Source organism: Elephas maximus, chromosome 3, assembly GCF_024166365.1.
Source record: "Elephas maximus indicus isolate mEleMax1 chromosome 3, mEleMax1 primary haplotype, whole genome shotgun sequence".
Taxonomy (NCBI): domain Eukaryota; kingdom Metazoa; phylum Chordata; class Mammalia; order Proboscidea; family Elephantidae; genus Elephas; species Elephas maximus.
In genome coordinates this window covers 165,788,894-166,015,694 of record NC_064821.1, presented here as the reverse complement: position 1 = coordinate 166,015,694, position 226,801 = coordinate 165,788,894, and the positions used below count along the sequence as shown (strand labels likewise).

Sequence of the window (226,801 nt, the reverse complement as noted above, 5' to 3'; positions counted from 1 at the left end):
TCGATAAAAATTAAAATGTCTCACACTTCCAGATTTCAAAACATACTACAAATCTACAGTAATTAAAACAGACTGGTACTGGTATAATAATAGACATATAGACCAACGGAATAGAACTGAAAGTCCAGAAATAAATTCATACATCTAAGGTCAACTGATTTTTGACCAGGGTGCTAAATCCGTTCAATGGGGAAGGAAGAGTCTTTTCAATAAATGGTTCTGGGAAAACTAGATTTTCACATGCAGAAAAATGAATCAGGATCCATGCTTCACACCATATACAAAAATCAATTCAAAATGGATCAAGGACCTAAATGTGAAAACTAAAACCATAAAACTCTTAGAAGAAAATGTAGGGACAAGGCTATGGGTCCTAGTGTTTAGCAATAGATTATCAGGTATGATAACAAAAACCTGAGCAGCAAAAGTCCAAATAGATGGGACCTCATAAAAATTAAATACTTATGTTCCTCAAAGGACTTTATCAACAAAGTGAAAAGACAACCTACAGAGTGGGAGCAATTTTTTCGGAACTATATATCATATAAGCACCTAATATCTAAAATATATATAAAACTTCTACAACTTAACAACAAAAACACCAACAACTGAATCAAAAAATGGGCAAAGGACTTGGACAGTTAACCAAAAAGTATATTCAAATGGTCAACAAGCACATGAAAAGATGTTCAACATCATTAGCCATTACCCAAAAAACCCATTGCCATCAAGTCAATTTCGATTCATAATGACCCTTGACAGAATACAACTGTCTTATAGGGTTTCCAAGGCTGAAATCTTTACGTAAGCAGACTGCCACATCTTTGTCTTGCAGACAGGCTGATGGGTTTGAACCACTGAGCCTTTGATTAGCAGTCAAGCACTTAAACACTGTGCTACCAGGGCTCTTTCATCAGCCATCACCCATTAAAACCAAACCCACTGCCCTCGAATCAATTCTGACTCATAGTGACTCCATAGGGTTTCCAAGGCTATACATCTCTACAGGAGCAGACTGCCACATCTTTCTCCCGCGGACCCCCTGGTAGTTTTGTACCACTGACCTTCCCGTTAGCAGTCCATTGCTTTAACCACTGTACCACCAAGGTGATGCAAATAAACAATAATGAGGTATCACATCACTACCATTAGAAAGGCGATGATTAAAAACCAAAAAACAACAAATGTCGATGAGGTCGTGGAGAAACTGAAAACCTCATCCATTGCTGGTGGGAATGTAAAATGCTACAGCCACTGTGGAAAACAGTTTGGTTTATATACACATAAGTGAAGGCATGAATGCAAACAGAAACCTGTACACCAACGTTCATTGCAGCACTTTTTACAATAGCCAAAAGGTGGAACAGAAATATTGATCAACAGATGGAGGGATAAGTAAAATCTGGTTGTCATGGACTGAATTATGTTCCCCAAAAATGTGTGTATCAGTTTGGCTGGGCCATGATTCCCAGTATTTTGTGTGGTTGTCCTCTATTTTGTGATGTAATTTTATATTAAAGAGGATTAGGGTGGGATTGTAACACCCTTACTAAGGTCACATCCCTGATCCAATGTAAAGGGAGTTTCCCTGGGGTGTGGCCTACCCCACCTTTTATCTTACAAGAAATAAAGGAAAGGGAAGCAAGCAGAGAGTTGGGGATCTGACACCACCAAGAAAGAAGCATGGGGAGCAGAGTGCATCCTTTAGACAGGAGGTTCCTTCACAGAGAAGCTTCTAGCCCAGGGAAAGATTGATGAGAAAGACCTTCCTCCAGAGCTGACAGAGAGAGAATGCATTTCCCTGGAGCTGATGCCCTGAATTTGGACTTCTAGTATACTAGACTGTGAGAAAATAAATTTCTCTTTGTTAAAGCCATCCACTTATGTATTCCTGTTATAGCAGCAGTAGATGACTAAGAGAGTGGAATATACATACAATGGAATATTACTCAGCCGTAAAAAGAAATGAAGTTTGGATCCATGCCACAACAAGGATGAACATTGAAAGCATATGCTGAACAAAAGAAGTCAGTTGCAAAAGGACAAATACTATATGATCTCAGTTATATGGAAGAGCAAATATGTAGAGACCAAAGATTATTAATGGTTACCAGGCGTGGGAGGTAGAGAGGAGAAGGAGTGTTCGCTTGGTGGCACTGAGCTTATGTTAATGGTGGGGAAATGTTGGATGAGGATATTGATGTTGGTAGCAAAACATGAAAAATGTAATCAATGTCATTGAGTTGTAAATGTGGAAGTTGAGTGGGCAGATGTTTTGTTGTGTAGGTTTTCATCCCATTGAAATACAGGAGAAAAAAATTGAAAATCTGTAGGGTAATGCTATTCAATTATATGGATCCCCTCCTAGTGGAGTCATCTTTGCTCTTCCCTGAAGCATGCTGGGGATGAATTCTGGATGGATTTGGGCTAAGGTACAAGGCCAGGAGTGACATGACTGGGCTGGTGCCCAAGGCCAAGGAACGCCTTAATAACAAGAAGGAAAACATCTGTGTCTGGATGTGAAGTCCCTGGGAATGCTGGCTGTCCAAGGACTTGGAAGAAACCGATGAGCCTTGGTCCCAGCTGGAATGGTATATAAGCTTGTGTTCCCTGCTAGGTGGTTGCGGAGCCCTACATGGGTCCAGGCGCTGCCCTGGGCCATGGTCCTGTAAGTAAGCTTCCCGAATAAACCATATGTCATGATTGCTGGTTCCAGAGTCTTTCTTGCATCTCTCAGAGATGTGGCCGACCTTGAGTTCAGATGCCGCTGAATTGTTACACGACAATTGGCAACCCAGCCAGGAGACTGAGAAAACCTTCGTGGGCACTGGCCATATGGTGGGGAGAGAGACCTTGATGGGAGGAATCCTGGGATGGTCTATATCCTCCATGTCAGCAAGGGCGGGGAGGGGGTGCATCGGATGGCCCCTGTCCTCCACAGGGGCCGGGTTTGCTGCTATCTTGGATAGCTGGAGCCCACTGCATGAGTACGGGACCGCCCCCCAAACACCTAAGGGCATTTAAGATATGCTGTGTCAGCTGGAGACCCCAAAGTGAAAGCCAGATTGCTATGCTGCCGTGGCTAGTTTGGGGTGGCTCCTACTGGCAGCATTGAGAGGGGCGTCTGATGTGCAGCTAGCCGCTAGGGTCCTAACTAGGCAGCTAAAAGCAGAGCTGCAACTGGATGATTTGTGTGCAGCATATTCCTCCTCCACTGAAATATTAGTGTCCCGTTTGCGGGAGCAAGAGGCGTCTGTGGGGGAAATCCCAGGATGGCCAGTGACCTGGGATGTATGGTTTTCTGGCCCATATGCTCTTCTCTGGGGGAAATCTCAGGTTGGCTATCAAAGCCTGGCTGGCTCAGTCCGTAGAGGATGATGGGACTGGAGCTAGTTGCAGGTGGGATAAACAGGTCCCTGGCACGGAGAACAGCCTGTAACACTCAATGCAAAGCAAGAGTTAAAACAGCAGGAAAAAAAGGAGTAAAAAGCCCTTCAAGATAGCTTGTGTTGAGCGACCTTGAAGAGACCTCAGAATTCTCTGGTATCTGCCCCTGCCAAGATAACCGAGCAGCAACATAGCCGCAGCTACAATGGTAAGGGAAAAACCAAAAGAGGGAGGCCCCCACTCCAGGTTACCAGGCCACTGGGCTGGACTCACGCTTGCACTTGGTATGGTGGGGGCGTGGCTCCACAAATGAGTGAGGGCTCCGCCAACTTTTCCCAGATCTTCTTTCAGAAATAATTAAGACTGAAGATTAAGCCTAATTTCTCTGTCACCAGCAAAGAACAAAGGCCTTGTGTTACAATTAAAATTCAATGAGGTAAACTTTCGGGTCTGAAGTCACTATCATTGAGACACTTGCCCAAGTCTGACTATAGATAAGTCCCTTTGGGGCCCCTACAAATCCTTATTGTATGTACTGATGATGTTGATGTATTAATACACACCTTTATATATTTTGCCTCCAAGCCCTGATACGAATTGCTACGGTTAGGGCCACTTTTAGAGAAGCACGCAGAAACTGTGACGTAGGGTATAGCTAATAGCCTGGCCATTCAATCTGGCCACTGGCAACCCTCGGACTGACATTTAAAACAAGCCCCTATGGAAATGAGACATCTGGACACAAAAAAAAAAAGCAGACAAACAAAAACAAAATCAGTTCTGCTCCTGCTAAGCTTTTGTCACTTGTGTAGATAGTCATCAGAACAGCCTCTATGCTGAGAGGAGAAAACAACCAACAAACAGATCGGTCTTCCAGCTGACTGCAGAGGCTAAAACATTGTCCGCTCCAGAACAAAGAAATGTGCAATCAACCATCTCCTAGATTTAAGAGAAGACAGTCCATGGAGATTCACACACCATCCTAGGCTGGGCCTACACACATGGACTGCCACTATCATCAGAAAATGCTGGTCAGCACAAGAAAGCTGACCCGCCTACGAGACCCTGGCCAAGGCTAAAACCTGTGCAGGGACAGATTCCCGAGCCAACAGGTCAGGGCGTTCTTGACAGATAAATCATATCGGGGCCTTTTATCCTATACAGAGGCTTCCACTAGACCCTAAATAGGCTCTTCACATTCTTTATCACCCCAAGCCACAGGGGCAAATGAGCACTTCAATGGACAGGTTTAAATGGCTGATGGGAGGGGACAAGACAACCCCAGCCTGGACCATGCATCTCAGACAAGCACTCTGGGCTCTCAAGACAACAGTTCCCTACAAGGGCATTCCTTATTTGTGCTGTATGTTTGATTAAACTGTCTATTCTATAAAATGTGTTTCTTTAATATACAATTGCTCCTAACAAAAGATCTGGGTTCCACAAAGACACTGACCAGAGCCATAGAGAGGAGGCCAAGCCCAGGGCTCCAAGCTGAGCGGTAAGAGCCTCCCTCGCCTAGGGGTGTGGCCAAGGTGCCCTGCAGTTGCAGGAAGCCTTCTGCCAGGGTGATGGGGGACCAGAAGCCACACATTTAAATGATCATACACTAGGCCCCCACTAACAAGCAATATGTTTTGGGCAGTGGAGCAAAATGCACCCTGATTTACGGTAACCCGAATAGGTTTAAGAGGCCACTAACAATTATTGATGGACACATGGGTGGGACCGTCAGGGTGCTGCCAAATCAAACTAGTGTTACAGATTGGAAGGCCACCCCGAAGGCCTACCAAGTATACATAGCCCTAATACCAGACTACGTTCTGGACATAAATGTCCTGTAAGGACTAGAGCTGCAGACCTCCGCAGACAAGTTCCACCTGTGAGTGAGAGCCGTAAAAACTGCAATATGAGGTAATGCTAAATGGTCCCGTGTGCGGTTACCCTCTCCAGCTTGGGTTGTGGCCCTTAAAAAAATACCGCCTCCCTGGCAGGCACCAAGAAATCACTAAGACCATACATGAACTACATCAAGTGGGGATTCTGAGACCAGCCAAGAGCCCCTTCAATAGTCCTGTCTGACCAGTGTACAAGCCAGACGGCTCCTAGAGAATGACAGTGGACTACCGGCAATTGAGTAAGGTGACTCCCCCCCTTGTTTACAGCTGTACCCAACATCGCACAGATGATGGGACAAATAGAAGAGACATTGGGCACTTAGCACTTTGTGCTCGACTTAGCTAACACTTTCTTTAACATCCCTCTACACCCATACAGCCAAGACCAGTTTGCCTTCAGCTGAGAAGTGAGACAGTGGACTTTCACCATGCTTCCACAAGTGTACCTGCATAGCCCTACCATATGCCATGGCATGGTTGCCCCTGACCTGAATTTGTAGACTCCCCGTGTTCCACTATATTCATAATGTCATGCTGACCTCTGATTCGTTTGCTTCTTTGCAGACTGCAGCTGGTGAGGTAGTCACACATCTCCAGTCGTGGGGATAGATAGTGAACGAGGGAAAACCACAGGGGCTTAAGTTGTCAGTCAAATATTTGGGTGTTATCTGGTCGGGTAGGATGCAAGTGACACCTAAAGCGATGATAGATAAGATCCAAGCCTACCCATGCTCAAAAGCTGTGAAACAGCTACAGGCATTTGTTGGGTTCCTGGGGTACTGGCGCTCCTTCACACCCCATGTAGCTCAAACCCTACGGCCCCTATATAGCTTAGTGAAAAAAAGAGGTGAGACTAGAGAGAGTTCTAGAAAGTGAGGGTGTGAAAAGAAGAGAGAGCCCATAAGAGAGACAGAGACATAGTGCTACTGGGATTTTAGTCCCAGTTGTGGAGAAGAGCAAAAGAGAGGTACAGCATGTTGCAGAAAAGTCATGCACAGTGTATAATGCCCTACTATAAGTGGAAACAAGTCTTTATAAAGGGCCAAGCTCCCCTTTGCTGGGAGTGTCCAAATGAGACTAATACCTCTCACCCCTTCGGGGTGATGGGTTAGATCTCCCAAAAACAGTGTGCTAGAACCCTGCTAGTTGTTGCCAAGAGTTGGTTAGAGAAACAAAAACAAAGCTATGGACAGGGCCGTACTCTTTGCCCAAGGGGTGGCTTTAAATATGCGGCTCACATGGGTGGCCATACCTGCCCTATGACTGGGTGGGGCACTGCACCTGGGGGTGGTGATCTTACATAGCTGCTAACATTTACATTGCCCTCCCCAGTGTTCTCAACAATTGGCAAACTGTAACAGCCTGACACAGATACCAACACACATCATGGTGGTTTTACCCCTTGGCCCTTTTTTCACCTCAGGCTGCCACTGTAGATGTAGAGTGACAGGTAGTGGCACTAGCCAGACACACCACGGCTACCCCTAACGACACCAGGTGGGTTATCACCCTTCTGAACGGACAGACTCAAAAAATACAAAAGGTCGTACTTCAAAATAAGATGGCCTTTGATATCCTGACTGCTGCCCAGGTGATGCCTGTGCCATGGTAAAAACTAAATGTTGCAAAAATATCCCTGATGCCTCTAAAAATATGTCTTTGACTCTACAGGACTTATAGCAACACATCACTGCCATCAAACATGATGCTACTGACCCCATCTTCAGCTGGCTACAATCCCTCCTGTCTGCCTGGCGGACAGGCTTCTGAGTGTTATTGGGACTCTTATTACTATGTCTTTTCCTGTGTTGCAGGTTATACTGAGTATGTGGTCTACTTTTACAATGCTCTTCTGCATACCAAGTCTGAGGGCTGTCGCTGAAGAGGGGACAGTAAGATTGTAAAGACATTAAGAGGGTATATAGGGTGGGAGTGTAGGGTAATGTTATTCAGCTATACGCATCCCCTCCTAATGGAGTCATCTTTGCTCTTCCCCGAAGCATGCTGGGAATGAATTTGGGATGGAGCTGGGCTAAGGTACAAGGCCAGGAGTGGCATGACTAGGCTGGTGGCCAAGGCCAAGGAACGCCTTAACAAGAAGGAAAACATCTGTGTCTGGACATGAAGTCCCTGGGAACGCTGGCTATCCAAGGATGTGGGAGAAAAAGGTAAGCCTTGGTCCCAGCTGGAATTGCGTATAAGCTTGTGTTCCCTGCTAGGTGGTTGCAGAGCACTACATGGGTCCAGCCACTGCCCTGGGCCATGGTCCTGTAAGCTTCCCGAATAAATCATATGTCATGATTGCTGGTTCCAGAGCCTTTCTTCGGTCTCAGAGATGTGGCCGACCTTGAGTTCAGGTGCCTCTGGGTTGTTACCCAACAAAATCAATTAAAAAAAACTACAAATGACAATGTGATTAAAACATTTAAGACGAATAACATATATGCTAATGAACTGTATGGTAACAGAGCTTTCTTTCATTTGGAGTAGGAAGGTCAATTTCTCTTGAGGTTGATAAATAAGGGTGACCAATCCATGCTTCTCTCTCCTCAATATTTTTCCTTTACAGGAAAATGACAGATAAAGATTCCAATCCAAACTGTATATTGTGAGATAAACATTATAAAAACCATGTCTCTTGCAACATGTTAAATCCCTTCAGAATGGTTTGGGTATTTTATCTTAAGGATCTTGTTTAAATTAAGACACTTAATGTTGTGATACAAAACCCAACTTAAAGGGGCTCAAACAGAACAATTTATTGGCTCACATGTTGAGGGTAGGCCTAGCTAACTTGCTTCAGCAGTTCACCCAATGTTACATAGACTTGGTTTTCTCTTAGCTTTGTTAGGGTCACCCTCAAACTTTTGGTGGTTATTTACGAATAATTCATAAATGGAGCAATATTTAAAGAGTATGTTCAGTCTAAAGAAATAGAACCATAAGCCTTATTTAGTGGTTTGTCATCTATCATGGCTGCTTCTTTTTATGGAGTAATATCCTGAATTTGGCACACTCACCTGGGACAAAGAAATTTGAAGCTTTTGCAAGCCAGTTGCTGAGATCTACTAGCAAACTGTTCAAAGAAATCATTGGAAAGACAGGAGTTTGGCAAGGAGCAGGGACTACCTGGGGTCCAGTCTCAGCTGGGAAGGGCTGGAGAAGATATAACTTCTTAGGGCTGAGTAGAAGGTACAGCCAATTGGATTATACTATATAATGAAATGAATCCCCCCATGGGGCAAGAATGTAATTAAAAAAAATCTGTTTTTCAAAAGATTGCAACATCTGGTATGCATGGCACTCACTTCAGGTCATGGCTGTAAACCAGAATCCTTCCATTCACAAGGTGGTCTTTACCCTCCTCCATTAGAGAAAAAAAAACTTTTTTTTGGACAAGCATTGTTCTAGCACTTTACCTTACTTCCTTCAAGATTAGGTTTCTCAACCCAACACGTATAGTTTGACTAAGGCCGAATCCGGTTGGGGATAAGGGGGCTGGGGACAGAGGATGGTGAAATTTGATGTGACAGAAAACTCGTATCTACCAGGGGAAGGACCGTTCTAGCATTACAGATCCCTCTGAATATCTGATAGAAATTATACTTTTTATTTAAAAATGCATGCACACACACATACACACATAATTTGAAGAAGCTCATTGCACCCTTAGAGCCCATTCATAGACCGCCAGCCAGTCACGTGTATTTAGTGTATCTTTTCAGATATTGGTCTTATGCTGGAAGGTTGTTGCATATGGATTCCTAAACCAGTTTAGAATAGTCAGAAGTAAAAATGAGCTGAGGGGAGGATAGGAGGGAGCTGTTGTTACAGAAAGGCAGAATACAGAAAAATTTTAAATCTTGTTAGTATTTTTTCCCTTTAGTGCTGCTAACTTTGAAAGGTGTATTATCAACCTGCCTTAAAAAAAATGTTAAGGGGAAATTATGGGGTCGTATTATACAAATTGTTCTGTAACCTGCTTTTCCTAAACACCTATCTTCAAAAGCACTGACCATTATCAGGTTAAAAAGTTCTAGGTTTATCTCGTAGCATTAATTCTAAGCATCTTTTCCTGTTTTCTGGAGGGGCGTTTCTTGCTCATTGATTTATAAACGGTCTTTGTACGTTAAGGTTCTTACCCTTTGATATGCTGCAAATGTTTTTTCTCAATTGGGCAGGAATCTTTTCTACAAACACAAACTCCGGCACTAAACCATCTGAGTTCAAAACCTGGCTCTGGCACTTTCCAGCTATAAAACTTTAAGTAAATAAATGGTGACTGTTAGATGTCTGTAAATGGGAACAACAGTACCTGCCTGCTAAGATTTTTGTGAAGATCTAATTATTTTTATTCATGTAGGTTTAATTCATCTACCCAAAGTGCTCAGAACAGCACAAGTTAAGCTTCATGTAACTATCAATGATGATGATGTTGTAGATGACAAGACACTGTATTTCTGGTCTTGTCTGATTATCAAAAATTTATTTAGCATTGCCTCTGCTGTAGACAAAGGTATGAACCAAAAGCTTCCAAATTCCTGTATGTGCTGACATATTTCCATAAGGATTTCTTGGCTGCAAAACGAGACCCAAGTGGTCAAAATGAATTGTGTCAGAATATTACTCTACAGTCAGTCACATTTATCTTGAAAGCCTAAAGTTTCCCCCCAAGACTATAAAAATACCACCACGTTGAAAATTTTTATTTTGCTAAAACATACGAATAGAGAAATAAGACAACAGTTCACACATTCTATGGTTTCTACACATTTAACCACCAATGGTTCCCGGAAGATGCTGCTGCCCTTCGCGGGGCAGAGGTAGTTCAGGTGTCTGATCTTCTGAGAAAGCTCAATTCTCCCTTCTTTTTACCCAACAAATTCATTTTTCTTTTCAGAAGTCTTGTCGAATATTTTCTTTGTTTGCCTCTCCATGTTGCTGCTTAATCTGATAGATTTCATTTTCTAGTTGTACAATAGTCCGTTCAATTTCATAATTCTTACTAACCAGAGATACCCAACTAGAACAGAAAAAAAAAGGGGGGGGGGGAATTATTCAATGTAAAATTTCTTTTGGAAGATTTTACGGTATACATATTTTCACTCAGTATCACAACACAAACCTTCATTTTTAACTTTCCATTTAAAAAAACTGAGGCACAACTGAGGGAATTAGGTAAAGGGTATATTGTACCTATTTCTTATAACTGCATGGGAAATTACAATTATCTCAAAAAAGAAAACTTTATTTAAAAAAAAAGGGGGCAAATTCCAAGTGGCCATCCAAGGCATGACAACTGGTCTCTATTCATCTACAGCAACAGAGGAAGGAGAGCCAGGAATAGGAAGGGGGTGTGGAATGTGTGGCTAACTGCCTCCATTGCCATGAAACCAGAAGAGCTAGATGGTGCCATTACTGAACATTTTGGTCAAAGATTCTACAGAAGAATCCTGATCAAAAGGGGGAAAATGCAGAACGGAATTCCAAATTCTCATGGACTTTGAACTTCCTGGAGCCAAGGGGGCTGGATGAACCCTTGAAACTAACGCCGTGAGATAATCTGTAAAACTTAAATCAAAAATATCTCCTGAAGTCTTCTTTAAAAAAAATAGTTTAGCTTCACTAGTAAAAAAAATACCTACCTTGAACATTATGCTCTTTTAATAACTATCTGTATGGGATCCAAATGACAATGGTAACCCGGAAGATTAGATAGGAACCTTAAGAGTGATGAGTTTATTTTAATGGGGGAGGGACAACTCAGAAAAGGAGGGTGAGAATGGCTGTACAACTCAAAGAATATAATCAGTGTCACTGAACTGTACATGTAACAACGGCTGAATTGGTGTATGTTTTGCTGTGTATATTTTCAACAACAAAATTTCAAAAAAAAGGCAAATTGGACATAGCCGAGGAGAGAACTGGTATAACAGAAGAGACACAGAAGACAGTGTGATGGAAGATAGTGTTTAAATTGGATTAACAGAAAAGGAGAGAAAATAGGGCAATATTTAAAGAAATAATGGTGGAGAACTTTCTAAAATTAATTAAAACACAAAACAAAACAATCCACAGATTCAAGCAGCCTCCACCCTCCCCATCAAAAAAATTTCCAGGACAAATAAAAAGAAACACATGCCCATATACACATCTGTAAGATTAGCTTTAAAAAAAACTGTGGAAGGATACACAACGGACTAATAATGTGGCGTACATGGGCATGAAGGTGGAGGCGGGGTGGAACAAGGAGAATGATGTGGGTGATAAAGGGAGGAAAGGTAGGGATATAGCAAAGGAAAAAGGAAGAAATAGCAAAAAAAAAAAAAAAAAAAAAAAAAAAATCATGATAATATGTAGGTATTTAAAGAGCCCTGATGGCAACGGCTAAGTGTTCAACTGCTAACCAAAAGGCTGGCGGTTCCCACCCACCCAGTGGCCCCACCGGAGAAAGAGCTGGTGACCTACCCCCGTGAAGACTACATCCTAGAACGCCCTGAGGCAGTCCTCCTCCGTTACATGGGGGCGCTAGGAGCTGAGAGTGACTCGACGGCACCTAACGACAACATGGAGGGATTTGTATAAAGTGACGTGTGTGTAGATGTGGAAGGACATTTTAAAAATAGAAGGTATAACTAAAGGGAAAACAGGGAGACATGAACAAATTATCAAGAAAGGTATGGAACTCCCCTCCTGAAAAGTTTAAGAAAAAGACAGATAATTTTTCTTCCTTCTAAGTGGAAAATATAAGTAGAATCCGATTCAGAACCGGAAACAGTAGAAAGACTGAAAACAGGGCTCTCTAAGACCAGGATCATTTAGAAGTAGACCAACTCTTGTTTATTACTCTCTTACTGCCTTCCAAACTCACACCTCAGAAAAGCGCAGAGGCAACGAAGGGTGGGATCCAGAAAGTACCATTCCTTGGATACTGTGGCATCACATTCGAACACCGAACCATATTATTGAATCTTGACATTAAAAATGTGCTAAGCAACTAAAAAGATGATGGAACTTTGGATACTTACTTTGACTCCATTTCTCTCAATTTAGACCCAGCTGTTAGTTGCATGTTCTTTCGCTGCCAGTTTAAATCTTGAATATGTTTCCTGTGGGAAATAATTTATACAACCCAATTACACTTTAACATAAAACTAAAACCAACAGAAAAATCAATAATCAACACAAGACAATATCTTTAATCCCTTAAGAACATATATATATGTGTGTGTGTCTGCGTCTGTGTACACCCAGTTTATAAGCTAATTCCAGAAATTTGCTTCTAACTATTTTTCAATTACAAATTTCACAAAGCATGTGAAAAATTAACATACAGAGAGAGATTAAATCGAGAGCCCCTTTTCCCATGCTGTTTTCCTCCTCCATTGCTCAGTTTGGTGAGCATCTGTCCAGGCTCTTTTCTCATATGTGTATGTGCACAGAGAGATCAGTGTATTACACACAGTCAGGTTATATATGTTATTTATTCTAGAACTTTTCTCTCTTCTAAAAATGCCTTTTCTATGTCTTCAGACTTACAAGGTGTCAATGACCTGGCAGAGATGTTTTTAGACCTTAGGCCTTTTTCTCCTCCACTCAGCGCAAACCCTGTCAGAAGTTGGACAAAGAGTAGATCAATCTCTTACTCTCATGTGACTATGATCTCACAGATTTCTTTTTCTTCCACTCTCTATCATATTTATTATGGGTTCACCTAAACATTATTCTGAAATAACATGTACATACAATTTACCTTAATTTCTGGAGCTCTTTCTGCGCATGTTCAATCATATGAACTAGATTTCTAAAGAAGGAAAAGACGTTAAGGTACATTAAAATTTATTCGTACCAATAAAAGTGAATTATCTGGCTGATACCAAGTATTTCTGCTAAAATCAGTTAATATTTATCAAGCCTTCTATGCCAGGCACCATGTTAGACACTATATCGTTGTTGTTAGCTGCTGTTGTGTCAGCTCCCAATTCATGGCGACTCCATGCAAAATGGGATTAGACCATTGTGATCCACAGGATTTTCATCGGCTGATTTTCAGAAGTAGCTCCCCAAGCCTTTCTCCTTATCTTAGTCTGGAAGCTCCGCTGAAACATGTTCAGCATCATAGCAACATGCAAGCCTCTACCAGCAGACATGTGGTGTCTGTGTTTGAGGTACACTGACCAGGAATGAACCTGGGTTTCCTGCCTAAAAGGTTAGAATTCTACCACTGACCGCCGATCCCCTTCACAAATATTTGTTGTTGTCGTATGCCACCACATTGGATTCTGACTCATACATGAGCAGAAGTTATAAATACTAGCTAATTTAATTTTCACAGGAATTCTTTGAAGTCAGTGTAACACCTGACCCAAGCCATGATATTTTCAGTTGCCTCATATGCATGCGAAAGCTGGACAATGAATAAGGAAGACCGAAGAAGAGCTGATGAATCTGAATTATGGTATTTATGAAGAATACTGAATATACTATGGATTGCCAGAAGAACAAACAAGTCTGTCTTGAAAGAAATACAGCCAGAATGTTCCTTGGAAGTGAGAATGGCAGGTCTGTGTCTTACATAGTTTGGACATGTTATCAGGATGGACCACTTCCTGAAGAAGGGCATCATGTTTGGTTAAGTAGAGGGTCACTGAAAAAGAGAAAAACCCTCAACGAGATGGACTGACACAGTGGCTACAACATCAGGCTCAAACAGCAAAGATTGCGAGAATGGCATAAGACCAGGCAGTGTTTTGTTCTGTTGTTCATTGGGCCGCTATGAGTTGGAACTGACTTGACGGGACCTGACAAAAACAAAAGCTTCACATGTGAAGAATGAGGTATGTGTCAGAGCTGGACCCTAATCCAGGTCTTTTCAACTCTAGAGCCCAGTTTACCCTGATTTTGAGCACTTAAGTCACTTCTTGGCAGACACTATGTAACCACCTCCCATTTTGTGATCTGATGTGAGCAACCAATCAGTGGGAAAAGGAGCTTCCTTGTGGGTGTGGTGTGCACCCATGATATAAATGGATATTCTGGCAAAGCTCGCTCTCTTTCAACACTGCCCTTTTTTTGTCCCTTGGCCTCCAGTTCTTGGGATGCGAGAAGCCTTCAGCCTGCCGCCTGACCTGCAGATTTCGGATTTGTTACCCCCCGCAACCACATGAACCAGTAGGAGCTTTCAGCCTGCTGCCTGACCCATGGATTTGGGACTTGCCAGCCCCCAAATTGCGTGAGCCATTTCCTCACAACTGCGTGAACCATTTGCTTGAAGTAAATTTCTACCTATATGTGCTTCACTGGTTCTGCTCCTCTAGAGAACCCAGACTAAGGCACTCTTCTGTCTTCTTTCTCAAGTATATAGGTCCCTCCTCAGGCACAGTGAACATACTTCTAAATGAAACAGACTCCATTGTTATCATGGGAGTCAGAAGATTTGGGTTTGGGTTCTAGTTCCAGCTCTGCCCTGAACAGCTGTGTGTCCTTAGATGAGTCACTTGACATGACTGAAGCTATGCCTACTTATTTGTAAAATCAGGGGCTGAACATAAAGATTTCTCTTTAGTAAAAAAATTCTAAGTTACAAGTATAGTATTTTCTCCTTATTAATGAAATACTATTTCTTCAGCAGGACTGCACCAAGACTGTCTTAGGGCTAAGAGCTCTTTGCCCAATATGCATGAGACCTTCAAAGCCTTGTATGAGGAAAGAAAATTTACTTTGGTAAGATATAGTACACCTCCTCTGGATAAGTGTCCATTGGGATTGGAGGAGACAAAACACGCTGAGGAAAGTTAAACACTACAGAGTACTACATGATTAAATGAAAAACAGATGATGAGCATAGTAATTAGTATTATTACTTAGAGAAGGGAGAGATTATTATAGGCAGAATTTCAATCAGGGAATACAAGCAACCAGACTCAAGTTGGGTCTTAAGTTGAATTTGGGTAGAATAGGTAACGGCATTCCAAAAGGAAGCAAGGCATGAGCAAAGACCTACAAGTAGGGTTTACGATCATCAGAGAGGCAGCTCATTTGGCTTGGGTGAAAGTCTAAAATTGAAGTGTGGAAGGCCTTGCATATCATGTTAAATAGTCTGGACCTTATCTTGCAGGTAATGGGGAATTATTAAAGGTTTCCAGGTGGCAGAGTAACAAGTTAAAAGCAATGTTCTTTGCAACTCAATGTTCCTTCCCCTGCATCCATGTTTTGCCCCATTCCTGGAATGTTCTTTCTTCTCCTCTAAATATCCAAATCTTACGCTTCTTTAATGACCTTCATTATCTTAGTGTCCCTGCTCTAAATCTCCGTAGTTTATACATACACCAGAGTACACAATGTAGCACTTGCCCCTACACCACCAAAAACGGACCAGGGGTTATTTTGCACAGAACATCTTGTATCCTCAACTAGATAAAGCTTCTTGAGAACAAGGATCACATTTTTTCCATTCTGTGAAACATAGACATGTTTTTGATTGATCAGTCTCTTAAATGTCTTAATAACCCTGACCTCATTCTTTGTTTTTTCCCTCTTGCAACATATTCACAAAAGAAACCAAGTTGTTTGTTGTGCAGTATTTCCCAAATTCTGGCTTTTGCCCACTGGATCCTTATGTTGCCATAGAAAGGTAAAACATAGTTCTCTGAGGATGTGAGAAAAGGTATTTATCATTTTGTGGTTTTGTTTTACTTTTATACAGTTATGTTTCAGGAAACACACTCTAGCAAATAGTTTTGTGTACAATCATGAAGTTTAATGGTCTTTTCTCTCTTAAATTGTTGGGACACTTGAGAATTTAGGCTCAAAGGGACCAAAGACATAATCTAACCTCCAAATGTTGCAGATAAGGAAACTGAACTCTAAATAGATAATAAATGGTAAAGCTACTTACACAGAACAGAAATACGAGTTCAGAGGCCAGTTCTGGCAGCAAAATCCTTTATGGGGTTAATTCTTCAGTTATATGGAACCCCAGATTTAGAATTGCATTCCACCAAATAGTAATTTGTAAATTAGACCTCCGTATTCTTGAACTTTGAGGTGGGTCTCAAACCAGTGGTCTTTCACATGAGTTGGTGGTTTTAGGGCATGGTCCCAAGACAAGAGTCTAGCTATACTGATTTTCATCTCACTTTTTTTCCCTTAGCCTAATCCCTTCTCCACTTTAAAAAAATAACAAAGCTGGGGCTGGAATGGGTTTTAAACAAATAAACAAAGAAAAGCTTCTTACTCATTATAGACTTTCCAGGCATTGCATCCATGCTGTGACATTAGTTCCAGGTTCTCAATTCGAACTGCTTGATGTTCTAACTGGGCCATAGAATTGTTTACACATTCTTGCCATGCAGTTATATCATTTTTCTGACCTGAGGAAGGAGCTGGAAGCTCATATCTAAAATTAAACAACAAAAAAGGAAAATAAAACCATATACTCCCCCAAACCTTTGTCCTTCCTAATAGCATGTCCCATGGGTCTACATATACTGTAAATACCACAAAGACTGAAAAGATGCAGACCTCAAAATAATAAGAAACTTCTTTATCCTAAGAATCAACGTGCAAATAAGATTTAACATCATTATATACAATAGCAAAAAATTATTCACTTCAATGTCAATGCAAGGAAATTGAATAAGCTATGACACATTTATAAAAGGTATTGTTATGGTAAGTATTAAATGATGTTACAGAATACTTAATAACATTAAGACGTCTGTAATATATTAAGGGAAAAAAGTAGAACACGGTAAACTATGCCACCACATTTGTAGAACACACACACACCCCTCTAGAGGAAAAGATGGGAAGGATATAACAATTTTTTGCATCTGGACCTCACTTCACATTACCCCTTTTTCAACATGCCAATATAGTCAGCAAATACAGACCACTGTAAGAAACATATTTTACACTGTGATCCAGTACACAAATCCACATAACTGAAGTTTCACAAAATATTTACTCATATACGCAATGTGATATTTCCTATTCTACTTCCTTTAAAAAGTGCTGGTAGTACCTTACTAAATTTATTTCATAACCCACTGCTTAATGGGTAATTACAGGTTGAACATACTACCATAAAGGAGTTGCTATCATTATAAAAACCATTTCAGCAGAGGAACAAAAAATGGGAGACTTGAGGAGTCCTAGATGTTCTCTACCTCATAGCTCTGTCCTGTCTTCATCACTCAGACCAGATAGGAAAAAGAAGAAATCCTAGTCTTCTAATATGATGGTTAACGTCTGTCACCTTGGCTAGGCTATGATTCTCAGTGGTTTGGCAGACACCATGTGATCTTGTGATCTGATGTGAGCTGCCAATCAATTGAAAGGGGTGCTTCCTGGGGTGTGGCCCAACTCCAGTAAATAAGTGGACCTTCTGGCAAAGGTCACTCTTTCTCAACTCTGTACTCTTCTACTCACCTAACCTCTGGTTCTAAGCCTGCATTAGTCTCTGGCCTGTTGCCTGACCTGCAGGGTTTGAATTCACCAACCTCCCAATCCCACGAGCCAGCGGAGACCTCCATCTACTGCCTGGCCTGAAGATTTTGGGTTTCTCAGCTCCTGCAACCACAAGAGCCAGCAGAGGTCTTCACCCTGTTGCTTGGTGCACGGATTTGACACTTGGCGGCCCCCACAACTGCGTGAGCCATTTCCTTAAAGTAAATTCCTCTCTCTAAATATTTATATACGCTTCACTGGTTTTGCTCCTCTTGAGAACCCCGACTAAGAAATTTGGCACCAAGAGTGATCCCAGAGGAACAAAATCTTACGGATTGAGTTTTCTAAATTGGTTCTCGGGTCTCACTAGACTTAAAAGTCATGAATTACTTTATTTTCAGTAGTAAAGAGGCCACTGTTAATCCACAGCATGATGTGGCAATACACAAAATATCACCACCATTGGATCAACTATCTGTGAGAGACAAGGCGATCGTGTACTTGATGCCTTTCAACATTTGTGTCAATCTAAGAATAATGAAGGTGGAAGGTTGGTTCTATTTTCCATAGACCAAGTGGAGAAAGAAAAAGTGTGCCACTCCAGCAATACACCTTCACCACCTAACCTCAGTGGTATACAAACTCTCCAATTTTATGTCCTACTTTAGTGCGCAGGCATCTTGATCACCTTTCCCTTCCGTAAGATGTCATCTGATCCATTACACTAATGATATTATCTTGACTGGACTTAGGAAGGAAGAAGTATCGATGACTCTAGACTTATGATAAGACATTTGTGTGCTACAGGATGGGAAATTAACCTGACAAAAATTCAGGCAGCTCCCACCTCAGTGCAATTTCTAGGGGTCCAGTTGAGCTATTCCTTCTAAAGAGAGGGATAAGTTGTTGTATCTGGATTCTACTAAAACTAAAAAGTAAGGACAATGCCTGGTAGGACTCTGGATTTTACAGGCAACATATTTTTGCTTCCTGTCCCCGTGACCCTATGCTCTATGGGTCTAAGTCTTACTTCCATAAGAGAGGAATGCTTCCTCCAGGAGACACAACACTGATTCCATTGAAGTGAAAGTCAAAAATGTCACTCATACACTCTGGGCTCCTTATGCCTATGGATCAACAGGCAAAAAAAGGAGTTATCTTATTGGCTGGTGTGATTGATCCTGATTACTAAGGTGCAATTGGGCTGATAGTAGATATTCGAGGTAAAGAATATTGCGTCTGGGATATAGGAAATGCCCTAGGGCATCTCTTAGTACTACCTTGCCCTGGGATTAAAGTCAATGGAAAACTAGAGCAACTCAATTCCAATATGACTGCTAATGACCCAGACCCTTCAGAAATAGTTTTGAGTCACTTCACCAGGCAAAGAGGCACGACCAGCTGAGGTCCTTGCTGAGGACAAAGGGAACACAGAATGGGTGGTAGAAGAAGGCAGCTCTAAGTAACAGCTATCACCATATGACCAGCTGAAGAAATGAGGGCTGTAATTGGTGAGTGCTCTTCCTTGTTTTGTGTGTATATCAAATACCTTTTTTTTTTTTTATTAATTGTGACTTAGGAAAAAGTTTACAGAACAAATTAGTTTCTCATTAAACAATTATTTCACATACTGTTTTGTGACATCAGCTGCCAACCCCGTGACATGCCAACACTCTCCCCTTCTTCACCTTGGGTTCCCCACTTGTATCTGTCCAGCTTTCCTGTCCCCTCCTGCCTTCTCGTCCTTGCCCCTGGGCTGGTGTGCCCATTTAGTCTCAACACATGGTGAACTACGTGTGTTACTGTTTTATAAGCCTGTCTAATCTTTGGCTGAAGGGTGAACTACAGGAGTGACTTCAGTACTGAGTTAAAAAGGGGCCCAGGGAGTCAAATATCTTTGTTTTCTTCTTTCAATTACTCCATTTCTTATTATAAAATACAAGATGTAAAAAGGGCTAGCGCATTTTCAGTTGTATACGTGTTAGTTGTATAGACGCAAGGTGCAAGTATGACTTTGTGATTGTCTTTATTTAGAGAACATGTATGGTTTAAGGAGATGTGTATAGGTGCCAAGTTGATAACGGGTGGACTGTTAGGATTAATGTTAAGTGTCAAGTTGGCTAGACTATGATTCTCAGTGGTTTGGCAGTCACTATGTAATCACCCTCCATTTTGTGATCTGACATGAGCAGCCATCAGATGAAAGGGGAGTTTCTTTGGGGGTGTGGCCTGTCTCTAGTATATAAATGTATGTTCTGGCAAACCTCTTTCAACCCTGCACCATTCTTGTGGCCTGACCTCCAGTTCTTGGGATGTAAGCCTGCATAAGTCTCTGGCTTGCTGCCTAACTTCGAGATTTTGGATTCGCCAACCCCTGCAACCCTATGAACCAGCAGATGCCTCCAGCCTACCACCTGACCCGTAGATTTCTGGTTCGTTAGTCACTGCGGCATGAGACAGCAGAGGTCTTCAGCCTGTCACCTGATCCACAGATTTGGGAGCTGCCAGCCCCCACAAGTGCGTGGGCCATTTCCTTAATTTCTGTCTCTCTCTATACATATACACTGCACTGGTTTTGCTCCTCTAGAAAACCCAGCCTAAGACACCTAGTTCACACACTCAAGCCCCTCTTTTGATACATGCTGAGAGGATAGCACTGTTGTTCACATATCCCGCCATGCTAAATAAGAGGCATGACGGGCAAATTCCACCTTCATCACTAACTGCATGGCAAGGATCAGCATGAACCCCCATCTGGAAATGGATCCAGTCCTCACCTTCCCACTTCTCCATCCTTGTCGCCAGCTGATTCAAGCAACACTCTCTCTCTGACCCCAGCCAACCAGAGCTGTTTCAGAGCTCACAAGTTAAAAGGACATCATCCTTTAGACTGAGCGCCTATGCAGCCCTTCTGACTCTAGCCACCCCGAGTTAGGTGTAGCATCTAAGACAACACAGTCCTTCAGACTGCTAAATTGGCAGACACCAGCCCCTGACAGCTGACTGCCCCTGTGGGGTTCACCCCTTCCCTGAAATAAACTCACAGATTCTAGAGAGAGAGTGTACCATACTGATTTATTATAAACAGAAAAAATACAAAGAGACACATAGGGCAAAGTCTGGGAAGGGTCCCAACCAGTGCCTCCACGTTCCCAGAGATGCATGACCCTCTCCCATGCATGGATGTCTTTTTCCAACCAGGAAGCTCACGGAACTTCCATGCTTAGGGTCTTTATTTGGCCTCATTGCATAGTTATGATTGGGGTCTCACTGAATATGCATGACTGACTAAACCATATCCCTCTCCCTTCCAGAGGTTAGCTGACCAGGTGTGGTCTCTTGGGCCTGGCCAGCCCTCATTTGTTTGCACAAATCCTGAAGTGTTGTCTGGAGATGACAATAAAGGTGCTTTGATTACTCGAGAAATTCTAAGGGCTATCTCTTGGGAACCAAAGACAAAGGCCAAATCAAGTTCTTAGTCTCATACCGTCTCTGCTCTGACAGCTTGTATTAGTATAATCTGACAGATTATATTATTATAGTTCCATAGTATCTTAGCATTGGCAGAAAATTCAGGTGTTAACCAATCCAATTCTCTCTTTTAGGGAAAGTAACAAAGGGTGCCTGACCCCCACCCCAGGGAGAAAGGAAGAAGAAACAGTGGCATGGGAAGGAAGATAGTGGAGCCAAAGTCAAACTATTATCCAGGTACCCTACAATTACTAATACTGCCTTTTATAAGAGTGAAGCAAGAATCACTATAACTCGTAACATTGGTTATACTACATGATAGGAAAGAACTACAATGACTAATCAGGGATATTTTCTTGGGAAGTCTTGTACATAAACTTTAATTCACATTACCATTTCCCTCTTGTTGGAATTTAAAAGATTTTGCACTTTTAAGTAATGGTTCAAAGAACATCTTTCAACATTAAAGCTGTGTCATATGATCTACTGTCACATGATAAAACATAAACATATAGGAATTTTTTTTCAACATTTACTTTTATATCGTCATAGCACAGCTTTACTAATAAGTTAAAGTGAACAATGATTGAGCCCCAAGAACCCAGAAATAGGACTTACCGTTTCATACTGAGTAATTCAATTGGTTGTCGAGCAGCCAATCTTTCAAATTCATTTCTCATTATGTCAGTCTGATGTATAAATCAAAGAAATAATTATTTCCAAGACTGTAACTACAAATTGAAATTAGCAATCACCAAACAAATAATGAATCTAACCTACTCAAGCATTTACGTATACTGTATCAGCTGCCATCGAGTCAACTTGGACTCATGGCGACCCCGTGGTGTGTCAGAGTAGTACGGTGCTCCACAGGATCTTCAAGGACTGATTTTTTGGAAGGAGGTCAACAGGCCTTTCTTCTGAGGTGCCTCTGGGTGGACTCAAACCTCCAACCTTCCCGTTACCAGCCAAACGCATTAACCATTTGCACCAACTGGTGACTCCTAGGTCTATCAATTGTAATGTATCATTTCCCTTTCCCCAGATCTTCTCTGAACTAAATGCTCTCGAGGAGCAGGAGTAGAAGCAGAAAACATATGTGCACACAGCAAATGTGTATTTCTTCAATTCTGTACCCAGCTCAAGCAGGAAATGTGGAATATAAATAAGGACTCCACGGAAAAAAAGGTTTAATCCTAAATCAGCGGTTCTCAATCCCAGCAGCATATAAGAATCAGATGGGATGCTTTGAAAACAATTACAATCCTGGCCATCTCTCACCCTTCGCCCCCACTTCCACTGAATTAGTCTGAGCTGGGGCCTCACATGGTTATTATAATTTTTGTTTTTAACTCACCAGCTGATCCTAAAGTAAAGCCAGTGTTGAGAACCATGGATCTAAGTATGCATTGGGGATAGGGGACAGAGGACTTGGACATAAGATAACGTGCATTAGGACTATGAGCCTAAACTTATACTTCCTTTTTGGCTGTTATTTTCATACTTTGATTTTTGCAAAGGATGGAGGAAGAGGGCAAAAGGAACTGGTTCTGCTATCTGATCTAGCAATTTTACTGTTTTCAATGTTCTGCCAATGTCCTATTCCACTTCTGTTCTGCACATTTCCTACTTCAAGTATAAAGAACTGTTTAAGTACAATATTCATTTATCCCATGTAATTTTCAATAAACTGTAAGCTTCAACTTTCCTAACAATGAAAAACTGAAAAGTAAGCAAAAAGAGCCTTTCAGAGCCCAAATTCCTGTTTGTAAGTTTTTTAACAGCTTTATTGAGATATATTTCACATACCATACAATCCACCCATTTAAAATACACAATTCAATGATTTTTAGCATATTCGGATATAGTCATTCATTACCACAATCAATTTTAGGACGTTTTCATAACCCTCTCCCCAAAATTCTGCCCTCCCCCCAGCCATTACCTTTCTACTCTCATCCCCCATCCCTCCTAAGCAACCACTAATCTACTTCCTTTTTTTAAATACATTTCCTTATTCTGGAAATATGAACTGAAACATACAACATGTGGACTTTTGTGACTGACTTATTTCATGTAGTATAATGGTTTCAAGGTTCACCCATGCCGTAGCATGTATCAGTACCTTATTCCTGTTTATGCCATTTATCCAGTGATCAGCTGATAGACATCTGGGTTGTTTCCACCTTTTGGCTCTTATGAATAATGCTACTATAGCATTTATGTACAAGTTTTTGTGTAGACATATACCGTCATTTCTTGAGTATACACCTAGGAGTGGAATCACTGAATCTGTTTAGAAGTTTTACATTAAGTATTTCTCATGATAGAAAGCCTTTCTTAGGCTATTACTAAATCACATACAACTCTAAGAAAAAGTGGCTATCTAGTTTCCTGCAAAAAAACTAGGGCATTTGAGCTAGACGGATATGCACAGTGACAAGGAGTAATAACTAATAATGAGATAAGAAACAAACTATAAAAATGCAGTACAAGTGGCCTTGAGCCATGTAACACAGAAGCCCTTAGCTAACTCACAAGGCCAGTAAGTGATAGATCTGGAATTTTAGCTTAACTCCCTTAGAAGATAGAGCCCACACTCATGGAGTTCTTGCAAGGATTAAATCTCATGAAACGTTATTTTGGGCATGTCTGGCACACTGCAAGCATTCATTAAATAAAACTGCCTTAGAAGCTCTTCACGTGTTCGACTAATAAATATTTGGGTTGCTATCATGTGCCAGGCACTGTTCTAGGTGATAACGATACAGTGGTAAAGAGGACAAACAAGGTTGCTGCTCATGGAGCTAACATTCAGTCTCATCTCAGCACAGATAGGATTTCCTCAAGAATGCAATCTAAAGCAGCCACTGAGCCACTCTATCACATCATTACTTGAATTCTTTGTATATCATTTATGAATAATCCACTACTTGCTGATTTATTTCTCTGTTTCAACACGCTAGGATGTAAGCTCCACGAGGACAGACCTTGCCTATCCTGTCCCCCCAAGTGTGGCACGTAACAAACCTTTATAAATAGTTGTTAAATGAATAAATGGAAGAGCAGTTTCAAGGGCAATTTGAGGAGTGATTAAGATCTTGAACACAATTACCCACCTAAACAATGGGGATAATACAGATATTTGTTCATAGGGCTGTTCTGATGACTAAGTAAGCCCAGAACAATATTTACCTCCTATTTTTAAGAAAGGATTAGGTCCCCAGACCTTCTGTTAGCCCAAGACAGGAGCCATTCCCAAAGCCAACTCTTCAGACAGGGATTGGACTACTATGGGATAGAAAATGATACTGGTGAAGAAAGACCTTCTTGGATCAAGTAGCTACATGAGACTATGCTGGTATCTCCTGTCTGGAGGGGAGATGAGAGAGCAGAGGGGTCAGAAGCTGGCCAAATGGACATGAAAAGAGAGAGTCAAGGGAAAGGAGTGTGCTGTCTCATTATGGCCAGAGCAATCAGGAGTATATAAAAGGTGTGGGTAGTGGTGGGTATAAATTTTTGTATGAGAGACTGACTAGATTTGTAAACTTTCACTTAAAGCACAATTTTAAAAAAGGGGGGTTAAATAATCAGTATACTAGTTATAAAGATTGAAAACATGTTGTATTTGAGAGAGCAAATTAAAGTAAAAATAAATTTAAAAACTGGTTAAAATATTTAAAAGTTTCAGTCCAATAAGGAAGCATTACTGTACTTAGTACTTAATGTGAAATAACCCACATTTGGGTAACTACAAAGGAGCCCTGGTAGTGTAGTGGTTAAGTGCTCAGCTGCTAATCAAAAGGTTGGTAGTTCGAACCCACCAGCTGCTCCACAGGAGAAAGATGTGGCAGTCTGCTTCCATAAAGATTATAGCCTTGGAAACCCTATGGGACAGTTTTACTCTGTCGTTCAGGGTCAGTATGAGACAGAATTGAATTGATGGCAACGGGTTTTTTAGTTTTGGGTAACTACATTTAAAAAAAAGTATGAGAAAACAGAACCCATCAGCTACTCTGCGGTAGAAAGGTGTGGCAGTCCGCTTCTGTAAAGATTTACAGCCTTGGAAATCCTATGGGACGGTTCTACTCTGTCCTATAGGGTCGCAGTGAGTTGGAACCAGCTCTGTGGCAGTGGGTTTGGTTTTGGTTTTTACGTGAAATGCCGAACGAAACAGAATTTCAAAGGAACATCTCTCTCCTACTTAAAATTTAACCAACATTTTTTCATGTAACAAATATAAATACTGCTTTTTAACAACAAAATCCTCTCCTAAATAAATGGTTGCATATAGGGAGGGGAAAACGCCAAACATAATGTTCGGAAATGCCTAAAACAATCCAGTAATTTAGAAATACTTTACATTCAGCGGATTAGACCATAATCAGTATCCTGGGTTCACTCCTACGGTAAACAGTTTAAAACGGTATCCAAGTGTCCTGTCTCCCCGCCCCCCATCCAAAAGTAGAGTTCCCATGAAACCTTTCCTAAGACGAAATGGCTTACAGCGAAGAAGCAATTACCATTAACTTATATGGGAAAAAATTTGGGGCATTTCCAGACCCCCCCCCCAAAATAACCTACCAAATAACATATAAAACATAAAATAATACCAACATATAGTAAAAGCTGAGATGCTGAATGTAATTCCCGGGGAAGGAGCTTGGCGACGCCGCCACTCTCGCCGCCTCTTTAATGGCTAGGTGCAAAACAAATGCTGAAAGCTATTTCTGGTTTTCGTAACATCGAAAATCCTCTTGGGATTTCTTTCTATTAGTGAAAACAGGTACTCATGTAGGTCTTTTCGTAGAAGCGAAGTGGCGAAAGGCAAACTTTGAAAAGCGGGGGATACCTGTATAGGTACCTTGGTTTGCCCATTCGGTCATTCTCATCCATTTGGTAAAATACAAATAGAAAGCCCGCCCTCCAGTGGTTCTCAAGAGCCAAGGTAATTAAGCTTATTAAAACACACAAAAAAAATCCCAAACTAGATCACTTGTTTTAGAGTAGACCTTATAGAGTAGCGGGTTCCTTTGAAAATTTATGTGTGGATCCCATTTCAGAAAAAAATGTACACACAAGTTTCTGCATTAAGTTTGGGAGTTCGCGGAGCATCCCCCCTCCTCCCCGAAAGTCCTTCTAAGGGTCTCAGGATAAGAGGCCCGGAGAATGCTTATCCATCTAGTTGTTTTCCATAGACGGATACCCATACGTCAGAGTAAGAGCTAAGCAAGCAATAGTTAGAGTGGGAATCTGAAATTCACTTTTACGTAGCGAAGGCTCTCAATCCAAAATAAAGATTCGTGGAATTATCTTCCACGTCCGGGGCTCAAGACAGCTCACTTACTTCAAAAGCAGAATAATCCGGGGCTGTCAGGTAGCTCAGGTAGTTCTTTGTAGGTCGGTATCTCCGAGTTTCCTCCTCCACCAGAGCCGCAGCCTGAGAACGAGAACGGGGGCCAGGGTAGGGGCGGCAAACTGTCACGTGTATCTTCCAGCATTGTGAAATCTAGCAAGCGCCGAGTCAGCTACAGACACCCCTCACTCACCGCTTCCCGCACACCAGGCGCTTCGTAACCTTGATCAAAATAGGGCAGCGCATCCACCACAGCCTCTCCGGCGACCAATCCTGTGCCCGCCATTCCGGGTACCTCAGGTCCGACTGAGTTTTCTGAGTCTGCGCAAACTCGAGTACTCTCAACTACGCCTGCGCCTACCCCGGACGTCGTCCGTATCGCCTGCGCCTGGGCCTCAGCACTTACTCAATCGCCAATTCGAAAGGCGCGCTCGCCCCGCCCCTTAGAAGAGCCGGGCCCTTTTATTTTGGTGGGCCGTGACGTCACGTCCGGATTCCCTAGCGTCAGCGGAAGGTCTCGGTTGTTTGTCTCCCTCTTGCTCTTTTTTTGTCTGCCTCCGACTGGAAGCGGTTTGGTGAAGACGAAAGTTTCCTTTATTTAAAAACTAAAATGCGGGAGGGGAGGCCTTTAAAACTTTTTGCGGCAACTGGCTGCAGGGTTTGGCGGGGAGAGAAACTAGTTTACCAAATTGGCTTACTCCCCTAACCTTTCTTCTCCCCTGAGCCTTCTCTCCCCCTGTGGTAGCCTTTCCTCCTCTTGAACTTCTTTGCAGCACCCCACTATCCTTCGCTTTAGGCGTCCTGAGAATATCTGCATTGGGTAGTACAGTTCTTTCACAGACACAAGAAGTGTATGCCAGTCTTCAGTTAAAACTGTGAAACTTGGGGTCTGCGTAACAAGAAGAATCATATCTGCCCACCGCGAAACTGATAACCGCTCATCAACCGCACTTTGAACAATCCTGTCATTTTGCTTTTAGGGCGTATACAAAACCCAGTCATTTTGCCTCCAGGACTTCTGGTAATAGAAACGCACTCCTCATTGCCCCCCAACCAGCCCGGTGCACTGCAGTGCCCTGTGTGGTACGTGGCTCTCAGCCTCCTTTGATGAAGCAAAGACCCTACACAGTGTACAGTCTAACCCAGGCTTTGTCAGCCAAGAGCCTGGAAATGTTGACCACAGTTATTAAGCCTGGTTGGTATAAAATTGATTCGGATTAGCTTTCTGTTGTGTGCTGACCAGTGGATTCCAACTCATACCGACCCTATAGGACAGAGCAGAACTGCCCCATAGGATTTCCAAGGCCATTTTTTTGGAGGGGAGGAGGTTTAATCTATACAGAGGAGCACTTGTGGTGCAATCGTTAAGAGTTTGGCTGCCCACCAAAAGGTCAGCAGTTCCAATCCACCAGCTGCTCCTTGGGAACCCTATGGGGCAGTTCTACTCTGTCCCATAGGGCCCCAAGAGTTGGAATCTACTCAATGGCAACAGATTTGGCTTGGTTTTTGGTAATCTATACGGAAGCAGATTGCCGTATCTTTCTCCCACTGAGTGGCTAGTGGACCCAGATCACCAACCTTTTGGTTAGCAGTTGAGCTCTTAACCACTGCACCACCAAGGCTCCTTGATTAGCTTTCTAATTTACCATTATTTAGATAAATGTGCTACCCATGGATTTAAGTGAAGGATAAGATCTCTAAGTTCCTAGGTGGCTCAACCAGTAATCTAACGCTTGTCAGTTCAAACCCAACCAGCACATCATGGAAGAAAGGCCTGGGGATGGATCTGCTGTTCTTAAGATTAAAGCCAAGAAAACCCTATGGAGCACTTCTACTTTGTAACACATGTGGTCTCCATGAATTGGAATTGATGCAATTTTTTTTTAAATAAGATCTCTAAATCTTAATTTTATTTAAAATTGTCCAGACGTCTGTGGGATTTTTGTGTGTTTATTCTTTTAAAGATCTGTAAACATTTTATACAAATCTTGAGCAAGTCTTTTACAAACATGTCCAGAATATGTAACACTTTACAAAAACAAAATATAACAGACCTAGGGGAGCAGCTTCAAATTGCAGGGATAAAGTCCCCCATCCTGAAGCAAAGATCTCCTCATAGAGGGATGGTAAGGAATGCACCACAGTAATCCCTCTTACTCCCATTTTATAAACACTCAATTCCCAATTACTGCTTGCTTGTTCCCTCAGGGTTTCAGTGTTAGAAGAAATCAAACGAGGAGATGTCTGGTAAAAGCCCCACTGGGGTAAGCTGCTTAATAAACATTTTTAATAAGACATGAGCTCAGTTCTATTCCCTGGACCCACATCTATAGGAATTATATTACACAGCACCGTTCTTTACATGGTGTCGGCTTCAGATTCATGCATGCACACCTGAATGTGTTGTTAAGACAATACTGTACAAGTCAATAAATTGTAGCACAACACAACTTTTAAGGTTTTGTTAAGTCTGAATACTTTTTATGCCAGTTAAAACCATTAGCAGGGTTTGAAGAAAACAGACTGACATCTGCTATAACATTTATCAGTGAAAACTGCCTCTCATTAACAAATTCCTCTTTCCAATGATTAATACTAGTTTAGAAATTAAGGATTTGGGTGGTTAAGTGGAGGGAGCCCAGGAAAGTTCATAATTCTGAGTTCAATTTAATTAGGGCAAAAAGTCCAACAATTCATGAGGAGCTAAAAAAAGAGTCTTATCTCAGGTACTATAATTTAAAGTCCCTCATCCTCAGAGCTGGGAGGTGGCCCTGGTATGGTTCAGCTTAATAGGAAACTTTTTAAATACTGAAATCCCACAGAGAGCAAATTTTCATCTGCAGTACTAACCAACTTGCTCTGCGTACATAAAATAATAGTCCTGGGCGTCAATATGGGCTCTTTTGTGTAACTTTGGGCAAGTTATTTCACCTCTTTGAATTCCAGTTTCTTCACTAGTAAAATGAAGATGCAAATATCTGTCTCATAAAAATTGATGTAAGGATTGAATAAGATGACATACATACATGTAGCATAGTACACAGCACATGATGGATAATTAAAAAAAAAATGGTAGTTCCCATGCCCTTGAAAGGACATTTTCCTAGCAACTATAATTCCACAAAGTTTAATGTTGACACATGAGGGACAAGCTACCCAAGTGCAACATATTGTGAAGGAGGAGCTCCAAGACATCTATATTTATGAAGCAATACCAGTCCTAACAAAAAGGATTTCTACCTAAGTGGGATTCTCCTAGATAGAACATGAGACAAAAAATCAAAAAACAGGAGGCATATGATTATATTACTTAGCCCAGCTCAATGAGTCCATGGGGTTAAAGCTGCCATGATATTTCGGTGATGAGAATTATGTGTGTAGGGCTAGTGTTCTCCACTTCCATCATGCTTTTCTAGTACCCTAATCTCGGCATTTCCCTTGTTATGTTAATCTTTGAGCTGTTTTTTAAATGCAAAACCAACAAGTCTGTCCCCTGCAAAAGACAAGTGCCTTCCTAAACTAAGCACAAAACGATGAGTCCAAATATCAAGTAAAAAGCCCACTTAAAAAAAAAAAATTGGAGGCAGACTGAAGAGAGCATTGGTTCCAGATTACCGCCAACAATTCTCCAGTGATTACCACAGCAGCAACAGGAGAGTCCTCCTCTGAAGGCAGGCCTCACTCTGAAACCTTTTAAACTTCCAAGGAGTTTGCAGAATACCTCAAGGCATCTGACTCTTGGGAAAATATTTTCTTTGGCACATTCCCTTCTAGTTAAGATAGAGACAGTCAATCAAAGATTTCATTTCTTCTGGAGAAATTTCATTTTACTCCCTAAAAGAAAAAAAAAAAAGGAAATTCTCATTAATTCATTTTTACTTATCGTAGATTATTTGAGGCAAATGGCTAAAATTTAGTCATTCAGAATAGCCCATGAGTAAGCTATCAGGTGATATGTATTCTGAAATGACATATTTTAAAATTAACCAGCAAAAAAACTCCCAAGTGTCTAATTGTAGAGGTAGAAGAGTATTCAGACTTTGGAGCTGAGAACCACTGATCTAATAATCACTGTGGTTTAAAGAGGAAATAACAGCCTGGGGCATAATTTGTCCAAGGTCTCTCAGCTCATTAGGGACAGAGCCTAATTAGGAACATATATTTCAAAGACCAGTATAAATACCATAGAATTTAAGTTCGTTGTTTTAGACTAGCTATACCACAGTTCCTAGATCCCCTGGATAATTAACAGTTAACTGTAATTGAAAAAATTACATGAACATCTGTGTTTCTCTATGATGCATAAAACATTTGTAGGAAATTTCCTTTTGCCTCAGATTCCATGCAAACCAGGTGTTTTTTTTTTTTAATACAATTTATTTTGTTGTTGTTGAAAACATACACAGCAAAACATACACCAATTCAACAGTCTCTACATGTACCATTTATTGACATTGATAACATTCTTCAAGTTGTGTAACCATTCTCAACCTCCTTTGAGTTGTTCCTTCCTCATTAACATAAATTCATTGCCCCCCTAAGGTTTCTATCTAATCTTTAGAATTGCTATTGTCAATTTGATCCAATATAGATAGTTCTTAAAAGAGCATAATGCTCAGAGTAGACATTTTTTACTAGTTGAGCTAAACTATTGTTTGGTTTTAAGAAGACTTGAGGGGATATTTTTGATTTGAGGTTTAAAGATTATCTCAGGGCAATAATTTCAGGGGTTCACCCAACCTTCATGGTTCCAGGAACTCTGGATTCCATGAGAATTTGAAATTCTGTTCTGCATTTCCCCCCTTTTAATCAGGATTCTATGAACTAAACCAGGTGTTTTTAATCTGGAGTCCATGGATGGACTTCACGGACTCCGTGAACTCCCTAAAATTACATGCAAAAATTGTTTATATGCTGTAAGTGTATTTTTCTGGGAGGAAGGTCCACATTAAAAAAAAAAATTCTCTAAGGGATTTAACCTAGGAAAGATTAGTAATCATGATATGCAAACTCTTATGTCATGAGGGGCTAGTTCAGGGTGCTTCATCTGAGGAGAACAGCCCCATGGACCACTCTGATAGGGGATCCTAACCTCTGAGAAAGGGATGTCTTTTTCTGCAAAACACTTTGGGATGACAGTCATGGTCTCCAGTCAGCCTACCTGAGATTATCAATATTCAGATATATCCCTGACCGGACTATAAAGCCTTAGTGACTGAGGCATGCTTTTCTTGTTTTTTAGCCACATTTATCCAAGAGGAAAGTACAGCAACTCACCAAGACTCCGCAAAATTCTGTTCACCCCACTTGGTTCAGACTCAGGAATTGTTTCCAAATACTGAAGGGCCCGGACCTCAAACAAACCTATGAGGAAAACTCATGTTGATGAAATTGCCTAACATTCAAAACTGAATGTTAATTAAATAAAACTTGATGTTCATTACCAATGTAGTATTTCCATGGGCAAAACAATATTACAAAATAAATAAGTCTCATAATAAACAACTCACTTTTTGAGCCCTTGTAGCTATTACGTTATTTTTTGTTTGTTTCTATTATTTTCAAAAGTTTCACAATTTTACTAAAGAGAGAGGGAGAACTTTCTGATGAAACTGACCTTTCACCCCACTTTTCCGAAGCTCTCGGTCCTGGATGAATCCTGCAAACATCTGAGTCTCCATGAAGAGATCCAGGAAGTGGCGGACGCTTCGGGAGGTATGGGACTTACGGAATGGCTCCCTTTGAAACACACGCTCTCCACGCTCAGTAACAGTCATGCTCAAAGAATAATGTCCCACCAGCTCTACAAAAAACTTGACAAATGCTTCTGACACCACAGAGTTGAGTGTCACATCTGCAGCAAGATGAAAAAGGGGAAAAAAAAAAACCCCTAAGTTTTGTGTATTTGGGAACACTGGCTCTGGTTTTGGAAACCATGACTAAGAAGTCATACTGAGAATCAACTTAGGGCTCCAGATTCTTAGTTCTCTCTTGCTCTCTCCATGATCTGATGAAAAGCAAATGGTTTATACCCTTGCCCTCATTTTCTTCCTACACATACTCTCATTAAATCATGCAGCCTGGCTTCCACATCTGTGATTTCACTGGAACTGCTCTTCCAAAGGCCACCAGTGAGAGCTAGCCAAATTCAATCTGCTTTTCTATTTTTATTCTCCTTTACACTCTATTGCTGCTTTGGTGCCAGTCATTCCCTCATTCCTCTTGTCTCCCACAAATTTCTGCTCTCCTGATTTCCTAGTTTTATGACCCAACATTTGTTTTTCCGTTGCTTCTTCTTCCTCTTCCTGAGATAGTCCTCAGACCACTTCTTCTCTTCAACACTCCCTTCCTTAATGAGCTAATTGGCACAGAGATAAAAGCTGGCTTTCTAGGTTGATAATTCCAAACCTTAAATTTCTAGCCCTGATATGTCACCAAAATTCCTCTTCTGTGTTTTCAGCAATCATCATTTGGCTGTTCCAGTAGCACCTTATATATCAGGTCCTTTTTGGAATTTTATACAATACAAATCAGTTAGATAACACATCTAAAACAACATTTACTAGGAGGCGGAGCCAAGATAGTGGAATAGAGAGTCACTTCCCGCAAGCCCTCTTACAACAAAGACCCGAAAAAACAAGTGAAAAGTATATTTATGACAAGCTAGGAGCCCTGAGCATCAAAGGCAAGCTTAGAAAATGAACTGAGGGGTAGGGGGAGGAAGAGCTGGTTCAGAAGTGGAGAGGAGTTACCAGACCTGAATCGTGGGGAGTCCTCAGGCACCATTACAGGGAGTGGCAACGGTGGGCTGGTACTAGTGTTTGACCGCAGTTTCCTGAGGGAGAAGCAGCCAGACACACAGCCTACTCACACCTCTGGAACCAGAGAAGAGCAGCACTCTTGGCAAAAGCTAAGTACTTGTGTATATTTTACCCACCCCTGCAAGCCGGGTTCAGTGGCTGATTTCCTGGGGCTGAGATAGACCCTGATGAGCGCATAGAGCCATCCTCCTGGCCTTGGAGAAGGAATAAATTTGTAATTGGGGGAAAAGATAATTTGCCAGCTCCACTAACCTGGGGAGCTCAGGACAGAAGTGGCTCCTGTCCAGGCATAAATGGTCCGTGGACTTTGAGTACCTTTACCCTCTGCATGGACCTGTGTGGACCTATTTCAGGAGAACAGGCCCTTGTTGGCAGACTCCAGCCGTTTCAGCTGTGCAGTGGAGAGGTGGGTGTTTGATGTTTGACATTTCTTTGCCTATTAAACACGGTCCTCACCTACCCACATCAGGGGCCTAAGAACTGGTGGCTCCACCCAGGTCACCCAGCCACCCGCAACAGGGGTCCAAGGATAACTGGTAACTCCCAGTCCTTAAAACCAAAAACACTGGGTGCCCATGGTCTGTCTGTAGAACCCACACACCCGTATGCTCTAGGGAACAGGGACACACTCTCCTCAGAGACACATGGGGGACAATTCTCAGTCCCCTGCCTTGTTCAAAGTGTGACCCCCTGCTGCAACCAGATACTGGTACCTACACCAATCACCCATGCCCCTCTAAGACTGTATGACAGAGCCTATACCACGCACTTGATGATCAGCTACCTGGACACCTGAGCTGAATTCATACAAGAAGAGTGAATGGGCTCCTAGACTGATATACCTCATAACAACTCTAGCCATCTGGGGACAGAGCTCCAAAGATGAAAATAATCAAGCTGGCTCACTCAAGCAACCCATTGGGCATATCAAAACAAAACAAAGCAAGAAGTTATGACACAGTAAGCAAACATAAAATAAACTAATACAACAACTTATAGATGGCTCGGAGACAACAGTCGATATCAAATCACATAAAGAAACAGACCATGACTGCCTCAACAAGCTCTCAAAACAAAGAATCAAGGGATCCTCTAGATCAAGGTGCCTTCCTAGAATTACCAGAGGCAGAATACAAAAGATTAATATACAGAACCCTACAAGACATCAAGAAGGAAATGAGGCAATACACAGAACAAGCCAAGGAACACACAGATAAAGCAACTGAAGAAATTAAAAAGACTATTCAGGAACATAATGAAAAATTTAACAAGCTGGAAAAATCCATAGGCAGCATTCAGAAATTCAGAAGATTAACAATAAAATTACAGAGGTAGACAACTGAATAGAAAGTCAGAGGAGCAGAATTGTGAAAGTAGAAGGCAGAATTTCTAAACTTGAAGATAAAGCACTTGGTACTAATATATTTGAAGAAAAATCAGATAAAACAATTAAAAAAAATGAAGAAACCTTAAGAATCATGTGGGACTCCATCAAGAGAAATAACCTACAAGTGACTGGAGTACCAGAACAGGGAGGGATAACACAAAATGCACAGAGAATTGCTGAAGATTTGTTGGCAGAAAAGTTCCCTGATATCGTGAAAGATGAGAAGACATCTATCCAAGATGCTCATCAAACTCCACGTAAGGTAGAATTTAAAAGAAAGTCACCAAGACATATTATAATCAAACTTGCCAAAACCAAAGGTAAAGAGAGAATTTTGAGAGTGGCTAGGGATAAACGAAAAGTCACCTACAAAGAAGAGTCAATAAGAATAAGCTCAGACTACTCGGCAGAAACCATGCAGGCAAGAAGGCAATGGGATGACTTATAAAAAAAATTGAAGGAAAAAAAAATCCCAGCCAAGAAATCTTATATCCAGCAAAACTGTCTCAGATATGAAGGCGAAATTAGGACATTTACAGATACACAGAAGTTTAGGGAATTCGTAAAACCCAAACTAAAACTACAAGAAATATTAAAGGGAGTACTTTGGTTAGAAAATCAATAATATCAGGTATCAACCTAAGACCAGACCACTGGGCAGAGCAATCAGAAGTCAACCCAGGCACAGAAATCACAAAAATAAATGAAGATAAAAAAATGCTCAAAACAGGGAAACAGCGATGTTATTATGTAAAAGAAGACAACATTAAAACAATAAAAAGGGACTAAGAAATGTAGTCATAGATCTTCCACATGGAGAGGGTGACAAGGCAACACAAAGAAATAAAATTTAAGTTTAAATTTAGAAAAATAGGGGTAAATAATAAGGTAACCACAAAGGAGACAAACTATCCTACACATCAAAATCAAATACAAGAAAAAAATAGCAGAAACAAAACCAACAACAATGAATATGAGGAAAGGACAATATATAATCTACTCAGCACATAAAATGAAGTGAGAAAAAGAAACTGTCAACAACACACAAAGACATCGAAATGATAGCACTAAATTCATACCTATTCATAATTATGCTGAATGTAAATGGACTAAATGCACCAATAAAGAGACAGAGAGTGCCAGAATGGATTAAAAACCATGATCCATCTATATGCTGCCTATAAGAGACACACCTTAGACTTAGAGACAAAAACAAACTAAAACTGAAAGGAAGGAAAAAAATATACCAAGCAAACAACAATTAAAAAAGAGCAGGAGTGGCAATATTAATTTCTGACAAAATAGGCTTTAAAGTTAAATCCATCATAAAGCATAAGGAAGGACACTATATAATGATTAAAGGGACAATATACCAAGAAGATATAACCATATTCAATATTTATGCACCCAACGACGGGGCTGCAAGATACAGAAAACAAAACCTATCAGCACTGAAAAGTGAGATAGACACCTCCACAATAATAGTAGGAGATTTCAACACACCACTTTCAGTGAAGGACAGGACATCCAGAAAGAAACTCAATAAAGACACAGGAGATCTAAAGGCCACAATCAATCAGCTTGACCTCACAGACATATACAGAACACTCCACCCAACAGCATCCAAGTATACTTTCTTTTCCAGCTCATATGGAACATTCTCTAGAATAGACCACATATTAGGTCGTAAAGCAGATTCTAAAACATTGAAATGTTACAAAGCATCTTCTCTGACCATAAGACCATAAAAGTGGAAATCAATAATGGTAAAAGAAATCAAACACTTGGAAACTGAACAATACCCTGCTCAAAAAAGATGGGATTACAGAAGACATTAAGGATGGAATAAAGAAATTCCAATGAGAATGAAAACACCTCCTACCAGAACCTTTGGGACACAGTGAAAGCAGTGCTCAGAGGTCAATTTATATCAATAAATGCACACATCCAAAAAGAAGAAAGGGCCAAAATCAAAGAATTATCCTTACAACTTGAACCAACAGAAAGACAGCAACAAAAGAAACCCTCAGCACCCAGCACCGGAAGAAAACAATAAAAATTAGAGCAGAACTAAATGAAATAGAAAACGGAAAAACAACTAAAAGAATTAACAAGACCAAAGGCTGGTTGTTTGAAAAAATCAACAGAATTGATACACCATTGGCCAAATTGACAAAAGAAAAACAGGAGAGGAAGCAAATAACCCAAATAAGAAATGAGATGGGTGATACTACAACAGACCCAACTGAAATTAAAAAGAATCCTCTCAGATTACTATGAAAAATTGTACTCTAACAAATTTGAAAACCTGGAAGAAATGGATGAATTCCTAGAAACACACTACCTACCTAAACTAACACAGAGGTAGAACAACTAAATAGACCTATAACAAAAGAAAAGATTGAAAAGGTAATCAAAAAACTCCCAACAAAAAAAATGCCCTGGCCCAGATGGCTTCGCTGCAGAGTTCTACCAAACATTCAGAGAAGAGTTAACACCACTACTACTAAAGGTATTTCAGAGCATAGAAAAGGATGCAATACTCCCAAACTCATTCTATGAAGCCAGCATATCCCTGATACCAAAACTAGGTAAAGATACCACAACAAAAGAAAATTACAGACCTATATCCCTCATGAATGTAGATGCAATAATCCTCAACAAAATTCTAGCCAATAGAATTGAACAACATATAAAAAAAATAATTCACCATGGCCTAGTGGGATTCATACCAGTTATGCAGAGATGGTTCAACATTAGAAAAACAATTAATGTAATCCATCATATAAATAAAACAAAGGTCAAGAATCACATGATTTTATCAATTGATGCAGAAAAGGCATTTGACAAAGTTCAACACCCATTCATGCTAAAAACTTTCAGCAAAATAGGAACAGAAGGAAAATTCCTCAACATAAAAAAGGGCATTTTTACAAAGCCAGTAGCCAACATCATCCTAAATGGAAAGAGCCTGAAAGCATTCCCCTTGAGATTGGGAACCAGACAAGGATGCCCTTTATCAGCACTTTTATTCAGCATTGGGCTGGAGGTCCTAGCCAGAGCAACTAGGCTAGATAAAGAAATAAAGCGTATCCAGATTGGCAAGGAAGAAGTAAAAGTATCTCTATTTGCAGATGACATGATCTTATACACAGAAAACCCTAGGGAATCCTCCAGAAAACTACTGAAACTAATAGAAGAGCTCAGCAGAGTATCAGGATACAAGATAAACATACAAAAATCAGTTGGATTCCTCTACGCTAACAAAAAGAACATTGAAACCACCAAATCAATACCATTTACAGTAGCCCCCAAGAAGATAAAGTACTTAGGAATAAATCTATCTTACCAGAGATGTAAAAGACATACAAAGAAAACTACAAAACACTTCTGCAAGAAACCAAAAGAGACCTACGTAAGTGAAAAAACATACCTTGCTCATGGATAGGAAGACTTAACATTATAAAAATGTCTATTCTACCAAAAGCGATCTATAGATTTAATGCAATTCTAATCAAAATTCCAACGACATTTTTTAATGAGATAGAGAAACAAATCACCAACTTCATATGGAAGGGCAAGAGGCCCCGGATATGTAAAGCATTACTGAAAAAGAAGAACAAAGTGGGAGGCCTCACACTACCTGATTTTAGAACCTATTATACTGCCACAGTAGTCAAAACAGCCTGGTACTGGTACAACAACAGATACATAGACCAATGGAACAGAATTGAGAATCCAGACATAAATCCACCCACATATCAGCAGTTGATATTTGACAAAGGCCTCAAAGCAGTTAAATGGGGAAAAGACAGTCTTTTTAACAAATGGTGATGGCATAACTGGATATCCACCTGCGAAAACATGAAACAAGTCCCATAACTCACACCATGCACAAAAACATGCTCAAAATGGATCAAAGACCTAAATATAAAATCTAACAACAAAGATTGCGGAAGAAAAAATAGGGACAATGTTAGGAGCCCTAATACATGGCATAAACAGTATACAAAACATTACTAACAATGCAGAAGAAAAACTAGATAATTGGGAGCTCCTAAAAATCAAACACCTGGAATCGACTTGACAGCACTGGGCTTTTTTTTTTTTTTTTTGGTGATGCTCATCCAAAGACTTCACCAAAAGAGTAAAAAGACTACCTACAGACTGGGAAAAAGTTTTTAGCTATGACATTTCTGATCAGCACCTGATCTCTAAAATCTACATGATACTGCAAAAACTCAACTACAAAAAGACAAATAACCCAATTAAACAATGGGCAAAAGATACGAATAGACACTTCACTAAAGAAGATATTCAGGTAGCTAACAGATACATGAGGAAATGCTCACAATCATTAGGCATTAGAGAAATGCAAATCAAAAGTACAATGAGATTCCATCTCACTCCAGCAAGGCTGGCATTAATCCAAAAAACACAAAATAATAAATGTTGGAGAAATTGGAACACTTACACACTGCTGGTGGGAATGTAAAATGGTACAACCACTTTGGAAATCCATTTGGCGCTTCCTTAAAAAGCTAGAAATAGAACTACCATACGATCCTGCAATCCCACTCCTTGGAATATATCCTAGAGAAATAAGAGTCTTTACATGAACAGATATATCCACATCCATGTTCACTGCAGCACTGTTTACAACAGCAAAAAGATGGAAACAACCAAGGTACCCATCAACTGATGAATGGATAAATAAATTATGGTATATTCACACAATGGAATACCATGCATCGATAAAGAACAGTGATGAATCTGTAAAACATTTTGTAACGTGGAGGAATCTGGAAGGCATTATGCTGAGTGAAATTAGTCAGTTGCAAAAGGACATATATTGTCTGAGACTACTATTATAAGAACTGGAGAAATAGTTTAAACAGAGAAGAAAATATTTTTTGATGGTTACTAGAGAGCGGAGGGAGGGAGGGTGGGAGAGGGGTAATCACTAATTAGATAGTAGATAAGAACTACTTTCGGTGAAGGGAAAGACAACACACAATACAGGCAAGGTCAGCACAACTGGACTAAACTAAAAGCAAAGAAGTTTCCTGAATAAACTGAATGCTTCGAAGGCTAGCGTAGCAGGGGTGGGGGTTTGGAGACCATGGTTTCTGGGGACATCTAAGTCAATTGGCATAATAAAATCTATTAAGAAAACATTCTGCATCCCATTTTGGAGAGTGGCGTCTGGGATCTTAAACGCTAGGAGCGTCCATCTAAGATGCATCAATTGGTCTCAACCCACCTGGACCAAAGGAGAATGAAGAACACCAAGGACACAAGGTAATTACAAGCCCAAGAGAGAGCATGGGCCACATAAACCAGAGACTACATCAGCCTGAGACCAGAAGAACTAGATGGTGCCTGGCTACAACTGATGACTGCCCTGACAAGGAACACAACAGAGAACCCCCAAGGGAGCAGGAGAGCAGTAGGATGCAGACCCCAAATTCTCATAAAAAGACCAGACTTAATGGTCTGACTGAGACTAGAAGGACTCCAGTGGTCATGGCCCCCAGACCTTCTGTTGGCCCATACAGGAGCCATTGCCAGAGCCAACTCTTCAGAGAGAGACTGGACCAGACAATGGGACGGACAGGGATGCTGGTGAGGAGTGAACTTCTTGGATCAGGTGGACACTTGAGACTATGTTGGCATTTCCTGCCTGAAGGGGAGATAAGAGGGTAAAGGGGGTTAGAAGCTGGCGAAATGGACATGAAAAGAGAGAGTGGAGGGAGGGGGCAGGCTGTCTCATTGGGGGAGAGCAATTGGGAGTATGTGCAAGATGTATTTAAGTTTTTGTGTGAGAGGCTGACTTGATTTGTAAACTTTCACTTAAAGCACAATAAAAATTAAAAATAAATAAATAAAACATTTACTATATTTCACCAGCAAATCAGTTTCCCTCTCAACTTTCCCATTTCATATAGTACCAAGATTATTCCATAATAAATAATTTACTGAATGCTTAAGATATGCCTGGCAGGTAAGGTTGCAGAGCTGATTAATGTAATTGCTGTCAAAAAGTTGTATACCTGTAAAGAGTTGAATTGGCAAAAGTTGTGTGATAGGTATACTTATAACAATGACAAAAAAAAAAAAAAAAAAAGGAACTGCTGAAGCTGCTTATGTACAACCAAACACCTCAAAGGATTTGGTTTCTTGGGTTTAGAGTCATGGTTTCATGGGATAAAGAAAAAAAAAAACAGTTAATTAGCCTAATAATGTGTTTAGCGCTTCTGCTTTACCTCCAAGTTCATTGTAAAGTGCCTGGGATCTTAAAGGCTTGCAAGCGGCCATTCAAAGCACAAATGATTTCTATTCTCCTGGAGCAACAGAGGAAGAAGAATTGGAATAGAAGGAGAAAATGGAATGTGTGGCTACTTGCCTTCATGAACAACTTCCTCCTTTGCCATGAGACCAGAAGAACGGTGCCCAGCTACCATTACTGAACATTTTGATCAAACAGTTTATAGAAGAACCCTGACCAACGGGGAGGGAATACAGAAGAGAATTTCAAATTCTCTTGGAATCCTGATTTTCTAGAGCCATGGAGGGTGAATGAACCCCCAAAACTATTGCCCTGAGATAATAAAAAAATCTTTAAACCAAAAATATCCCCTCAAGTCTTCATAAAACCAAATTATGGTTTAGCTTAACTAGTAAAGAATGTCTACCTTGAGCATTATGCACTTTGAAGGTCTGTCTATATAGGATCAAGTGAAAACAGCAACTGGAAAGATTAGATAGGAACTTTAGGGGGCAGTGAGTTTATGTTAATGGGGGAGGACTGGCTCAGAAAAGGAGGGTGAGAATGGCTGCACAACTTGAAGAAAATAATCAATGTCACTAATTGTACATGTAGAAACTGTTGAATTGGTGTATGTTCTACTATATATATTATAAACAACAGCAAAAAAAATAAATTATTAAAAAAAAGACATGTAACCTAATTTTAAAAATGGGCAAAGGAACTGAGCAGACACTTCTCTACGAAAGATATGCAAATGGCCAATAAGCACCTGGAAAGGTGCTCAATATCATTAGTCATTAAGGAAATACAAACCAAAATCACAATGAGATACCACTTCGCTTCTACTAACCAAAAAACCAAACCAAATCCACTGCTGTCGAGTCGATTCCGACTCATAGTAACCCTATAGGACAGAGTAGAATTGCCTGATAGTTTCCAAGGAGCGCCTGGCAGATTCGAACTGTTGACCTCTTGGTTAACAGCCGTAGCACTTAACCACTATGCCACCAGGGCTTCCTCACTTCCAGTAGCACGGCTATTTTTTGAAAAACAAAACAGCAAGTGTTGGAAAGGGTGGGGAAAATGTGGAACCCTCATACATTGCTGGTGAGAATGTGAAATGGTTCAGCTACTGTGGAAAAGTCTGATGGTTCCTCAAAAAGTTAAATGCAAAATTACCATATGACTCAACAATTCCACTTGAAAGCAGGGACTCAAACAGATACTTGTACATCAGCGTTCATTGCAGCCACTGTCCATCAATGAATGGATATACAAAATGTGGTATTATATATACAATGGAATATTATTCAGCTATAAAGAGAAATGAAGTTCTGAAACATGCTACAACATGGATGAGCCTTGGAAAGGCTCTGCTAAGCCAAACACAAAAGTACAAATATTATATGATCTCATTTACAGAACAGACAAGTGAATAGAGACAGAAAGTAGACTAGTGGTTATCAGGGCCTGGGTGAAGGGGAGAATGGGGAGTTATTGCTTAATGTGTACAAAGTTTATGTTTGTGGTGATGAAAAAGTTTTGGAAATACATAGTGGTGATGGTTGCACAACATCTGGATATAACTAATGCCACTAAATACACCTTTAAAAATGGCTAAAATTTTATATATATTTTATACGATAAATAGAAAAAAGAAAATGCCATCATTATGTGCCTGTTAAAAAAAGATATGCCAGGCACTGTATTAAGCACTTTTACAAACACAGTAGTCCTGTGAGGTAGGTAGATATTATTTCCCTTTTACAAATGAGGTAACCGAGGCTCAAAATGATGACAGAAATTCTCCAGGGTCATCTCATCTAGTAAGAGACTCCCAAGTCATGTGACTTAACCACCGTAATATACTAAAATGTCCTGCCTCCCAGGCCCCAGGCTCAAACCTCAGATTTGACTCAGACTCCTCCTTTTTATTACAAAGCGCCATAATCTATCTTCTTCTTTTTTCCCTTCACAATATCTCTTACTCTTTTTCATGAACTGCACCCTGGACTGGGAAGCGGAGACCCAGGTTTAGTCACAGTTTATATAACAGTTGGTAGCTCACTTCACCTCTTTTGGCTTCTCTTCCGCATTATATTTTGATTCTAATCTAGGTTTTTATTATATTTTGCTCAACAGACCTCCCTCTTGTCTCTTTTCTTCTAACGTGTAGAATCCATGGCCCATCACTGCATTTATTTTCAACACTTTTGCCCTGCTCTCCCACCCCTTCCAGTTGCTACCCCATTTCTGTTCCACCTTGCAGCAAAATTTCTTAAAAGAGTTGTCTATACCTGATATACTACTTTCCTTCCTCTACTTCCCTTTCTTTTTAAAATTATATTTTTCTCTAATTTATCTTCCATTCTTTCTTTTTTAATGTACATACTTTACATAGGTGTGTATGTATATATGTATACATATATACGCGTATGTATGTAGAGTCATTCTCTGGTATATATGTATTATTTCATAACAGTGAACAACGAAATCAATATCCAAGTACTCACCACATAGCTTAAAAACAAGTCTCTCTGAAGCTCCTTGTCTTTAATTTTTTTTATTGATGAAAAAATATGCCACATAACACCTGTCAATTCAATATTTTTTGGGTATACAATTTGTTGTTGTTAGTTGCCGTTGAGTTGGTTCCAACTCATATTGCGACCCCACGTGTGCAAAGCAGAATGGCTCCATGGGGTTTACAAGGCCGTGACCTTTCAGAAGCAGATTGCCAGGCCTGTGGCTATTGTGAATAGCGCTGCAATGAACATTAGTGTACATGTGTCTGTTTGCCTTGCTGCTTTCGAGTCTCTTGGGTCTATACCTAGGAGTGGAATTGCTGGATCATATGGTAGTTCTATGTTTAACTTTTTGAGGAACTGATTACGTGTTTTTCACAGTGGCTGTACCATTTTACATTCCCATCAGCGAAGGCTAAAGGTTCTCATTTCTCCACATTTTTGCTAACATTTGTTCTTTTACGTTTTTTTTTTTTCCTTAGCCATCCTACCAAAAAACAAAACAAAACAAAAACTGTTGCCATCAAGTCAATTCTGACTCATAGTGACCCTATAGGACAGAGTGCAACTGCACCACAGGGTTCCCAAGGAGTGGCTGGTAGATTCGAACTGCAGACATTTATGGTTAGCAGCCAAGCTCTTAACCACTGCACCACCAGGGCTTTAGCCATCCTGTTGTTGGGTACTGTTGAATTGATTCCGACTCATAGCGGCCCTACAGGACAGAGTAGAACTGCCCCACAGGGTTTCCAAGGGGTGGCTGGTAGATTCAAACTGCCGACCTTTTGGTTAGCAGCCTGAGCTCTTGACCACTTCACCACCAGGGCTCCTTTAGCCATCCTACTGGGAGTGAAATGATATCTCATTGTTGTTTTTATTTGCATCTCTAATTTTTTTTTTTTATAATGGCTTTTTAGTGAAGGAGCCTACCAGCTGCTCTTGGGGAGAAAGATGTGGCAGTCTGCTTCTGTAAAGTTTTACAGCCTTGGAAACTCTGTGGGGCAGTTCTACTCTGCTCTATAGGGTTGCTATGAATCAGAATGGACTCAAAGGCAATGGGGTAATGGCTAGTAAGAGGAGCCTTGGTGGTGTAGCTGTTAAGCGCTCAGCAGCTAACTGAAAGGTCGGTGGTTTGAACTCACCAGCTGCTTCGCAGGAGAAGGATGTGGCAGTCGGCTTCTGTAAAGACTACAGCCTTGGAAGCTGTATGGGGCAGCTTTTCTCTGTCCTAAAGGGCCACTGTAAGTCCGAATCCTTGATGGCAGTGGGTGATGACTCTGTCATTGAGCATCTTTTCACGCATTTGTTGATCATCTGAATATCCTCTTTGTTGAAATGTCTGTTCAAGTCCTTGCCTATTTTTTGATTGGGTTGTCTTTTTTTTTTGTGTGTGACTCTCTCTCAATGGTGTCGTTCCCCACCCTCCCAAAGAGGTTGATCATTACTTGGAATTCTATATTTATCACTGCCTTGCTTTATAGTTTCACTACACAAGTATGTAATATGCAACAACACATGGTTGTGTTTGATATGTGTTTGAACGTTATAGAAAACATTATGTTCTTCTGCAACTTACTGTTTTATTCAATATTGTACATTGAAGTTGTTTCTAGTTTTCGCTATCGCATACAACGTGACTATCAGATTATTGTACTTGTTTCCTAGTGAACATGTATGAGAGTTTCTCTAGGGTATATATCTAAAAGTGGAATTGTTCGGATGTAGGGTATGTACATCTTTATTTTCCCTAGCTAATTTTTTAATAGGGTCGCTATGAGTCAGAACCGACTCGACGGCAGCAGATTTGGTTAATGCAAAATTGTTTCCCAAAATGATTTAATTAATTTACACATTTTTTTGCAACACTCGATATTGCTAGACTTTTAAGTTTTTGCCAGTGTGGTAAGTGTCTCATTGTGGTTTTAATTTACCTTTTCCTGATCCTGACTAACTGCATTCTGTTACATGTTTACGGGCCTTTCACATTTCCTCTTCTAAGAAATGACTGCTCATATCTTTCCCCCATTTTTCTATTGGTTTTGTTCATCTTTTTCTTACTAATTTTTTAGCAGGCCTTTATAAATTCTAGATACTATTCCTTGTGTCCGTTATATTTTATTGAAGAATTCTTCACTCAATTTGTGGTTTGTTTTTCATAGTGTCCCTTGATGAACAGAAGTTTTAAATTTTAACACAGTCAAATTAATTGATCTTTTCCTTTATGGTTTGTGCTGTTCTTTATCTATCACTGCACAGTATTGTATATACTGTGCAGTGATAGATATTTAAGAAATCTATCACCGTCTTCAGTATATACAATATATTCTTTTCTAAAAACCTTTACAGTTTTGCTTTTTTACACTCAAGTCTTTAATTTACTGGAATGGATTTTGTATACAGGGTGATGCATAGGATCTGTCTTCATTTCTTTTAATATAGAAAGTCAATTGCCCTAGCATCATTTATTGAACAGTTCATCCGTTCCCACTGATGTGTAACGCCAGCACTGACGCAAATCAAATTTCCATATGCGTGTGAGTTCTCTATTCTTTTCTCTATTTGTTCATTCCTGCACCAAAACCAAACTATGCTAATTACTATGACTTTAGAATTAATCTTGACGCCTGGTAGGGTAGGCCCTTCAATTTTGTTCTTTTTTTCTGGAGTGTCTTGCCTATTCCTAGCCCTGTGTACTTGCATTTATGTTTTAGAATCAACTGAATAGCATTTCATTTCTCTCTTGAACCCTCTCCAGTTATGCTTTTCTTCCTACTACCCTAATGAACTTGCTGTTATCAAGGTCTCCAAAGCTTCCTGTTGTCAAATCCAATGGTCAATTCTTAGTCTCCGTGGCATTAGATGTAATTGTTTACTCTTTCCTTCATGAAATACTTTCTTTACCTCAGCTTCTGTAATATCATACACTTTTGGTTTTCCCCTACTTCACTAGCTTCTCCTTTGTTGGATCTTTCTCCTCTTCCCAACCTCCAAATGTTGGAAACTATACCATTCTCAACCAACCTAGGGCTCAAACCTTAAATTTCTGTTCCTTTTTGTCTATATTCACTTTATTGGGTAATCTGATCTTGTCCCATAGCTCTAAACAGCAACTTCTAAATGTATATCTCTAACCCAAATCTTTCTGCTGAACCACAAATTCATGTATATAAACATCTACTTGACATTACTAGTTGGATGTCTGCTAAGTATTGGACACCCAGTAGGTATTTCAAACTTAATATACAAAACTAAACTTTTAATTGCCTTTCTGAGCTTGCTCCTTTCCTTATGTTCCCAACAGTAAAGAGCCTTTTCTCAAATGTAAAATGGGGATTAAATAATGATACCTATTTCATAAGGGTATTACAAGGGTGAAATTATATGTATTTTAAGTGCTTAGCCCAATGCCTTGTACCTAATAAGCACCCAGTACTACTATTCACCCATTTATTCAACAAATACCTATTGAATACCTATTTAGTGAATACTTATTTTTATACTGTTTAAAGTATTGGGGATGAAGAACAAAACAGACAAAGTCACTGCCCTCACAGAACTTACAACATAGCTCATCAGATGGTGGGATGAGCCATGAAGAAAAATAATGCATGGAAGGAGGACAGGGAGTGCTGAGGGAATGGGTACAATGTTAAACAGGATGGTCAGGAAAAGCAACATTTGAGCATGGACCTGACGGAGGAAAGGGCAGAAGCTATGTGGCTATCTGGGGAAATAGTATTCCATAAATGGAACAGGGCAAGTGCAAAGGTTCTGAAACAGAAGAGGGCCTGGTGTATCTGAAAGTCAGCAAGGAAGCTGATTATACAATTTCCAAGGTACAGACAATCTAACACAACTTTTGTATATCTGCAAGTGCTTAGCAGGGTGCTGAGTATCCTGTAAATATTTACAGCTTTGACCATAAGTCCTTAGCTCACTTGTCTCATACCATGTGAAAAATTCTGCTCCTGAGACAAGATTTCATTTCGTTCTTCCAAAATCTGCATCAGGGCAGCCTGGAGTTTAGGTGGTAGAATTTCATCCTCATCAGATACCTTAGGAGAAGAAATTGAAATTTCACATGAGTTTTGAGGAAGAAAGTCTCAACCACGAACTAGTTAGGTCCCAAAATTCCACAGTGGCTTTGTACATTTTTTGGCTAAAGAATCAGTCTTAAGTGTCCTTCCCTACGCTGAGCAGAGTACATGATGTTTATGGTTATATATCTTATCCATAAACATGAAAAAAGTAAATAATATACTTCATAAACTTTTCTGGGTCTTAAAGCAAATAATACTAATAACCAGCATTTTTCCTCCAAATATCTCTCATCAATAAGTCTCACACTTTATTACACAGATCATCCCAAATAAATGGTGTTTTAAATGTGGTGAGCCAATTGATTTTTAAAAAGAGACAAAGTCCTAGGGAACACTGTTTTCACCTGTGTTTCCGAAGTTATAAACCTATGTACAAGTTATATAGGAAAGGCTGCTCTAAGAAGGCTTTCCTAATTCTCCCTTCCACTTTGATATCCAGGATAAATGACCACTTTCTTCTTTTCTGTCCTAACTGTAACTCGGAATCAACTCAACAGCAACAGGTTTGGTACCTTGCACAAATTTCTATTATTACCATTTTTAAATGTTTCTAAGTTTTTAATATATATCTGCCCCCTACCCCATGTTAGACTAGAAGGCCTGGGGGCCCAGATTGTTTCTAACTCATCTATAGGTTCCAACTGCCTAAAAGAATATCTAGAAATAATAAGTGTTTAATAAACGGCTGTTGAACTTAATAAAATTAGAGGCTTATATGTCAACCCATTCGGATTTGAAGGGAGGGTCACCTCTTTTGAGAATGACATTTATTCTGTTTCCTCTTTCCTTCCTTGGGACAGACAACTATAAACCCAAGCCAAAATTTTCAGGTCAATCTTGTATAATTGGCCACAGTGTCAATTCAAGGATATGTGGAAGCTAAAAGTCTTCCCTGAGTCATCTTCTCTAAGTACTTTCCCATATTTTCTGTCCAATTACCTACAGACAGACCTTTATTCTCAAACATTATGTAATCACCTCATTTGTCACTCACCTCCTGTAAGAACTTGTCTGCACAGAGATCAACTATCAGCACCTATGGGATAAAGGAACCAGACAAGTTAAACCAGAGACATTTACAGAGGAATATCTTGGGCACTACTAGATCAGGAAGGGAGTTTTTATTCTTTTAAGCAATGGGATTGTTTTAAAATTAACTAAAAAAAAATTGTAGCCATTTAAAAGTTAACACATCAACAAATAAATTATAAGTAAAAAAAATGATGGTGTGTACATCTATAAATTAAAAGAAACTTAAAAATGCAGCCAAATGCAATGTGTGGACTTTATTTAGGTCCTGATTCCACAACAAAATATTAAAAAATTATGAGACAATTGGTTATTTGAACACTGGATTTTGGTTATATTAAGAAATCATTATTAAATGTTTTAGGTGTGATAATAGTTTGTGGTTATGTTTAAAATGCTTTTTTTAAACATAAAATTCATGTTTTAGAGATTCATACTGTAATATTTACAGATGCCACGATGTCAGGGATATGCTTCTAAATAGTATAGGAGAGAGGAACAAAAAAGGATAAAGATAGGCCATAAATTGAAAAGTACTAAAGTAGGGTGATGGACACATAAGGGTTCATTTTACTCTTATCTCCTTTTATATGTTTGAAATTTTCTGTAACAAAAAAGTTAAAAACAAATGTTAACCCCAGAGTAGTGGGGAAGAACAGTCTTTTCAATAAATGGTGTGGGGACAATTGGATAACACTAAAAAAAAAAAAACTTGATCCCTACCTCACACCATATACAAAAAGCAAGTCCTAGGTGGATTCAGAACTAAATGCGAAAGGAAAAATTATAATAAAGATTCCAAGAGATAATAAAGAGAATATCTTCATGAAGTTGATGAAAAGAAAAACTTAAGCAGCTCACAAAAAACATGAACTATAAAGGAAAAGATTAATAATTTTGACCACATTAAAATTAAGAACTTCTGTGATTGAAAAACACCATTTTGAAGAGTGCAAATGCAAGCCACAGATGAAGGGCTGGTATCCAGAATATACAAAGACCTCTTACAAATCAATAAGAAGATAACAATCCAGTAGAAAGATGGACAATAAATTTCACAAGATGATATTCAAATTGCCAATAAACATATACAAAGATGCTCAACTTCCAATCAAGGAATGTAAATCAAGCCACAATGAGAATATCACTACACACTCACCACAGGCTGGATTATACACACTGATGATAACAAGTGTTGAAGAAGATGTGGAGCAATAGGAATTCTGACATACTCCTGGACGGAACTGATATTGGCATAACTACTTTGGAAAATACCTTGACTTTACTTACTGAAGTTGAAGATATGCTTACATCATGACCCAGCAATTCTACTTCCAAGTATACTCACAGAACTGCATACACATATGTACCAAGAGTCATGTGCAACAACATTCATATCAGCATTTTTTGTAATGACCCTAAACTGGAAACAATTCAGTCCATCAACTACGGAATGGGTAAGTAAACTGTGGTACATTCACACATATACAGCAACGAGAATGAACAAACCAGTGTTTTACACAGAAACATGGATGAATCTTACTGATATAATGTTCAGCAAAAGAAGCTTGACCAAAAAAGCTACATGCAGTACAAGTTAATTTATATAAAGTTTAAAATCAGGCAAACCTGGGGGTGGGGTGGGGAAGGAAACACTGATTAGGAGGAGGCATGATGGGGGCTTCTGGACTGCTGTCATGTGTCCATTCCATTCCATTGCTGGTTACACATATGCTCACTTTGAGATAATTCACTGAGCTATATATTTTATTTTGGGCACTTACTTATATGTGTATTATATTTGAAACAATTTTCATAAGTTAACCCAAAGTAGTTTTTGTTTGACTTAAGCAAACAAACAAAAAACCTACCCTTCGGAAATAATGCAAGAATGAGCCCATGGTTCACTATTGTAAATAAGATACAACTTTGGATTCAAGTGTATTATAGTGTTTTTCTCATTTAATAAAAAGGTAAGAACATATTAATTATGTTAATGCTAATTACAGACAACTCCAGCACTCATAAAGATCATGTGTTTTCATTTGTCAGTGCACCAATCTTTTGGCAGAATTTTATATAGTTGTAAATCAAAGTTCAGAATAATTTATATGCTTTTTTCTACTTACAAGCATTTTTCATATTGCTACATAGACTAAAAAATTGTAATTGTCTCACACCATACCATCAACTTAACATGCCATACTTCACCTACTCTCCTCACTGTTAGATACTGTTTTTCTCAATTTTTTACTCTTCTAAATAATTTTTCATCAATATCCTCATGCATATAGTTTCATCATTCTTTTAGATTATTTTCCTGGGATAGATCCCCAGGAGTAACATGATAAGTCAAAGGACATTATTAGAGCCCACTGTGTGCCAGCTACAATACTAGGTGCTTTACTGCTAATCATTATGAAAACATGCAAGGCAGTTATCATTATTCCAGTTTTAGAAAACCAAATTGAGGCTCAGGAAGTTTAAGCAAGTTGTTTAGGGTCACACAGCTAGTAAGTACAGAACTGAGAATCGAACCCAAATTAGTCCGCCTCCAAAGCCTGGGCCCTGTCATCTGTATCTGTAACATACTGCTTGTATGAAATGAGTTGCCAACTTGCTTTCCTCTTTCATTACACCCTTGCCAAGACTAAATATTTGTATTATTTTTAATATGTGAATAGCTGAAAGTGGTAAATCATTGTTATCTCTTTCATAACAAAAAGCTGAACATTTCCCATGTTGATTGCTTTTTATTGCAACCTTTTGAGAAACAATTTTTCAGTTATCAGGGGTGAACACACTGGCAACCATTCCACATATGTTATGCCGTGAAGTACCATTTCTCTCATCTCACCTCTTCAATGGGTAGGTCCTGAAGCTGTGGTAAGGAGCAAGACAGGATTCCAATTAGGAATGGAGTAGGTGAGCACACAATGTCGATCATAGATGCTGGCAGGACTGGGATGTAGGTATGCTGCCATGTGAATGGATACAGCGTGGCTACCACGGCATGACCACATTTCGACAAGGTGCTAGCCAGAAGAGAAAGCAAATGGTGTCACATACAGGGGAACACAGAAGGCCTTTCAGAGATTATATTTTAAAAAATTATAAATCAACACTTGTTAATGATCATAAATTAACACCTCTGTGATTACTCATTAATTTTTAACTTCTATTTAAATTTTTAATTTACTAAAAATGTTTAATCTCAATCTACCTCTGCCACAATTTCTCATGTTAAAAATCAGTGCGTATTTAGAAGAGCAAAATCAATTTTTAGCAACGGTTTAAGCAAAATGCATTTTGAAAAGTAAATTTATTGTGCCTCAAAAAAGTCATTGCTGTAAAAATTAAAAAAAAAATTTTTTTTTTTAAATTTTTTAGCCTAATGCAAATGACTTTTGGACTATTTACTATTTGGAATTACCTATGTCACTACTCTATTTCATAGGTAATTGAGAGACTGATCCTACATTTTTTTAATAGCCCCAAAGAACAAGTGAAACACCAGTACGAAGTGAAATACTCACCTTAGGCTGTTGGCAACAAAGATTACTCTCCGCTCCAAAAGGAGAGAGGCACAGACCCGGATGAGATGGCACACACTTAGGCACTTAAAGAGACATTCAAAATCAACATGTTCCAATCGGGAGTCCAGTGGTCGGCAGAGTTCTATCAACTGAAATGCAAGAATTTGAGTCAGGGGAGCTGACGTTGAAAAAGAATCTAATGACGACGATAATGGATCTTGTCATTCTTTTACAATAAATAAATGAAACAGAGTCTGCTACAAAGAGATTATGAAGCTGTCTACGTGAATCCTCAAACCAAATACTTTATTTTTCTGCTGTAAATTTCTGATAAAATCTTTCATCCCATCTGTCAATGGTATGCATAGCCTTCATTTATCACACTGAAATCATCATTACAAGGGTATTCATTTGATGTAAGCTAGAAAACAGTTGGTTCCTGGGTCTAGGATCAACTATCTCAAAGACCCATTGGGCATTTCTGCAGTGCTTTGTGGGACTAAACCAAATTCTTCAGTTTATGGAAAAGGAAACATGTTGGGAGGCTTCTGGAAACTATGCCTATTAGGATGACTTTATGGAATCTACCAAGCCCACTTTCTGGAATCTATCAAAACTTTCCAAAACCCGCTAACTTACCCCATCTCCAGCCCCAGGGAGGTAGCTCTTAACTGTGATGGTGCGCCCAGGAGCTGGGAAAGGAGCTTCCATGACACTTCGCATGAATGGGTAAACTAGGGCTGGAGACATTTCTCTTCTCTTCTCTACTTCATCCAGAATCTAAATGCACAAAATGTTATTTTATTATGGACTTACTTGAAAAATATCAAAGAATTCTATTAAAGGAACTACTAATGTGTTGATGCACAAACTTGCAAATATTGGAATTTAAGACAGGTAAGCTTCCGCAACCAATAGACATTCATTAAAGGCATCGCATCTCTTGGGGGAGTCTTGGGGGTATCTTTGGACTCCAAGAAAAGTTTCTAAAATAGGTCATCAACTGTTTTTTTAGGAGAGGAGCCCCATTGCATTTCTGTAAGGACTTGAGACAGAGGTAGGGGCAAAGCAGGTGGCATTGACAATGATATCCTGCAATTTAGGGTCTGGAAAACGTAAGAGACAAGGTAGAACTTCAGGCTGTATCTTTCTAGCTGAGAGTTTTAGCAAACTTAATAGAGGATGATGTGGCATCAGCAGCTGGATTAAAGATCTAAATTTACACCTCCATGCCTGTCATTCCTAATCTACTAATGGGGAACCTTTCTAAGGTCTATGCCATTTAACGTTGCTCGGTGCAAGCAGTTTGCAAATGGCTGCTAAGCTAAAGGCTGGCAGTTTGAACCCAACCAGAAGGTCCGTGGAAGAAAGCCCTGGTGAACTGCTTCCGTAGAGATTTCAGCCAAGAAAACTCGATGGAGCAGCTCTACTTTGCATGGATAGCCATGGGTCAGAATCGACCCAACAGCAACAGGTTTGGTTTTGGTTTTTAACAAAGTCGTCAGAAACAAAAACTTCTTCAGAGCTCATTTCTTTTCATGGAGTCCATTTTTCACTCACCTTTGAAAAAAGGTTGAAGCAGCCTAGGCGACTAACCACGCAGTATACCTCAGGGAGTCGCTTTCCTTTGCCTTCTGGCTAAAAGAAAAAAATAACACAACATAAATCAAGCAACGCAAGTCTTTTCTAATTTGGACTATTAATACTTTTTCATTTATTTTGTGTTTTATTATTTTTCTTTTATCTTTACTTACATTGTGCTTTAGGTGAAAGCTTATAGCTCAAGGTAATTTCTCATACAAAAATTTATACACATATTGTTATGTGACACTAGTTACAATCCCTATAATGTGATAACACACTCCACCTTTTACCCCGGGTTTCTCGTGTCCATCCAACCAGCTCCTGTCCCTTTCCTGTCTTCTCATCCTGCCTCCAGACAGGAGCCGCCCTTTTGGTCTCATGTGTCTGCTTGAACTAAGAAGCACACTCTTCATGAGTATTATTTTGTCTTACAGTCCAGTCTAATTTTTGTCTGAAGAGTGGGCTTCAGGAATGGTTTTGGTTCTGGGTTAACACAGCATCAGGGGCTGTGGCTTCGGGGGTTCCTCCTATCTCAGTCAGATCATTAAGTCTGGTCTTTTTATATGAATTTGAGTTCTGCTCCACACTTTTCTCCTTCTCTGTCAGGGACTCTCTGTTGTATTCCCTGTTAGGGTGGTCATTGGTGGTAGCCAGGCATCATCTAGTTCTTCTGGTCTTAGACTGATGGAGTCTCTGGTTTACGTGGCCCTTGGGATAATATTTTCCTTGTGTCTTTGGAGTTCTTCATTCTCCTTTGCTCTAAGTGGGTTGGGACCAATTGATGCATCTTACATAGCCGCTCACAAGCTTTTAAGACCCCAGATGCTGCTCACCAAAGTGGGACGCAGGACATTTTCTTAGTAAACTTTGTTATGCCAACTGACCTAGATGTTCCCCAAAACCATGGTCCCCAGACCCCAGTCCCAGCTACTCTGTCCCTCAAAGTGTTTGGTTGTATTCAGGAAACTTCTTAGCTTTTGGTTTAGACTATTAATACTCTTCTAAGTACAGAACAGGAACCAATGCTCTTCTCACTGAATACAGAGAAAGAAAGATGGGAGGCATGCTAGAAATGATAGCATGATCCATTCCAGGTTTAGTGGAATAGTGGCATCTACAGAAGAAGAAAGCCTCAGAAATCCCTGGATTGGCTCACTGTACTCCATTCCTCAAATCTTTCCAGACTGATACCTAGCCACTACATCAGCAGTTTATTCCTCTATTACAAAAATAAATAAACAAAATCATAACCCTCTATTATAAAGTGCTCCATGGCTAAGTCCTAGCTTGCTCTCACTGTTTACAGCTAACATAGCTTCTTTAATACACAGGTCAGTGATTAGCCCTCAAACTTATTTAGAGATAATGTTTCTGAAGTTCCTAATCTGACCCTACTGTTCCTTGACACCCTGCTGGTAGCATAAGTCTGGTACTTACCAAGAGCTTCTTACAGTAACCAAACCACCGGCTCCCATCTTCACCAGTCAAGACAAAGGAGAAAGTTTCACTGAAAAAAAAGTTAAGAGTTATTCTGAGACTCAAGCAATCACTTAGGACATTCTTCATGGGGAAAAAAAAAAAAAATGAACACTAGGGTCCAGCAACAGTTATTTTATGATCTAAGACAGAGCATTAATACTACATTTATTGTGAGTCACATTCATCCTCAGCGAGAATCTCCAGGCCTTGAGAGTACCTTGTCTCGGAGCACAGTAAGAGAATAGGTATAGGCTCAGTCTTTGATTCCACTGCCTCCCTTTACTTTCTTATTTATTCACTCTAGCTGTTAATTAGGACTATCTTCCTTTTGTTGAATGTTCAATTTAGTCAAACATATGGGTAAGCCATAAAGGATTTTGATAAGCCATTTTTCCCTTCCAAATTCTTATATTTTGTTCTGAGAGGCCCCATGGAACAGTGATAGGCAAAGGATTATACCCTTATACATACAAATCAATAGGAAAAATATCTACTCCTCATTAGAAACGTGGGCAAAAGGCATGCATAGATAATTTACAAGGAGACCGACAAGATGCCCAAGAAACAAACTCAATAATCAAAGAGATCCAAATCTGGAACAACACGTAAATATGTCTACCAATTGCCAAAAATTAAGGCTGGAAGAGGATAGTTACAGTGATTATCTCTGGGTAATAAGACTGCCCGTGATTTCTAATTTCTACTTTTTACTCTTCTGCATTGTCCAAATATTCTAGAACAAACATTTATAGCTTGTTAGGGAAAAAAGCCAACCACAGAGTAGCCAGGCCAATGTGAAAGAAGCTGCGTATGAGGTTACAGGTGGAACTGACAACATAAGAGCATCAGGATTGATGGCTAAGAGATGAGCATGGCAATCTGGCTAAACTGGTTATGAGACAGCAGCTTAGTCTGAAAGCAACATGACGTCAAAGGGCAGAGCTACTTAGGCAACAGCTGAGGCTGTCATCCAGCAGGTCATCAGCGTGGGATATGATTCATATCGTCAAGTTTTTGAGCCTTAAATAGGACCATTGATAATTACAATTTTGAGCAAAGCAATTATCTATTTACAAACTGGATTCAGAGATGATGAGGGCTTAATAATTTAAAATGGTAATTTCCTCTAGGTGCTGAGGAGAAATGCTTTAGGACCTTCCCTTCTTAATATACCAAGCAAAATCTACTCTCCTCCCCCTATACCTCCCAAACTGGAGCCTCCCTTTGTACAAGTTCTACAGGAAACCACATAATGTGGGCTGTGGCTTCTTCTATAAACTTGAAGAAGAAACAAGATGCAGACATTGTTCTGTTTTACCACTCTTTCCAGGTTAAGTCTCAAAATCCAAATCCTTTTTCCCTTTTCTGTCCACTTAGGAGCATTTCTGATTGTACATAAAGTGGAACTATTTTTCCTGCAGCAGTGGCATACTGAAGAGATTAGCAAACTTGCTTTCTCTCTGACACTGAAATTATTCAGTGTGTCTCTTTTTTGACTCCCACATAGGAAATGTTCTAAATCTGTTTCTTCCTTCCCTCCCATTGCATCCTTGACCTGCCACAGGGTTCACTTGGGAGTCACTGCTGGCTCTACCCATTTCTCAAATATTCTGAGTCTACACGTGAAGTTTCCACAAACAGAAGCCAGATAAAGTAGCCCATTTACCTCTCAAGTTCTGAGGTTGGTATCCAGTCCTTTGAATCAGGAAAACAAAATTTTGGGATAACTTTGAGCCTCTCCTCAGTATCTTTGGACTGCTTAAAACCATGATCACCCTGAAAAAGAGAATACTATAGGTGACTATCATCTGATGTAAGTGGAGAGTAGAAATAAAAAATTCAGCTTAGTCTCAGGAAGAGTGGTCTCTGGTAAGCCTGAGCAGCCATCTTGGCATGGTTTGGTAAGGCTTAACAAAATATGAAGGCCAGGGTCAGTGATCACTGAAGATGCACTGAGAACAGAGTTACTAAGAATAAAGAATCCTATCTTTACACAGAAATGGTACCTATCTAAAGGTAGAATCTTAATTCAAAATTTGCACACAAGCGGGAACCCAATATTTTCATGAATCATGGGAACAAAAAATAAATCCAAATCCATTCTACACTATACTGATAGCAAAAGCCTAGTCAGCTCAAGACACTCTCTGATCAATAACCAAAGGCGCTTTGAAAGGCAGATGAATGTGATTTAGAAAATATACTATTTTTAGAATCCACTCCATATATAATCATTTCCCTTAGCATATAATCTTTGCTACGTAATTACTGGTTTGTGACTTCCTGAAAAATTTTAACATGAAAGACCCTTTCATAAAAGTCTGGTATTGTACTTTAAAAGGTGGCTTAAATTTAGTTAAACCAAAAGATTTTAGAAATTAGTGTGAACTGTCCTACTTTAAAAACAGGCAGATAGTAAGTCTAATTACCATATTGCCTTCAATATGCCTGCTAATAGAGATGATCTATTCTTTTAACTCAATTTCTAAAATAAAACATGCAGCCACTCTGGGCCACTTGGGTATCAAGATCTTTAAAAGAAAAAAATGTACTAACAAATTTTTAGCTGTATCAGATTCTTTTAATTTTATATTGGTAAATGATTCACATTTGAGTTCATCTTCATTCAAGGTTTTCCACAGCAGAATCAACAGAGGCTCCATCAGCTCTTTCCCTAACTTATGGGTGCCCGAGGCACTAAGATGCCAAGTAACTTGCTTAGAGACAGACATCCCTGAGTCACTGCCAGAGACAGCTGGGTCTTTAGCTTGTTCTGAGCAAATTAATTCAGGCTGTGCTGAAAATAGATTCAACCTCAAAATTTCCCTCTCCCAATATAAGACTGATCAAAAACAGGAAAAAAAAAAATTAAGCTCCTCTTGACTGGGAAATGTGATTACTAAAGATTACCTAAATTACATTATTTTAGAGTCTTATGGTCCTGTTTCACTGAACAGTGTTGTGACATGCTTTCAGGCTACATTGAAGAATTTTATAAGAAAAGAAACTTTGTGGGACCCATGCAGGAAATGTCTCTTAGATCCCAGCACAGCTGTGCTTCACTATAGTTGTGCTTCACTAGCTTTCTCAGTGAAACATGCAGCTCAGGGGTCACAAACCCAAAGTCCGAAAGTGGCAGATAAGTGAGAGAAGTGGTCCAGACAGTAAGGTGGAGAGGGAGTACATGTCCTCATATAAAGGGATTACTCCTTCGTTCACTACATAATTTGTGGAGCACAGCACAAAATGAAAATGTGGGGCCATTTGTTCTAAAAAAAAAAAAAAAAAAAGTGCCATTAAATAGAAAATGTTTTCCTTTCTTCTGTAGTCTTTCTCTCAACCTGTAGTCAGGTTTTTGCCTGCTATTTAAATGATGTGTTCCCTCAAGCACAACGATACTTGGAGGATGGGTGCAGCAGACCCTCAAAGATACCCAGGAGCCCCAAGGACACAGTACATAGCCAGCCTAACGGCTTGGCTTCCCCTCTAGCCAGCCTGGGGACTGATGGTCTGTATCCTGAGTTGGGGTGGGGAAGTTAGCCGGGTATCTCCCCTTTTCACAGGCCTGCCACACCGATACATGGCAGCTGGGGAACCTTCAAAGAACTGTAGCCTCCGCGTTGGGATGTACTTTATTATCTGGATTGGGTTGGTTGAGAGGTTTGCCTCCCACCCCAAGTTACCCACTGAACATTCCATGGCACTGCCAGCCCAGGGCAGAGGGTCACAGCCATGCCCTGCCTGGACTCACTGCAACGAGTGCTTGCCTGATCCAGCCCCTTCCCATGACCATACCCAGGCCCCCAGAGGGGACGGAGGGTGGCAGCAGTACTGACCAGGAGTGGGAGGGGAGGCTGGTCAGGGCTTGGGATGCCAGGGGGGCAAGGGAAAGGGAAGCCAGAGGACTCATCCTGTGAAGGCGGCAGGAGTTGGGACCACAGGAGAACTGAGGCTTTAAGACCCAGCACATGCCCCATTGTCAAATCAGACTTCACTTACAAAAGACAAATTCAAAGATAAAATTCAGACTTTCAAGATGGTGACTACAAAGCATTAAACCCCAAGCACAGAGCCCTTCTGAGAGTGGGGCCCTGTGTGACTATACTGGTCACACACCCATGAAGCCAGCCCTGCTCCTTACTCAGCTTCCGCCAACTGCTGCCAATTAGGAATGTAGGTCAGGTGCTGGTAATCCGTGCACTTTCTCAAGAAAAGGCAGAAACAGGTTTTTATGTGAAAAATTATTTTTAAACATTGGCAACAAAATTTATTATTATTATTACTTTTTTACAAAACACTATGCAAACCAAAAAAGCACATCTGTTGGCTTAATTTGTTCAGTTTGCAAACTGTGTTCAGTGTGTTCAATTTGCAAACTGTGGTGTAAGAATCAAGTTTCTGTCTTTGTAATTGTCTCTATAAAGCTGAGAGTCACCTGTGGGGCCTACATTATAAGCTCTGTGAAGGTAGAGACCAAAAAGATCTTTTCCAGTTATATCCCCAGCACCTACCCCTAGCAAATAAAAAATATTTGAAGATTAAATGAACAATGAATGATTATTTGAAAAAGGCAAAGCAAAGCTAGATAATACTGTTAATAATAATAAAGAAAGAAAGAAACAAACAGAAAAAAAAAAACCATTGCCATTGAGCCGATTCCAACTCATAGCAACCCTACAGGACAGCGCAGAACTGTAATATACATGGAACAGTTCTACTCTGTCCTGCAGGGTTGCTATGAGTTGGAATCGACTCGATGGCAACAAGCGATGCAATTCCTAACACATAGTAAGCACTCAATAGATGGCAGCTGTTATTATTATTGAGGAGCCCTGGTGGCAAAATGGTTTAACGCTTGGCTGCTAACATAAAGGTCAGTGGTTGGAACCCACTAGCTGCTCCATGGGAGGAAGATGTGGCAGTCTGCTCCTGTAAAGATTTACAGCCTTGGAAACCCTATGAGGCAGTTCTACTTTGTCCTATAGGTCGCTATGAGTCAGAATCAACTTGACAGCACTGGGTTTCGGAACACATAAAAAAACAACTTGGAGAATGAGCTTGTTTCCCGCCCCCCCCCCCGCCCCCGGTTGTAGCTCATGCCTGACAAAAGATTTAGTCAGATTAGTTTACCAAATCCTACAAGTACCGTATTGGTAAAGGTGGCTGAGATTACGATAAACAAGAGAAGAGGAAATAAACACACAGAGACACAGGAACATTCCTGAATGCCTCTTGGCCTCCTTGCACCTACCTTGCTAGGGAATTGTTGTATGACCTGGGGAATATAACTTTTTTCTGATGGGTTCTTCTGTAGAGACACTACCACAAAAAGTTCAAACAGCTGCTGCTCCTGTAATTCAATAAGGTCCCGCTCCAAGGTCTGGTAGTGAGGATTCCTCTTGGAAGCTTGCTGCAGTTGTGCTAAGCGCTTGTGGCGATCTGTAATGAAATCATAGAGCAATGTTTTCCTTCCTCACGCAGAGTTCATGACCCATTCAGGATTAATCTTCATGCAGTCACTGCTGAATGAATGTTGACTAGCCAATGTCTGCCACACAGACAGACCTCTTGGGGCTATGACATACTCAGGGAATGAGTGCAGACCCTCACAGCCATCTGGTCAGTCATGGGACTGACCCTCCAGGCCCCAACTGGATAGGACAGAGTATGTGCCACTACATACTCTACGCCATGCCATCTTCCATGACATAACACCAGGACACATAGAAAAACACATGGGAAACACCCAGGAAAAACCACTGGACTGGGAACAGATGCCACTGCTAGGACCACGAAATCACGGGCAGGGGTTGGGGGACGTTGATTACAGTCCCACAGAAGGTAAGTGCATAAAGGGAAGAGTTTGATAACATCAAGACAAAAACTAACCTCACATTAAAACAACTGTCCTTTTCACTTCTCTCCTTGGCATATATTACTAGTAATGGGTATATCATAAGTCAATAAATTGTGCTAAATGCAAGCGGAAAAAAACTGAGGAGGAGGAAGACATCTATTAAAAGAACATTCCTCAAAAGAATGAAATTATGGAAGCACACTATTTAAGCAGTCTGTAGTAATACCATTCAAAGCTGGATAGCATCTACCCTCTATTCTCATTCATTTCTACAATCTGAACAGTTTTGGGCAGTCTGCACTACAGGAAACTGTGTACTTGCAAAAGAAAGAGTCCAAATGTCCCAGAGTTTTGCTTATGTGTCATTCTGTGCCAATGACTAAAAGACTCATCCCCTGATTGACTTTCTTTTTGAGATATGATGCATTCTGCCCCAAATGAAGTCATACTGTGTATCAAAATATTAAGAACACTTAAAAAAATACATCTAGGAGTAAATGTTCCTTATGGCTCCCCAGAATTATCTATTCATTTGCTGCTCTGGGCAAAGCCTTACTTATTTCTAGAGAGCTGAGTTCAATTCGAAAATATTTTAGGTACTGTTTTCTCAGTACCGATAGCACTAAATTAGTTATCTTTACACATGTAGGATGAGCCAGGTGATGATTTAAGTTTGATCTTCAGTCAGGTTGCAGAATTAAACACCTGAAGCAATCAGGCCAGTGGAGGGAGCACAAGACTAGTTAGTCATTATAAGGTTAGAGTATCAGGCATGGCACTGCCCCATGCTCATCTTTGATAACTCAAGTCTCCTACTTATTCCATGCTTCAGATGCTAGTCAGTTCAACAGGAACTAAATAACTTGCTGTGAAAAGTCATTTGATGAAGGGTACAGCAGCCCAAATACAGCTGGAATTGCACGGCACTGTTCCACATATTCTAAAAGAAGTAAACACCATTGTAATTTGGCATGTAAATGCCCATGAATAAGAAACAGATGAATATTTTCTTTCTCAAAATTAGAGAGATGTCAGAGTTACTTAGATAATTACACTTGAGTGACTATGAAAAATCAGATACTTAATGCTTAGTATCTGTCTCGGGATGATTCACATACTCTGTTTTGGCTGCCAGTAAACTACTGCACATATGTCTGGACATGCAGCTCTGTGCTGCTCCCCAAGAACATTCCATCCCAAGAACTATACTGGTTTACTCTACTCCACTGTGGGAGATTTTAGTGCTGTCAAACATCTGGCAGTGCACTGTTCAGTCCCTCAAATTTCGGCAGGTTCTGATAATAATGAAGAAATTCACCTACAAATGAAACTTCATGTGGGAAAAACATGCTTAATCATAAAGGTGAGTGTCACTCCACCTATAACCATGATCATCACAAGAAAGGGAGCAGCCCCACTGACTCACTCACTCTTTGGCAGGTACTCGGCATCACTTTCGTTCCCACTGGTTTCACCTGAAAAGAGAGGAAGAGTTTCTATTTGTATTGTCTAACAGCAGGAAACACACGAAGATGAAAACAACACAGAGCCTCCACAGACCTGGGGACTTGCAATAAGGAATAGTAATAAGTATGCTGAGCCTTTCTCCAAATTGCTTAGTTGTATCAGGTTAAAACTCTTTCCAAAAGAGAATAAAAGGTTCAGAGCAGAAATACTTTTTTCCATCTTCTTCCCACATCCTACCTCCTTTCTCAGTTCCCCTCTCATCTTTAACTACAGAAATTAGTAGCATTTCAGACTAGTTTTAAGAACGCAAGTCTAGTCCAGAGTGGATCATGTTTCTATTACTACATTCATATCCTTGTCTCTTATTCACAAATAAGGTATCAAAGGTAGAACAACATCAAGCTGGCTAAACAAAAATCTGAACACCAACTAACCTGTGAATTTAGAATTATAGGAAAACGTGATAGCTGAGAAAGATTATCAAATAAATTTATGAAGTAACATTCTTTCTACGTCCTCCATGATGCTTCTAAGCTAACTCTAGCCTATACTGAGCTTTCCTTTACTATGAATTCTTAGTAGTATCCATACTGCTTTGGGCTGGTCTCATTTTCTGCAATCAGATTTTAAGTATCTTGAGGATAAGGGGTTATGTTTTCACGAGGGACTTGTTTTGTACCATTGGACCTAGCACAATGCTGGGCACACAGACAATTTACCTAAAAAAAATAAAATAAAATAAAGACTTTTTGAATAAATGAATGAAGAATTTCTAGATTAAGCCTGAAAAGCTAAAGCAAAATAAAAAAATGCAAAGAAATGGAAAAACATTTAAATTTATCAGGAAAAACAAAGCCTAAGTGTCATAAATGAAAATATACTTAAGTTTGGTTACATTAAAATATAATACATATAGAAGTTCTATCTAATAAAAATATCACTAATAGATTCAAAAGCTGAACAATAAACTCGGAAAATATTTGTGATATACATAGCAGATATAAGGCTAAGTTTCTTAATATTCAAATACCTGTTAAGATCATTAAGAAAAAGACAGCACAATAGAAAAATGAATAAAGAACAGGAACAGGCAATTCATAAAAAAGATACATAAATTGTTGACAAACTTGAAAAAAGCCCAAATTCATAAACAGAGAAATGTAAATTAAAACAATAAACAAGACAAAAAATTTCATCCACCATATTGGCAAGAAATCAAAAAGTTTGATAAACACAGTATTGATGAAGGTTATGGGGAAGAAGCATTTTCAAATGCCGTTGGTAGAAACATAAGCTACTACAATCACTTCCTAAAAAGGTCTTACAAAAATCTTTTAATAAAAATTTTAAATGCATATGTTCTTTGAGGAAGTAAGTCCATTTCTAGGAACTTAGTCTATAGATAAAAAAAATATATCCTTATACATGGTAAAAACATATTGCAGCTTTTTTGGGGAAGAAACAAAATATATATAAACAATTTAAACATCCACAGGTTAAATAAAATGTTAGAAACAACCAAAATGTCTTCCCGGTAAATAAAATTCTTCCTGTGATGTTGGACGCTATGCTACTGGTATTTCAAATACCAGCATGATCACCCACGGTGGACAGGTTTCAGTGGAACCTCCAAACTAAGACAGACTAAGATGAACAACCTGGCAGTCTACTGCTGGAAAAATCAGCCAGTGGAAACTTTATGAATAGCAGCAGAACATTGTTTGATATAGTGCCAGAAGATGAGCCCCTCAGAATACAACTAGGGGATAACTGCCTCCTCAAAGTAGAGTTGACCTTAATGACATGAACAGAGTCAAGCTTTCAGGACCTTCATTTTTGCTGATGTGGCACAACTCAAAATAAGAAGAAACAGTTGCAAACATCCATTAATAATGGGAATGTGGAATGTATGACATTATTAATCTAGGAAAATTAGAAGTAATCAAAAATGAAAGAGAACACGAAAAGCTCAATACCCAAGGCATCAGTGAGCTGAAATGGACTGGTATTGGCCATTTCGAATCAGATAATCATATGGTCAACTATGCTGGAAATGACAAATTGAAGAGGAATGATGTCGCATTCATCATCAAAAAGAACATTTCAAGATCCATCCTGAAGTGCAATGCTGTCAGGGATAGGGTAATATCCATATGCCTACAAAGAAGATCAGTTAATATGACTATTATTCAAATTTACGCACCAACCACTAAGGCCAAAGATGAAAAAATTGAAGATTTTTACCAACTTCTGCAGTCTGAAATTGATCAAACATGCAATCAAGATGCATTGATAATTGCTGGTGATTGGAATGAGAAAGTTGGAAACAAAGAAGGAACAGGAGCTGGAAAATATGGCCTTGGTGATGGAAACAACATATGATAAAATTTTGCAAGACCAACAACTTTTTCCTTGTAAATACCTTTTTTCAACAACATAAACAGCGACTATACTTGTGGACCTTTCTAGATGGACTACACAGGAATCAAATGGACTACATCTGTGGAAACATGATGAAAAAGTCAATATCATCAGTCAGAACAAGACCAGGGGCAAACTGCAAAACAGACCATCAAGTGTTCATATGCAAGTTCAATTTGAAGCTGAAGAAAATTAGAACAAGTCCACGAGAACCAGCATACAGCTTTCAGTATATCTCACCTGAACTTAGAGACGATCTCAAGAAGAGATTTGACAAATTGAACCCTAATGACAAAAGAGCAGATGAATTGTGGAACGACATCAAGGACATCATAAATGAAGAAAGCAAGGGGTCATTAAAAAGACAGGAAAGAAAGAAAAGACCAAAATGGATGTCAGAAGAGACTCTGAAACTTGCTCTTGCATGTAGAGTAGCTAAAGTGAACGGAAGAAATGATCACATAAACTAGCTGAACAGAAGATTTCAAAGGGCAGCTTGAGGAGACAAAGTATTATAACGAAAAGTACAAAGACCTGGAGTTAGATAACCGAAAGGGAAGAACACACTCGGCATTTCTCAAGCTGAAAGAACTGAAGAAAAAGATCAAGCCCAGAGTCACAATTTTGAAGGATTCTATTGGCAAAATATTGAACAACGCAGGAAGCAACAAAAGAAGATGGAAGGAATATACAGAGTCACTGTTCCAAAAAGAACTGGTTGGCATTCAACCATGATGATGGTGATTGTGGTACTGAAGGATAAAGTCCAAGCTGCATTGAAGGAACTGGTGAAAATCAAGGCTCCAGAAATTGACAGAATACCAATTGAGATGTTTCAACAAATGGATGCAGTGCTGGAGGTGTTCAATTGTCCATGCCAAGAAATTTGGAAGACAGCTACCTGGCTAACTGACTGGAAGAGACCCATATTTGTGCCTATTCCCAAGAAGGGTGATCCAATTGAAAGCGGAAATTATTGAACAATATCACTAATATCATATGCAAGTAAAATTTTGCTGAAGATTATTCAATACGGTAGCAATGTATTGACAGACAACTGCCAGAAATAAAAGCCAGATTCAAAAGAGGATCTGGAACAAAGGATATCATTGCTGATGTCAGATGGATCTCGGCTGAAAGCAGAGAATACCAGAAAGGTGTTCACCTGTGTTTTATTGACTATGCAAAGGTATTCGCCTGTGTGGATCATAACAAATTATGGGTAACACTGTGATGAATGGGAATTCTAGAACACATAATTGTGCTCATAAGGAGCCTGTACATAGAACAAGAGGCAGCCGTTCCAATAGAACAAGAGGATACTGCCTGGTTTAAAGTCAGGAAAGGTGTGCCTCAGGGCTGTATCCTTTCACCATTACCTATTCAATCTGTATTCTGAGCAAATAATCTGAGAAGCTGGACTATATGAAGAAGAGCGGGGCATCAGGATTGGAGGAAGACTCCTTAACAACCTGCGTTATGAAATATCACAACCTTGCTTGCTGAAAGTGAAAAGGACTTGAAGCATTTACTGATGAAGATCAAAGACCACAACCTTTAGTATGGATTACACCTTACCATAAAGAAAAATACATCCGGACCAATAAGCAATATCATGATAAATGGAGAAAAGACTGAAGTTGTCAAGGATTGCATTTTACTTAGATCCACAATCAAGACCCATGGAAGCAGCAGTCACGAAATCAAACGACGCATTGCACTGGGAAAATCTGCTGCAAAAGATCTCCTTAAGGCGTTAAAAAGCAAAGACGTCACCTTGAAGACTAAGGTGCGCCTGACTCAAGCCTCATATGCATGCTAAAGCTGGACAATGAATAAGGAAGACTGAAGAAGAACTGATGCCTTTGAATTGTGGCATTGGTAAAGAATATTGAATATACCATGGCTGCGAAAAGAATGAACAAATCAATCTTGGAGGAAGTACAACCAGAATGCTCCTTAGAAGCGAGGATGGGGAGACTATGTCTCATATACTTTGGACATGTTATCAGGAGGGATCGGTCCCTGGAGAAGGACATAATGTCAGGTAAAGTAGAGGGGTCAGTGAAAAAGAGGAAGACCCTCAATGAGATGGATTGACACAGTGGCAGCAACAGTGGGCTCAAGCATAACAACAACGGTGAGGATGGTGCAGGACCGGACAGTGTTTCGTTCTGTTGTATAAAGGGTCACTACGAGTCGGAACTGACTTAAGAGCACCTAATTACAGCAAAAATGACAACAATGTATTCACATCTACAGGTTCTGATGACCTGCATTCCCAGGACACTGAATGATGGTTAAAGGGTTATAAGCCTATATAATCTGCTGAGAATCTGTATGGATTAAAAAATACTTGAGTGTACTTTTTTTGTTGTTTGTTTTTTTCTGCTACCATACTAAAACATTTTTTTTCTTTAGTTGTGGTAAAAATATACATAATAAAACATTTGCCAATTCAACAATTTTTGCATGTATTATTCAGTGACATTGATTACGTTCTTCAAGTTTGCAAATATTATCACTATCATTTTCCAGATTGGGTGTCCCTTTTTATATACGACTCAATACACAAAATTATAATAACAGAATTGAAGCAGGGGAATAAATAATTTTGTAATACTACCTGATAATTGAGAAAATTAAGAAATATTTTGGTTGGAATACAGCCAGTAAATCCTAGCATGTACTGACAGAGGAGGTAAATATAATAATCTAGTTTTACTAGGTATTGTTGATATACAGATGAAAGCTTAAGGAGAACGTAAAGCTGAGAGCTGTGACCATGAAGTCAGAAGATTCTCAGGCAGAAGAGAAACTCCTCTGACTCACTGGAGGAGCTGGTAACTGACGATGGGTGAATGTGTATTTTCTTTGAGCCATGCAAAGGAAAAACAAACTTTTAGGGAAGGGTTACAATTTAGGGAATACTCCCTATTTTTTTTCTTTTTGGTGCTAGAAGTTAGTGACTCACGCTATCGATTTTTTTTTCTTTCTTTTTTAATAACGATACAAGTCAATGAGGAAAAAGGATCTGGCTCTTAAAAAACTTGTCTTAGAGCCAAATTCATTAAAATGTTTCTATTCTATAAGGCATAAAACATAATCTGTTTAATTAGAGGGGCATAGCTGGAGAGTAATTATTATTATTATTATTTTTAATTGTTAATCTGGGAAAATGCAATTAATATTTTCCAAGAATCTGTCCTGGCTCCAGTGTCTTGGTCTTTTACAAAATTTGCAATTTGTAATTTATTTCCATATTTATAAAACAGCGGCAATAACATCTGCCACGTAGTCCTATTTAGAAAATTAATGATAATGCATTTCAAAGGATCCAGCACACTATCTGGCCTTAGTGTTCCTCTTCTGTATCTAGTCCTGAATTTTACAAACAAAAAGCCTTTTGACAATACCTTTGTTGAAGATTAGGAAACACGTGGAAAGGAGATAGGTAAACCTCTGAAAATCAAAGTTACGAGAAAAAGTGAGAGTAACTAGGTGACAGAAAAAAATAAGATTTTGTGGTGCCATGTTTCTTGATTCAAATCTACGGTTCCTCATGGGGCTCAGCTTCTTCATCTGTAAAATTAGGATAGTCCCTGCCTCCTAGTGTTGCCATATGTTATACATAAGACAAAGTCTGTAAAGGAACAATTACTTCATGGAACAAATGGGAGCTGTTTTGATAACAACAACCAAAAATATTTCTTCTACAGAGAAGATCAAAACATGTTTGAATAACTGTCTTGGAAAATATGAAAACTCACATTAAAAATGGTGATCAGTTGGTCTTAATTGGCACAGAGTAAGAAGAAAGAGTCTTAAAATTGTGGAACTGAAAATTTTATTTTCTGAGAGTAAGTTGTCAGAATAAAGAGTAGATTTTCAAGGGAAATTAAGAAATGTCTGCCTTGGAAGTCTGCAGAAATGAGAAACATTCTCCCCTGGTACGACTTACTGTTGTTTTTCATTATAGAATCTTTCAAGGTTCCTTATGAATCTTAGGTCCTAAAACTGCCAAATTCTACATATCCTTTCCCTGACGACCAAGTTAAGAACCTCACATGAGTTTTAAAAAAATTCTAATAATGCACTGTGGATGCTGACAATTTCTTAATTGAGACAATTTCTTAACTAATCCAGGCATCTGAAGGGTAAAAACTACTGAACTTATTAAATGACAAGTTGAGTACAAAGTACCTTCAGTTTATACATACCAAACATTTTGATTTTCTTTATTGAAAGAACCTATGCTAATCAATGATTATAAATCAAAGTAGGACCATAAAATGATGCAATCTAACCAGATGCCATCAAGTTGATTCCAACTCACAGCAACCCTACAGGACAGAGTAGAACTGCCCCATAGGGTTTTCAAGGTTGTATCTTCACAGAAGCAGACTGCCACATCTATCTCCTGAAGAGCGGCTGGTGGGTTGGAATTGCAGACCTTTCGGTTAGCAGCCGAGCCCTTAACCACTACGCTACCAGGGCTCCTCAATGATGCAATCTACCTATGAAAATCAGTCTCTTTGTTTACAGTTATTTTTCCACTTATTTACGTATCCATTCAATAGTTATTATATGGAAGAGTCTAAATAAAAGGTATATGAGGAAGAATAAGAAATAGCCCTTATCCTAAAGAAGTTCCGTTATATTTAAATGGAACAAAATAAAAAATTATAATACGCGTCAAATATTTGCTTACGTAATGACTCTCCCCTTATAATGCTGATAGCTCAGGAAAACTGGAACAGAACACGATTCTTACCTTTTGAGGGAGGTACCTCTTTTCCAGTGTAAGGGTGTAACTTTACCCTCTTCTTTCCTCTCTTAGATTCAAATATGTCATCTATTTTCAACACAAACTGAAAAGAAGACCAGAAAGTACAAGTTAAAACCAACACTATAAGCTTTACAGGTTGATGACAGTAATTTAACAGTGATTCTCATTCAGAGAAAAGATCTATTTTACAAATGAAATCATTTAAAAATTTCAATTTTGAGTCCAAAATCATGTACTTTAGTTAAATGATATGTTATTCTAATACAAAGGTCAGGTAACATGGGTAAGGAAAGTGGGAAAGGGTATCTTCTTTCCAGAAGAACCCCGCACAGGCTCTTCAAGAGATTCTTTGTCACTTCATGTCACAACATGCTGGCAATCTGTCTGCTGCACTCCATATAGTGACCAAGGCTTTATCACCAAACTCAAGCGTTTGCTTCCCCAGAGTAGGAAGTGGAACACTCATTCACTTGGTAGGCAGGATGAAGCTCAGTTATTTCTGCTCCCAGGAACTCTTCATAAAGAGGATACTCACTCTTAAAAACCTTTTGTCAAAGGGAACACCCATCTCTTTACTGCTGGGAACACCAACACTACAATTCGTTTTAGAAACACGGCACAAAAATAAGAGCCTCTCAAATATCCTCAAGTACAAAAACCATGCTTTTTTTTCTTCCTCTCATCATCTATATCTCAAGCAAGTAGAGCCTAGACCATTTTAAAATCATTACATAATTGCTTCTCTCCATTTAACAGGAACTTCCTCATTAGAATTCTTTGCTGCTGGGAGGGGTGTATGTATGGGTGTATGTGGGTCAGAGAGAGAAAGAGAGAGAGGGAGAGGGAAGGAAGAAGGGATGAAGAGGGAGAGAAAAAAAGACAGGCTGGGATAAAAAAGAGGAAAGAATTAGAGCTGCTCAACAAACACATTTTAAAAGGGGAAACTGATATATTAATTTTTCCATTTTTCTTAAAATTCTAAGCTTTTTTTTTTTTTAACTATTCATCTTGACTTAACATATTTAATGCCTAGAGTTACAAGTGTTAGGAACATTATAAAAGATGCCAACCAACAAAGTTTCTTAAGACAAGTCTTGTTTTCCCTTTTGACTTTGCTTCTCTAGTAATCTTGGCAATCAGTAGGGTAGTGAATCAATCCAGTGCAAGAAAAATAACATGTGAGAAACATGTGCTTCCAATATGCAGATTATTCCCACACTTTTGGATTAGTTTTCTTTTTTTTTAAAGGTTTTGTGTGACTGTCATTCAAGTAAAAAATTACTAATATTCTTAAATATTACCATTACAAAAACAAGGAAATCCAGAATAAAAAGATATTGTTATAGGTTAAAGAAAAGATCTATGAGGTAAACAAGTATTTGAAGTACTTATGACCAAAGATAGCATAATTATTAATGTGCATTTGAAAAGCACACTCAAATGTTATAAAGGAAAGGGAACTGTGCGCTCTAGAAATACAAGATAATAAAACTTAAATTTAGATTATGAACCGGGAAGAAAGGCCTACGTTTACCTTCTAGTTGCAGGAAATACTGAATATTCTTCCTAAGAAATGATAGAAACCATGTTGCTGCAGATACTTGACAAAAACAATACAAAACATTAGGAAATCTACTCTAGCAGACAATCCCACACAGGCTTCCACAGCAGGCACAGAAAGGAAGGGTGGGGAAGAGGCATATGGACTAGATCAGGGGTTTTCAAACCATGAAAGCAGTTTCCCTTCCAGGGATAGCTCTAGTCATCAAAAGGGAAATAAACGAAAAATATTTTTCTTGTGAAATGTTGTTCCTGAAGATACTCCAAAGCCAAAATTTGTATTGCATATGGAATCTACTAAAAGGATTTCATCCAAGGAGGATCACAGGTAGAAATGCTAACAGCTTGTTCCTGCCCAACAATCGAGAGTTCATCACCATGTTCCTTCTCCCCAGTCCTCAAAAAACTTTTGGGAAAATATTAGAAAGGGAAAAGTTGGATTATACCACCTATAATCAGAGAGGGAACAGGCTTCGAGTATTTCGGGGATTCACAGTACAAAAAATACTCAGGCTTGGAGTCAAAAGCACTCCAAAATCTCCTCGGGTCTCGTTAAACCCTACAATTCATAATTCTTAAATATTTGTTAATGCTATTCCAGAAGCCACATCTAAACGCGACCCCTTATGTGTTTATATTCTTCCTCCTGCGAACACATGGGCCTGTGTCTGGGCGGTGTGGGAGGCTGCTCTGTTGTGCCAGCATGATCCACAGGAGTGGAGAGCTACTGCAGATGCCTTGCGGTTCTTTAAACCTCTGGTTTTTTAAATCTATTCCTCACCATACACAGGAGAAGAAATAGCTAAAGATTTTTTTTTCCCCACTGAGAGAGATCAGTTTAGTGCTTTTTAAAAACTGTGTGTCTTTAACTCTTCATATACTAAGAGGGAGGGGCAGGAAATAGATCAGAAGAATTAAAGTAATTACAAAACAGAATATTTCCCAAGGAACCAATCAGCAGTTACTAAACCAAGAAACAGCTGTAACTTTTGTTTAACGTTGAAATCAGGTACAGTGTGCTAAATGAATACATGCAACTAAATTGGACAGGATTAAGGAAAGGAATAACATTTAAATGATCTAATTTCTACATTGCCGCATATTTGCACAGCATTTTTTCAACCCTGAAAACATTCTGAATTATAGAACAAAGTAACAGAGTTTGAAAAATGTTTTCATGTAATTTCCCAAATGACTCTCCTAAAAGAAAATATATCTATCTACAAGTAACCCCAATTTCTTCATGTTGGACCCTACAGCTCTAGTCTAGATGACTTACAGACTTACTGCCTTTTTTCCTTTGAGGGAGAAGTCATTTATTTAGTATAATCGCTGGTAATTTCTAGTCCCAAGTAATAGATTTCTGTTTTCCTTCCTCCAAATGGAAATTTTTGTCCCAAATTAATGGCATATACTTTGCCATAAATAAACATCTGTGAACTCAAGGACAAAACTGAATTTACTCCAGCAATTATGTAAGTCAATGAGCAGTAATAACAACAGACACTAAGTCCAGCTTGACAAAATGTCCTTTTATATGAGATTCTGGGGCTGCCTTTAAACAGACAGCTGATTTTAATAAGAGCTAAGGTAAATGAAATAAGTCCATCTAAAATCAATTTTCCATATCCATAAAGAAACCCTGGCAAAAGCCATTCATGCATTTGTCTCACATGAGCAAAAGTTTAAAACTTTAGGCTGCTTTCCAAATCTTCTAATTCCAGTAGGTCAGTTCCAACCTATTATTCATTTTAGCCCATTTATTCTCATGTATGGAAATGCTGAAGTAAAGAGTCAAAGAATGAAAGACTGGAGCTCTTACCCTTGGAAGATTTTTCCTTTTCCTGTTTGCAACTTCTCCAGCTCGGAATAGCTTCCATTCAGTTAAAGTGACGGGCAGAGAGGCATCCTTTGTGAGCTTTGAGCGTAAATAGGCTTGGGAGTTCTTCAGTTCCATCGTTTTCCGGAGAAGGAATTGAGGTTTGGGAGGAAGCTACACCAGGAGAAGATGTACTGGTAAGGGGTAAGGATAAGGTCATCCTGCTTATGCCCCTGTTCTCATACAAAGTCAAAGCTATCCCCAGAAACAGATTTATCTTATCTTTCCTATAAAAATGGGCTCAAACGAGGATTCCATAGTTTACTTCTCACCACTTGTAAAGAAGTTTCTCAGGTTTCTGATCCAAAATTCTTCTATTACAATATAATCAAATTCCCAGAAAACAATGGCTCACAGTCCTCAGTAACTCAAGGGAGGCTTTGCTTCCAGAGGTCACAGATGCTTTCAGGGCCAGGCAGATAATTTAGGCCACAGCTAAATGTGAGATTAATAAAGAGTCTTGGGAGCCACAGTAAAATGAATAGTTCATGTCCTATCTAAAGGTACTCACATTCAAATTAAAAAACAAAGTGCTTAAAAAAAAAAAAAAAACCCTAGAGAAAACAGAAAACTGTGTGTTGCCCAAAAAGTGAAGCAAAACAAAACAAAAAACCACCACCAACAATCAAAAATATCACATTCTCAGTGCCTGTTGATTTTGGCCCCAGTTAAACCATCTTAACCCTTTTGTAGGGATCTAATTAGAGTCTCATGTTCTCTTCAATTAATTGGCTGATCATACCTTAGGTGTTTTGAAAGCACTTTTAGGGGGTGGTAGCTTCCATGCTGAAGGGGATCTCCACATGGGTAAAGGCTGTATTGGAATATCTTCATATGGATTTTCTTTGGCGGGATCTGGATAGTGAAAAAAATAACTTTAAGAAAAAAAAAATTTTTTTTTTTCTTAGAGGAACACAAAATGGAAACAAAAAAAACAACTGACTAAATATGTTTTTCTTATTCTACCTTGCTGTAGGGATAAGGGTCTCAAAATCAATGGCACTGTATGCTTATAAAGCGATCAAGAGTTCCACTGAGCTAAAAGAATTCTCAAAAGACTATACTATAAACATCTACTTCTGAGATGAACAGTCCATTACACTATTTCTAAAGTCCATTAAAGAACAAAAGATATTATCCATTAAAGAACAAAAGATTTCCATATTAAAAAGAAAATCTAGAGCAAAATATGCTTGATTGTAAAAGAAAATGCCATCTTACAGTTAGCCAGTACCCAGTGCCGTCGAGTCGATTCTGACTCATAGAGACCCTATAGGACAGAGTAGTTAAGGGCCACCAAACATATACTCATCAAATTTAATTGCAAAGTTTGTGGACACATACACATGATATCCTCATAGATATTGTCCTCAGACTGTGTGTAATAAAGTGCTGAACCAGAATTTCTTCCAAGTTCTTCATGAATCTTCTGTGCATTCCGATTTCGAAAGTGCTGAATATCCTCAAATTCAAAGGATTTCCTTAAGAAAGGAAATAAATTTTAAAGTCATGCCTTTCAAAACTCTCATCTTACTGCCCTGACAGGGAACACGATAGGAAAGCAGTGGGATGCAGACCCCAAATTCTAGTAAAAAGACCAGACTTAATGGTCAGGCTGAGAATAGAAGGACTCCAGAGGTCATGGTCCCCAGACCTTCTGTTAGCCCAAGACAGGAACCATTCCTGTAGCTAACTCTTCAGACAGGGATTGGACTCAACTATGGGATAGAAAATGATACCGGTGAAGAGTGGGCTCCTTGGGTCACATAGACACATGAGACTACGCGGGCAGCTCCTGTTTGGAGAACAGATGAGAGGGCAGAGGGGGACAGAAGCTGGCCGAATGGACATGAAAATAGAGAGTGGAGGAAAGGAGTATGCTGTCTCATTGGAGGGAGACCAAATGGGAGTGTATAGCAAGGTGTGTGTAAGTTTTTGTATGAGAGACTGACTTGGTTTGTAAACTTTCACTTAAAAAAAAAAAAAGTAGCACAGTAAAAATTCAAAAAAACTCTCATCTTTACATTGGTATGGTAAACATAAGTTGATAATGGACTTGTGAACAAAATTACAAGGGCATTTTTATCAGATACCTAAGAATAATAAAATAGGCTGGTCCCCTGTATGTACAATGAGAAAATTGGAGGCTTTTAGTCAATCACATTCATGTTCTTCATTCAGTTCCTTTATTAAGTTCAGTCCCGCATAAAGAGTGGGGATAAGGCCAGCATGCCCTGAATGAAGTGGAAGAATGTATTTGCGTCCCTAGAGATTCTTAAAGATATAAATAATGGAAGTTTTTCTGATGCTCCTATGTCAGTAAACTGTCTTAGCTATTTCCTCTTAAAAAAACCCAAACCCGTTCCATTGAGTCGATTCCGACTCATAGCAACCCTCTAGGGCAGGGTAGAATTTCCCCATAAAGTCACCAAGGCTCCTCACTATTTCCTATGCTTCTACTTGTTCCTACTCTACTCATTCCCCCTGTCAGTTATTCAACATCTGTATGTTCAAACTAGGGCTACAACTCTCGGAGGGAAATGGTACAGGGATTGATTTGAAAAGAACCTCAATAATCCTACAAATAAAATACCTACAAATCATTAGCTATAGAATAAAAACATACCTTTTAGATCTCCCTCTGATTTTTCCATCATATTTCTTTGGTTCGGGTTCCTGAGAAGGGGCAAAAGAAGATCCTGCACAAGAATTATTTTCACAGTATTTTCTGTCACAGTTTCTTTCTTTACATGGCATAACACCAGATTCAGATAAATATCTGAATGTCCTACGAGGTTTTGGCAAAGGATTTATAGAAGGTCCACATTCTTGCCCCTCAGGTTCAGAGTAAATATTTTCTAAGCTCTTGGTTATTCCATATGAACTATCCAGAGCTCCAAAATTCAGTTCTTTTTCTGAAGAGTCACAACGTTCTAAAGCCAGGTTTAAGACTTTATCTGAGGGAAGTGCTTCTATTTTCTTCCACAATATTTGTGAGGTATACAAGTTCCCTGGAGGTAATGAAGTCTCTGGGTCCAAAACAGCTTCTTTCCAGCTTTCAATTTGTTTGACCCGAGAGCATACCCATTTGGTTTCCGGTTCATTTTCAAAGAAACATGTATCATTAGAGTTCCGTTTCTCACTTTCACCCTCACTTTGATTGCGGCTTTTGGCATCTTCCTTGAGATCTGACCCCACATTTTGAGAGTTGGTTACATCCAAATTTTTACTCTTTTCCTCAGCAACAAGTTTTTTCTTGGGAAGACTCTCCTGGTGACAGTTATATCTCACTCCAAACTCCTTTGGATTAGATACACCATTTGTCCTTCCTTCCCAGTGAGAAATTTTTTGTTTGATGTTTTTGCAGTGGCTTCTTGACAGTGTCTGAACAGCAGAACGAGAAAAACCAACATCCATGTTCCCAGTTGGGTGCATGAGATGTGATGAATTTTACACAGGTTCCATTACAAGTAACTGTGAAATATCGTATCCTTTACCCTGTCAGTTAGCATCCAAACCATTCCAGCATTTTCCTTTCATCTTTAACTTGTATATCTCTTTTTAAAAAGAAAGATTTTGACCATTGATCCTTGCTGGAAAATGCTACAGCTTTATCTTGAATATTCCTGTTAAAATGAGACAAGAATATGTTAGCATAGTTCTATAATTTTCCCAATTTCGACTCCACTCAAACACTGCCCACCTTTCCCTAAATAGTTCATTTACAATGCATATATAAAATTGTACTTGTCATCTATTAAGTAACTCAACACTATAAAGGCACTCCTAAGATGGCTGATACAATAATACTGAGAAAACATTGCTTGTGGTATTTCTCAAGTTGTCAGCTTTAATGTTCTGCCGTATTTCATCTCCTAACGTTACGTGGAATAGAATTTTGTAAGAGATTACACAGAGCAGTTTACAACGCTATTTTTAAATCAATCGATTCTTTATGAAACCTTCTCTTAATGAAACAATGACCAATGGAGTAGTATAAAAAGCATACATATACAGAAATACATCTCAAATGACCAAAATGCTTATGTATACATTCAAGGCAAGAGCCAGTTAGTCTGGAAACATACCAATAGTTAATTTCCCCCTCCTTTTTTATGTGGATAAATAATATTAGCTCATCACATACCCTCATTTCACTTTTACTATTAGCAACACAGGATTCCATACACACCATGCTGAAGACAATCCAAGGTGCCCATTAACAAATAGTTGTTTTAAAATGTAATCTATTGTGTCACAGACTGAACTTCCCACATCTCTGCTGCCACACCCTTGACCCAAATCAGCAAAAATACTTACAGTCACTGTCACATTCCTTCCTTTCACACAGAGGCTTCACTCAGTTAGGCCCATAAACAATTTCCTGAAATGTACAATGTGGCAGAAAACTTTTCCTGCCAACTGAGTGAAGACCTGATCTCAAGTCCTACTCTGTACTGGTTATAAATAGCAATTGATACAAAACTTCCTGAGGCAGGGGTCATCCTTCCTTGAGCTTCGTCTGTGTGGCCTTGATTAGCAGGCAGGAAAATATCTTGCCCAGCTCTGTCAGTGCAGCTGACCAAGACTTACACACACACACACACACACAATTTATTCAAAGGAGTGCAACAGCTAATCAGGACTTCTATCAACTTTCCCTGAAGCCATTCCTACAAGTGTATAGAAAAACCAGATTTGCCAGTAAATAAGCTTTGGTGAGGATCTGATGCAAATAATATCATTCTAAAAAAACCTTAAAACCCATTCACGTGGGTGGAAAAAAACAAACAACAGAAAACAAAACAAAAATACCAAAACTGTTGCCCAAAACCCTTGATAAAAGACTAATGCATAGCATTTGAAGATTTACTCAGCTACTGTTCATGACTAAAACTCTGAAAATCCTTTTCTTCTGTCACTTACAGGGGATTCCCAAGAACTCAGGTTTTCCTCATTCTATACAAGGTGGAAGTTTTTTCTCTGCCCCCAAGGAGACTAGTAGAGGTTTTTGACAGTCTTTGTTAACTCCTTCGTTACTCTTCCCTAGTTAATGTGTCTTTTGTGTGAATGGTCATACAGAGAAGAAAAAGATGAAAATTTCCAGGGCTAAAAAAAAAAAAAAAAAAAATTTTAACTTGAAAATGACTAGCAACAGATGGCTTAATCTATGAAATTCACACACAAATATAAATGAGGGGCACTGATGGCATTTCAGTGACGGCAGAATGGCACAGCGGCGTGAGAAACTCCGAACATAGGCTTGACACTGTAAAGAGAAATTCTATTTGCTCTGAAATGTGTTTATTCATACATTGCAATTTTCAAGAAACTGAGCAATTTCAAAAACAAAACTAAAAAAAAGTTTCAGCATATTTTAACTAGATCTATGAATGTACTGATAGTATAAAATATGCCTTTATATCTCCTTTCACAGTTTCAATTTTTGCCAAATTAATTTAAGCCCTTTATAATGTGGCTTGCTCATTCCCATGTACAGGCTGTGATTTGTTTGGTCTCATCCAAAAACTAAGAATCATTCACCAAAACAAGAGTTGCTTCAGTTTTTTTCTTACAGGCATCTGGTGTCTAACTCTCCCTTTACCTGAACTGCATTCTGAGCCACCTTGCCCCCCTCCCCAGCAAGATTTATTATAAAGTTACAGTAACCAAGATAGTGTGTATTAATGAAAAGATAGACAAATGGATCAGTGGAAGAGCACAAAGAGTCCATAAATAAACCCACACTTACATAGTCAATTGATTTCCACAGAGCTGTTTTTCTTTTGCTAAGGTAATTCAATAGGGTAAGAAAAATCTTTTCAACAAACGGCACTGCAACAAATGGCTATCCATATGGGAAAAATGAAACTCAATTCTTACCTTACACAATTTAAAAAATTAACTGGAAAAGGATCATAAACCTAAACAAAACACCTAAAGCTATAAACCTTCCAGAAAACAAAACAAAACAAAAACAGAAGAACATCTTCATGACTTTGAGGAAGGAAAAGACTTGTTAGGACACAAAAGCGCTAACCATAAAGGAAAAAAATTGATAAACTGAACTTCATCAAAATTAAAGCCTCTGCTCGTCTAAAGATTTTGTTTTTAAAAATGAAACGACAAGCCACAGACTAGGAGAAATATTCACAATACATATATCTGACAAGGGCTGTCATAGATTGAATTGTGTCCTCCAAAGATATGTGTCAACTTGGCTAGGTCATGATTCCCTTGTATGATTGGATGATGGCCTACCATTTTATCTTCTGATGTTGTAAATCCTATCATTATGATGTAATAAAATGGATTAGTGGCAGTTATACTGATGAGGTCTACAAGATTAGGTGTATCTTAAGCCAATCTCTTTTTAGATTTAAAAGACAGAAACGAGCAGAGAGACATGGGAACCTCATGCCACCAAGAAAGCAGTGCGGGGAGCAAAGCATGTCCTTTGGACCCGAGGTTCCTGCATTGACATTCTCCCAGACTAACGAAAGACTGATGCATGGCAAGGACCTTCCTCCAGAGCAGACAGAGAGAGAAAGCATTCCTCTGGAGCTGATGCCCTGAATGTGGACTTCTAGCCTACTGGACCGTGAGAGAATACACTTCTCTTTGCTAAAGCCATCCACTTGTGATATTTCTTTTATAGCAGCACTAGATGACTAAGGCAAGGGCCTGAATTCAGATTTTATAAAGAACTATAATAAGAAAATCATAAGGCAAACGACACAATTAAAACATGGGTTAAGATATTGAACAGACACTTCACAAGAGAGGATTTATGAATAAAGCACAGTAAAGCATGTGAAAAGATGTACATCATCATTACTTATCAGGAAAATGCAAATTAAAACACAATGAGATGCCTCTACACACCCATTAGAATGGCCAAAATGAAAAAGAAATGACAGTACCAAGCAGTGGTGTATTGCTGGTAGAAGTATAAAATGGCACAACCACTTTGGAAAACCGTAGGGCAGTTTTTTTTTAAATAACATTAGCGTGTAATTGCAGTTTCTTACAAAATTACACATGATTATCATATGGCCCAGCAATTCCACTCTTATGTATTTCACATGAAAGGAAAACATATGCTCGCATAAATACTTCTACATGAATACTCACGGCATCTTTATGGCACAGTGGTGAAGAGCTTGACTGCTAACCAAAAGGTTGGCAGTTTGAATCCACCAGCAGCTCCTTGGAAATCCTATAGGGCAGTTCTACCCTGTCCGATAGGGTCACTATAAGTCAGAATTGATTTGACGGCAATGAGTTTGGCTATTCATAATTGGCCCAAACTGTAAACAACCCAAATGATCATCAACAGGCGGACGCATAAACAAACTGTGATATATTCATACAATGGGATATCATCAGCAATTAAAAGGAATAAACAAATGATATGAACAACATGGATACATTTCAAAAACATTTTGAAGGCACAAAAGAGGGTATTTCATTTACATGAAATTCTAGAACAGGCAAAACTAATCTTGCCTAGGACCAGGAGTATGAGAATTGACCACAAGGGGCATGAGGGACATTTTTGGGTTGATAAAAAGATTAGAGATCTTTATTGGGGTGGTCATTACATAGATGTATAGCTTTGTCAAAATTAATTGACTATACTCTTAAAATGGGTGTATATTATTGTATGTAAATTATACCTCAATAAAGTTAATTTTTAAAAATTAAAAAAAAGATTAAAGGTAAGATATCTAAATATTCTTTGAAAATTCTATCCATTTTTGCTCTTGCTATTCATGAATGAGAAAATCATCCTAACTTCAAAGACAGGTTTAAAATAGGCCAACTTTACTTCGCATAGCAATTTCAGTTACTAAGCAGTTTCAGTTAATTCACTTCCTTTCCTCTCATAATAGCCTTGGTATATATTACTGTGCACATTTTACAGGTGAGGACACTTAAGCTCTGAGAAAATTAATGAATTGTCCCATGTTACAAAGCCTCAGATTTTTCTTGTATATCACAGCTACTATTAAAATTTTGATAACTAATTTCAACTGTTTTTCCACACCCACTGAACTCTCCAATTGTTTCCCATGCAAAAAATAATGCCAAGGGGAGTTAATTTCCTGAATGAGTGCTTTAATGGAAATCACTTCCAATACCAATTTTAAAAACAAATGGTCTCCTTTGTGGAGGTCAGTGACCCTCAGAGCAGGTGCTGCTGGTCTTCTGTATCTTTACTAATAAAGTAACAATCATTTAAAACTAAGTAGTGTTAATATACACTATTTAGTTTTAAATGATTGTTATTTGGGTAGTGTAATATATGTTACTGCAATAAGCAAGACCCAAACAGTGAATTCCACATGTGGGACAATTAGATTAACAATCTTATATTCGATTTTCACATAAGGCTTACTAATAACTTGAGGAGCAAAGGAAGGGTCCATATTTGTAATGAATTTCAGATCTTTTAGAAGCAGTGAATGTATGCTGGGTAAGATATTTTAATTATTCTAAACAAAAATCACTCTTTGTAATCAGCCTGGGTTCTGTAGAACTGGTATTACCTTTCTAGGAACAACAGATTTTGACCAGGAAACCTAAAAAAAGTTGTTATACAACCATATTCTTAAACATCTAAATAATCAGATATTTCTTCCTTAGTAACGTATTCGGCCCCCAAGGAATATTACACTAGTCACTGCAGTTTTACCTTAAGCTCCTACCTCTTCTTTTGTCCTGGGAAAAGAGAACCCTTAGGTGCAGATGCCTATTTTTAAAATGCCAGTTGCAGGTTTAGGGCCAGAATGACTACTTATCTGAAGACACCAAACCCAAAACCAAACCCACTGCAGTTGAGTTGATTCTGACTCATAGCAGGTCTATAGGACAGGGTAGAACTGCCCCATAGAGTTTCCAAGGAGCACATGGCAGATTCGAACTGCCCATCTCTTGGTTAACAGTTGTAGTACTCAACTACTACACCACCAGGGTTTCCATCTGAAGAAAAGAGGTGCCAAAGGGATTCCAACTACTCAGCTACTAGAAAGAACACAACCAAATGGGAAGAGAATCACTGTTGGTATCATAAAGATGCCTTATTTCAGAAAAGAGGTAAGACTCAGGATAGATGAACAAAAGAAACCTCCACTGATTAAAAAAGGAAAAGGCTGCATATACTATAGTACAAAGAGAGGAATAGAACTAATACCCTATGTCTACAATGTGCAAAGTATTTTAGTAAATATTATAATTCTCCCCTCAATCATATGAAGTAGACATTAATCTCTCTGTGCCACATTCCTTATTTGAAAAATGGGGATAAACGACTAAACATTATATAATTCTCCCCTCAATCATATGAAGTAGATATTACCATATTTTTACGCAAATAACTCAAACCTATGTTTGTTTGCAAACTGTGCCTTCACCCTGCGGGGTATTTTCAAAAGTGCTGCTATGCTAATTTTTTCACATGTTGCTGTGAAAAAAATTAGCATAGCACCTATGAAAATACCTTGTGGGGAGAGGGTGAGGTTGGCAAACAAACATAGTAGGTGCGTGTTATTTGCATAAAAATATGGTCATCTCTCTGTGCCACAGTCTTCATCCGTAAAGTGGGGATAAATGACTTTCCTAATAGTCCAAGGTCCCAAAGCTAGTGGAGCTGGGATTCAGACGTGAATATGACTACTCCTAAATCCGCTGCTTTTTCTACTCTCACAATATGCTGTGCGCTCCCCCAAACAGGGAGCACTGGACTAGAAATCAGAAGAACTGGATTCTAGTCCTAACCCTGCAATTTATTAGCTGTGTGACCTTAGGAAAGTCACTTTACCTTTCTGAGTTTCAGTTTTCTCATCTGATGAAATGACAATTAATCACTGCTTTCCGTGTACTTCCTTTAACATTTCTTGTAGTGTAAATCTGCTGGCAACAAATTTTCTCAGCTTTCTGCAGTCTGAAAATATCTTAATTTTTAGCTTTGGAGGATAATTTTACTGAATATAGAATTCTAGATTAGCAGTTTTTTCTTTAATTACTTTGTCTTTTTAATAATCTAAAAAAGAGTGAAAGAAACAAGCAGATTCTCTGAGTGTAGTAAAGCTGTTTACAGGTTAGCAAGGTACATCACTTTTCAACTTCGCAATGAGACAACGCATAGTAATAGGTTTTTTATAAAACTTATGCAGAAAGCCATATTTAATTAATAAGTGAGGTATTGCGGCTGAACTTTAATCATCTCTGTGATATCTTTGCCTTTTAACACTTCAAAGAGATCTTTTGCGGCAGATTCTCCCAATGCAAAACATCATTTGATTTCTTGACTGCCGCTTCCACAGACATTGTTGATCCAAATAGAATGAAATTCTTGACAGCTTCAATTTCTTCGCTACTTATCATGAGGTTGTTTATTAGAGCAGTTGTGAAGATTTTCATCTCCTTTATATTCAGGTGTAATCCAAAGGCTGTAGTTTCGACCTTCATCAGTGTTAAGTCATCTGCACTTTTGGCAAACAAGGTTGTGTTATCTGCATATTGCAGGATGTTAATGAGTTTTCCTCTAATCCTGATGCTACATTTTTCTTCATACAGTCCAGCTTCTTGGATTATTTGTTCACCATACAGACCAAATAAGTAAGGTGAAAGGATACAAATCTGCTGTACACCTTTTCCAATTTTAAACCACAGAATCCCCTTGTTCTGTTTGAGGGACCGCCTTTTAATCCATGTTGAGCATTAAGAGCCAGGCATAGTTGTAATCACTTTACAGATAATTAACTTGCCTAATTCTTATAAGAACCCCAGGAGGTAGATACAGCTATCCTCATTTTATAGATGCAGAAATAAAGCACAAGGAGATTAAGTAACTGATATAATGTCTTATCCTCTGCCACAGATGACATTTATTTTATAAAGTTGTTGTAAGAATAAACTATGAAATGATATAAAGTGTTTCAGACAGTATATAGTAATGCCATATAGTAAATGCTCAATAAATGATAGGTAAGTAGGGAGAGAGGGAAAAAAGGAGGGAAAGAGAGAGGTAGATAGGTAGACAGACAGACAGACAGACAGATAGCTGCTACAGAGCTGAACTGTTGGCCAGTCCTGCATCTTTCTCAAGATCGTTGGCAGGTTCAAGTCCATCGTTGCTGCTACTGTGCCAATCCATTTCACTGAGGGTCTTTAATGCCTTCGTCGGCCCTCTGCTCCACCAAATGTGATGTCCTCCTCTAGTGGTTGATCCCTCCTGCTGATGTGCTCAAAGCCAGCGAATTGGACAGTTTTGTGTGGTACTTTATAACACTTTTTTTTTTAATTGTGCTTTAGGAGAAAGTTTACAGCACAAATTAGTTTCTCATTCAAAAATTTATATACAAGTTGTTTTGTGACATTCATTTCAATCTCTGCATTGTGTCAGCACTCTCCCCCTTTCCCTTTCCACCCCATATTCCCCGTGTCCGCTCATCTAGTTTTCCTGTCCTTTCCTGCCTTCTGGTCTTTGCTTTTGGGCAGGAGTTGCCCATTTGGTCTCGCATACATGACTGAACTAAGAAGCACATTCCTCGTGTTATTGTTTTATTAACCTGTCTCATCTTTGGCTGAAAGGTGACTTTGGGAGTGGCTTCAGTTCTGAGCAGGGTGTCTGGGGGCCATAATTTTGGGGATTTCTCCAGTCTCTGTCAGACCAGTAAGTCTGGTCTTTTTTTCTGAATTTGAATTTTGTTCTATATTTTTCTTGCACTCCGTCCGGGACCCTCTATTGTGATCCCTGTCGGAGCGGTTGGTGGTGGTAGTGAGGCGCCATCTAGTTCTTCTGGAGTAAGGCTGGTGGGGCTGTGGTTCATTTGGTCCATTAGTCCTTTAGACTAATATTTTCGTTGTGTCTTTGGTTTTCTTCATTCTCCATTGCCCCGGATGCGCTGAGACCAATAGATATATCTTAGATGGCTGCTTGTAAGCTTTTAAGACCTCAGACGCTACTCTCCAAAGTAGGATGTAGAACATTTTCTTTATGAACTACGTTATGCCAATTGACCTAGATGTCCCCCAGGACCATGGTCCCTAGCCCTCAGCCCCAGTAACTTAGTCCCTCAAGGTGTCTGGATGTGTCTAGGAAGCTTCCACGACTTTCCCTTGGTTAAGTTGTACTGACTTCCCCTATATTACGTGTTGTGTTTCCCTTCACCAAAGTTAACTCGTATACTATCTAGTTAGTAACTAGTTAGTAAATTTTTCCTCCCCAACCCTTCTGTCCCTTGTAATCTCCAAAGATTGTTTCTTTCTGTGTGTAAACCTTTTCATGAGTTTTTACAACAGTGGTCACATACAATATTTGTCCTTTTGTGACTGACTTATTTCACTCAGCATAATGCCCTCCAGATTCACCCATGTTGTGTGGTATTTCGCAGATTCATCATTGGTCTTTATCGTTGCATGGTATTCCACTGTGGTACGTATCATACTTTGTTTATCCATTCATCTGCTGATGGGCACTTAGCTTGTTTCCACCTTTTTTTTTTTTAATAATTTTTTTGCATTTTTTGTTGTTGTTGAAAATATACACAGTAGAATGTATACCAGTGCAACAATTTCTACACGCACAATTTAGTGACGATGATTATATTCTTCAAGTTGTGCAACCATTCTCACCCTCCTTTTTCCAAATTGTTCCTCTCCCATTAACATAAACTTACTGCCCCCTTCCTAACCATTCCAGTTGCTCCTCTCAATTTCATCCCATATAGATAGTTCTTTTCAAAAGAAGAATTTTAAAGAGGGTGCCATTACAAAGAAGTAACAATGGCCACAAAAACAGACTTGATTAACAACACTCCTCTTTGGATTGCTAAAGGAAGGGCACAACATTGCCAAGTAACCAAAACAGGGTTTCATCTATATAAACTCCATGAAACAGGTTATCTGACCAACTTTGTTGTTTTTATCCTGAAACAAAATTAATGTACATTTCCTGACTAAAACTAAGGCTTAGAGACAGACTAGAGGAAGCATTACCCACCCATTGCCACCGAGTAGATTCTGACCTCAAAGAGACCCTATAGGACAGAGCAGAACTGCTCCACAGGGTTTCCAGGGCTCCTCAGTAAAGTCAGGTCTAAATGATTTTTTTTAAACCTCAGAAGAACTACAAGATTAACTACAGATAATCAAGAATTGACTCTAAGTTATGCCCTTTCCTTTCTATGAAAGTACTTCCAAAAAAAAACTAAACCCACTGTCATCGAGTCAATTCTGACTCATAGCAACCCTACAGGACAGAGTAGAACTGCCCCATAAGGTTGCCAAGGCTGTAAATCTTATGGAAGCAGACTACCACATCTTTCACCTGCAGAGTGGCTGGTGGGCTTCAACCGCCGACCTTTTGGTTAGCAGCGGAGTGATATAACCACTGTGCAACCGGGCCTCCTTGTAAATACATAATGTCTATAAAATAAAAAGATTATACGGTGGATGGGACTTTTTTGTGTGTGTGCTTTAAGTAAAAGTTTACAAATCAAGTCAGTCTCTCACACAAAAACTTATATACACCTTGCTACATACTCCCAATTAAAAAAAAAAAAAATTTTTTTTAACTCCCAATTGCTCTCCCCCTAATGAGACAGCCCACTCCCTCCCTCTAATCTCTCTTTTTGTGCCCATTTCTCAGCTTCTAATCCCCTTTACCCTCTCATCTCCCCTCCAGGCAGGAGATGCCAACATAGTCTCAAGCGTCCACCTGATCCACCTGATCCAAGAAGCTCACTCCTCACCAGCATTCCTCTCTAACCCACTGTCCAGTCCAATCCCTGTCTGAAGAGTTGGCTTTGGGAATGGTTCCTGTCCTGGGCCAAAAGAAGGTCTGGGGGCCTTGACCACCGGGGTCCTTCTAGTCTCAGTCAGACCATTAAGTCTGGTCTTTTTATGAGAATTTGGGGTCTGCATCCCACTGCTCTCCTGTTCTCTCAGGAGTTCCCTGCTGTGTTCCCTGTCAGGGCAGTGCCTGGTGTAGCCAGGCAGCATCTAGTTCTTCTGGTCTCAGGCTGATGTAGTCTCTGGTTTATGTGGCCCCTTCTGTCTCTTCAGCTCGTAATTACCTTGTGTCCTTCGTTTTCTTTATTCTCCTTTGATCCAGGTGGGTTGAGACCAATTGATGCATCTTAGATGACCGCTTGCTAGCATTTAAGACCCCAGACGCCTCTCTCCAAGGTAGGATGCAGAATGTTTTCTTAATAGATTTTATTATGCCACTTGACTCAGATGTCCCCTGAAACCATGGTCCCCAAACCCCTGCCCCTGCTATGCTGGCCTTCGAAGCATTCAGTTTATTCAGGAAATTGCTTTTAGTTTACTCCCGTTGTGCTGACCTTTTCTGTATTGTGTGTTGTCTTTCCCTTTACCTAAAATAGTTCTTATCTACTACGTAATTAGTGAATGCCCCTCTCCAGCCCTCCCTCCCTCCACCCTCTCATAACCATCAAAGAATATTTCCTTCTCTGTTTAAACTATTTCTCCAGTTCTTATAAGAGTGGTCTTGTATAATATTTGTCCTTTTGCAACTAATTTCACTCAGCATAATGTCTTCCAGATTCCTCCATGTTACGAAATGTTTCACAGATTCCTCACTGTTGTTTATTAATGCATAGTATTCCACTGTGTGAATATACCATAATTTATTTATCCATTCATCCATTGATGGGTACCTTGGTTGCTTCCATCTTTTTGCTATTGTAAACAGTGCTGCAGTGAACATGGGTGTGCATATATCTGTTCGTGTAAAGGCTCTTATTTCTCTAGGATATATTCCAAGAAGCAGAATTGCTGGATCGTATGGTACTTCTATTTCTAGCTTTTTAAGGAATTGCCAAATTAATTTCCAAAGTGGTTGTACCATTTTACATTCCCACCAGCAGTGTATAAGTGTTCCAATCTCTCCACAGCCTGTCCAACATTTATTATTTTGTGTTTTTTGGATTAATGCCAGCCTTGTTGGAGTAAGATGAAATCTCATTGCAGTTTTGATTTGCATTTCCCTAATGACTAATGACTAATGATCGTGAACATTTCCTCAAAAATCTGTTGGCTACCTGAGTGTCTTCTTTACTGAAGTGTCTATTCATATCTTTTGCCCATTTTTTATTTGGGTTATTTGTCTTTTTGTAGTTGAGTTTTTGCAGTATCACGTAGATTTTAGAGATCAGGCGCTGATCGGAAATGTCATAGATAAAACTTTTCCCTAGTCTGCAGGTAATCTTTTCATTCTTTTGGTGAAGTCTTTGGATGAGCATAGGTGTTTGATTTTTAGGAGCTCCCAGTTACCTGGTTTCTCTTCTGCATTGTTAATAATGTTTGTACACTGTTAATGCCATGTATTAGGGCTCCTAATGTTGTCCCTATTTTTTCTTCCATGATCTTTATCGTTTTAGATTTTATATTTAGGTCTTTGATCCATTTTGAGCTTGTTTTTGTGCATGGAGTAAGGTATCGGTCTTGTTTCATTTTTTGCAGATGGATATCCAGTTATGCCAGCACCATTTGTTAAAAAGACTGTCTTTTCCCCATGTAACTGACTTTGGGCCTTTGTAAAATATCAACTGCTCATATGTGGATGGATTTATGTCTGGATTCTCAATTCTGTTCCATGGGTCTATGTATCTGTTGTTGTACCAGCACCAGGCTGTTTTGACTACTGTGGCAGGATGGGACTGTTTTAATGGACAGAAATCTGGACCACTTTAAAGCAATGAAACATTACAGAGCTTAGTGAAAACTGAGAGCTGTAGTTCAGCGATTCCCAAAGTGTGGTCCCCAGACCAACAGCGTCAGTGTCACCTGACAACCTGTTCCCGATCCATTGCCGATGAGTTTATTCCGACTCGTAGCGACCCAACAGGACAGAGTAGAACTGCCCCATAGAGTTTCCAAGGAGCGCCTAGTGGATTCGAACTGCCAATCTTCTGGTTACCAGCCACACCTCTGAACCACTATGCCACCAGTGTTTTCAACAACCTGTTAGAAATACAAAAATCCAGGGCCAGCCCTCAGTCTCTAGGGGTGGAGGAGGAGGCCACAATCTGTGCTGTAACAAGCCCTCCAGATAATTCCGAAACTAAACCTTGAGCACTATTGCACCAGCTTATCGCTATGTGTTTCCACACTGACTTTAAAGCTGATTCCACGCTTGGGCTCTGTGTTTTCATCTGTAATTTATCTAAAATAAAAATTATTTTGGAGTCCAAAAGGAAGACAGCCTTGTCTAACATTTGGACTCTCTCATGTTGGTGTTCAATATTTTCTACACTGGGTAAGGAGGACTGGTAAAGCGTTTTCAGATCTTGGAATGAAATGTACTAATTATTTTACTAATTAATTTTCCATCTCAAATATCTCTGATTCTGTGATTATGGCAGCTGATTAACTTACATGGTAGCAAAACAAAGTGACAACAAAAAATTAGAACTAATGGATCTGAAATTGTAACCATGTGCCATTTGATAGGAAATCACAAAATTAATCACTGTCTTTTGGTATTTTCATTTCTTTTTCTTCTCTCAAACTTATGATATATTGAAGCACCATGCATTTTAATATACGAATTTCACTATTTTTTTGCCTTTTTTTATTGTGCTTTAAGTGAAAGTTTACGAATCAAGTCAGTCTCTCATACAAAAACTTACATCTACCTTGCTATGTACTCCTAGCTGTTCTCCCTGTAATGAGACAGCACACTCCTCCTCTCCACCCTGTATTCCCTGTGTCCATTCAATCAGCTCCTGTCCCCCTCTGCCTTCTCATCTTCCCTCCAGATAGGAGCTGCCCACATAGTCTCATGTGTCTACTTGAGCCAAGCAGCTCACTCCTCATCAGTATCATTTTCTGTCTTATTGTCCAGTCCAATCCCTGTCTGAAGAGTTGGCTTCGGGAATAGTTCCAGTCTTGGGCTAACAGAAGGTCTGGGGACCATGACCTCCGGGGTCCCTCTAGTCTCAGTCAGATCATTAAGTCTGGTCTTTTTTTATGAGAATTTGAGGTCTGCATCCCACTGTTCTCCTGCTCCATCAGGGATTCTCTATTGTGTTCCCTGTCAGGGCAGTCATCCGTTGTAGCTGGGCACCATCTAGCTCTTCCAGTCTCAGGCTGATACAGTCCCTGGTTTATGTGGCCCCTTCTGTCTCTTGGGCTCATAGTTACCTTGTGTCTTTGGTGTTCTTCATTCTCCTTTGCTCCAGGTGGGTTCAGACCAATTGATGCATCTTAGATGGCCGCTTGCTAGCGTTTAAGACACCACTCACCAAAGTGGGATGCAGAATGTTTTCTTAATACCTTTTGTTATGCCAATTGACCTATTTGTCCCCTGAAACCATGGTCCCCAGACCACCGTCCCTGCTACTCTGGCCGTCAAAGTGTTCAGTTTATTCAGGAAATTTCTTAGCTTTTGGTTTAGTCCAGTTGTGCTGACCTCTCCTGTACTGTGTGTTGTCTTGCCCTTCACCTAGAACAGTTCTTGTCTACTAATTAGTGAACATCCCTCTCCCTCCCCACCCTCATAACCATCAAAAAATATCTTCTTCTGTGTTTAAACCTTTTCTTGAGTTTTTGTAATAGTGCTCTCATACAATATTTGTCCTTTTGCAACTGACTAATTTCACTCAGCATAGTGTCTTCCAGATTCCTCCATGTTATGAGACACTTCATGGATTCATCATTGTTCTTTACCAATGTGTAGTATTCCATTGTATGAATATGCCGTAATTTATTTACCCATTCATCCGTTGATCAGCACCTTGGTTGCGTTCATCTTTTTGCTATTGTAAACAGTGCTGCAGGAAACATGGCTGTGCATATATCTGTTTGTGTAAAGGCTCTTATTTCTCTAGGATATATTCCAAGGAATGGGATTGTTGGATCATATGGCAGTTCTATTTCTAACTTTTTAAGGAAGCGCGAAATCGAATTCCAAAGTGTTGGTACCATTTTACATTTCCACCAGCAGTGTATAAGTGTTCCAGTCTCTCCACAACCTCTCCAACATTTATTATTTTGTGTTTTTTGGATTAGAGCCAGCCTTGCTGCAGTGAGACGGTATCTCATGGTAGCTTTGATTTGCATTTCTCTAATGGCTAATGCTTCCATCTTTTTGCTATTGTGAATAATGCTTCAATGAACATGGGTATGCATATGCCTATTTGTGTGATGGTTCTTACTTCTCTAGAATATATTACTAATAGTAGGACTTCTGGATTTATGGTATTTCTACTTTTAGCCTTTTAAGGAGGCACCATATCATTTTTCCATAGTGGTTGTATCAGTTTACACTCCCACCAGCAGTACATAAGAATTCCAATCTCCCCACAACCTCTCCAACATGTTATTTTCTGTTTTTTTGATTAGTGCCAGTAATGTCAGGGTGAGATGGTATCCCATTGTTGTTTTGATTTGCATTTGTCTAACGGCTAATGATCATGAGCATTTCCCTCATGTGTCTGTTAGCCACCTGAATGTCTTTGGTGAAGTACCTGTTCAAATCCTTTGCACATTTTTTAATTATTTGTCTTTTTGTTGTTGAGATGCTGAAGTATCTATAGATGTGATAGATTAGATTCTTGTCAGATATATCATAGCCAAAAATTTTTTCCCACGCTATAGGTTCTTTTTTTTACCCTTTTTGTGAAGTCTTTTGAGGAGCATAATTGTTTAATTTTTAGAAGCTCCCAGTTTCTATTTTCTGGTTGTTTGCGTATTGTTAGTTATGGTTTATATTCCATCTACCCCATGTATTAGGGACCCTTGCATTATCCTTATTTTTTCTTCCATGATCTTTAGCATTTTAGGTTTTATATTTAGGTCTGTGATTCATTTTGAGTTAGTTTTTGTGTATAGTGTGAGGTATGCGTCCTATTTCATTTTTCTACAGATGGACATCCAGTTTTGCCAGCACCGTTTGTCAAAAAGACTGTTATAAGGTTTTCATTTGCTGATTTTTAGAAGTAGATCACCAGGCCTTTCTTCCTAGTCTGTCTGAGTGAGAAGTTCTGTTGAAACCTTTCCACCATGGGTGACCTGTTGGTAACTGAAATACTAGTGGCACAGCTTCCAGTATCACAGCAACATGCAAACCACCAGAGCAGGGCAAACTGACATGCGGGTAGTGGCAATAAATGATAGCTACTGTTTTATTAATTATACTACAAAACGCTATGTACTTTCAAGACTAGTTCAAACTTTTTCTACGAAACCTTCCTTAAGCCTTTCCCCCTCTGTGTGCTTCCACCATTACACCTACTAATATACTGTAACCATTACCCAATTTTGAATTCCCCTGAAAGCAAATACTTCTGTAGACATTTTCTGTAACTTCAAGAAGCTCAGTACTCTGGAGTCATTCTTGCTGGCAATACTTAGAAAAAGAGGAAACTCAGGGATGTGATTGGAAAAGGAGGTATCATGAATAGCCAGAGAGGAGGAACTGCTTCTGCAGTACTGTCTTGGAAGGCCTGAAGCAAACTTAAATCTCAGAACGGCACCCCTGCACCTGCTACAGAGGATGCTAAAACATGTCAGAGAAAAAGTGAACGTAATAAAATCTGCTCAGGAAGATGGGTGGGAATTTTAACTGCTCACATTATTATTATTATTATTTTTGATTTTGTATTAAATATATTTCTATTAAAATATTCCTGTCTTATTTATTTTGTAAAGCCTCTGTATAAATTTGTAATAAAGCCCACAGGGCCAAATTCCATACAGAATTCCTTTCATTGAATTTAGCTAAAACATTTTAAAACAAATGATAAAGGACAAAAACAATAGAGAAAAAAAGCAAGTGTCAAACTGGCTTCTACTTTTCAAAGTTTTATCATCTTGTTTACTGTTCCTTGAATAATAAATTTTCAAAGCAAGTACATACAGGATATCAGCCTTTTATCTCACTCCTATCAGAGGAAACAGCCTTATAGGTCACTAAAAATGGCTCCCAAAATAGCAAAGGAACTTAAAAATCCTAGTATTATTTGTAATAAACACAATACAAATTTCCCAAGTAGTTACTGTGCCTAACTGCAAAGCAAAAAGAATGGCTCTTCAAAAAGTAAAATTTAGTTTTTTCACAGTTCCATCAACTCTGTTGAGACATTTGTCATGGAAATTTTTCAAAGTTTTTTAAAATGAAAGAATGAAAAATGGTAGCTGATACCATATAGATTATATGTCCAAGCCAAAGACTTAGAATAATGCTACTTTTGTAAATGCGTTTGTTACACGGTTGGTTATCCACATTATTCATAAAACCTCCCCAAAGACTACAGTGGAGACCCTGGTGGTGTAGTGGTTAAGAGCTTGGCTGCTAACCAAAAGGTCAGCAGTCCAAATCCACCAGGCACTCCTTGGAAACTCTAAGAGCAGTTCTGCTCTGTCCTATAGGGTCGCTATGAGTCAGAATCAACTCAATAGCAATGCATTTTTTTTTTTTAAAGACTACAGTTCCTCTACTCCCTTGCTGTTCACTGATTCTAATGGGTACTACTGAAAGCTTTATGTGTTGAAGCTGCATGAGCCTAGAAATTATTCCCCCAAGTAATCCAACAGTAAGTAACTCCTTTGGCCCCACCTTCAAAACACATCTCTAACCCTGACCACTTAGCATCTTCGCTGCTTCCACACTAACCCAACCACTATCATTCTTCCTCCTCTCATTTTCAGTTTCTACTTAATTTTCACCTTCTGTTTCCATCCCATGGAAAATAAGACTCCTCTCCCCCACATGATTCTCTATGCCTTCACTTTGCTGTATTTTCTCCATATACTTGTCATTTACCTGAAATTTCTATTATTTATTTGTTTGCTTATTCTCTCCCCTATTGAAATAAAAGTTTTTTTTTTACCACTATACTCCCAGAGCCTAGAATAGAACCCACCATACAGTAATTTCTCAGTAAATATTTGCTGGTTGACTGGATAAATTCTGAATAATATTTGAAAAGCAAAAGTTTATGAAAATTAGCAATGCCTATTACTGTGTCTCTAATGCTTTGAAATTGTCCCATTTATAGGATGGGAAAGCATTTTAGAATACCTTAAGGATAAATAGGTAAGACTTCAATAACTTAATGATAATCATCACTGCAATAGTAAGAAAGTTTTCCATATATTTACTATTTGCCAGGCACTATATCTATAATCCCATCTAATCATCACAACATTCCTTAGAGGATGGTATCTTCATTTTCTAGATGAGCAAACTGAGGCTTAGCAAGGGTAGGTCACTTTCTAAGGCCACATACATTATTACAAGTGGCAGAGCCAGAAGCTGAACTCTCAAATGCTTGCTCTTATTAACACCCCAAACCACACTATCTTCAGGATAGAAAGATATTTTGAGAAGGGCCAATATCTAAGTCAGGGGCAACGGTGGTTCAGTGGTAGAATTCTCGCCTTCCACGCGGGAGACCCAGGCTCAAGTCTACCAATGCACCTCACGCACAGCCACCACCCATCTGTCATCGGAGGCTTGCATGTTGCTATGGTGCTGAACAAGTTTGAGTGGAACTTCCAGCCTAAGATGGACTAGGAAGAAAGGCCTGGCGATCTGCTTCCAATGAAAACCCTATGGATCACAACAGTCTGATCTGCAAGCAATCATGTGGATGATGCTGGACCAGGCAGTGTTGTGTTCAGTTATGCGTGGGGTTGCCACAGTCTGGGGCTGACCTGACGGCAGATAACAACAACAATACCTAAGTCAGGATCTTTAACTTTGATCCCCAACTCCTATCAAGGAAAAAACTTGATTTATGTATATTCGTTTATAAGTTACAGACATATACAACTACAATATCATCATGTACATTATAAATCATACAAAACTAAACATTTTAAAAGCATGAGGCATTTAAAATTTTTTATTAATTTATTAAAAATTAAATATATACAAGAAAGTTTTAATAACCTTTCCAATCTCATTAAAATGTTATTAATTACTAATATTTCAAGTAAGAGCAATGAGATTGAAGATGATTTTTTTCCCTTCATTCAGTGATTCAAAGGTCTAGTACTAAATTCAGTTTATTTCAATACCTGGTTCTAAAAAGGTAACTTACGAAGATACAGAGAGTTAATGAAAGAACTTCATTGGCTGCATCGTAATACTTGTCAATCTATTCACCATTTTAATCAAGGGTTTTTGTTGAAATCTAACAAATAAGTTTCCGTCTTCTCCAATATGTATCAACTGCAATTGCAAACTAATTAAAAGGTGTCACTTTTTTTACATTTAAAAAAGGATTCAAAACCCACTGAAATTACTATAGAAGATTTTTAAACAGAATAAAAAATTGTTTCCAAAGGTTCTAAGATGTTTTACAGATGACACGTATACTTTGTTTTGGGCAACAAAACCAAATAGCAATGGGAAACATTTCCAAATATCCAAATTCTCTCTCTAAATCATGAGTTTCTTTTGAAAAACAATTGATTTCTTATCCATTGTTTAAAACATCATCTTTACCTTGAAGGGACAGAGGGAATATGTTTATGTACATATATATATTCTTTTTAATTTTCTGCTAGTAACCACTTGTCATTATAGAAAGGTCAACTATTCTGGAACATTTTCCTTTTGGTTAAAGAAAATTGTGTGATTCATTTTAAGTTTTACAATATTTAAGGATACTTTTCCATAACATAGACAGAGAACTGCTATGAGATACAAAATACTTTCAGGGCCATTGCTCATCTCATTTCAAAGAACTGGAACGATTCTGTCTTATAATTTAGGATATAATCTGTAAATCCACTTACTCAGCACATATAAACTGCTCAAACCCACCGAGGTGTGCCTTTGAAGACAACCCTGGCAATATACTTCTGAAACGTCACAGTCTTAAAAACTCTATGAAACAGTTCTACTCTGTACACATGGGGTCACCATGAATTGGAATCAATTCAATGGTAACTAACAACGACACGCTGTAATAGCTAAACAGAAACAATCAAGTGAGGATGTCACTGTGAACTCCTTTTTGTTGGAGACTGCTCATTCTTCCCTCAGATTTATGCCATACATCATGTCTGACACACAGTGAATGCACCACTGCCCATCTGCGCGGTGGTTAAGAGCTCGGCTGCTAAACAAAAGGTCAGCAGTTCGAATTCACCAGCCGCTCCTTGGAAACCCTATGGGGCAGTTCTACTCTGTCTGTCCTACAGGGTCACTATGGATCAGAATCGGCTCCAAGGCAGTGCATTTTTTTTTTTTTTTTTTGTTTTTTTTAGGTGACAATGAATATAAATAGCAATTCTAATGTTGTTTTCACATCCTAATGTATCATCTTGAGTACCCCGGGAGACCATGGCCTGAGTACATAGTAAGGTATTCCCACTTACATATGCATTAATTTTCCTGTTCATCATTTTACAAAGGCAAATAGAAAATATTCAGGGGTCTGCTAACCAAAAAGCCGGTGGTTTGAACCCACCAGCTACTCCATGGGAGAAAGATGTGGCAGTCTGCTTCCATAAAGATTTATAGCCTTGGAATCCCTATGGGGGCATCTACTCTGTCCTATAGGGTCACTCTGACTCAGAATCAACTTGAAGGCAATGAGTTTGGGTTTTGTTTTGTTTTTTTTTTTTGGTCCTAAAGGAATCATATGGCCAAAAGTTGCATGAACATAAAATGTAAACAATTCTTGCCTTTGAAACTCAAATACAAGAGGTAATTAGAAGAAGCAGGAACTATTTTTTGAAAGGTGCAAAGGACATGCCTATGGAGGTCATTTATAGCTAGATAGCCTTCAGGCTTTCCTGAATGACAGGGAAACATAAAAGAAGCCTAGATGAGAAAGCAAGATATGCACTATAGGCAAGAGTAAAGAAGAAAGTTATTTGGGAAAACCGTTAGTCTCAGTCTAAATTATCAAGGAGGTCTGCAATCACAACAGTCAGTGTGCTTTTGCTGCAGCTGAACCTCAATCTAGAGTTTCAGCCAGTAATCAACTTTAGATACAACCTACTATGGTTACTGTACACTGTACCGGAAATGTACCAGTCCTAACAGACTATGTGGGTCACTGGCAACTATGCCTCAGTAAGCAGAAAAATAACTAACTCCCCAAACCAGTTTCTTACGCTATGAGGTTAGTCAAGTTGAATCAGGATTCACAGAAAAATTCAAAATTCCTAGAAATATGGAAGCAAGCTCTCAGCTAACCATAACTATTAGAATGTAGGAGATAATTCTGATTTCCAAGAGTTACTTCTGAGCATAGAGACCAATTCAGACTTGGAAACTGGATTTACAGGAGCCAAGTAAACCCTTTCTATGCTGGGGAATCTTGATCTGATTCCTACATTTGGAGTTAAGGGACCAAGCTCCCAGCAACTCCTACTTTGTCCTATGTGAAGGCTCCTTGATAAATCTAGGGATTTCTATGGGTGGGACACACATTCAATTTTTGATGTAAAAGGTATAAAAAATTTCACTTATGGAAAATAAGATACACATTTTGAGATGTAGCAAAATAGAGACATAAAATATCACTATTGTTCTGGGTAAAAATGATGAGAAGAGTTTAATTTGTATAGTGGGCACTCTAATAGTCAGGATGTTTATTTGATCTACAAAATAATAATACACAGTTCAAATCTCTAATATTCTGCCAGTTTCTTTAGCCATTTAGTTTGTTTCTGAATCTCTTCTTCCCGCTATTAGATAATGTTTGTGAGAGGAATGTAAACTAATTTTCTTATAGTAGGATCCCTGTTACATTAATACACACACACAAATCACATCCTTGGACTCAAACATAATAAAATAAACATAGTAACTACACTAAATGAAAGAGTTGTTTTCCCAAATACCTGCATTTTAAAGATATTCAATTAAATTTACCTAAGAAAAATAAATTTACAAAGACACTTTTAATAAAATGAAAAATATATAATATAAACCCAAAGTTAAAAAAATATTTTTCAGGATGCTCTCTATCACCACTCTTATTGAACACTGTGCTGGAGGTCCCAGCCAGAGCAATTAGGCTAGAAAAAGAAATAATGAACATCCAAATTGGTAAGGAAGAAGTAATAGTATCCCTATTTGCAAATGATATGATCATATATACAGAAAACCCCAAAGAATTCACAAGAGAACTACTTGAACTTGTAGATTTCAGCGAAGTTTCAGGATACAAGATAAACATACAAAAATGAGTTGGATTCTTCTACACTAAGAAAGAGAACTTCAAAAAGGAAATTGCCAAATCAATAACATTTACAATAGCCCACAAGAAGATAAAACACTTAGGAATAAATCTAACCAGAGATGTAAAAGACCTATAAAAAGAAAACTAAAAGACACTACTGCAAGAAACCAAAAGGCCCTACCTAAGTAGAAAACATACCATGCTCATGGATAGGAAGGCTCACCATGGTGAAAATGTCAATTCTACCCAAAGTGATCCATGGATACAATGCAATCCTGATCCAAATTCTAAAAACATTTTTTAATGAGATGGAGAAATAAATCACCAACTTCATATGGAGAGGGAAGAGGCCCTGGATAAGTAAACATTACTCAAAAAGAAGAACAAAGTGGGAGGCCTCACACTACCTGATTTTAGAACCTATTATCCAGCCATGGTGGTCAGAACAGCCTCATACTGGTACACCAACAAATACACAGATCAATGGAACTGAGAATTCAGATGTAAATTCATCCACCTATGACCAGATGATATTTGACAAAGGCCCAAAGTCTGTTAAATGGGGGAAAAGGCAGTCTCTTTAAAAAATGGTGCTGGCATAACTGGATATCCATTTGCAAAAAAATGAAACAAGGCCCACAACTCACACCATGTACAAAATCTAACTCAAAATGCATCAACAACCTAAATATAAAATCTAAAACAACACAGATCATGGAAGAAAAAATAGGGACAATGTTAGGAGCCCTGATACATGGCATAAACAGAATACAAAACGTAACTAACAATGCACAAACACCAGAAAAGAAAACAGGTAACTGGAGCTCCTAAAAATCAGACACTTATGTTCATTGAAAGACTTCACCAAAAGAGTAAAAAGACAACCTACAGACTGGGAAGAAAAAAAAATTGTGTGTGTATGTGTGTGTTTGAATTTTTACTGTGCTTTTTAAGTGAAAGTTTACAAACCAAGTCAGTCTCTCATACAAAAACTTATACACACCTTGCTATATACCCTGAGTTGCTCTCCCTCTAATGAGACAGCACACTCCTTCCCTCCACTCTCTATTTTCATGTCCATTCAGCCAGCTTCTGCCCCGCTCTGCCCTCTCAACTCTTCTCTAGACAGGAGCTGCCCACATAGTCTCATGTGTCTACTTGATCCAAGGGGCTCACTCTTCACCAGTACCATTTTCTATCCCATAGTCCAGTCCAATCCCTGTCTGAAGAATTGGCTTTGGGAATGGTTCCTGTCTTGGGCTAACAGAAGGTCTGGGGACCATGACCTCTGGGGTCCTTCTAGTCTCAGCCGGACCATTAAGTCTGGTCTTTTTACAAGAACTTAGGGTCTACATCCCACTGCTCTCCTGCTCCCTCAGGGGATCTGTGTTGTGTTCCCTGTCAGGGCAGTCGTTGGTTGTAGCTGGGCACCATCTAGCTCTTCTGGTGTCAGGCTGATGTAGTCTCTGGTTTATGTGGCCCTTTCTGACTCTTGGGCTCATAATTACCTTGTGTCTTTGGTGTTCATTCTCCTTTGCTCCAGGTGGGTTGAGACCAACTGATGCATCTTAGATGTCCGCTTGCTAGTGTTTAAGGCCCCAGACACCACTTTCCAAAGTAGGATGCTGAATGCTTTCTTAATAGATTTTATCATGCCAATTGACTTGGATGTCCCCTGAAACCATGGTCCCCAAACAGGAAAAAGTTTTTGACCACAACATATCCGATAAGGGTCTAATCTCTAAAATCTATAAGATACTTCAAAACCTCAACAACAAAAAGACCAATAGCCCAATTAAAAAATGGACAAAGGATATGAATAGACACTTCACCAAAGAAGACATTCGGATGGCTAACAGATACATGAGGAAATGCTCATAATCACCAGCCATTAGAGAAATGCAAATCAAAACTACAATGAGATACCATTTCATCCCAAAAGGCTGGCACTAATCCAAAAAACACAAAATAATAAATGTTGGAGAGGTTGTGGAGAAACTGAAACACTTATGCACTACTGATGGGAATGTAAGCTGGTACAGCCACTTTGGAAATCAATTTGGCGGTTCCTTAAAAAGCTAGAAATAGAAGTACCATACGATCCAGCAATCCCACTCCTTGGAATATATCCTAAAGAAATAAGAGCCGTCATATGAACAGATATATGCACACCCATGTTCACTGCAGCACTGTTCACAGTAGCAAAAAGATGGAAACAATCTAGATGCCCACCAACAGATGAACGGATAAACAAATTATGGTACATACACAGAATGGAATAGTAGGCAATGATAAAGAATGAAGATGAATCCATCAAAGATCTCATAATATGGATGAATCTGGAAGGCATTATGCTGAGTGAAATTAGTCGCAAAAGGATAAATACTATATGAGACCACTATTCTAAGAACTCAAGAAAAGGTTTAAACACAGAAGAAAACATTCTTTGATGGTTACGAGGGTAGGGAGGAAGGGAGACGGGAATTCAATAACTAGATAGTAGACAAGAATCACCTTAGGTGAAGGGGAGGACAACACACAACACAGGAGAAGTCAGCACAACTGGACTAAACCAAGAGCTAAGAAGTTCCCTGAACAAAACCAAACACTTTGAGGGACAGAGTAGCTGGGGCTGGGGTCTGGGGACCATGGTTTCAGGGGACATCTAGGTCAATTGGCATAACAAAGTTTACTAAGAAAATGTTCTGCATCCGACTTTGGTGAGCGGTGTCTGGGATTTTAAAAGCTTGTAAGCAGCCAGCTAAGATGCATCAATTGATCCCAACCCACTTGGAGCAAAGGAGGATGAAGGACACCAAAGACACAAGGAAAATATTAGTACAGAGACAAAAGGGCCACACAAACCAGAGACTCCATCAGCCTGAGACCAGAACGAGACAGTGCCTAGCTACCACCAGTGACGGCCCTGACAGAGAACACAACAGAGAGTCCCTGACAAAGTGGGAGACAAGTGTGGCACGGAACTCAAATTCACGTAAAAAGATCAGACTTAATGGTCTGACTGAGCCTGGAGGAACCCCTGAAGCCATGGCCCCCGGATGCTCTGTTAACCCAGAACTAAAAGCATTCCCGATGCCCAATCTTCAGGCAAAGATTAGACTGGACTATACATAAAGTAACACTCATGAAGAGTGTACAACACTCATGAAGAGTGTACTTCTTAGTTCAACCAGATAAAACCAAAACCAAACCTGCTGCTGTCGAGTCAATTCCGAATCATAGCAACCCTACAGGACAGAGGAGAACTGCCCCATAGAGTTTCCAAGGAGCGCCTGGCGGATTTGAACTGCCGACCTCTTGGTTAGCAGTCATAGCACTTAATCACTATGCCACCAGGGTTTCTGTTCAAGCAGATACATGAGACCAAATGGGCGGCTCCTGCCTAGAGGCAGGATGAGAAGACAGGAGGGGACAGGAGCTGGTTGGATGGACAAGGGAAGCCTGGAGTGGAAAGGGGGAGTGTGCTGTCACATTATAGGGATTGCAAGTGCTGTCACATAGCAATATGTGTATAAATTTTTGTATGAGAAATTAACTTAAGCTATAAACTCTCCCTTAAAGCACAATTAAAAAAATTTTTTTCTGATGATCTAATAATATGGTTCATTACCCATACCACTCTTCCTCTCCCATAAAGAAAATGTAAGTTAACAGAAGCGTATTTAATGTCATCTAAAAGCATGACTGAGGTCAAAGGAGTCCTCTCAGACAAATTCAGTTCTTAGAGTATTTCTGATCACCAGAACCTAATTACAATGACCCAAGTATTTTCAGCAAATGTGAAGAGAAAATCCAAGAGGCACAGAATGTATAAATGTATTAAAAAAAAAAAAAAACGAAACCCAAAGCTGCTGCCGTCAAGTCGATTCCGACTCATAGCTACCCTACAGGACAGAGCAGGCCTGTCCCATAGGGTTTCCAAGGAGTGCCTGGTGGATTTGAACTGCCAACCCTTTGGTTAGCACCCACAGCTCTTAACCACTACACCACCAGGGTTTCCCATATAAACGTCCAGCAGTGTAATATTTTAAATGATAATGGTTGTTATTTATTAAGTGCCTACACGTGCCAAAGGAGCCCTGGTGACGCAGTGGTTAAAGCAATCAACTGCTAACTGAAAGGTCAGCAGTACAAAACCACCAGCAGTTCCACAGGAGAAAGATGTGGCAGTCTGCTTCTGCAGGGATTTAAAGCCTTGGAAAACCTATGCTGTCGCAATGAGTCGGAACTGACTCGATGGCACTGGGTTTTGGTTTACATGTGCCAAGCACTGTGCTAAGTACCTACTTTCATTACTACATTTAATTCTAACAACAACCCTGACATAGTTGTTATCTCCATTTTCCAGATGAGAAAGCTGAGGCTGCCCAAGGTGACACAAACCTAATTCTGCATGACTCCAAAGCCTGTGCACTTATCCACTATGTATTACTTGTTTGTGAGTAGACATAACAATAACATCAGCTAATATAACAGGATGTCAAATGCAACTTTTCCTGTCCTCTCTGAGTTTCACCAGAGGTCTCAAAGGCCAAAATCAAAACAATAGAAGTCAAATACCCCTGCATTCTACGGAGAAGCGCAAGGATTACAAACTGAGTGGCCAAAACTTGTCTTGCTGACATCAGTTCATCACCTTTTCCACATTATACAAGAGAATTACAATTCATTAATTGTGAGGATTGAAAAGGGGCAACAGAGAGGACTTCTTTAAAAAAAAAACTAGACGCTTGTGTGTGGCTGTTTCTTTGCCTCCTAAGGGCAAGGGAGGGAGGTACTTCCTGCCCACCTCAATCCAAGGGACTGGAACTTCAAGATAACCACTCACAATGTCTAACATGTATCCCTGAAGTATAAGGGACACAGGGACTGGTATCTGACACCCACCCAAGGAATAAAAACAGCTGGCTCATAGCTAAATTTTGGAGACTGCTTAGGTACAAAAGTCAAATTAAAAGTTACAGCAGAAGAGAACGTTTTATAAAATGCCACAATCTGGAAAATTATGTACAAAATTAACTTTGATAATAACTCGAAACTTTAGAATTTCATTACATTAATGCAATGTTAGCAATTATCCATATAATTAAATGAAGTTTATTTTAATCTTTTTTTAACCTAATTATCTTTTTAAAAACCCCTCTAAAATAAGAAATAACTGTTCCAAACTAGAGCTTTTCAGGTACACAAATTGTTCCAAAGTAAGTTAGGGTAACCTAGTCTTTAAATTACAAATTCAAACTCGACTCAGTTCCCCTCTTAGCAAGACACTGGAAAGTAAAAGCAGCAAAATTCTTACTTCCTAAGGTGATCAAAGTTGAATTTCCAGGAACTAAAAAGAGGCAATTTTTAAAAAGTTTTAAAAGTCATAAAGTAATGCTACTACATTTAGAAATTCTAAAATAGAAAAAAAAATTGCCTATAAACCTACCATCTCCAGCATAATCCCTGGTATATTTCAGTGTATTACTTCCCTGTCATTTTCATATAAGAATACTTTTACATACAGGCAGTACCTGGGTTACAAACATCCAACTTACATACAACCCAGAGTTATGAACCAACCCCTGTAAAGCCTATTATACTAAAAATTCAAGGTACATACAATAGTTCGTAATAACGAACAGGTGCTACTTTGCAACCTGCATAAAAACATTATCATTATTATTAGTGTATTATTATGTTAAGGATGTTTTAATGTATCTGGAAGTGTTTTTTTTAATTTTTTTATGCATAGAAAGGTACACTATATACTATATACTAAGACAAACATTTGACTGACGTTAGGTACAAACCATACCTGTTTTCAACTTACATACAAATTTGACTTAAAGACAGATTTAGGAAGAGAACTCATTCATAATCCAGGGACTACCTGTAGTTGAAATTATAGTGCATATATAAAAACAAATAACTGTAATTTGCCTTTTTTTTTTCATTTAGCATTACATAAAAAGATGCAATTTTCAAGGTTTAGAATACAGACATAACAGGCTCTCCTAAAACATACATCATATCCACTGTACGATATAGCTTCCCTGTCCACATTCCTGACTAGCTAAAAAGCCGAAGACAAATCGCACCCCTAAATTATACATTCATTGGCTATTTCATTTCAGTTCACAATAAAAGAACAACAAAAAGTAAAACTGCACTTACATGGTTATTAAATCCATGTTTCATATCCCTCAAATTATTATTTGAAACACATGGAGTGTTAATTGTGCAATGTACAATATCATTTAGAAGCAACCTTTGGCTGGTAAACAAAAGGTGGGAATTTCAAGTCCATCCAGGGGTACCTCAGGAAAAAGGCCTGGCAACCTACTTCTAGAAAAATCAGCCATTGAGAACCCTGTGGAGCACAGTTCTACTCTGACACACACAGGGTCACCGTGAGTTGGAGTCAACTCAACGGCACCTTTTTTTTTTTTAATGTATTATGGTACATCCATACACTGAAATAGTATGAAGTTATAAAAAAAGACTATGGAGTTGTATCTTTTTGTCCTAGAAAGATGTTCAAGGGCTATTAATTTAAAAAATATTATAAAAGACTGAATAGTATAAACCCACTGCCATCGAGTCAATTCCGACTCATAGCAACCCTACAGGACAAAGCAGAACTACCCCATATGGTTTTCAAGCAGCGCTTGGTGGATTGGAACTGTTGACCTTTTGGTTAGCAGCCGTAGCTCTTAACCACTATGACACCAGGGTTTTCTAAGTTAATTTAAAAATCTGTATGAATAAAAAGGGTTTAGAAGTTTATATCGATAATACAGTGAAATGTTAACACTGATTATCATTATGGGTCTGGGTAACAGGAATTTGGTTGAGTTTTCTTTTGGTTTATCTATATTTTCTGTTTTTCAATAAATACAATCACTTAGATAGTATTTGTTTTAAAAAATTAGCTTCCTCATTTAAAGATTCATCAAACTTTCTGAGCATCTACTTCATAAAAGGCATTATGGGAATTAAAACAAGGCATTATGGGAAATAATAACAATAGTTTAGTTTTACTAAGCACCAACTATGTGCCAGTCACTTCAGTCATATGATCTCAATTAATTCTCATAGTACTTTGGGGTAGTATATCAGTTACAAGTAAATCTCAGTACATATACCTAAAAATTTTTAAATAGTAGTGACTTAAACAATATAGATGTTTGTTTCTCTGCCACTTAAAAAAAAAAAAAAAGGCAGTGAGTAGGCAGTCTATGGTATCTCCACTGCACCCAGGCTAATTCTCCTTAGGCCATCCTCAACACATGGCCTCAGTCTTAAAGGTCACTTCAAAGTTCACATCAGCTATTGGAGTCCATGGGATTATATCTGCATTTCGAGAAGCAGAAAGCAGAAAAGCAGCTCTATTTAAGTAGCCTTCCTGAAAGTCCCATATAACACTTTTGTTTATAGCTCATTGACCAGGAGCTCTAAACTTAGTAACATGTGTTAGATACAACTGAGAGAATGATAGTGCCATTTACTGAGATGGGAAACACTGAAGCCGCAGCAGTTTGTCAGGGTGGGGAGACTGGGATGGTGAAAATCAAGAATTCTGTTTTGGACACTTTAGGTTTCAGATGACAAAGAGACAATTAGATATGTAAGTCTAGAAGAGTTCAAGTTGGAGTCAGATACGTAAATCTGGGAGTCTTCATAATGTAAATGGTTTCAAAATTCATAGGACTAGATGAGATTACCTATTGAATGAATAGAGAGAGAGAGAGGAGAAGGAGGGTGTTATGGATTGAATTCTGTCCCCCAAAATGTGTGTCAACTTGGCTAGACCATGATTACCAGTACTGTGTGACTGTCCATCATTTTGTCATCGGATGTGATTTTCCTATGTGCTGTAAATCCTAACCTCTATGAGGTTAATGAGGCAGGATTAGAGGCAGTTATGTTAACGAGGCAACACTCAATCTACAAGATTAGGTTGTATCTTGAGTCAATCTCTTTTGAGATATAAAAGAGAAGGGAAAAGAGAGACAGAGGAACCTTCTACCACCAAGAAAGTAGTGCCAGCAGCAGTGTGTGTCCTTTGGACCCTGCATCCCTGCATTGAGAAGCTCCTAGACCAGGGGAAGATTGATGACAAGGACCTTCCCCTATAGCCGACAGAGAGAGAAAGCCTTCCCCTGGAGCTGGCAGCCTGAATTCAGACATCTAGCCTCCCAGACTGTGAGAGAATAAATTTCTCTTTGTTAAAGCTATCCAATTGTGGTATTTGTGTTACAGCAGCACTAGATGACTAAGACGGAGGGGTCTACAGTCTGACCCCTGAGGTAAACCAATGTTCATGGGCATAGAGTCATGAAAGAATACAAGGACGGGGGAGGCGACGGCCTCATTTTACTCTATAGTAGCCAGACCATACTGAACAGGGTATTTCTCCCAGCCATAAATAAACAAGAATTTGTCTATGTTCTATTTATAATCCCCTTCCTGCCTTATCTACTGTACAAATTCATTTCTAGTCTTCAAGGTCCAGCTCAAGGTATAGCTTTCATTTCCCAAAGTTCCCACCCCCTCCTCAATTTATTTCCTCATCTATAAACTCTTCATACTCTTTACATGCCTTTATTATATCCCTTATCAACCTAATTCTCAGATCAGATCAGTGATTGAGAATTACTAATTATTGGTAATTAGCTGGATATGAGAGGATAAGAAAAGAGGAGTCAAAGATGACATGCAGGTTTCTAGCTTCAGCAAGGGGGATGCTGGCGATGCCAGTCTCTGAGTTGGGAACACAGGTAGAAAAGGAAGTTGGGAGGAGACCAGTAACAATGAATTGGTTTTGGACAAGTTGAGTTTTAAGTATCTCAGGAAAACTCAAATGAGTTGCCTACTAAGCACTTTATTATACAAGTCTACGGTTCAAGAGAGCAGCCTGTTCTCAAGTAGGGAGACGTTATTTACCTGGGAGTCTATATACTAGAAGCTTCCAAAAAATAGAACTTAATTAAAGGGATATTTTTTCAGATGTTTTAAGATTATGGCACGATATTTTTTCTGCCATTTTAAAGGAATTTAGTATGCATGGCAAATTGTGATTTGATGGAAGAATTGATTTAAAAACATATTTGTTATGTTTTCAAAAGTAAATATTTAGTTTATGAAATAAGATTTTTTTCCTGCTTTCAGATAAATCCAGATGTTTTAAAATAAAAATGACAACAGATTCTTAATACAGTTTTCAATTTATTTGCATGATATGTACATTAAATAAAGGTTTTTTTTTTTTAAGCCCTGTGAGTGGCACAAGCAGCTTGTGATCAGCTGCTAACCTAAAGGTTGGCAGTTTAACTAGTGGCACCACAGAAGAAAGGCCTGGCAATCTGCTTCCGTAAAGATTACATCCAAGAAAAATCTATGGAGCAGTTCTACTCTGTAACACATGGGGTCACCATGTGTCAGGATCAACTTGATGGCAACAGGTTTGGTGTTTTGGGAAGGTCTGTAAATATTTTTTCTTTTTTTTAGTGTAACATACATAAAGCACATAAAACTCACTAATCTTTACATACATATACACCTGTGTAACCACCACCCAGTACTTCAGAAGATTCTTTCACGTCGTGTCCTAGTCAATAACCACCCCCTCAGAGGTAATTACTCTTGTGAATTCTATCACCATAGATTAATTTTGCCTTTTCTTGAATTTAATTTAAATCATACACTATATATTCTTTTGTGTATAGTTTCTTTTGCACAACATTGTATCTGTAAGATTCATTCATGTTGTTGTACATATTGGTAGTTCTTTCCTTTTATTGTTGTATAGTTTCCCATTGTATGGTTACACCAACAATTATTTAGCATAACAGAAGGTCAGTAGAGCCAAGCAAACTGGCGATGTGATGAGGACAAAACTGAAGTCTAGGGCACTGGGGGAAGGAAACGGATGTTTGCAGGGAAAAACTGGGTTTGAGGGACTCAACACAAAGAAATCAGAAATATACAGTATCAGCAAGGAGGAGACAGAGTAAGGAATCATCATAATTTTTCTGGGGAGGAATGGAAAATCAAAAAGGAGTCACCTAAGGGCAGTAACAGTAGAAGAATATGTTGGTATGGTTGTAGAGAATACACACACAGAGTCCCTAAGGGTCTTGAGCCTCTTTAGTGAGAGAAAAGAACCACCTCCTCTTGAATCAAATGCTCCTTCTCTTATACTACAGGCCAGTGTTTAACTTTTTTGACCAAAATCCACGGTGAGAAATACCTTTAACATCACAGTACACATAAACACACACACACAACTAAAACAGAAATTTCACAAAACAATAATTACCCTTAACTACATGTGATAAAGTAAAAACATAAAGCTAAAATCAAGAATTATTTTTTCATTATTTAAACGCATTTAACAATCCAAAGTAAATAATATAAAAAGCTAAAATTAGAAAAGATTCAATTTAATGCAGTGGGTGACCTTTCTTGTTCATAAATTCATTTAGTTTAAAAAACACAAGGGTAATGCTATGCACTTACCAGATTCATGTTTAGTCTTATTATTCCTTTGTTTTTACTATTTGGTCAGAGTTGAAAAGCTCAGTTGAAACAATACATTGTCGTGAATGGTAAAAATAGTAACACACTCTATTTAGCAATGGAAATTCCTTAATCTTATTGTATTGAAATTATAATAAGCAATGTCATGTAATCATTTTTCAGAGTAAATGAAGAACTAAGATGCAATAATTCATTCTCTTTTTGGAGTACACACTGAACTTCATTATTGATCCAAGGCAGTGAAGAGTAAATGGATCTTTTATCCAAATGTTTTTCTTTATTGTTTCAAATTTCTTTTGTGGAAAATAATAATAATTAAAAGTTTGAGGCAGAGAAGTGAGGTTTAACATTATCTCTACATTTTGTTTTGTTCATACGTTCTTCACTGATAATGCTGTATTTAAGACAGAAAAAAAATATTTTAAAATACATAGTGGCTAATGCCAAAATAAGAAGCCCCGATAGCACAAAGTGCTCAGTTGCTAACTAAAAGGTTGGTGGTTTGAGCCCACCCTGTGTGACATGTTTTCCACATCAGGAGAGACCAAGCAGCAGAGAGTCCACTCACACCTCCAGCATCAGCAAAAAGCAGCTCACAATCGGAAAAAGATAAGTACTTACATCTAATCTACCGCGTGGAGCAAAAAACACCCTTTTGGGAAAAAACTCTTCCTTTTACCTGACTCCTCTCCACTCTGCACCAGGTCCCGAGTCAGCTTCAGTGATAGCTGCTTTCCCTGGGCTGGAAGTAGGACCTGTCGTGCACCCTGAGCCATTCTCCTGGCCTTGGAAAAGGAACGAATTAACAAACGGGGAAAAAAAATCTGCTAGCTCCCCTAAGCCAGGAACTCAGAGCAGAAACAGCTCCTTTGCCTAGGCACAGGCATAAGGGGTCAAAGGACTCTGAATGCCTTTCACCCCTGCATAGACCTGTGTGGGCCCATTTCAACAGCATAGACTCTCTTTAGCACAGTACAACAGGGTACATACCTGAAGTCTAACTTCAGCTGTTTCAGCTATATGGTGGAGAGGTAGGTTCCTGATGTTTGACACCGCTCTGCCTATTAAGCAGGGTCCTCACCTATCCACATCTGGGGCTTAAGGACTGTTGGCTCCACCCACACCACCTAGCCACCTATGACAAGTGTCCAAGGATAAGTGGTGCTTCCCAGTGCTTACTACCAACACCACTGGGTGTCCACAGTCCAGCTGCAAAATCCACCCACCTATGCGCTCTAGGGAACAGGGACACGCTCTCCTCATACACTCTAAGGGACAGTTGTCAGTCCCCTGCCTCACTCAGCACGTGACCACAGCCAGATATCCATGACTGCAACAATCACCCCTGCTTGTCTGAGACTATAGGAGACAGCCTGCACCATACACTTGGTGACCGACTACCTGGACATCTAAGCTGAATCCATATAAGAAAAGTAAATGGACTCCTGGGCTCATATACCTAGTAGCAGCTCTAACCACCTGGTGACAGGACGTTAGAGGTTCAAGGGTGCCAATAATCAAACTAGCTCACTTGAGCAGCCTATTTGGGCATATCAAAACAGGAAGCTAGGACATAGTAAGCAAACATAAAATAAATAAATATAATAATGTATTGATGGCTCAGAGACAACAGTCAATACCAAATCCCATAAAGAGGCAGACCATGATGGCTTCAGCAAGCTCCCAAAACAAAGAATCAAGAAATCTTCCAGATGAAGATAACCTCCTGGAATTACCAGAGGTAGAATACAAAAGATTAATATCCAGAAATCTTCAAGAGATGAAGAAGGAGAACAGGCAAAACGTAGAACAAGCCAAGCAGCACACAGAAAAAGCATAAGAAGAACTTAAGAAGATTAGAGAAGAGCATCAGGATAAATTTAATAGGCTGCAAGAATCCATAGAGAGACAGCAAACAGAAATCCAGGAGATTAACAGAAGAATTTCAGAATTAGACAACTCAAAGAAAGTCACTGGAGCAGAACTGAGGCAACGGAAGTCAGAATTAGTAAGACTGAAGACAAAGCACTTGACACCAACATATTTGAGGAAAAATCAGATAAAAGAGTTAAAAAAAAAATGAAGAAACTCTCAGATTATGTGGGACTCTATGAAGAGGAATAACCTAAGAATGACTGGAGTACCAGAACAGGGAGGGATAACAGAAAATACATAGAGCACTGTTCAAATTTGTTGGCAGAAAACCTCCCTGATATCATGAAAGACAAGAAGGTATCTATCCAAGATGCTCATCAAACCCCACACAAGGCAGATCCAAAAAGAAAGTCACCAAGACATATTATAATCAGACTTGCCAAAACCAAAGATAAAGAGAGAATTTTATGAGTGGCTAGGGATAAAAGAAAAGTCACCTACAAAGGAGAGTCAATAAGACTAAGCTCTGAGTACTCAGCAGAACACATGCAGGCAAGAAGGCAATGGGGCAACATACATAAAGCCTTAAAGGAAGAATATTGTCAGCCAAGAATTATATATCCAGCAAAACTGTCTCTCAAATATGAAGGCAAAATTAGGACATTTCCAGATTAAAAGAAGTTTAGGAAATTTGTAAAACCAAACCAAAATTACAAGAAATACTAAAGGGAGTCCTTCAGTTAGAAAATCAATAACATCAGATAACAACCCAAGACTAGAACATAGGACAGAACAACCAGATATCAACCCAGATAGGGAAGTCACAAAAATAAAGCTAAAACGCTCAAAACAGGGAAACAGAGACATCATTATGTAAAAGATGACAACATTAAAACAAAAAAAAGAGGGACTAAAAAATGTAGTCATAGATCTTTCATATGGAGAGGAAGTCAAGGGGATATAAAGAAATAAAAGATGGGTTTAAACTTAGAAAAACAGGGGTAAATATCAAGGTAACCACAAAGGAAACTAACAATCCTACACATCAAAATAAAATACAAGAAAAAAAAAATAAAAACTCTTGTAATACAAAATCAAAGCAATGAAAAAGAAGAAAAGAAATCACATAAAGAAAAACGACTCGGCACAGAAAATTAAATGAAAAAAAGAAACTGTCAACAACACAAAAAAAGACATCAAAATGACAGCACTAAACTCATACCTATCAATAATTACGTTGAATGTAAATGGACTAAATGCACCAATAAAGAGACAGAGAGTGGCAGAATGGATAAAAAAACATGATCCGTCTACATGCTGTCCAAAAGAGACACACCTTAAAGACACAAACAAACTAAAAAACTCACATGATGGAAAAAATTATATCAAGCAAACAATAATCAAAAAGAGCAGGAGTGGCAATATTAATCTCTGACAAAATAGACTTTAAAGTAAAATCCACCACAAAGGATTAAGAAAGACACTATATAATGATTAAAGGGTCAATACACCATGAGGACATAACCATAATAAATATTTATGCACCCAACGACAGGGCTCCAAAATACATAAAACAAACTCTAACAGTATTGAAGAGAGACAGACAGCTCCACAATAATAGTAGGAGACTTCAACACACCACTTTCGGTGAAGGACAGAATATCCAGAAAGAAGCTCAATAAGGACACAGAAGATCTAAATGCCACAATCAACTAAACTAACCTCATAGTCGTATACAGAACACTCTACCCAAGAGCAGCCAAGTATACTCTCTTTTCCAAAGCACAGGGAACTTCTCTAGAATAGACCACATAATAGGCCACAAAGCAAGCGTTAACAGTATCCAAAGCATCGAAATATTACAAAGCATCTTTTCTGATCATAAAGCCCTAAGAGTAGAAATCAGTAACAGAAAAGGCAAGGAAAAAAAAAAAAATCAAATACATAGAAACTGAACAACACTGCTCAAAAACTACTGGGTTATAGAAGAAATTAAGGATGGACTAAAGAGATTCATAGACTTAAATGAGAATGAAAACACATCATACCAGAACCTTTGGGACACAGCAAAAGCAGTGCTCAGAGGTCAATTTACTGCAATAAATGCACACATCCAAAAAGAAGAAAGGGCCAAAATCAAAGAATTATCCCTAAAACTCCAACAAATAGAAAGAGAGCAGCAAAAGATGCCCTCAGGCACCAGAAGAAAGCAAATAATAAAAATTAGAGAAGAATTAAGTGAAAGAGAACAGAAAAATAATTGAAAGTTAACAAGACCAAAAACTAGTTCTTTGAAAAGATCAACAAAAGTGATAAACCATTGGCCAAACTGACAAAAGAAAAACAGGAGAGGAGGCAAATGACCCAAATAAGAAATGAGATGAGCGGTATCACAACAGACCCAACTGAAATTAAAAAATCGTAACGAATACTATGAAAAATTGTACCCTAACAATTTGAAAACCTTGCTCATGGATAGGAAGACACAACAATGCAAAAATGTCAATTCTCCCCAAAGCGATCTACAGATACAATACAATCCTGATCCAAATTTCTAGAAACTCACTACCTACCTTAACTAACAAACAGAGGTAGAACAACTAAATAAACCTGTAACAAAAGAAGAGATTAAAATGGTAACTTAAAAACTCCCAGAAAAAAAAAAAAGCCCTGCCCCTGACAGCATCACTGGAGAATTCTACCAAACTTTCAGAGAAAAGTTAACACCACTACTACTAAAGGTGTTTCAGAGCATAGAAAAGGATGGAATACTCCTAAACTCATTCTACAAAGCCAGCATAGCCCTGACACCAAAACCAGTAAGGACACCATAAAAAAGACAATTACAGATCAATAACTCCCATGAACTTAGACGCAAAAATCCTCAACAAAATTCTAGCCAATAGAATTCAACAACATATCAAAAAAATAACTCACCATGACCAAGTGAGATTCATACCAGGTGTGCAGAGATGGTTTAACATTAGAAAAATAATCAATGTAATCCATCACATAAATAAAACAAATGACAAGAACCACATAATCCTCTCAACTGACACAGAAAAGGCATTTGACAAAGTTCAACACCCATTCACGATAAAAACTCCCGGCAAGATAGGCATAGAAGGGATATTCCTCAACATAATAAAGGGAATTCATACAAAGCCAACAGCCAACATCATCCTAAATGGAGAGAGTCTGAAAGCACTCCCCTTGAGAAGAGGAACCAGACAATGATGCCCTTTATCACCACTCTTATTCACCATTGTGCTGGAGGTCCTAGCCAAAGCAATGAGGCTAGAAAAAGATATAAAGAGCATCCAAATTGGTAAGGAAGAAGAAAAGTATCCCTATTTGCAGATGATATGATCTTATACACAGAAAACCCTAAAGAATCCACAAGAAAACCACCGGAACTAATAGAAGATCTCAGCAAAGTATCAGGATACAAGATAAACACACAAAAATCAGTTGGACTCCTCTATACCCACAAAGAGAACTTTAAAGAGGAGATCACCAAATCAATAACATTTACAACAGCCACCAAGAAGATATTTAGGAATAAATCTAACCAGAGATGTAAAAGACCTATGCAAATAGAACTATAAGACACTACTCCAAGAAACCAAAAGAGACCCACAAAGGTGAAAAAACATACCTTGCTCATGGATAGGAAGACACAACAATGCAAAAATGTCAATTCTCCCCAAAGCGATCTACAGATACAATACAATCCTGATCCAAATTTCAACAATATTTTTTAATGAGATGGAGAAACAAATCGCCAGTTTCATTTGGAAAGGGAAGAGGCCCCAGATAAGCAAAGCATTACTGAAGAAGAAGAACAAAGTGGGAGGCCTCACACTACCTGATTTTAGAACCTATTATACTGCCACAGTAGTCAAAACAGCCTGGTACTGGTACAACAACAGATACATAGAACAATGGAACAGAATTGAGAATCCAGACATAAATTCTTACACCTATGAGCAGCTGATATTTGACAAAGGTCCAAAGTCCATTAAATGGGGGAAAGGACAGTCTCTTTAACAAGTGGTGCTAGCATAACTAGATACCCATCTGCAAAAAAAAAGAAACAAGATCCATACCTCACACCATGCACAAAAACTAATTAAAAATGGACCAAAGACCTAAATATAAAATCTAGAATGATAAAAATCACGGAAGAAAAAATAGGGACAGCATTAGGGGCCCTAATACATGGCATAAACAGAATATAAAACATTACTAACAATGCACAAACACCAGAAGAGAAACTAGGTAACTGGGAGCTCCTAAAAATCAAACACTTACGCTTATCAAGAGACTTCACCAAAAGAGTAAAAAGACAACCTACAGACTGGGAAAAAATTTCTGTCTGTGACATATCCATTCAGAGTCTAATCTCTAAAATCTACAAGATACTTCAAAGCCTCAACAACAAAAAGACAAATAATCCAATTAAAAAATGGGCAAAGGATATAAACAGACATACCTTGCTCATGGATAGGAAGACTCAACAATGCAAAAATGTCAATTCTCCCCAAAGCGATCTACAGATACAATCCAATCCTGATCCAAATTTCAACGATATTTTTTAATGAGATGGAGAAACAAATCACCAATTTCATTTGCTCAAGATCATGAGTCGTTAGAGAAGTGCAAATGAAAACTGCAATGAGATACTATTTCACCCCAACAAGGCTAGCACTGATCCAAAAAACACAAAATAATGAACGTTAGAGAGGTTGTGGAGAGACTGGAACACTTACACACTGCTGGTGGGAATGTGAAATGGTACAACCACTTTGGAAATTGATTTGGCACTTCCTTAAAAAGCTAGAAATAGGAGTACCAGACAATCCAGCAATCCCACTCCTTGGAACACATGCTAGAGAAATAAGAGCCGTCACAGGAATAGATACATGCACACCCATGTTCACTGCAGCACTGTTCACAATAGCAAAAACATGGAAACGACCTACGTGCCCATCAACGGATGAACGGATAAACAAATTATGATATATTTACATAAGCAACAATAAAGAACAATGACGAATCCGAGAAACATAACACTGATGAATCTGGAAGGCATGCTCAATGACATTAGTCAGTCGCAAAAAGACAAATATTGTATGAGACCACTATTATAAGAACTCAAGAAAAAGTTTAAACACAGAAGAAAACATTCTTTGATGGTTACAAGGGTGGGGAGGGAGGGAGAGAGGTATTCACTAACTAGATAGTAGACAAAAATTATCTTAGGTGAAGGGAAAAAGAACACATAACACAGAAGAAGTCAGCACAACTGGGCTAAACCAGAAGCTAAGAAGCTTCCTGAATACAACCAAACACTTCAAGGGACAGAGTAGCTGGGGCTGGGGTCTAGGGACCATGGTTTCAGGGGACAACCACGTCAAATGGCGTAACAAAGGTTATTAAGAAAAGGCTCTGCATTCCACTTTGGTGGGTGGCATCTGGGGTCTTAAAAGCTAGCGAGTGGCCATCTAAGATGCATCAATGGGTCCCAACGCACCTGGAGCAAAAGAGAATGAAGAACACCAAAGACACAAGGAAAACATTAGCCCAAGAAACAAAAAGAGCCACATAAACCAGAGACTCCATCAGCCTGAGACCAGAAGAACTAGATGGTGCCCAGCTACCACCAATGACAGCCCTGACAGGGAACACAACAGAGAGCCCCTGACGGAGTTGGAAAAAGGTGGGGTGTAGAACTCAAATTCTAGTAAAAAGATCAGGCTTAGTGGTTTGACTGAGAGTGGAGGAACCCCAGACGACATGACCCCTAGGCCCTTTGTTAACCCAGAACTAAAACCATTCCCGAAGCCAACTCTTCAGAAAAAGATTGGACTGGACTGTAAAACATAAATGACACTTGTAAAGAGTGTGCTTCTTAGTATAAGTAGATACAGGAGACTAAATGGGCGGCTCCTGCCCGGAGGTGAGATGAGAAGGCAGAAAGGGACAGGAGCTGGTTGAATGGACATGGGAAATCTGGGGTGGAAAAGAGGAGTGTGCTGACATATTACAGGAACAGCAACTAGGGTCACATAACAATGTGTGTATAAATTTTTGTACGAGAAACTAACTTGAGCCGTAAACTTTCATTTAAAGCACAGTTAAAAAAAAAAAAAATACTTGGTTGAATGTCTCATCATTTTTGCAGATCAAATTTTCCCACACTTGGCTTGACCAAAAAAGATCGGTGTATGGAACACACCAGTTGCTCTGTGGGAGAAAAGATATGGCAGTCTGCTTTCGTAAAGATTTACAGCCTTGGAAACTCTATGGGGCAGTTCTACTCTGTCCTGTAGGGTCACTAAGAGTCAGAATCAACAGCAGCAGGTCTGGTTTGGTTTTGGTTTCTGCTTGATTGTAAGTTACGTTAACATCAACTAACTATCCAATGATGACCATCTCATTATGGTTGTGATCAAACTGACCATCACTCTAATTCTCATAATTTTCCTCTTTTGTTCCATGATACCCAACAGTTAAAACAGGGACCAAGGTAAAGGGGGTTTGCAGTGAATATTGTTGGGGAGTAGACTGTCTCACTTCCTCCCAGCAAGCCCTATCAGTATCAGCCTTAATCGACCCTTATTAATCAGAATATAAGAGTACAGATAAATATTTAAATACAAATTATGTTTCAGATGGCTAAGTGACTAATTTAAACATATCCTGGACAGCTGGAGTGGGTTTATTTATTTTACTCCAATGGAAAAAAAGAGGAAATCCCTTTTAAGTAGCAGCAAGAACACACACACACACCAATCTGTCCTAAATTTTCAATACACACATGGAAAAAAATCCACAAAGATGCCATTGCCATGAATTAAAACTTCAAGGGAAAACAATAATTTCCTTCCATGCCCTCTGTTGTCCCTGCCCTCTAAGTTAGAAAAAAAGAGCATAAATAATAACCTTTAAGTAATACAAAGGGATTAATATTGCCTGTGAACCGAATGCTAAAACTTCTATTTTCAGGCTGCTAACCAGGAGTCTAAGAATTATATACAGAAAAAATAACCTTGAATCTTCTCCTCAAAAATAGGCAACAGAAACATCATGAGGTAGCTAGACGTGAAAAAGTAAACAAATCCTTTAAATTTTTTCCCTCTCTTATCTCTCCATCATTTACTTAACCCTTTGATCTCATAATCTGCTATAATGTCTATGAAGTAAAGAAAAAGTTCATGCTTCCTTGTCCTTAGGACAGAAATTATTCATTCAAGTCAAAGAGGAAAAGGACAAAAGATCCCCATCCTGTCCAACCCTCTGGGAACCAGTGCAGGATTCACATCTTGGTCTTTTATTTCACCCAGGTTCCTATGTCCCCACTTCCCTAGAGGCAAAGAGATCACTGTTTAACTGGTTGAGTAAAGAGTCTATTTTCAAATATATTTTTGACTCTGATACTGTACAAATTGATTTATTTCTCTTTACCTCAGGTTCCAAACCAGTAAGAGTGTTTTTCACTTATATGAGAAATGGAGGAAGAAGGAAAATGTTTTCCGATGTTTTAAAAAACATATTAAAACTCAGAAACAGGGTGTATAACTTTGAAGAACCCGGATCTTTTTTTTTTTTTAACTAAAAGTACAAATCCAAGAACTTCGAAGAACACATTTGATGACAGTGTCGGAACTATGGCCCACAGGCCAAATCTGGCCCACCTCCTGTTTTTGTATGGCCTCTGAGCTACAAGTAGTTTTTACATTTTTAATTGGTTGGAAAATAATAATAATAATAATGTTTCATGATGTGGATACTTAAAGCTTTATTAGAACACAGCTCATGCTCGTTTTTTTTTGGCAGAACTGGGGAGATATAACAGAGACTGTGTAACCCACAAACCTAAATTATTTACTATCTAGCCCTTTACACAAAAAGTTCGGTTCACCAACTCCTCTCTTAGAAGACCATACATACACTTACTCTAATGATACTACAAATGTGGAAAAATTTTTTGAAAATGCCTTCAAAGCCATAATACATTTTTCTGAATCACCCCAGTGGTGGCAAATTTTCATCCTTTAAAGATGAATGATTTTTGGAAACAGCTAAACCGTTTGGAATCAAGACTGAAAAAGGTTAGCCGTCAAAATGAATCAACCAGCAAATATTTATTGATAGTCTAAATCCATAGAAGACAAAGTTCTGTTTTTTTAAGTACTATCTCTGACAAAAGCTAAGAATCAAGCAGAGGGATAGTTACATCTTCTAATAGCTTGATTCAAGGTAAACAGGTTACGTATGCCATGGAAACAGGAAGTACAGATGAGAAAAAATAATTCTATGATAAAGTTAGAAGATCTAATTTCTTTCATGGTCATAAATTTGCTATAAAGTATTTTACCAAGAAGAACTCCAGTGATGCTTTGGGCAATACACTTTGGAATAAATTACTCCCAAATAAAATTTTAAGAGAACAGGATTCATATGGATGTAAACATTGCTTAACCTTTAGTTAAAATTCATTGTATTGCTTGATAATCACAATTTATAAGACAGGATTAGTAAACAGAAAAAAAAAAAAAAAGTTAGAAGATCTCTCCCATTTTTACAAACCAAATAATTTATCCTCAGCCTGATTCTAATTCTACATGCTCTCCCTGCGCAATTTCACCTGCTCTTAAGGATTCAATTACCACTTACTGGCTAATTCAGAAAAATGAATCACCAGTCTCAGTCTGGCTTCTGGGCTCTGGATTCCCTCTTGATAGCTCCACATGGAATGTTTCGCAGGCTCCCCAAACTCAACATGTTCAAAATTGAAATGATTATCTTCCCTGTACTTTAAAAAATAAGTTCTTCTATCCACACAGTTGCCCAAGCTAAGCAACTAAGTCATTTTTTACTTCTTTATTCACCCTTCCCAGCCAATCAATTTTTAAACCCTGTAAATCCTCCATCTTCACAATCTGTCTTCCCCTCTCCATCCCTATTACAGTTTTCCTGCTCCAGGCCCTTATCCTCTCTTATCTGGCCTATTTCAATAGCAATAGCCTCTTAATTTATCCTCCTACCCTTTGCTTCTCTCCATACAATCTAGCCTCTATACCATGCCTGCTGCCATGTTATCTTTCCTAATTACTTAAAATTCTTCACTGCTTCTCCATTGTTTTTAGAATGAAGTCCAAAGTCCTTAGCATGATATAGGAGGCTCTTCACCACCTGGCACCAGCATACTTTATTTTCTTCCTTTTTCTGAATTAAAACCTTGAGCTTACCTAGATCTCTATCTTGTTTCATAATATATCCTGTACTTAAAAGTATTAAAAGTGCCTTTAACACCATAATCTATAGGGAAAGATTTTGTCAAACTGGATTAATCACTCACTTCATTATTCAAATGAGAGGAAATGAAACCCCACACTTCTCAACAAACCAACCTTTGCAATTTTCTTTTCTACCTTATCTCCAGTCCCCATGCTTCTTAGTCCAACCACCCATCTCTGCACACCCTGACCTCTAATAATATTGGACTACAAGATATTCTGCAAACATACCACATACTTTCACATATCCCTGGTTTTCATCTGTATCTTTGGTTCTCATTCCCAACCTAGCAAACTCCTATTCATCCTTCAAAGCCCAATTGACATATGGTATCTTCTCTCTATAGGATTCCCTGTATGGCCCAAACAGTTATGCACTCAACTACTAGTCAAAAGGTTGGTGGTTTGCATTCACCCAGAGGCAACCTGGAAGACAGGCCTGGCAATCTACTTCTGAAAGATCACAGCCTTGAAAGCCCTAAGGAGCACAGTTCTACTCTGACACACATGTGGATGCCATGAATCAGAATCTACTGGACAATACTAACAACAACAACACCTTCTCTCTAATCCCCCTGCCTCTGACATGCAGAATTATTTTCCCTCATCAGCATTCCCAATGAACTCTATACCTCTGTGTAGCTCTTACTACACCGTATTATAGAGATTTGTTTACATGTCTGATTATAAGCTTCTTGAAGGTTCAAACTCATTGCTGTTGAGTTGATTCCAACTCATAGTGACCCTATAGGACAGAGCAGAACTGCCCCACAGGATTTCCAAGGAGTGGCTGGTGGATTAGAACTGCCGACTTTTTGTTTAGCAGCTGAGCCATTAACCACTGCACCACCAGGGCTCCATCTTGAAGGTAGGGAAGCATTTTCTTTTCTTGAACCTAACATTTAAGTTGTGGTCTGAGGACATACTTTTTTAAAAACAGGTTACACGTATTAAAAAATAATCACCTCTTACACTGTTAAGATAATGCCATAATTGTAGTAACTCAGTGACTGAAAGCTTAAGAATAAAAAGGAACCCACCAGGGCAAAAATACTTTCACACACAAAGTATAATTAAATTGTTGCTTGAACATGTCTTCATCTTGAAATACCAGTTTCTTTTCTCTTTTTTCCTTTTGAAAGAGTTATTTACAGAACTCTCTTGTACATAACCACTGGATTTTATTTGGATCTCTCTCACAGACTTTGAAAGTCAGTATAGTGCAGAGGTTAAGAGCATGGTCTTTGGAGCACGGTCTGGTTTGAATCCTAGCTCTACAACCTAGGCTGTTGGATCACACAAGTTACTCGACCTCTCCATGCCTGTCTATGAGAAGATCATAACAAGAGCATCCCTAATGGTGGTGATGTGAGAATTAAGTAAGCTCATACACAGAAAGAATTTAGAACAGTGGCTTGGACAGAGTTGCTGTTGTTAGATGCTGTCAATTTTCAACTCACAGCTACCCCATGTGACCGAGTAGAATTGTTTCATAGGGTTTTCTAGGCTGCAACTTTTTTGAGAGCAGATCGCCAGGTCCTTCTCCTGCAGAGTGGCTGGTGGGTTCAAACCGAGACCTTGCAGTTAGCAGCCGAGCACTTAACCACTGTCCCACCAGGGAGAGAGTAGACCCAAAACCAAACCTGTTACTCTCGAGTCAATTCCAACTCATAGCGACCCTATAGGACAGAGGAGAACACAGAGTTTCCAAGGAGCGCCTGGTGGATTCGAACTGCCGACATTCTGGTTAGCAGCTTGTAGCTCTTAACCACTATGCCACCAGGGTTTTCAGGGACACAGTAGGTCCCAATAAATGCTCATTAATGCTGCTGTTGCTATCATCAGCTTTTAAAAATATCTTTCTTGGCACTTATTTTAACCCGCTTGGTAGAGTGTAATCTTCTAGATGGAAGGAATTATATCCTGTTCGTATGTGAAAACGCTGTGGGTGCTAAAACTGTGCCTTGGAATATAAGTGTTCAATGGACAACATGAATTTAAGTTAATGTAAATTTAAAGCTGGAGACCACCAAGGTCAACAATTTTAAGTCACACAAAATTTATCGATGGAACACATGCTTAAACTTGGTGTTTTAAGTCAGTTTAAAAAAAAGACACCTTTCACTGAAGTGTTGAAATATCTTTAAATAAAACTTTTAATGCAACACAAAAACAATATTCACTAGGAAGTTTCCCTCTGCTCCTCCGTTTTATTTGATCTTGGTGTCCAGTGTTCTAAAATCCTTGCCTATAATAAAGAGTAGATGTTCCCGGGCGGTGCAAATGGTTAAGCACTCAACTACTAGCCAAAAGGTTGGTGGTTCGAACCCACCCAGGGGCGCCTCAGAAGACAGGCTCAGCGATCTGGTTCTGAAAGGTCACAGCCGCTACGAGTTGGAATCGACTGAATGGCAATGGACAACAACGAACAATACAAGACCCACTGTAGATCATTTAAAAGTAATATAATTTCCAGGTTTAGAAAGCTGTCTATTATGAGATCAGAAAAACTAACATTCTTCCTTTATTTCTACATTTAAAAAATCTACTGCCACATTCAACACACACACATATTACCCAGAAACCCAGTGCCATTGAGTCGATTCCGACTCATAAGACACATTAAAAAAAAAAAAAAAAGCCCAAAAGACACTACATTTCCTGGTGTCTGCCTAGGAAAGCATTTCTGAACATACCTACAAGTATCCCTAGTAAGTCTGCTAGTTACAAACTGCTATTTTCCCTTCTTTTAGTTCCCTTCTCCCCAAACTGCTTCGCACTTACACATTTACACACCCCCAGTAAAGAACCCAAATGCCTATAATAAAATACAAACATGGATAGATATTAATTTCATCTTGGAGGACTTAAATCTTCCTATAAGCAGCCCCTCAACTTAAAAAAAAAAAAAAAAGCCTTGATTTGAAACAATGCCCCAAGCCTACTTTTTACCAGGTATTCTAGACAACTATTTACCTATTGATTGGCAGCAAGTCTCACAATAAATGGTTCAATAACAATGCATACATAAAACGCGCAATTCCAGAAAATTTCATTCATCAGTTAGAAATGGACAATGCTGATTTAAAAAAAAAAGCTTAAACAATTTTATTTACCTATTGATTGGCAGCAAGTCTCACAATAAATGGTTCAATAACAATGCATACATAATACGTGCAATTTCAGAAAATTTCATTCATCAGTTAGAAATGGACAATACTGATTTAAAAAAAAAAAAGCTTAAACAACTGATTTCCACAGTAAAAAGAAACTTAAGACTATCTAAAACACTACAGATGAATCGCTAGCTTTAGGGTAAAGGTTTACTGAGTGCCTACTATGTGCCAGGCATATATGCATGCTGCAGGTGCATGGATCAACAACAATACCCAACATTAGTAGGGCTTTAAATCATTTCAGTTAACTCTCAGAATACCCAGAAGCATAAGCATCCCACTTTAACAGTTAAGGAAATGAAGGCCCAGAAAAGTTAAATAATTTGACCGAGATAATCCCATCTGGTGAGTCCTGATCGAGACTTGGTCTTTTGACTCATAAATTAATCATCTTCTGCTGTACTAAACGCCCCCTCCAAACAAAAAAAACTCTTAGGTGTTCCACTGTCACATTCTTAAAATAAACCCTACTTGACGACTGCCAGTATCGTGCCCTATCAGATTCTGTTAAGAATCAACGCTCAAAAAAGCAAAAACTTTTTTTAAAAAAGCCCATCGCCTCAGCATGTCGACGTTCAACCTCGCAGGCTAATCCTAGCGAACGCAGCGCGTTTCCTTCTGGATGTTGAGCGCTCCCACTCTCTCCCCCGAGCTCACCGGGCACCGGGCACCGGGCACCTACCATAGCGCGGCGGGGCCGAGGGTCCCCCGAGGGGCGACCGCCCGCCCAGGAGCGTGGGCCCCCGAGGTGTGCGGCGAGGAGACTCTGCCCCTGGCTCCGCCACAACGCGCGCGGCCGACGAACAGGGCCCCCAAAACCTGGCGTCCAAGAAGCGCCGGGGAGTCCCTTCGGACCGGGGAGGTGGTAGGCAACGGGGTCCGGGCCGACACCTCCGCCAGCCCAGTTCGCCGCAGCCAGTTACCTCCCCGCCCGCGGGCGGCGGCGGGCGGCCCCGTCCCGGTGCCCAGCGGGCCACACCAACTGCCCGGAGCGACCCAAGCCCCTTGCGGCCCCGGATCAGCCCAGCTCCTACCTGCCCTGGGCTTCGACGCCGTCTCCGCGGCCCCGCCGCTCGGCTCGCGCCCTCCTCCGCAGGGGCGCCAGGTCTCGCTGGCCAACTCCGGGTCTGCTCCGTCCCACCCCCGCAGGGCCCGACCGCAGGCTCCGCCTCGCCGGGCTCCAGCCCCACCCGGGCCAGCAAAGTCCGGTTCTTATTGGCTCCCGTTCCCACCCTTCACGCTTGGGCCCGCCCCCGGTACCTCCTGGAGACCGGGTCAGCTTAGAGCGAGAACCTGGCATCGGACATTGGGTGGCCGCGACCAGGAGGCCCCAGCAGGCAGGCGGCCGGCCAAGCTCCACAGTCCTCGCTGTGCCTGGCGTCAGACCGACCCCATGGCCTGAACTTTGTGTGACGTGATTGAAACTTCACAACCCCGCGAGGTAAAGCCTAGTTTAGTCAAGGAATCCAAATGGCACCTCGCTCAAGGAAACCATAGAATTGCAGCCAGCCACAGGGTTGGTTAGGCCTGGTGTCTCCAGAGAAACAGTAGCTCTGGCTGAGCTCAAGGAGCAAACATTTCCCGGGCAATTTCAGTCTGGTGCCAGCTTGAAACGTAGGGAGACGCAAATAAAGCTCTGAACACCTGAAGTTTGAAATCCTAGAGCAGGGGTGCCTTTGATACTTCCAGAGCCTGAGGTCGGCCCCCACGTCCTGTTGTGACACGCATGCATATGCGCTCCTCCTGCAACACGCTCACGCTCAGGTATGTGCATGGCGCCGTGCCCACTGCGAGCAATCGCCCAGTTTCACTAAGGCTGCGAGTCAAAGATGAGTTGAGCCTGTTTCCCAGGCACTTGCTAACCACCTGGCCCGCCTGCCCTGCCTGAACCTACCCTCCCCTCCCCACCCCAGTCCACTCCACCCCACCCCACCCCACTCCACCCCAGAGCCGCCTGGTTCTGGTGACCAAACGCTTCTCACGTCTGTTCACATAGAGGTACCAAAATAGAAGACTGCCAGAAAGAGGTGTTTGGTTACACATCGCAGATGACTGTCACAAGCTAACATGACCAAGACAATAAAAGCAGCATATCCCAAACCGTGCTGAACAGCACAGCTGTGAACAAAAAAAAAGTAGGACAGAAATTACAGTCTATGACGGAAAAAAAAAAAAAAAAACAGTAATGGCAAGTTTTTTTTTTTTTTTTTTAAACCATATCCCAATGGGAAACCCTGGTAGCGTAGTGGTTAAGAGCTACGGCTGCCAACCAAAAGGTCAGCAGTTCAAATCCACCAGGTGCTCCTTGGAAACCGTATGGGGCAGTTCTACTCTGTCCTATAGGGCTGCTAGGAGTCGGAATCGACTCGAGGGCAGGGTTTTTTTTTTTAATCCCAATGAGGAAATAAAGGTGAATATTGTTTTATTAAATTCTGAATACTGATCTTTATGGACTCCTCCCATACCCATCCCCCCGCCCCCCCAAAAGCCTTAATTGATATATTTAGAAAATTCCCCAGTTTTCTAAAACGAAATTTTGAGCTAGCATAGTGTGGATTTGAAATTTATTTTTTAAACTTCGCATTCAGGCAGATTATTTGGCAAAATGAAGCAGACTGAATTACAAGTACCAAATACGAAGCCACATCTGGCAGGAGTTCTGTGGAGGTAAGGAATGAATTCACATGTATGTGTTCTACTGCCCTCTCATGGGTAAGATGGATATGTACATAATGGTAGTAAATGCCCTTTTAAGCCTGAGAATAGACCGTTTAATTTAGCAATTTATATTATTTTGATGACAAGGAGCCCAAGATAAAACAAAATCAGGTTTTCTAAGGGACTTACAAATTACTCAGCAAACAAAGCTGCAATTTTGGAAGCCAGGGAGAGGATTCTTACACCAGAGATAGTACAAACATGCCAACAGGATCACACCTGTGCTTACAGGCAACTGTACAAAATGTGGAAACAAGCAGGAATTTACTTATTTTTTTTTCTATTTGAAATGTCATTTCTTTCTGAGATGTTTCACAAATGCTCTTTTTCACATTTGTATCCAATACCCTATAACTTCATGGTATAAACAACTTGAAGGCAGGAATGAAATCTTATTCTTCATATCTTTGGTGTTTTGAATAGTTAGTGATACTTGAAGTGTTTGATCAGTAATTGCTTATTAAATAAATTGAATGAAATATCAGCCTAACCACTAGATGGCAACACAGTCATATGTGCAAAAGTATAGTTTAGCTATTTGGTGTTTCACCTTACCGTGAGTAACAGGCATGCTTCTAAAAGGTTACACGTATCTTATTTTAGGAGTGTGGTGGCATGGTGGTTAAGTGCTACAGCTGCTAACCAAAGGGTCCGCAGTACAAATCCACCAGGCGCTCCTTGGAAACTCTATGGTGCAGCTCTACTCTGTCCTGTAGGGTCACTATGAGTTGGAATCGACTCAACGGCACTGGGTTTTTGGTTTTGGTTTTTGGGTGGGGGTGGCACAAGTGGAGACTCAAACCCCCCCCCCCCAGTGGTTCTGAGGAAGAAAGGCCTGGTGAAGTGCTTCCGTAAGATTACAGGCAAGAAAACCCTATGGATTAGTTCTATTCTGTAACACATGGAGTTGCCATGTTATTTTGGTAAGGAAAACCATTTAAAATGTACCATTATAGCTCACTATAACCTTATTGTCAATGATATCCTTAATGCTAAGAATACTTCTGTAAAATAAATTCCCACTAAGTATAGTGACTCATCAGTACAGACCTTCCATATTGGGTACACCTGTTCTGTTTTCAGCTAAGCAAGTCACTATTCAGCTGTACCCTGTCAAAGGACTTTTTAATGGTTCTAAGGAATGCCTTAAGTATTCTATAAATCAAAAGCCTGTATTCTTCCAATAGCAACTCATTCGCTTGTGTTTTTTTCCACTCTTAGTAACTGTTTTGCCTGAACAGTCATAGAGACTCTAGAATCAGGCAAACCTAGGTTTCCATTTCTACCGCTCAGTAGGTGTATCCTTGTACAGGTTATTAACTGTACTAACCTCAGTTTATTCATCTTCCCCAAAATGAGGATAATAATATCTACTTTATAAAGCTGTAAAAAGGATTAAATGAAATAATGTCTGTGGAATATCTAACACAATCCTAGACATGTATAATAGGGTAACTCTACAATGAAAATATTGCCCATGTTATATAGTTGGTTTGTTTATTTTATTCTGCTGATTTAAGACCCTCAGCAATTAAATTAAGTTCATAACACCAGGTTTCATAGCGATAGGCCATGCGGATTTGAGCTACATTTGTCTTCCGGATATCATTTCCAATAGGGCCTTCCTCAAGGTAATTGTCGCCCAGAAACTTTGCTTTTTCCTATAAGAGAAAAAGAAAGCAGAGTGATTACTACCTCATTTCACTCTAATATGGACAGTAATTGCATCCTCCACAAAAATCCCTTCCTTACGTTAGCCATGGCAACAGAAAGAAAACCAACCATTAAAAGCACTCATCCAGCACCTCAATGTGCACAGTCTGCTAAGAAATCACATGTATTTTATTTCCTTTGGCCAAAAGGCATGGCCAGAGGCATAATATGACTCCTTCTAGTCCCTGTCCATAGTAACTGCATATGCTTTGTGCGTAAATTTTTCTACATGTGTTTTCTCAACTAATTTTTCAGAACTAAACCCTATGCTCAGAAGGAAGAATCCCTGGTGATGCAACAGTTAAGCACTCAGCTGCTAACTGAAAGGTCTGTGGTTCAAACCCACCAGCGGCCCAGCAGGAGAAAAAGGCCTGGTGATCTGCCCCCATAAAGATTACAGCCTAGAAAACCCCATGGGGCAGTTCTGCTTTGTCACATGGGGTTGCTGTGAGTTGAAACTCGACTGGACGGCACCCAACAACAACATACTCAGAAGGGTGATCAGTCAAGGACAAGTCTACCTCATGAGAAATTCCGCACTGCAAGACACTGTTTCTTGCCACTTCACACATATCACAGGTGCTCAGCTTGAAGACTTGTGCGGCAATGGCATATTCTTCCATCAGGGGCTCCTTCAGTTATTTAGGTAAATGAAGCAAAATAAGGAATGTATTAATAAAAGAAATAACATGCATCCTGCACAAAAAAAGTATAATGAAATACCTGAATTTGACTTCAAACTTCTGGGTGGGACTCAACAGCCCAGCAAAATATGTTTGTATTGCTCAAGATTCCATATGTATATACCTTGGTGAAATGGAATTGCATTGGGTCATCTGTGGACAGTGAGATCATCAGCCCTTTCTGGAGAAAATCTAAGAAAGGATTTTTGGCATACTCTAGAAATAGGCTGTTGTTACTCAGTGGAGACATGGCGATGGGAATCTGGGCTAAGAAAAACAAATACTGTAACACAGCACTCTGAAAAGAAAAGTGAGGGAAAAAAGATATTTAAGGATGTTGAAAAGAGATAAAACTAGAGACAATTACATCCCACATTCTATTTTAAACTTCTTAGCTTTCAACAAAATTATCGCCTGCTCTTTATATCCGCTATTGAAGAAAATTCTAGTTTTTCAACGTAAGTGCTCTTTTAAAAAAATCTATTTGGGTTCATCACTTTTCAGAAGCATTGAGTCAAACCAAGTTGTTTATTTGAACTTCAGTTGCCTTGGCGAGATGGTCTGTCTCAGGCAAAAGACTTCACCTTGAAACTTTTTGTTTTCCCTACCACAAAGTCCTGACTCTCACCAGAGGCATTTCAAAGCATGCCACAACAAGAAATCCAGCAAAAACTAGCTTAAGATAAGCCAAGCTGCCTCTGAATTATCCCTCGTCAGAGCTGTAAAATGGAAGACAGGAGATCTGCATTAACCAACTACAAATCTTAAGCAGGTCCTTTACTTCTCTGGGCCTCTGTAAAACTGTGCTAAGTCATCTCAAAAATCCTTTATGTCCCACTTGTCTTTGATTCTAGTGTTGATAATGACTTGTGACAGTATGGTAAGAACAAAAATGATTCCTGTAGCTCCAATATAAAAGTTAACATTAAGAAGAGAGCCTCTGACTCACCTTTTTTAAATTTAGGCCATGAGAGATATTATCGGCAGTCATGAATGCTATCATGAGGTGGGTGAGAGCTCCAGCTTCCCCACAGTGAGGACGGAACAGAAATGTATTCATGCCTCGTTCCCTAGGGAAATGGAACTGCCATAGGAATCACAGGTGACTGAGAAGGACCTGACAAACAATTCTGGGCATAGAGTGATTTACCAGAAAACTCAGAAAAAGGGGATGGGGCAGCCAAAGGATTCAGCAAAAGCAGGCAATCCCAAATCATAATCTTAATGCATGCAATTTATTCCTAAATAAAGACTTTTTTTTTATTTTAAGACACAGCAGAGAATATGAGGGTAAGGAGGGAAGTGAAGAATTGATTCACTGAAAAGAAACACCTTTGGTCTTAACAGGAAATTTACCAATACCACCATCTCACCACTTACTCATACTTTAAGGGCAAAATGTTTTCAGAAAACCCCGTTATAATATTCCTTCACTTATTCCTCATCCAGATCTATCAAGAAGGATAAAATTTAGACCTTTATAATCAGTTGTACAGTGATTAGCATAAATTTCCGAACTTCCAAAGAAAAGGAACTATGGAAGTTACTGAGGGCTCCAAAATGTTGATCCCTGCCCCTAAAGAGATAAAGAAGCTGAAGAAAAATTAAAGGAAAGAAATTTCTGACTTGGGCCAATTGGAAGCATCCCAGCAATGTAACACGGGCCTTGGACCAGGTAGAGAGCCAATGAATGAGGAAAGAGATGCATCAAATAGACTGCCTTCTCACTCCAATCCCCCTCTACTCACTTTCTCAGGCTGTTGAGCACCATGATGTTTGCATACATGTAGTAGGCATAGTAAGCATAAGATGGATTCTTTTCCACTGTCCAGTCCTGCGGTTTGGGGCTCTTGGAGGAAAACATGTGGCCACTGTGTTTGGACTCGTCATCCACGCTATCGAAGCCAGTAATCTGTCAGGAAAAGTGAGCCGTGCACTGGGTTCAGTCCAGTTGGAGGACTCCAATCCTCAAGTAAACTTTCAGGTCCAAAGGCAGGGACCAACCAGCAGAGGTAAGCACCAGGAGTTAGTCATGGCCGAGTGGGAGGGCTGGCTCATAAGCAGCAGCAGGAAGGTCTAAGGGGTCATGCTTACATGCTTGAGGAAGACACTGAGTTCTGGGTGAACCTGGGGGTTGATAGTGGCCTCAAACACTGGCATGAAAACATTCTCCAGCATCTTTCCAAAGTGTGGAAGGAAATTCTTGGATCGGAACACATCACTAGAGGCAAGAATGAAAAAAATAGTTGTTGTTATTGTTGTTAGTTGCTGTTGAGTCGATTCCGACTCATGGTGACTCCACGTGGGCAAAGTAGACCTGCTCCATAGGGTTCTCAAAGCTGTGACCTTTCAGAAGCAGATCACCAAGCCGGTCTTCTGAGGCATCTCTGGGTGGGTTCAAACTGCCAACATTTTGGCTAGTAATTGAACGCTTAATCATTTGTGCCACCTAGGGACTCTTGAAGAAAATATGAGAGGAAAGAAAGATTTTTAGGACTGATAGCCACAGTATAGAGGAGAGAGAGAACTAAATGCCTTGTACAATCAAAGACTTGGTATTTTCATCCTAGCTCCACTGTGGTACATCTTCTTGGTCACCCATAAAGAGGGATTCAATTTGGGTTCAGCATAGAACCTAACAATTTCATGCTGGACCACATGCTGCCATATCTTCCACAAACCTTCTATGGTAAGAAAACCAAATCTTCATAGCTAAGGCTAACCATGTTATAAAAGTTTCAATGACTTATATGTGTGTGTGGCCTATAAGATGGTGAGCATGAAAAGGTTATCAAGAACACTTCTGATTGCCATAAAACCAAAAAACCAAACCCAGTGCTATTAAGTTGATTCTGACTCAGAGTGACCCTATAGGACAGAGTAGAACTGCCCCATAGAGTTTCCAAGGATTCAAACTGCTGACCTTTTGGTTAACAGCCATAGCACTTAACCACTACACCACCAGGGTTTCTGATTGCCATAGCCAGGGAAAATTTAACAAACTGTTATATCGTACTTACTATATGCCAGTTGGAAACCCTGGCAGCGTAGTGATTGAGAGCTACGGCTGCTAACCAAAAGGTCAGCAGTTCAAATCCACCAGGCACTCCTTGAAAACTCTATGGGGCAGTTCTACTCTGTCCTCTGGGGTTGCTATGAGTCAGAATTGACTCAACAGCAACAGGTTTAGTTGGTTTGGTATATGCCACTCACTCTTCTAAGGCTAGAAATATTAGCTAATTAAACCCTTGGAGTAACTCAATAAGTTAGGTATCATTATTACCCCATTTTAGAGATGATGAAACTAAGGCACAGGGAGGTGAAGTCAGGATTCAAGCACAGCCTGTCTAGGTCCAGAGTCCTAACCACCACACTCTACTGCCTCTCTGCCTTAATGACATTAGACAGGAAGCATTACTCCAGTTAAAAAGTTACTTTGGCTAAAGAGACTGCATAAGACTCTTGCATAGCCACAGGGCACAAAAAACACAGAGGCTGGTGGCCAGAGAATATATAAACAATTTAGTTAGATAAAAGAGTAGCGATACTGAACAAACAGAGAAGCCATCCCTGTGAGTAATGATTAGCTGGTGATATGAAAGAGAGCAGAGATCTTCAGCAATATCACTGACAAATACTCATTGATCATGGAGAACTTGAACACTTGTAGTATGAGACAATCAGCATATAGGAGTAAAGAGTCTCATACAAGAAAGCTACAGATAAGCAGGGGAAAGAATGAATTGGACACAGAGAAGAAAAATAGGAGAAAGAAAATGTGTAATGAAATGTATGTAGTTCTTATCTAGCTTAGTTTTAATCATTCTCAATAAGCTCTTTTGTGATTTTCATGAAGTCCTGTGTGTGTGCGCACGTGTGCGTGTGTGTGCATGTGTGTGTGTATACCTTCTGATTAGAACACTGGACTGAAATGATCTCCTAATTGCTGTTTGTGGTGCTGCTTATTCCTTGTGCATGCAGGCGAGGCGAGGCGAGACAGGTGAGATGAGGGCAGGTTTTAGGGTTTCCAATGGACAGGTACGTACTAGATCCTGGGGACCTGGATCATCCATGTCATGTTGGGGCAGTAGATTCGGTTGCGGACAAACCAGGTGGCGAGCTTGCTCCACTCGTCAGGACTGCGACCATAGATTGACAGGCGAGGCTCTGCATGCTGGTACTTGGCATCCACAAGGTCTGTACCTACCTCCTACAAAACCAAGAGAGGAGTCCAAGACCAGGAATTCCCACAAGTCCCTTAGGGATCTACACCTATAGGGTCTAGGGAGAGGAGATGAGTACTAAGAACTGAGGAAATGTGAAAAGAAGTAGGAAGCAAGAATATCAGAGGTGGAGATATAAGGGAAGTGAAAGGTGAGGGAAGTCCAGTGGGGATCAAAGGCTCATAGAACGTAATGGAGATTAACATGTGAAAAAGTCAGATTAATCATGATGAGATAACCAGGGCACCTGCAAAGGAAACCCAGCTTTTCATATTCTCCCTACCTCCCAAAACACACATCTCCCAACTCCACTTGTCATTCCTGCACACAGGCGTCATGAAAATGGGACTGGATCCTGATCCTAACTCTTCCTGGACCTCCGATTTACAACGACTGAAAGGGTCAAAAACCAAAAACCAAACCCAGTGCCATCGAGTTGATTCCAACTCATAGCGACCCTATAGGACAGAGTAGAACTGCCCCATAGAGTTTCCAAGGAGCACCTGGAGGATTTGAACTGCCGACCTTTTAGTTAGCAGCCATAGCATTTAACCACTATACCACCAGGGTTTCCTGAAATTAATCCCAGATCCACACTCTTAGCTTCTCTATCCTAGGCATAGAGGTCTTTTAAAGTAATTACAGTAGAAGTTTTAGAAGAAATTCTTATGTAGTGCTTGGCTCTAGAGATAGCATCCTGCCTTCCTTCTCCCTTCTCTCCTTCTTTTTCTCCTTCTCTTCCCCCTACCGCCAAGAACTATGCCAGATACCACCTCCACATAGATCTGGTTGGTTCTTCCTCACCTTGATGATAGTGGCAAAATATTCCCCATTAATGTAATTGTCTGTCTTCAGGTAGAGGTCTCGTAGCTCACTTGCTCCTACTGGATTGTATTTGTCGTTGAACTTATCAAAACGCTGGAAAGTCTGGCGTCCCTGAATCAGAAAAAAGGAACACAAGTGTGTAATAGCCAGAGCTGCCTGGACACAGAGACCTGGGGGAATGGCCAGGAGGAACAGGGGCCTGGTAGCAGGGGAGGAGGGCTGGGCTCCAGGAATGGAATTCAGGACAGTGGCCAATGATCAGACCTCAAAATTGTCTGTGGGTGGTTTCAGTCAGTGCGGTAAGCAGACATGACTAAGAGAGCTCCAAGAAGGGAGGGCTTGTAGGAGAAAGGCATGTGGGGTTCTGAATACTGGAGTGAAGCTGACATCATCTTTCCAACCTACAGCATGAACATCCAGAGAATCAACAGTCAGGTCGTAGGGATGCATTTTTAATTTAGCAAAAAGTTCCTTGAGGGTCAGATTTTTCTCTTTGGTGCTATAGACCACTCTGTCCGCATCAATATGGTAAGATTTCTTAATAAAGCGCAGCAGATGTTTCTGGTTCATGCAGGCAGCTGCATGGATATGGGTGTCCACCTGTGTGTACATTCAGAGAGAGAAAAACCAGCAGTCAGCTTTAGTTATGCTACTCAGGGACGATAGATAGTGCATTCAGTTCCACTGTGGTGAGAGAAAGGAGTAAACACAGGGGCATGACCCGACAGCTGGGGGAGGCAGCCCAGCAATAAAGAACCAGTCAGAACCTTCATGTGCCTGTGCAAGGATGCAAAAACAGTCACAGCCAGGTTAGGCTAGATGCGTACATAAGAATACTTACTTCTCCTGTATGTCTCTGTACATCCAACTTACTTCCTATATGTGATCCACACAGAATTCTTGGGAACTGTGCCCCACCCCTGAAACACAACTGGAGGGAAAGTAGCTATTGCTGCTTTCAGCCCAGAAGAGAGAAAGGATTGAAATTATGGAGCCATGGCACAGTGATGACATTTATGAGCTAAGTTCCATGGTAGCATAGTGGTTAAGTGCTATGGCTGCTAACCAAAAGGTTGGCAGTTGGAATCCACCAGTCGTTCCTTGGAAACTCTATGGGGCAGTTCTACTCTGTCCTATAGGGTCGCTATGAGTCAAAATCGACTGTACAGCAACAGGTTATTGTTATAATTACACTTTGAGGCTTCAACAGATTAAGTAATTTACCCAAGGTCACATAGCCTACTGAACTAGGATTTGGGCCCGAATCTCTACTCCTGTATTTCCTGATTGCCACTTCCTACAATCATTTAAGTAGTCGGCACGCGCTTTGAAAGTGTTCCTAGTTGATTGGTTTTCGTAATCATTAACTCACTTGATATTCACAACCCTCATGTGAGCTGGATTGAGCAGATACATTTCCCAATTTTACAAATGAGGAAACTGAAACTAAAATAATCACTTCCCCAAAGTTATACAGTCAGAAAGTGGGAGAAAAAAGGACTAGAACCAAGAACTTCCATATCCTACAATAGTAGTTTTTGGAGTTTGGTTTTATTATTGTCATTGATGATAATTATATAATATATATATTTTTTTATGTCAAGAATATGGTAAACCTTTTTATGGGGATAATATATAGACATATCTGTCTGTTTTTACTAATCCACTGAACCTGAAGAAATCTCAGCTTAATCAGAAAATCGGTATTTTTTGTCCTTATCAAGAATTAATGCTTTTGTTCAGGAATTCCTCTGAGCAGCTAAAGTCATTACCTTCCTGCAGTTATAAAAATCTCGGTGGGGATTGTTCTTCAGCTCCTTTAACTCATCCATCTCATTGAGCATCTGATGGACCTGGAACTTGGAGGACAGGAACTTCAGGCGCCGGTGGGCGTAGGTTTTACTACGAAAAAGAAAATTATATCACTTTCTAAAATTCCTGACATTTCAGGAAACGATCTCAATTTCAAAACCATCAGGACCAGGGGTGGCATCACTAGGGTTGGTGTGACCCAGTGTGGTAACTCATAGCGTCACCCCCCCCATGCTAATTGCCACAATATCGTAGCCAAAACACCAGAGAATTTGACAAAATCAACGGCTATAAAGACTATAAAAACGCTGGCAGCAAGAAAAACACAGCGCGTGCAGACGAAGCCATGTGATTTGAAGCATCGTTGTAATTGGGTAATAATGACGGCTCTGATCAGAGTGTATTAGGAGGTTCAAAAAGAAAATTAGCATAGAGTTTTAGCCTTGTAGGTATATTGATACATGTGGTGCAGTGATTAAGAGCTATGGCTGCTCTCCAAAAGTTTGGCAGTTTGAATCCACCAGCAGCTCCTTGGAAACCCTATGGGGCAGTTCTACTCTGTCCTATGGGGTTGCTATGAGTTGGAATTGACCCGATGGCAACGGGTTTGGTATTTTGGGGTTGGTAAGGTGGGCTTACTAAAAATTTTCTTGTTATAACTACCTACAGGGATATTTTTGTGAAAAACAATAAATTTCTGCTGAAACACTGCACGAAAATTTTATAGACAGTCATTTCAGCATCACCCTTTCTGACAGTGTCACTCAGTGCGGTCCGCACCCCCCACACCCCTCTAGTGTTGCCACTGATCAGGACCCTTATCACCCATTGGAAATAGTTATTGGAATAAACATTTTGGTTTACTCTGCAGTTAATCCCACTGAAAGGTATTGGGCTCCAAGGGTTTAGCCTTTTCATCGAAGTCAGACATAATAATGAGGATTTGGGAAGGCATTTTAAAAATCGGTGGAGACAGTGTTCCTCCAGGTTGAAGGCCCTGGCTTTAGAGTCAGCAGATTTGGGCTTGCCCCTCAGCTCAGCCAGCTGTGTGACTTTGGGCAAGTTCCTTAACTCATTAGTCTCAGCTGATAAAACTGGAATTTAAAAAAATATCTACCTTAGAGAACAATTGTGAGGAGTAAAATAAATTATGTACATGAAGCATTTAACATAATACTTGAAGATAGTAAAACCAAAAAAACCAAACCCATTGCCGTCAAGTCAATTCCGACCCATAGCAACCTTACAGGACAGAGTAACTGCCCCACAGGGTTTCCAAGGAGTAGCTGGTGGATTTGAAGCACCAACCTTTTGGTTAACAGCCAAGCTCTTAACCACTGCGCCACCAGGGCTCCTTGAAGATATTAAGCACTTAATAAATACTTACTCTTACTATTGGTAGCAGTGGAGTCCTGATGGCTTAGTGGTTAAAGCGCTCAACTGCTAACCTAAAGGTCAGCAGTTCAAAACCACCAGGCACTCCATGGGAGACTGCAGTCTGCTTCTGTAAAGATTTATTGCGTTGGAAGCCCTATGGGGCAGTTCTACTTTGTCCTGTAAAGTTGCTATGAGTTGGAATTGACTCAACAGCAGTGGGTTTTTGGTTTTTATCAGTAGTAGTGGTAATAGTATTAATTGTTGTTGTTAATGTTGGTTAGGTCTCAGTAACACTTACACAGGTCCTTGAGCAATTAAAGCAAGTAAAAAATTCATATCCTCTAAGAAGATGTCCAGATTTGGGTAAGCAAGTGGCTTGGGCTCATCCCTGCTGGCTGCTTCTTCATTAGGATAGATGTAAATGACACCATCCTTCATTTTGAGGTGATAGCCCAGGTTTTCAGGAAGGTCATCTGTTTGGAAGGGGTCTTCTTCCTTCTTCACAGGAGGGGTAATGACTTTTTCAATAAAACATAGAGTCATATATCAGCACATAGGATGAAATAACCACACAAAAGTAACCAAAATATAAAATACTATAAAGTATCATTAATAGAGATACCCGTACTTCATAATTTATAATTATCCAGAGTTAAGCTAAATTTTATTTTTACATTATTTTCTGAAGGTGACTGAATTAGTAGTTTAAAATAATTACAAAAATAAGATTTTATCTCGTGTAAGAACAACATTCAAGTTCTTAAGAAGTACTGCTGACATATAAGTAACTGATATGCTACCTACAAATTATTTTAATTATTTACTAAAGTAGATCTTTGAAGGTTTCCTGCTTAGAGCATTTTATTAGCCTATCAAATAATTGCATAGAAGTAAAACTACAGTTAAAAAATTACCTTATTTAAACAAACCTTCGAGATTATATAGTTTCAATTTAGAATGGTTTCACTCTAAAGGGAGATATGAAATAAATGCTTATTATAATAAGAATTTTAATTCCTATTTAATTATAACATTTCCCACCTTTTAAGACACATACAGTTTTTGCTAAAGGAATTGAGAAGGGATTATGTGGATATATTTTTGTTTCTTTCCTCTGCTAACAATTTCAGCCTGAGGAAGCCAAGAACAGATTCCACACTGTCAGCCTTAAAACACTCATCCTTTTACTTTCAACAGTGTGGTCATTCATGCCTCTTCAGCTGCTTTGTCCAAGGCAGCAGAAAATCTCCTGTTTGCAAGTGACAACTAAAGCAGCCAGAGTGAGAACGATAACACACAAAGAAAAAGTCTGCACGTTTCCTATTCCAAACTGGGAGATAAGGAACACAAAAGAAGCGAAACAGAGTATGTTGCTACATTGAATATCCACTTGCAATCCTTATTCTGAAATACACTAGAGAGAAGAAGTATAATTTAGGGGAAACAGAGGCAAGAAAAACATCCTAAACATAAATATTATTGAAGAGGATGGGTAAACCAATATTTTGAGTTACCAATCTGGACATATGTTTAAGGTGACTTTACTATTAAAAGGAATTACAGAGAGGGAGTTGTAGAACTGGATATCTTTAACCATAGGACAATTTTGAAGTTCAAAAACCTTAAATATTTGCCTTCCCAGAAATTCCAATTCAAGAGTATAATCCTAAGGTTATTACATATAATACAACTGCACAAAGATGTTTATGTCAGGATGTTTGGGAATACATTTTTAAAAGTCAGTGACCTAAATACCTAAATTCTGATACAGTGATACAGTAGAAATCTGTGCTGTTATTAAAATATAGTTATTTTTCTCAGTTGTGTCTCATGTAGACAGCATATTGATGGATCCTGTTTTTTTATCCATTCAGCCACTCTGCATCTCTTTATGGGTGCATTTAGGCCATTTACATTCAGTGTAATTGTTGCTAGGTGTTAGTTTATTGCTGTCATTTTGTAGTTTTTTGTGTGTGTGTGTGTGTGGTGCTAACATTTTCTTTGTTCCTCTTACCAAAATATAATTTTTTTTTTTTTTTAAATAGGTCCTGACCCCAAATTCTCATAAAGAGACCAGACTTAATGGTCTGACTGACACCAGAATGACCCTGGAGTTCATGGTCCCCAGACCTTCTGTTAGTCCAAGACAGGAACCATTCCCAAAGCCAACTCTTCAGACAGGGCTTGGCGTGGACTATGGGATAGACAATGATACTGGTGAAGAATAAGCTTTTTGGATCAGGTAGACACATGAGACTATGTTGGCAACTCCTGTCTGAAGGGGAGATGAGAGGGTAGAGGGGCTCAGAAGCTGGCCAAATGGACATGAAAAGAGAGAGTGGAGGAAAGGAGTGTGCTGTATCACTAGGGGGAGAGCAATTAGGAGTAAATAGCAAGGTATTTATACATTTTTGTATGAGAATCCAACTTGATTTGTAAACTTTCACTTAAAGCACAATAAAAAAAACTTTTTTTTAATAGGTCCTTAGATTTATACAGGCAGAAAGTAAAAACTGAAGTATGTAAATGAAGTACTATGGAAAGTCAGAGCATGTTGTTTACTTTTATCCAGAGGTTAGAAGAATGCAGGAAATAGTAGTTGAGTTGCACTTTGAAGGATTAGGTAGGATTTGGACATTTGGAATACAGTGAATAAGGGCGAGGAAGGGAACAGCATGGCAAAACACAGGTGCAAGGAAACGCCTGTCTATATGGAGAGCAGGAATAGTTCTGACGAGAACCCAGAACATAAAATGTGGAGAAGAAGTGGTATATGTTGAAACAGGTTGAGTGTGCAGGTCCAAAAAAATAAATAAAGATGTAGTTAGGAGGTCAGATGGTGGTAGGTCTGGAATGCTGAGCCAAAGACTGGATTTTGTTTTTTTGGTAACGGGGAGCAGTCAAGTTGGTAATGGGGAGGAGAGGGATGTGCTTAGAGCTGGGTTTTAATAAAAGAGCTTGCATCAAAGTGAGGATGAACTGAAAAAGAGAGTAAGATTGCGGTTTAGCAGAGTAGATAGGAGGCTGTTGCAATAATCAGGACAAGGGGAAATACAGGCTTACATTAGGGGAATTGGAGGATGGAGACAAGAAAAGAGGTTTTGAGAGATATTGTACAGACTGAGTCAAATCATTGGACATGTAGGGCAGGGAAGAGAATGGAGCCAAGAATGACTATGATTTTTTACACTGGATTATTTATAATTTAGGGGCATGTTTTAATATTTAGTAGTTAATCCTAAAGATGTATTCTCTACATCCTACAAGAAAATTAATTACCTGGATAGAAGCTCTCATTTGCTACCCAAGCCTCACCCTCAATGTTCCGCAAGTATTTGGAAGGGGTTTTAGGGAACCTCTGAAACGACTTCTGCATGTATTTCTCCCGTATACACAACGCCCGATACAGACCTTTGCAAACTATTTCAAAATCTTCAACTGTAACCTGCCAAGAAAATTTCAGAGTATTGGAATCGATCCTGTGAAAATCTGACAAGTGGGTAAAGCTTGCCTTTGGCACTTCCCAGCTCTCTGTTGCAGTCCAGGCCGAACCTTACCCACCCACTTGGCACACAGTGTCCTCACTGGACCTGGCTGCTTCCTGATTGACTCAGGCACTGGGTCTCCCTCCAGGAGCAGGCCCTGAAGGTTTGCTAGCTCTTTCGTCTCTATCAAACTTACTGGCCTGCAATTCATTCCCTTACTGTCCTGTAGTCGTTTGTTTTCTTTACTAGATAGCAGTGGTTATCTAGCAGATATGATTACAAGAACTCATTCTAAAAAGGTAAATAGTTTCTTCCTTCCAGATAACTTATGGACATTTTAGATGGAGGCCTCTGAAGACAATACCTCAGCTCAAAGATAATGTGACCCAAATGGTGAGAATTCAAACCACATGAATGTCAGTGAGGGAAGTATTTTGGGATGAACAAGATGTCATGAATCCCTCAAACTCCGTTGCACACGCAGTGCCTTCTGTAGCTACAGATAGATCAGAATGTTATCCTGTGAGAAGTCACTCTTTTGGGTGGTTTTACGGAGCGTTTTACCTATGGCTAAAAGTAGAGAGACTGTAGCATAAATTTTTATTGGAACTGTGGGGAATTTCCCAAAGTGGCCTATTTGCCCTGCCCCTACACCTGACTCAGGCATGTTCAAGCCGTTCTAACTTGAAATCATTGAATACTCTTTTTTTTTTTTTCTTTCTTTCTCTCTCTCTCCGGGATCAACCTAAGCTTGTTCCCAATGGTTTGAGGTTCAGATATTCACCCTAATCAGATTAACTATTTATAAAGACCTGCTGACCTCAGTGAAGAGTCTGACATACAGTGTAGAGGGTCTGCCTCTAAGGTCATGTTTGTTCCATTGCCACCTAGTGGGCCATCAGTCTATCAGCAACTCAAGGGCAAGAAAACCACAAAAACCTGTTGCATCAAGTCAATTCTGACTCATACTGACTGTCTTAGTTATTTAGTGCTGCTGTAACAGAAATACCACAAGTGGATGCTTTAACGAACAGAGATGTATTCTCTCACAGTCTAGGAGGCTAGAAGTCCGAATTCAAGGCACAAGCTCCAGAGGAAGGCTTTCTCCCTGTGTTGGCTCTGGAGGAAGGTCCTTGTCATCAATTTTTCTGTGGTCTTGGAGCTTCTCAGCGCAAGGACCCTGGGTCCAAAGGACACGCAGGCTCCTGGCTGTTTTTGCTTGGTGGTCCCCTGTCTCTCTGCTTGTTTCTGTCTTTTATATCTCAAAAGAGATTGACTCAAGATACAACCTAATCTTGTAGATTGAATCCTGCCTCATTAACATAACTGCCTCTAACCCTGCATCATCAACATCATAGAACCAAAAACCAAACCCGTTTCGGTCAAGTTGATGCCCTCTCATAGCGACCCTATAGGGCAGAGTAGAACTTCCAAGGAGCACCTGGTGGATTCAAAATGCCAACATTTTGGTTAGCAGCTGTAGCACTTAACCACTACACCACCAGGGTTTCCCATTAACATCATAGAGGTTAAGATTTACAACACATAGGAAAATCACATCAGATGACAAAATGGTGGACAATCACACAATACTGGGAATCCCAGCCTAGCCAAGTTGACACACAGTTTTGGGGGACACAATTGAATTCATAACACTGACTCTACAGGACAGAGTAGAACGGTCCCATAGGGTTTCCAAGGCGTGGCTAGCGGATTCAAACTGCTGACCTTTTTAGCAGCCAAACGTGTAACCACTGTGCCTGGGTCTTAGTCAGTAGTTCTCAGTAAGGACTGATTAAAGTGAATCAATTGTTTATCAGGGATTAACGGCCTTGGGAAATTAGTCCTGCTATCCCTTTTACTTCTCTTTTTCATTCCAATATAGACTAAATCCAGGTGGAGTGTTGCTCAACCACATCTAGCCAACAGCTGTAGCAATATACGTGGTTCTTCAAAATCTCCAGGCCAAGCCCCCAGCTTTCTCATGAGGATTCCCTGACTTCTGGGTGCCTCATCCTTTCCCAGTCTTTTTCTTTCCCACTCCTGTTTTCATTTCTACCGAACACGTAGAAATCAAGTATGTTTTCTAGCTTTTATATATTTTTTGAATGCTGGAGATCTCTCCAGTTTCCAAAATTTGTTTCCCGTGTACTTGTCAAATATTAAACATTTCCTTTCAGCTATTTAGCATCTAAAATCCCTGCCATTTGCAGAACATCCATGTTATTGCACAGAAAATGAATAAACAAGAATGGTGTGCATTTCGTTGCTTTGTCACTTTTAAGTAGCTTGGAATTTATCCTAAGTGGGTCAGTTACATGAGAAGGGGGCCTGGCCTGGTCATTATAACTATATTTGGAGCATTGACTGACAGCCGAAGAGCGGTTCCATCAGTACGATGCTGATTCTGCAAGTCCATGAGACAGAGATTTATGAACAGCCAACTGTTACGGATCAGACCAGCAGGTCAGGTTGTTTGTGGCATGAATTTATTAGCCCTGTGGCATACTAGGAAATCCTGGCAGTGTGGTGGTCAGCAGTTTTACCGGGCACTCCTTGGAAACCACATGGGGCACTTCTACTCTGTCCTATAGGGTTGCTATGAGTAGGAATCAACTCAGTGGCAACAGGTGTTTGGTGTGGTGGCATACTAGAGTCTGTTCCAAGCAATGATATACTGTGTAAGCATCTTGAATGAAATTGGAGAGGACAGTCAGACAGAAAACAATAGTCCTGTTAGAATTTTCTAACCTCTCTCTCATCTTCCTTCTTTTTTCTCTGATCCCTCCTCTTATTCTCGCTTCTCCTTTTCTTTCTGTTGATTTGTTTTCTTTGATTAGTTCATGCTACCTGCAGCCCTTCTCTCAATTCCAGGTCTGCACGGGGTCTGTCTTTCCCCAAAAGCCCCCTTGTGCCTCCCCGAGGCTTCTGTTTTATGCTGCCATCAGTGAGACTAGACCACCTACTTCTCTCTTTGGACTTTTTTCCAAAGTCTGTCTACCATGTTCTCTGTTACACACATACTCTCCATGTGCAAGCAAATGAGACAAAGAAGGAGACATTATACTGAATGATAAAACCAATATAGAAATGTAAGGCATAGCACATTAGTATTGAAATGCAATAATGTAGTATAACAAAGGACAGGTAGAGTAACACCTTCCTTAAGAGGAAGGGGAGAAGCTAGAACTGTCACGCTGAGTGGCTTCCCAGTGTTACACCTGAGGGGCAAGGAGCAACTCACCCCAGAGGCGTAATCGCCTGTGATCTGTACTCTCTGGAAATCCGGCACAGTCTGGTAGGTTGGAGATGAAGAAATGTATTCATCAATGTGGGACAGTTCGGTGGAAGATGTTTCACTTAGTGGAATGGACAAACCAACAGTCCTTCTCCCTTGGAAACGCTTTTTTCTGTGTTTGAAATTAAAAAATAAGTGAATTTTATTTTCATCAGAAGTTCTATTGTGATAGATTGATATTTCACTATTGAATTTTATTTTGAGGGTAAAAAGTGAAAATTAAAATGTGGGCTGAATGTCAAAAATAGGATCCAACCGTAGTGGGAGAAGATATCACTAAGGACACATAACAGTGTCCTCTTTTTCCTGCCATACCTTGGAACAATGGGTCTTAGGGAACCTACTAGAAGATGTTTAGCATGACATCATTCCTCAGAGGCAGTCTGCTCCTAGCGGAAAAGGCAGTCTGGGTGCTGCAATAACCCAGGCTATGTCAGTTACTACCTGTGCCATTTTGTGGCTATTCCTTAAACTTTCCGTCTCCCCATTTGTAAAAGCTTCCATCTCCCCATCTGAAAAAAATGGTGTAATAATACCTACCTTATAGGATTTCTGAGATTTAATGTGTATAAAATGCTTAGCCAAGTACCTGGATCTTATAAAGTGCTTAATATTATTTCCTCAAACAAGAAGCATTTATTGTTCCTACTTTGACCTGAGTTCTAGGTTAGGTCCTGTTGGAGATGCCAAAGGAGGTGAAACATTGTTCTTTCCTTAAAAATATGAAGTCAAGAAAATGACAGCAGAATGATCTTTTCCACCTGGGGCTGCAGAGGGTGCTGTGAAGAGCAGGTTGCAATACAGGTTTGAAGACTAACATGTGGCAGATAGTGACAGATGGTGAGCCTTTAAGAGTAGTTCAAATAAATAGACTTTGTGGATACGGGCCTATGAAGACTGCATGGGGGAGGCAATAAGTATGCATCACAAGGCATAGGAGAGGAAGGCCTGAGAGCAGAAATAGAGAGCTGTAGCCCTGAGGCAGGGAGGAGGTCAGACTGGATGGCTAGGAGGATTCATGTCAGCGGTCACAACACTAAGGTTGGCTAGGGAAGGAGTTTGAAGATGAAGGATCTTGAGTTCCAGTGTGTACGACCATTGTGTGTAAGTTGAGTGTGTTCATAGCAGCCATCAGCCCACTTTGGAACAATTTGTGTGGGTAGCTCGAGCCTCTTGTTCAGGCTAAACGAAGATGCGATGAGGCTAGAAGGCCCACTGTTTTCTTCGTCTTATTTTAGTCACTGGTACCTCTCCCCAGCATATACAGAGTGGGGAAAAAAGGCATTTATAACCCTGGTAGAGTTCTTCCAATGAGTCGAACCATCATTCAGATAGACTGAGCCATATCTGCCTGACATTCCACCCCTTCATGTCCACTGTACTAAGCATTCCCCTTATACATGACTTACCTCCTCCCTTCAGTGGAGGACAGAGTTTCCAGGTGGAGAATGTGTGCTTGCATCTCACGGTGAGATATTGGGCAGATCTCATCCACATCAAAGGGGGAAATCTCATGACGGCCTCCCTCATCTTTGACTTCAGAGGCAAACACTTTTTCAGCAAAGCTACGCATTGCATCATCAACTTCTAAAAGAGGTTTTTGCATGTTAGCATTCAAACTCTTTCCCAAAAGTCATCTGAGAGTTTCTGTTATGTGTAAGGCACAGTGCTAAGGACTGCACTGGGTGCATGGCACCCCTGCTCCACACTAGGGTCCCAGAGATATGATGGAGCTCAATGCCTGCTCTTTCTTTAGTAGGTTCATATGTGAGTAACTTGGAATTCTGCTCTCAGAAACACAGATCAGATTCTCACAGCACTTTTTAGAATGGTCCAAAAGATGGTCCTTAACATGAGATTGGGCTCTTGCAGGACAGACACTTAATGGAAGGCTGCCTATTTCTGGCAGGGCTGTGTTTGATTTAATAGTAACCATGCAGCCCAGTTCTTCCCATTAGACTGGTAGGGTTTGCTGATTGCTTTTGAAGATGTGGACAGGGTTACCAGTCCTTGGAGTTTTTCCTCCTAGGGAGAACCAGTGATCTAAGTAGTTCTGAGAAATAAATATGTATCCAGGGTCTTTATTCTTTTTTAGGACAGATACTGTGTTTCTCTCACACATTGCAACCTTGTATGTTTTCAGTCCCGACAACTTGGTGATATGTTGGTGTGTATGAGGCAGGGAGTTACTAAAATGCATTACCTGGTGTTGGGAGTCCCATTTCTTGTGGACATGTGGCCGTCCATAATGACTGATTCCTGGAAAGTCAATTTTATTTTTACCTGCCTTAATTTTCCCATTCTTAAAATAAGGGGTGACACTGAGCTCAGCAGTAAATCACCACAAGGCCCTCAGGAAAAGAGAACCAGTTTCATAATATAGAGTGATGGTGAACATCAAGTCTCTACTTTTCTAAGTTCCACCTTGTTCTCCAGATGCCCAGTTGTTTCTGTCTGAATAATCATTACCTCTAATACTTCCAAAAGTCTCTGACTGGTATTTCTAGAAAAGAGCAGATAGCAAGAATGGGAATGGCACACAGCTAGTTATTTGGAGCAACAGTGGATGACAAACATTCCCCACAGGATGACAGAGCAAACCATACGCAGATATAGGCCCTTCTGCCCCATAATGTCTATACAGGCCTCCAAAAGGCCACATTTTCAATTCTAACTTAAGTAAATGTAATATGTTCAAGTCTTTGCTGTGCACTCACCAACTCCTTCAGCTTCCTCTGTCTCCATTTCCTTATCTGTAAATTGGGAATTCTAATACCTATCCACCTTGACCCACAAGACTGTTGTGACTTCAAATGAGATAAAATGGAAATGTTTTCAGAAAAATAAAGCACCTGATTAAATTGAATAATGTAATATGGTCGCATTGGTTAAACAGACATTTGGTATTTGGGGTTAGCTGTGGACTATTAAGGAAATGATAAACGATATGACTTTGTTCAGGCTGAAACATATATTGGAAAGGATAGCCATGAATTCATAACATTGCCATCACTAACAGTCAGGTCAGCCAGTTTTAAAAACCTGCCTGTCACAACACAGTTAATAGACTCTCACAGATGCTGAACTTCATTCATCTGTTCGTCTCATTAAACTCAGGCACTTCCTGAAAATGAAAAGCGTCTTTGGATATTGCAAGTAGTTCTTTGGCAAGTGCCATGATTCGCTAAGGAACAAATGGAACACTAAGTAGATACATTTGATGGCTTAAAAATTCTTCCCTCCACCCAAGTCCAAAGGGTCCCCAGAAATAGTATCATTCCTCCCGAGCGTCACAAGCAAGCACATGCACCTCAAGGATGAGTGGCAAGCAGGAGTTAGAAGAGGCTTCAGGCAGCATGAAAGACAGATGGAAACAGGCTAAGTGGTTGTAATGATGAGGATGAGGATGAGGACGAGGATGATGCAGCTGGCTTGTTATGCTGGATCTGTAGCAGTGCTGCTGAAGGTTCCTGGAAGGATGGTGTGGAGGTGGACACCCAGAAACTAAATTCTACCTGCTTGAGATCTGGCTGTTCCAGAACAAGTATTCATTTATCTGGGACTGCCCATACCCACTTCTTTCATATTTTTAAACATTATTGTTTTTTACTAAGGTCGTATCTATCTAAACCACTAGAAACAGTTGAAGAGTAAAAACTCCACTCTCAAGAAGTAGCTTACATGTTGACCAAAAATTATATGGTTGATATTTCCTTCCACTGAATCAACCAGTTGTTTTGACTTCATGCAGTCACAGCTGAAATTTGACTCCTAATTCAAGAGCTCTGCCTTTCAAAAATAATCCAGGGCGTGGTATTGGTAATGGAATGAGTGAACTGGGCATTTCAAAAGATGAGTAGATAAGATTTGGTGACAATCTGAATTCATGGAGAAAAAGAAGACCCCCTCAGGTTTGTATAGATAATTGCTGAGTTATTTTCTGAGCATGTTACATTTGAGATAATGGAGCATCCAACCGGAAATGTCTTGAGGATGGGACATGTACCTTTGGACAGAGAACTGACAAGAGACTAGGGACAAGAAGTAGAGCGAAGTGAAAGAAGCACCAGAGTAGGAGTCAGAAAAGGTGTCCGCGTCTGCTGAGCAAACCACGTAATGACTAGGAAGCTCAGTTTCCATTCATCATAAGAGAAGAATGTTAATAATAATAATAATAATTCCAACTTGAGAGAGTTGTTAAAAAGATTAAATAAATACTTTAAAAACTATACAGTACTATTCAAAAGTTGGGAGTTATTATTATTAACACAGGAATTACAAGACTTGAGAAAAGGAATATCATGCTTGTTTCTTCACCCAGCAGTTTCAGAAAAACACGCTCATTTCTCAGCAGTGCTTTATTAATGTGTGGAAAAAACAAGGTCATAGGCCTTTAATATACCACATTCCATCTCACAGACAAAGGAACTCAAAGGCAGACCTATATATCAGTCAGATAAAGGACAAGTCTGATTTGAGATAAAGGGGAACATACAACTAAAGTTACAGTTTTATTTTTAAAATGGGGTTCCATTTTATATGGTCACAAGAATTCACAACAAAATTTTGTGCCCTGAAATTGAGAGTTAAGGCAAGTTAACTAACAGTAGACCCCTTTGGCTAATTTATGTCCATGGAGAAGATTGTTTTATTTTAATATATCAAATAAGTGCCCCCCACAAGGTTCTCTTTAGAAACTGGATTCTTTTGGAGTCCAGAAATACCGTGAGTTCATTTGCTGTATTATGGGATACCTATGGTCATCTTAATCCTTGTTGACTTTCAATGGTACCACTTAATAAACACTGCTGAAAGATAACCATGTTTCTGAATTAAGAAACAGTATCAATTATTTAATCGATAGTTTGGCAAAAGGCAGGAAAAATAATCCAAATTACTCACGTTTTTCTTCAGCTGTATGAAGTAAAACAAAATAAAATAAATGAACAGCTTTCAGAAATCATAGTGGTTATTAATCAACGCTTTGGAATGAAAACATGTGGATTGGTGCAAGAAAGAGGTGTGGTGGGATACGTTATCACAGCTTCAGTCTTCCAGTTTACCTATAATTTGCCACCATCTGAAAACTCTGGGAATATGCTCATTGTACATCTCTTCATTTTCTTTTCCTTTTTAATATATCTCTTCAAATATATGTTTATAATCTTAAAAAAGGCACTCTTTGTAAAATGTGACTAAAAAAAATCTGATGAAGAGGAATGGGAATGTTCCTACAATGCTAGTAGTGCCAACTGAAATAGCTCACTTGGAAGACAATTTAGTAACACCTACCAACAGTCATTTCTAAGAATCTATCCTATGGAAACAATCCTTACACATGGAAAAAGCTTTACACATGGAAAAAGCTTTAGGTGCAAAGATTACTGTCCAAGTGTATTTATACTTACAAAAACATGTAAGCAGCCTAAGGGATTAGTTAAGAAAATGAGAATATTATACAGCCATTTAAAATGATGTTGATGAAGAATATGTAATATCATTTGTAAAATGATTAAGTTGTAATGTTAAGCAAAAAATAAAGCAGGATATAAAATCACATGTACAGTATCATCACAGCTATGTTTGAAAATTCTTAATTTTACGTAGAGAATAGACTCAAAAGAAAAACACTAAATATTATGTATGAATGGGTATCCTTGGCTGATGGGACTATGGTGGTTTTGTGGTTACTACAACTTTCTTCAATTCCACACATTTTCTAAATGAGTATTTATTAATTTTATTTTCAGTGCAATTTCTACATTTTTATTTCATGTGACAAGTGTATTGGTTTTGTACTGAAAAAGACTTATAACTTACTACTTTTTTTTACTACTCTATACAAGCCTGGATTGGGAACTATCAGAATGCATAATCTGGGTTAATAGTTCCACCATATTCATGATTTTCAACTAATACTCTAGCTAGAGACAGTGTAGGATCACTCTCAAAATTGTAGCAGCACAGGTTGTATTTAGACTAGTAGAGTAAAAAAAAAAAAAAAATCTCACACCGCTTTTTACTGGGATCATCAAAGATGACGACACAATCTTAGAAAATTATCCCCCACCCAAAACTAAAAACAAAACAAAGAATCCCAAAAGCATCCTGCCTCTGAAATGAATTATTAAAGCTATTATGAACTCTAAATAAGGATGATCACAGCTGATATGATAGCTAAAGAAATGGTTGCTTCTGAAAACAATTGAGCTTGCCAAATACTTTTGTACACCTACCTGGAAGTTGGAACAGAGGCATTTTTGCTGGGTTCCTTGGTTCTAGGAGAAGAGACGGTGCAGATGGCTGACTGACATTATAAAATACCTTGACGTTCATTTTTGTTATTTTGCTTTGCCCCTGAAATCTGACCCTTCTCTGCTAAAAGGAGAGAGATGAGCTTTGGACCTATTTATAGCTTTGTCAATTGACAGTGACAAACAGGTGAAACCTATCTACGGTCTCCACTCAGGAATTTTAGAAAAGAGGACTGTGATGGGCCAGGCATTTCATTTCAATTCTCCCTAAATCTTCCTACAGATTCAATTCTCTTCAAGTGTAGTTTTCTTACATAACTTGACCACCCTAAAAAAAAAAAGAAACAGTTGCCATCTAGTCAATTCTGACTCACGGCGACTCTATAGGACAGAGTAGTGCTGCCCCGTATGGTTTCCAAGGCTGTAATCTTTACAGGAGTGGACTGCCACATCTGTTTCCTCCAGAGCAGCTGGTGGGTTTGAACTGCAGCAGAATGCTTAGCCACTGGGCTACCAGGGCTCCTTACTTTGACTACCCTAGTGAAATACAGTGGGGTTGTCTAGGCTTCTGAAAAGTCAAGATAAACTCAGGGTTTTTTGGCATGAGCACAGCTTGGTGTGTATGTTGGTATATCATCAAACTCTCAACACACACACAATAAAAGCTTTTATCATTACAAATATCCCTGCTCAGCATAAATTCACTTGACAGAATTTAATGAACTAAATAGTAAAGTAAATTCACTTCAACTCTTACAGAAAATCAATTGCCATCTAGGATGCTCAGTTACCCCTACTCTACATACTGTAATAAGAATATCTTTCCTTTGTATAACATTTTATACTATATACAGCACTTTCCAAACATTATCTATTTGATCCTAATTACAAACCTGTAAGGCAAGTTGCACGTTATTTTTGCTTCCCAAATGAAAAAACTGGGGCTCGGAGAAGTGTATTGCCCAAAATTATTCTGATCATAAATGGTAAAGCCGAGGCTTCCCAGATTAAAAATCCCATGCTCTTTCCATGATATCATGCAGTCTTAGCTGTAATTAATATGTGGTGATTACTCTTAGGTAAAGAAAGTACTTTGTTCAGCTCAATAGAATTTATAAATTGTAGCAGCTTATTTAAAAAATTCTTTTTTTTCATACTGAGGATAGTAGCCACCCACTTGGAACTTCAGAGAAGGCAGAAGGGTGGACATAGGCTGAATACTCATTTTACTTTTAACTATTTCCTGAGCTCTGGTGGTGAAGTGGTTAAGCACTTGCTAACTGAAAGGTCTGAAGTTCAAGACTTCCAGCTGTGCTCAACAAGAGAAAAATGTGGCAGTCTGCTTCCATAAAGATTCCCAGAAACCCAGTGCCATTGAGGTGTTTCCGACTCAGCTTTGAAAACCCTGTGGGTCAGTTCTACTCTGTCCTATAGGATCACTATGAGTTGGAATCAACTCAACAGCAATGGGTTTATTGAAAACTGGGACAAGCCTCTTTGCTGGCAAAAGCCGAATATTTTAGTGCTTAGCCTTACAGCCATCATCTCCTTTCAATCAACAATACTGGAACACATTACAAAGGTGTTACTGAACCATACCGTGTTTGGTTCATTCATTTTCTGTTCCTTTCTGTGACATTTTCACCTGGATTCCCTAAAGGTATCTACAAGTTTATATATCCACTCCAAACACCTTCCTCTACAAACCTACTTTTCCTTAAGTGTTTCTTCTCTCTATATAAGTTATCCCTCAATTTTACCATTCCTTTTATGGCAGACACCCTGGTGTCATTTTCCCTTTCTTTTTTACTAACAAAAATTGTTTTGGTTTGGGGGCATTAAAGGATCCAGTTAAAAAACTATTTTTTTGCTAGACTCCTTTGCAGCTACAAGTGGCCATGTGACACAGTTCTGACCAATAGGATGTAGCAGAATTGCTGGGTGAGATAGCTGGAAAAACTCTTTAGAAGAGGGTCAACTCAGCTGGCATATGTTCTCCCCTTCCTCTTCCTGCTTGGAACAAGGATATATTCAGGAGGGGTCAAGGATGTATATCAACTATTGTAACACAAGTGACAAACAGGACAAAAACCACATGTGAGAAAGACCTAAGCAGAAAGAAATGGCCAGGGTCTCTCATGGTATCATGAAGCCACCATAATAGCCCTCAACTGCCCAACTCCAGACTCCTTGATATATAAGAAAAATCAGTTTGTTTTAGCCACTGATTAGTCAGGTTTTCAGTAACTCAGAATCAGTGTTAAAAAAAAAAAAAAAGTCACTAGGCACTGCAAATTCAGACGATTGCATTAGACTCCTAATTATTTTCCCTGCCTCCAAGCCATATCGCATAACACTTCCAGATTCAACCTTCTTGAAACAACACTTTGATCGTTATATGTCCAGTCCAAAAGCGTTCACCAATTCCTCATTCATTTTTTTCAACAAATACTTCTTGGACACTTAATGAAAGAGTAAGTGGTTCAGGTCAGACAGACCTACGTTCTAACACTGTCTCCTCCCCTTACTAGTTGTATAGCCTCAACTTTTAAAAACCTAATCAGACACTGTCCTGGGTAGTGGTGTATAGTGAACAAGAAGACAAAGCCCTGCTTATTTCTAATGAGCAATATGCAATAAGAATTTTAGGTAGTAATGGTTGCTATGAAGAAAACAAAACAAGGTAATTTCTAGTGCTGAGAGATGATTTTCAGCTAAGGAATAGCTCTCTTCCTGGAACTGTTTAGACTAATAGAGTAGACTTTAGATACCTCACACGTCTCTACTGAGTTATCAAGGGCTCTGTCTCTATGAGTGGCATAATGTACTTTTAGAAAACTCTCCACTCCACCTGCCCTCCAGAAAATCATTTGGGAACTTCTTGAATAAACTTTCATATGACTGTGGAACATTATGGAGAAAACAAAGTTCTTCAGACTTATGGGGTCATCCTAACTATTTCGTGCCTTTGCCTCATTGGTGTCTCCAACCCCGCCCTCCAGGACTTAAATGGTTATACACCCTTCCATTTCAGGACCCAACTCTGTCCTCATAAATGCACCATTTTGAAGAGTACTTGACCCACTTGAGGAGTTGCAATTAGTTCAGTATGGTTGGGGCTAAATTATAGAGTTGGAGAAGGTGCTTGGCAAGAGACAAGAGAAAAAGGCAGACATCAGACCATGCTGAGTTTTGAATTTAACTACTGTAGTGTTGGAGAAGGTCCCTGGGTGGTGCAAATGGTTTGTGCTTGGCTACTAACCAAAAGATTAGAGGTTCAAACCCACCCAGTGGGCCACAGAAGAAAGGTCTATCTATTTCCATAAGATCACAGCCATTGAAAACCCTATAGAGTGCAGCTCTACTTTAATACACATGAATTGCCATGAGTCAAATAGACTTGATGACAATGGGTTAAAACATATATATATATATATTTTAAATTTTGTAGAACCATTGAAAAGTTTTTAAGAAGGGAGTGACAATAATGATAATAATAATATTAATAGAAACCATATTTTGACCAAGTATCTTGTACTAAACACTTTACATTTATTACCTCATTTAATTTCCACAGCAATTCTTTGTGGTGGGTACTATTATTATCCTCATTTTTCAAATGAAGTAACTTAGGCTCAGGGATATTAAATAATTATTCACAGTCAATAAGCAGAAGGGTCAGGATTTGCACCTAGCTTCATCTTAAGCTGAAGCCTGTGTTTTTTTACTTTTGCTTTATATTGCCTCTTATATGATCTGATTTGCATTTTAGAAAGATCATTCTGGCAATAACATGGTTAGGAAAGGAGCAAGGCTGGAGGGAAGAAGTCAAATTAAAAAGTTGTTTTGAAAGTCTTGGTGAAAGATGATGAAGGTCTCAACTGAGGCCATCACTATAGAATTGCAGTGGGAGTGCAATGTGATATTTTGAAGACAAGATTAGTTCACAAATTGCATATGGGGAGTAGTGTAAAAGGAGTTGTTGACAATAACTCTCAGGTTTTCTCATGAGTGATTTGTAGAAGAGTAGTACCATTCACTAAGGGAACACAAGAGGAAGAACAGGATTAAGACCAAAACCAATGTATTCAGTTTAACACCTCATAATGGAAATGTCCAGTAGGCAGTTGGATATTCGTCTCTAGAGCTCAGGAACTCATTCCTGTTGAGTCAATTCTGACTCATCAGGAGAGAGTCCTAAATTGGAGATGTATTTGAGAGTCTTCAGCATTGATGTTGGCTAAAACTCTGATAATTGTGTCACTTAGGGAGTTTGTGTGGAGAAAAAAGCAGAAGGCCATGAACAGACTCTTAAGGATCATCAATATTTATGGGTTAGTTGTAGAAAGAGGAAGGAGCCCTGGTAGCACAGTGGTTAAAGCACCTGGCTGGTAACCAAAAGGTTGGTGGTTCAAATTCATCAGGCACTCTGTGGGAGAAAGATGTGGCAGTGCTTCTGTAAAGATCTACAGCCTTGAAAACCCTATTGGGCAGCTCTACTCTGTCCTATAAGGTCACTATGAGTTGGAATTGACTCGACGGTAGTGGGTTTGGTTTGGTTTTTGGTTGTAGAAAGAAGAGGCCACAAGAAGAAAGATGAAATGATGGAGGAGGAAGGAGGAGATCTAGGAGATGTTGTATCATGGAAACTAGTGAAGAAGAAAAACCAGAAACTGTGTCACAGGGTTAAATGCTTGACAATTAGGTTGCATCAATTCAGATACTCCAAAAGAAGACTGTAATAAAATATGCAAGAGATTTATTGGGGTAATGTCTATGAAGGATAAGGATGAAGAAAGCAGGAGTAGCCAGGAAGAGCCTTTAGATGGCAATGTGATAGAGATCTGACATCTGTGGAAGGAGAGAGGGAAGAAAGGAGGATTGAGTAGGAAGACGCTTAGACTATAGGGCAGCTCTGAGAAAAGTCTTGGCCAGGCCAATGGGGAGTTCTCCAGCAAAGATTGCCCATTAGAGGATTTCTACATAGGGCAGAAATAGCCCAGCTGGAATCACCATGCTCAGTCATTGGCTAATGGGATGGCAGTGGGGGAGGGACTGAGCACGGCCTCAGCATCGCAGATACACAGCGTGGCAACTAGAACCTGTTGGTCAGCTACGTTCCTCCAAGCAGGTTCAAGAGCCTTTTTCCCTCACCTCCATGGCCTCTGTTGGAGAAGTTTCAGAGGAGGCATGGGAGGGAGGCTAGATCGCGGTGAGGTGAAGAGTGAATGGGAAGTAAGGAAGTAGAGACTCTTTTTTTCCTAATGATCTTGTCAGAAAAGGGAAGGAGGAAAAATAGAGTGCTAGCTCGAGGGGAACTAGGGTCAAGGGAGCATGTTTACAAGATTCTGGGGCAGGCAGAAACAAGTAGAGAGGAGAAAATGAACACAAAAAGAAAGTTGGAACCAATGAAAACAACAGGTTTCCAGTCCTGGAGGAGAAGGGAGAACGTGGAGGAGGCATTTTGAAGAGAGGGGAGAACTCCTTCACCTGAGCCTGGAGTGGAGGATGGGCAGAAGGATGTAGAAAAAGGTACTTCGTGGGAGTAAGTAGGTTTGGGGTATTTCAGTCCTGTATTATTAAAAAATTCCTGACTTACTGAATGAGTTAATGAATATAAAGTAGTTAGTATGAAGAGATGTCCAGAAAAAATTGGTAGGTTTAAGTAACGGGAGAAAGTGCAGAGCAAATCTTAAGAGGTTGCTCTTTCTTTTGGGGATTATACAGGGTAGAAATATATGAGTGACTATACTACCGAGAGTTTTTGCTAACTGCATATATTCTAACTTTTAGCATTTTTCTAATAATGCAGTTTTTCCATTTTTACTTTCTCATACAATTTTATGTGAATATAAATATAAAAAGGAACCCGTTCCTTGATAATATTCAGTGTTTAGTATATGGGGAAGGAAGCACTCTTCCCCCTATATGTGGTTAGAGAAAGTGTAAGATTTTAGTCTAGAAGGAAATTTGGCAATATATTTATCAAAAGTCTTAAAATGTGCTTATCCTTTGACCCAGCAAGTTCATTTTTGTAACTTTATCTTAAATTATTATGTAAATATTTAAGGATGAATTTCAAGAACATTAATTGTACTACAGTTATAATTGGAATAACCTATATGCCTGCAATAGAAGACTGATTTTGGTATAAACATAAAATGAATGTTATGTAGTAATTAAAATGATGCTATGTTGTTGTGTGCCATCAAGTCAATTCCGACTCATAGCAACCCTAAAGACAGAGAACTGCCCCATAGGTTTGCAGCCTGAGCTCTTAACCACTTTGCCACCAGTGCTCCATAAATGATGCTATAGATGGATACATATTAACATGGAAAATATTCACAAAATTTTTATTAAATAAAAAGTATATTGTGTATGACAATATCTATATATATACATTATAATCCTGTTTTTATAATTTATATATTTCTCTAGTTGTTGAAAACAGCCAAAGCAACTTACACCAGTGTTATCTCTTGGTACTGGGATGGTGGCAATTTTCTACTTTTGGCTTATTTGCATTTTCTCCCACGAACAAGTATTATTTCTGTCATAAGAAAGGGACGGGAATTGGGGGGAGGAGGGGAAACATGAATTTAAAGCAAAACAAAACAAAAACAAATCCCCGTCCTATCATCATCTACAGCCCTTAAGGGAAAACACCCAGAAACTTCCTTCAATGAGACAGGTCTCTTATCTACTCATCCTCTTTCTCTAATTAAGCCTGCTCTTTTGCAAGTGGAGAACCCCTGGTGGCTTAGTGGTTAAGTGCTACAGCTGCTAACCAAGACGTCAGCAGTTCAAATCTGCCAGACGCTCCTTGGAAACTCTATGGGGAAGTTCTGTTCTGTCCTATAGGGTCGCTATGAGTCGGAATCAACTCGACAGCAGTGGGTTTGGTTTGGTTTCTGCAAGTGGAGCCCTGGTAGCACGTAGTTAAGAGCTCAGTTGCTAACCAAGAGGTCTACAGTTCAAATCCACCAGCTGCTCCTTGGAAACCTTATGGGGCAGTTCTGCTCTGTCCTATAGGGTTGGTATGAGTCAGAATCAACATGACAGCAAGGGATTTGGATTGTTTTGGGGGGGGGTGGTTCTTCAAGCACCAGTACAGTATATAAGATAAAGAAACTCACACCACAACCATCCATTGCCATCGAGTCGATTCCGAGTCATAGCGACCCTATAAGACAGAGTAGAACTGCCCCATAGGGTTTCCAAGGAGCAGCTGGTGGATTTGAACTGCTGATCTTTTGGTTAGCAGCTGATCTCTTAACCACTGTGCCACCAGGGCTCCATAAATAAACTAATCTCGTATAATTCTATTTTTGCTTCAGTTTCTAGCAAAACATAAGTATTATTATCTGTTTTTTAATAATTGTTAATGTGCAATGGTTCAGATACATTACAGACTTACACTGGTTTGAGGGGCTAACCTGGAATCCCAACCATTGTTTAGAACACTGTTTCAATGGGAAAACATTCTGTGTTTCTACGTAACAAATTTACAAACGCATTTTTGGAGCATGTCTTATTTTTAACCGGAGATTTCTTGTATTGCACTGAGTTAGAGATAGCCAGAACTTGATGCTCTAGAGGAAGCAGATGACAAACACTTTACAGGAATGAGCTGTACACATGAGATCACTGCTGCCTGGCTCCTTTTGTTCAGAAAGCCCTTCTTTCCATTCTGCTGTGGCAGAATTCCCTCCCTGCTGAGAAACTTGCTGGGAACTCCCACCTCTTTCCAAGCTGCTCTTCACCCAATGCCCCATAATGCCCACGGTGACTTGCCGTTCAGAGACCACAGCATACCAAAGGGTTCTACAGGCCTCAGTTACCAGTAGTGAACTTTCCATACTATCCTAACCCTTTGTTACATTGCTTCACTGGGAGCAGTTCTGAGTTCACTGCAACTTCCAGTTTAGGATTACAATCTTTTTGGCAGCAGCAACTACAGGCTTTCTTGGTCACCCCGTGAGAGGTGTATGACCTACCTTATACCTCAGGAATGTGTTTTGGTTTGGAGCAAAACCAAACCTGTGAAATGGTGAGGAATTTTATGATATTTTAATGCACCCAGTCTCATTTTCCTGTCAGAAAAATTTCCCATACAAGTCTAAAAATAAAGAAGTCAAATTTACAAGACTCATCCTTTTCCATGGGACAAACTATTTCCTGCCTTTTGAATGGAACTGAAATTCAGCAATTTGCTTTTAACAAAACAATCCGAACTTCAACAGTGAACTGCATTCTGTTAGAGGGAGGTATGCTATGGGGTACATGCAGCAGTACCAGTGCTTGGCACTGTTCTTAGTTGTTTTACACGTGATAACTCTTTACTTTTCACAGTAATCTCTTGAGGAATTAGTATCACCTCCATTTTACAGTTGAAGAAATTGAGGTACAGGGAGGTTGCCTTGCCCAAGATCACACAGCTAAGTGGTAGAGGCGGGTTTTAAACCCAGGTATTCTGGCTCAAGAGTGGAGGCTCTGAACCACTGTTATATTCTGCTTCACTATTGCTTAGTTGTGCAATGAGCATGGCTGTATCCAGAAGATACCGGGTTCTGGGCTAGACATGCATTGCAATCTAGAAATCCTCAGCTTGCTATGCGGTTGTAGAAGTAGGCTGGTGAAGTTCAAGTGCTTTTCAAACTTTTCCTTATGAGACCTTCTTCAAACCAAATCTTGGATAGAAGCCTACAATGCAAATCAGATGAAAGTGGAACTGCTCTGGTTGAAGTGCGGGGACAGGGGAGGAGGTGCAGAACCCCACCCAGTGAGCCTTTTTCACAAGTCTTTGTGATACTTTAAGGGCTTTGAGCAGCATGGTTGGAAAACTATTAGTGAACCAAAAAGAGCACAGGATCTGCAATCAGGAGAGCTGGGTTCAAATCTTAGATGAAGCCCATCAGTTTTGAGGGGATTCAGTTTTCTTGTTAGTAACATGAAGATCATTACTACTTAACATGGAGGAGTAAGTGAGATATGTAAGAGCACTTTGAAATTATGAAGCAATATATATTAGTTTTCACTCCTACAAACCCTTGACTTGAAAAGGAAAGGCACAAGTGGCAATACGGTATGAGACACAGTCTGGTGCATCTTGGATACCTGGAATATTCTCAGAATAATCAGGGAAGGAGGTAAATGTGAAAAGTGACAAGAGGCCAACAGTTGGAACACTGAGGTTAAGCAAATCATGTCTCAGAGTAAATGCTGCCCTTCTTTGCAGCACTCACCAAATTGGAATTAAGACTTTTTTAGGTTCGTCCCTAACAGAATATAAGAATGAGGGCAGGAACCTATGTCTCTTTGGTTGTCTGCTGTATCCCCAGGGCAGCTTAGGGCCTAGACACATAGTAGGTGCCTGATAAAATCTTACTAAATGAAATTAGGAAGGTGTCATAAGGAAAATTAACTGGGCCAATGTAACAAAAAACATTTTGTTAGGGTTTGTGGCTATGCCTCAGTGGGACCCAAATGTGGTTCTCTGAGATGTCACGCCAGCTACAGAATGATGGGGTGATGGGGTACAGGTCTTGGTAATTTCAGTTCATATACCATGCTAGAGTTTCATTTGAGCTTTTGTATTAAACATCAAACTCCTCAAATCCCAGGCAAAACAAGCATAAGAATGAGATCTCTTGATTTAACTTTCCAGATAAATGGAACGTCATTCCATTGATAAAGAAGCATTCATTATCAGGAGTATAGGGTCTCAGCTGTATATGTGGAGGACACTTATACCAAAAAAAAAAATAATAATGTTTTTTTAAACCAGACTTAATGGTCTGACTGAGACTAGAAGGCCCCCAGAGGTCATGGTCCCCAGACCTTCTGTTAATCTAAGACTGGAACCATTCCCAAAGCCAACTCTTCAGGCAGGGATTGTACTCCACTGTAAGACAGAAAATGATACTGGTTAAGAGTGAGCTTCTTGGCTCAAGTAGACACATGAGACTATGTGGGCGGCTCCTGTCTGGAGGGGAGATAAGAAGACAGAGGTGGACAGGAGCTGGCTGAATGGACAAGGGGAATACAGGGTGGAGAGGAGTGTGCTGTCTCATTAGGCGGAGAGCAACTAGGAGTATATAGCAAGGTGTATATAAATTTTTGTGTAAGAGACTGACTTGATTTGTAAACTTTCACTTAAAGCACAATAAAAATAAATTTTTTAAAATGTTTTTTTAAATAACGTGCAAGTTTTCTTTCAGATTTAGTTATTATACCTAATTCACACACCTCTACCTCCTTCAAAAAGCATAATAGTCCAAACTTTATCACTTCATAGCAGCCATTCTGGAAGATTGATTTTCCTAACCTGGGTAATATTTTACGCTCCTGCATCTACAGGCTCCTGCATCTACAGGCTCCAGTAGGCAACTGCTCAATTCCAACTCCATCCTCCCCCATCAGGCATGCAGCTGCCTCTATCTTTCGAAACACTTTATAGCCCTTTAAAGCGTAATGTTGCAGGTGCTGTACCTTTGTTTCACTTTTTATGTAGCTTCTACAAGTTGATGGTAAACTGTATACTAGCTAAGAAGAAACTAAGTCCCTTCTTTCAGGTTGGATAATGCCATCTCCCTTCTCTCACACCCACACTCACACCAGCAGGCTAATAAGCTACCTTAGTTAGAGTGTGAAGTAAATCATGTAGTAAAATACAAAGTCTCCAAATAAGGATTATTATTAGTTCACAAGGTCTACTTCTGGTTCATGCCCCTAAACTTTTATGTTCCTTTTGGCACTGAGAGAGCATTTGTTATCTGTGTTCTATAAGTTCCCATTTTATTAAGGTATAGGGCCATATGTCATCACCAAGAGATATTTTAAAGGTATTACAAATCATACCCTTCCCATGTGGATATTGGACAGTCTTTCTGTGCTCTCAAGTCATGGAGCTGCACATTCTCTGAAATGCCTTTTAAGCAATTTTGCAAAATGATCAAAGGCCCCTGGGCCCCTTTACATATGAGTATCAAATAACTCATGCAACTGTGTAGGCCTCTTAATGACCTTGAGTATTGCTTAATATGAGCTCATAAACCTTAACAGCAGAGATGGATACAGAGTCCCTTCATATTCCAAATAAGTGAGCTTCTTTAGCACTTTTTCATCCTTTGCCTTTCTGTAGATTCATTTTGTTAAATAGCAGCTATCACCAGAAGCAAGAAAACATCCTTTTTCCTCTTCTCAGTTACCAGAGGGTCAAATATTAGTCTAACAAAATATCTGATATGAAGCCTAGGTGATAAATTTAAGGGGAAAATCTGTTATAGATATAACAAGTCCACATTGCTTCTTTTCCATATACATTTTACAACCTATTTATAAACACTATTTGAGGTAGTCCTATTTAGAAAAAATATTTGTAGTAGTCCTATTCAGCCAAATATTACTGATGCCCCTCCCCTCTTTTTTAATGAAAAAAACTGAAAAAATTGTTCGTTAGTAGAATAAACAAAGTTACCCATAATCACAGTATTCCAGAGTTAGATGGAAAAGTTTATGTTTAAAATAATTCTATTATATCTCCATAATTGGGGTCAGGAAATTTTGCAAATAAGGAAACTAGGCCAGAGTAGTACAATTAGAGCGGGAACTCAGGTTCTCTGGCTCCTACACCAATGCTTCTCTAGCTGTACTAAGTTTGCTAGGTCATGCAGTAATGCAAAAAATGGGACAAAGACTTCCAATGACAGTTCTAAGTGCTTCATATTAATATGTAAGACTATGACATACAGCTATGAATCACCCCCAAAGTAATAGTTTAAAGTAAGCTTTGACATATTTTAAACTGAAAGAGAATGAAGAACTGAGATCTTCTAACCCCGTTCAAACGTTACATTTAAAAATCAGAAATTAATATTAACTTTCACTGAAGGCACTTTAGTAGAGAAAAAAAATTATGACTAAGCAAAGAACTTCCAGTTTTTATTTTTTAAAAATCATTTAACAAGAAAAGTATTTAACCAAATTAAAAAAAAAAAAATTAGGATGGATTAATTTACAATAGTCAACTTAAAATACCAGCCCTTTTATTTAGGGGTCAAGGATGCCAAAGTTTCCATTTAAACAACAGAATTACACAGTTGATATTTTTACCTATACTTGATGGCACAGAAATATAAGTCATGAAACTTCCATTGAAACCCTCCCTCCCCTCCAGAATAGTTCCCAAATGTTTCTTAGGTCAGTACTCAGGCTTTCTAAAGTTACCAGTTATATTTTGAAATATATCTGTTAACTATTCTGATAAACAGACACTTTTAAAACAATTCTCATAAAGACCAAATATCTTAAAATAATTTTGTGGCATGTCAGACTGCTTAAAGAAACTTGGAAAGGATGAAAAATAATACACAAAAATTAGTCTCTTATTTATAGAAATCACCCAAATAAAATATTTTCCCTAATTAATTATCCTTGCTTCTTATAAATAGCTGAGATAAATTATAAGAAGCAGAATGCACCTTTTTTTTTTTTGGTACTGGGTTGTAGCTGCCAGCTTAAGTGTCTATGATGGTAAATATAAAGCAAAATGTGATTATTCTGGAACGGGGGAAAAATAGCTCTTTAAAGTGTTTCTCTGTCCTTGTTTTCAAGTCAAAACAAAACAAAAATTCACAGCACTTTAAAGGAGGGGCCCATTAAAATAAAATTGTGACTAATTTTACTATTACACTCCTAAAGTCTTAAGTATGATATTTTACAGTAGCATTCTACAGTAAGCTGTTTGAGCAAATTCAGCACTTAGATTAATTTACAGATTATGCATGGTAGCCTTTAGACAGAACATCTTATTTTCACTCTTCAACTTGCAACATTTAAAAAGTATATAAACAAACACAAAGGAATATATAATTTATGACAGCTGGCCAGGCACTTAACTTGGGGAAAAAACTTTCAGATTTTGAGGTAACTCAGAATTACTTTCAGACTCACAAACATATTCTAAAAACCATACTTTATACCACACTAACTGAAGTTATTCAGCATTTTTAAAAAACTGTAAGCTTGTTGCCCTATTGTACCAAAACTCACACCCAAGTTTAACTTCTTAAGAAGTGAATAAGAACATTTTCAAGACTCAATTTTGGCCCCACTTAGATACTTCTGTGCTTAGAGTACACCCAAGAAAACTACAGATACGTAGGAGGGCTGTGGGCACAAGAGCCTGAGGTGAGTAATTTTATCTTTTCTCCCTAACTTAGCATTAAATTTAATACACTTCTTAGGAAAAGAGTCATGCCGCCAGGCACACAGATGCTAAAAAAAAATTCTAGAAGATGACTGGTTGATGTGATAAGCCCCAACCTAGCCTCAGAAAAATTATAGAGCAATGCTTCAAAGGAGCAGAACCAAAGCAGCAGAGCTTGTTTACAGGTGATGACAGCACTATGAAAGCTCTCAAAGTAGCATGAAGGAGCACAAGTCTCTAGGTTTATATGGGCACAGTATATGGCTCTTCTGAACTTGTGAATTCCTTTCAAGGTAATGTGGATACTAAAAGATGGAGGACCTCAGTGAGTGTTTCGACACTAGAAGACCTGAACAGATAGTGACATTTTGGAATTATTTTTTTATCAAAGTTATCCAAGTCTATTTTTCATTAGAATTACCAGGGTATTATCTGCAAATGGAAAAGCCGAGTCTCCCAATGTTGTAACTAACAATGAATTATATTTGCTATTCCTTTCTCAAACCACAATTTCAGTTGAAAGACTACTTCTTGTCTTGAACAAACACACCAGCTCTGGTTATCTGGTATGCACTGACTAATTAATAAAAATCCTGTTTTAAACCCTTCAAAAAACATTACGTATAAGAAAAGCTTTTTAATTTGGTTTCAAGGCACCTCATTCTCAAAAAAATATTTAATGAGAAAATGTACTGGCTTAATTTAGTTTCATGTGGCTAAAAAAAGTCTAAATACTTTATTTAAAAAGCCTTCTAAACCAGCCTTCCTTAGGATACCAAGTTTTTCAGTCACGGTGAAGGATTGTTAACTGACTGACCACTTCTTTCCTTGCAGAGCCAACAGCACGCATCTGGCAAAACTACTAGCTGGAGTTACTGGTGTAATGTGCAAATGTGGAAGAATTTCTCTCTGCGAGCTGCTAACTGGCTCATTCAAGTTTTCGAACTGTGACCCTGGTCTATCAGCACCATGCTTTGCTCAACTGAAATCATTAATAAAGCCCCACTGCTATGGCATGAGGGGCAGAAGATGAAGTGAGGAGGGACTGAGGACAATAATTATATACATAATCAAGATACCACAATATACAATCAAAATGTAGTATGTCTGTTAATATGCTGTATTTGAGGCTTGGAAATCATTGATAATAGCTATTAAATAGAAATCTTTACAATATTTGAACACCTGCAAATGTAGAGCTCTCTGGTATGACCCAAATTTGAATACCAGTGGAAGTTCATTGAACACTAGATTATCAGTAAGCTATAAGAAACAAATTACATGTATTTTATAGGTAATAACCTACAAAAAAATGTGAAAATTAGGTAAAAATTAAGTGAAGTTATTCATAATTATTTCCAGTTTCATTTTTCTCCTTGGAGAGCCCCAAAACAGGCCAATAGAAAACCAACTCATACCTGTAAGCAATGGCATCTGCTATTACAGGTGTATCTTTTCCTCAAAGGTAGAGAGATCACAGACATTCATTTGCATATACAATGGTTTCTGAGACATCTACACCACTGAAGTATTGTGAAGGAAGTCTACGAACCACTTCTAGGAAAAAGGCACTTGATTGTGAGAGTTGGATTTAATTACATGAAAGTCGAGAAGACTAGGATAGACTCAAAAGTTAGTATTCATTTTTGTATTTATGAATACAGTGCAGATGCCAGTTTATAGAATGTAGCCAATAACATTACAAACCAACCAAACAGCAACATTAGCTATATTCTCTGCAAATAGTAATTTATGACATTTCTCCAAAAACCAACCTAGTTCCAAGTTCAACAGTAAAAAGGACAAAAAAAAAAAAATCACCAGCAGTTGCTACTTTGGAGCACAAGACACTGTTTTCAACAGAATTTTACGTCTACAGTTTGGTTCTCTGTTTCAGAGCAGGAATTGCTTTTCAGATGAAAAACCTGGGGTGGTGGAGGTGTACGTGTGTAAGGGAAGAGAACCCAGGAAGGAAAAATACTGGGCAAGTAACAAGAGGTGCATTTCTCTGGTCAGACAACCACATGAGGAGGTAGTTATTCTGAGAACTTCTCAAATAGAGGATATTTTACTGATCTACTGAGAGTTGGGGAAATACAGGAGCTTCTCTGTGAGACTGAAGAGAGCGACAGGAATACTTCTCCTCCAGGGAAGTCAGGACCAGGTGTCAGTGCAGCTGAAATACAGACAGAAGTCTTTAAGTGCAAGTGGCACAAAAAGAGTATACGAAAAACAAGTTTTAAAAAATCCAACCTCAATGATATGCTTCCAAATTTGTCCTACCTTGAAAGTGGCTCTTTTCTGATGATAGAACTCTGTAAGTATCTATAAGAAAAGAACACACACCGTGTCACTGTCATCCACTTTCAATTTGTAGTGATCCTTCAAACTCCTGGCCAGGGCCAAGAATATGGGATACATATATTTCATAAACAATGTCTTCTAATTTCTTATTATAAAAAATATAAAGATGTTTGTAGAATATATGTTTTAAAAATAATTCAGGCCTCATTATTCTCAGAAAGGGTGCCATAACAAAACTATTTAACAGTTACAAGTGAGCAGAGATCATCCTTTTAAATAGCGGTGTAGACAAAACAACAGTTCACACTCCTCCGAACTGCCTGATACTAACTGACGAGACTTATGTCAGGAGACCGCAATGCTCACCTTGTTACATCACCACACAAGGCAGCCCCATACAACCTTGAGTTCCATCATCGCTGCTGTTGAGTTTTTTCATTCGGTACTGACGTATTTCTCTTACCAGTGTGTAAAAGGCATCTTCGACACCCTATAAAAGAATAAGCAAAAAAGAAAGAAAATAATAAAGACAGCTCCACTGATAGAATCCAAGTTTTAAGTTCTCTCATTTGTACTTCTTCATGTGGATTTTAAATTCCTATTGCTAAATTAATAGGAAATTTGAACTATTAAATTAATAGGAACTCTAAAGCTCGCTGCCTCTAAATAACTTTAGCTGTTAAAATAGGGTAACTGAGTAAGAGGGCAGACACTAAATTTAGCATCCTACTGAATCACATGAACAGACTGATATACGAATGGCACATTCTGCCAAAAAAACAAAAATCAAGCAAAGGAGAAAGGGTAATCTGGACCATAGAGAACTATGAAATCTGAAGATTCCATTAAGGAGGGCTTAAACCCTAAAACAATGATTGGTGTTAAGAGAAAGGACTAATGTTTATAAATATTTTTTAACCAAGGGCATTCACTGTAGAAATATTTGTGCATGTTAATGTGGAAGTAAAAAACGCACACCAGAATAAGAAGTTCATTTTGGGCTTCAAGTAAACAGAACACTATTAGAAATTCCTAAGAACAAACAGTGTGCGTTGTATTTCTAGCCAAGAGTCAATCAAAATTTTCTGCCTTAAACAAACCCTTGCCCTGATGCTGAAAGATACCTGTCTGGTCTTGGCTGAGGTTTCAATGAACGGAATCCCATAACTCTTAGCCAGTTCATGCGCTTGTTTTGTGTCAACTGTCCTTGTTGGCAAATCACACTTGTTTCCCACCAGCACCATAGGTACATCATCTGAGTCTTTTACTCGTTTAATCTGCTCCCTAAAAAAAGGAATGTTATCAGGACGTAAGAATAATCAAGCTTTCAGGAGGGATGAACAGTTAGGGCAAATGAGAAACCGGAAAATTTTACCTAACCTTATTAGCTTCTAGTATTGAGTTTCACTTTTTCCCCCCCCCACTAGTTATAGATCTTGTAAGCTAAGGAGATTGTTTAGACTTGATCCAATAGCCATGGGAAAGCCAAGTGCCAGTTCACCTCCTAGTGGAAGTGGATGGCTATTCTATCCAAGTCTGGCTGATAGTTTAAAAAAAAAAAGAGAGAAAAGTAGCCCTGGATTTAACTGGCAACTTAAAATTGCTGTCTAGATTGAAGTCTGGAAGTAAATACTCTAAAGCTCACAGCCTGTAACTTTTAGAAGTTCTCTTCAGAATAAGTGACAGTATTTAACAGAGAACAGCCTACCCACTTCTCCAGAAGGGTGTCCAGCATTTTCATCAAACAAAATTATAGCTGGAAGTCCAAGATATAATATACAAACACTAGAACTGCTCTAAATAAAAGGGGACTGACAGATCTGGAATTTCCAATTGATTAGCATCCTCTTCAATGACATGGCAGTCATACCCCAGAGCACGTGTAGATTCTCTAGAACAGCGCTGTCCAACAAAACTTTTTGTGATGAAACATTCTGTATCTGTTTTGTCAAATATGGTAGCTTCTAGCCACATGAGCACTTGAAAAGCTGCTAGTGTGGCCGAGGAGCTGATTTTTTACATTTTAATTAATGTAAATTTCAATAGCCACATATGGTTTGCAGGTACTGTACTGCACAGCACAGCTCCAGACTCCAGGATTACATGCAGTCATGTACCTGAACCACATTACACCAAGTATCTGCAGTGTAATGTGCTTTGGCGCGATGGCGGCAAGCTATGTTAAGCGATACTGTAAGAAAGCGTAATCAACTTGGACCGTGTCACTGTTAGGTTTACTACTATTCTTTATATTAAACAACCCTCTTTGAAGATCCATCAGAAAATTTTCTTCTGGTCTTGGTATAATTCTGCTTCTTCTCAGCAACGGATCTATTTTCAGCACGGAGACACTTCTCACAAGAGCTGCCAAATTTGTAGTCTGGCTCTAGAAGGTCAACGAAGCTTCATGGCGCACAGTTACAGAATAAACTCATTCCTAACTCCATTTTTTAAAAAATCTCTTTACCTTATTTCTTAAGCTTTTTTATATTAAATTTATCTTCTATACTTTGTACATTTTTACAAGATGCTTTAAGTCATCTTTGGTTTGAGTTAGGGTATAAAATGAAAACTGTATAAATGTCTTTTACGGAAGAAAAGAAATGACTTCTAGGAATTCAATTCAACAAATATTTATTGGGTGTTTGCCAAGTGTGGGATATTTTATGTCCAGAGAGAGAAAATAGAAAGTAGAGCAGGTTTAGAAGAAAAAAAACACTGAATTCAGTTTTGGGCCAGTTTGTTTCTGTAAGCAGACATCTTCATATGGATGGAGAATAAGCCAAGAGTCAAGGCTGGAGACAGAACACTTACGGAGCATTTACTATGCGATGGGTACTCTCCTGAGTGATATATATACAAGTACATTAAATCATTTAATCTTCACAAACTCTATGAGGTAGGTACTATTATCTCTACATTACAGATAAAGAAACTGAGGCACAAAGATTTAGCAGTCTTCCCAAAAGTCACATAGTTAGTAGATGATACAGCCAAGTTTCAACCCAGGCAGAGGCCACGTTCTGAGGCACTATGTTACTCTGCTAAAGAGCTCTGAGCTAAGAAACAATAGCCCTAAGTTTTGGTCCTGGCTCTGCTACTAGTAAATATCACAACTCCAAAACCTAACAAACCACTTTCTGAACTCTAGTTTCTGATTCTGTAAAGTAAGAATGTGGTGCTAGAAATTTTTAAGACACACTCTAGTTTTGAAACTTTATGGTTCTATGGAGAAAGACCATCTTTATGTTCCTTTGTCCTGCTTTCATTTTTATCCACTCCCCATTTATCACTTTTTCTATTACAGAAAAATGTTTCTCAGAGATGTCTTCCTCTCTGAGACCCCCTCATGATCTCTCATTACAGTACCTCTAGTTGTGACTCTTTTCCCACTAGCAAGTTTTATTTATGTATTATCACATATTCTAGCAACAGCATTCATATAAAACGAATCTCCAGTATTAACTTTCAATAATAACCTGATTCTCAATGCCAAGCAACCTAAAACCAGCTCTTCCCATAACAAAGCTGTATCTTCCCCAATGTGGCACGCTCATTCCCCCAGAAAGCTTCAGAACACACTTAAAGATCATCCTTCCAGAAAAAATAATGCCCCTAGTACCTGTAGAGGTTAATATCTGCAAATGATTTGCTATTATTGATGGCAAACACACAGAGGAAGCCTTCGCCTGTCCTCATGTACTGGTCTCTCATGGCACTGTACTCCTCTTGTCCAGCTGTATCCAGTATGTCCAACAGACAGGTTTCACCATCTATAACCACCTGTTTTCGGTATGAATCCTGGGGTTGTGGAGGAAGCGGGTGGGGAGATAGGGACATTCAATTTTTACTAAAAACCACAGGGAAAGCAATGTTACTGACAAGGTTAAATAAGCTCCTGATACGCAAGTCCATTATTTCTGTTTATCTGGTTTGCTCCTCCAAATGCTAATACATAATCACAAACAGAAGGCACTTCACGTCACCCTAGGGGAAAAAACACAACACCCCAAATCCTATATGTCTGCAGAAAGGGTAAAATGGTCACTCTGTTCCTGGAAAAGATGAAAAAACAGGGTAATTCAAAAGAGGGATCTACATACTACAGTTAGGAGCCTAGAGATTAAGCTCACGGTGTCTTTTACTAAGGTATAATCTGGACCACTCTTATCTGAGCTGTTTATTCTACTTTATAAATTGTAAACACACCTCCAATGATAACCTGGTCCTGATTACAGTATCATTTATATTTTTGACTACATACACACAATATTTATGACTAAATACAAAAATATTTGTTTCTAGTTTTAATACCAATTTTTCTTTTTTCTCCTCATGCCAGATTATACCTTGGCAAAATATTCCAGAATCAAATTTCTCAAGGTTCCAAACAAAAATTAATTGCCTAAGAAGACAGACATGCATAGATCAAACAAAAAACAATTCCAATTGGCTTTAAGGTGAAAATTTTACTACCTATATTCTGGGAATTCAGTTCAAAGAAAGTAGCATCATTACACTTCGTAAAAATCTGGCTCCAAAAACAGAATGTGACCTAGTTTCCTGGCCCATTGATCATTCCACTGTAACTGACTTCATCATGGGTCTCTAACATGTATTACTCTTTCAAAGCAACACAGAATTCACTTAATCAAAACTTCCTCAAAGCAAGAAAGATAGTTAAGTGTCCTGAGAAAATGAAAAAAATTATAAAGACAGGTTCTTGGCAAAACAAATTTATAATAATAGAAGCCAGACAAGTAGTTATTTCCTAGCGGGGAAAGAGAAGTTACCAATTGAAAAGGGGCATGGGAGAACTCTCTAGGGTAATGGAAACGTTCTATATTTTGATCTCGGTAGTGATTACATAGGTATATCCAAAAGTAAAGTCACTGAGTTGTAAAAAGCCCGTTGCCGTTGAGTGGATTCCAACTCTTAACAACCCTATAGGACAGAGCAGAACTGCCCCACAGAGTTTCCAAGGAGCACCTGGTGGATTTGAACTGCCGACCTTTTGGTTAGCAGCCCTAGCACTTAACCTCTACACCACCAGGGTTTCCCACTGAATTGTAGACAAGGTTTTACAGTAAAAGTATGTATTTTACTGTACATAAATTACACCTTCATAAAAATCTTAAAAGGTTCTAACTATCGGTACTGAAGCTGTTAGGGCTGAAATAAAGATGTGATGAACGATCATAAGCAATTTTTAAGTGGCTATGTTTGAGTTCCATTACCAGTTTGCAATAATCAAACTCTCATAGCTGGGTGTTAGGGAGGCCAGGATGTAGACAACAAGTACAACAAGTAAATAATCAAAACAATGAAATAAATAAAATATAGAAAACAATCTCTACAATTAGCTATTTTTTAATTAAATAAAATCATAAAACCTTTTATTTAAAAGAAGCCAGTTTAAGCTTATAGAAGCCAACTTACAGCACGAACTCCATGAGTAACAATAAAATCTTCAGAATAAGTACTATTTATGCAGTACTTCCCATGGGGTTGCCATGAGTCTGAATTGACTTGCCGGCAATTGGTCAGTGTTACCATTCACGAATAATTTAAGCATATGACCTTATTTGATTTTCACAACATCCCTGTGTTATAGAAAAATATATGGTAATTTAAAAGGTAAAGAAAATGAGGCTCAATGAGGTTAAGTGGCTTGCTCACATAACTAAATAAGCAGCAAACAGGGACCAGAATCCTAGATATAAATATAGTGACTCAAAATCTTATGTTCTTTTTACTCCAACTCTGTCTCAGACACTTGAACTAGATAGATCTCCGAATCCTCCATCTCTAACCTGCCATATAATCAGACAGACAGTACCTCTACCTAGGCCTTTGTTTCTATTTGACAGAGCTGTCATATCTGAAGAAGCTGAATGTGTTCAACCTTGAATTTGCAACACTTTTCAGAGCTGTTAAATACTGTAAACTTTTGAGAAAATTTTCAGCAAGTAATAGAAATGAACTCTACAAACGTGGAATGCTTTACATACTGTGTTACTGAATGAACATACAAATTAACTTTTTATTTTCTAGCCTACTTATTCCTTTAATTGGTAAAAAGGTAAATCTAAAAATGAAAGCTGGAGCCAACAGATTACTACTGGGCCTCACCTCTATGGTGGGATCATACTCATCTACAAAATGGTTCTGGATTAGCTGGATTGTCAGTGCACTTTTCCCAACACCACCTGCTCCAACCACCACCAGTTTGTACTCAGTCATTTCACACCAGCAAGAACCTGGGGGAAAGGAGCAATTAGGGTTAATTGGTGAGCCCCATCTACAGCACTTCAAAGCTTTTTATAATCCAACCAAAAAAATCAGTAGTTACTAAAACCAGACATGGAAATGCATGGGTTCCATACACGTGACCCTCCAGTTGATACTTGAAGTGATTCAGGAAAGCAAAATCACTTGCAGGTTGGTCTGGGCCTCAGAATCTTGGATTCTAGTCCTTTAGCTACCCCCACCCTCGTCTATTTTTCAACAGTCCTTGGGCCCCGCCCTCAGCCTAAGGTAAAGGAAACCCCCTTCCTTCCTACTCCCCCTCGCAAGCCTTCCTAGCTCTGGGAGGCGGCCTCCAGGCCGCTCCCCTTTTTTCAATCTCCCCCCTCCCCGCTGTCTCCAAAGAACTCCTCACGCAGGGATCAAAACCAAGGACCCCCGCCCAGGGCCTTTGTCTCCAGATCGCTGATTCCGCTCGATCCCTGTCCACAATAAGGTGTCTCTATGCTCAAAAGCCGAACCCCACACACTCCCAAGCCTTACCTCAAGCTCTACTGCCTCCGCTTCGGACAGATTCAGGACCACAAGCTGGAAAAATGTTGGAGACCCCGGAACCGCCATGAACAGCCCCCACCAGGGAGCGGCACTTCCGGCCCCGCCCGCTACGCAATCAGTCGGCGCCCAGGGCGCCCAAGTCCCCGCCCCGGCCACGTGGGCCTCCGACCGGGTAGTCACGCGGCAAGCCCCACCCATACCCGCCCCTCCCGCACTGGACGTTTCGATAATGAAAGCTCTGGGTGCTCATGTTGTTCTCAAAAATCAGTAAAACTTTATTTCGCTTCCATTCTTTCGCCATTAACAGAAACTGGAGAAAGCAAAAATGTTTTGTGTTTACAAAGATAAATGGCCTCTTTACCTAGAGAAGATCAAAACCTCAAACGACAACGGGGAAGAGAAAGCGCCCTCCCCCACACCCCCTGAGCTGACCCTTGTCATCTTAGGCAAAGCTTTCAGTCCACTGGCCAGGGACCCTGTATGTGGCCAATTCAAGATGCGGGCCAAGAAATCAGACCAATCCATTCCCGTGATATAAGGTCGAACAGAAGCTACACCAAGTCCAGTGCCTGTATTTTACAAGGACACAGGCACCAGGTGGCTACTTATTAAAAAAAAAAAAAAAAAAAACAAGATTCATTTCAGGCACAACTTTTTTATTTTTTTTTGTTTTGTTTTGTTTTGAATCAGTAAAAGAAACTGGGTCCTAGAAGCTGCAGTGATCTAAGCAGCAGCAAGTTTGTGCATTCCTCCTTTCTTTGTTTAAATACGTTTAAATTATCTCTCTGCTGGCACACCTCATTTGCATGAAATTCTGCACCATACATACTAATTGTAGTAAAGTTACCCCCCATCCCAGGAAAAAGAAAAGACTACTCTGGAAGATAATTTTCACTGAAATCTAACCAAACTGTTAAGTGGACTGTGACAAGATTATAAATGATATGAAAAATAACATTTTAACATTTGGCCATCAACTTAAGGAAATGGTTTGCCTATATAAATTTCTGTAATTTTAATTTAAAAGGTAATATAACCTACCCTCATACGGTCCTCAGATTTAAAGCATAATGAACAGGAAAGAAAAGGAATAGAATGCAACCGAGTGCTAAGGCAGAACATCTTGCCAGAAGTAATGAAGGTAGACACTAAATATCAAGTGCAGAATTTCACAGGGCCAGCAAGATAACAGTCTATATTTACCAATTACACAGGCGAAGTGGATTTTGCAATTACCAGTTGCGTTAAATGCACCAAATAAAGCTCCTAAAATTGATACTATAAGGCGCCACCTTAAGTTTTCCAGGCTGCAACTGTGCATAATTTTAAAATGGTTTTCTTAAATTTATTTATTTTTTAAACATAACACGAGGAAGGTGTTAAAACTGGTGTAATAGCTCAATAGAATAAGTATTCCAGATTTTGGGAGGGATGAAGAGGGAGATATTCAGAACCCTTCACCAAAATCCCCCCAACTTGATCATAGTGGATTAATGATGTGCTTTGTGGATGTGATTAGTCAATGACACCAGCTTGACGGATCTTTCTTTCGGCACCAAATCCCTGTGAAGAAATAAAATTACAGTTAATGACCTGGGTACATGGCAATCACATTACCTTCACAATTCCAAAATGATGTACGAAAGCATTATTTTTAACCATCTTAACGACTACAAATTTTTTCCTAGAGGAGAAAATCTACAGTAATCCTTTTGGCCCCATTATCGAAACTGCTCAAACTATCAGGAAAAGCAAGCAATGTGAGCAACCATTAGGGGCTCAACCAACGTACAGATGCAATACTGAAGTCCTTTGCTTCATTAAGTTCTCTCATCTATGCTGAAATAAGACCTCGACAATCTGCTGGTCTGTCAGTTGGCCTCCCCCAGGGCTGGTTATTTCTCATACCATTGAGTTATCTGGTCCCCTTGGCTGACGAAGAACCATTAGGCGAGGAGCACTGGCATCATCCAGGGTGATGTTCTTCAAGCGATTGACCAACCGATCAGGTCTTGGAGCTGCAACAGTCTTGGGGCCTTCGCTGTAATAAAGTCGAGAGGTCAGAAGCAGCAACACTTGGTGGGAAAAAACCAAATACTTGCAGAAGAGTGTTTTCTACCTAATTACCCAAATGACTTGTTTTTAACAAGGGCACTCTTGTTTCACCTAGCCAGCTAGCAAGACAGAACAGACAAGTTTGTATTTTTTTTTCCCTCAGTTTATTACTGCGTAGGAGCTGAAGAATCATTTGGTTCAGAGTTATTCCTAGACTTGCCTAAAACCAGAAAGATCAGTTCCACAGACGAAGAAAACAAGTGGGTATGAAAATCCTTCAGAAAGTTAAATATGAAGAAATATTTCCAAGGATTCCGAGCTCTTCCCATGGTAACAATGTTACTTTTTTTTTTTTTAAGTATATGAGTAGGACTTCTCAGCTATAAATTAGAATTTTAAGCAGAATATAACCTAGAAATGGCTTAAGAAAAGGAGCTAGGCAGAACAGTGACAGGTTCCACAGTTTTTTTTTTTTTAAAAAAAGATCTAGCATACAGAAAGTGCCCAAATAATGTTCCACTGGGACAAGTTTATGATACTAAAGGTTAGATAATAAAGACTCCAAGTAAAAAAGACATAGGAAGTATCAAGAAATGACCAGTCTGCAGAGGTGGGAGGGGTGGTGGGGAAGGAAGACAATGAAGGAAAAGAAAGAAATGTGGTAGCAGAGAACACTTAAGGGTGGTTACTGATCCAACAAAAATAAAAACTCACCAGACTCGCCAAACATTACAGGCGCTGCATTTGCCAGTACGCTGATTAAGAATCACCGAGAATTCCACCTCATCTCCTGCCTGTAGCTCAACACCATCCTGAACTTCTTTCACATGGAAAAAGAGCTTCTTGCTATCTCCTACTTCATAGTTAATGAAGCCAAACTGAAATTAGATAAAGTAGCTAAAAAAAGGATATATCACAGGGGGGGGAAACACCTCACATTGAATGAAGCACAACACTTGACTAAAACTAGAATGGGGGGGTGGCATTAATGCCGATACTCTAAGTTCAGCTGCCTGGGGTAGCTTATGGTGGTGCTCTTCAAAGGGTAACATATAACAAGGGCTGCAAAACTTGCCAAGGAAGAAATTTTCTTTCAAATCACTAGCACTCACTATATTAATGAAGGAAACAAAGACTTTAAGATGGCTTTACTCCTTCAGCACTGGGTTGGTTTGGGCTTACTCCTTCATATATTATGAACTAAGTATTTTAACCAATCAAAATCGCCAGGGAGATATTATTTGAAAATGTTTTTATTTAGAATTATTAAACTGGGCTCTAACATTGTAAGAAATAACTACACATACAAAATGTTATATTCACTGTACTTTTTTGTGTGTGTGTGTTGAAAAAAATCCTGAGGACTCACAGAGAAAATTCTCACAGGTATCAGTACTGGGGATAGTTTTGTTTGCTCTCAGTTTATTTTATGAGCACCTCTACTTATGGTTTCTTTTTTCGTGTCATATGCAAAAGCTCTGAGCTAAAGCACTAAAAACCTTGTAGTCTTTGTATTCTGGAAATCTCACTCCAGATTTATTTTCCCTATCCCGTAATGCCAGTTATTAACAGCACTCTTACTTTCTCTTTGCTAACAGTCACTTAATTTTTGGTCTTCATGTATTTTTTATAAGCTACCTCCATTATTAAAAAAGGGTAAAGTAGAAATAAAAACCAAATGAATGTTGATAGCTCCCACTTGGCTGCAAAAATTTCAGGATTTTATTACTACTTGGCAAAAATCCGGTAACTCATAAAAAGATCAAATTTAGATCCAAAGATACTGCCACTTACCTGATCTTTCACACACTCCACTGTGGCCCTACGCAGGGGTGTGATGTTGTAGGCCATAGTCTGTGCATTCTGGCCCAGGACACACAACTGGAACTTGACACTCTCCCCTTTCTGCAGGCAATCCCCTTTGTTGGCCATCCCAACTATGCCAAATGGATATACCTCACCTTTCATATCCCCTGTGAGGAGAAACAGGTACAAATATTTCACAATAGTCTTTGCTAATATGTTTATAAAATATAGTTGCTAAAAGTAGATTAAGTTCCTTGAAAAAATCCTGAATGCTAACTACTACCATGAGAACACAATAGCTCACTAGAACCTGCCTCATTAATGAACACCTTTAAACTGTATTTATGAATTTACAAAATACTACTATCATTTACAATCCCATTACTCTAAGCATGGATATTTTTAAGCACTATGGGTTGTTAAATGTTACCCACCAGATTATCTTCTTAAGTTCACAATGTAAGCCTAACAGCCAGAAGTATTTCTGCCCCATACTCACCCAGGAATTAAGGAGCTAGCCAGGCAGAGGCAAAAACAGGGCAGATAAATTTATTTGGCATCCCAACTCCTTTCTTTGTTCTGATAATGCCTCCCACAAACTAATAAGCTCCTTTCCCCTATATTAGGGGTCAGCAAACTTCCTTAAAGGTCCAGGGATTAAATATTTTAGGCTGTATTACAACCACTCAACTATGCTGTTGTAGTAAGAAAGCAACCAAAGACAATCTGGCATTGGCTGTGTTTCAAGAAAACAGGCCATTGTGTTTGTCCAGCCCTGCCCTAAAGAGTTGGCTGGAGGTCAGTGCAGGCTACAATTAAAACCTGGGCCTAAGAAGTCAGCTGCTTAATCATTTGGCATCCAAGTGAATCCACCAAATCAACAAAGGTGGGCAAAAGGAGAAAAACATCAGACTTAAGTGGAAAGCTTCAGAATTGGAAATGCTTTAACTACTCCCTTCTACCCGCAAACACACAGGAACCAAAAAGTGTAAGGAGAGCCTTTCAGCAGATAAAAGTCATTCAGAAGAGTGATTAGAGACAGCTGGTCTGACCTAGCTGGGTAATAATTACCATTTATTAAAACAGTGATTCACATTTAATCTTCATAAAACCTTCTGAGGTTGAAGATAATCTCTCCATTTTAAAGATAAACTAAGCTCGGAAAGATTTAAGAAATTTGTCCCAAGATTATAAAGCTAGGAAGTGGAAGAGTTGGCGTTCACATCTAGGGCTGCCCAACTCCAAAGTCCATGCTTTTAAATTCATTTAGAGTTGTGCTCCTAAATAAAAGAGCTGCTTTTATGTACTCATTGCCACCAAATGGGAAAATGTGATCTGCATAGTTCTCAAACTCTAGGTAGGCTTAGAGATTTCCAAAGAGTTTCCTCCTCCAAAAAATCTTTGCTTTGGATGATATCCTATAGTCAATGTTGAGGAAGAGGGCTGTGGGGTGGGAGTACTAAAGGAAAAGTGGTGTGTTAGAGAGAGGAGGAAGGAGATTTGACATTACTTCACTGGAAAAAGTCAGATGCCTATACTTCTCTTTCAGTGGAACTGTTATCATCAGAGCATTAATTTAAAGGACTGATTTGCTATAAAGTCAACTGATACTTGAAGGTAGGGAATAGTGGTTCTAAGTAAAACAGAAATTTCTAAGAACCCCATTTGGTAAAGGAACAATTCATTTCCTTCTGCCCAATGCCCTGCTCTTTCTTCACTTGACTTTGACCCCATGACTCCTACATGACACAAAGGTTTATTATACTCTTTGTGAACCAGTCTATCATCCTTCAAAACCCTCATCTACCTCACCATTATGGTAACTCCATTACCCCAATCAACCAGTTTTCCCTCCTTCCATTTCTACTGCAAACTTGTTCTACGCACACAGACCATAAAAAGTTGGTCTTTCTGGTTGTGATTGTTAGGCAGGGAGGAGTGGCATCTGAACTCAAAGAATTCTCAAAGATGAGGAGAAAAATGCAAAAAACTGAAAAACATAGGGAACCTTGGCCTGGAGACAAGAGGTAGGATCCCCATGAAAACCTAGTCATTAAGGAATAGACACAGTAAACTTTTACAGAAAGCAAAACTATTTGTAGAGTTGAATAGTAACTAGAAAAAAAGTTAATAGAGGACAGTTATAAAGATTTACTGTTGTTGTTAGGTGCTGTCAAGTCAGTGCCGACTCATGACGACACTGTGTACAACAGAACAAACACTGCCTGGTCCTGCGCCATCCTCATAATCGTTGTTATGTTCACGGCCACTGCGTCAATCCATCTCATTAAGTCTTCCTCTTTTTCGCTGACGCTCTACCTTACCAAGCATGATGTCCTTCTCCAGGGTCTGGTATTATATACTAATATACTATATACACTAAGCCCAGTCAATTGAGAGTATCTTATTATCATACACTTAGCATTAAATGATTATTTTTCATATGTGATTTTGTTCTCAATTTCAATATAACTGAAAGAGTTTAGCTGCCCATGTCTCAGTCATGTGCTCAAAGTAGCAGCCATTTGTTCACAACTTAAACCTAAGCTGACACCATTTTCAGGAAATAAAAATATAAAAACCAAACATGGTTTAAAAGGCTGATTTGTCACTTGTATGGCAAATCTGAAACAACCTGATAGGGATTCTCTTACCCTCTTCCACAATCTCAATCATTCCTTGGTACTCAGTCTGTGTTGGATCAACACTCCTCAGGGGGCGAATGACTTTACCAGAGTAGATAGTGGGATCAGCTTCTTCAGTAATACCATTCACTGCAAAACAAAAGCCGAGCACATCTCCCATTCAAAAATTTTATCTAAAACTCCACCCCTTAGGAAAAAAGTGAGCCAAAAAAAAAGGGGGGGGGGGGAGTTATTAACACAGGGCTGGTTGATATCCTACAGTCATCCTAGAGATAGATAGATGCCTGCTATTCTTGAAACGGGTCAGGGAGCCTGAAGTCAAGTCTATTGCTAGAGCTGTCACTTGACCTTGAACACTTTTAAACTCTCATGAAAATGGCCTCTTTTCATTAAATAATTGTAGCTTGTTTAAGGAATTAATATGTATTCTTATTTAAAACACATCTTGCTTTCACCTTTTCCAGGTGACCAAATATCACCTTTTTAGCCAGGCCTTCCCTGGTCTCTAAAACAGCAATCCCCAATACTCCTTATCTCCCCCTTCCCTGACTGATTTCATCTCAACAGCATGTATTATCTTTCTAAACATACTATCTACAGTATTCTACTTGTTTGCCCAAACTTGCCACTAAAAATAAGCTCAATGAAGGCGGGGGTCTGTTTTGTTCGTTGCTGTATCCTCTTGTGTCTAGAATATAGAATGCACTTAGATATTAATTGAATTTAAATTAGTGGTCTCAACTATCATTTCCCCAGGAGTCACCAAAGAAAGTGTTATTTGGGGGAGTTTATATGAAGGCAAAAAGTAAGCCAGAGAGCTTAACTGGCGATGATTTTCCTAATTTCCCATTATTTTTCACATTTAGACTCATTCTTCTCCAGAACAGTCTTCTAGGGGATGTAGTCTTTCTTTCCCCAATTCAATGGAGATTTACATCTTGAGTTTATTTATTTTTTTAAATACGTTAAATTCAAGATAAAGCAAGTAACCTAAAAACATCCAGAAGAGCGGATTTCAAAGTTCGGTATCCATCACAAGAACTTAAAGGACTTGTTAAAAGAGATTGCCCACTCCCAGAGTTTTAGTAGGTTTGGTGGGGTCCAAGAACTTGCATTTGGAACAGCTGCCCGGTGATGTTGCTGATCCTGGGATCATACCTTGAGAATCAACAATCTAGAACATCTGGGTCTTCTCGCCTTCTCCAACCCTGTCCTTCATCTCCCACCCAAAGCATAGGGGGAATAAGCAGGAGTCAAGATCCATTACCTGAGTGTGTTTTATTCACTTTTTCTGCACTGATTTTGTTGCCCTTGCCTTTGGACAAGCTATACTCAACCATGTCCCCCAATTCCAGGCTATCGACATCACCAGAGAACTCACTGGGGAGGAAAGAAAATGATATTTTGAATAAGCCACTACCACAAACATCACTAGTAGAAAGTAGCCTTTATTTCTTCAAAAATAACATTCGTGAAGTGCTTACTTATGCTGCAAAACTTTTTAAGCACTTTATATATATTGACTGATTTAATCCTCAAAACGACTCTACGAAGAGGACCTTATCTCCAGCTTCAAGATAATGAACAAGAACCAAGGGGTTAATTCGTCTGATTTAAAAAACACATGGGTAGTTAATGATAGAGTTTGATTCAGACCCAAGCTGTCTGGTTAGAGCCCATACTTGTAACCACAATGCTATGTTATATACCAAATGCATAATTCCCTTGTGCCATGGCACCAACATAAAAAAAAAAAACTCTTTCACTGAATCAGTAAAGCGCCTACCCAATGCTTAAAGCAGGCACAGGCCTTTATCTTCTGGCCACATGTTTTCTACACAGAGATAGATGATTAACTTCAGTGTATACCTTGCCATAATTTTACCAATATGGAATTTGGTATTCAAAAAATATAATCCATCAACACTAAATATTTTAACTCTAAAACAATGACCAGCTCTGAGTGCCTAAAAAGGCATTTCTCACCTGTAATGGAAGAAGATTTCCTTATCATGATTAGCTGTTTCAATAAATCCAAAATTATCCTTCAGCGCTGCCACATAACCCAAGAACCTCTTGGAGCTGGAATTACGAACTATAAGTCGCACACAAGCAGCCATCTGCTGACCGGGCCTCTGTTTGTCACTAATACTAAATTCAACCTGTGAATAACGGGATGCTCATTAACACCATGCCAAACTCCTTAACTTTGGAAATGAGACCTTCAACTTCCCCAGCCCATGCTTTCCACTTCAAACATTCTTCGTAATTACGCTGATGGAATAGATTTTCACCCAAACCTAACACTTCTACTTCTCATTCCACTTTTCACAAGGGATTTTTGTTTTGCTCTTCAGTGTGTTGCTTGTATATTCTTACTACCACTAAAGGAAGGCTATCGGAAAACCAGACATACTAAGCATGAGAAAAATAAACAGCAGTAAGAAACCTTTGATGTGATTTTACTTTGATAATGTTTCAGGAGCTGTTTTAACCTTCTGCCCAATATTACCAATTTTATCTAATCCAATGGCTTTAAGTATATCTTATTTAATGCTTAAATACTGACTCCTCAAAAAGCTTTAAGAAAGAATTTGCTAAGCCCTGTTCTAATTAAATTAAGCTGGTTTTAAATATTTTCAATTATTTAACTTCTCAGGCACAAAAACATGGCTCACCAAAACATGATAAAATTTGAAGAAACCAATTTGCAGGATTTATGTTTAAGATGATAATTTTTTATACTACTCCCTCCACCCCTTTCAAATAAGCAGATTATCTTGCCTTATCTCCTATTTGAGGAGGAGCAGATCCTTCCACATCCTTGGCTTGAAAAGCAATAGTCAGTTTCACCCCACAATCATCATAGGCAATAATGCCATCCTCAGCCTCCTAAAGAGAGAGGTAACAGAATGCAGTGAAAAAAATTTCAAGAACAAAAAAGCAGTTTTACAGATTCCTGCGCCAAAGAATTGGCACAGCTATAGAAAGTTCCTACTCCTGGGTTCTCCAACAATAACACAGATCCTTTCCATGTGAATAAAAAGTAGTCTTACCTTAACACGGTACTGACACCATCTGCTGGGTTTGTCAGTTTTAAAAGCCAATTGTTGTTGAAGAGGGAAAGCCTACTGAAAATTTAAAACCCGCCAAATTCCATACTCTCCATGCTGTTTCTTGTGTGCTGTCGAGTGGATTCTGACTCAGTGACCCTGTAGGACAGAGGACTGCCCCATCGGGTTTCCAAGGCTGTAATCTTTACAGGGAGCAGACTGCTTTATCTTTCTCCAGTGGAGCAGCTGGGGTTCAAACTGCCAACCTTCAGTCAGCAGCTTAACCGCTGCATCACCAGGGCTCCTTATACTCCTCATAGCCAATCAGAAATCAAATTGGGTATGTATTTCCCATAGGAAATTCTGTAGAAAAAGAAGTCTTTGTATTCCCTATTTTCAATCTCCCATGGCACCTCAAACAGTGTTTTGTACATAATTAATGTCAACCATTTACCAATGTATGAGAATTTAATTTGGTATAGCATCTGACACTGTTCTAACCACTTAATATGATTAAATGGGTGATTAAGTTATGAGATAGTATATGAAAGACAACATGAAAGATTAGCTCCTTAGAACCCTGAGAAATTTCAGTTAGCAAAATTTCAGTAAGCAATGACATTGTACAGCATCTACATAAATTATATTCTTTACAGTTTTAATCAGCATTTCTATGGGTACAATGCCCACAGCCCTAATCTAGTTCTGACTTCTTTCTGAAGCTCCAGATCTCATTTTAACTATTATATATTTCAATTCATTTCTACCTTCTTACCATTCATACACCTCCTATAACCACATATTTTATTAAAAAAATTTTCACTGTGGTAAATATATGTCTAATAAAACATTCGACTTTCTATCAATCTTCACATGTTAACAGTTCAGTGACATGAATTGTTTATCATGTTGCTCAACCATCATCCTTTTCTGTTCCCAAATCATACCATTGCCATTATCAGAAGCTCAGTGTCCCCTAAGCAGGAAGTCCCCCTTTTCCTCTTTTTCCTGTACGCTCCTGGTACTAAAGTTCCTATACACTTGCCTGTTCTATATATTTTATATAAGTGGGATCATATAATATTTGTCCTTTTGTTATCTGACTTATTTCGTTCATCACAATGTTTTCAAGGTTCATCCATGTTGTAGGATGTATCAGGACTTCATTTTCCTGATTGCTGAATAATACTCCATTACATTATGTATGTACCATACTTTTTCTTTTTTTTAATCCATTCATCATTGATGGGTATTTAGGCTGTTTCCACCTTTTGGATACTGTGCACAATGCTGCAATGAACACGGGGGTACAAGTATGTTTCTGCTTTCAACTCTTCTGGATATATACCTAGGACTGGAACTGCTGCACCAGGCAGTAATTGTATGCTTAACTTTTAGAGGAACTGTCAAACTGTTTTCTACTGTGGCTGTACCCTTTTATAATCCTACTAGCAACGGATGAGGGTTTCAAACTGTCCATATCCTCCCCAACGCCTGTTGTTTTCTGTTTTTAAAATCATAGCCTCCTAGTGGGTATGAAGTGGTATCTCACTGTGGTTTCCACCTGCTCTTCCCTAATGACTAATAAGGAAGCCCTGGTGGTGTAGTGGTTAAGTGCTACAGCTGCTGACCTAAAGGTCAGTAGTTCAAATCTGCCAGGCGCTCCCTGGAAACTCTATGGGGCAGTTCTACTCTGTCCTATAGGGTCGCTATGAGTCGGAATCAACTCGAGGGCACTGGCTTTTTTTTTTTTAAATGACTAATGATGTTCAGCATCTTCTTGTGCACTTACTGACCTTTTGTATACCCTCTTTGGTGAATATAACCACTATATAACAATTATCTATTGAGCATTTACTATATGCTAGGCATTATTCAAGATACTTTATCTTATCAAACTTAATGTTATAACTATCCTTATAGTTACTGCATTTTTACACAAATAACGTGTGCCTTTGATGTTGTTGGCTGTGTCCTGCCCCCACAAGGTATTTCTGTTAAGTGTGCTACACTAACTTCTTTTACAGCATGTAAAAAATTTGGCACAGTGGTGCTTAAGACTGGCAAACAAATGTAGAAGGCAAGCATTGTTTCCATAAAAATATGGTACTTTGAATCTCATTTTACAAACAAGAGAAAAAGTCTTAAAGGTTAAATAACTTGACCAAGGTCACACACCTGGTATAAGATGATCCTGAGAATCCGAGTTTGGCTGAAGAGCAATCATGCCACTAAATTAAGCTATTGCCCCAATGGCATCAATTCTGTTTTAAGTAACCAAACTCAAAATCTCAGCAATTATTTTTGCTCTCAATCTTCATCACTCCCAAACCTCAATATCCAGCCAACATCTGACAATATACCAAGTATATTAAATATAGATTAAAAAAGGCCACAGCCCCCAAGGAGCCCGGACTAACAGGGGAGACAAACTCATAAACAGATTAAGTGTAATACATTCTTAATAAAGCACAACGACAGGAGTATATACTAGTATACAGTGTTGGCCCAAGAAGAAAATAACAACCAATAAAGGGCAAGGAAAGTCTCGCACAAAACCTGTCTTGATCAAACCAGTTTTGCCAGAAACATTTGGGAAGCAAAGCATTCCAGAAGTTAAAAGCCATTAAGTCAGCTCTGTTTAACTTTATTGTTGTTAATAGTATCATATGCCACTTGTTAAATTCATAGTATGGTCTAGGCACTGCGAGGGTTTGTTAAACACAATTCCACACAACTAAGCAAAACAGGGAAGAATCCTTTTTTAGGTTTAAAAACTGAGGCTCAGAGGTGAAGTCGTTTTCTCAAGCTATAAAGTAAGTGGCAGCAGAGACGCCACTCCTGCTCTACCTTGTACATCACCTTCCAGTGTGTCTCTCACGTACCGCTTGTCTACATCCATCCTCTGCCCCTAGGTTCAGAAACTACTAAACTGTTAATCAGTTTTCTACCAAGCCTCTTCACCTTTTTTTTCTTTCTTCTCCACCTTCATTCAGCCTTTAGCCTTTATACTACTGCCATTATCTTCCTCAAACATGTACCTGATATTTACTTTCCAACACAAATCTTTTTCTCTAGTTACAGTAAAGGTCTAAATTCTTTAAAATAGCAATCATCACCCTCCCGATTTAGCTGCATCCTCATTTTCCATCCCTATTTCCTCTACCTTCCCCCACAAAAAAAGGGGAAATTCCACATTCCTGTCAAACTACTTAACTCATTGCTTTCTAAAGATGAATTTTTCTCATCTATACAACTACTCTGGAAAAAATATTCTTTCTTCACTTATCTCCACCTTTTAAACGTACATGCTTTAGTGAAATCATTCCAGATCTTGCAGTCAGAATTAGTTTTTGCCAGAACACGTTCATTGACCCTTTACTGCAACATTTTATACTCTGTATGAATTACTTATTTCTACACAACTCTCTGTTTACTTCAGGGAGGTTGTCTTATGTATCTTTGTATTTCCTAGCCATTGGATTTTTCAATAAATGGAGCTCATTTGTGAAATGAGTCCAGCCAATTTTTAACATTTTTTATCTGTTTGGAAGATAGGTACCGTTATCTTAAGCGAGTCGTTCTCAACTGAGGGCGATTTTGTTCCCCAAGGGACATATGACAATGTTTGGAGACATTTTTGGTTATCAAAGTCAGGGAGCAGGAGGGAAATGATACTGGCATCCAGTGGGATGCTGCTGAACTTCCTACAATGCATAGGACAACGTCCCACAGCAAAGAATTATACAGCCCAAAATGCCAATAATGCTGCGGTTAAGAAATTGTCCTTTAAATTAAATTCACTGATAAAATAGCAAGGGATTCCAAAAATGACAATACCACATTATTACATGGCCGTGGTTGCTATTAAGCACAGTAAGAAAATCATTTTGATCATGTAAACTTACCTTCTCTTTGCCTTTATTTGGGCTAGTGGTTTTGGGATTGGAAAAAGTGGCTTCTTTTTCTACAGTGCCCAGAAAACGATGATCTGGATGGGAATGAAACGAAACCGTGCCCTTGGGAAGTTTTTTAATCCTAATAGCATGATTTCTTTGGGCAGAGAGCATATCCTACAAATGATACACAAAATTAACTTTAAACTGAAAAAAGTTATCAGGAAAAAAAACAAGCCCATACTTTTCTCAAAAACTACTTACAGGAACTACAGTAAACTCTACTTCATCTGCAATATGGAGCTGGTTCCCATCCAAAATTTCACTGAAGTGGAAGAACATACGAGCATCACGATCCACACACTTGATGAAACCAAAACCATCTCTCATGGCAGCAATCACACCCTGAAACCCAAATTAATAGTTTCACTGGCTGTGAAACTTGTCCAGTAAAACACTCAAGTTTGGAAGCACCATACAAGCTAAATTCATTCAGAATTTCCTCTACTATTGAACCAAACATTATATCCACATTTTCATTTTTTTCTTCACTGAAATATGAACTCACTGCTTTCAATAAATTTATCCATTAAACAATTTTCTGAGACTCTCCAGATGCTATCCCCTTCGCATATTATTACTACACTTGAATGTAAACACATGCACACGATTTACAGTAAAACCTGCAGAAGCAGAATCTGTGTAAGGTGAAAACCTGTCAGACAAAGAAAACATGTATTTTCTAATAATACAGAACGAAAGAAAAGTGGTAAGACTGCATCCTGTCAAAGGTGGAAAACTTGTGAGACTCAGAAAAACAAGACAGTCCTGCAGAACTCCGGCTCACACAGATTTCACTTAACTCTCAATTCCAAAAACTTGGTATTTATCCTGGTTTAACAAGATGAGGACACTGAGGCTGCGAGATTAAACAGTATGTCCAAAGTACACAGCTAATCAGCGGCTGGGCCAGGATTCTAAATCAGCCTCTAAAGCCAAAGCCTTATGACAATGTAACTTGTGGAAATTTCAAGATTCTACAAACCAACATTTCAGGGGTCTACGACAAAAGTCAACTTTCTACTCTCTATCTCAAAAACTTAAGTGTATTCAGGTCTGAAAAATAAATATGGGAAACCCCTTCCCCACCCTTTTCCCCTCCTTGCTACATTATCAGCCCTGTGTTGACACTGTATCCAGAGTACTTGGCATATGGTAGGCACACAAATGTTTACTGACAAGGTAAACAATCAGTAGCCTACCAATAGCTTTACATATCACGTATCTACATTTTCCAGAGATGACTGTTCTATACCCAGTTCTGAATACGGCCTAAAACAATATTCTGACACTTAACCACTGCTAAGTCCTAATCATAGTCACACTGCTAAGTCCTAATCATAGTCAATGTACTCAAAACTGCATTCCATACTGTAAGACAAAACACTGCCTCAGAAGTTTAATGTTTATTTTTAAAATCACACTTTCATACTTCCCAACTTTTAAAACTAAAAATACATGGCAGTATCAAATAAGATCAGTTTTCTAAAGGCAAAAGCTAAAAAAAAAAAACTCAAAGATAAAATTTCATTGACTGTATCTGGTTCCACTGAGTTACACTGTAAATGGTAAGATCCCAAACAGAACTAAATGTAAACTACGGAAAAGTTAGTTCATGAAAACTGCGTTTGAAAAAAATGTTTGGGTAACAATTATTTTACATGCCCCTGTTGGACATCTACCCATTAAAGAGAATTTTTAACTTCGTTTAGTCTAGTGATTACTAACCATCTTATGAAACACTTTGGGAAAATCAACTTTCTACAATGATGGACATGAATTTTTTCTCTCTCGATCTTAGAAATCATACTGTCCTGATTTCCATTCTAAAACTTTTTCACTATATATTTGCAAGATAACTGGCAGAGATAGAAACCAAACCCAGACTTCTCTGAAATCTCAATTCAGCATTACAAACAAACTTGAACGTAACATTGCCCCCATATTAAATACATACCCAATAACATCCAACACTTACCATTTCTCTGGCTTCATTAGTGAACTGAAATGTATTTGATAGAACTTCTATATTGGTTGCTCGCTCTAATTTATCACGTCGGTCTGTTGAAATATTAAACCTAACATGGTCACCTTCCAGAAGGGTCACCTTGGATTTTGTATCTTTGTCTCCAAAGGGAAGTTCTTTAGGAATCACAAAATCAACTTTGATGCGTCCTGGCAATGGGTCATTCTGATGAGAAGGAAGAACAATTTTAGCTGGAGATTTTTCATCATTCCTAGTTCTAAGTCAAACAACAAGAACACAGCAAACCCATGTTATTTACAGCAGACAGTTCCCTGAAGGGAAAAAAGGTGTTGACAATATAGTCCAATTTGAATACTCTGGGTTCTGTGACCACATAATAAAACCACTGCAGCTAAAACTCTGTACTGTTACACCAAGAGGTTTTATTTAAGGAAAAGAATTTCAGTCTTTTGTTTCACATTTCCTCAGCAATGACACCACTTGTCTTCTTACCTCCCCACCCAGAAACAGACTGGGGCGGGGGGGGGAACAAATGCACACCCAAACTACAGTCCAAACCAATCAAGTTTTTTTTTCCCAATTTAATCAGCATTTTTTCTTCTTCTGCCTTCTCTCCTTACCATCCAGTTTAAAAAAATACATATTCATGGATATATTAATCAGTGGTTTCTCATTTAATTATACACAAAAAAAATTTGACCTGTTTCACCAACACACAATTACACTCATCAAATGGAATAAACTTTGTTCATACCACTCCATATTATTCTGTTCCTGATGAGGGAAGAGAGGAGAATTCGCCTCAAAAAGACTATTTACCTGGTTTTTACTGGGTACTTTTGGGATAACTTTGGTTACAGTTCCTTCAAAATGTTCAATGCTGATATCTTCAAAAATGACTGTTCCTTGAGGCAATAGTCTGACATCTGTTGCAACTTCTTTACCCTAAATCAGAAGGGGATTAAGTCACATAATTTTAAGTGTTTCTGAAAAATCTAATTCCCTACTGCTTAAAGGACCAAAGATCAAGTTAGTCAACTATCTTACATTTCTGTCCTTGATTGTGAACTCCACATCATCTCCAGGCTGTAAGAATTCTAGGTCACCCTTAAATTCACTATAGTGAAAGAATATCTCTTTTACAACATCACCTCTTTCAATAAAGCCAAACGCCTCCTAAAGTGAAAAAAAAAAAAAAGGGGGGGGGGTAGGGGGACATGACAAGCCATTCAGTGTATGTATTTTTTATTACAATTTACAATCCACAAATCTTTTCAAAAATTTATACTGTTGTGGAAGTGATATAATTTGCGAGAGTCTAATATTATCAACTAAATGCCAATTTTAAAGAACCTAATGAACATTGAAACAGTGAAATAATTTCAATGGAGAAGGTAAAGAAGAAAAACAAAATGCCTGCATTTGAATCGTAACACTTTGCGTCAAAGAATAAACTTAAGTGTCTCAAATTTGATGACACTTACCTTCATGGCACAAACTACTCCCTGACAGCGAGTTTGCTTCTTTTTCAACAGCATAATATTACGAGCACTTACAGCACCAGTACTGGAAAGGAACAGAAGGATTTGGGGTGAGGGGGGAATCAAAGAAGGGTGAAAAAAATGCATCAGCTTGGTTAGACATGAGTCTAGAAAAAACAAGCTAATTTCCTTGGGCTTCAAGAATTATACATCATATGAAGAGTAAATGTAAGGTTTATGGCACCTGATCCTTTTCATGACTCAACCCGCCCAGCAATCTAAATTGGGCACACATACATAATGTTTTCTCTTATACTGCTGAACTATTTGTTTTTTACAAACTTGGACTTGGGGTACATGATGCTCTACTCTGCTTGCAGTCCGACTGAAATAGTCACAAATTGAATGTAACCAATGGTGAGAAATGCTAAAGTTTTAGAGAGATCATTCATTAAACAAACACCTGAGCAGGCATTACGTGCTGCGAATTAAGGTACTGGGAATACCGAGATGAGTAAGAGATCATCCCCGTTTTCAATGAGCGCTGACTTAAGTAACTACCCCACCAATTATTTCTGATTAAACAGCCATAAAAGACAGTTGAGTAAAATGCCTTGATTGTAGGCGAAATCTAGTGTGCTTTCAGAATATTCACCTCCACTAGAGAATTTAAAATCAATTAGAGGTACCACATGTTGCTATACTGTCTCCATCTTTGAACAGCAGCAACGTTAATTCAATTTTCTTTTAAAGGTAGCATACAACTGCACAAGATCCAACAGTATTATTACTGTAGTTGTTTTAAGAGAAGATCTATAGACCAATTATTTTCCTTAGTTCTTCATGGACAGATGGTAACCTAAGTGCTATATGTGGAAGTGTTTTCTAATTTAAAGTTTAGCATATTATCAAAGACACTGAAGAAGTCCTACTTGCCTTTGCAAGTTATTGCAGTGAAAAGGCTTTAGAGACAGACTGGGATTTAAATGTCTGCCACTTAAAAGTTGTATGACTTCAGGCAAGTTAGTTACACTTCAAGAATTTATATCTCATTTTACATACGAGGAAGCTTATCAGGTAAGGCCCTTCTGAAGATTAGCAGCCAAGCCAGAAAAATGGCTTTTGGGATTCCCCTAATTCCAATACACATCTCTATGCAACCAATTACGAAGTTTGGTGTTTTTATCTTCTCAATGTGACTTGACTTCTCTACCCCACCACTCCTGGCCAATCTATATTAGGCCCTTATCTTTCACATCCCGTATCACATCTTCTAGGTTAGGTCATCCCTACTCTCCTAATGTCTACCATCTCCACCACTTCAAAGATTCAAACTGATCATTACTTCCCTGTTTAAATCTTTCAAAGATTTCTATGACCATGGGATAAAGCTCAAACTTCACCTTCCGAAGTTCCAGTCAATTCAGTGAACTCAAACTTTTGGCCATTTCCCGAAACATGCCATTATACTTCCTCTACCCAGAATGCTTTTTTCTCATTTCGCTAGTGATTCTGGAAACCCTGGTGGCAGAGTGGTTATGTGCTACAGCTGCTAACCAAGAGGTCGGAAGTTCAAATCTGCCAGGCGCTCCTTGGAAACTCTATGGGACAGTTCTACCCCGTCCTATAGGGTCATTATGAGTCGGAATCAACTTGAGGGCAGTGGGTTTGGTTTTTTTTTTTTTTTTTTTGGTTTTCTAGTAATTTCACACCCATTCCTCAAAACTAAAACACTGCTGCTTTTGCAAAACCTTCACTAATCTCTACAACAGCTCCTTGAAAGCTGTGACCATGTTTTATCTTCCTATTTCTGACACTGTGCACCAGTGCCTGTCACAGAATAGACCTGCAAATGCTCAGTTGATGAATGAAGTGTACAAGATCATGAAAATTATCTAGATTTACAAGTTAGATTTTTAACTTGCTTCAAATTGCTTAATGCAAAAAATACCAAAAAGAATCACTTAGTTGGGAAAATATAAAAAAGAACTTACTGTTTATTGTTATCAATTACAAAGTTTATTTTATCTCCGGTCTCCAGCTGAACATTCCCTTCAACATCTTCAGGGGTATAAGTCAGATAAAACACTTCCTGTGAATTAATAAGTTATTATTACTATATTGGCAGGATACATAGTCACTGTTTACTGTGACTTACTTAAATAGGTCTTATACTGGCATTTTAAGCCAAATTTCTTAAAATTAAATGCTTTATGACAAGTTGCTTTATTCATATAAACACACACTCCCCCCTCCATGGTGCTGATGACTTCTGCGAGCCCACGGCTGAGCAGCAATCCAACTTCAAAAAGCTTACACATGTGGAAGCATTTGCCCTGAGACTGTAGATACATTTCAAAAGAACATTTTTATATAAGGCATTCCAAACAAAAAAAGCTGGAGTTAGTGCTTAAAAGGAGCCAGAGGGGGAAAAAAAAGAAAGAAAAAAAGGCCACCCCACCCCCCCCGGAAAAAAGTGAGTAAAAGGAGCGTTTTACCTTATATTCTAACTAAGGTCACACTTGGGCAAGCTAAGACACTTGGAAGTCCTAACAATTTTTTTCTTTTTAAAAATTTTTATTAAGCTGCACTCAAAGCCTTTTAGAAACCAAATTTAAAACTGATTTTACCAACTACAGCTTACGTTTTCTATTTTGAATTTTAAAGTATGGTTATAGATCACATGGTGGATCAGGCAAAGGTTTAAGAAAAATACACAAGTTTACCCCATTACGTTCGTAGCATACACTCCCTGTTGGACTCTGACCCGGGGCAGCTGGAGATTTACTCTCTAAGTTGTGAGGAACAGCGCACACAACCTACCAGTCAAAAAAAAAAAAATTTCCATTGCTAATCATTTCAGGAGCAGCACTGCGCAATATAAACTGAATTTTAAAATCCTCTATACTATACATAGGGATGCATTTTAATATGATCCACAAGAGGATGTCATGCTGCCAAGTTTCAAACTTACAGTACATAAATTGACTGTAAGCACAGATTTAGGGTTATATGTAAAAACCCAAACTGAACCTTGACCATATTTGTATCTTAGGTCAAGAATGCCAGTGCTTCTGATAGAATTTTTAAAGAGTAATCTTTATAAACTATAGCTCTCTAGCGTGCAAACTGAGGTGATGGGGAGAATCTTCCTTTTCTAATGTAAAAGATATGCAAATGCAGGGCCCTAAGAAAACACAAAGCATTAAAGTCACTAACTTGTCCATTCATTCGTTCTTCAGGGAGGATTTCTGGTTTTATCTTCACCAGTTTAACAGCAATGGGTTTCCCAGTCCGCCGGTCAGAGGATACTTCAAATTCAACATCATCTAAAACAAAGAATGTGTATGTTTTTGGGACTAATTTTGGCAAAATGTTACCTCACTTCCAGGCTAAACTTAAGGGAATATTTGAGCTGCCTTGGACCACTGGTTTTCAAAGTGTGGTCCCTGGACCAGCAGCATCAGCATCACCTGGGAGCTTAGCAGAAATGCAAATTCTTGGGCCCCATTCAAGATCGGATCAAAGAGAAACTCTGAGAGTTGGGGTACAGCATTCTGAATTTTACCAGGCCTTCCAGGCAATTCTGATAGATGCTAATGTTTGAGAACTCCTTTAGATTAAGATTGCCATGTCTTTCTCTTAAGTTTTTACAGCATTTTACAAATACTGCAAATGAGGTGATATAACGATCATGACCTTTGGCAAGTGTTTTTTAAACCTCTTTGTACCTCAGTTTCCTCATCTGTAAAATGAGAATACTTCCTAACCAACAGAGTTGCTAAACAAAATAATGCTCCTATCACACTTAGAATCTTTGGTAGATAGTAAGCATTCATGTTGGCTATTATTCTGATTGTTTTCTGAAAAATAACTTAAAAACACACACTGGGACCTTGTAATTTCAGTCCTTTAATAAGCCAAACATTTTCATGGGTGAAAATGCTTTTTATGATGTCAGCCAAGATGAATTTACATGACGTCCAAGTGGTGACATTCAAAGAGCGATTTTTTTCAGGTATTAAAATAGGACATGGTAAAATAATCGTAACTGACATCATAAAAATATATTATTTTCACCGACTTAAAATAAAAAATATACTTACAGTCATCATTAGGGGGAAATAACACTTAAATCTCCCAAGCATCCATTATAAAAATTCTCAAAGATAACTGTTTATACAGACATATTTCAGTAACTGGTACAACCAGAAGATCAAACTATTAACACTTTCACAGACAAGTTGATAAGAGAAATTTATTAGATTCTTTTCAAAAGGGAGAACTGACAGATTACCTCCTACTTTTAAGTCCTGCAGGTTGCCATTATACTGTGAACAGTGGAAGAAAAGTCTAGCTTGACGTTCTGAACACTGAATAAATCCGTAAGAGGTTAGCAGTTTTTCAATAACCCCAGTTTCACGCAGTGCTGCTGAAGTACCATTGGGGTACCCATTGTGTCCATTGTTGTGGAGAAGGTTTGGATCAAAGCTCATCTGTTTTAAAATGAAAAAGAACTCAATATATACATACCTGTACATTATCTCCACAACATACAAAGTCTGATCAACAAATCACTAAATCATTAGTATAGAAAGGCAAAGAAAATAAAGGTAAAAAGACAAAGAGATGATGATAGCTTTTATTACTGAAATGTTAATTTAACTAATAAAACATTTCAGGGGAAACAATTCAAAGTATTTTGGGAGAACTGCCCTCATCTGAGGTAGAATTTTCACTTACCAGATAAAATAGCATTTCTGGAGTTTAATATTAAAGGTAAATCAACTACACAAGTAAAAGTTGCCTTTCCATTAATTTTAAATGACTAAAACTGCAATTTCAGAGCAAAGGTTACCAATACTCAAGAGACAGCAAATCAAACTACCAAATCTCATCAATAAGAGATTTGTTAATCCTTATTTTGAAGCTTAAAACAAAATAGTACTATTTGGGAAGCCATGCATCTTGAAGGTAAATACTTAAATTAGTAGAGATTAACACAATAAAATAAACTCTATGACTACTTAATTCAAACCAGAACATTTCAGAGTGATGCATGCATAGGTCTTTTTTTTTTTTTTTTGATTGTGCTTTTAGTGAAAGTTTACAAATCAAGTCAGTCTCTCATACAAACATTTATATACACCTTGCTATATACTCCTAGTTGTTCTCCCCGAGACAGCACACTCCTTCCCTCCCTCTCTCTTTTCGTGCCCATCCACCCAGCTTCTGACACCCTCTGCCCTCTCATCTCTTCTCCAGACAGGAGATGCCCACATAGTCTCATGTGTCTACTTGATCCAAGGGGCTCACTCTTGACCCTTATCATTTTCTATCCCCTAGTCCAGTCCAATTCCTGTCCGAAGAGTTGGCTTTGGGAATGGTTCCTGTCTTGAGCTAACAGAAGGCCTGGGGACCATGACCTCTGGGGTCCTTCTAGTCTCAGTCAGACCATTAATGCATAGGTCTTTTAATGGAAGAAAATCCAAAATAAATGATCTGAAAACAATAGTTTTCTAAAACAAAATTCCAAGACAGCAAAAGCTCTTCCACTTAAAAAAAAAATTTCAATAATGTCACAGGTAGTTTTAAAGAAATCTTTTGATCTGTTTCAGACACTGACTTAAAATCTCTAAATACTACACTGTTGTTTCTATAATCAGAAAAATCACATATAAACCCATTCCTTAGTGAAAGAGGAACCATTTAAATCCAGTACAATGGAATAGGTTTAGATCTTCAAATACTGTTTATAACATTGGCTACTTCATCTTATTTGAGTAAACCCGAATTTTATAAGCTTAAACATGAACAGGACAAAATCTCTAGCAAAGGATAGGTCTTTGCAACTAGTTTTAGGCCTTTTCTTTGAAAATTTGACTTACATGCATTTTAAGCGAAAAGTTGAGCATTATTAATAAAAAGAAAGCATTTCATTAGGAAAAAAGAATGACTAAATTTTAAAATGATAAACCCAAGTATGAGTAAATAGTATGTGGAATGGGCAAATTATGAAAATTAGACCCACCACACCTGTTGGTGGTTAAGTTCTAGTTCTCTCAAGCTAGACACTAATTTTGTGTTTGACATTTATTAACTCATTTAATTTTCACAAAAGCCCACAAAGAAATTAATATTATCTCTATTTTACTACTGAGGAAACAGAGAGGTTAAATGACTTGCCGAAGTAAAATGTTACAGCCACAACTCAAACCAAGGTTTGCCTCTACAATCTGGGCTCTCAACCAGGGCTTCTCAAACATAAGTTACCCGGAGATCTGGTTAAAATTAATTAAAATGGTTAACTGAAGTGGGGGACCTGAGAGTCTCCATTTATAACAAGTGATACCAATGCTTCTGATTCTCAGACACAACTGAGCAGCAGTTACTAAAGTTACCTCTTAAGATTGGAGGTGGGATGCTTAAGTAAAGTTAGAAAGTGAGTCTGAATGACCCTTGTTAATCATGCTCTTAACACACAAAAAAAGGAGTTGGGACGACTGCTTCCCTGACTTACAGATCTCTGATATGCAGGGGTCCTCTTTTGTTTTTTAGTCCCAGATGAGGTAGAAGATGAAGATAAAGGTAAAGAAAGTGAAGGAGGGACTGCAGGAGGGGGATGAGGATCTGATGACACAGTAAAAACGTTCTCCATCTCAAACAGCTGTGATAATATAGCATAATGTTTACAACTATGGTCCATAACAATTTAATGCATACTTGAGAGTTAACCTGTGAAATCTTTTCAGATTTACTATTAGGTCAGTTTAGCAAAATATAATTCAGTTAACCAGATTTCCATTGACATAGGAAATAAATTACAGCATTAACATTAAAAGGTCATACCGAAACATTTTTTGAAGCCCTTAAATAATCCCGAACCAGTAATATTTTCAATTTTTAAAATAAGGACTCTCCGGGAAGGGTAGTTAGTTGCTCAAGTGAGATAGCTAAGCCCAATTTCTTTTCAACGTGCAACAACTTTAAATAAAATCTGATTATTCTCAACCACTAGTTTCCCTAAAGTGCATGTAAAACAATCCACTGGAGTGTGGGACGGAAATATGAGAACTTTTTTTTTTTTTTAACTCAGAAATAAAAACCAACTTCTCCAAGTATTTTTTACAGGAAAGGCCTCACTCAATCTTTATGTCATATGGTCACGTGTCACAACCATTATTCAGGTATTCAGAGGGAAGAGCAGGCAACTCCACAAGAGGTGGACCATGAAGCCCTTGCTCATTCATCTGCTTTCAGCATATTAGTTTACACATGTCCAGTTTAACTGGATTTACAAATTTAGTTATTAGTTTAACTAAACTCTCCTCACAAATAGACAAATGGTTGAAAAAGGTTCCCGCAGAACCTTACATGGATGATAACGCTAATAATGCAAGCACAAGTAAAGAAGTGCCAGGGAGAGCTGACAGTTCTATCCCTAGTACTAGTTCTTCATCCTCCACATTATGAAATAAATGACCATCTAATCAGATCTGACAAGTATGCCAAAAATTTAAGATCAAATCTGATGATATGAATTGCTATTAGTAGCAATAAAACACACTAAATACATTACCTCTTGAGATACTAATACATGATAGTATGAAGTTTCTTGAACACTTAAGAGAAAAACCAAGTATTCAGAACATATTTCTAGTGAAGATGGAAAGATTCTGTACCATTTTTATATTGTTTATTTCATCTTTATCTGTACCACTACGCTTTACAACGCAAATGCAAACGCAATAGTAAACCAAACCAAAGCCAGTGCCGTCGAGTCGATTCTGGCTCATAGTGACCCTACAGGACAGAGCAGAACTGCCCCACTGAGTTTCCAAGGAGCACCTGGTGGATTTGAACTGCCAGCCCTTTGGTTAGGAGCCGCAGCACTTAACCACTACGCCACCAGGGTTTCCAATGCCATAGTACAATCATACAATTTTTAATTATACACATAGTGGCAGCACATGCTCAAGCTTTTTACTGACAAGCAATATGATCAAATTCATTTGAAGACCACTATTCTAGAACACTGACTTAGATCCTGACTTTCAAGCTGTACTCATTCATGTTTAGGCTATAGTTCTTACTATAAAAATAAGAACACAAGTATGACTTATAGTACTTTGCCCCAAACCAAACCCACTGCTGTTGAATCAGTTCCAACTCAGTGACCCTACCGGACAAAGCAGAACTGCCCCATAGTGTTTCCAAGGCTATAAATCTTTATGGAAGCAGACTGCTACATCCTTCTCCCATGGAGTGGCTGGTGGGTTTGAACCACTAACTTTTCAATTTGCAACTGAGTGCTTTAACCACTGTGCCACCAGGCAGGAAGTAAGGATCCTGTTTTTCTCACTCTAAGGGAAAATGAGTCACAAGGGCTTACAGCAAGCATTTCCTTCTAAAACTAATTTATTCCCCAACAAAGGTGCTGGCATATAGGTTGTATTACTGCTCTTGAATCTCATCTCACTCCTAGCTGTATATCAAAACAGTGCTGAAAAGGGTTTTCCCCTTCTCAGAAACACTGCTGACCTGAGCTCTCTTTCCCTAGCCTTTATCCATTTGGGGCTTTCCTCCCCAACACATGAAGGAAAAATATATACTGCTTAATTTTAAATCAGAGCATAGTAAACACATCCCAATTTAAAGAATTTCTAATAATGTGGATAAACTACATTTTTCTTGGCATTGTTAATTATTTCATATGCTTATGTGTCACATGACTTTTAAGCAATATTATTAAACAAAACAGAAGTTCATTACAAAAATGACATAAAAATAGAAGTCCAATGGAAAAAGTAGATAGATTCACAAAGAATCTTAATTAAGATACAAGAAGGTGCCCCCTCCCAAAAGAGGTGGTGGAAAAGACTAGTATATAAATGTTACTTGGCTTCTGTTAATAGGGAGGAAAAAAAATCAATTTAGTCAGTCACGTCACAGCATATAAAAAATATAATCCAGATGGATTGAGATATATGCCTGAAATATTAAAAAAGAGATGCTTATACTTATAAAAGCTTTAGAGGGGGTTTTCTAGGTTTTAATTCAATTGAAAAAATTGCAAAGGATCAACATGAGGTTACATAAAAAGTACAAACTTTTCTACTTAAACCTAAGGAAAACAAATGTAATATATCAATCTATTATTAAGGAATTTAAGCCAATCAGTAAGAATTAAACCACTGGAATACATGCCCTTTAAGGGCAGGGACTTTGTCTAGACAGAACAGAACCTGGCATGTTGCAGGCACTCATTTGTTAAATTACTGAAAGACACTAAGACAAATGAGCAAAACATAAATCAATCTTTAAAATCATTCCCTAAACACAAAATATTTGAAAAACTTCAATTTTGGCAAAAATAAAAAATACAGATAAACCAGGTTATTATTCATATATCAAATTAGGAAAGATAAAAGACTTAAAAAAATATTGAGGAAGTGGGCTAAGAACAAAATGGTCCTATACTTTTATGACAGTAAACTCGTACAGGAAACCCTGGTGGCGTAGTGGTTAAGAGCTACAGCTGCTAACCAAAAGGTCAGCAGTTTGAATATACCAGGCACTCCTTGGAAACTCTATGGGACAGTTCTACTCTGACCGATACTGTCACTGCGAGTCGGATTCGACTCAGTGGCAACGGGTTAAACTGGTACAATCTTTCTGAGACGCAGCATATCGACATGTATCAAAATGTGGGGATCTTTTTCTTAATTCCACTGCTGGAAACCTATTCTGGGGAAATCTGAAATGTGGACAAGGCTTTATGCACATTATGTCCACTGTAACATTTTAGTAATAAATTTCTGGAAACAACCTCAATTTTAACACAGGTTCAAGAACTTACAATTATATTATGTAGTTATTAGAAAGGATGCTTGAAAATGTTTATGTTATGAAATAAGAATATTGTTTATACAGTATGATTCCAACTGTTTTAAACAGACAGACCATAGAAGTCTCATTTAATGTTCACAGGTGAGAGATTAAACTCAGGTGTCCTAAGGGCACAGAGCTAAAAATGGTAAATATGGGTAGGGGATCCAGTTCTGGCTCCGTGGCTCACACTGTTAACCACTGTTTAATTCACTAAACCAGTACTCACACGCCTACTATGCATCAACACTAATCCAGGTTCTACAGATTCGCAGCTGCTGTTAGGTGCCATGAAGTTGGTTTCAACACGTAGCAACCTTACGTACAAGAGAACAGAATACTGCCTAGTCCTGCACCATCCTCACAATAGTTGTTATACTTGAGCCCATGGTTGCAGTCATTGTGTCAATCCATCTCATTGAAGATCTTCATCTTTTCTGCTGACCCTTTCCTTTACCAAGCATGATGTCTTTTCTCCAGAGACTGATCCTCCTGATAACGTGTCCAAGGTATATGAGACAAAGTCTTGCCATCCTTGCTTCTAAGGAGCATTCTGGCTGTACTTCTTCCAAGACAGATTTGTTCATTCTTTGGACAGTCCATGGTATACTCAGTGTTCTTCACCAACACCATAGTTCAATGGCATCACTTCTCCTTCGGTCTTCCTTATCCATTGTCCAGCTTTTGCATGCACGTGAGCCAACGGACAACACCACAGCTTAGGTCAGGCGCACGTTAGTCTTCAAGGTGACATCTTTGCTTTTTAACACTTTAAATAAAAAATCTTTTGCAGCAGATTTGCACGATTTAATGTACTGTTTGATTTCTTGACTGCTGCTTACATGGGTGTTGATTATGGATCCAAATAAAATGAAATCCTTGACAACTTCAATCTTTTCTCTGTTTATCATGATACTGCTTGTTGGTCCAGTTGATACAGTAGGGAACAAAGCAGACAAAATTCCCTAATCTCACAGAACTTATTAGATTTTACATCTTTTTCTACATATGTACTTTTAAAATGGGAAAAAAGTCATTAACAAAACTAATTCCTTTTAATAAAAGCTGAACTGGAAAGAATTTCAGGTCAAGTTTAAACCATTCTAATAATTAAAAAAAAAATGAACCAAAGTTTCCTGAACTATAAGTCAAAAGACTTACTTTTAGTCCTGGTTCTCTCATTAAGTATGACCTTGAGCAAGTACTTTTAACTTCTCTGGGATTATCTCCTCAAATGTAAAGTAAGGCCTAAGTGGTTTCCAAATCCTCTTGGAAAAAAAAATCAAAATTCTGTGATTTGCATTTTCTTCTATGACCTTGAGATTTTTTTTTTCTTTTAGATCTAGTCGCTGCCTGACTTCTTCTAACAACTACCTTTAAAAAGGCAGCCTATTTCACTGTAGGAAAGACAGATTTTGAAAACTGCTCTGTATTCCTAATCTAACCATAATCCTCCCATAACTTCCCCTGGTCCTTTTGGCTTTCTGAATGCAACAGCTTTCTGTTCTGATTGCTGTCTTTTGCACATGGAGTTCCTGGATAGCATAAACAGTTAAGGACACAACTACTGCTGAAATATTGGCAGTTCAAATCCACCCAGAAACATCTCAGAAGACAGGCCTCCTAATCTGCTTCTGAAAGGTCACAGCCTTGAAAACCTCATGAAGCAGTTCTACTCTGCATACATAGGGTCACCACAAGCTGGAATCAACCCCACTGCAATGAACAACAAAATAATGATTTGTTAAAGTGTATTTCACTACTCTTCATGTTATACCCTGATCAATATACAGTACTACATGACTATGTCTCTTGATTTTGTAGACTATAAAGTTTCAGTAATTTCACATAAGTCTAAAAATCCTCAGGTCTTTTCTTAATTGACCACATTGGTCAAAGTAAGCTTTCTCCTTTTGGTACTTTCATAACTGATCTTTTGTTCCTAAATACCAAACTATGGTCAAATGCTTTTAAATTTCATTCTGTTGTTTAACCTGGAGTTCCAATTCACAGAGCTAATTTAAAATTATTAGGTTTTGTATAGTCTACCTTTTAAGCATTCTCTATGTCCTACCTCACAGGATTGTTGGTTTAAATAAGTTGGTTCATATAAAAAGCCTAGAATAGTGCTGTATTAGCATATAAGAGTTCACAATAATTACTTGTCATTAAGTCTTTGTTTGAAAAGGCAGGGCAAAGATAGAATGTGGCAACATACACCTTGAAACCTCTTTAAAAATCAGCGCCTTAGTATCTTCCAATAATTATTTAACCAGATTAAAAATTACTTAACTCCATTATTATAGGTCCTTGGGTGGCATAAATGGTTTGAGCTTGGCTACTAAAGGTTGGTGGTTCAAACCCATTCATCAGCACTGTGGAAGGAAAGGCCTGGCGATCTTCCATGAAGATTACAGCCAAGAAAACCCTACAGAGCAGTTCTACTCTATCTAACACATGGAGTCACCATGAGTCAGAATCCATTTGCTGGCAATGGGTTTGGTTTTCCAGTTTTAACTCCAACCTGTATTTCTCCATATTGACCGTTATGCTATCATGATAAACCACAAAACCAAACCCGATGCCACTGAGTCAATTCTGACTCATAGTGACCCTATAGGACAGAGCAGAACTGCCCTACGTGGTTTCCAAGGAGCGCCTAGTGGATTCGAACTGCTGACCTTTTGGTTAGCAGCTGTAGCATTTAACCACACCACCAGCGTTTCCACTATCATGATATACTCTGTCAAATGTCCTTATAGAAAAGTCTTGTTTTTTAATCACTAGCTCCTGGATTTTTGCTACGGTTAGAGAGCCAACTCCATAGTTCCCACACCTGACTCCCGCCTTGACTTTGAAAAATCGGGACATTTACAGTTCCTGGCCATGTTGTTGTTGGGTGCCATCAAGTCAATTCCAACTCCTAGCAACCCCATCTGACAGAGCAGAATTGCCCCATAAGGTCTCCTAGGCTGTCATCTTTACAGAAACAAATCACCAGGTCTTTCTCCTGTGGAACCGCTGGGTGGGTTCAAACCACTGATCTTTCTGTTAGCAGCAGCGCACTCAACCACTGCACCACCAGGGCTCCTTTCCTAGACAAAGCTCTCCATTTAGTTAACTATTACCACATCCCTAACAAGTTACACTGTTATCTTCTCACTCATCTGGGCTTTAGTTTTCTCTTCGTGTTTCTGCTATGCTTGCCAGTGTGAAAATTATCTCCAGCAGAAAAAGTGGAAGCACAATAGGGATTTCCTAGCTTTGCCTTCCCCCTTTGTCAACTCTGAAAAGCCCTGGTGGTACAGTGGTTAAGTGCTTGGCTGCTAGCCAAAAAAGGTCGGCAGTTTGAACCCAAAAGCCGCTCCCCTTAGGAGAAAAGACATGGCACTCTACTTTCATAAAGATTACAGCCTTGGAAACCCTATGGAGCATTTATAGTCTTTCCCATAGGGTTGTTATGAGTCGGAATTGACTCAACAGCAAAGGAATTTTTTAAAGTCAACTTTAGACTGTCTTGGTCAAAACACTCACCAAAGCAATCTCTATTTTCACATGCCAAACAAACTCTGTATAAGTTTTATTCTTCCTTGCCATTTTTAAAGTTCTTTTGTATTTATTTGTTCTTTCTTACATATGTACTGATTTTACCATTTTTACAAAAGTCTCCTTTAAAATACGGAGTTCCATTGCATCACCAAGTGCCCCTGCTTTAATTAAAGTAATTCACAACTGTACAATCAGAACAGGTTTCACTGCTTATACTCACTCCAACTGCAAGTTAATCTGTTTGTGAAGATGTGATCTACCATCTTCAGTTATACCATCTGTATAACTTAATTTTTAGATAGCTAGCATGAACTTGGGGTCACCATGAGTAGGAATTGACTCGCAACAGATTTTTGTTTGTTTATTTAGGGTGAATATGGATTTTTTTTATTTATATTATCTTTTAAGTTCTCATGGCAAACTAACATTCAGAATATGAAGATTAAGTGAAACAAACAGCAGTTGTAGTTTACATCTATTTCAACAAGGCATGAGACTGAAATATACAAGTCTTAGCTTCTGGTCTTTCACCTTTTGAACAATAAACACAAAACGGTAGTTTCAATATGCATTACCACCCCCATCTATCCAACAGAATTGGTATCAGTCTTCAATTACAAAAAGAAAACAGAAGAGGAGGTAGGAAGAAACAAATAAAAAAAATAAATGGTACAACAATTACCTTAAAATTAAGTAACTTAAGTGTCTGTTTATGGAACACAGATAATTTAAATAAATTAGTATTACAGGTAGTTTTCAGTTCTTATTGAGTAATTCTGATCCACAAGGGCATCAACACTACAGCACATCCTTTAAATAAGCTGAAGATAAACGGCCGAGTGCTTTTTAAAATGGCGACAGAAGACAACCCTTTAAGAGTGATCCGTTTTCATTCCTCTGAAAAGTTTATCGCCAATTTCTCTTTGAAATTATTTTTCTCAGATTATACTCTCCTGAATTCCTCTATTTCTTTTAACATTCTCTTCACTGGCTCCTCTTCATTACCTGTAAACTGATGACTGCTTCCTCAATTCCAAGCCTTTTTTGTATTCATTTAGAAAATCTAGAAACTAAAGATTAAAAAGGAAAATTGCCCTTCACAGTCCTAGCCCCCCTCCAAAGATAACCAGTGTGTAACATTCCATTCTAACATATCTTCTTATACTTCACATCACTACCGAATGAACAAAACAGATTTCTAAAATATAATTTCTGCAAGTTCCAAACGTCTCTATTCCTATGAATAATGGCTTCTACCTTGGACACCTGAATACACCAAGTCAATCCCCTCCAGGCTCATTGTCCATTTCAAGTGGTTACCAAGTCCTATCACCCTATCACTCCCTACCACTTAAATACTTAAGTCATCCCCTCCATCCCCCATTCTTCCTTCTGTATCCTAATTTTTATCTCCCTTACACTCTATTCATTGCCTCCTAACAGGTCTCAACCTCACCCTATTCCCCACAAATGGCACCATTTATCTTTTAAAGACACATTTCTGAATATACTATTACTTTAAAGTCTGAAGGAATAGTTATCTCATTTTGGGGAAACAAAAGCAAAAACATTAAACCCTTGCTTATAAACATCTGACAGCTTTCCTACAGAATAAAGCTAAATACACTGGGCCTGTCAGAATCTGACTCTGGCAAGCCTCCTTTTCCAGTTATTCTCCCCACCCCACACAACTGTGTATCCTCTACTCTGTTCATAATGAAGCTCTCAATATATACCATGTAGTTTCAGACCTCCTTGGACCTACGCATTGTTACCTCTCTCTCTCTTCCAGAAGGCTGTTGTAACCTCTTAATTAACTGCTATTCAGCTTCAAATATTGCTTCTCTGTAAGCTTCCTTTTCCCTCCTTCCAAGAAGTTGTGCTCCTTCAGTTATATTTTCTTAGCACTGTATGCATACCACTGTTTATCCTATTATTAATCTGTGATATTTCGTAATAAATTGTTCTAAATCCTAAGTCCATTAACATTTTATTCATTATTATATTTCAGCACTAGCAATGCCTAACAATATAGTAAGCATGTCAGTCATTCATTCACAAATAAGTATACCAGCTAATGGCAGGCACATAGGTACTGGGAGTAAAGCAAGGTCCCTCCCTCAAAAAGCTAACGTTTGGAAAAGGGAAGAAAAGCAAATGGGACTGGCTGTAGGGAGAGAGAAACAAGTATTAGTACCAAACATTGCCTTGGTTACAAAGACCCCAGTACAAAGACCGGAAAGGGCATTCCTGTATGCAACCCTAACTTCTAAGTAGTACAGATGGAGCTTCTCTTTCTAAGAGACTAATACATCAGAAGAAATCAGTATATACTAATACTAAAAATAATCTATGTGAAAATCCCATAGTTTTGGCCATAGTGCTCCAAGGAAAGACAAAAATAAATAAAATGAAATAACCTAGTCTGAAATAAAAATTGTTTTCAGACTACCTTTAGAATAAAACAGATTAGGAAGATTTTCTATTTGACCAAATAATTAGGAAATTCCCAATTACAGAACCGATCATGCACAATAGGCAACTACAAACCTACCTCGCAGCGATAATCAAATATTGCACTTTCAGTAGTATTTGCTGATTCTTCTTTTTCAGCACACGTTTCAAAGGATGAAAGTTGCTAGTATTAAAAAAAGAGCGAGAGAAAAATGATCTATCAAGCTAATAAAGAATACAACTGCTGCTGCACCGGGCAATCTCACAGTACAGCACTGAAGAAAACAAAGACTACTAGCAGCGTTGGGAAGTGCTCTTTCAAAGCTGTTGAGTAGGCACAAACTTCTTGTTTCAGATCAAGTGTTGTGTCTTCAACTTAAGTGTACTCTTCTTTGGTCTTATTGGTTGTTACGAGGTTTGTTTCTTGCCTGATCTGAACTTGAAGCAGCAGTTTCAGGTGGTAAAATCTGTTCTGTTACACTTCATACTAGAGATAAAAAAAAAACAACAACACACACTGTAAGTACATCTTCTGTAAAAGAATCAGGGGCAGAGGGCAGGAGGAGGGGCGAGCCCACGCCACTAACTCAGACTCGCTGCTCAAGCAAGGAATGCAGGGAACCCGGAAGCACACTCGTTTGATGTTATTTGTACTGTATCTCCGGTGGTAATGAATACGTCCTTTGGTATTATACAGACAAGACCTGAAACTATTTCACAGTTCTTACTGACCCCCTCACCAAATTAAGCTCTTCGTTACATAGGTTTTAGCTTAATATTCAACTTAGTATGAGCACCTAACACTGTGTGAGGTACTGTGAAAAATATAAAAAGCTCCTGCTATCAGAGCATTTGGAAACCCTGGTGGTGTAAAGGTTGACGGTTCAAATCCACCAGGAGCTCCTTGTACTCTGTTCTATAGGGTCGCTATGAGTCAGAATTGACTCAATGGCAACGGGTTTGTTTTTTCTTTTATCAGGACATTTACAATCTTGCTGAGAAATTATCGCTGGAGAAAAACCAGAATAGAGGACAAAATACCAACAATTAACTTGTTCAACTAATATCTGGGTACCTACTATGCCACATATGATACTAGAAATGCTTATTGCTTATTTATCACTGTATGCACATGGAAGCAACAGAGTACAGTCAGAGAAGGCTCTTAAGTAATAGGTGGGATTTGAGCCGAAGCTGAAAAACAGGCAAAATTTGAAGAGAATGGAAAAAATTGAGCATTCTAGGCATGAAATATCACATAAGCCAAATCAGGTATGCCACTAAAGCTCATTGAGAGCAAGGGACCATGTATTACATGATTTTCTACTCTGGCATCAAGTGAGGTTTACTGCACAAACGACTATGGCAACAAGTATAACTTGTTGTTCCAGAGGATATCAATAGACTAGCCTAGCTAGAACAGAGAGCTGAGTTAAAGTGAAATAGGATATGCGGCATGACAGGTGCAGTACAGTCACAGTTCCTCGTGAAATGTTAAGTCCTGAAATCTTGCTGGTGATGACTTAGTGAAGAAAACAGAAATACTACTTGAACTGTTACAGTAACCAGAAATGTCTATAAGAAACAAAAACAGAATGAAAAAACATGGGAAGAGAAATACTTATAAATAAAATCATGGAATTCTGCTTTATATTAGCCATAAAATAAATGATTATCTCCTGCTGTGATCCGATAGTGCTGTTAACTAAAATGACTTATATGTGAAAAAAAGATGGATTTGGTTTTAGACATGCTCAGATGATGGATGGTACAGTAAATCTTGCGAAAGCTGGAACCCGTGTAAGGCGGAAATGTGAAATTTATTTTCCACTAAAACAAGTGGTAGAAAAGTGGTAAAACCGCACCTTGTCAACTGGCACATACCATGTACAAGGCAGTCCCCTTGAGTTCCTGATCTCATCTGGCTCCCACAGATTTCACTACATATTCACTTGAAAAATATCAGAGCTGGGGAAATAGTTAAGACTGGGAAAGCACAATTCCAATCACTGATACTTACTGGCAAAATACCACAAACAAGTTATTTAGCCCCATAAGCTTCAGTTTCCTCATGCAAAATGAGAATTCAATTAATAGCTGATCTATGGCCATTTTCTATATTTAACATTCTGTGATTCTGTGTTTTTACTTCAAAAATCAGATATCATACTAGCCCGATCTTTCAACTTTACTTAAATCATTTTTCTATTACCCAGACTAGATACTTCTTAGGACAATGATTCTCATACTTCGCTGCACATTATAATCACTTGGGAAGCTTTAAAAACATATTTGTGTCCAGTCCTTTCCCACAGAGTGACTTAACTAGCTTAAGGACCACTTCCTTAGTTATCTTCAACCCCCCCACCCCGCATCTATACACCCAGTGTTGCAAGTCTCATCACTGTTTCCTACAAGCTATCTTTTTTACTCATCTGTTGTCCTAAATGCCACCATATTTTAGTCTAGGTATCTAACACATCTGTGAACTTCAATGTCAAACCCTTCCAATTTGTTACATTAACACTATCACACTGATCTAAAACTCCAATTTCATCTCATCTCTCTTGCCCAAAAATCTCCAGTCATTTTTCCAGCACTCTAGAGGTTCTCAATCCTGACTGCACATGCAACAACCAGGGAAACAAACAAACAAATCAAAGCCTGGGTCCTGCCCCCAGAGATTCTAGTTTAACTACACTAAGTTAAGTCCCCCACCACTAGTCTGTCAGTTTGTCATACTGTGGTGGCTTGTGTGTTGCTATGATGCTGGAAGCTATGCCACTGGTACTTCAAATACCAGCAGGGTCACCCATGGTAGACAGATTTCACTGGAGCTTCCAGACTAAGACAGACTGGGAAGAAGGCTGTTAAGATCTACTTTTGGAAAAAAATTGGCCGGTGAAAACCTTATGGCTAGCATTCTGGTAGAGGGTCAGCAAAAAACAGGAAGACCCTCAACGAGAGGGACTGACCAGCGGCTGCAACAATGGGCTAAAACATATCAACGATTGTTGAGGATGATGCAGGGCAATGTTTCGTTCTGTTGTGTGCAGAGTTGCTGAGTAGGAACCAACTTGATGGCACCTATCAACAACACGTTAAGTCCCAGGAGTCCATGGGTGACACAAATGGTTAAATACGCAGCTACTAATCTAAAGGCTGGCGGTTCAAGTCCACCCAGAGGCACCTTAGAAGAATGTCCTGGTGATCTACTTCGGAAAGATTACAGCCAATGAAAACCTATGGAGTGAAACGCAACTCTGAAACACATGGCTGCCGTGAATTGAAACTGACTCAACAGCAACTGGTTCCTGGTCTCCGTTAGTTTAGATTTCAGGCACTGTTTTTTTTTGTTTTTCCAAAGCATTCTCACAAGCATTTCTGATTTGCAGTCAATGTTATGAAGCACCATTCTAAATGCCCCTAGTCTACCTTTCCATCTTTACCTTTTATTACCTTTCAATTTTCTCAAATAAGTAAATTCCTTCTCCTAATCTTCGAACACAACTCTTGGGAAACTACAAAATTCTTCCCATGAAAAACGTAATTTTGTCATTTCAAGGTGACAAAAAGGCTTTTTTGACAGCACAAACTCATTACCTTCTCTTAATTCCTGTAGCACTCACTGCCTGCATTTATTTTAGTAACAAATCACTTCTGCACTTTGTTTACTTCATGTCTCTGTACCTCGTTCCACTATTAATCAAATTTTTTCAAGTTTATCTTTAACACATCCCTCTTTAGTACCTAATCCGATGCTGCTAAACTTAACCACAGCAGAAACTAATACAGGCAAAAAAGGCTATCCATAACAGCCAAAAGGACATTACAATTCAAGTTTAGACAACTTTTCAAAGAATTTGTCTTGGCTAACTGTACAAAGCCTTAATTATCCAATCAAGAAATAATAATCTCTTCTTTCCAAAATACAGACTTGGTATACTGATTTTAACATAACGACTTAGATCTATTTATGGACTTAAAGAACTCAGGATTGTTACCTGATAAAATTGGTGAGAAATTTACGAAAATGCCAAGGACAAGGCTATGTGTATGGTGGGAAAAAAAACTAAGAACAACTCATTTTGAAAAACTTGAACTGGATTAACCAGTTCTTATGTTAAGAACTGTCAAGCTTGTCATTTAATAACACAAAAACAAGAGACTTCTAGTCTCTGAAGAAAAATCTCTAAAAGCTGGAATATTGCTGGCATCTTAGGCATTAACCAGACCTATTAAAACCCAAAAACCCATTGCCTTCAAGTTGATTCCAACTCACAGTGACCCCAAAGGACTGAGCAGAACTGCCTCATAAGGTTTCCAAGGAGCAGCTGGTGGATTCGAACTGCCAACCTTTTGACTAGCAGAGGAATACTTTGCCACTGCACCACCAGGCCTATCAGGATCTACTAAAGCTCAAACAACCCACCAATAATCATGAATAATTGAGGGTGGCTAAATTTGCTTCACTAGTATCTTCACAGCTATAACGTTTCTAAGATAAACTACATGGTTTTCAATCAAACAACACTAAAGGCTTTCAAGGCACCAGTTGGGCATTTTAATAAAATTGGCTGTCCACTTAAGGCAGGATCATTAACATTCATCAGTAATACTGACAACTTCTCTTGCCTTAAACCTCTGAATAAGTACATTCCCTTACCACCCCCTCCCCAAAGCCAAACGTTTCTTAAATCACATGAAATATACAGAGCACTAATCAAGAAACTAAGCAACAATTTAAATGGGGATCTAAGAGTCTGGCTGCTAGGTAATCAACTCATTTTTCCTTTGGTCAATTCGGAAACAGTATCACTACTTGTCAAATATCAACAATTATTCTGTTTTAGAAGTCAAAGCTAATTCCTTTACTTGCAGTGATAATCAAAATCCTTATTCTCTACTTCCCTTGTCTTAAAATTATCACCACCTGTTTTTTTATTTACTGTCTCCCCTAGTTCACTACTTTACCATAAAGGCCTAGCAGGAGGCACTAAGTATTTGTTGAATTATCACATACTGAATTACTACACTTACGTGCTCAGAAATTCATCTAAAATGTATCACGTTACTCACTTTAAACTTTCTGACAAATTATTCTTAAAGTATGTATAGCACACATTTTGGGAGAACGTTAATGAAAGGCTAAACCAGTCTACAAGAATCCCCCCCCCATCCACTTCCTTTAAGAAAAGCAAAAACCCAAAAAAGCAACACTGGATTGAAAAGGTTCTCTACTGGCTGACTCTGTTGTTGTCCTGTAGCAAATTTCAGCGGGGAAGGGAAGGAGACTTGACTAGGAATAACATTCTTGCTTTAACTTCCCAGTTCATACTTCCTGATGTATTAACTCAAGACAAGTTCAAGTCTATCACATTTTGTTATAACCTGTATAAGTGCTAAACAGATCTTAATTCACTTTTACTTTAGAATCTAAGGTAAACGATAAAATTTAGATAATTAACCAACTTAAGACAATCTGAGTCATCTACTTGCTGAGCTGAATAAAAGAAAATCAAATTAATGCAATTACCTTTCTGTATATGTTTAGTAAGAACAATTTTACTAAGTTACTATCTGAACAAGATATTTCGGTAATAAGGTATTTAAAACTATATATCCATTTATCACTTTTTACATACTTTGAATTAGCACATATGTTAGTGTTGGAAGCTGAAGAAATATTCCAGACATTAAAAAAAGAACTGTATAGACTGGTACCATCCAATACAAATACATAATTTCAAATATTCTAGTAACCATATTAAAGTTAAAAAAAAAAGTGAAATTTAAAAATGTTTGACTTAATCAAATATTTCTCATCATTTCCACATACAATCAGTATAAAAAAATTAGGATTTTTACATTCTTCAAAACCCTGTATTTAGTTTCTAATTACAGCACACTTCAATTTAGCCTAGTCACATTTCAAATGCTTAACAGCCACAGGACAGGTCACAAGGAGGTACCATGCAGGACCAGGTGTAGACCAAAGAAAACCAAACAAAAAACCCGTTGTGTTTGAGCCAGATTTCAACTCATAATAATCCTACAGGTCACAGGTGAACTGCCCCCAAAGGTTTTCCAAAGCTGACAGCCACATCTTTCTCTCATGGAGCGGCTGGTGGGTTCGAACCATTAACCTTTTGCTTAGCAGCTGAGTACTTAGCCACTGCACTGCCATGGCTCCTTGTAGACTGAAGAGGGAACTATAAAGGGAATGGAGTGATCAATAAAGCAATAATAAAAGTTTAAAGACCCTTGCGTAAAGATTTTCACTGATAAAAGGAGGGAGTATCCAGCACAGACTTAACCATAAAGGAGTTTATAGTTATTAAGTGGGAAACCAGAAGTGCAAACAACCAACTATGTACCAGCTGTGGATGCAAACCAATGGATGCATAGCCTACATGTGCAATGTGAAGAAACTGCTGATCAATTCATTTTTCAACTCCACGCTAATGATTTACCTCAGCATAAAAGGACATATTAAATATAAAAATGGTCCAAAAAGAATTACTACATAATAGTTCTGAACAACTGCCTAGATTATATTCAGTTTAAAACTCCTAATGAAACATGCGGCACAATGAAAACTTGCAAGAATTCTTCAAGCTTGGCAATAGTATGAAATGAAAATAAATTTTGCATTGTTTTGTTAAGTAGGCACTCACACATGAAAGTGGAAAACACTCTAAAATTAAGACAAAGGAATTGTTTTTCATCCTATTTGGGCAGAAGGGATTTAACAGCAAGAAATAATGGGATTTAAGTAAACATGTTGAATACTACACCTCACCACAGCAGTTTCACCACTTCTAGCTGTAATTCTCTATTATGGAAAATCCTAAAAGTTTTAGTTTGGGTTAAAGATCTCAAGTGGTTCCTCCTTTTTTTTTTTTTTTTTTTTTAAAGACATAGAATGCAAACAAATTCTTTGTGTTGGTTTATCAAGATTTTTACGTCATTTTGTAATACAGTCCTAAAATCCAACTCCTTAAATATCTGTCCAAACAGCATTTCCATGTTTCAACTACCTTGTCAAAAGTATGATCCTGCACAGTCTAAGTGTCTCTAGATGGGGGGAATGGAGAATACAGGGTGGGCTAAAGCAGACAGAAAAGACTGCGTATGTCAGCTTTGACACTCTCAATTTTGATTTGCTAGGTACTTACTGGAATTTTCAACACTCATTAAAGGTCACACTTGCTAAGACAGAACTTACTTACAAAAAAAGTAAAGCTATCTTCTGTGCCTCAAATACTTTACTTTTCAACTCAGCTGCTATAAATACTCATCTCAACGGTAAACATCCAGAGCAGCTGCAACATCGCTCAAACTACTACCATCTCTTTTATTTCGGGCCTAGGGCTAAAAGGAAACAAAAAGAAACAAGGCTTTATGACTCAGGTATATGCCTCTTCGAGTATAAAAACTCCCTTCTTACCCACATCAAAGACATACCCATTACTGATTAGTACCAAAAGAACACCAAGGCCCCTCGATGTAGTATTGAAAATTCTAGAAACGCGAAGTGAAAATTACTCAGCATTTCGATATAGTGTAACTTGTATTAATGGAACCTACATTTTAAAAAGATGGTAGCTCTGGCTGAGGACTGCCAGTTCATACTGGTCCGATAAAAATCCAAGTCTCTCAAACGAATACTTAACTACCACTGTGCCTCTGAGCTTGCTTCCTCCCTCCCTCCCTTCTCCGCCCTATTTAAAGAGCACCACATTCTTCTATTCATTTTAGGTGCTAAACAAGGAAATTACCTCGCCCAACAACGTTCAGATTTTTGTGTCTGCAGACTAAGGCTTGTTTTGGGGAGCGTTCCCTGCCTCACCTGTGAGTCAAGCAAGAAAGGAGACAGGGGCGTTTCTAAAGGAAAACCATGTGGCTCTTAAGAACCGTGGCACTAAGATTTCGTACTCTAATGGTGAAAACCTCGAACGTGTCTCCGACCAGGGCTCTGAAAAACTAACTCCACGTAGAATGACGAAACCAGGCTGTTCACTGCACTATGTGGGACAGGCGCTTGCACCGTAAGAGCCAGAGGAGGTAGTAGGGAGGACACCACAGAGCTCTCACAGCGCTCGCCCTTTTCCCAGGAGAGAGGAGAGGTACCTTGTGCCTACATGATTAGAGGCTGGTTTCCTTTCTCAAGATGCCGAGGGGGAGGCGATGAGTGGATAGCTGGGATAGCTCTAAGTGAGTACAATACGGATGCCAATTCTACCGCGCTACCGTGCCAGACATGGCAGGGGAAAGGACGTGTCTCTAAATGGAAATGGGGGTCTCTCTCCCTACACAAAGGAGCCGCCACTGCCGCACTGCGCTCTGGCACTCGTAATCAGTTGCCCAGGCAGGTGACGGCCGGGAAGCCATAGTGTCCAGAGTCAGGGTAGGCCCCTCTCTTCTACCTCCGGCGCTTCCAGCTTCACACAAAGGATCGCGCCACCACCCCCCTCGCCCCGCCCGCCGGGATATGTAGTTCCCGTTTCCCCGCCAAGCCGCAGAGGGGAACCGGCCAGACTACAGCTCCCAGCAGCCTCAGCGCCCGAGCCCCGCACCCTCTGCCTCCATCTTGGCTGCGGTCGGAGCCTCCATTTTCGCACCCTCCCCCACTTTAGTCACCACCACCACCAATACCACCACCACCACGCGCACCCGCCTGGCCTCAACTTCTCGCTTCAGTTCTGCGATCTAACGTGAGGCTCAGAGAGTTGAACGGGAGAAGTGTACAAAAGCCCGGGGCAGGGACCCTGAGTGTGATCTTCCTTACCCGGAGCTCTAGGAATCCCCACTCTGACTCAGAAGTCTCTCCTGTTAGTCTTAGTCTTATCTTCCGCTCTTAGCCTAGCTTCTTGCTACCCTCAACTGGATGCCGAGGTCGTACTCACCCCAACAGCTCAGCGCCCCCTCTCCAGCGCCGCCATAAGCAGCACGGCCCGGTACGTAGGAATAAATCTCGCTTCTCTCGCGAGAGTTGCGGGCTCCAAGCGCGTGCACAGGAAAGGGGAGGGTTACCGTTCTCCTAATACGCTTGCGCAAAAGGGCTGAGTGACGCCTGCCAATGCGCTGCGCTTAACCACAACCAAGATGGTGGCGAAATTCCTCTAGTTTCCTTCACTGCGGGAAGCAATCTGGGTGTTTACAGACTCTGCTGGGACGCAAGGGGCGGGGTTACGGGCGACTTCGGAGTCTCTGGTCTTCGCCTGAATGTGCTGTAAGCAACCGAGACCAGGAAAAACCGTGAGGTGAACCGTTCTGAGGGCATCTACTAGGAATGTCATATAAAGGATTTTTCTTTTCCCAGCGATAATCCAGGAAGTCCCCATACTCCAGTTTTCCGTCACTCACAGTGCAAGCATTTTTTCTCTTGTCTCCTGAATAAACAAACCTTAAAAACGGGGATGCTTGGCACGATTAAAATAGTTAATCCCAGACCTAAATTGAAATTGTATTTTGAATTAAGCTGCAACTAGGTTTGAAGCCTGTCTCTGCTTTCTACAAAAGACAAGTTGACTTCCTGTGAAAGTTTTCATTGCTTTTGGCACAAAGAGCTTAGAGATCCAGGCCTTAGTTCATGTAAATAATCTTACTATCCTAACTGCTTTCAGGCATTACATGCAGTGAATGCACAGGCCCTAACTCACTCCCTCCTAGCTAGATGAGCAATGTTTACATTCCAAAAGGTTTCAAGTTAGAGCTCATTTAATCTTCTTAACTAAATGGTCCACTCCTGTATTTCAAGGGCTCCAGTTAGGGTTGAGCCGGCTTACAGTCAATCACTAAACCCCCATATCAGGAATGTTTACAAGGCTTGCTTTAGAAATATTGCTTTAGTCAATTTGTTTCTGGAAATAAGAGATTGATGTTAGGCTAGAAATTGATGTTAGGAAAGTTTGCAGTTTGAAAACCCCTTGTAAATTTTTTCTTCCTTCTCCTGTATCCCCTTGATGTGAAACCATTTTGCGTTTGTTTCCTCTGCCTGATAAATACCTCATTGGTCTCTGCAAGCCAGAACACATGCTGCCTCTTGTTTGAGTGCCCATGTGATTCTCCATTTCATGAAATGATCTTATTTGTTTTTTTCCTTCAATAAAATTATTTGTTATAATTTCTAGCAGAGCATCAGTTTAATGTTTTCACTAGGTCCCTGCTAAATTAGATTGGAATTTTTATTAGTACAGAGATAATACAGAAGTCTAAGAGAGATTTTTGTCTCCCAGAAACTATGTTGCTTGCAACAGAGGGCCAGAAGTGAGCAAGCCTTCATAATCACTGAAAACAAAACAAAACAAAAAACCTCCTCCAACTTACCTTTCTAGTTACCCGAAGATATTCATAGTATATCAAGTAATCAAAGAGGCTGAATCAGTAACTAAAAAGTTGAAATCAGGGCAAATGGATGATTCTTCCAACAGGGGAATATGATTTATTCTGGCCACAGAAAAGTTCAGTGAACTATCCCCTGCCAAACAATTAGAGCACATCCCTCTGGTGAAAGGAACACTTTTCACAGATTCAGTGGCTTTCTCACTTGACAGTACTGGATAAACAATGATCCCTCACTCTCTTGAGAACTTTACCACCCACTTTATTTACTCTTCCCACAAATACTTACTCAGAATTTTATATATATCATCGCTGGAGATATAGTAGTAAATAAAAATGGATATGATCCTGTCCTCAGAGAACTTTCAGTCTAGCATCAATTAAATAATCACAAAACAAATCTAGTATCCCAGGAAAGCAAGGGTGGTTCAATATAAAACAAACCAGTCAATGTAATATACCACATTAATAGAATGAAAAAACAAAACATGATCATCCTAATATGGAGACCCTAAAACTATCTGAGGTGCTTGACCAGAGTAAAGAAGGTAAGATAGGGTTTATACCTGGAATCTATTTTCTGTAGAAAACCGGTGGAACCAGAAAACTGAGCTAGTTAATAATTAGAGCAATTCTGCCTGTTACCTGGTATCCAAGGAAATTTTTCTTTGTGACTAAGCTGTCTTAGTTATCTAGTGCTGCTATAACAGAAATACCAAAAGTGGTTGGCTTTAACAAACAGATTTATTCTGTCACCATGTGGGAGGCTAGAAGTCCAAAGTCAGGGTGCTAGCTCCAGGGGAAGGCTCTTTTTCTCTTTTGGCTCTGGGGGAAGGTCCTTGTCACCAATCTTCCCCTGGTCTAGGAGCTTCTCAGTACAGGACCCTGGGTCCAAAGGATGCACTCTGCTCCTGGCACTAATTTCTTAGTGGTAGGAGGTTCCCCTACTCACTTCCCTCTTTTATATCTCAAAAGACATTGACTCAAGATACAATGTAATGTTATAGATTGAGTCCTGCCTCATTAACATAACTTCCTCTAATCCTGCCTCATTAACATCATAAAAAATCATAGAGGCAGAATTTACAACACATGGGAGAATCCCATCAGATGACAAAATGGTGGACAATCATGCAATACTGGGAATCATGGCCTAGCCAAGTTGACAGATATTTTGGGGGACACAATTCAATCCATAACACAAGCTAAAAATGAATGTCGTCAGGTTGTTCTCAAGGAGTTTTATGTACCCTCTACATTCCCAGAAATGAATGTCTGACAGATGTCCTGTAAAAACCCCTTCCTGTAGTTACTAAGCAGTAACTAGTCAACAAAGCACATTTCACCAAGTGGTAACTGGTCAACAAAAACTCTTTAAACCAATCATTGTAAAGATCCCTCTTTTGTTACCCTGCCTTTGACAATGATGTATCAAGAATAACCAGTCAGAATATTGAAGCCCCTCGTTATTTGTTTCAGCCCTATAAAAATGTTTTTGTAATTACTGTGCTTCAGACTTCATGGTTCCATTTTCATAGTCTACATAGATCCCCAGTTTGAACTGTCTTGAATCTTTAATAAAAAACAAACAAAAAGCCTGTTGCCGTTGAGTCAATTCTGACTCATAAGAGAGCAGAACTGCCCCATAGGGTTTCCAAGGAGTGCCTGGTGTATTCAAACTGCTGACCTTTTGGCTAGCAGCTATTGCTCTTAACCACTATGCCACCAGGATTTTCTAATCTTTAGTAAACCTCTTTATTTTAATTCAATTTAGACTATGAGTTTTTTCACACTACAATATTTTTCGTGGCAGTGGTGGGATCCAAATGTGACTTAACTGCTATAACCCTGAGAAACCACAGGTGGAGCATTGGACCCAGCACAAACCCATTGTGTTTGATCCATTTCGCCAGGCTCTTAGAGGTCACTCCAGGTGAGACTTCTTTGATAGAACTTCTGCTGTCTTTTGCATTTGAAGTTATCCAAGGTTTATTAATGGACTTTTGTCTGTTTATTCTTTGTTCACTAACTGTGAACATTTAAGGTTGTGTGTCAACTTGGCTGGGCCATGATTCTCAGCATTTTTTCTTACTGGAATAGATACTCACTCTGGATATGGATTTGCCTCCCCTGCATGCAATGCTTCTGCCAAAACTACCATCCATGAACTTACAGAATGCCTTATCCACTATCATGTTGTCCCATACATCATTGCCTTGGATCAAGGGGCTCACATCACAGCAAATGAATTGTGGCAAGGGACCTATGCTCATGGAATTCACTGGTCTTACCATATTCCCCATTATCCTGAAGCAACTGTCTTGATAGAAGAATGGAATGGCCTTCTGGCTTTCTGAGGCTTATTGAAAATAAGGTTAATCATCATAAATAGAGATAATTTTATCTAAAGGTTTTAAATTGATTTTATTTAGCTTTGCATTACTTTTGTAATTTAAATCAGGTCCTTCACTTTTAAAAATTATTAACTTAACCCTTTGAAGCTCTGTGGGACATTTGGTATCCCACCCACTTTTTATGCCTCTGGAGTTCTTTGGAAAGGAGGTAGTCTGATTTTAATGCATTAAGTCTCAAGGTGGGAGCATTTTGAAATGTGTGAATCTCAAAAATACTGAGTGGGAGCCTCATTTTTATGTAGACTGATCATTGTCTTAGGTAATACCTCTCAGGTGTGTGAGTTTTCTAAATTTTGAACAGGTTTGCCTTTAAAATTTCTGAGATAACCCTCTTCACTATGTTTCCCAGTTAGCATATTCTTGTGAGAATGTACCTATCATCAGAAGAAGCTACTGCCAGTCTTCATTCAGTCATAGTGGCCATTTTCTCTTTCATGCCATTCATTGTTTCCAGATGTTATTGACTCCCTTCTTTTTTTTGCTTCTGCACAGTAAATAATTCCTTTCCAATAAGGAATAATGCATTGCAGTGGTGCTTTTGAAGAGACTGGAACTTTTATAAGTTATTCTTACCCTGCATTCAATCTTAGGGCCCAATCATTGCATTCGTATGTAGCAGATGGAATGCACCACTGTGAGCAGTTCTGTAGTATTCCAGGGCAACTATTTCTGATTCTTAGCTGTTATTACTGCTTTTGTTATAATGAAGAATACATAGTAGTGGTAATTTTCCTGAGATTCAAATTCCTTTATTTTCATTTATTTTGCCTCTAAGCACTGCTTTTACAGTACTGTAGTGGTAATTTTCCTGAGATAAAAAATCCCTTGGCTTTATTTATTTGAGTTGTAAGAACTGCTTTTGTAGTAAGTAAAAATGCATTGTGCCATGTTTTGAAGTGTCACAAAAAAATAATAAAAAGGCTAAGAAGAAGGAGACTACTTTAAAATGTGTGTGTAGTCATTGCCAGGTACCTTCATGTTTTACCTCATGTTTGAAATTTTTTAACAAATAAAATTTAAAAAAAAAAAAGATTTTTTTCATTGACTCATATTGGCAGGATTTATGTCATCCAGAGGCCACTGGGACATATGTAATCCCAGGTAATAAGTATCAAAATCCATCATTTATAACAAGAATTAAGAATTGATCCTTTAATCAGCATGCCTTCATTAGTGAAAACACATAGTGTCAACAAAAAATTCAAAGGAGAAAATTGGGCCTTGAAATTAACCATGACCATCTTTTAGTTTGTCACCTGCTGAGAAGTTCTCCTTTACTGATTCACTGAAAACATTGACTAAAATAGTTCAACAACAACAGCAATAAAAAACTACATCAGACTTAATGAAAGGATTATAATAATTCAACTATGGATATAATTGGGCTAAATCAAGATTTCTAAAATTTTCATGAAATATTGATGAAGTTTCAAGCTACTACTGATCCAGGATTACATGGAACCAAAATTAACTACCTAAGGCTAAATGAAGAAAGAATTACTATGAGATTTATATGAGGATATTGTTCAATGCTCTATTTTCTAGATATAAGAAACCATTTTTTAATTTCTCTTTTCCTCTTTTTATATAAGAACCAGCTATTTCAATAACTAGTAACTCTGTGCTAGCTACAGAATATCTCACAGATTAGATAAGCCTTTGGCGAACGGAAATTAGACTCCCAGAGTCTACCTAACATCGTCCAGGAGAATACACATATTGGAAAGAACATCACCTAAAGAATTTATTAGAATCTTGCTGAAGAGGGCCATACCCAAACCCTTCTTACTAACCCTTGTTCAGACAAGTTAGAGTTAATTAAATCTTGTATCCATTTGTCAAAACAAAAGAAAACCAAATCTTCTGTTTAAACCACCCAGCCCACTGGAGTACTGAGACTCAAACTGAAATTCAACTGCCCCAATGGCCAGAAGTAGAAAATGGCACTGGAAATAAACAGCTGAACCCAAGGGTGTGAAACAAGATCCATGCAAGTTGCAACAAAATTTAGACTTTTTAGACTTCATTCATTAATTTTTGGTCTCTTCTTTCTCCTGCATACTCTGCATATTTATGATAATATATATTGATAGTTTTGATAATCTTTTATGTCAACTCTTGAAACTATTGCATTTGTTTAATACTTATGGCCTTTAAAATATCTTTATCCTATTCATTTAATGCTATGCAACCCTTCAAATAATTCCCCTTTACTGAATTTTGCTTTACATTTGAAACTGCTCTGTTTTGTCAACTAAGTTTTACTCTCTAATAGTATTTTACTTCTTCGGGCAAGTAATTGAAAGGACCTGTTTTGTTATAGCAACTATTTTTGTTATTCACTTTATTTTGCTCCACTATAAAGCCCTTTTTAAGTTTTGGTACTACTTTCTTTAACTCTCATTAACACTTAGAAAGAGAATGCCCTTATTAGCACAATCAGTAGATAGTGCTGACAGTTTGACAGACTGCTGGATATGTCACTTCTTGCTGCAATCTGTGTAAGATCATTCTGACCCATTTGATACTCCAGTTTTTGATTCTAGATATATACCCAATGCACCCTAGGAGCTTTAGGAATCCCACTAGTATTTATTCATATAATGATAGCAAGCATTTGGATAAATCATATTAAAATACTAACTTTGTAAAAAAATATGTGTATGTAGAGAACAATCTTATTGTTGAGTGACCAGGATGGAGATGATCCTTTTTAAGGGCCCTTAATTCCAACCTATGGTATAGTAGACCTAGAAAAGTCTCTTAGAAATTTATCTGCCACTGTAGCATAGATTGCTGATGGAATGATGGCCCAACAAAGGTCTCTAGCTTCTCTACCCAAGGTAGTTTTAGATAACAGACTAGTCCTAGACTTCTTAGCTCAACAAGGAGGCTTATATGCTAAGAAAACATCTCCTGTTATTCTTGGATTAACACTGCTGGAGAGGTGGAGGAAGAGATCTGAAAAATACATCAAAAAAACTGTTTGGCTTCACTCTTGTTCCTCCAATGGCTGTACCACCCTTTTTTTATTTATTCAGTTGGTTACCTCAAAAGTATAGGATCATGGTTGCAGTCTGTATTACAAACTAGATTGATTGTCCTAATATTATTGTGATTGTCATTGGAATTGTTAAATGTGCATATTCAAATTAGGAAGTTCAGTACTACCAAAACAACTTATATACATTGATTCTGCCCATTTTGTAACACAGCGGTGGATTCTGCACCCTGTATTAGCTTCAATGAAAAGGTCAGGTATTCCTCCAGTTTGGCCTAGGTCTCTGTAATGGATTGAATTGTTTCCCCCCAAAATATGTGTCAAGTTGGCTAAGCCATGATTCCCAGTTTGTGTGGTTGTCCTCCATTTTGTGATTGTAATTTTCCTGTGTGTTGTAAGTCCTAATCTCTGCCTGTGATTAATGAAGCAAGATTAAATTTTGTTAAAGAGAATTAGGGTGGGACTGTAACACCCTTACAAAGGTCACATCCCTGATCCAGTGTAAAGGGAGTTTTCCTGGGATGTGGCCTATACCATCTTATATCTTAAAAGAGATAAAAGTAAAGGAATGGAGCAGAGAGTGGGGGACCTCATACAACCAAGAAAGCAAACCTGGGAGCAGAACATGTACATTGGACCTGAGGTTCCAGACAGAGAAGCTTTTAGCCCAGGGGAAGACTGATGAGAAGGACCTTCCTCTAGAAAAAAGCCTTCCCCTGGAGCTGGTGCCCTAAATTCAGATGTCAAGCCTACTAGACTGTGAGAAAATAAATTTCTCTTTGTTAAAGCCATCCACTTGTGGTATTTCTGTCATAGAAGCACTAAATGACTAAGACAGTCTCTGAGTCTTTACCCCTTTATAACAATATCCGGACAAGACACATGGTGAAGAACCACATGGTATCCAACAAAGTAGTGAGTATAAAGGCCTGAAGGAGGACAGGCTGCCATCAAGGCTATAGAGATCATGCTAAGGACATCTCGTATTAAGATCACTGAAGACAGCTGCTTGGTCATAGCATGGTAGATTTCCCAGAGCTGCCTGGCAACTTTGGTACCAGTGGTCTCTGACTATGGAGAAAGAAGCTTAACACCAGAAATAAGGCATAAACCATGAAGAGTGAGCCACTGCCAGCGAGCAGAGTATCAGCAACCCATGCCAAAAAAAGCATGTCCATAAATGTAATCAAAGGATGTTTGATTAAAATCCTTGATCAAAAGGAGGGAATAATATGGAGAGCCTAAAACTATATAAAGTGCTTGACCAGAGTAAAGAAGCTAAGATAAGCCTGGAATCCATTTTGTGTAGAAAATCAGTGGAACCAGAAAACAGAGCTGGTTAATAATTATAGAGCAGCTCAGCCTGTTATCTGGTATCCAAGGAAATGTTTTCTTTGTAACCAAGCTAAGAATGAATGTTGTCAGGTTGTTATCAAGGAACTTTATGTAACCTCTACATTCCCAGAAATGAATGTCTGGCAAATATTCTGTAACACCCCCTTCTGTTGTCACTAAGCAGTATAATCAATGAAGCACCTATAGTTAAGTGGTAACCAGTCAACAAAAACTCCTTAAACCAATCATTGTAAAGAGCCCACTTTTGTTATCCTGACCTCGACAATGATGTATCAATGAATAACCAACCAGAATATTGAAGCCCCTTGTTATTTGTTTCAGCCCTATAAAAATGTTTTTGTAATTACTGTGCCTTAGACTTCATGGTTCCATTTTCATGGGCTGTAGAGATCCTCAGTTTGAATTCTCTTGAACCTTTAATAAACCTCTTTATTTTATTTCAATTTAAAATTTATTTTTTTTTCACATTACAACAATCTCAATTGACACAGAAAAGGTATTTGACAAAATCCAACACCCCTTCATGAAAATAAACACTCAGAAAACTAGGAATAGAAGGGAACTTTCTCAATATGATAAAAGTAAATAATGAAAAAGCCACAGCTAACATTATATTTTAACATTATATTTAATGATCGGGAACAAGACAAGGGTGCCACTTTTCACCACTGCTAATCATTATTGCACTGGAAGTTTCAGCCAGAGCAATTAGGCAAGAAAAAGAAATAAAAGGCATCCAAATTGGAATGGAAGAAGTAAAACTATATTCACAGATGACATGATCCTATATTTAGAAAATCCCGAAGAATCCACAAGAAAGCTACTAGAGCTCGTATATAAATTCATCAAAGTTGCAAGGTACAAGATCAACACACAAAAATCAGTTGTGTTTATACATCAGCAATGAACAATCTCAAAAGGAAATTAAGAAAACAATTCCATTTACAATAGCATCTAAAAGAGTAAAATATCCAGGAATAAATTTAACCTATGAGGTAAAAAACTTTTGCACTGAAAACTAAAAACCTTTGCTAAAAGAAATTAAAGAAGATCTTAATAAATGGAAAGATATTCCATGTTCATGGATTGGAAAACTTAATATTGTTAAGATGTCAATTATAACCAAAGTTATTTACAGAGTTAAGAAAATCATTATCAAAATCTCAACAACCTTTCTTTGCATAAATGAGTAAGCTTATCCTCAAATTCATATGGAACTGCAAAGGTCTCAAATAGACAAAACAATCTTGAAAAGAAGAGCCAGGTTGTAAGACATATACTTTCCAATTTCAAAATTTGCTACAAAGTTACAGTAATCAAAACAACGTGGTACTGGCATAAGGATAGACATATAGAACAATGGAATAGAATTGAGAATCCAGAAATAAACCCATTTATCTATGGCCAATTGATTTTTGACAAAGGCACCAAGTCCATTTAATGGGAAAAAAAATAGCCTCTTCAACAAATGGTGCTAGGACAACTGCATCTCCACTTGAAAAGAATGAAGTTGGACCCGTACCTCACACAATATACAAAATGAACTCAAAATGAATCAATGACCTAGTATAAGAGCTAAAACCGTAAAACTTTTAGAAAACATTGGGATAAATCTACATGACCTAAGCTTTGGCAATGAATTCTTAGATATGGCATAAAAAGCTTTAGATATGGCATCAAAAGCATGAGCAACAAAAGGAAAAATAGATGAACTGGAGTTCATCAAATTAAAACTTTTGTGCACCAAAGAAAATTAGTAAGGAAGTAAAAAGATCACATTCAGAATGGGAGAAAATATTTGGAAATCATGTATCTGATAAGGGTTTAATGTCCAGATTACATAAATAACTTACAACTCAACAAAAAAAGACAACTCAATTATTAAAATGGGGAAAAGACTAGAATAGACATTTCTCCAAAAAAAAGATATACAAATGGCCAGTAAACACATGAAAAGAGGCTTAACATCATTAGTCATTAAACCAAACCAAACTTGTTACTATTGAGTCAATTCCAACTCATAGCAAACCTATAGGACAGAGTAGAACCGTCCCGCAGGGTTTCCAAGGCTTTAATTTTTGCTAAAGCAGACTGCCACATCTTTCTCCTGAGGAATGGCTAGTGGGTTGGAACAGCAAGCCTTTCAATTAGCAGCTGAGTGCTTAACCACTGGGACACCAGGGGCTCCTTCATTAGTCTTTAGGGAAGTTCAAATCAAAACCACAATGAAATACCACTTCACACTCAACAGGATGGCTATGATTTTTTTAAAAAAGGAAAAATAAGTATTGGCAAGGATGTGGAGAAATTCGAGTTCTTTTATATTGCAGATGGGAATATAAAATGGTCCATCTACTGTGGATAAGAGTTTGGCAGTTCCTCAAAAATTTAAACATAGAATTGACATATGACTCAGCAACTCCACTCCTAGGTATGTAACCAAGAGAACTGAAAACAGGACTCAAACAGATAGTTGTACCACTGTTCATAGCAGTATTATTCATAATAGGCAAAAAGTGGAAATAAGCCTTTTATGGATTGAACTATGTCCCCCCAAAATATCTGTTGTAAATCCTACCCTCTATGCCTGTGATTATTATCCCATTTGGGAATGAGTTGTCTCTGTTATGTTAATGATGTAGGATTAGCGTATACCTCAACTCGATCTCTTTTGAGATTGTCTTAGGCTGGTGTCCTAGTCATCTGGTGCTGCTGTAACAGAAATGCCATAAGCAGATGGCTTTAACAAAGAGAAATTTATTCTCTTAATACATGTGCAAAGAGCTGCTGATGGAAAACCAAAAGGGAAGAACACACTTGGCGTTTCTCAAGCTGAAAGAACTGAAAAAAAAATGCAAGCCTCGAGTTGCAATAGTGAAGGATTCTATGGGGAAAATATTAAACAACGCAGGAAGCATCAAAAGAAGATGGAAGGAATACACAGAGTCATTATAACAAACAGAATTAGTTGATGTTCAACCATTTCAAGAGGTGGCATATGATCAGGAACTGATGATACTAAAGGAAGAATTCCTAGCTGCTCTGAAGGCATTGGCGAAAAACAAGGCTCCAGGAATTGATGGAATATCAATTGAGATGTTTCAACAAACAGATGCAGCGCTGGAGGTGCTCACTTGTCTATGCCAAGAAATATGGAAGACAGCTCCCTGGCCAACTGACTGGAAGAGATGCATATTTATGCCAGTTCCCAAGAAAGGTGATCCAACCGAATGTGGAAATTATAGAACAATATCATTAATATCACACACAAGTAAAATTTTGCTGAAGATCATTCAAAAATGGCTGCAGCAGTATATTGACAGGGAACTGCTGGAAATTCAGGCTGGTTTCAGAAGAGGACATGGAACCAGGGATATCATTGCTGATGTCAGAAGGATCCTGGCTGAAAGCAGAGAATACCAGAAGGATGTTTACCTGTGTTTTATTGACTATGCAAAGGCATTCGACTGTGTGGATCATAACAAATTATGGATAACATTGCAAAGAATGGAAATCCCAGAACACTTAATAGTGCTCAGGAGGAACCTTTACAAGAGACAGTTGTTTGGACAGAAAAAGGGGATTCTGATTGGTTTAAAGTCAGGAAAGGTGTGCGTCAGGGTTGTATTCTTTCACCATACCTATTCAATCTGTATGCTGAGCAAATAATCTGAGAAGCTGGACTATATGAAGAAGAATGGGGCATCAGGATTGGAGGAAGACTCATTAACAACCTGCGTTATTCAGATGACGCAATCTTGCTTGCTGAAACTGAAGAGGACTTGAAGCGCCTACTAATGAAGACCAAAGACCACAGCCTTCAGTATGGATTGCACCTCAACATAAAGAAAACAAAAATCCTCACAAGTGGACCAATGAGCAACATCATGATAAACAGAGAAAAGAGGGAAGTTGTCAAGGATTTCATTTTACTTGGATCCACAATCAACAGCCGTGGAAGCAACAGTCAAGATATCAAAAGATGCATTGCATTGGGTAAGTCTGCTGCAAAGGATCTCTTTAAAGTGTTGAAGAGCAAAGGTGTCACCCAACCCAAGCCATGGTATTTTCAATCGCATCATATGCATGTGAAAGCTAGACAATGAATATGGAAGACTGAAGAAGAATTGACACTTTTGAATTGTGGTGTTGGTGAAGAATATCAAATATACCATGGACCGCCAAAAGAACGAACAAATTTGTCTTAGACGAAGTACAACCAGAATGCTCCTTAGAAGCAAGGATGGTGAGACTGCGTCTTACATACTTTGGACATGTTGTCAGGAGGTATCAGTCCCTGGAGAAGGACATTATGCTTGGCAGACTACAGGGTCTGTGGAAAAGAGGAAGACCCTCGCCGAGGGGGACTGACACAGTGGCTGCAACAATGAGCTGAAGCATAACAACGATTGGAACGATGGCTCAAGAGCGGACAGTGTTTCGTTCTGTTGTGCATAGGTTCGCTATGAGTCGGAACCAACTCGACAGCACCTAACAACAACAGTCTAGTAGCCTAGAAGTCTGAATTCAGGGCATCAGCTCCAGGGAAAGGCTCTCTCTCTGTGCTGGCTTTGGAGGAAAGTCCTTGTCACCAATCTTCCCCTGGTCCAGGAGCTTCCCAGCACAGGGACCCTAGGTCCAAAGGACCCGCTATTCTCCTGGCTCTTGTTTCTTGGTGGTATGAGGTCACCCTGTCTCTCTGCTCGCTTCTCTCTTTTATATCTCAAAAGGGATTGATTTAAGACACA

General features: G+C 39.0%; 5 protein-coding genes and 1 long non-coding RNA gene across 10 annotated transcripts; 1 reads left to right on the top strand and 5 right to left on the bottom strand.

Moving 5' to 3' along the window:
- Positions 1 to 9,740: 9,740 nt before the first annotated feature.
- BCAS2 (BCAS2 pre-mRNA processing factor) lies at positions 9,741 to 26,927 on the bottom strand. Its single transcript, XM_049880017.1, has 7 exons — positions 26,756 to 26,927; positions 26,554 to 26,646; positions 21,825 to 21,895; positions 16,522 to 16,683; positions 13,039 to 13,089; positions 12,314 to 12,394; positions 9,741 to 10,308 (listed from the first exon to the last, which is right to left on the bottom strand). Exons 1-7 carry the CDS (start codon positions 26,846 to 26,848, stop codon positions 10,182 to 10,184), a joined length of 678 nt encoding a protein of 225 aa, XP_049735974.1. The 5' UTR covers positions 26,849 to 26,927; the 3' UTR covers positions 9,741 to 10,181.
- A 1,576-nt stretch (positions 26,928 to 28,503) lies between these two features.
- On the bottom strand, positions 28,504 to 124,504 carry DENND2C (DENN domain containing 2C). The gene is made up of 19 exons (XM_049880016.1): positions 124,390 to 124,504; positions 75,894 to 76,893; positions 74,612 to 74,748; positions 74,010 to 74,122; positions 73,211 to 73,381; positions 69,814 to 69,910; positions 62,582 to 62,626; positions 60,546 to 60,733; positions 56,961 to 57,070; positions 55,253 to 55,322; positions 53,792 to 53,869; positions 52,871 to 53,011; positions 52,232 to 52,380; positions 51,553 to 51,730; positions 48,661 to 48,702; positions 47,516 to 47,621; positions 32,180 to 32,416; positions 31,840 to 31,926; positions 28,504 to 30,396 (listed from the first exon to the last, which is right to left on the bottom strand). Exons 2-19 carry the CDS (start codon positions 76,700 to 76,702, stop codon positions 30,365 to 30,367), a joined length of 2,790 nt encoding a protein of 929 aa, XP_049735973.1. The 5' UTR covers positions 76,703 to 76,893; positions 124,390 to 124,504; the 3' UTR covers positions 28,504 to 30,364.
- A 162-nt stretch (positions 124,505 to 124,666) lies between these two features.
- Positions 124,667 to 128,330, top strand: LOC126073392 (uncharacterized). Its single transcript, XR_007516731.1, has 3 exons — positions 124,667 to 125,119; positions 125,944 to 126,022; positions 128,042 to 128,330. It is a non-coding gene; the product is annotated as an uncharacterized LOC126073392 (long non-coding RNA).
- On the bottom strand, positions 127,576 to 150,221 carry AMPD1 (adenosine monophosphate deaminase 1). The gene is made up of 16 exons (XM_049880015.1): positions 149,726 to 150,221; positions 148,392 to 148,403; positions 144,899 to 145,076; positions 143,436 to 143,601; positions 139,986 to 140,151; positions 137,005 to 137,224; positions 135,290 to 135,419; positions 133,923 to 134,117; positions 133,497 to 133,628; positions 132,516 to 132,679; positions 130,564 to 130,690; positions 130,218 to 130,381; positions 129,419 to 129,539; positions 128,594 to 128,767; positions 128,308 to 128,418; positions 127,576 to 127,734 (listed from the first exon to the last, which is right to left on the bottom strand). Exons 1-16 carry the CDS (start codon positions 149,823 to 149,825, stop codon positions 127,576 to 127,578), a joined length of 2,319 nt encoding a protein of 772 aa, XP_049735972.1. The 5' UTR covers positions 149,826 to 150,221.
- Positions 150,222 to 161,676: 11,455 nt separating this feature from the next.
- Positions 161,677 to 172,185, bottom strand: NRAS (NRAS proto-oncogene, GTPase). 2 transcript variants are annotated; one of them, XM_049880013.1, is made up of 7 exons: positions 171,393 to 171,481; positions 170,700 to 170,863; positions 168,883 to 169,061; positions 166,385 to 166,544; positions 165,627 to 165,750; positions 165,240 to 165,281; positions 161,677 to 165,132 (listed from the first exon to the last, which is right to left on the bottom strand). In XM_049880013.1, exons 2-5 carry the CDS (start codon positions 170,814 to 170,816, stop codon positions 165,631 to 165,633), a joined length of 576 nt encoding a protein of 191 aa, XP_049735970.1. In that variant the 5' UTR covers positions 170,817 to 170,863; positions 171,393 to 171,481; the 3' UTR covers positions 161,677 to 165,132; positions 165,240 to 165,281; positions 165,627 to 165,630. The 2 variants fall into 2 exon arrangements, with proteins under 2 accessions (XP_049735970.1, XP_049735971.1); XM_049880014.1 differs by lacking the exon at positions 170,700 to 170,863 and adding an exon at positions 172,050 to 172,185 and having other exon boundaries at positions 165,240 to 165,750; positions 171,393 to 171,520.
- A 127-nt stretch (positions 172,186 to 172,312) lies between these two features.
- On the bottom strand, positions 172,313 to 213,953 carry CSDE1 (cold shock domain containing E1). 4 transcript variants are annotated; one of them, XM_049880009.1, is made up of 20 exons: positions 213,845 to 213,953; positions 205,036 to 205,422; positions 193,342 to 193,540; positions 192,264 to 192,373; positions 191,771 to 191,863; positions 191,039 to 191,136; positions 189,048 to 189,129; positions 188,611 to 188,739; positions 188,383 to 188,508; positions 187,555 to 187,767; positions 185,781 to 185,921; positions 185,529 to 185,693; positions 181,352 to 181,459; positions 180,554 to 180,729; positions 179,835 to 179,947; positions 178,577 to 178,696; positions 175,911 to 176,089; positions 174,831 to 174,994; positions 173,970 to 174,102; positions 172,313 to 173,624 (listed from the first exon to the last, which is right to left on the bottom strand). In XM_049880009.1, exons 3-20 carry the CDS (start codon positions 193,538 to 193,540, stop codon positions 173,577 to 173,579), a joined length of 2,397 nt encoding a protein of 798 aa, XP_049735966.1. In that variant the 5' UTR covers positions 205,036 to 205,422; positions 213,845 to 213,953; the 3' UTR covers positions 172,313 to 173,576. The 4 variants fall into 4 exon arrangements, with proteins under 4 accessions (XP_049735966.1, XP_049735967.1, XP_049735968.1 ...); XM_049880010.1 differs by lacking the exon at positions 191,771 to 191,863; XM_049880011.1 differs by lacking the exons at positions 205,036 to 205,422; positions 213,845 to 213,953 and adding an exon at positions 195,565 to 195,730.
- Between the last annotated feature and the right edge of the window lie 12,848 nt (positions 213,954 to 226,801).

Coding starts and splice junctions, on each gene's coding strand:
- BCAS2 (XM_049880017.1), bottom strand. CDS start 26,848: ATGGCGGGCACAGGATTGGTCGCCGGAGAGGCTGTGGTGGATGCGCTG. Junction 21,896..26,553: donor CGGATTATTCTGCTTTTGAA/GTAAGTGAGCTG, acceptor TTTATACATCAG/ACTGACATAATGAGAAATGA. Junction 16,684..21,824: donor GAATTACTCAGTATGAAACG/GTAAGTCCTATT, acceptor GTTTAATTTTAG/ATATGAGCTTCCAGCTCCTT.
- DENND2C (XM_049880016.1), bottom strand. CDS start 76,702: ATGCACCCAACTGGGAACATGGATGTTGGTTTTTCTCGTTCTGCTGTT. Junction 60,734..62,581: donor TGCCGAGTACCTGCCAAAGA/GTGAGTGAGTCA, acceptor ATTTCATTACAG/ATCGCCACAAGCGCTTAGCA. Junction 52,381..52,870: donor TCCCTGGGGCTGGAGATGGG/GTAAGTTAGCGG, acceptor CTTGCATTTCAG/TTGATAGAACTCTGCCGACC.
- AMPD1 (XM_049880015.1), bottom strand. CDS start 149,825: ATGAACGTCAAGGTATTTTATAATGTCAGTCAGCCATCTGCACCGTCT. Junction 143,602..144,898: donor TCCTCCACTGAAGGGAGGAG/GTAAGTCATGTA, acceptor TTTCAAACACAG/AAAAAAGCGTTTCCAAGGGA. Junction 132,680..133,496: donor ATTTTGCCACTATCATCAAG/GTGAGGAAGAAC, acceptor TTGGTTTTGTAG/GAGGTAGGTACAGACCTTGT.
- NRAS (XM_049880013.1), bottom strand. CDS start 170,816: ATGGTAACACTGACCAATTGCCGGCAAGTCAATTCAGACTCATGGCAA. Junction 169,062..170,699: donor TTACTCATGGAGTTCGTGCT/GTAAGTTGGCTT, acceptor CCACAACCCCAG/GATTCATACCGAAAACAGGT. Junction 166,545..168,882: donor GCAGATATTAACCTCTACAG/GTACTAGGGGCA, acceptor TCCTTTTTTTAG/GGAGCAGATTAAACGAGTAA.
- CSDE1 (XM_049880011.1), bottom strand. CDS start 195,702: ATGGAGAACGTTTTTACTGTGTCATCAGATCCTCATCCCCCTCCTGCA. Junction 193,541..195,564: donor CCCCTGCATATCAGAGATCT/GTAAGTCAGGGA, acceptor ATTTTAAAACAG/ATGAGCTTTGATCCAAACCT. Junction 176,090..178,576: donor GATTGAGATTGTGGAAGAGG/GTAAGAGAATCC, acceptor TTCTCCTCACAG/GGGATATGAAAGGTGAGGTA.